This window comes from Chionomys nivalis, chromosome 9 (genome assembly GCF_950005125.1).
Source record: "Chionomys nivalis chromosome 9, mChiNiv1.1, whole genome shotgun sequence".
NCBI lineage: Eukaryota > Metazoa > Chordata > Mammalia > Rodentia > Cricetidae > Chionomys > Chionomys nivalis.
The window spans coordinates 45,750,643-45,999,304 of record NC_080094.1 but is presented as its reverse complement, the minus strand read 5'-3'; the positions used below and the strand labels follow the sequence as shown (position 1 = coordinate 45,999,304).

Genomic DNA, 248,662 nt, shown 5'->3' with positions numbered 1-248,662 from the left:
TGGTGAGAACACCTGGCCGCCCAGTTCTGTTAGAGAATGTTCTCGCCTTCCAAATCCAGCGTTTACATTTCTAACTGAAATGTTCTTGTCGCCACCAGGGACCTTAACCATTCTTAGAACTACTTAGCATTGACCTGGAATATCCTCAGGTGGTTCTATTCTTAGAGGTCTTAGAATTGCAATTACATTTTCTTACCCATATGGGCAGCGGTGGTTTTTGGTTTCTTTTCTTTCTTTTTTTGTCATTTATGTGCCCAAATCCCACTGGATTTATTTACTTAATCATATTCTTTTTCTTTTCTTTTCACATTAACCATTGGAAGCTAATTTTTAAAATTCAAAATGTAAATAAAAGATCATTTTAGGGACTTGGTATTGCCAAGTTACGGGTCTAGCAGCCAGAGGAAGCCCCTTTACCCCTTTGAGAGTCCTGGCGGAGGAATAACCCACCAGCTTCTCCAACCATGCCAACAGCATCATAAACAGCTGCAGGATGTGGAGAGACACTGGGTGCCTGCTGAATGTTGAGATTCTTGTTGGTCTTCTAAGTCTTCTAGAAGGCCACCCAGTCAGAAAGGAGGAGTATAAATTCAGTAGCTGACCTCCTGATCCTTGTCCCATACTGCATGTCCTGGAGCTAAATTGCTGGGCATGGGCAAGGATGCTCTGGGGTTACTGAGAAGCCCCTTGGGGTTGGGGGGCAGCAAGTTTCCATGCCTGGAGAATTTGGTTTAGGTCAGACCTGCTCGTGTTCCTGCAGAAGGTAATGAGTGGGAGTCACAGGAAGCAGCTGAGCAGCCAAATGGCAGAGGCCCAGCCTGGGGTTAAAGTGAACCCACCCACAAGAGCAATGGGATCGCCCAGGGTTTGTAGATTGCAAAACCAAACTAAACCTCATCCCATGCCCCATGCTAGAAGCACAGAAGATACATCTCCAATAGGCTCCTCCATCCCAGGCTGCAAATGGGCAGGGCATGAGAGGAGATGCTCCAGAGCTCAGCCATCTCCTGGTCTCAGCAGGGTTTGTCATTGGGTGGACATCTGTCACATGGGATTACATGGGAAACAGTGAGATCAGGGCAATTGATGAATCTGGTGCAGAGGCAGCCCTGAACTTGCCTCAGCTTGAACATGTTCCTGAGTTACTGAGAGATCTAAGCCCTGCCCTGGCCAGCTTTTCTCACCCCCTTGCTGCTCTGCATTGCCTTCTTTATCTGCAAAACAACTCTTGCAGGTAAAGCCAAAGGAAATGAGAAGGATCAGCCATAGATGTCTGTTTCAAAGTTCTAGTAAAATTAAGATGGCACAAGCCTTTAATCCCAGCACTCTGGAGGCAGAAACAGGTGGATCTCTGTGAGTTCCAAGACAGCCAGAACTGTTAGACAGAGAAACCCTCTGTAGCGGGGGAAAGTTCTAGTGAAATTGACCTTCACCCAAACTGAGTATTTGGAGCTGCCCTGTCCTTCCAGCTCCAGGCTGGGCAAGCCGAGGAAGGAGCCACAGGAAGTCTCCATGTTACCTGGTTCCTCTCATCTCTGTTCTCATACGCACACCTTCACAGAGGCTTCCTGGCCCATTGCTCCACATAGATCCCTCCCTGCATCTGCTTTTCTCCTGCTGTGGTGTCCTGAAGGGCAGCTCAACATTAGTCAGTGCCAGGCAGTCTCTGGGCAGATCCTGGTCGTGCATAACATGACCCAAGGGACTTCTAGAAGTCCTGCTGCCAGCCTTACTCCGAAGGTGGCTCCAAAGTTTGGTTCGTCTACGTTGCATCTCAGGAAGGGCTGTTGTTAAAGACATCCGTAGTGACTCTTACAGAGACGATGCCTGAGACCCAGAGCGACCCCAGCTCTCAGAGTCACAATATGGAGTCAGTTACCACTCAGGAGAGGATCGAGGTCAGGAGAGTTCACAGCGGATTCAGTAGGGGACTCGCGAGGAATCAGGTGACGTAGTGTACCTGGAGTCTACCTGACAGGACAGTATAAACCCCCAGGCTCTCAGATCCAGTGATGAGACCGGCTGCCAAGTGGAAAGAATAGAACTTCTCACAGAACCACCCCTTCTCATGGGGGGGTTGGCTAGGTTGGGCAAGGGACTTCATCAGCAGAAGCCAGAGGGCCACCAAGTGGAGCCAGTGTGAGCTCCTATAGAGGATCCCTGTCTGAGGTTCCTCTTTGTATGTAAATGTCCTCACTTTGCTGACTTTTGTGACATCTAAGAGTGACATTATAGGTGTATATCTGCATGAGTGTATGAGTGCATGCATATGTCTGTGAATTCACAATTGCCTTCTGTGTGATGAAGGTGAATGGGTGTTTGCATGTGTCAGAGTATGTGAGGGAGTGTGTGTTAGTATGTGTGTTAGCATGTGTGTGTCTTTCTGTGTGTATATGAATCCATGGTTGTGTTGTAGTGGTGGGTATGTGTGTGTGTATGTGTAGAGGTATTTGGGTGTTGCAGTGTGTGTATGAATGTATGCACATATGTGAATGTATGTACACATGTTAAAGTACATACGTGCATGTGGTGAAAACATGGTTGCATGCGATGATGGTGTTTTAGTTTCTCATCTGCTGCTGTGATAAAACCTAACCAAAACCAGCATGGTGTCATTGTGTTGGCAAATGCTGTCCAGTCTAGGGATGAACACACTTTATCAGTTTTCCCATAGAACAGCATCCGTGGTGTCATTTCTAGATTTTGGCTATCATGGGCAGAACATCACGGGTCAGGGAAGGGAGCTGACTCAACAAGTAAAAGCATTTGCCATTGAAGGCTGGATGATCAGCCCAGCATGGTGTCACACTCTTCTAATCCCAGCACTCAGGAGGATCTCTGTGAGTTCAAGGCCAGCCTGGTCTACAAAGCAGTTCCAGGTCAGCCAGGACAGCCAAGACTGTTACACAGAGAAATCCTGTCTCATAAAACAAGCAAGCAAACAAACAAACAAACAAACAAGGTTAGGTGATCTCCACACACAAAGAGATAAAAAAAATTTAAGTTTTACACAGAACTTTGCATAAGTTTTTTCTCCACTATGTGTTGAGGGGAGCTTTGGGCTGCATTCCTGCCACCCAGCTCCCGGCCGCCTGGCTAGCTCATGCCCCAAAATAACAACACACAAACTGTATTTTTTTAAACACTGCCTGGTCCATTTCTATTAAGGTGTGTAGCACCTTGAGGAGCACTTACCAGGAAGATTCTAGCCTACGTCCATCTTGGGTCGGAGCTTCATCGCGTCTGCCCTGGTGATGAGCTGCATGGCCTCTGTCTGAGGCATCTTACCTCACTTCCTCTTCCTCCCAGCATTCTGTTCTGTTTACTCCACCCACCTATGTTCTAAGCTACCAGGGCCAAGCAGTTTCTTTATTAATTAACCAATGACCTTCACCCATGAACTATGAATTTGTAGGAGTGGGATTGCTGAATCAAATGAAAAATTAATGCTTAACGTTGCAAGAAATTTTCAAACTCTATTTCATAGCTGATGTGTTCCACCAGCTACCTAGGGGAGACCCAGCTACTCTGTTCCCTTGCCAGGGCTAGCATTCACCAGGGTTTTCACCCCAAATCATTCCAACAGGTGTCCAGTGGGACCTCTGAGTGTTTTCTGTCTCTGTTTCTCTAGTAACTGGCAAATGGTGTAGGATGTTTCCTTGGGTGCTGGTTGCCTAGTGAATGACTGAGGCAAGTACCATTCAAACTATCTTCCTTTTGGTTTTGTTTGTGAGACAGAAGTCACTATATGTCCAGTTTGTGTGCCCAAGTGACCCTCTCACTTCAGACTTTCCAGCAGCCTGGACTATAGTCATGACATGCCATGTCCACCTTGACCAGTTTTGAGATGGATTGTTTGTATTCTTGTTCAGTTCGGAGCTTTCTTTACAGATTCTAAATACAAGGGAACTAAAAATACATTTTCCATTTGTAGCTTTAAACTGCTTTTTTTCTTTTTCTTTCAAAGATGTGGTCTCATGTAGCCCAGGCTGGCTTTGAGCTACCTACGTACCTAAGGTTGGACTTGAACTCCTAATCTCTCTCCCTTCCTAGGTACTGAGGTCACAGGTGTGTACATCTGCACCGAGCTCAAACGTCTTCTATAGAGCAGAATAATAAAGTTTATTATTTTATATGCATAATATTTATTATAAAAAAGTCTAATAAAGCCCTATTTATTGGCCTGAATTTTAGTAATCAAATTTAAGAACCTTTGGCCTAACTTTTTAGGCCAAAACATTTTTCTTCTGTTTTCCTCTAAAATGTTCATAGCTCTACACTTTTTTCCTATGATTCATTTTGTGTTTCTTTTAATAGTGTGGGATTTATGTGGAAATCACATTTTTGCATATGGATTTTCAATTATTTTAATAGTATTTATGGAAATGCCACTAAATTATCTTTGAGTTGCCTTAGCAACAGTCAAAAGCTAATTCTCTTACAAATATGGAATTATTTCTGTGTCAATAGTATATTATCATTTTTCTTTCTTTTTTTTTTCCAAGACAGGGTTTCTCTGTCCTGGAACTCTCTTTGTAGACCAAGCTGGTCTCGAACTCACAGAGATTCGTCTGCCTCTGCCTCCCAAGTGCTCGGATTAAAGGTGTGCGCCACCTCACCCAGATCACTATCTTTTCTCAAAAATGTCTTTATTCACCTCTTGTGTATGTGCACTCACACACACACTCATGCATGTGACCTTCGTGTGCTACTAGAAACTGATTAGTGGGAAAAACTAGTCTTTCATCTTTATAATTTCTTTCCAAGATTGTTTTAACTATTTTAGCTTCTTCATTTTTTTTTCATGAAAAGTTTTGTTGTGAGGACTGATAAAATGGACAGGCAGGTAGAGGCACTGGGTACCAGGCTTGACAATCCGAGTTGATTCCTGGTACCCATATGGGGGAAGGAGAGAACTAACCCCTAAAAATTGGCCTCTGGTCTAAGCTACACATACATGGCATGCATGTGCAAATGCACACATGCACACACACACACGCACACACACCAGAGTATATAAATAAATAAAACAAAATTTTAAAACATTTTAGAATGAGCTCTTCTTTATATATGAACAATCCTACACAATTTTGATTGGTATCATATTACATTTACAGATCAATTAAGGGACAACAGGCTTTCTGTATATAGATACAGTATGTCATCCTATTTGCTTAGCTACTACTTGACTTTTTTTTTTACTGTCAGTGTTTTTAGTTTAACAGAAATACGTTTTTATTATATTTGTATCTGGTTATTTTAATTTGTAGTCATTTAAAATGCTTTTAATTGATTTGAAGAGATGTCTCAGTGGGTAAAGTATTTGCTTTGCAAGTGTGATGATAAAAATTCAGATCCTTGTGCCCATATAAATACTGGGCAGGTTGGTTGCTTTCTGGTGGTCCCAGCACATGGGAGGTAGAGATAGGAATCTTCAGGCCAGGCTGATCGCCAAGTGAGCCAAAATGTCAAGCTCCAGGTTCAATACATAGAATGGAGAGCTTCGACAGCCTGGGAGACCAACTCCCAGAAAGAATGCCTTCAAAGTGTCAGGACTTGGAAAAAACTCTTCTCGGTCTGAGGGGAATACGGAGACACACACACTTTCTGATGGCAACCTTCTCCTTTGCTTCATCTTAAAAAGTTTCCTTTCTGAAAATCTCTCCGTCTCCACACAGCTGCATCTCTTTCCACACAGCTGCACAGCACTCCTCTCTCCATCTCTCATCCTTCCCCTACGGCAGCAGAGCCTCTGGGCAAATAGGAATCACATTTCCAGAGTCACACAGCACTTCTTGAGTGAGCAATAAGAAACAGAGCCACACTGATAACATACTTTCTCTCTGGCTACAGATGTCACACTGACCAGCCAGAGAGTAACGCTTGGCCATGCACGTAGCTCTAAGTCCCAGACAGAAAGCGGCATTGAAATTTAGGACTTAAACAATAAAGTTAGTTGGCTGAACCTTGAGGCTAAGGAGTACGTGGAGGAAGTCCATTACTGCAGGGGGTTATGTCTACCAAAGTTGCTTCAAGTCTGATCTTGATTCAGCAGTAAACACCTGGGAGTTCATCTTTGTGTATTTGTCTCCAGGGGAAGCCAGTTTTCTTTGAGTTTGCTCTGTCTTTGTGACTGAAAATACTATTACTTTCCTATGTCTGTCTGAGAAATAAAAAAATATCCTAATATTTTTTTCTGTTCATCAGAACTATACAGATTAAGAAGAAATCATCTTCCTGACCACAGTTATACGTGTGCCCAGTAGATGAAATATTTACACAAGATAAGCACACAGGCAGTGGATAAAACACCCAGAGCTGTTTTTAGGGAAGAAATGTACGCATATGAGAAAAATTACAGACAGAAACAACCAGTCATTTACAGTGACCTCACAGTCTAAGTAAGGCTCCCCCATCAGAGAGTTATTCATCTGGTAGATTGACCTGTTAGGTACTAATTGTCACCTGCTATATACTCCCATGTCCTCCAGGAGAGAGCAACTAAGGAAGACACTTATGTCAATGATGTACCTCCACATACACATGCACATACACATGTGCCACGTATATGCAAAATCACACATGCATATGCATACCTCACACATATACATATAGGGAACAATTCAATTCAAATGGTGTGTTTCTAGTACATAGCAATGCAATGGGCTTTTTGTGTTGACCTTGTATCTTGTTTTTTGTGAAGATTATTGTTGTTGTTGCTTGACATTTGTGCATAGAACTTCCATTGCTAGTTCACAGGGGAGACGACATCTTAGTCTAGTTCCAGAAAGCTCTGTGCATCCCAGCATCAAGTGGTGCTAGCTCTAGGTGTATGGTTGCTATGTGTGTGGTCAGCGGTTCCTCTTCCTTCTGCTTCAGTGTTACCAGCAATGGATGTTGAGTTTGAAACACACTTTTCTTGTTCCAACAATCTTGTAGTTTTTCAGTCCCTTGAAGAAACTGGTGTCAGTTTTTGTTTGTTTCAAACAGGGTTTCTCCTAGCTTTCCTGGATCTTGCTCTGTAGACAAGGCTGACCTTGAATTCAGAGATCCCTCAGAGATCTTTGTGTCTCTGCCTCCTGAGCACTGGGATTAAAGGTGTGTGCCATCATGCCCAGCCTTGGTGATAGTTTTTGAAATATGTGATAGCATTTGCTGATGAGACCCTGGAGGCCTGGAGACTCTTTTTCTGGAAGATCACACCTACAAATTCAATTCCTTCCACAGAGTGGAACCATTCCCTTTGGGGAGTGTGTTTCTCTCAAGAAATAAGTGACTGGGCAGAGTGGCGCACACCCGTAATCCCAGCAGTTGAGAGGTTGAAACCGGGGGGTCTCGAGTTTGAGGCCAGCCTGGATTACACAGCAAGACTCTTCATTAAAAGGTGAAAGGAATGAACTCATAACTCTGCTCCTTTGAAATACCCTGGAGGCTACTCCATATGTCTAAAATAGGTAGACACCTGTTTGTCACCAAATGTCACCACAGGTGGGCACTTTGTTCCATGGGCACCACAGGGCCAGGTGGTCTACTATGGTTAGACCTTGTCTAACTTTCCAAGTTCCCTGGCAGGATTCCCCTCAGCTGAGTCTGTCTGTCATGGACGTTGCCATGACTACTTCCTATTGTTCTTTCTTATTAGCCATTCAGCCGGGACATCTCTTTGCAGGCCTGTGCTTTCCAGCCCTCTACGGTTTGCTAGACTTGTGGTCCTGCCTGCTGACCTAGAGGTTGAGGACAGACCCTCTCTACTCTCATGAACTTTTTGAGGCTCTGATCCTCCTCCTTGGTTTGCTCTCTTACATCACGAGCCTTTGCTTATGGAAATTATTTCAAGCCCACTACTACTTCAGAGCTGGTCAGACTGTTCGACTCTGCAGGCACAGGTCCTTCTTGAGAGCAGATTTGGCGGCGAGCAGAAGAGCACAAACACTCCTACACCCTTGAGTGAAGACGGATCCTCCTCTATTGAGAAAGGTTGTGCTTGATCGGTGATGTCTCTGTGGTCACAGCACTAGGTGATTGTCAGCCCTTCAGTATGGAGTTTTAGACAAAATATATAGAAATTAATTGAAATTTCTTATCTAATGGGCCATCCAGATCCAAATGGGGTATGCCATGAAACAAATATTTGATGCCTTTAACAGCTCCCACAGTAGAAGCAAAACAAACAAGGACCCTGAGTTTGAATAGGGTCCTTAGAACCTAGTATAGGCAGGCTAGGGTGGCAATCCGAGTTAGGCTCAGGTGGGTTGCTGTGATACTCGGGTCCTCCACTCCCCTGGACAGGGCTTGTTCTTTCTCTAGGATCAGCTGTCAATGGCTCATATATATATATATGTCTATGGCTCATATATATATATATATATATATTTTTTTTTTTTGGCTGTGTTCCAGAAGGCCAGTGGAGGACCAAGACTGAGTGGAAGAATACAAGGCTTCTGGAGAATCAGCCTAGGAAGTGAGCTGGCACCAGACTTTTATTGCCGCTTGTTGAGGAGCTTCTGAGTTCCTCTGTAAACGAAGTCATCTGAAAACATAGAATAAAATATAGAATCTCATTATGTGCTCCCTGGCAGGCCTGAACCTCTTATGTAGACCAAGCAAGCCTCTAACTAGAAGCGGTCTTCCTGCCTCTGTCTCTTACTGGGATTAGAGGTATGCACGACTGCACATATTTTTAATAAGGAAAAATCGCACTCCTAATCTGATAGCACTCAAAGCCACCAGTCTCAAAAAGTGTGATGTATATGTCTAGGGAGTCACCATTTGTAGGAGCATATGCATCCAGAGGGAGCTACTGGCCGTGAGAATTGAGGGGCCAGACCTGGGCTAGGGGTGAGCAAGACAGGCAGGCAGAGAGGGAGGGAGGGAGGGAACAAGGGAGGAAGGAAGGAAGGAAGGAAGGAAGGAAGGAAGGAAGGAAGGAAGGAAGGAAGGAAGGAAGGAAGGAAGGAAGGAAGGAGAAAAGATTGGTTGTAGAGAAGTACAATCATTTACAGCCTAGTGTAAAAACACGTTAGTGTGCTGGTGTCAGTATCACCCTAACGCATCTGTCCCTGACTTCATGAAAAGAAAGCATGTCGCTAACCATAGCCTGGGAGCTTAGCTCGCCACCAGGACAGGCACTGTCCCAAAAGGCAGCAGTGCCCAGGTGGTATGGACTCCCTGTAGTTGGCCCATGTCCTGTCCTGCTAAGCCTTTTCCTGGCTGGATAACGGAAGCAGGTTTCTGCCCCTTGAGACTCGGTTTCCTTCTCTAAATAGTGATGACAATAGCCATTCCTGGGTCATGGGGTATGGGAAAGAGGGAATACACAGACGAGAAGATGCGTGCCGCGTGTTTGGCACATGTTAGAGAGAGAAGGGTGAGCTGGCTCGGCTCCTGCCATCACACAGCTTGCTGAGCGGTGAGAGAGGAACAGGAGGAGCCACTGTTACTGTTCCCTTGACCTAGAAAACAAAGAAGACGGTTTTAGTGCGAATATAAAATCACCGACAGCCAGCAGGGTATAAATTCAAACCACAGGCTGTGTGTGTGGAACATCGGTAGACACCTGGCTCCTGTGTGTGGATTCTATCCCCGCACCACAAACACAGAGAACCTCAAAATGCCCTGGGCTCCAGCCCTCAGAGGGAGACTGCAGCTGGAAGCCTGGCATGATGAATCCTGTGTTAGTTTAGCTAAGCCATGGCTTCCCTCTATGACCCGGGAAAGTGTTATACAGGTGTGATTAACCTTACAGCAGTGGCCTCAATAAAAGTGATTACTCCTTAATGTGGAGTCTTTGTCTTATGTAAACAAGGGAAGAGGAACTTCTTCCAGGCTGTCTTTGGATGTGAGGTCCAACAGCACCATAGGCTCTGCCCCACAATTACCAATGAGCTCTCCCCGGCTCCCACATCTCTCTCTCCCTCGTGAGTAGGAATGCAGGTAATACACACACACACACACATACACACACGGTCTATACATCAAGGGCTGGAGAATTGGCTCAGTGTTAAGAACACCTTCTGCTTTTGCAGAGGACCTGGGTTCAGTTCCCAGCACCCACATGGTGGTTTACAACCATCTGTAGCTCCAGTTCCAGGGAATCCCACGCCCTCTTCTGGCTTCCATAGGCACTGCATGCTTTTTGTGTACAACATAAACACCAGCAAAACACCTGTACACATCAAATTTAAAAATAAATCAACCTTAACTAAAAAAATGTGATATATATCAAATATGCATGTTGTAGCTTAGATATTATGCATATCCTAGTATATTAACTGTGTGGCTCATGCTTGTTTCCTGTTGCCTCTGTTTCTCTGGAGACGCCTAATGCAAGGGCTGTGGGCAGCTCCCAGTGTGGATTCTCGGTTCTCCCTCTGTGTGTGTGTGTATGTGTGTTTATGCGTGTGTGTGCGCGCATGCGCGTGCGTGCACATACTCAGTGGAGGAGTTATAGCCCTCCACTGGGTGCAAAAGCAAAGCTCCAGAGAAAAGCAGTGCAGGAATTTCACCATGACTCAGTGGTGACGGCCTCGAGCCCTGGCTTCGCAGGCCTGAGTTGGCAAGTGCGATCTGTCCTCTCAGAGACCTAAAGGCACCAAAACATCTGTGTTTCCATTAAGAATACGCTGACAAGACACATAGTTGTGGCTTAGGGGAAAGGAGCGTAAGAGGCAGCCCCTCCCAGTCTGAGGGGTCATCTGTGGCCGCCTGAGAGCCCAAGGCTCTATCAGTAAGGTAGCTGTTGAAGTTGTTGCCATGCTAGTTCATGTCGGCACTGTGAAGGAGACCCCCTCAGTTGGGTGCAGAAAAGCCTCAAGGACCGTCCGGAGCCCTCACCCCACATGCCCTGCCTGTGGTAGTCTTGTCAGCAGACTCTGGGCCTTGACTTTATGTATAAATTGAGCCCAATAGCAAAGAGGCCTGGAAGGGACGGCAAGGGCTAGGCCTAGTAAATTCTGGGATGAAGACAGGTGATCTTGGGGTCACACACAATCCTTAGCTGTGGCCCCCTCAATCAACTTGTGGGATCTGGGTATAAAGGGTCCCTGCAGGCTCATCTCTCCTGGTTGGTTCTCAGAGAAAGAGGAGCATGGCAAATTCTGAGGGACTGTGAGGGAGCCAACTATGTAAAGGGTTAGCAAGGCCTTCCCTGAGAAGGACCCGGGAGATGGGGTGTGTGTGGTGTGTGTGTGCACGCGCGCATATGTGCATGCATGTGCACATACACTTGCTCCTGGGAGCCAGAAGAGGGCACCAGGTACCCAGTTCCATCGCTCTGTACCATACTTCCTTGAGACAGACTCTCTTGGTGGATCCGGAGCAAGGTTGGGGCCCACTCCAGTGACCCTCCTGCAATCCGCATCTATAGCCCTGGAGTTAGAGATACATGCACACATGCCCAGCCTTTACCTGAGTGCCAGACAAGCCTTCCTACCCACTGAGCCATCTCTCTGGGCCCCAGAGAGAGTATTCTCATCATTCTCTAGACCCTTCTGGCCCCTCTGCCCAGCTCTCAGCACAGATATCATGTTCTAGAACCATCTATGCCTGGGAAGAGCTGATGGTAGGACCCTGCTCCTCACCAAAGGCTTCCTTCCTGTCAACTCTGAGTCTGGGTTTGAGTTAGGAGGAGTGCTGTTTCTTTCAAAAGTAACAGAACAACCATGAGAAACCCTGAGCCTGGCATGGTGCCTCCCGCCTTTAATCCCAGTAATTGGGAGGCAGAGGCAGGAGGATCTTTGTAACTTTGAGGCCAGACTGGTCTACAAAGCGAGTTCTAGGACAGCCAGGGTTGTTACACAGAGAAACCCTGTCTCGGGTGGGAAGGGGGGGAGGTAAACTCTGGTCTTTTTATTCCCTCAGAAATGGAATAATTTCTCTAACCATCTTGACTTTATCTTAAATGTTATTAAAAAGTAAGAGATGATTTTTCCCACAGGTTCTTATCAGTAGCACTGGGTGTGAAGCCTGGGTGTTTTGCTGTGTTTTGGTTTTCACTGTTATTTCTGTAGTCTTGGAACTAATGACCTTGACCATGCTAGGTAAGAGCTGTCCCACTGTCCTGTCCTTCCAGCCTGACAGCCAGGGACAAATGCTCACATCAACCTAGTGAAATCTCTTCAAGAAAAATTTCAAAAACAAACATACAAACAAGGTATTGAGGGTTCTGGGAAAAGCCCGTGAGATTGAAAGCTCAGACAGAATGGGTTCCTTTATCCTCCCAGGTTGTGGGGTCTCCTGCAGCCCTGACTGGGGTTGACCTTGCCTAGCGACAACCTTGTTGAATTTTCCCTTCAGAATGGGAGGTCTGTTGCTGAAGGTTATGGGGAGCCTTGGGTCACCTTGTACAGGCTGAGTCTGGGATCTTCTAATGAGAAGGACTGGGCCCGGTCAGCCTTTTGCCGCCAAGCTGGCTTACCTCTTACCCTCTGCAGTCAATCAGGCTATAATTTAAGAAATAGGAAAATGGTTGGTTCCCAAGCCTCAGGTGCCTGCGCTCTGAGCAGGCGAAGGTAGTGGGTGGGAGAGCACAGTGGACAGAGGGATGGTGAAAAGGAGCCCCCTCACACACACACACTAAAGAAGTCCACAGAGGAATGGAAGTGAAGTTGAGTTAGTGACATGCTGTGCCCACTGAGCTGAAAGTGACACCACACCCCACAAAAGGAGGAACCGACAGCACAGTGTGGTGATCGAGCCTGGCCGGACGGTATAGCAGATTTGTATGTTTGGTTCGACTCAGAAAGTGACATGGAGTAGGAAGTTAACATTCGTGTCTCTTTGCTTATATTAGTTTTGTGTTTCAGATTGTTTCTCAAGGCGGATGCCCTCTCTCAGCAAGTGAAGATGATTAATCCTATCTCAATTAGAAAATGGGGACCATTTGGGCCCTGTATCTTCTTCCATGACTCACTCGTCCCCAAAACTCATGTCTCTTGAGCATTTGCCCTGGCTGAACAGAGGTTCCAGGGCCATCACCCCATTCTCAAGTGGACTGGGGAAGCAGATTCTGAGAATGGCTCCCACCAGCTCCATAGCTAACATTTGGGACCACAGACCTGCCTGGTTAGTGGCAGCAGCCAGGACCCTCAGACTCCCTGTGGAAGGCCCTCATTCGCTCAGCCCCTGCCTCTCATCTGGCAGGACAGCTTGCCAAAGATCTTCCTTGCACTACCTGAGACAGGGCAGACAGGGGTGGGTCAGAGAGAGCCTGCCTCATTGTGTCACACAGCCTCGCAGCTGGCTCCCTCTTCACCTGTGTCAACACTGTCAGGTGTCAGCCCAGTGACAGTCGGAGGGATAAAGCATCTGGTGTAGTTGTCCTGAGGGGCGGCGCCAAGGCTAGAGAAACGGTACTGCCCAGTGGTCACAGGACAACCGGCCCTTCCTCCCTACCTCACATTGTACACACCCTCCTCCTGCCGTTACTTCCTGGGGTCCAGGGCTCCACCTGAGCTTCCCATGTGTTTGCCCTTCTCAGTAAAGCCTTTGGCATTCAGAACTCTCCGCTTCAACCCCGAGCTTTGCACGTCCCTGGACCCAGCAAGCCCCTCACACTTATCATGACATCTAGACTAGGAGAGGTTCTTCCCCAGGCTACTACGTCCTGCCCCCGCTGTCAAATCTCCAACTTGCACAAGAGTTAAAACTCCATTCCAGGGGTGTGAGTTCCTAGTGCACGTTCCTGAGAAAGACCCCAGCACACAGGGCTACATGAGGGCACACGAATCTGCTCCTTGGTGAAGAACGGAAGTCGCAGGTGCTCAGGCTAGCCTCCCAGGTTACATGATTTGGGTCAAATCCCCTGACGGTCAGCCTCTGTGTGACATGGGGACTAACATAATCCTAATAATAATCACGAGTAGAGGCTGACTTCTCCACACGTGGATGCCAGCCAGCTGGGAAGCAGCCTCTGAGGAAGAGAAGCATGTCTTCACAGGCGGAAGTGCATCCCAAATGGAATTGACACTAGCCACAAAGACATCCGTTTTCTCTTTGGCACAGGAAGATAGGTGTGGGAGCTCAGGTCTGGGAGAGTTGGTCATGCAGGGCCAGGCAGTTAAGAACTGGCCATCGCCCGGGTGCCCAGGACTTGTGTGCAAAGGATGGCCAGCAGTCGGGGAGGGAGTAGAAAAGCAAACTTCTCTTCCCGGCAGTTGCCTTTCGGGCTATGCCTCATCAAGACCCGGTTACAGCGGAGGAGGCGGAGGAGCCCCTGTGGATTAACGAATTCCAGGGACAACTGGGAACTCAATTTTGTCAAAAGCATCCATTGAATCTAGTCATGAGTCATGTGTTTGGTGAAAACTCCAAGGTGCGGCAGCCTGGCAGTCTCTCCAGGAGAGTGGCCCGCTGTGGCCGCAGTGGCTCCCCTGAGTGGTTGGACACTACCCAGGCTGTGGAGGCCACATACCTCAGCTGCCCAGCTGCCCCACTGGCTGTGCACACTTCTTTTAATCATAAAACTTAGACATGGGCTGGGGAGATGGGTAAAGCGCTCATAGCGCAAACATGAGGTCTTGAATTCAGATCCCCAGAAGTCATTCAGAGGCTGCTGAGCCTGGAATCTCAAAGCTGGGTAGGCTAAGGCAGGAGCATCTCTGGAGCCTGCTGGCCAGCTGTTCTCCTGGAACCAGTGAGCTCTGGGGTCAGGGAAAGAGCAACCGAGGAAAACATAAACACCAACCTCTGGCCTCTACATATGTCAACTTGCACACACGTGGCCACACACATGAACATATACACACATGAACAGCACACACAACGGATACTCAGTGAAAAAGCCCAAAATAAGTGATGACCCATATCCGAAAGACGCATCATCACAGTGATGATGCATTACCTTTCCTCCCCTGCAAGTCATAAAAACCAGGTCAGACAGATTCTGCTTTGTGACGTGCAGTTCTCAAATGAGCGAGAATGACCTTAACCCATAATCAATTACCCAAGGCTTTTCACCTTTCTCCTTCCTGAATATTCCCCTTCTGGTCCCCACCCACGGCTCTTTTCTCTTTAAGATTTCTTCTATTTCACTCATGTGTATATGTGTGAGGAGTGTGTTTTGAGGGGAGTGAGGGCAGCAGTAGGTGATTGTGTGTGTGTGTGTGTGTGTGTGTGATTGTGTGTGTGCAGATGGCCTCAGAATCCAGAAGAGGGCATCAGACCCCTGGAGCTTACAAGCAGTTATGAGCTGCTCCTGTGTGTGACGGAAATTAAACCTGGGTCCTCTGCAAGAGCAGGAAGCACTCGGAACCACTGAGCCATCTCTCTGGCCCCTGCTGTCCTGACTCTTGGAAGCAACAGAGACTATAAAGAAACCTTGCAATTTTTATCATCCAGTATGATATTTAAGTTGCTTTGAGTTGGATAGTCTTTGTCAATGTTAAGTACAATCCCATTTCCCTTAAAAAAAAAAAAAGCTATTAAAAATCATCAAAACTGGACATTCTTTATTCTATTTTCCCCTTATTTTACTTGTTACATTTTTTAAGGCCTAGTAACCACCAGGCCTCCCTGACTGTTCTCTTGTTTTTCAAGGTGTCCAATAGAGAAAGGAAAGAAAATTTCACCCAGCCCAGAATTCAGAGTCTTAACTTAGAGAGAGTCCTTTGGCGTGACAGACTAGTGATTATATGGAGCTTTGGGTTCAAATGGTCACTTAAGCACCCAGTCATTTAGTCGCCAATTCTGCCCTGGTTGTGCTGTGTTGGGGTGAAGTGGGGCTCTGATGGGTTGTCACCTAGCAACTTAAGCCAGCAGATGCTGCTGTTCAGGTAGAGCAGGGCTTCTCCACCTTCCAAATGCTGTGACCCTTTGTACAGTTCTTCATGTTGTGGGGACCCCAACCATAGATTATTTTCGTTGCTACTCTGTAAGTGTAATTTTGCTCTTATAAATCGTACATATCTGATTTGCTAATGGTCTTAGGCAGCCCCTGTGACAGGGTCAGTCAACCCCCAAAGGGGCTGCAACCCACAGGTTGAGAACAGAGGAGAGAATGTCTGGCAGGGAGGGGTACCTTGGAGAGGCTGCTCTACCGAGGTGTTTTACAAGGCACGGGGGAGTTTGAAGCCTGTGCGTCAGACTTCTGAAGCCCAGAGCACAGTGATAGAGTGAGGCTCACAACAGTCTCTCCTCTTCCCAGAGCTGCCCCAATCAGCAGCAGCTCCTGACCACCATCCGCCAGCTGCAGCTGCTGCTCAGGGGCCAGGAGACCCGCTTCACGGAAGACATCCGAAACATGAAGAGTCGGCTGGCCACGCTGCAAATTATTCTGAACAAAATGGTCTCAGGTGCACCTCCAGGTGGGTCCGAAATCACCAGGCTAGGGCCAAGCCCTACTACACTCAAGAACCTTCCCTGCAGCTCTCGCCATCCAGTTTCCCCCTGGCATGTCTGTGTGTCTCTTCACACGCACACATTAAAGTTACTCCTATCCCCTATATTTGATAATCACCTATTTCCAGTTTTTTTTAATGGTTTATTTATTCCAGTTTTTAAAAATGATTTATGTGTGCCCGTGTGTATGCACATGTGTGTGCATGTGCCCAAGAAGGCCAGGAGGGTGTTGGATCCCTGGTCCTCTTCAGGAGCAACAAGCCCTCCTGATCACTGAGAAATCTCTGCAGCCCCTTGTTTTCTTTTTATAAAATGTAGCTCAAGTTGACCTCTCATTTGCTGTGGGACCAAGGATGATCTTGAACTCCTGATCCTCCCACCCAGCCCCTTTTCTCTTACACTTTTTATTCTAGGCTTAATAGCTACATAGGTAGCAACCTATAATTTGACGGAATTGTCAGGCGCATCACTCTGCAAGCAGAGGCGCGTTTCACCTCCCTGTCCTCTCCGGAGAGCACAGTCCACTCTCATTCTGTTTCTGTCCCTGTTTTCATTTTTGGTATAACGTCTCTTTGTCCAGCTGGTTTGAAGTTCACAGCCTGGAAGGCTCAACTCCTTCCCTTCTGTGACCTCCACACAGGCACACTTCCACCCCGACCTGCCCAGAATGCTGCACTACAGCCCTTGTGATTTTCCACGAGCCAGCATGGCTCTGGCTTTTCCTGCCTGGAAGTACATTCTCCAGTGACTCACCCAGTTGGTGTGGGAATAAGGGCCCCCAGAGTAAGTCTCACTTGTCTGGGGGACAATGGGACACCCCAATTCCCTCCACCAATGGGAGGGCTCTAATACTGTGTCATGTTTTCCTGGTGACTCTTTTCACTTTCTAGGCCTGGGGGTGAGCACTGGGTTTCTCCTGGTCTAGGGGCTTAGGGGACAGGAGATGGAGCCTGTGGGATACCCGACATCATTGGTCCCCCGTGACTTTGTTTTCTTAGGGCCTTCTCTGTTATGTGAAGTCACATTTCCTGGGGAAGGCTTTCATCATTGGTTCAATAAATCACATTTCTTTCAAGGCTCATTTATAGAATATACTCTGTGTGCCAGGCACTTGGTTGGGGCTGGGGCCAACAGAAAGAACATAGGTCAGATCACACTTAGGCAGAGGATGCTGACAGTAAGCATGAAGACACAAATGTGCAGTAGTCACAAATGCCAAGAAGCAAAGCACACGGGGACAGAGATGCATGCCAGCCAGGGAATCCCTCTGGGAAGTGGTGACATTTGAATAGAGACCTGAAGAGCAAGGAGGAGCTGGCCTGGTGGTAGACTGAGCCTGTTCAGGAGACTTAGGACATCCAGGACGCTGGAGACAAGAGAGAGCAGAGGAAGTAGGTGTTGGTCTCATCAACCTGATGCTCGGCACCACCCTGTGAGGCCCTGTACACACAACCCTCCGTGTCTCTGAGCATCAATTTCCTCAGCTTTCAATGGGCCCACTGTGTGTCTCCTCCTCCTCTCCAAGAACACTGGAGGGCTTCATGAGATGTGGCATGTAGCAGGTCTAGCCCCATGCCCAGCCTGCAGCAATCGTTCAAGAGACACACACACACACAGAGAGAGAGAGAGAGAGAGAGAGAGAGAGAGAGAGGTCTTGTGAGTGGCATCGATGCCTCCACAGCTGCAGCCCAAGAGGGCTCCTAATCCTTCCTCTTTACCTTACAGTTTCCTGCCCTGCTCTGGACGCCCCCGCTGATGGCAGGAAGTTCGGAAGCAAGTACTTAGTGGATCATGAAGTCCATTTTACCTGCAACCCTGGGTTCCAGCTGGTTGGTCCCAGCAGCATGGTGTGTCTTGCTAACGGCACCTGGGCTGGAGAAAAGCCGCACTGCAGAGGTATGGCCATTCTGCCCCGTCCACACCACACAGCATGGGTGTGTTGGTCAAAAAGGGTCATCCCAGAGACATCTGATTCTCTCTTTTCTTTGTGTGTGTGTGAGGGAGAGACAGAGACAGAGAGAGACAGAGAGACAGAGACAGAGAGAGACAGAGAGTTCAGGTAAAGACATGGATTAACCCGTAGGTTGTCAGTTTGTCCTCAGTCTCATTATTTGCTACTGTGTATGCCAGGCTGGCTGGGCAGCAGACTTGCAGGGTTACCATAGTCCACTGGCCAGCCAGTCTAGTTGAAGTAGAAGGCTCCAAGTCTTGAAATAAAGTGGATAGTTTCAAGACATCCGACACCCTTTTCTGGCTTCTGTGGTCACTACACACATATGGTACATGAACACAGAGACAGGCACACACATGCATATAACATAAATGAACATTTTCAAATTTTCCCCAAAATATTAGGTGATAAAGAAGGACACACAGAATGGAGGCAAAGACACATGAGCCATAAAGACACTATGGAGCTTTTTATTCTCTGGCTTCAACCCTGTCTCATATACATACACATATACATACATACACACACATAAGTACATACATACACATATACATACCTACACACACAGAAGTACATACATACACATATACATACCTACACACACAGAAGTACATACATACACATATACATACCTACACACACAGAAGTACATACATACACATATACATACCTACACACGCAGAAGTACATACATACACATATACATACCTACACACACAGAAGTACATACATGCACATATACATACATACACACATAAGTACATACATACATATATACAAACATATGTACATACATACATGTGGAATTTTGAAATTTATGCCCTGGCAATGCTGAGGCATGCATGGCGGCTTTGTTTAACTTGTCCATATTGGGTTTCATGGTCTAAGTTGATGAGGATAACTGACCAGGTCTCTTCTTCAAGAGGGCACCAGATCTTATTATAGATAGTTGTGAGCCACTATATATATGTGTGTGTGTATATATATATGTATACATATACACACATATATATTCATGTTGGATAAGTGAATTTGAATGTCTTGGTATTGAAGTATCTAGAACCATTAAATAAACAAACAAACAAATAAATAAATAAATAGGCAAAGTAATTGGTTGTGAAAGTGTAAAAGCCCAAGTGAAGTTCCATGGCTTCAGAGTGGCCATTCTGTGTATAAGTTTACTGAGATGGTCAGAATTGGGACTGGGCCAGTGAGTGGCTGCCTTAAAACAACTGTGTGATGCTTGACTTGCGAGTTGGTTAGAATAAAGAGATTATATTTAATTTCTTTTTCAAAATGAGATCTTGGATATTTTTCATCTCACTAAGTGTAAACTGGGCCTAGATGTTTACACTGTACTGATGGCACGAAATAGGTTACAACCAACTGGATCAACAAGCTGCTAGGCTCAGCCTCCCCCAAGTTGGCACGCTGTGCCTGCATTGGCACACACGGGTGCTGTCTTCAGCCAGGGCTGCACAGCAATGCCAGATAGCTGCTACTGAATCTTCTCAGGGAACTGTGACCATCCTGATTCTGGGGATGAGACTTAGCGTTGCTGGAGTTGTTAGGACCAGAGCTCAGCCCTGGCAGCCTTAACTACACTTGGCCACCTGTCCTCAATGGGCCAATTAAACAGACAAGTAGTAGTGAAAACCAAGCATAAAGGCCTGAGCTTGGGCCCCAGCACCCACATAAAAGCAGGGTGTGATGGTGTGTATCTGTAACTCCAGCACTGGGGGCCGAGGGACAGGCAGGTCACTAAGAGTCTGTTGGCCAGCTAAGCTAGTGGAATTGATGAGCTCTGAGTTCTCAAAAACTAAGAAAGGGGGCCTGGAAAGATGGCTCAGTGGTTAAGAGCACTTGCTGCACTTCCAGAAGACCTGGGTTCAATTCCTAGCACCCATGTGGTGGCTCACTCACAACTGTCTATAACTCCAGTTCCAGGGGATCCAATGCTTTCTTCTGGCTTCTGTGGGCACCAGACATGTACACGATGCAAGACATACATGCAGACAAAACACATATTCACATGGAGGAAACTAAACATGAACAGCGGTAGAGAAAGGCACTCACTGTTGACCCCTGATACCCATTCTGGCATGCAACGCTTGTCCCCATGCACACACATTAACATATGCACATGTATCACACACACACAAAACAAAGAACTGTATGCAATCTCTTCCTGGGAGGCAAGTTCCTTTTCTGGTTGGCACCATGTTTTAGCCTTTCCTTCCCCCAGGATGAGTTTCCTGGAAAAATTCCAATTCTTACTGTCCTTTGTCTCAGTCCTATGAGAGCCAATGGGTGGGAGTGTCAATTCCAAATGTCTTCAGAAGGCCTCCTCTCCTGCCAAGACAGTTCCATTGGGCTGGAGCTCAGCAATCTGGTGACCAGCAGCTGCTGAGTGTGCCCAGTTCAATTTCCACATCAGCAGTTCTGTCACTGTGTGTTGTTACCACGGGGGACAAAAATCTTAATTACAGCCCTTTCACATCAAGACACAAAATCTCAGTGCCAGTGAAACACTTGGCAATGCTTTAATAACTGGCCAGTGCCCACTCCGCAGTCAACTGATTGGAAAGAGGATGATGAACCCTACTTGACCTAGAAGGAATTATATATAACAGCACCATTAAAGATGCAGCAGGCAGAGGAGCTCTGCTCTGGAAATCCACAGTGGAAAGCAGCCAGTTGGCATTGCTGGTCTCTGTGAAGGGCATTGTTGTTGTTCATGTTCTTGCTCCTTTTGAGACAGAGCCTCATATAACCCAGGCTGGCCTGGAACTCAATATATAGCCAAGGATGACTCTGATCTTCTGACCCTCTGGCCTCTACCTCCTGAGTGCTGCTGCAATTACACTGAGTTTTGTGGTGCAAGAGATTAAATCCAAAGCTTTGTCCATGGTAGGCAAGTGCTCCATCAGCTGAGTGTCAGCTTCAGTCTAAGGTGGGTTTTTTTAGGGTGTCGGGCTTCGTGGGTTGGGGAAGCCATAGCCATTCATTTTGACTCTTTTGACCCCAGGGAAAACCAAAGGAAAAACTTGAGAGAAGTAAACCCCTTTGTCGCTTACCACAGTCGTGAAGCACTTCCCTACAGGGGCCATTCAATACTTTCCTAGTAACCTTTCTCCTGTGTTCATAGGCTTAAAAAACACAATCGTTTTAGACACTTTTTCTCTCATTAAGAAAAATGTTCAGCTAGGTGGTACCAGCGCACGCCTTTAATCCCAGCACTCAGGAGGCAGAGACAGATGGATCTTTGTGAGTTTAGGCCAGCCTCGTCTACATAGTGAGTTCCAGGGCAGTCTGAGCTGCATAATGGAGAGACCTTGTTTCAAAAGGAAGAGAAGAAGAAAGAAAAGAAAAGGAAAGGAGAGGAGGGGAGGGGAGGGGAGGGGAAGGGAGAGGAAGGAAAGGAAAGGAAAGGAAAGGAAAGGAAAGGAAAGGAAAGGAAAGGAAAGGAAAGGAAAGGAAAGGAAAGGAAAGGAAAGGATCCATCGAGGGAGAGATGGCTCAGAGGCTGAGAGCACCAGCTACTCCTGCAGAGGATCTGGGTTCAGTTCCCAGCACCCACAGCTCTGCCCCTAACCATCTGTAATTCCAGTTTCAGGGGATTCAGGCACTGCACACATGTGGTACTCACACATACATGCAGGCATACCATTCATAGACATAAAATAAAAATATACTTTAAAAAAAGAAAAAAATTAACACATAGAAGTATAGAAGGAAGATTCTATAAACTAAAACTCCAGTAACTTTCACAAGATAAATTTCTTAGTGTCGTAAAAATGTCTAGTTCAAATACAATTTTCCCTATTGTTTTTAACACTGTTTGAATTGGAACCTAGACCAACTCCGTATTTCTAACTGGTTCTCCTGTCTCTTACATCTTGGGAAGTGTCCCTTGGGTCCTCCTTCTGAGATTCATTGATTGATTCTTGAAGAAAAATTCAGGGCCGGTTCTCTGAGCTCACACATTTTAGAGACAATCTATTAAAGGTCAGCTTGATTGGAGGTAAAACTGCCCATCTCACCTTCTGCTCCCTGGACTTTCTTAGATGCTATGCATCTGATCACAGGCATAGGCCATCACACCCAGTTTTATGCTGAGGACCAAGCCCAGACCCTGATGCATGCTAGGCAAGCAGTCTGCCAACTAGGTTACATCCCCAGCCAGTACTCTTTAATAGAAAACCTTAGTACCAGGGGGAGTCTGGGCAAGAATCCCCCAAAGTTTCATGCCAAAATGTTGGCGAGAACCCAAATAGAACACAAAGAAAACAAGTGCAAATAAGATATTGTTGTTCACGTAAAAATGCCATCAGGGGAGTTAAAGAGTTTGCTCAGCCGTTCAAAGTACTTGCTCCTCTTGATGAGGATCTGGGTTTAGTTCCAAGAATGCACAACCCCTCACACTCATCTGTAATTCCAGTGCCTGGGGAATCTTTTGCCCTCTTCTGGCCTCCATGGGAACTGCATGCATGGGATACACATGCACATACATACAGGCAACTCACTCAAACACATAAGATAATAAAATAGATCTAAAAACAAAATGGATATCATCAAGACAGAGCTGAGGAGGTAGGAGGTTCTGGTTTTGGTCATGATGGAAAAATAACAGGAAAGAAAATTTTAGAGGCCTGAAGGTACTAAAGGCCCATGGGAAACTTACTTCATGTAAGTACGAGTGGGGGAAGAAAGGGCTCCTGCTAGACTCATGCAAATTGGTGTACAAAAATAAAAATAAAAAAATGGAGAACAAGTCTCCATGAATAACAAAGAGTTGCCTGAAAGACATACCCATAAAACAGAAGGAAATTATGAGCCAGTACTTCAAATCAAGTCAGTAGAAGGTTGTAAAATATAAAGACTATGAAACATCTAGGCTCAGCAGGGAAAGGCTCTCGCCCCCAAGCCTGATGACCTGAGTTCAATCCCTGGAATCCACAGGGTAGATACAAAGAACGGACTCTTAAAAAGTTATTCTCTAACCTCTCCACTCAGGACATTCATGTGTTCCCTGCCCTCCCCCCAAATCAAAATAATGAAATGTAAAAGCAACATTAAAAAATAAGAAAACCTTAGAAATAAAGTCACTGGAATAATGGGAAATTTAAAACAAAGTGCAGAAGCCAGGCAAAAGTAGAATGAAAAAGGGGTTGGGGGAGGAATGGGAATTGTAGCTCCTGTGGTAGCGTGCTCGCTCCGTGTGCATGAGGCCCAGAGTTCAAAGCCCAGCACCACACAAATCAGGCATGGTGGGTCAGGCCTGTAACCTTACAACTCAAGATGAGGAGACAGGAAATCAAAGATCAAGGTCATCTGCCACAATATATTAAGACCAAGGCCAGCCTCTGCTACTGGAGACCCTGACTCACATACATACATACATATATGCATGCATACATGCATACATAAATATTTTTAAGAGAGAAAAAGGTAGAGTATACATATGACAATTCACTTTCATGAAGCACAAGTATTCATGAAACAGGAGACGGAACCATAACTGTGCCCACACTTTGACTCGCCAGCCTTTCTTCCCATCACTGCCATGACCCTCTTCACAGTTCTGAAGTCATAACTGAATGCCACATCCCGGGATACCCTTGAATGTGATGACAACTGTCCTTCAATTGGGACATAGCATTTGCCAGCCTGGGCATCAGGCCACTGAATACCTCTGACTGCTCGTCAAGATAAGAAACGCAGAACGTCTGCCTGGAGCCTGCAGAGAAATGAATACGCGGGGCACCTGTTCACATCTCGGTCACCCTAGCCTCTCCTGACGGGCTCGGGGCAAGCACGGCTCAGTGTCTTCCACTGGATCTCCCCGAGGACAGATAACGGCTGTAGTGCGCTGACACCAAGCTGAGGGATATAAACGGTCACACTTTCTGGCTTCCTTCCCGTACTTTCATGGTTTATTGATCTGCCCGCTTTCAGAGGGGGGCAGTAAGCAAAGATAGGGTTGGACCTTGAGAGACCTTGGAAGACTGACAGGGCCCCGGGGGAGGGGGCAATTGTGCGTGGTGTGGTCTTTAGTGCATTCCTGGAAATTGATCATCCAAAACAGGCTGACTGGGAAGCATGTCATCTACCCGAGGTTACGGGGAAATGGAAATAGTGCCTTCTCTGTGGATGTGGACAGCCTGAGTCTTGAGGGACCCAGAATGAGGCTGTGGTTCTCGCTGGACGCAGAGCCCCTGCTTCTTCCTCTTGGGAGACACACAGAGGGAAAGGTTATTAGGCCTGAAGGGGACATTCTCGTGTCCCCCTCCTCTGAGAGACGCTCAGAGGCTAAGAGCAAGTACTGTTCTGCACTGTAGCGAAGTCGGCGAGCTGACAGAGCTCCTCTTGGACAGAAATGGTTCGTGCGTGCCTGTGCTTAAATGGGCCTGGGACATTTGGAACAGTGATGGTTTTACAAAATCATCTTTTCCAAAGCAAGATATTTTGTAAGTATTTGTGTAGAAAAGGGAAGAATACAAAAAGTGTAAATGAGAAAAAACCAAAAACAAACAGCAAAAAACACCCATAAGCCTAGCATGGAAAATTGGAAACTCAAGTTTCCTTGTGGGGTCAGTACTGGGGATGGGAACCTAGACCTCATGCATGCAGGTTAAGTGCGAAACTTCTGAGCTACCTAACTCAGAGGGAAAAAAAAAATCTATTGAACGTTTAAAATTTTCTTTCTTCCTCCATTCCCTTCTCCTTCCCTCCCTTCCCCTCCCCTCCTTTTCTCTCCTCTCTTCTTCATGGAACAGCTCCCCCATTGATGGAGCTCAGGGGTACTGAGTATAAATTCAGAGAGTTAATTTCCCTCATCTCTGGATATTACAATGAACCATCCTCTCTCCCCCTTTTAATTTCTTGGAATTTAGCTCCTGTTTGAAAGATGATCCAGGGATGACAATGAGGCTCAGTTAGAGTAAGGCTAGCGGGCATGAGGCCCTGGGTTCCAGTCCCAGCATCAGATAAAAATGGGCATAGTGATACACGCCTGTTAATCTTAGCACCAGGAGGTGGAAGCAGGAAGTCCCTAAATTCACTTTCACCCTTGACTACAAAGAGAGGGAGTTCAAGGACAGCCTGGGCTCCACCTTGGAGCAGAGTTGAAGAGCAGAAGGGCCTCCCTCAGAAGCAGATGCCAACACCTGTCCACAGCCGTGTACCCTACACCCTTATGAATTACAGCACCAGGTGTCTTCACAAGCCTGGACGGTGCCCTGGCAGTGTGAGGCAGGGGCTGTGGTTCAGCTCCTCTGTTACCTCGCAGCTCCCACTGGTAGAGAGAGGGCAAGGAAAAGGTGAAACGGAGAAAGCCGGGGTGGTGGTGAGAGACATGTCTGTTCCCAGGAGGCTGAGGCAGGAGGATCACAAACGAAGGTGCCCAGCTGGGCTTCATAATGAGACCTTGTCTCAAAAACAAACAAGAACCCAAGCCAGACAGGAAGCTGGAGTGGTCCTACCATGTAAGGGAAAACCCGGAGTTAGTTTTTGTTTGATTTCACACTGAAATCCGCATAATCACGTGTTGACTTCCTTTCCTAGCCACCAGTGAGTGCTCTAGCCAGCCTTGTCACAATGGGGGCACGTGTGTGGAAGGAGCCAACCAGTACAGATGCATCTGTCCTCCAGGAAAAACTGGCAGCCACTGTCAGAATCAGACCCAGCCTGGTATGTAGCCACTGCGGGACTTGGTGAGGATACTCCCCTGGGGGCTGGCAAGGATGCTGGTCATGGTCACCAAAGGCAGATATGTCAGGAATTCTTGGTTACCATGCACTGAACTGATCCTGCTACTACCCTGAGGTACTCATTTGGATGGGCTTAGCTCTTTTTTTTACAATTTATTTATTATTTTATGTGCATTGGTGTTTCGCCTGCATATATGTCTATGTGAAGGTATCAGATCCCCTGGAACTGGAGTTATAGACAGTCATGAACTGCCACGGGGGTGCTGGGAGTTGAACCCTGGTCCCCTAGAAGAACAGCCAGTGTTCTTAACCTCTCAGCCATCTCTCCAGTCCCATTAGCTCTTTTTTTTATAACCAGAGTTTTGATCTTTCCTTTGGAAAGAGAGACTCCAACTTAACAGCGTGAGGATTAGGGCCTGGGAAGACACCCTGGGGCACCTTTGCCTGGTTAGTGTTTTATTTGCTGGCAGAATCACTTTTTCTTCTGATTCCTATCACACCCTGCAGAGTTAGCAGGGTGAGGTATTTTAGATATGAATAACCAGATATTTTATTAGTGAGTTCCAGCACATGGCAAGAAAACCCCAGGATAAGAAATCTATGAAGGATAGGTGAGGGGTTTCCCACCATTCTGCAACCAGAGGTGTAACCAAAAGATGTCCTATTCCTTTGCCAGACAGGCCTGGCTGTCTTTGTGTCTGGTAGACTCCCTGGGGGAAAGCGCATTTTGGTAGACAGTGTAAGGTCCAGAGAATAAGAGTTGATAAGCTCTTGGGGCTGGAGATGTAACCCACTTATGCCTCTACGCAGGAAGCCAAGCATTTGTTCCCTAGTATCACATAGTGCAGGTCATGGTGGTGGGGCACCTGTGATCCCAGCACCAGGGAAGAAGGAGCAGGAGGGCCCGATGGCTAAGGCTATGCTTGGCTTCATAGCAGAGTCCAAGTCCAGCCTGGAATACAGGAGACCATGCTACAAATAAAATGAGTCAAAAGCAGCATCAAGTCAGGGTTAAACAGTACACCTACAAACTTACTGCTGTCTGCCTACACAAGCCAGTGGAACTAGTCTGCTAGATCCCTTTCTCACAGCCAGGCTGCCCCCAGACCACCCCACCCTGTAGCTCTTATGTCTAGAGTCACCTTCTGTTGAAAAGTGGGGCTGGTTCCTCTGTAGCTTTGGAGCCTGTCCAGGAACTAGCTCTTGTAGACCAGGCTGGCCTCGAACTCACAGAGAGCCGCCTGGCTCTGCCTCCCAAGTGCTGGGATTAAAGGCGTGCGCCACCACCGCCCAGGAAGGTGGGGCTTTCTTGGACGCTCACTGTGTACAAAGAAGAGCAGGAGAAAAGGTATTTCCTTTCACCTTGTTGGTACCATACTAGCCACTAAATGCCCATGTCAGGGGCTTCTGTTGTGGGACCTTTGGGTCATCACTCCTCAGGCCCAGGAATCATTGTATGAAGTGCCCTCAAAACTGGAGTCTTCTCTGGGGATGAAAAGTAAGAAGTGAGTAGGTACACACTAAAAAATGACCCAGCAGGCTTACCTGGAACCTTCTTGGACTATGTCTCTCTCCCAGGTACCTGTAAGCCTCTCCCCAATATTTTTCTAATTTTTAACCTTTAAATTGTGGTGGGTATGTGTGCATGTGCGTGTGTGTTTGTATGTTTGTGGATGTGTGCACTTGAGTGCAGTACCGGTGGAGGCCAGAGGAGGGCTTTCTGAGCCCTGGAAGTGGAGTTCCAGGCAGTTGTGAGCCTCCTGATGCTGGTACTGAGACTCAAATTCTAGTCTTGTGGAGCAATAGTTCTGACTGTTAACCACTGAGCCATGTCTCCAGTCCCTAATATTGCTATTTTGAGACCAAGTCTGGCTCTGCTACCCTGGCTGGCTTTGAATTGAACTCTGGTGATACTGCCTAAGTCTTAAGAACAATTACAAAATTGTTTTGTTTTGTTTTGTTTTTAATCCATTTACTTACTAGCTGGGCAGTGGTGGTGCACACCTTTAATTCCAGCATTTAGAAGGCAGACGCAGGCAGATCTTTGTTAGTTCAAGGCCAGCCTAGTCTACAGAATGAGTTCTAGGACAGCCAGGACTGTTTCACAGAGAAACTCTGACTTGAAGAAAAAAAAATTTACTAGAGCTGGAGAGACGGTCAGAGGTTAAGAGCAGGTACTATTCTTGCAGAGATTAGGGGTTCCCAGCACCCACATGGTACCCCACGGTCACATGTAACTCTCCAGTTCCAAGATCAAGAAATCCTCTTCTGGCCTCCATGGGCACCAGGTACCACAGACTGTACACATATACACACAGGCACTTACACATAAAAATCTTTTTAAAAATTCTTTCATCCCTGCACTCAGGAGGCAGAGGGAGGAGTTAAAGGCCAGCTTGGTCTACACAGTGAGTTCTAGGCCAGCCAGGGCTACATAGTGAGACACTGGTTTTGCTTGTTTTGTTTTTATTCCATTTACCTTATTTTTATCATGGTTATAAAACTACTTTCTGTTCTTGGAAAGACACAAAAACTGTAATAAAAGAACAATTACCTTGAACACATTGAGGAGTCCACAAGCTTGTATACACAAGTGTAGACACACACACACAAGAAAAAGTAGAGGCTCAAATTTTTAAACTTTAGAGCTCCCTGCATTGTGGGCGTTGTGGGCATTGTGCTCCCTGCATTGTGGGTATTACACAAGATTGTAGAAATGAATCTCGGACTTCACACTGCAGTACACCTGGCTGTCCTGCTATTACATTCTGCTCTCTTGCGGGTCTGTCTGGGTCGCAGTCCCTCTCTTTAGGTTGAAAATGAAAATGAGTTTTATGCCCTGGCAATGCTGAAGCATGCATGGGCAGCCCGTATATGGAGGTTCTGTTGAACTTGTCCATAATTGGGTTTCATGGTCTAAACTGATGAGGTTTCCTCCTCAAGAGGGCACCAGATCTCATTATAGATGGTTGGTGAAGTAGTGGTTGCTGGGGATTGAACTCAGGACATTTCACTGTGGAGTACACATTGGGAGATAGGGTCTCGCCCGTCCTGGGGCACACAGCAAGTGCCGGAGGGGTGGGGCGGGTCAGGCGCTGAGTGTGTCTTCTTCCCGTAGAGGCCCCAGAGGACAGTGTGATCAGCGACCCCGGGGCCCCCGAGGGCGGCATGCCCAGCGACTCCGCCTTCAGTCATCCGCCGCATTGCAAGCAGGTTGGGCAGGAGCAGCATTGCAGCTGCGAGGCAGGATTCCACTTGAGCGGCACCCTGGGCAGCGACGGCGTCTGCCTGGGTAGGATCGGGCTCCGCGGGGAAGCGGGAACCACGGGAGGAGACGTGAGGACGTGAGCCTGGGAACAAACGGTCCCATCTGCAGTCCTGGGGCGGAGTGCGGGGTGGGGCGAGGTTCTCCCTGGGCATGGTCTCAGAAATATCTGTGATTTGCCTTTAGGTAAGGGTTGCCAAGATGAATGAAATTAACGGGTAGACTTCAGGGGGATTCTGGAGAAAGAGGTGGCTGCGAGCCCATGTTGGGTCTCCTCCCAGTGTACACTCTTCTCACGGCTGGACTCCCAGGGCCTTCTCTGAGACAGTACAGACAGCAGATAGCGTGCTGGGGATTTGCATTCAGTCTCTAGAGCACTTGTCTAGCATGCACAAGACCCTTCCTGCAATCTCATCACCACTTAAACTTGGAGTGCCGTGCCTGTCAACGTTGCAACACTTGAGATATGGAGGCAAGAGGGTCAAAAGTTCAAGGCCATCTTCTATAACACAGCAGCAGGTAGGGGAGGAAGAAGACAGTCAGGGGGTGATAGCCCAGAGGAGCCTTTTGCCTACAAGTGTCCACAGCCTCCTCCCCGCCTCTGGGGGGCGTGGCAAGCGAGTCGCTGGGAACATTTATGGCAGACAGAGCCATGGATGTGGGCACTACCTGAGACTCATTCCCTAGTCACCTCCTCAGTTTAACTAACTCTAGATCCCGCTTTTGATAACAGCTAGACAACAGTTCCACCCTGAGATCTGGCCAGTTAATGCTAAGAGGTTCAGTTCACAGCATCAAAAGTAAAACTACTCCCCATACCCTTCTAAAGAGGAGTCTCAATGTACAGCCCAAACTGGCCTCAAATGGAGATCCGTGCTTCAACCTTCCAAATGCTGAGCATACAGACCTGCCACACCCAGGCTGCAGGGTCTCTAACCTCATTCCTCCATTGCTGAAGATGAGGAGGGCTAAGACAGGTGTCTGAATCTGGTTTTCCTCTCCCAGTGGGGTACCTGACTTGCTAGACTTTAACTTTCCCCAAGTCAGACTCAGGGGCCCTCCTAGGGTCGCCCACATTAGCTCCTCCCAATCCTCCCTTCAGCTCTCTTGGCCCTAGACTGCCGGACGGGGAACATCCCAGATGCTCCTCTGTAGGTGTAGCTTGTCGCTTCATCCAGCTGTTTAGGCACAGCTGCCAACAAGTCTAGTTGATGGAGACCACACAGCCTCCTGGAATCAAGGGCACTTTTGTCCCCAGATGTGAACGAGTGTGAGATCTACGGGCAGGAGAGACACCCCCGGCTCTGCTTGCATACCTGCGTGAACACCCCTGGCTCCTTCCGCTGTACCTGCCCCAGTGGATACCGGGTCCTGGCTGATGGCAAGACCTGTGAGGGTGAGTGGGACCACAGCAGAGGCGGGTGACCACCAGGCTAGAGGTCACCCCTGCTCTCACCCCTGATTCCCATTCGGGAGTGATTAGGCTAAAAGAATCAAAGCCGGGTACACATTCAATCTTGGAAAAGAAGTTAATAAAGAGAACTCTCAAAGATCAGGTTATATATCTTCTATACAAATTAGCTGTTTAACCAGCCAGCCTCTTCTGACCTCATGTGAGTGACATTTCTGGGGAAGGTCACTTCCTCTTATTCAGCAATACCTTCAGCCAGACCTGAACCCAAAGGTCAAAAAGCCAGCCAGAGTCCACTCTACTGGAATCTGAAGGGACCCAGGAGGCTTCATGGCCCTGTGTGTCCACCTACTAGTGTCCTCTGACTATAGGCTGTACCTCAGCTCGGCCAGGCTCTACAGCACTACTGGCCATGTGTGGTGGCTAGCTAGGACAACAGAGAGACAGAGCCACCAGTGACAGGCAAGGGTTAGGGACCGGGCTCAGAGGAGCCTGACCACAGTTGTGGCTGAAATATGCATCTACCACCAGACTGCCCCCAGGCTGAAAACAGAGACCACAGCTGCTCAGCCTCCATATGCAGGCTCCACTAGACACCTGAGGCCTGAAAACAAGAGGGCCTGGGGGCCAAAAGGCCTGGGAGCCTAGGCAGACAGCAGCCAGGCCAGTCAGTCTCCCAGGAACAGAGAATAGATCAGAGCGTGGGGTGTGAATGCAAAACACCTCAGGTTCTACCTAAGGGCCACCCATCCATTGTGACCCCCTGGACGACAGGGCTGAGGGTTCTCTGTTTCCAGAAACGGTGCAGATAGCCCCTTCACCAGCAAGGAGTGTCTGCAGGGCAAGTGGGAGCGGGGCACAGAAAGGAGAGGCTGAAGCTGAAGTCCCCTTCATGGACATCAATAAATCTAGCGGAGGCTGGGCACACCAACAGGAGGCCTCCCACTGCCACACCTCCTCTGAAGACAAACATAGAGATTAATAACATAGATACATCAGTTCTCCATATTAACACAATTAGAATACAGCAGCCCCTCCCCCATCCATGGGTCAATACCCAAATCCAGTTGAACGGTATTAACCCTACTTGCACAACGTTTCTGTCCTATATTTAGTACCTACCTAGCGTGAAGTTTAATTTATAAAGTAGGCAGAACAAACATTAACAACAACTAATGACAAAATAAATAACTATAATATACTATAATAAAATTTATTTTAAAAACCAATGAATTACCTATTTCTAGAGATTTTTATTTAATATTTTCAAGCTACAGTTGGCCACAGGTAAGTCAAACTAGGAAACAGTTGGGGCTGCTGTACACAGTTCAGGCCTGAAGGGAAAGCAGAGTCTCCTCTTACTCAGCTCTATTGGGGCTTGGGGCTGCAGGGGACCTCTGGGGAGAATGCAGCTGCTTCAGGCTCACACTGGATGTCCAGGTCTGACTCCTTCATGGACGGATGAGACACAATGAAGGGAACCCAGCAGGCATCCAAAAAATGGCTCTGAATTACTGGAGAAGAAGGCAAAGAGAAAAGGCTGGGGGCTAAGTCACATACTGACTTGGAATATAAACAGAGAGGTGGTTCTCTGGTGACATCTTATGAGACTGCAATGTATGTATAGGAGTGGGCAGCAGGGGAATAGGAGATGTCCAGACAGCTATTATCACACCTACCCATCTATACTTCCCCTAACCCACCCACCCATTGATCTATCATCCCCATCCGCTCCATCTCCTTCTCACAGGGCTCATATGAGTCCACGTCGGAGTCCTTGGGCTTGGGAAGGGACAGCCTCCAGCCGGATAAACTCACTGGATGTTTGTAAACGGCACAGAGAACTCTGATTAAAAACAACTGAGCAGGGACGTTTGCTTTTAGTATGAGAGGCAGGCGTCCCTAAAGGTTTGAGTCTGATCTGAGGACAACCATAGCATTAAGGAGACTCAAAAGCACTTAGGGCTGAGAAGCAGGCAGGCGACTCACTTGGTGTTGACACGAACTCCTACCACTTGTCACATCCCAGGGAAGGGGTTCACCCCCAGAGTCCTAGAGTACTTCTGCAGGACCTCTGTTTCAGATGTTGAAAGAAAACAGAATACCTGATGAGGTTCTTGCTCTTAGGGGGTGGGCTCCTGGCACTCACTAGCCAGCCGACCTAGCGGAGCCAGTGAATCCCAGGTTTAGTGAGAGACCCCGTTTCAAAAAACAGTGTGGATATGTGATTGAGGAAAATACCCAAATAGTCAACCTCTGGTCTCCGCATACATACACGCTACGTGCATGACACACACAGAGTAAGTGTTGGGTGTTTGGAAAGTTCATCGCTGGTGGAGTCTCCCATCCCTTTGCCTATCGGGGGTTTCAAGTGGCTGTATTGAGACAGGAAAGGCAGGAAGATTCACAGCCTTCATTGTGTCTCCTGAAATACAGATGTTGATGAGTGTGTGGGCTCACAGCACACGTGCCCCCAAGGAACCACATGCTTCAACACTGGAGGAAGTTTCCAGTGTGTCAAACCCGAATGCCCTGAGATCAGCGGCAACATAAGCTACGTGAAGACATCTCTCTTGTGAGTAGATCCGGAGCATGGATCCATGACCAAGGCTGGGCTTGCAGTTTATGGGGAGGGAGGATAGTTTCACCGTACACAGGAAATAGGAGAGACAGAGAAGCTTCTCTGAGATTCCATTTCTCCTACAACTGTCGACTCACATGAAGCGTGGACATTTTATGCTTCCAAAGAGATGCTAGAGTCTACAGGAGTGTGGCCTCTTCAGGAGGGCAGAGGGGGCAGCCCCTCCTGAGTTTCCCCAAGCCTAACCGTCTCCATTTTACCTCTGCTCCAGCCAGTGTGAGCGAAGCCCCTGTCCCATGGATAACAGGCCGTGTCGCCACAAGCCCAAGACCGTCACGTTCCACTACCTCTCTCTACCTTCCAACCTGAAGACGCCCGCCACGCTCTTCCGCATGGCCACAGCCTCAGTTCCTGGCCAGTCTGGGCCCAACAGCCTGCGCTTCGGAATTGTGGGTGGGAACAGCCGTGGCCACTTCGTAATACAGCGCTCAGACCGGCAGACAGGGGAGCTCATCCTTAAACAGACCCTGAAAGGGCCTCAGACTGTGCAGGTGGACGTTGACATGTCAGAATACCTGGACCGCTCCTTCCAGGCCATCCACACTTCCAAAATCACCATCTTTGTGTCTCCCTATGAATTCTAAGGACACCACGGTAGTCGGAGGACTGAGATTTGAGATCTGGGTTGATTTCTCTTCTCCAACGACACAGCTGTAGGCAAGAGCTGCGATGGTCATTGGTCATTTCTCCTCTTTGTCGTGTTCCTACACACGTTGCCTGTTCATCAGGGCTTCTAGAGCAATGTGCTGTGCTCTGTCCCATGGACCGGCACAGAAGGGAAGCCCGAATACAAATGCTGTACCACCATCGCTCTTCTCGTTTTTTCTGCTCTAAGTCCCTCTGCAGCTCTCCTCTTTGGAGACAGCACAGAATCTCAAAATGCTGTGTGAACAATCGTGTGAGTTTGAACGAGCTGAGGTGGGGAAGGAGCTCATGGGGCCTGCCTGAGATACAGGCCAACTGTTCTGCATTGAGGTTGCCACGCTTGTTCTGACTGAGCATGTTCTAGCTCTGTGAACGATCTAACATCCCTGTGAGCCTTCTTGGAGGTGGGGGGCTGTAGGAGAGCCTAGGAACCCTGAGTGGATCCTACTAGACCAAGGAGTCAACATTCAATCATGGATTCTGCCAGAGTTTCTTCACTTTAGAGAAAACATGTCTCAAAAGCATGACCTGGTATTATGGCTGTGGAAATAGAGTTCTCCTCTCTGCCCATCTGACTTCTCCCTGAGCTGGAGAGCGCATTCTGGCAAGGGATAGCTCTCTTCCAGCCCAGGTTGGACATAGAGGGACAAGAGAGTGAAAGAGGTAATGTTTCCAATTGTTTCACTCGTTTCTCTATAGGTTGGTCATGTGGGAGATCAGGAAGGATGGCATCTGGTCATGGCATGTTTAGAATACTCAAATTTTCTTTCATTTCATGGCTTTCTTCTGTTGCCGCTGCTGGAAGAACCAAGAGGTGATGTCTTCTTCAAGATGAACGGAGCAGGAAAATTCTCCCTAGCACTGAGAACTGGGTGGGATGGGGGAAACCACTTCAATTCCAATTTAAAACTAGATGGGTTGAGAGGAGTTACCGTGTCCAAATATGCATTAATCTACTGATATTGCTTTTTATAGCTTTTATTTAAAAACTATTTCTTGAGGATGGGACAGGTAGATCGTGAGTTCAAGGACACCCCTCTGGATAATGTAGTGAGACTGAGTCCCAAACAAGACAAAGGGGCTAGACCTGTAGCTCGTTTGGAAGAGTTATTACCTAGCATGTACGAAGGCTTAAGTTCATTTTCGGGCACTGCATAAAACTGAGTACGGTTCTACATATCTCGGTTGCATAGCCAGTTTGAGGCAGGCCTGGACTACATGAAACTCTTATCAAACAGAAACCAAGAAAATACGCCAGCTCCCTATTTTTCATCTAAACCTTTGCATTTGTCCTGGCAGCCTCTAGGAAGCTGAACTAGGTGTCCCTGGTTTAGTGATGAGTCTAGTGTGAAGCTCCTAGGAGAGTTTGTCCCAAGACAAAGGCCGAGACCCTTCCCGTGGAGCAGAGGTAGGCTCTCCAATCACAGGCAAGGGCCTGAAGATCTGCTATTCCAGTCGTTATGTGACTCGTAAAAACATTATCCAGAGCCTTCGTTTCTAGAAGGTACATGATGGTGTCCGATAGCAACTCTGCTCTCAAACAGTGTTAAGTAGTACTTTTCTCCACCAAGATCTGTCATCATCAAAGCTGCCTCCCACTTAGGAAATCCCTTGACTTCAGTTCCTGTGGTACTTACTGGTCTGAGTGCCTGACTGCCTTGCTCCATTGTGTGGATTGTCCTTAGAACCTTCCTCCTCTTCTCTCTACTGTGTTAGTCAGCTTTGTGTTGCCGTAGCTGTCAGGGTCTGAAGCCCCAACATAAACTACTCTTCCCTCTCTGGACCGGCATGGAGGAGACAGGAATAAAGACACGACTCACACGGTTTCATCGGGAGGGAGATTCTTTCTCAGTGGTTCCTCATGAAATCCTGAGTTCACATCCTGAAGAAATTCTCCAAACAGTCTTTAAACCAAAACTTAACTTAGGGGAAATACATTAGCATTCTGTCTCCTAGGTAACCAGGTGAATGGCTTTTTGTCAAGTCCACAACTACCTGTCTGCCCTGTATGCTAGCTGTCACATAGGCTTGAATTAACACCTCAATCAGGCATCCTCCAAATTACAAAGAAAGGAGCAAAAACATCCCGACCTTTTGTTAGGTTAGCGACAGCCTGCCTGGCAGGATACGTGACCCATCTCAGGTGTAACCTATGGCTTGATGGCTTGGCTGCCATGTCATCTAGAAATATGGGCCTACCTGTAGCAAACTAGCTGTGATGGTCCACTCATAGAGAAAGTTTTGTTTTTGTTTGTTTGTTTGTTTGTTTTTGCTCACAGATAATAGTCCGTGATCCTCTGGCTCTCTTGTTTTGGAGCCGTGATGAGGTGGTGTATCATCATGATGACAGGAGGCAGAGCAAAGACTGTTCACCTCGTGGCGGGGAGTAAAGACAGCAGAAGATCATGTCTTATAGTCTACTTCAATAACATGCCCTCATGGGCCAAAGACCTTCCATTAGGCCCTGCCTCTCCCCAATACTTCCAAACACATGGGCTTTTGGGGAGACATTCTGGATCCAAAGTGCAACAATGCTCCCTCGTTACTTTCAGAAATCTGCTTCCGGGTCCTCGTAAGGCTTCAGTTTTTGTTAAGTCAGTGTGACCAGTTGTCAACGTGTACGCCTTTACCCATTTTTCTGGGTAAGACAGATGCAAGTGCTTCAGATTCACAGCTAGAGTAGCATGAGGAACCCCCTTGTGTTATCACCAGCTCCGACGACGCCTGCCTGCAGTCACCTCCTCCCCCTCCTTGGCACTACGACTTGAAGGAGGTCCCAGACATGGCATCATTCCATCTGTATTTCATCGTGTGTTTCTAAAACATTTCTCTAAAGCATGACCTCAACATTATTCACATTCAACATTATCTGGAAATTTAACAGCAGGGCCTGCGGGATGGCTCAGCTGGTAAAGGTGTTAGCTACCGGGACTGACAGCCTGACTTCCATCCCCAGGACCTATGTGGTGGAAGAAGAGAATTAACTCCACAACTTGTTCTCTGACCCCCACACTGTGCTGTGGTACATGCATACACACACACACACACACACACACACACAAGTAAATGCATACATACATGAATACATAAATAATACAATTAAAAAACAGAAAATTAACAATCATTCCTCAATACCTCCAGCCATTTAATCATTGTTTAAATTTCTCTGAGAGACTTGGGTTTTTCTTTGCTTGAATTAGGTCCATATAGTATAATTTATTGGTAGACTTTAATATGTAGCAGGGAATCCTCACATTGCACCTTCTGTCAAATGGCCTGGAAGTTTGTTAGAGGTAGAATATTGGATTGTTTCTTCTTTTCTTTTTCGCTTTTTGGTTTTTTGGTGATCAGCCTCGACAAAATCACCTCTTTCCAGGGTAGGGGCGTGGGAAGAAATCAAAGAAATATGAAGACACATAAAATAATAAGACAGAAAACATAAGACAGTAGTGGGAAGGTATTTCAGGAATTACTCGGGCCCTGAAATCACCCGCGTTTTTACCCCATAGCTTTTATACCCAATGTAAACTGGGAGAGAAGGTAACAAAAGGTTAATTCTGAGACATTCTGTCATCAGCATTCTGTTGCCTAGGTAGTGAGGTGCCCCAGTCAAGTACACCGAGTCACAGAGACTGAAGACAGCCCTTCCCCAGGTGACCTCATAGTTATAAAAGAAAAGAATAGAAGCACATTTGCATAACCTGACCACCTGTCAGGGTGGCCTTGAGCTCTCTTAATTTTAAAAGAACCAAGCAATCACCTCCTGAGTTAGGATGGCAACTGTACTTGTCAAATCTCCAAACTCTCTAACTTTCAGACAAGGTAGACATGGGCCTGCATTTTTCAGCCTCCCCAGTATCCCTTACTGGCCTAGAGCATCCTTGTGGAATTTCCTTACACTCTGGGTTTTCCCGAGAGCTTTTCTTTCTTTTTTTTTTTCCCAAAGATTTGCTCATGTATTCAGTGTTCATGTATCCCTGCAGGCCAGAAGAGGGCACCAAATCTCATTACAGATGGTTATGAACACATGTGGTTGCTGGGAATTGAACTCAGGACCTTTGGAAGAGCAGGCAAAGCTCTTAACCACTGAGCCATCTCTCCAGCCCCTCCTGAGAGTTTTTCTACAGAACCTGTGACTGTGATCCTCCGTCATCTCTTTTCCATCACCCTTGTGGTTCTAGTCAGATATTTAGTGAGACTTGGATTGGCTTTATTCTGAAGACGACATTATCAGTAGTGGCTGGTACCTCAAGTGGAAGGCACCTAGTATCTGTCTCTTTCTTTTTAAAAATAAATTTTAGTATATTTATGGCTGGAGAGATGGCTCAGCCATTAGGAATACTTGTTTCTTTTGCAGAGGACCTGGGTTTGGTTCCTAGAACCCATATCACAGTTCCAGGTCAGCCAGGGATGTACAGTGAGACCCTGTCTCAAAACAAAACAGTAATAATTTTATGTCTTGGGAATATCTCCCAGAAAAGCATCGCCAGTGCTGCTGGTTACACTGATTCTTTCATGTTTTGTTTGTTTGTTGTGTCCTAGTGTTTGCTGTCATCCAGCATGAGTGTTGTGTAGCTGGTTTGTTTGTCAAACCGCTTCAAATTATTCTTTGTGTCTTTGTCTTAAACTACGATCAGAACAGTTACATTTCATTTTCCTAAAATTTTCAACAGTTTTCACTTATTCATCTGTGGGGGGGTGGCGAATTCCGCAGCACGCGTGTGGAGGACAACTTGTAAGAGTTGGTTTGATCCTTGACTGTAGTGCTCCAGGGATCAAATTCAGGTCACCCCTCTGGACAGCAGGTGCATTTACCAACTGAGCCATCTTGTCGGCCCTGATGTTTTAGCGATTGCTCGCGATTTTTGGTTTTTAACTTAATTGAATTTGATGTGTGGGTGTCATCTCTGCATGTATATCTGTGTTCTACCTGTGTGACCCAGTATTCACTAAGGCTCTATCTCTCCAGCCCCCCATATTTCCTCCCTCTTAATAGCCAATTTCCCTTTTATCTTTTTTACTTAATATAATGGGGCTGGAGGTATGTCTCCATAATTTTGAGTATTGGCTGCTGTTAGGAAAAATGCTGAGCCACTCAGCGCAAAGAAATCCAATCGGGTCAAATTAAAATGCCCATGTTTTATTAAATGCAGCACACTTGGGTGGCCAAGAGCATGACCCTTCCCCAGGGAGGGGTCAGGACTTGGCATGCTGGGATTTGGAGTTCAGACCAACACAACTCCCAGATCAGGGTACGCTGGGATGGATGCCAGGGACTGGGGTAACGCTCCCAACTTAACATCACAGCTGCTCGTGCAGAGAACCCAGGTTAGATTCCTAGCAGCACCCACATGGTGGCTCACAACTACCTGTAAGTACAGTTCCAGGAGATCCAACACTCTTTTCTGTGTGTACAGACACAACACACATACACACAAAAATAAAACAATAAAAATACATTATTAATGTTAATAACAATAAAATTAAAAGTAAAATAATATAAATTAATGATAGATAATAAAATAGTCAATGCTTCCTTTGACCTTTTTTAAATTATTATTAATAACATTGGCTATCACTTCTCATAGCCATATCCCATATCGATTGTCTACTTTGAGAATTCAGCATGGTTTTTTTCATCTAGTCATTTGGAGATGACAGCAAGGCCATTTTTAGTCCTTTGCCATTGAAAATGTTACATCAGTGTGTGTAGCTTTTAATATTTTTGCCTTCATGTCTTAGATGCCAATATTTCCTCTGCAAGACGTAGGCAGCCTTCCACCCCCAAAAAGGCCCTGTTCCTCACTAAGGGGGGGGGTCCCAGCAACACCACTGTCACATCTGCTTCCTGAGCAGACCCTGCTTTAAGAAAAGGCGGGCCCCAATGCAGGGCTGACTGCAGCCTGCCCCACTGTCTGTCTTGGACCTCTGAGGAGCAGTCCACCAGGAAGACAGGCATGACCAGCCAGGAGGTCACGAGCTGTCAAGCAGTGGAAAGTTAAGTAGGAGTTTGGATGAGCTTTCTAAAAATCTCTATTTTTAAATTGTAACCTGTCCAACAGTAGCAAACAAAAAGGAAAATACGCCAAACCCCAAAATGCCATCCCAGGGTCACCATCAACCTGACGGGTTTATAGTCTGAGATGGGACTGGAATGCATCCATTTCCATGAGCCACTGTCCCAGCTTGGCCAAGTCCTCGTGGCAGGGCTAGAAAGATGAGCCCTCCCAACTCTGGGCTTGTTCAAAGACAGCCTGCGTATCCACTGACTTGGCCTGCTCTGGCTCCTGAAGATGCAATGAATGATGAGACCGCTAAATCCCGTCCTGCTAACGCTTATATTTTTACCAGAGGAGATTACAATGTATGTGAAGATGAGAAAATATGTCACCAAAGAGGGACAGGGGCTGCAAGAATACAAACAAGCCAGGTGTGGTGGCTCATACGTTGACTCTCAGCTCCTAGAAGAATGAGGCAGGAAAAGTTCAAGGCCAGTCTGGCTTACATAGTGAGTGCTAGGCTAGCCTGGACTACACATGAGACCCTGCCTCCAAAACAATAATAACAATAAAACAATAGTCAGAAAATATTACATTTCCCTAAGTCTGCTACAGTCTTGACTATTCCAATAAACTTAACAGCGCTTTCTATAAACAAGTAAAATTAAAACAGTAAAAGAGGGCTGTGAACATGCAAAAAAAATGCATACAAGTTATATATAAATACTGAATATCTATCATCCATGCAACCTGCATGCTGTAGACACAGATCATATGTGGTGACAGTTGGATCACACATCCGTGGTGTTTGGGATTACAGCTCAGAATCTCTCGCAGGCACAATCAGGATGTAAACCCAAGCCTGTATGAACACATCGAATTCACATGCATGAGGGAAAGGCCCCAGTCAGGTTACAGAAAATAATGATGCCAATAAAGGAAGAGAAGAAAAATGGGTACGCAGACTCTGAGAATTAGTGCATAACTTTGTGTTCTAAGTATCTACTTTCACTACTACATGAAGTAGTCCCAAACTCAGTGACTAAGTTATTATCTTACTAGATCATTGTAGGTCAAGAGTTCAGTTAGAGTGGGGTTTCTTAAATCTTTTTCATTCTTAAAAAAAAAAAAAGAAAACCAAAAAAAACTATTTTTACTCTTTTTATTCTGTGTGTGTGTTTTTCTGGGTGGGGATATACACTTGACAGTGCAGGTGTCCTCAGAGGCCGGAAGAGGGTATCAGAGCGTCTGGAGCTGGTGATAGGGTGCTGGGAAGCGAACTTGGGTCTTCCCTAAGATCAGCAAATGTCAACTACTGAGCCATCTCTCCAGTCTCACTTTTTCCATTCTTCACACTCTTGTACTTGGAAAATTTTTACATGACCTCAGACACAGTGTGCTGGCTAGTTTTATGTCAACTTGACACAAGCTATAGTCATCTGAAAGACAAAAACCTCAATAGAGAAAATGCCTCCAAGCCAGATGGTGGTGGCACACGCTTTTAATCCCAGAACTTGGGAGGCAGAAGCAGGTGAATCTCTGTGAGTTCAAAATCAGGCTGATCTACAGAGAAAGTTCCAGGACAACCAAGGCTACACAGAGAGACCCTGTCTCAACACCCACCCGCCCTCCCACCCACTCCCACCCCCGTTCCCAAAGAAAAGAAAAGGCCTCCATAAGATCAGTCTATAGGCTAGCCTGCAGAATATTTTCTTTATTAGTGATTGGTGGGGGAGGGCCTAACCCCCTTGCATCAACTAACAACCAAGACAATCCCACACAGATGTGCTCACAGGCCAGTCCGATGTGCATAGTCCTTCAATTGACTCTAGGCTCTGTCTGATGTGGGTAGTCCTTCAATTGACTCTATCCTCGGCCGAGCTGGCAAAAAAGGTAAGCAGGACAATTACTCATACTGGGTATTCTGTGGGTTTGATTGAGAGTCCCTGCCTCAATGAGTAAGGTGGAAGATAATCAAGGATGATTTCAGCATCAATCTTGGACCTCTCTGTGTGCATGTACATGGCCACCCACACATATCTATGGCCACATACATGCAAAAATGTGTACACAGATAGAGACCATGCACACACGAAAAACAAAAAGGGAGAAAGATGAAAATGATAAAATCAAACATTCTAACACAATCCAGTCCAAAGATAAACTAAGCTGGTACTAAGAGTAGAAAAATATTAAAAGACTTTGCTTCCATAATTAAATCATTTTGTTTCTGTAATGGTAGAAAATTGTAAAATAACTGCAATTCACAACATACGATGGTCTCAAATCTGTGCAATAGTATTTCAGACAGCATCCAATGGTGGTTTGTGGTGTGACTCTATGTTACGTGTGATACACAATGTACCTGTTGCGTATTCTGAACCAAGGCTATACTGATATATGACGCAACACGTGTGAGCCCTGCCAGAAACCCCTCAGATTCCTCACATTCTTGATTCTGAATTCATTTTTGTTCATTACCACCTCAGAAACCTTCCGCTGGTGTCAAATATTTTGCACCCCTACCTTTAGTTTATGACTGTATATGAGGTCATCACCCCATTGAAGAAGCCTGGATCTAGAGCACTTGGGATGTTGTGTCCACCAGCCATAACACTTTCTGAGGTGGGAAGACTCCATGCCTGAGGCTCTGGTTACCCAAGGGTTATTTGGTCACTCTTATGGTTGGCTTGGGCTCAGTTGAGTCAAAGACAGACCAACAGTTGGGGTGCCTACCCATGGGGCCTCCGCGTGATTTAGCCCCTCTCAGAGCACAGTGGCCTCCGCGTGATTGGACTTCTGACACCATGACTCAAGTTTCCAGCAGAAGGGACATTTCCTGGAAGGGTCACAGATAGTTCATGGAGAAGTTGGCACTTGAAATGGTTCTCTTTAGAGTAAATTTGATGAGAAACACAGGCCCCATCCTTCTGATACAAGGGTTTCCAACAAAAGGCAGTATTAGCAGAGCCATGGGAATGGAAGCTGACTCACAAACAGGAGCGTCCGATTGAGGCCAAGTGGGTTTGACCCTTTCCTAATGAAAAGTAAGGTCTTAGACATCTAGTTCCTTATCGCAAAGAAACTTTGTTGGTGGTTGTTTTGGCTCCTTTACTCTTTTGGCTTTTGGGTGCCCCACCACTCAGCTCCCAGATAAATCACACATGGAGTCTTATTCTTAGTTATGAATGCCCGACCTTAGCTTGGTTTATCTCTTGCCAGTTTTTCTTAAGTTATTCCATCTATTTTTGACCTCAGGGCTTTTATCTTTCCTATTACTGTATGCCATTTCTTTCCTTCTTGTTCTGTGTATGGCTGTGTAACTGGTCCCTGAAGCCCTCCTCCTTCCTCTCTCCTTCCCGGATTCTTTTTTCTCCCAGATTTCTCCTCATATTGATCCTCTCTGCCTGATAGCCCCTCCTATTTCTCTCTCCTGCCTCGCTATTGGCTGTTCAGCTCTTTAATAGACCATCAGGTGTTTTAAACAGGCAAAGAATCACAGCTTCGCAGAGTTAAACAAATGCAGCATAAACAAAAGCAACACACCTTAAAATAATGTTCCCCAACAAAACTTCCCAGAGTCCCTGTTGGGAGAAAGTGGGCTCTACCCTATGGTAGGACTCACAGCCACCATGGGTACACTTGTAGAATAAATAGTTTGCCTTCATGTCTTTCTATTCGTGGGACACACATAGCTGTGCAAAGTTGACCACTAAGCTGCTCCACACACTCAATCTTCAATCAGGATTGCTATGTTCCCTCCGTGGCTGTGGGATACAGGAATGAGCCCCTAAATTCTTGCATTGATAAATGACCCAGCTCCTGCTGATCTCCTGGACCCCAGATTGGTCCCATTGTTCACGACGCCATTTGTATGCCCCTGACTCTGCCAAACACCTTCCTATTGCTAGGCCTTTGTATTTGCTGCTTCTTCCCTCAGCTTCTTCCATCAGCTGTCTACTTCTCCTCGGAGAAGCCTCCCCAGTCACCCATGCCAGTGCTGCCCACCCTCCTAGGTTTTCTCCATCACCTCATTCTCTTTTATCTTTTAAACAACTTTTTAGGGTTGAGGATATAGCTCAGTAACTGAGTACTGTAACATGCAAGAGCCCAGGTTTAAGGCCCACAATGGGGATTGGGGGTGAGTTGATGAAATTTATCTGGGCATGTGTTATAGTTCACATTTGTAATCCCAGTATTTAGGAGGTTGACACAGGATTGCCATGAGTTCGAAGCCAGTCTGGATTATAAAATGAGTTTTAGGTCAGCCTGAGCTAAAGAATGAGACCTCATCTCCAAGAAAATCCAACCAACAAACCAAACCCCAAAGCACTTTTCTCTACTTGAAATGATCATAAACAAATCTTTCTCTATATTCTGGACCCATTCTGTTGCCTGCCCATCCGGTATTCATTTTCCTTTCCCACATTCTGTAAAGAAATATTTGGCTCATTCCATCTTCCTTCCTTGTTCTGAGCTAAAGTATATGTTACCTGCCCCTCCACCAATACAAATGCTGAAGTTTTTACTCTCAGTACATCAGAATAGAGACAGAGTCTTAAGTCACTGAGGAGGGCCATAATCTAATACACCAGCTGTCCATGTAAGACATAGGACATGAACGGACTCCCAGGGGAGACAACATACAGATCTAGTGAGTAGGCAGCCAGACATAAGCCAAAGAGATGTCACACAAGAAAGCACCCATGGCCACGCCTTGATTTCACTCTTCTACTTTTCAGAGCTATAAAAGAATATCTTCCTGGTTACTTAATATTATTATTATTACTTTTACTTTTATTATTTATGAGACAGGGTCTCACTGTGTGCCCTAGCTGACCTGGAACTCGCTATGGAGAACAGGTTGATCTCAAACCCACAGAAATCCACCTTCCTCTGCCTCCCAAGTACTGGGATTAAAGGTGTGCATCATACTGAGCAGTTTTTTGTTTTTAAGGTTGTGTATGTGTGCCTGTGAAATTCAGAAGAGGTCATCAGATCCTCCAGAGGTAGAGTTACAGGCAGCCATAGGCTGCCTGATATGGGTGCTAGGAACTGATCTATTGGGAGCTCTCCAAGGCCAGCTGGACTGGGACTGAATAAGCATGGGTTGAAACTGGACTCTCTGAACATGGCGGACAATGAAGGCTGATGAGAAGCCAAGGACAATGGCACTAGGTTTCGATCCTAATACATGAACTGGCTTTGTGGGAGCTTAGCCTGTTTGGATGCTCACCTTCCTGGGCCTGGATGGAAGTGGGAGGACCCCGGTCTTCCTGTAGGGCAGGGAATTTGGACTGCTCTTCAGTATCGAGAGGGAGGGGGAATGGACTGGGGGGAGGAGAAGAGGAGTGGTGATGGGGGAGGGGAGTGGGAGGAGGGGGCAATGTGTGGGAGGAGGGGGAGGGAAATGGGAAACGGGGAGCAGTTGGAAATTTTAATTAAAAAAGAATAAAAAAAAAAAAGAAACTGAATTCCAATCCTCTGAAGGAGCAGTAGGTGCTATTTCTTCATCCCCGAACTTTTATGGTTTAGCTCATCAAGGCTATGATACTTTCTGAGGGCAGCTGTTGTGTCTCCGTGGAAGACAACTCACCTCCCACCCTCCAGACACCAAAGGCAAGCCCTGTGAGTCACTATCAGCTGAAACTCAGGCTAGAGCAGCTGCGAATGAATGGCATTCCTAGAAGGCCGCTGCATCTCTACAGGGAGAATCTTAGGTAGAGTGAAGAAAATCATTTTAAAATAAATATCCTTAAAATAGTTTTTATTATTTTTTACATGTGTATGGATATTCTGCCTACATGTATGTCTGTACACCATGTGTGTGCCCGTAGAAGTCAGAAGAAGGTATCAGTTTCCTTGGAACTGGAGTTACAAAAAGTTGTGAGCCGCCATGTGTGTTCACATGAACTGGGGTCCTCTGGAAGAGCAGTCAGTGCTCTTAACCACCGAGCCATCTCTCCAGCCCCTGAAGGAATTTTCTTTCTGAATGGCCTTTTTCTTTTCCACCAATGAGAGGAAATATCTCATCACAGCTGCTGCTGGAAGCCATCTTTTTAGCAACCAAGGAAGCCAGGAAAGGACACAATGTCCTGGTGAGTAGAGCCAAGAACATGGAGATAGGCTCCCGGTAGGGATGGACCTGGAGTCTTTCCTGCCTCTGGGCTTCCAACTATGTGAGACGACATAGGATTGACGTGATTTCAGATGAAGTTTTCATTGACGCCAAAAGCATCCTTATAGACTGAACCAGCTGGAATCCCATCTCCACTAGAGCGAGCACCTTGAAGCAGCCCCGGCACCTGCCTGTAACATGGACAAGATGATGGACAGGTCACAGAAGAAAAGTTGGTGTCTGAGGCTGGCAGTAGTGAATTGGCCACCTCTGAACCTAGTGGCAGACTGGACTTCCTGCCCCCTTGCAGTTAGGTGTACTGGATGAAAAAGTGGTACAGTGGCTTGAAGATGCTGCAAGTCCCAGAGAGCAGTTCTCCTTCACATGGTGACTGGTTCTTCCACTCCGGGTGGTGGTTGCTCCATTAGCTCAGCTTCCTGAGTTACGACAGTGAGCTGCGCTGCAGATGCATACGGGCATGGGTGGAAATGGTACTGTTCACTAAGGCTGTAGTGTTGTTACTCAAGCACTGCAATCCAGACAAAAAGGGGGGAAATGAACTAAGAGGCCTACCATCATTGACAATAAGATTCCACCGTGGACTAAGATGCTGAACGTATTCAACTCCTTCCACCTGCTTTATAAATTGTCTTTAAATTGCAAAACTGGCGCTAGAATGAATTTGAGAAGGTTCTTAAGAGCAATCCCTAGCTTTATTCCAAACACTTTCCTGGGGGGGCATAATAAACCTGTGCTGAGGGTGGATGTGTACCCCACATAACATTACCTTTAGTCCTAACGCCTGCCACCCCTCAAGAGGACCTTAACTGGAAGCAAGGTCTTCTACAGATGTAAGCAGTTAATATGAAGCCATTCTAGACTGAGGCGGGCCCTTAGTTCAGTGGCTAGTATTTAAGAGAAAACAGACACAACAGAGAGGAAAGATGGTGGTCAAATTGCAATTGTACTGTGATGGTCATGTGATACTGAGGGCTGCTGGAAACATCCAGAAGCCAGCAAGAGGCAAGAGCAAAGTCTTCTCTAGAGTCTTCAGTGGGAAGTCCCTTCTGAAAAGGTGTCCCTGCTGATACCTTTTAGGATTGCAGTCACCAGGACTATGAGAGAATCCATCTCTGTTATTTTGAGCCACCCAGTCTATACGACTTTGGAATGGTAGGTAGCATTAGGAACTAACCACAGATTCCCCCCAAACATCAGCTGTGTCTGCCACCTCCCCTTGCTGGGGGAGGGTCAACCCCATCATGGGGAACACTGGAGACCACCACCTGCTAACTACATACATTTCTTCACAGTGCCCCTTCCGACGAAATCACCCTTTTCTTTGCCAAGAATGTGGTGCAAGATGGTGATTTTATTAGTGTAATTGCTGTTGGATTTAGTAAGAGAGGTCAGCCATTTGCAGGGAGTCCAGAGTAAGACACTCAGCAGGCCAGGTCTTAAACATTGTGGTCTTTTTTTCTTTTTCTGAAAGAGACATTGACTAGTTTTATATCTGATAATGACATAATTCTGCTTACTTCAGCAGCAAAAATCAAAACAAGGGGCTCACTCAGCAGATTTCATAAAGAGATTCATTGAATTCAGAAATAGGGAGGAATCTGGACTCTTAATCCCAACCCTGGATTAGCCTAGAGCCCAGCTTCTCAAACCGCAGGACTATAGGCTGCAACATCTCATGGGATAGAAACTGAAGGTGGTGCTGCCCGCTCCCCCTACACACACACACACACAGACACACACACACACAAACACACACACACACACCACAGCAAGGTTTCTTATTGCTAACTGGGAAGTCAGTCTTCAGTCAGCATCAGGGTATGCATAAAAAAAAGAATTCACAAATGAGGCAAGTGCTAGACTTTTCTATCTGAGGGATAAATATGAAAACAGACACTTTTTAATGGTGACTTTCTCTTCATCTTGAAAAAAGTCCTCTCTGAAAAATCTCTCTGGCTCCTCTACCTAGCTCTACACACCTCGCTAATTAGCTCGACACTGGCTCCTCATTGTCCACACAGCAGCCTCCCCAGTTAGCTCTGCTCAGCTTCCACATCTCTAGCTCTGCACCCTTCCTTTCACAGCAGAACTCTGGACAATCATGTGTTACATCTTCAGGGCCTGATCCAGTCTCATCAAACAAGATAAGTCACACAGATTTTCTCAGGCTAGGGAGGTCCCATGGACTGGCCAGTGAGTCACACTTGGCCAAGCACGTAACTCTCAGCTGGTGAGGGTTCCCAAACAGAAAATAACAATAACGATTGGTTAGCTGGGCCTTGAGTGGCAGGGACTACATGCAGAAAGTCACTTCTGTATGAGATTTATGTCTACTAAAGTTGCCTCAAGCCTGACCTTGAATCAGCAACAAACACCTGGGACAATAACCTCACGTATTTGTCTCCAGGGGCAACCAACCGATTTGCTTTGAACTTTTTCCTAAGTCTGAAATTAACTGTCTTCGTGACTGAAAGCACTATTACTTTCCTATGTCAGTCTGAACAATGAAAAATCTTCCAGTGTTATTTCTAGTCATCAAAATTATACAGTTAGGCAGAAATCATCTTCCTGACCACCCACAGCTATATGGGTGCCCAAAGATGGAATATATTCATGAAATAAACACATAAGCAGTGATAATAATACCAATAGCTGTTGTTAGGGAAAGAATGCAGTTCTCAGGGAAGAAATGAAGAAATGTGTGAGAGAAATTACCAACAAGAGCAGCTGGTCATTTACAGTCAGTGACTCCATGGCCTTTCCAGGTGGGGCTTCCCATCACAGAGTCATTTGTCTGGTGGGTTGACCTGCTGAACACTAGTTGTCACCTGCTGTATACTCCTACAGCAGCTCTTAGCAGTTTCTGAATATGCAATGACCAAAACCTAATTCAAAATCGAATGTGCAGTGAATCTGCGGTGTTGGCAGCTCCAGGTGTGCCTGCGGCTTCAGTGCAGCTTTGGTTGTGAACACACAATTTGTGCGTTTGGCTCTATGTAGGCTGTCACACTACACTATGCCCACAAACACCACCTGAAATACCTGGGCTGAGATGAGGCCGTCTTATTCCCAAGTACAGAGTTTCTGCTGTGCAAACTAAATTTTCTGTTCTTCTAGAAACATAATAGAATCATGATAACACTTTTTTTAAAGCGTTTTTATTTTATGTACATTGGTGTTTTGCCTGCATGTATATCTGTGTGAGGGTGTCAGATCCTCTGGGACAGGCAGAACAGACACTTGTAAGCTGCCATGTGGGTACTGGGAATTGAACTTGGGTCCTCTGAAAGAGCAGCCAGTGATCTTAACTGCATAGCCACCTCTCCAGCCCCCATAAACCACTTTTAATATGCAATGTTTTCCTTTATCATTTCTCTGCTTACATATATTAAATCATTGTTTCTTTAGATTGTATTGTCTTAGGATGTTTGATTTTGAAAATTATTGTTTAAGTTGCGACTTGAGTCTCATAAGACAAATAAATGGTGAATTATAGCTTTGGATTAATAAAAAGAAATTCCAATTATTTCTGAAATGTCCCTAAGCATATTTTTGTTATTTTGTATTATGTTTCATGAATTAAACACATTAGTGATGAACTCTGAGTCACCAACAATGTGCTGGTGTTATATTAAGAAAAGAAACAAAAGCACTTCCTCTTGGTGTCATTTAACAAAGAGCGAGCCCAGATTTGAATTCTCTGCTTCTTGCTCCCTGTGTCTTTTGCCTTCTGACTGTTTGCTATATGGGTCTGAATCTGTGCCTGCTGGAAAGCTGTCTTGTCAATCTGTCCCTGTCCCGGTGTTTGTTTCTCTCTGTGTGTGTTTGTCTGTCTGCTGTGTGTGTGTGTATCAGTGTGAATGTGTGTCTGTTCCTAATAAAGGGTTTCATATTTACTGAACAGCACAGAAAGCATCACATGGGAAGGAATGGGATACCTTTACAGACACCTTTAACTGAGTTTTATAAGGACTTAAGTCACTGGCTCCAACTGGCTCTTACTGACCTCGACAACAAACAGTATCACAAACATCATTGTTTATCAAGCGATATTCAGATGTTGTGTTGACATTTATGACGGATATTCCTTTTTAAAACTGTTTTCAACCTCTATTTTGCTGCTTTCAGCAGATGAGTGTTAGAACATGGGTGATTACTCTGGATCAGTGGCATAGAAGAATAAATAACTCAATATTTCAGCTATGCATTACCTTAGGCTGTAAATGTTGGTTACATGGGAAATCCACAGTGAGGAAGGGTGTCTGCTTTATCGTTCTCTTAAACGCAGGCTAGACAAATAGGGTAGCAGCCTTAAGTCTTAAGTGACTTCAAAGTGTATTATTAAGCCTGGCGGTGGTGGCGCACGCCTTTAATCCCAGCACTCGGGAGGCAGAGGCAGGCGGATCTCTGTGAGTTCGAGGCCAGCCTGATCTAGAAGAGCTAGTTCCAGGACAGGAACCAAAAGCTACGGAGAAACCCTATCTCAGAAAAAAAAAAGTGTATTATTAACCCTGTCTGTGAGGTGAGGTCCAGCAAAAGTTTCAGTCTCTTAGAATGTGAGATATTTTTACCATAGTGCATCACTTTACTACATATTTTATGTGAAGTGAGGTAGAAAATTCAGTATATATGATGATAGACTCAAAATATCAATTAACATTGAAAAGTGTGAAAGATGATTTATGTCCTTCTCTGTCAAGTAGTCAGCTAACACTTAATTCTTGCCATATATGTGCATGTACATGTTCACGTGTACATGAGTATATGTGCACATGTGTGTGGAAACCAGACGTTAACACTGAGCATCTTCCTCCAGACTCTCCACTTGCTTTATTGAGACTGGGTCTTTCATGGACTTGGGGTTCACCAGTGCCATCAGCAATCCCGAAGGCTGGGGTGCTTACCCTCCACGCAGCACTGGGGTTACACAGTTGCCTTTCACTACTCCTGGCTTTTACATGGATGCTAGGGTTTAAAGTCAGGCCCTCATGCTCGCGTGGAAAACATTTCACTGACGAAGCCTTCTCCTCACCCCAGATATCTAATTCTTACATAAAAATAGCATCAAAATAGCATCCACATTCATCATATGTGTACGTAAATTTGTTCTCATCTTTAATAAATTGTAAATGTAACATATACCAAAGAAATTTTTAAGATTGGCTTTATTTTTAGTTATGTGTGTGTGTGACTGTGTGTGGGCAGGGGCATGTGACTGAATGCCCATGGAGGCCAGAACAGGAGGTGAGTTCTGTTGGAACTGGTGTTACAGGCAGTTGTGAGCCACCTGCCTGGGTGCTGGGAACTGAAATTGGATCCTCAGCTAGCGCAGTACACACTCTGAACCACTGAGCCAGTCCTGCCAAAGAATTGTTTTAAAATGAATTTCTTTGTAAGGTACAACCCACCGTGACAGAAAAGGAATGGTCACAGGAGTGTGAGGCAGTCAGGAAGGAGACAAAGATGGAAGCTGGTACCCAGCTCACTTCTTCTTTTTATTCTAAGTCCAGGACCAGAGACCATGGAATGATGACACACACATTTAGCGGAGTTCTTCCCATTCCTGTTAATCCAATCTAGACACTTTGTCGCAGACAAATTCAGAGGTCTGTCTCTAGATTATTCTAGATCTGGAGGTCTGTCTCTAGATTATTCTAGATCCTGCCAAAATGGCAGCATCAACCTCCATATCCACTGGCAGGTTTGTTTTTGTTGCGGGTGGTGGGGGGTGTTTGTTTGTTCTTTGCTTTTGCTTTTTTGAGACAGGATTTCTCTGTGTATCCCTGGCTGGCCTTACTCTTACTCTGTATCCCTGGCTGGCCTTAAACACACGGAGATCTGCCTGCCTCTGCCTCCCAAATACTGGGATTAAAGGCGTGCGCCACCACTGACGGGTTTGTAATGAGCTATTAGGAGGTGATGAAAACTTAGGAGGTAATTGAAGTAGTTTGTTTTCTAAGGCTCCCATCCTCTCAGCTTCCTGGAGGCCACAGGGTGAACAGCATTCCTGCACCATGCACTTTCTCCATGATGTTTCTATCTTTCCATGCCCTTAGTGGCAACAGATTGAAAGCTCTGAAACTGTGGACCCAAACAAACCCTTTGTTAAGTCGATTTTTTTCTGAGGTTTTTTGTCATGGTGAAGAGAAACTGAGACAGGAAGCAATTGGGTCAGGAGTGTGCTACCTCCCTCCACATATGGGATGACCGTCCTGGTAAGAGACCCAGAGACTCTGTTTGCTCCTCTCACCGTGTGAGGAGGCAGGCATCTATGAACCAAAAGTGGACCCTCGCCAGCCCCTGAATCTGCTGGTACTTTGATCTTTCATTTCCCAGGCTCCCAAATGAGGAGAGATAAAATTCTGTTATTATAACCCATCCAGTCTAAGCTAGTTAGCCATCCCCTGATGAAAGCCAGGGCAGCTGCCGTTCCCAGAGTCTACCAGAGAAAGAATCAGCCTCTCTGCTTTCGTTAGCTTCAGGAGACAGCGTAGGACAAGTGAAGGGCTGTGTGAGTGAATCACACCAGGCCATGGAGGCGCATGATTTTCTTCCCAGCACTGGGGACACAGAGGCAAGTGGATCTCTGAATTTGAGGCCAGCTTGGTCTACACAGGAAATTCCAGGCTAGCCAGGGCTATATAGTGAGATCCTGTTTAAGAAAGAATCAAACAACAAACGGCAAGGAATTCCACAGAAATTCTTCCCAGGTCAATCTTCCTCAGTCCCGAGAAGGCACCGCCTCACTCTCTGATGGGCCTGAGGCTTGTGGGGGACCACATGAGGTGCGAAGGTCCTTACGCAGTCTCTTCAAATCTCTCATTTGCTACACTTTCCTCCTGATAGGGAGAAAAACTGATCACTAGAAGTGAGGCAGCTGGGGAGAAGTAAGAATTGAAATAGAAACCAACATGCTGCTCTGGGCCTTGACAAAAATACTTCTTACCAGGGTAGGGGCATGGGAATTGAAGAAATATAAGTAAAGAATATGAAGACACAGAAAAATAATGAGACAGAAAATATAGAAAGTATCGAGAGAGCATTCCAGTGACTGAAATCCTAAAATTCACCCGCATTTATTTTTTCCACAGCTTTTATGCCCAACATAAACAGGGTAGAAGGTAACAAAAGACTTTGTTAACATGATACAAAGGATAACTCACACAGTCAATGGCTTTATCACTCTGAGACAGCAAATTCTTAGCATTCTGTTGTCTAGGTAGCTAATATGCTCTAGGTCACGTATGCTGAAGACCACCCTCCCCTAGGTGACCTCATAGTCACACTAGAAGGAGCACAAGTACATCTGCATATTCTGACCACCTGTCAGGATGACATGAACTTACTAGAATAAGCTATCTTAATTTCAGAAGACCCAAGCCATCACCTCCTGAGTTAGGATGTGCAACTATGCCTGTCAATCACCAAACTCTCTGACCATCAGACAAGGTGGAAATGGGCCTGCATTTTTTTGGCCTCCACAACAACACTCCTGGACTCTGCTCATTCAGAGCGAGAGCACCCAAACTGTGTAAGCCTGCACTCCCCAAGCCATGGGACCCACAGCCAACAAGACATCACTGACTCTTCTAGTAACGTTCTACTTATGACCTCTGGCCTTTTCCTTCCAGAATCATCTGGAGATCTCAAACATCCAGTCACTATCTTTAGCTTCCTCCTCTTGAGGTATTCCCAGTTTCCCCGTATATGCAATCTCTCTTTTGCAGCAAAATCGACTTGATTTTATTGACAGTTAGTGAGTTTGATGGACTCTGACTGATGGGCATCAGCTCCTGTCCTTAGATCCACCAGTATGTTATGTCCAGCTTTAAAGCGTGTGCTGGGGAGTTGGTAGCTAGTACAAATTAAGATCCCCAAATCTGGGGGCTGGAGAGATGGCTCAGTGGTTAAGAGCACTGCTTGCTTTTCTAAAGGTCCTGAGTTCAACTCCCAGGAACCACATGGTAGCTCACAACCACCTACAATGAGCTCTGGTGCCCTCTTCTGGCCTGCAGGTAGAACACTGTATGTGTAATAAATAAATTTAATTTAAAAAAAATCTTCAAATCTGGAAGTTAGAAAAGAACATAGCTCACTCAGGAACTGTGCAATGCCATGGGACACACAACTGTCATATCGTGTTCCTGGTTCACGCATAGGGAACTACTGAGCTGCATTCTCAGTACCCTTTTTAATTTATGCATCTGGGAAATTCTTCAATTGACTGGGTCTAATGTACATTACTCCTTTGTCTGCTTCATGAACTGACCTTGCTATGACAACATTTGAATATCAGTTTTTAAAAAAATCTATTTTTTTGTGATAGAAAGAAAACCCTTTTAAATTTTTTTACATTTTATTGGCTCAATGAATACTGAACCAGTACCTTCTCTTGATCTGATTCTACAGGAAATACAGCCTTGAACACACTGCTTGGTTGTCCTTCATATTCCAGAATATCCAATGGCGATTTAACACAGGAGACCCACGAGGGTAGAGAGTAAGGAGTGGCTCTGCCTGTTGGACAGACAATTGAGTCCTTCTGTAATACGGCAAAGTGGGGGTGAGGCTTCAGACAGCAGGTGTGGCCCATTAACAAGGTCTGTGAACACCAAACTTTAATTCCTGGGTGGGCACAGGAGGTTTGTTGATTGGGCTTTCATGAAGCTCCCACATGGCCGCTCACCCACAGATATGGTGTTCTTTATTATTACTTTATATGTGTATAGGTGTTTTCCCTCCATGTGTGACTGTGCTATTGGATCCCATGAAACTAGTGGTACAGACAGTTGTCAGTTGCCATATAGGTGCCGAGAATCTAACCCGGGTCCTTTGGAATAGCCAGTGCTATTCTTTTTTTTTTTTTTTGGTTTTTCGAGACAGGGTTTCTCTGTAGCTTTGGTGCCCGTCCCGGAACTAGCTCTTGTAGACCAGGCTGGCCTCGAACTCCCAGAGATCCGCCTGCCTCTGCCTCCCAAGTGCTGGGATTAAAGGCGTGCGCCACCACCGCCCGGCGCCAGTGCTATTCTTAATCACTGAAAAATCTCCCCAGCCCCCACAGCTATGACTTTCTTCCCCAGATGTTACAAGGCCACAGCCCCTGCAGTGTCCTCCCACCTGAGTGTCTCCCAGGTCTCTCCAGTTGCTCCAGGGAACCCTCTATCACCTTGGCCTCCAGTGAAGAAAGTCTGCACGTCATATTAAAATGGGGTACTTTTCCCCTCATCTTTCATTTTCCTGGTTCACACTGAGCTATGGGGTGCATCCTAAGGAACACAGCTCTCTAGAATTCCTGGAAGTCAAAGGCTGGTGGGGGCTGGAGGAGCTGGAGGGGCTGGCAAGCCTCTATTTCCTGAGGGGCTGCTCACACCATCTCTCCAACGTTCAAGAACACAGAACCCTTTACAACCGCATAAGGACAGGCATTCAGCCTCAGAGACAATAAGGAATTCACAGGAACCAGGCAGTTCTTCTTCATGAGCTGCAATGGCTGTTTTCATGCACATTCTGATTCTAGGTTTGCCTAACTGAGTTCGGCTACATGAGGAAGTTTAAATTGGCTTGCAATCTGGAGGCATCTGGAAGACTGGAAAGAGCTGGTGTCAGAAGACACGGGTCTGGAATCAGAAATTCTTGCAAGAAGTCCAAGATTAAGGTCTAGTGTATATTATTGTATGAAAAAAATCTACCTGCCAAACAACACATTCCAAGAAACACATGTAGAATATTTTTGCATAGGATATATCTGAGATACAAAGCATGTATTTATTTTAAAATCACAGGGATCATAAGACCATTTCTTATTTATAGAGTCTCTTATAAAGAAAGTTTAGGGGGCTGGAGAGATAGCTTAGTGGATAACAGCACTGCTTCTCTTGCCCAGGATCAGGGTTCGATTCCCAGTGTTCTTAATTGCTGAGCTATCACTCCAGCTTGAGAAAGATTCTTTAAAGAAACACTATTTGTGTGTTGTTTGCACACACGCACAGATGTCAAAGGACAACTTTCTGAAGCTGGTTCCCTCTTTCTACCATGGAATGTGGGGGGCAAACTTGCACAGCAAGCACCTTTACCTGCTGAGCACTCACTGGCCCAAGGTAAATACTCTTACATTTTTAACAACACAAATATTAAAAGCAGCAAGTATGAAAACACCATGGCAAGAGATATTATATTATCCCACTTTATTTATAACAGAAATAATTAGAAACAAATACCCATCAGAAAATTCTTTTTAAAAAGATAACAGAAACACATTCTATGCTAAAACATAAAATGGAACTCTGAATTATTGTTAAAAGAACATTGTGCAAAGTATTTAATGACATGTAGAGATGTAACTTATTTTATCACCCACTGTCCCCTGGCATTCTCCACAGTCATCCTCCCTGTACTTCCCATCCTCTGCCTAGCTTGTTCTCAGCAGTCTCGACGGGACCTAGCTCAGCACAGCATCCACCGCAGCCAGCATGCACGTGCTCCTCTCCCGTCTTCCCAGTGCAGAGCCACCCTTCACTTGAGCACTAGATCTGGAAGCTGCACACGATCACAACCACACAGGAAGATGCGTTAACTGAGGGACCTTCGAACTATTCCAAATGGCCAGCCTTCAAAAGTCCTGAACAGGAATAGATTTGTCCTCTATAGAAGCTGCAAAAGAGAATAAACACATCAGCTTGCGAAAATTACCAACTTAATCACCCCCTATACTCACTCACCTCTCTAAAAAACCATCCATGCAGCAAAAGAAAACATAAAATCCAAAATGTGTTAGATATTCTTCTTGGGGAAAACGGGAGGAATACCGAGTTTAAATGTAAAATCTAAGGCTAGAACTGAACCAAAATCCAGAAAAACAGAAAAAGAAAAAAACAAAATCACATTAAAAAACAAACAAACAAAAAAAACCCAAACCAAGCCAAAAAGATAATAAAAAAAATAAATAAATAAACCCAACTATATTGGCCTCTAATCCCAGCACTTAGGAAGCAGAGGTAGGTGAATCTGTGAGTTCTAGACACAGAAAACTCTAGGACATCCAGGACTACACAGAAAGACTCTGTCAAAAACAAAAACAAAAAAACCTATTAACAACAATAGAGTTGAATGGAAATGTAAGAACTCATTTATGATTACATAAAAAATTTCACAATGGCTCTTTCCGCCATCTTCCCATGCCGCCACCATGGTGCACATGAATGTCCTGGCTGATGCCCTCAAGAGCATCAACAATGCAGAGAAGAGAGGCAAACGCCAGGTCCTCATCAGGCCCTGCTCCAAAGTCATCGTTCGGTTCCTAACCGTGATGATGAAGCACGGTTACATCGGTGAATTTGAAATCATTGATGACCACAGAGCTGGGAAGATCGTCGTGAACCTCACAGGCAGGTTGAACAAGTGTGGAGTGATAAGCCCTAGATTTGATGTGCAACTCAAAGACCTAGAAAAATGGCAGAACAACCTGCTCCCGTCCTGTCTTCATTGTACTGACCGCCTCAGCTGGCATCATGGACCATGAAGAGGCAAGACGAAAGCACACAGGAGGGAAAATCCTGGGATTCTTTTTCTAGAGATGTAAAACATAAATAAAAAGCCTTTATGGACTGTGAAAAAAAAATTCACAATGAAGGCTGGAGGGGAGGGTTGGCTCAGTGGTGAAGAATACTTGTTCTTGACAGAGGACTCAGGCTTGAGTCCCACCATCCACATAGCAGCTCACAGCCACAGGTAACTCCAGTTTCAGAGGCCCCAGAATCATCTTCTAACCTCTGCAGGCACCAGGCATGAGTGTGGTACAGACACACATTCAAGCAAAACACACATACACACTAAAAACAACAACAAGGGAGCAGAGAAAAATGTATAGCTCAATAAAATAAAAGTCCACAAATATGAAGACAATACTGTTAAGTTGTTACTATATCCAAAGCAATCCTCATGTTCAACACAACGAAGTTACAATTAAATATTTGAAAAACAGGTAAAAGGAAAGAAAAAGAAAAATGAAGAAAAGTTTCTTTTTTTTTTTTTGGAGACAGGTTTCTCTTTGTAACCCCAGCTGTCCTGGAACTTGCTCCGTAGAGCTGGCTAGCCTTGAACTCACAGAGATCCACCTGCTTCTGCCTCCCAAGTGCTAGGATTAAAGGCATGAGTCACCACCACCTGGCAAAAGAAATTTCTTAAAAATTCATATATAGAATCCAAATCTAAAAGATCCTGAATAATCAAAACATTGGGAAAAAAATAACACATGGGCAAGACCCTACCTCAAAAAAGGCCAGGCAGTGGTGGCGCACGTCTTTAATCCCAGCACTTGGGAGGCAGAGGCAGGCAGATCTCTGTGAGTTCGAGGCCAGCATGGTCCACAGAGTTAGTTTCAGGACAGCCAAGGCTGTTACACAGAGAAACCCTGTCTTGAAAAAGTAAAACCCAAACAAAAGACGACAAGAAAGCCTACAGAATGGGAAACTTAACACTCTTTACAGAGGAAGGTGAAGGTCATATAAAAGCAAAGCCAAAGGACAGACAGAAACCCTGGGCCAGTAAACCGAAGATGCTGCATGTCATGCAAATCAGCTACAGGGCACCATCTCTATATCCACTAAGATAGGAAAAAATTAAAACACAAAGTATTAACAAATGTGGAAAGAAATTCTATGGCTTATAGGAATGTAAACTGTTACATAACACATTAGAAAAATTGTGTTACCTTAAACCAATCCATTAAATTCTACTCCTTGGCATAGACCCAAGTAATTGTTGCAATTTATAGCAAGAGATATTTATAAAGAGTTACTGGAACAATGTGCACTCAGAAAACTGAAAATCATCTAAATCTTCAACAATGATATCCAATCATAACCAAGTCAAAGAATAAAATGCAGGTGTGGTAGCTCATCTTTATCCTGGCACTTGGAAGGTAGAGGCAGGTGGATATAGCCAGGGCTACATAGAGAGACCCTATCTCAAATATCAGACAGACAGACAGAACTCAAGAGGAGAATTAAACACACACACATGGCAGACAAATACAGACAGAGGAGCAGGTATATACATATTTTTATTGAAGAAGGAAGGGGAAAATGCTTCCATTTGAAAAGACAGAAAAGCCTTTATTAAGGCTGTTATCCCAACTTCAAGATGATTAAATAAGAAAGACCATTAGCAGAGTCACTTTTACCTTCTCGGTCTATTTACATGACTTCTTTTCAGAATTCAAAACCTAACAGAAAACAACATGATTTTAGAAAAATCCATTAGTACACACTATGTACACTGTCCCATCTCATTCTTCTCCAGCTGCTCTAACAGCATCCAACCCAACAGCATGTGGTGTTACAAAAAGAAATAAGAAACTAATTTCACATAAATATCTGGTATGATTTCTACCTCCACAAAAACCATCCCTATTCTCAGCAATGAGCACCTCTGACTTCCTCATACCGGCTTCTCAAGGAGCTTTTGCCACAAGCGGTGTTAGGAGGATTTTTAAAATTTTCACATTTATTTAAATTTAATTTTGGAGACACTACCCTGACCTAATCTATAGAAAAGAATGTCAATGACCATAACTTCACAATAACCTTTTCTCAAAGACCAGGAATACCTGAAGACCAGTTATTGACATAACTAACGTGTTTGTCAGCAGTGACTCTCGATTCCCTTCCGAGCTGTAACAAGAGGACTAAGCTATGCTTCTATTTCCTGTGCCTGTCTCGATTTAACAGCTATTAAAAGTTGCTAACTAGGGTAAAGAGACAGCTCGGTGAGTAAGGGGTTGCCGCCAAGTGCAACAACCTGACTTTGATCCTAGGGACCCACATGATAAAGAGACCCAACTCCCCAGAGTTTTTTCTGGCTGCCACAAGTCTGTACACACACACATAGTAAATAATAGAAATTGTAACTCGCTAACAATATTGACTAACAACATTCTAATTAATACTATCAATGAATATCAATCTTCCTTGCAGAGACAATGATAAGATAAAAATAATTTTCCAAACCTAAGTAAACTTAGATTATCATATACTAGCCCATGAAGCTCTCTCTTTTTTCAAATGTCATCCTTGGTCCAAACATACTGTTTTTAAAAAGAAAAACAAGATCACCACCATACTTACTCTAGCCAACAGTTCCTGTGTTTCCGCAGTCAGTGGGGCATGAGAAAAATTACAGTGATCGCCCTGATAGCATTTTGTTCCTGTGTGGTAAAACTTGCAAGGGTATTCATGTAGCACAGTGTTAAGGGAAAGAACAATTTGAACCCAACTGAAAGACTTCATTGTTAATTAATAAAAATTTTTCCTCTAAAATCTTTCCTACCAGTACAATCGCTGAGTTTTCTATTCAAAATGTGAGAAAACAAAAGGTCTCATTTTAGAAAGACAGCTTCTCCTCCCTCATATATTCTCATAATGTACCACAGGTCAGTTTCATTCACAGATGAAAGAAATGGGTTTTAATTACCTTGAGAGATGTGGTTACTTTAAAAGGTTCTTTGAGGATGGGGTAAATTAAAGTCAGTGACTACAGTATGTCTAACAAATCTGGACCTTGCCGGGCGGTGGTGGCACACGCCTTTAATCCCAGCACTCGGGAGGCAGAGACAGGCGGATCTCTGTGAGTTCGAGACCAGCCTGGTCTACAAGAGCTAGTTCCAGTACAGACTCCAAAACCACAGAGAAACCCTGTCTCAAAAAACCAAAAAAAAAAAAAAAAAAAAAAAAAAAAAAAAATCTGGACCTTTTATGTATTAGGTTTGTTAAAGTAGAACCGACTTATATAACATTATTAAATAGCAAATATCAAGTTAGAATCTAAGACTTTTTTTTTCTTTTCTTTGGTTTTTTTTGAGACAGGGTTTCTCTGTGTAACAGCTCTGGCTGTCCTGGAACTCACTTTGTAGACCAGGCTGGCCTCTAACTCAGAGCTCTGCCTGCCTATGCCTCCTGAGTTAAGATTAAAGGCGTGCGCCACCACCACCCAGAAGAATCTGAGACTTCAATGATGTATGACTATAAAGAAACAACTTTTGTGTGGCCAATGGTGCTATTATTACCTTAAATGTTTGAGTTTCATATTTTTTGACAAGTCTGTGCCATTAGAACCAGGGCTCCCCTTCAAGTTCAGGGAAGCTCCATAAAATATTTTTCTATATGAATAGACTCAATTAGACACAACCACAACAGAAACTGACATCTTCCTGGGCCTGACGAGGTCTCATGAGCCTTCCACCACCCAGGCTGAGCAGAATGGACCTACATTTAGGAGACTTTCTGAAGGGTCCCTTTCTTTCTTATGCAAAAATGTATACAATACAATCTCTTTGATATCTACTTGGGCTTAGGTAGAGCACTTTGCTATAGTCAAAGCTGTGGTTTATTACAAAGTCTACATCTTTAAAAGTTCATACTATACGAAGAGTGAAGGGAATCTTGTGATAAAGGATATTATGCAAATACAGGCAGTTCTCGCCTTTGGTGCAATACCCTTGTACATAATACTTACACATCTCCTTCTTTTTCTCTATCTCCGCATCATGATCAAACTTACACTGGTCTCCCTGGGTGTAAGAACAAACACAGGTCATATCTCACAGTCATACCTTTGCAACTCAACTCCCACTAAACTTCAAATGAGCGAGCCCAGAAAGAGTCCAAACAAGCTCGTGTTAGCGATAACTTAGCTTGTTACATCACTTAGCTTGCTGAACTTTTTAAAAATTCTTGAACACTTTTAATATAAAGCGTATTTAATAAATTACCCTTTAAAGCATAAAAGTGGCACATTACTAATTTTCTAATTAAATTGTTTCCAAGAGCGAATAGTTTTTAAAACTTTACAGGTATGTTTTTAAAAGACTCAGAGACAGCAGTTCTTATAGATTTCTGCCATAAACACACTGTAGTGTATTTTGCTTACACATTCTCATACCTTAATGCATTTCCTTTCAAGAAAGTATTTGCACACTTGCTTCCCCTTACGTTCCACTGTGTGCTGATTGATGAAGCCTTGACTCATCCTGACACGCGGCTGCTTCTCTTCAGGCTCACCAGTCTTTAATACAATAAATAAATAAACAGAAAAAAAGAAAAATATTTCATTCTGTTTTACAAAATTGTTTTAATCTACTTTTAATATGTTAGAATGTGTCTCTTCTAGCTGGGCATGTTGATATAATGTGTCTTCTCAGCATTCCAAGACTGAAGCAGGGCTACAAGTTCAAGGCCAGCCTGGCCTATACAGCAAGACCCTGGCTCAAAAAAGGGTCTCTACTAAAAGAGCTTTCAAAGATGGACTTTAGTAAATCAGTTTATAAAATGAGTGCTCATCATTTTCAACAGCATTCAACCACTGAATAATAGTGTTTGTAAAATTTGAGTATTTTATGTACTTTGTCCTTATTTTATAAAAATGAATGAAAAAAAAATAAGAAAGTATATTGTTTGTAATAAAAAGAAGTCTACAACAGAAAGTTTTAGGATCACAGATAACAAAGCTAGAACTCCATTAACAGAAAGCAGTGAAAAACCTCTAGTTCCAACTACAGTTTTACAGATTAGTATTTAAAAAAGAAATGAGAACCCTAAAACCTATTTTAGCTCTTTAGAAACAAAACCTATTTTTAATGTATTACCTTGTGACAGAGCTTATCGCTTCTGTATGCCTAAGTAGTAAATACAGTTTTAGGAATATGGTGTGTGCAATTAAGAACTAACCCACTTCCTAAATGACCAGCTTTGTAAGAATATCAAGTTGTTGATTTATTAAGACAATAAAAATTATAAGTGTATCTCAGTTCAAATCTTTGGTTTTAGATAATTATGCTATGAGAGTCTAACATGCGTTTAGAACTTGTTCTTTGTGTAGAAGGGCTGCAGTTCTGGGGAAGAATCATCTGAGTCAATGTCACAACACAGAGACAGGGACGAAACAAAGTTCAGCCCTGGCTTGGCCAGGAACAGGCAGTGACCTGAACTATGACTACAGATTTCTTGTTTGCAAAATATGGAAAGACAGTTTTTACATAAGTTTATTTCAATCTTTAATATTTGGTATTCCCCTCTCTTATTTTGACATGGGATCTCACTGTTTGTTACCCAGGATAGTCCTCAACTCCTCCTACCACGCCTAAGCAGCTGGGACAACACAAGGCACCCACAACCATGCTTAGCTAATACTCTGATATTTCTAATATTTTAACCTCCCCAAACTCTTGACCCCGTGACTAAGTTGAATAAAAAGCTTGTCATTCGGTTTAAAAGTCTTCAGGAGTCTAGAGAGGTGATTTACTATCCTATGCTGAGTACATATGCAAATCAAGGAAGAACATTTACAAAGCAACATCAAAGCACTGGCAGCTTTGGTAAGACCGATGTTCAGAAATAGCTGTTTTTAATTTCCAGAAGGATCAACCCAACGGCTACGGGACGCAGTGTATCAGCTACACAGGACTGGGTGGCCTTTCAACCGTCTCCAAAGCTATTTCCTTTTGCCTCCCAGTTTTCTACAGTTAGCAATGGTCTAACACTCAGAGACCAAAGGCCGGTGCACCTGTATTCTGGACCAACAGGGAAAACCCTGAGGCCGAAGACAGTGCTGGCAGCCAGTGCCGAGAGGGAAGGAAGCAGTAATTAAGAAGGAAGACCACAGAGTCAACTGCAGGTAGAGGTTTCCGTATATCCTGATTGGTGGGGTGCTCCTGCCTCCCCACATCACCGAGCACTTCCTGAAACTGAAATGAAAGGTAAGAACCCAGAAGCACATAGGCATCTTCCTAAAAGCACAAGTCTTGTACCTTTTCTTGGGAGCCACTGTTCTTCAGCGAGACACTTGACCCATTGTTTCCAGTGCCGGGCCACTTGCGCTTCATTTTCTTCTGTTTAACTTTCTTGTGACCAGCTTTAGACTTCTTATTTTTTTGTTTGGCAGCTAAAAACAAGAAGTTCGTTTTTTTAAAATAGCATAAAGGTATGATGTCAGCTTAACCCTTAGAAATTGGCCTTATAATAATTCAGGGAAACTGCACCTCCGTGGGGGAAAGCTGACTGCACCTCCGTGGGGGAAAGCTAACAGGACAGCGACGGGACTCGCTATCCAGGAGCAAGCAAAGGCTTCTAACACCCTAACTTCAAATGCACTGTTATCGAAAAGAAGGGACGGACGGGAGGGAAAAACAAGATGATGAATTAAGTCAATCTTGCACACCACAGGCCAGAACATTTTGAAGACGTCAACAATTGACTGATGTAATTAGAATTGCCACAGCATCTGTAGAAAAGAACTAGAGGCTTAGAACGATCACATATATTACGGACTTTCTCTTGAAAACATGTCTTAAAGAGGAGGATGGTGGCCCATACTTGCATGCTGGCTAGTTTCCTGTCTACTTGACACAAACTAGAATTATCTGGGAAGAGGCACCTCAACTGACAACTCCGTCAGATGGCCTGCAAACAGGTATGTAGGGCTTGTTGTTGATAACTGATGTGAGGGCCCAGCTCACTGTGGGTGGGTGCCACCCTAGACAGGTGGACCTGGGTGATATAACAAAACGGGCTGAACAAGCCAGTAAACAGCACTCCTTCCCCTAGGTCCGTGCCATGGCTTCTTTCAGTAGTGGGCTGCTTGTTACCTGAGGTATACCTGAGGTATACTCAGGGTGCTATCACGGTGTTTTATCATAGCAATATATAACAAACAAGGACAACTGCCAGCCTAGCACTGAAGACAATGGGGTTGGAGGATCAGGACTTCAAGGCTATCTTCAGCTACATAGCAAAGTTCAGACTACCTGGACTACATGAGATCCCATCTCAAAATATTTCACACGCTTACACACACACACACACACAGACACATACACACACGCACATGTGTGTGTGCACCAAAAAAGAAAACCATATACACTAAATTTACCGATAGATGTATCTTGAATAGAAGAAACACTTGGAGGAAAGCACAGTAAATGGAAAGCATTAAGAATTTCATTTATGGGCTGGAGAGATGGCTCAGAGGTTAAGAGCACTGGTTGCTCTTCCAGAGGTCCTGAGTTCAATTCCCAGCAACCACATGGTGGCTCACAACCATCTGTACTGAGATCTGGCTCCCTCCTCTGGCGTGCGTGCATACATCAAGGCAGAATGTTGTATACATAATAAATAAATAAATCTTTAAAAAAAAAAAAAAAGAATTTCATTTATGCTGGTCAGTTGTGGCGCACACCTTTAATCCCAGTGCTGGGGAGGCAGAGGTACAAGGACCTCAGCCTGTTCGAGGGCAGCCTGATCTAACAAAGCAAGTTCCAAGGCAGCCAGGGCTACACAGAAAAACACTGTCTCAAAAATAAAAACATTTACAAACTGTCATGTGCCCTCATATCTATGGCCAAATCACATTTTTGTAATTTAAAATAATACATATCAATTTAAAAAATAAAAATGAAAGAAATGCATTTTTATGCTGGGATATAGTTCTGTAGCAGAATGTCTCCTTAATACACATATGAGTCCTGGGTGATCAGCCCCCAGCATTTAAAAAAATGGACATAGACATACACAATCACCCAGTCAGTCAATTCTTTAAACAAGGGTCATACATGCAGAAGCCAGGGATTCAGACTTCTTCTGAGAGAGACACAGTGCCTTTGATAACCCACTAGCAGCCCAGTGTCTCCTACAAACTGAGAGCTACCAAGCAACCAAGTCTCGGGTTATGTCTCACATCAACATCTTGCATCTAGCACAAAAAGCACCAAAGTCACCTTCTCTCGCAAGATAAAGTGCAGGTGAGAAAACGCTTGTTCAAATACAGACAACCAGGACAAAGTGCTTACTCTGCTGGGTGCCTGCCGCTCCCTCTTTTTTCACAGATTCTCCAGGCAATAGTGAGAGTTGAGCAGCATTTGCCATTTCCTTGGCTTGGATGTACTGTTGAAGCTCTTTGTCAAAATTGTCTTCTGGTTCCGGAGTGCAGGTCTCACCGTCACTGTACGGGTCATAGTCCTTACTTCTTGATTTTTTACATGGCAAACCCTTTGGTGATGCTGTAGAGTTTCCCAGGTGCTTAAACTAAAGATGAAAAGATGATGCATTTATCTATTCTTTATCAATAAAAACTCGGAGTCAGGTATTGGGATAAGAACCTGAATGATCAGAGAAGCAGCAGCGAAGTGACCAGTGACTTCTTATCTCTTTTATTCCTCCATCCAAAAGGGTTAAGATCCTCTCTAAGCCCCACCCTACTACTTCCTGTGTCTATCTGTCTGCAATCCTCCAAAACCTCTATGGTTAATTTTGGTCAGTCAGTATCTAGCTCTGCTCTCTGATTCAAAACAAACTTTCTTGGGAGCATCATAACGTAATCAAAATATCACACAATAAAAATTGAAATTTTTGGCTTAAGATTCAAAGCAAGCTTTATATACATACATACATACATATATATATATATTTATATACATATCATAAGACTAGCAATTAATTGACTATTAGTGCATTTGTATGAGGGATACATGAGTTTTATATAGCGTTCTCTATACTTTTTTTTAATAAATGTAGTCATTTTTTGAATGACTATTATTTATTTATTTAATTATATAGACAGTGTTCTGCCTGCATGTATGCCTGCATGCCAGAAGAGGGCACAATATCTTATTACAGATGGCTGTGAACCACCACATGGGTGCTGGGAATTGAACTCAGGACCTCTGGAAGAACAGCCAGTGCTCTTAACCTCTGAGTCATCTCTCCAACCCCTCTACACTCTTTTTTAAACACCTGAAAATTTTGCAGAATTAAAAATGGGCTGTAGAAATGGCTCAGTGGTTAGGAGCATACAGCACTATTCCCGAGGACCCAAGATTCGTTCCCTCACCATGTCCAGCGGCTTACACCTGTTAACTCCAGCTCCAGAGGAATCTGATACTTCCAGCCTTGAAGGACACTAGCATGCACGTGCATGCACACACACACACACACATACACCAAACAAACAAACACCACAGGAAGACCAGGGAGATGGCACAGATAGTAAAGTTCCTGCTATCAGGCATGAGAACTCAAGTTCAGATCCCTAGCAGCCACGTAAAAGCTGGTCTGGTGGCCTCAGGCGTAACCCTAGGATGCAGTGAGCGCCAGGTGAACGGAGACAGATCTCTGGAGTTCACCGGATAGCCAACCCAACTGCATCAGTGAACTCAGGCTCAGAGAGAGGTCCATCTCAAAAATAAAGTAGAGAACAATTGAGAAATCCATCCAATATCAACCTCTTGCCTCTGCATGCAGTCACATACATGTTACACACAGAGAGAGACACAGACACACACAGACACAGTTCCACACACAATATGCTTAGAAAAATTCAAGACAAAGACTGTATAATATTCTAAGGATTTCAATTCCCCTCTAAATAATCTATAAATTTCACATATTACCAATGAAAACACCACCCAAGACTTTCTGTAGTGCCCAACAAACTGATTTTAAATTTATATAGGTAGGCCTATGCTAAGAATAGCCACGCCAGGTGTGGTGTGGTGCACACCTTCAGTCCTACCACTGGAGAGGTACAGGCAAGTAATTAGATGGCGGAATTTAAGGCCAGCCTGGTCTACAGACTGAGCTCAAGGACAACTAAAGACTACACAGAGAAACCATATCTTGAAAAACAAACAACAGCACAAAAAGATAGCCAAGACACTTCAAAGAAAAAAAAACACAAAGGTGCCAAGACTTGCTTATATAACAGCAAATCACTTTAAAACTGTGCTAACTAACTCTGAGTAATGGGGAAGGAACAGGTAGTTAAGAGGACAAGAACAGACAGCTGAGAAGACTGAACATGAATACCCGACTTTAACAAAAGTGGCAATGTAAAACCATGGGGACAAGACAGCCCCTTACTGATAACGAAATGGCCCTGAAACAATTACATATAATAATAACAAAATAAAGAAAGGGGTTGCCTGCACCCCATGGTGATTATAAATTTCAACGTGAAAGGCGAAACAAAGCTTTAGAAGATAATGCAAGAAAATATGCTGATCGGTGCACAAAGGACTGGGTATACAAGAACATACTCTTAAAATAAACTATCTCAAAGGTGTGACATTTACAAAAACTATCACTGGAAAGAAAGAAAACTAAAATGAGCAGGTATCTGCAACACATAAGGCGTAAGGATGACAAAACTGCATAGAGCTCTAAGTCAAGAAAACAACAACAAATAGGTCGCCTCAGTGAAGGTAAGGGGGACAGAGAGACAAGACCAAGCTCAGGGACACAGGAAACTCACACAGGGCAAGCCTGGAAATGCAGCTGCAAATAGAACAAGACTGGGATGTCACGGCGTTCTCAGGCGGGGCCAGCCTCTCTCATTTGTAGTGTTGGAATAAAAACTGGTACAACCATTTTCTACTACAGGCAAGTATCGATACAAGGGCAACACTGCTTATATGTGAGGCTCCAGCAGCATCTCTCCCAGGACAGTGCAGAGTGCAGGTGCATGATACAGGTACAAGAATGCCAGCACACTAGGAAAGCAAGACCAGCGCCACCTCTAACAGCCTGTCCTATGGACGGCTGTGCTGCGAGAAAGGTGAACAAGCACACACTCGATTTATGAATTTAAACTGTAAACTCAGGGATGACCACATAAGCAGTAAAACTGGGAAAAACAAGGAAGCGATCTGTGCACAAGTTAGAACTGGTCATTTCAGGAGCTAATACGGAGGAGGGAGGCAACAATACTTTTTCTAGACCTGCAGTGCTTACCTGGGTATCCCTACTAAGTTAGCCATAACCCTAGATATATTTGTATTAGTGACTGAAAAGCCTGGGCTGAACGAACTCTGCTTGGGGATAACCTTTTCCTATAACTTATTTAGAAATTAAGATACAGCATGCTATCTGCCTGTCTACTCTCTTAGAGAGGGAGTACACAGACTATGAACTATGGGCATGGAGTGAGGCCTGTATGACTACCCTGTGGGAATAGTAAAACTGCAGATTCTGGACATCGGCCTTGGTCTTTATCCATGGCAGCTACACATGCAAGTCAGTCTTTCTGAGGGAGGCTCAGAGCCCGCCCGGGAGATGAGGCCGTGCTAGTCGTAGCGTCTCTCCTGGGTGTTTTTATGAAGCCCATCTGAGCCTTACATTGCCAATATGAATATATTCTTATGTAATGTGTTAGCGTTCACTGCCTCCCCCATAAAAAACTCCAACAGGAGAGGAGCAGATATTGGCTTTGTGATAGACTGAAATTGAGTCTCCCCCGACTCTAAATTCTTACGTGTAAGTCTTGATCTTCAATTTTGCACAATGGGGCCCATTTGGAAATCAGGCCATTGTAGGAGGTCAGGAGGCTTCTTACAGTCATGGAAAACCAAAAAGCACCAGAGGGGTCTGGAACAGACCTCTCCTTTCACGCCCCAGAAAGAACAACCCTGCTAACACCTTTGCTCAGGCTCAGTTCCAGCCCCACAGCAGGATGATGCATTTGTGTTGTGCATGCTGCCATGTTTGTATCCTGTTACACACTAATCTGGGTTTTAAGTTAGTAATTAGTAAGGCTGGTTAAGTAGTTAGTCAGACCTATAGATTTTTACATCTAATTTGATAGGAAAGAAGCTTTTCAAAAAACAGTTTACAGAGGAAATGAGGAAATCGATCTTGTTATAACACAGACACATTCCCCATGTGATCATGATAGGAGTTCATGCTAAAAGGCAAGAAAGTTACTGAAAGATGATTCTGAGTTTCCTTGACCTAAGTTAACAGGGCCCCAAATGCTAAATACAATGAGACAAACAGGATCCTTCAGGCTCTCACATCCATCCAGAGCTGTCTGTCCAACAAGTCAGGTGAACCTTACTTTCTTGGGAATCTGTTCACTGTTTCGCTTTGCTTTCCATTTTACTTTCTCTGTCTGTGTTTCAACTTCAGCACCATCTACTTCATCAGTTCTGCAGCAAAACAGCAAATAACACAAAAGAGTTTATCACACAGCATTAAAACTCATGGCTTGGGTCTTAAGATAAATTCCAAATTCAAAGTCTACTCCAAATACTCTATAACATTAATAAAAATAGCAGTGTAGGCCCAGGTATGGGTAGTGGTGCAGTCCTTTAATCCCAGCACTCAGGAGGTAGAGGTGGGTGGATCTCTGTGAGTTTGAGGTCTTGACAGCAAGTTCTAGGCCAGACAGGGCTATACAGAGAGACTATCTCAAAATAACCTCAATGATGATGATGGCTGGTAAATGGTTATATATATATGAACAACCCATAGAACTGAAAGTTTATATTATATATCTTAATGCTTAAGAATTAGCATATACGCCAGCCAGTGGTGGCGCACGCCTTTAATCCCAGCACTCAGGAGGCAGACGCAGGCAGATCTCTGTGAGTCTGAGGCCAGCCTGGTCTACAGAGAGTTCCTGGACAGCTAGGGCAGTTATGCAGAGAAACCCTGTCTCAAAAAAACAAAAAAAAAAGGGGGGGGGGAAGAATTAGCATATATATAAATCACTATTCACCCATCATTCCAGTCATTCATTGCACGTTAATTATTCATCACATTTAGGCTGTGGGCTCACACCATGAGGTACAACAATGAAAAAAAGTTGTCCCTGCCTCCTGAGAGCTTTTTATCTGCTTGGGAGAATAATACAGGCACATATATAAGGAACACTCAAGTTAGATTTGGGGTTTTCTAAACAGAAAAGATATGGAAGAATTAGCAAAGAGGAATGTCAAAGAGAGAGGTGTGTCAGGTACAATGCAGGATGCCTCTGGAGGTCAGGAGACTAACACCCAAATGTGAAGATGAACAACTCTTTTCTGACTCAGGCGTGAGCAACTCGCCATACATAGACACTGTGTGAGTAATTACTGAGCATACTCTAGCACAGCAGTTCTCAACCAGGGTGTGTGTGTAACAACCTTTTCACGGGTATGCATATAAGACATCCTGCATATCAGATATTTACATTATGATTCATACCAGCAGTAAAATTACAGTTATGAAGCATCAACGAGGGTAATTTTCTGGTTTGGGATCACAACATGAGGAAGGGTAGCAGCATCAGGAAGGCTGAGAAGCACTGCTCTAACAGAACTGAAAGTGAACCCGAGACGAAGGGATGGGAAATATCAGAGCCTGGAGAACTGTCTTAAACCACGGCCTCTCAATCTCCACTTCATTGCTCCATTAGGAGCCACGATTCTCAGCCCTAGTTGTTGACCCACCCAGAAGCGCGAAAGCCAGCTCTAGCAGTACTGAGTTGTACCTGTTTGTTCCCCTATTGCTACTGCTTTTTCTTTTCTTTAAAGATAGGGTCTCCATCTTAGGGCATCTACTGCTGTGAAGACACCATGGCCATGACAGCTCTTATAGAGAAAACATTCAGCTGGTGCGGCTTGCACTTCAGAAGTCCAGTCCATTACCATCATGGCAGGACATGGCGGCATGCAGGCACACACGTGCTGAGAATGAGCTGAGAGTTCTCCATCCTGATCCGCAGGAAACAGAAAGTGAACGATGTCACGGGGTGACACAAGGAGCAAAGGAGCAAAGGAACCCTCAAAGCCTACCCCCACAGCGACATACTTTCTCCAAAAGGTCCTACCTACTTCAATAAAGCCATACTTCCTAATAGTGCTACTCCTTACGATCTTACGGGGGCAAATTATATTCAAATTACCAATCTCACTATGTAGACCAGGCTGGCCCCAATCCATCTGCTTCTGCCTTCCCAGTACTGGGATTAAAGGTCTGGCACCGTGCCCAGTTGCTACTTTTTCTCCTCGGTTGGCTCCTCATCTTTGCAACTCTTACCAAAGTCATTCCTCACCTTTCTTTCCTACAGTTTCATCCTCTGGAGTCTAATACCATCTGTATATAGCTGATTCCAATAACCTAGTCTCCAACCTCCTGCCCTTAAAAACCAAACAGCCAACTTTCATTAAGGCTTTTCTTAACCGGCTTCTTTATACTATCCACACTATCCTCATTATCCCAAATACCTAACTCCTCACCCAGTCTTCATTTACCCCATGGCTTTCCTTATCATCTAAGGTACCATATATCTGCCGTCCACCTCGATAATACACAATTCATGAGCATTAGTATTTTTCTGCATTTTATTCATTTATTGCTCTGTCACCATGCCCTAGAATGATGTGTCTTATGTGGCAGAAGCACAATTAAAATTGTTTTAAATGAATGAGTATTCCCATTATGAGGAAAAGAATCAGAAACCTCAAGACTGACTCACTTCACACTCACACACACACACAGCAGGCTAGAAATGGCTCAGTAGTTAAGAGCACTGGCGGCTCTTCCAAGGACCAACACGGCAGTTAACAAATATCAATACCACCTATTCCAATGGTCTCTTCAGGCCTCCAAGGGCAAGGCACACATGTGGTGCAGAAACATACATGCAGGCAAAACATTCATACACATAAAATAAACTAAAATAAACAAAAAACATGTTTCAATGCATTAAAAAATCTACAGGCAAAAATCAAGATAAACTGAAAAATACAGAAATCTAAAATCTTGAAAAGGACCCAAAGCCAAAGTAAAAAGAAGGCCTATGAATAGCTAGGCACCTTACTTCCATGCCGCTCTCCAACTGTCTTCTACAAGTCCAAGCGCCTCTTACATATTTTGCCCAAACTTTAGTAAATGGGTATTTTGTCTAATGTAACTTCAAACTATTGACTATTTTTTCTAATCTTGTTCAATTCTCATACATGTAAAAGCTATCAATTTGGTTCTGTCCTTACAGATTCAACGCAATGCCCAGCAAAATTCTTCAAAGACCGCGAAAGAATGTTACTCAACTTCATGTGGAAAAGCAAAAAACCCAGGATAACCAAAACAATCCTGTACAATAAAAGAACTTCTGGAGGCATCACAATCCCTGACTTCAAACTCTACTACAGAGCTACAGTACTGAAAACAGCCTGGTATTGGCATAAGAACAGACAGGAGGACCAATGGAACCGAACAGAAGACCCGGATATCAATCCACACATCTTCGAACACCTGATTTTTGACAAGGAAGCAAAAAATATCAAATGGAAAAAAGAAAGCATATTTAACAAATGGTGCTGGCATAACTGGATATCAACATGTAGAAGAATGAAAATAGACCCATATCTATCACAATGCACAAAACTCAAGTCCAAATGGATCAAAGACATCAACATAAAGTCAGCTACACTGAACCTTATAGAAGAGAAAGTGGGAAGTACACTTGAACACATTGGCACAGGGAACCACTTCCTAAATATAACCCCAGCAGCACAGACACTGAGAGAAACAATTAATAAATGGGACCTCCTGAAACTGAAAAGCTTCTGTAAAGCAAAGGGCACAGTCAACAAGACAAAATGACAGCCTACAGAAAGGGAAAAGATCTTCAGTAACCCCACATTAGACAGAGGTCTGATCTTCAAAATATACAAAGAACTCAAGAAATTGGACACCAAAAGAACACATAATACAATGGAAAAAAATGGAGTAAAGACCTCAACAGAGAACTCTCAATAGAGGAATCTAAACTGGCTGAAAGACACTTAAGGAAATGTTCAACATCCTTAGTCAACAGAGAAATGCAAATCAAAACAACTCTGAGATTCCATCTTACACCTGTGAGAATGGCCAAGATTATAAAAAAAAAAAAAAAAAAAAAAAAAAAAAACTGATGACAACTTATGCTGGAGAGGTTGTGGGGGAAAAGGGACAATTCTGCATTGCTGGTGGTAATGCAAGCTGGTACAACCCCTTTGGATGTCAGTGTGGCGATTTCTCAGAAAATTAGGAAACAACCTTCCTCAAGACCCAGTAATACCACTTTTGGGTATATACCCAAAGGATGCTCAATTGTGCCACAAGGACATGTGCTCAACTATGTTCATAGCAGCTTTGTTTGTCATAACCAGAACCTGGAAAGAAACTAAATGCCCCTCGACTAAAGAATGGGTAAGGAAAATGTGGTATATTTACACAATGGAGTACTACACAGCAGAAAAAAAAATAACGACAGCTTGAATTTTGCAGGAAAATGGATGGAGCTAGAAAACATTATTTTGAGTGAGGTAACCCAGACACAGAAAGACAATTATCACATGTACTCACTCATAGGTGATTTTTAAACATAAAGCAAAGAAAGCCAGCCTACAAACCACAATCCCAGAGAACTTAGACAACAATGAGGACACTAAGAGAGACTTACATAGATAGAATCTACATGGGAAGTAGAAAGTAGAAAAAGACAAGCATGGGAGCATGGGGACCTTGGGGAAGTATTGAAAGGGCGAGGGGAGAGGCAGGGAGGGGAGCAGAGAAAAATGTAGAGCTCAATAAATACCAATAAAAAAAATGAAAAAAAAAATCTGTCCTTGAATGTTACTACCTGCAAGTAATCCGGGCCCGTTTCTTCCCAGTATCTATAGGACCGAATTTACATGAGTAATTCTGCTTTAGAAGCTGGGTGATGAAATCGTATGTACTGAAATAACACTACCCAAGCACCTTAATCCTAGGTCTAACACTCCAAGCGTCACCTTGGCAGGTGACATAAGCTCCCTATGCCTCAATATTCTCATCTGTAAAATAAGAACATCACTTTCTCCGTAAGCCTGATGTGGGGGCTAAATTTCACATGATGCACACATGAAACCCTGGATGCTAGCCCAATTGGGGTCATGGTTTCCCCTAACGTATTTTGAGACAGAGCTGTGAACACATATATTCCTTCCCCCCTTAAAAAAAGATTTCACTATGTAGCCCAGACTGTTTTCAGACTCGCTAAATCTTCCAGCTTCGGCTTCTCAAGAGCTGGGATTAAAGATGTGCCACCAGGTCCGGCCCAGCACTGGAAACGTTATCTGCAATTAGGATGGCGAAAAACCTCGTGAAGGATGTGTATCAAGGTTTCCACTGAGGCAAGATGGGAACATAGAAGACAAGGGTTTTTAGCGAGATGAGGCGTGGGGGCACTTTCAATTCAAAAGACTAAAAGTGAACAGGTACCTGTACAGAAATTCTGCACTGTGCACTAGGTACGAGATTAACAACATGCTTTTCCAATTTAACAGAAATACTAAGCCAAAACGGTGCTTGCTGCTTTATTCTGGGATTTTTGGCTCAGGGTCACTGGCAGGGCAGTGCTTCTGTACCATTCAAACTCTCAAGAACCAGAAGTCGGGGCAAAGCCACCTCTGAGCTGCGGGAGTGACAGGAAACAGGTTAAGCGCACGTGCAAGGGGAGCAGCCGGGCCCCGGGGGCAGACCGGCAGAGATCGGAGCCTCCTCCCGCCGCCCGGCCACTGCCCTCGCCCCAGGTCCCCACTCTGCCAGCCATCCCACTTCCCCCGCGACCTCTCCGCTCCGGCCTCGGCTCACGAGCTAGCCCAGGCTCAGGGGCGGAACCCCGGCGGTGCCCCTGCAAAGGACGAAACATGTGGATCACCTTTCCTCAGGGTCGGCGGCCGTTTTTTTGCCAAGGGCCGGATTGGGGGGTTTTGAGAAAAGATTTTCAAAATCCATAACTCAGAAGGGAACCGTCCCTCTCCACGCCGAACAGTTACTGAGCAACCACCAGAGCCGGGACACAGGAACCTAGAGCCGCGCCAAGGCCCGCAGGCTCCGCCCCGCGCACGCGCACGCGCCAGTTGGGGCGCGCCTTCTGTCGATCCCGTGGCACCAGCGACCACCCGTACTACGCATGCGTGATTCTCACTAGGGCGCTTTCAGTGCCTGCCCTGGCGCACGCGCAGCTCTCTATGCTGGCCTGGCCAGTGTGCATACGTCTTTGTGCAGCAGTCTAGTAGCATTTAAAAAAATAACAATCTTGCCGGGCGATGGTAGTGCACGCTTTTAGTCCCGGCACTCGGGAGGCAGAGGCAGGCGGATCTCTGTGATTTCGAGGCCAGCCTAGTCTATAAGAGCTAATGCCAGGACAGCCAGGGCTGTTACACAGAGTAAATAAACCCTGTCTCGAAAAACCAAAATAATAATACTAACAATAATAATAATCTTTAGGCTTCTTTTTTTAAAAAGATGTATTATTTTTATGTGTACGAGTGTGTGTGCGCGTGTGTACAAGAGTGCAGGTGCCTGCGAGGGACAGTGATTATGGAGTTACTGTGACCCACCTGACGGGAGTGCTGGGACCCCAGTGCAGGTCCTCTGCAAGAGCAGGATGTTCTCCCAACTGCTGAGCTGTCTCTCCAGCTCTTTATTTTCTTTCAGGTGGCGAAAACCCACTGGCTGCTGTCACACTGTTATTTGTAGGTACTTTTCAAATGTACATGCATGAAAAGGAACTTACACAATCTCTTTACAACAGTAAACACATAAATATATTTGAAGCAGGCAAGTTCATTAAAAAGTAATGAGTGTTAAGACTATTCGGAAGAGGGAGGGGGAAGCAGCTGGTTGGGAAAGTTTGAAAGGGGTGAGCTCAGTCCTGAGATAATTTCCAGAGGAAGGGATGAAACTGGAGTTAAATGTGTGTCCCAAGGAGAACTCTAAAGGCAGAAAAATAGATCAAGTCTGGAAAACAGGAAATTGTTTAATGGAAGTAAATAGAAGAAAGGAAAACTCAAACTCTGTTCTGGGTCAGGACAGAAAACCTGACTCTGGCCGGGCGGTGGTGGCGCACGCCTTTAATCCCAGCACTCAGGAGGCAGAGGCAGGCGGATCTCTGTGAGTTCGAGACCAGCCTGGTCTACAAGAGCTAGTTCCAGGACAGGCTCCAAAACCACAGAGAAACCTTGTCTCGAAAAACCAAAAAAAAAAAAAAAAAAAAAAGAAAACCTGACTCTGGTGAAGATCACTTGACTACCTAGAAAAGTTTAAGGCCTGATTTGAGCCTGAGCTACAGGAGCTTCACACACATCCAAATAATTCAGAATAGTAAGTGAAATTAAATTCAAGGGGACAAATATCTAGAATATTATAATTTACAGAGAATGTATAGAATGTTCTACTTCGTAGTAAAATGAGGATACCAGATGCTGAAGGGTATTACAGTTTCTGTTTGAGGTGATGGAAAAGTCTGGACACAGGTTATAGTGATTGGTGCACAGTAGTCTGCGTGTAACCAATAGCTCTGCATTATGTGCTTCAAAATGGACGGAAGGGCAAGTTTTAAGACATTTTACAAAATGAGAGAAAAGGAAATATCTGCCATGATGAGACGGTGCAACGACCTCTTGAAGACTTTGTCCCAGCGTTTGCTAGGTTCACCTTCATGAGGGTGTATGGACTCACCAACGGCTGTTGCGTTTCTCACCGTTCTGGGAATTTAGGGTACAAACGGGGGGGGGGGCATGCTCTGCACGCACCTCATGATGCCCCTGGAGACAGTTTACTTTCCTTCTCAAAGCTGCAGATTTTATAGCAGTCTTTCAGCCTCAGCACGAGCAACTGTCCTTTGGGGTAGGACAATTCTCTGCTTTGGAGGACAGTTGCGCATTGAAGGAGAGTAAGCTGTTGCTACCACTAGATGTCAGTAGTATTTGCCCCTGACAGCAAAAATCACAGGCTGAGAAGACACAGGTTGAGAAGAAAAGGACTGAGGAAGTGGGGAGAGTGGGCGGAATCTTTTTTGAAAAGCCTGAAACATATCAAACAGTTCTAGACATTAAACAAATACCAACATATCAGCTGTAGCAAGCAAATATGGAGGGAGAGGGGTTGGAGGAGAATCATCCCTAGGCACTGGCTCTTGATGAATCCCAAAGCAGGAAGGTATCTGTTAAAAGGTAGGAGACTTTTCCACAGCTTCACGTTGAGGCTATCATTTGTCCATCCATGTAGGGCTCATCAGGCCGAGGAACCATCAGGTAAAAAGGAAAGCCTTCCGCTGGTGCGATGATGTATGCCCACTCAGGCATCCCAGACACACAAGGTCGTCAAGTAAAAATGTGTCTAGAAAGAGGGACAGTTTCTTAGATTGGGTAGGGGATAAACGATCTTCTGTTCTATGGCTAAACATAAATGACCACTACCACAAGCAACAACACTTGTGCTCCAAGGGGCTACCCACCAGCCAAGGAGAAAAGGCCAGCTCAGAGTAACGGGAACATGACAAAGGGCAGAGCCCATTTAAGCTCATTTTAATAAAAAGCAATTAACTTGCATACACCATCACTTCAAGATTGTTTCTCAAGGTCACAGATATATGAAAAGATGCACTGTCTTGTTCTTTTTTCATGAAATACTCGCATGCATTCCACGAATAAAACGTTAATATCAAGACATAAGATCACGTTTGAATGACCTCAACAGTTATTCTGTCAAGTAATGACTAAGGGAAATTAACATCAGGAAGAGCTGCATGCTAACTAATCTTCCTTACAATGCACACTAAACATTACGGAGATGGATAACAGCAACAACTCTGAGGGCCTAAGAATGATTCTAAGTTATTTTAGCAACAAGAGTTTTCTTCCCACAAAGATAACTGAGAGTTCTTTTTAACCTCCCGCAGCTAACGGTTTGAGGAGGTGCGGGGGCGGGGGGACTGTGTGACGCGTCCGGCATCCTGAAGCCCTTGGATGGCGAGTCTCGCAGGAACACCAAGAAACAGGCACGGAGGACCTGGAGGACACAGCAAGCACCGCGGGGTAGCCTGCCCCCTCCCAAAGTGACTCTAGGCGCCACCCGACCGCAGCCCTAGCCTCCCTGCCTAGCTATCGGGTTGCTGCCTCCGCTGCGGCAGCGAGAGTCTTAAAAGCCCGCCCCTGGAAGTGATTGACGGGCAGTTTCCACCAATGGCCAATGCGCTCAGCCCCGGCGGGCAGGCAGAGGGCTGCGGCTGGCGGAGGAATCTCACTCGCCCGTTAGTCCCGGGCAAGGTGTTGCGGCCGGCGCCATTTTCTGAGCCTGCCCGTCTCGGGTGCCGCCATGTTGGTGAGGAGAAATCACCGTTACGGCCACTGTCCAAATCCCCGCGTCGCTGCGCGCCACCCGCCGGCTCCCACGCCTCAGCCTCCGGCGGCGAATACAGACTAGAGCGGCAGCGCCGGCAGCGCGGGGCCGTTGCCCCAGTCTTTGCAGTTAGAGCCCCATCTCTCTGGCGTGGTTGTTAATAGACTGGAAAGTCTGTGTCTGTGTCGCTCACTAGTAACCGTGAGTTTTTACCACTTCGTCACCCGTCGGCGGCGGCCGGGAGCAGGTGCCCGCAGGCGGCGCAGGGGTCCTCCCCGCGCCCCGCCGCCGCCGGCCTCCAGACCTGCCCTCCAGCCCCGCCCCGTTCTTGACCAAACATGACAGACTCTGAACATGCAGGGCACGACAGGTCGGGAACCCTTCTTGTCTTGTCTTTCTGTCGGATGAGAGAGGAGGGGTCGGGGCGGCGGGAGCGGGCCGGGGCCGGGCGCCTCCTGCATGACTTAGACGTCTCTGTGTGGCTCCAGCGGTTCCGTGACGCGCACCTTCGTCCACCCGCAGCTGGCTGCCGGCCGCGCGCGCGGGGGAGGCCGACCCGGCCGCGCCCGCCTCCCCGGAGCCGGGGTCGCCGCTCGCCGCCCCGCCCCCGCCGGGCACGTGCGAGCCCCCCGCCCCCGGCCCGGCTCGGCACCGTCGTCTGCGCCGCCGCCGCCGCCGCGCGGGCGGCTGGTGGCGTCTGCCCGCCGGGCCAGGAACCGGCGTCGGCAGCCCCGTGGGGACCGGCCCCCAAGGCTCAGTAGTAGGCCTTTTGGATGTTTGCCTCCTACCCGAGTCCACCTCTGAAAATAAACATGTTTAGTTTTTAGGAGGAAAGAGAGAGAGAAAAAAAGCCTCTTCCCATCCCCCACCCCCAGACCATGTGCTGCAGTCGTATACCCCCAGGAATATGAAATGGCAGAGACTACAGATTTTAGCTTAACCTACTTCCTAGGTGTTAAATACCATTTTGATCTTTTAGCTGAATTCTGACTTTCTACTTTTATAAATTTTGCTGTGCTCCAAGAGGCACGTTCTTGGTGCCTTTTAATGATTTGGTGGCATTTACAGAGTATACTCTAGCATACCTAACTTTTAGTTAGATTTCAAAGTCACATTCATAGCCAAGTCACATTTAAAGGGGGCAGAAGAGGACTTTTATTAATTCTGGGCGCAAAATCTTATGCATCCGATTCCTACTTAGAATATAAACTCGAAACTCTACATCCTCACATTGCTTTTTTTGCATATAGAAATAGAAGTATAAATGGGGTTCCAGTGTAACCCATTAGACTTAAGAATTGTGAGTGTATGATCAGCGTTTGATAAAGTATAACACACACTTTTCTAAATCCAGAAACAAAACCAAAAATATTGAAATTTGGAATATCAAAATTTATGATGACCTTCAAAGAGATTTTTAAAGAGTCTTAACAACTTGAATAATGTAATAAATATTTTCCAGAAAGACATAAATCAGACAAAATGCATCAATTTTTAGATCGTAAAATGTACTTGTAAAATTTTAAGTGCAGAAGCTTGTGTTTAACACATTTTTCATAAGTTTTTAAATTAATGCCTCTGGTTTTGGTGATGGCAAATGGACTCTGATTGATAGGCAAATACTTTTTTAAAAAAAACTTTATTTAATGCACACTGGAGTTACAGACAGCTGTGAGCTCTCATGTGGATGCTGAGAATTGAACCCGGGTCTTCTGGAAGAGCAGTCAGTGCTCTTAACCACTGAGCCATCTCACCAGTCCCTAAACAAATACTCTTTAACACTTAACTACATCCATAGTCCAATATCACCTTTTTAAAAAGTTTAAAAGGAAGTTCCTAGAATTAACTAATAGTGTTGAAAAGTCTGTTGATAAGCCAATGATAGGGTTTTGTTAATGGACTTAAAATTCATTGATAAGAAAGGAAATTTGTTCTCACTTGTTAGTGGAGAGAGTAATTTGAATATGTAGAATTACATATTTTATATAATAAAAAAGGTCACCAAATTTAGAAATCAAAGTAATAATGTTTACTAAAGTATGAGGATTTATTTAGACACTGTCTCACTAGCCTTAGCCAGCCTGGAACTTGATATGTAGATCAGGTTGTCCAAGAATTCAAATAGATCACTCAAATGCCTGTCTTTGCCACCAGAGAGCTGGATTAAAGGTGTGCACTACCATGCCTGGTTCCTGTCAGACTTTTAAAAGCCTTTGGGACCCCGTGTAGGAGTGCACACCTGTGATCCCAACACTTGATGCCCTGAAGAAGGTCTGGTCATGTCAGCCTGCCATAAACCGCAGGACCCTGTTTGACTTCTATTTGTTTTAAAGTGGAATTTGAAGTTTTAAAATACTGACTTAGAAGTTAAAATGAAATTTTAGTTTGAAGGATATAGATTAAGTGCTTTGTTTTAAATTAGGACCTAAAAGTATTTTCAGTTAGCTCAGTTTAAACTTGCCCAGTGTTAAGTGGTGCGTGCTATGAACCAGATCCTTTTTAGAAGCAAGCAAACAAACAAACAAAAAACACTTCCATGAAAAGAACTACACCAAGAAAGTGCACTATCAGGATGTGGTGGGCTGTGCTTGTAACTCTTAACACTCTGGACGCCAAGGAGGATTGCCATTTGAGGCCAGCCTGGGCTAAAGGAAAGAAAGAAGAAAACCAACAGAACATGGGAGCTATAGAAATGGCCCTGCAACTATTTAGCTTTGTGAACTTAACTGAATTTCTGAGTGGATAACTGAATCCTCTCAGAAATATTTAAACCTTTCCAAAGCAGCTCTTCCTGTCTGCCTTCGAGAGCTTACTGCAGTGTTTCCACCGATGCTACCTGGCCCAAGTTCAGGTTTAGAAGCTCCCCATGTAATAACAAACCGTTAGGGGTTGGGAATTTAGCTCAGTGGTAGAACACTTGCCTAGCAAGCAAAGGGGCCCTGGGTTTGTTCCTCAACTTCGAGGAAAAAAAAAAAGACAAAATAACAAACTATTAAGTAAATGACTCTCAGTCTTATCCAATCAGACCTGCTTTGATACAAATGAAGATTTGTGTATTGCTCAGAACAACTTGTATAGAAATCTCTAGGTAGGTTTGTGGTTATCTGTATTTTTATAGGTTTCTAGTTAATTCTAAAGAAACTTGGGAGAAAATAATCTATGGATTCCTCAACTATTCTCTGCTTCTATATTCTAGCTATTTTATACTGTAATACAAGCTTATATGAATTATGTGGAGAATATGTAAGATTTGGCATAGAACTAGGTCCTCTCACAAAGATTGTTTTCTATCACTTTTGAAAACTAAAATATACATTCAAGAAAATAGATCTCATTTCTAACTGCTTTATATAAATTAAAAAGTAATTTTTAGGACAATGAAATTCTAAATGCAAGTGAAATTCATAAAATGTTTAACTTTCTGCTTTATAATTATTTTTGAACATGTTTTATATGGTGAGTGTTTTGTGTAAATTTGTTTGCTATATCTTGAAATATATATATATATATATATATATTTAAAAATAACCTTTTGAGAATACCCTTTTGGGAGTCAGGTATTGTTGTGCACACCTATAATTCCAGCACTCTGGACACTGAAGCAGGAACACTGGCATGAATTTAATACCACTCTGAGCTATAGAGTGAGACTCTGTCTCAAAACTACAAACGACCCCTGAAACAAACAAATAAAACTATCCAGTTGGTGTACTTTACTCTAACATTTTCATGCCTAAAGCAAAAAATATGTTTATAAGGATTTGTTAATATAATAATACTTATAAACTTGTAGATATGTAGAATGTTAGTGATTTTGTGCATAAGTCTGGAGCCTAGTTCAAAACAAAAAGTAGAGCTAAAGAGGAAGGAATTGAGGAAGTTAAAGAAAGGTATATTCCCCCTTTCACTCAGTTCTTTCATTCACAACTTCACCCTTCTAACTTCAGCCTTCAGCTGGATATATTAGCCCAATTAAAACAACTTTGTATGATGTTTGGTATCAAACCTGTGGCCTCATGCATGCTAGGTAAGAGTTCTACCATTGAGCCACACTCAACCCCACAAGCAACTGCTGAAGGTTAAATGCCAGCTCTGCCTCAGACTCTTGTCCAGCAGAATAGAAAGAGATAAGCAGAACCCTAATAACTATTACATAGTTTTCTGAGATGCTGATGATAAAAGCTACTCGGGGCCTGCACTGGAGGGAAGACGATTTTAACGTGAACCTAGTATAAGACCTTGTGATTCCTAAAGTTCATTCTATTTATCCATTCATTCGTTTATTTTTTTACTTAATAGGAGGTATGAATATTTTCCTGAGTTGGAGGTTATTCTTTGTTCTTTATGAAGAATTTTACCTTTTATTTCCCTCCCGTTCTGCTTCCCTTCCTCTAAAGCAATAACAACAAAACTCCAGCTTGTCAGAATTGTGGTAATTGTCTAATAACTTATAGTCTCTCAGTGGATTGAAAACTTGACCAAGAGACTGCACCAGAGTTTGGCCAATTACAGACAGGTATATGTGTATAGAACAAAGAGAAATGAAGTAAAACAGTAGGTTCAGACATGATTAAGGTGTTAATGTGTAGACTGTCAAATTATTTTGAAAAGTGAGGAAAAGGCTCAAACATGGGGCCAAACCCATCCTGAATGGGATATGGGGAATCACAGCAACATTTTTAAGTACGACAGTAATCACCTGAAAAAAGCAGGCTGAGAAAAGTGAGAAAGCTATTGATCGTTTTTGGTAGACATTAATAGTGTATATTTAATACTTATTGTCTAGACATGGAGTATACAGCAATGAAACACATTTTCTTGGGAGAGAAATAGCGTAAGAAACATATATTAGAGCAGAAAGTGAGATGAGTCCTGTGGGACATTCTATTTTTCAGTAGATTTTTTAGGTAACCATTTACCAAGAGTAGATTTTTTTCAAAATGTGAACTAGAAGAGCAGCCCAGACCCAAGCCATTTGGGGGGGAAACATTCCAGAGGGGAAATGGGAGATAAAAAAAAGGCCATGACTCAGGAATGAGTTTGGTAGGATTCAGGGAAAAACAAGGAAGTGGAAGCAGTGTGCTGGAGGGAAAAGTCAGCAAGGGAGACTGGAGTAGCAGTAGAGTTAGGATTCTTGTGTGCTGCCTGAGCCCTAAGTCACTGTAAGGACTTGAAGTGTACTCTTGAGTAGGGTGGGAGGCACTGGAGAGAGGAAAAGCACTATCTGCAGTAGTCTAGGTACTAGGTGATGATAGCTGTGTTTGGATAGCTGGGGTTGAAAATCGAGTGTGAGAAAGAATGAGCTAGAGCTAGGCTAGACGTCTAGTAGTTGTTTAGTGAAGAATTGATCATCTGTAATGATGCAGACACAAAGCAAGATTCATGAGTTATTTCTTAGTTAAATCTTGGTGTCTGCGATGCTAATTGAAATGATTGAGATCCACTGAGTGATCTCATGTGCTCTAATAGGCCACGGAGAAAAGAACACTGTTTTAAAAACCAGAGGAGGAAAACCTTTCAGGGATGTGCAGATTAAAACACTGAAGGACAGAAAGGGTTTTTTTTTGTTTTGTTTTTGTCCTTTGATATACATAATTCTAGATTAAAACATTTAAGTACTGAGTTAAAAAGTGCTGTAAACTGACGGCTTTCAGCCTGAAAGTTTGCACTGTTTTTTGATTAGATGGATTTTTTTGCCTATATTGGAGAGTGAACCAACAGCCTTTCACATGCCAGGTGATTACTAGTTTTAAGAATTAAGCCCAGCTTGTTTCAAAATAGGCTTCCTTGGATGTATTTAAGATTTGATTTAATGTTTTATACCCTGTACAGTCCATTATTACTTCCGCATCTTGCATACTCACCATCCAAGGTGTGCCTCATTTGTATAGGTGATCTGGTTAGCATCTTCCCTTACAACTGAGTTTGTTTTCTGCTTTATTATTTGTTTGGGGTTTTTTTGTTGTTGTTGTTTGAGACAAATTTCACTATATAGCCCTGTCTGACCGGAACTCACTATGTAGGACCAGGCTGTCCTCAAACTCATAGAGATCATCCTACCTCTGCCTCCTTACTCCAGGTGTGGACTGACAACTAGAGTTTGTAACCCTTTACTAAGTATTAAACCAAGGTTTCCTCCTGGACAAATGGGATGCGTATCTGACAGGGATGGTTGACCTTGAATTCACATGATTAAGTCTTCATACTGGGGCTGCCAGGACATTGCTTTGTGATTTTTCCAGAGTCATCTTTCAGAGTGACCCTGCATTATCAGGTTTTCAGGTTCAGAAGCGAACTCAAAGCTCTTTAGATTCAGACATGCCAACTCATGCTCAAAACCAGTAACACTGATCACTTCCTCTGTGAAAGCTAGTATCTTAATAGCTTCACATGAATCACTGGATCCTCCCAGCAATCCAGGTAGAAGGTCTTATTATTGGACTTCCCTTTTAAAGGTGAGAAAACAAATATGAAGATTTAAAAGCTCCCAACGGTACTAAGTAAATCAGTTTTTATCTAAGTAAAACACTTTTATCCCCATGTCAAGAGAATGTATATACATGAGAGTTTCAATTTATCCCTATGAAATGAAGACTGGATGTTTGCATCAGAGAATGTGTTCTCCATATAGAATGCTATGCAGAAAATTAGATGTCAAGAGTTGCCCAGTGAACAAGAGTGTGGTATTAGGACAAGGGGGTTAGTTGGAAATGGCTGATAGTTTAATGGCATTAAGCTCCAGTGAGGTGACATTCACATCTCCATCATATACCTGTTAAAGGATATGTTTCCTCCTGGACATATGACACTGACTTTCTCTTCCATTGTTCACAACCCCTCTTTCTGGTAAGAACAGTTCTTTGCATTGTGTACCAGTACGTTACATTTATTTCCTTTTTTCCCCCCACTTGGTCCTTCTTTATCTGGTGTGGTTTAATCTTTTGGTTTTATGGTTGGTTCTTCTTTCTTTTTCTTTTCTTAGAACATTCTTATTCTAAACACACACACCCTTACACACATAGATACATTGGGGGGGGGGGAGGTTGGGTTCTGGGAAGTATTACTTGACTGGTGGAAACACATACCAACCAAGATTATAGTAATTCCATGGCTTTAACAAAGACAGTTCTAACAGGTTATTTACTCTCAGCAAAGTAGGCTTTTTCTACCATAACTGATTTTGTGTGTGCTTTGTTTTTAATTTTCTTGATTAACATGAATACTTCAGATACTGATAGGGCCTTAAACTTTCATTCACCATACACATATTTTTAAATGAGAAAAAAGTATAACATAAAACTAGAGCACAGCTTTTTTCTTTTTCTCACAAAGTTGACACAAAACAACTTAAATTTGAAATTCTAATGGTCCGCAAAACTTTTTATGCACCACAGTTTATAATTCCTATTTCTCTCTGTTTCATAGTTTAGGGGCAGACTCTGGATGGCTGAGTAAGAAGTCATACCTATCTGTGGCACTCTGTGTTACCACCTTTTCCATTGCTTTAAAATTATGATTAATCTGGTATCATGTATGGAAATTACTGAATTACAGATAATTGTTTTAGTTATTTATAAATTAATCCTTTATCATACCTTTGTCTAAATCTTAAAATATAACGTCTTCTAAATCGTAAAATATCAAAACTTCCAGTTACTTGGACTAATTATCTTTATATTACATTTTAAAGCTGCATTTTTAGCTATAGAAAATATAAATTCTATTGCATATACATTTCAGTTTCTTAAGGAAATTTATTTGTTTCACAAAAATCCCTAATTCTCCTTTTGCTTAAGTTTTTAATCTCTACATGCAGTTGACAAATGTCTTGGAACACTTGTACTTGTGTGGGGATTGAGTTCTAGATTATGACTTGATTGCTATGTCCTTGAAATATATAATTCTTCCTTAAATTTTTATTTTGTATAAGCAAATCAATGCAAATGGATAATCCATTGTCATAAGAAGCACCTTCATGGTTTGGTTGTAATATATTGTATCAAATGCCTCTTTATTTTTTTCTGAATGTCAAATGGCCGAGTGTGAAAAACAATAGCCAGTCAGAGCAGGAGCCAAAGTCAGTGTCATCATCATCATATAAACAAACCTTCAGCAAATGTGGAAAAGTGGGAACAGTTACACTTGCAGTCTTTGTTACAAATTTTAGTGGTCTCATTTCAAAGTAAAAGGTAGCTCAATGATTAAGAGCAAGCACTGTCTGCTCTTCCAAAGGTCCTGAGTTCAATTCTCAGCAGCCCCATGGTGGCTCACAACCATCTGTAATGAGACCTGGTGGCTTTTTGAGGAAGAGATCTGGTCAGTCGTCCTCGTCAACTTGGACCATGAAACCCAATATGGACAAGTTCAACAGACCCACCATATACGGCTGCCTATGCATGGTTCAGCATTGCCAGAGCATAAATTTCATTCATTCATTCATTCTAGTATAGTAATGATATTTTTCAGCACTGCTCATTGCTAGATTAGCACAGTTACTGCTTTAATTCATACACTAGGGTCATTTTCACTTGGGGCAGACAGTTGGAAGAACTTGTTTCTTGTGTATATATCCACAGATACAGAACAAAAACTATTGCGTTAAACAAAACTTTAGAAGTTTTCTTATGGAATTTTGAGGTGATAAAGTCATTATTTAGTGGTTTGTTTCTTTTTAAAAAAATAGCTTTCATAAATATTACTTGTAACATTTCCACATTCATTAATATACATTTATACTCCATCTAATTGGTAAAATTTCAATAAATAAGACAGATTTTTTATTCCAACTTGTACCTAAAACACATTCTTAATTTGGAATATTCAGATATTTACAGCAAATCTAAATGTCATGCATATGTATAGTTTTACTTTACTATTCTGATGAATTAAAATGGTAAAATGATCAGGCAGTTTCTGATCCTGTGGCATCCAGGACTTGACTTAGAAAACTGTATTTAGAAAAAAAGTGCATTTTAGTTGAAAATTTGAACCAAAGTATAAAGTAGAACATTTTCATAAATAAACAAAAAAGCATTCCTATCACACCTTCAAATCCTACAGTCTCATCACCTCAAATTTACAGTTAATCTAGTATCAGATGGTGGATTACAGAACGAATGCCATTTGGATATTACCTGTTACTATATGACAGGTAGTTTACCTGGGTTCATTGTTAGAGCCATCCAAAAAAATTTCTGGAGAATTGCTGTGTGAATGTGGGTAATATTATCTGATGAATATTTTCTGGGAATTTCTGTATTTTTCAGCGAGTCTAAATGAAAAGGATAAAATGAAGAACGAAAATAAATTAAACCTAGTTTAATTGGGCATCTAGTTAAATATAAACATGCAAATACAGCCGGGCGGTGGTGGCGCACGCCTTTAATCCCAGCACTTGGGAGGCAGAGGCAGGCGGATCTCTGTGAGTTCGAGACCAGCCTGGTCTACAGAGCTAGTTCCAGGACAGGCTCCAAAACCACAGAGAAACCCTGTCTCGAAAAACCAAAAAAAAAAAAAACAAAAAAACAAACAAACAAAAAAAAAACATGCAAATACATGTATTTGTATTTTATGGATATTTTGTTTTATATATATAAAACTTAAATCTCAAAGAACTTAGCAAGGTAATTAAAATTTTTGATTTATTCACATACTGCTCTGTTTCTGCTTATTTCAAAAAATATTTGAGGAATATAGCTATTCATTTATGATATTAAAGATTTCAGCTTAAGTATAATTTAAAGGCTGATAGGTATGGTGGCACAAAACTGTAAACCCAGCTCTCAGCTGAAGCAAGAGGATTACTATCTGAGGCTAGTCTGAGCAGCATAGCAAATTACCGGCCAGCAAGGGTTGCATAGGTTTAAACAAACAAACAAACAAACGAAAAAGCCAAAATAACAATAAAAGAGCACAGTATATGGGAGCCAGCCTGCCTCCTTGGTGAGTTCTAGGCCAGTGACACCCTATCTCCAAAAGGAAAGGTAGATGGTGCCTCCTAAGGAATGACACATGTTGTCCTCTGACCTTCACGCTCACATGACACATGCCTGTATACACTGGACCCTGACATGAACACACAGAAAACCCAAAGTAAATAAGAGTAAAACTTCTTAAAATAAAATTTCCTAGAATAAAGGTACAACAATGTTTCCCTCTACTTTCTTGGAAAAATGAAATGGGTCAGAGAATTTGGAATTAACAGATACTCTGTTATCCAGAAGCCAATTTTTGGACACGTTGAAAGAACTCGCAATAAAGTGTGAACCTTCCCTTTCTGTTTCACTGAAATTACTTCGGGTCTTTGTAAACGTCCTTGTAGTTCTGATGAGCACTCCATCTCCTTGGTTGTTTTGGGGAACTTCTGGAAAGAGAGTCATTCAGACAGACTGCTGCTGAGGTTACATAGAATAAAACAGAAATATCTTCAGGAGCAGACTGTGAGCTTGGTGTGTCCCAGCTTCATTGCTGCTTTGTCTGTTCAAGCTAACTTTTCATTATTATTTTCAGAAGGAAAAGAAGAGAATTTTTTTGTTAGAATCCTTGCTGCTTGGATTTATAACTTCTCTTAATTTCTTCTTGTGAAAATACACGTATTTTCTATTCAGATTTGTATATTTGAGAGAAATCATGACAAATGAAAATAAAAGGAAAATTCTATAGACTCTTATAACTCACTCCTTTATTATCAGTCCAAGTGGTCTACCTTGGAGGCTCCTGTTTTCTGACAAACACTAAAATATCCAAACACTTGAGGAACGGATATATGTGACCCAGTGACACTAAACTGGCTTCAGTTCCATAGTGTGTGGCACTCTCTACACAGACATCTTATTTGTTCTGTCTGCAGAGATCCCTTACTCTGCCCTTCTCTCAGGCAATTCTCTTGCAGTTCCTACAGTGTCATTAGACTGCCCTGGAAGGTGGCTTATCTCCTAGCATTGTTTACCTCCTCCATAGACTTGGATATTTTTATTTATTGTGTGATTTATTGTGTAACTACCTGTCTCACCCATTATTAGATTAAAAACTTGATGAGTCAGGCTGGATAAAGTGCTTACCAATTAAGTATGAGGACCATACTTGGGCTCCCCAGCATCCAAGGAAACACCCAGTGATAAATGCATGTAATATCTGCACTTGAGAGGCAGAGATGGGATCCTGAGAACCTTTAGCTAACTGAATCTGGATTCAGGTCAGACCCTATCTCAATATTTAAGGAAGAAAGTCATGGAAGAAGACACCTCATGCCAGTCTTTGATCTGCACATTCACACACGTGCACATGCGCATGCATGCATGCATGAACACACACCTTCCAGAGGGAAAAAGCCTGCATGTTTTCTCTTGTACCCCTACTGGAAGGTGCTGAATAAATACACGTTAATGATTCAAACAGGTTCTTTTTTAAGCTGCAGAGGGAAAAAAATGTTCTACAGTTTGTAAGAATTGCTGCTCCAGACGTGCACTTCATCCTTGGATGAAGTCAGAACACTGGACAGTGGTGTACTTAGACAATTTTACTTTGTCTGCGATGTAATTGCTTTAACTTAATTGAATTTTGGGAGCTTGTTCTTGTTCAAATTGGAATATGATGCCGCAAGCAATAAGCTGCCATATTGGTTTTATGAATACCCTTGAAGAGAGTGTCCATTGTATTGGGTATTGTCCATTATTTCAGGTAATACAAGGACTCAGAGGAGAAATTTCTCTTTGATATTATTCTCAGAAAAAGAAAGCTGTGGGTTTTTTTATTTTTTATTTTCTTTCTTTTTCTTTCTTTCTTTTTTTTTTTTTTTTTTTTGATCCTGGAAGCATTGGTATCTTATGCTTCATTTTGTTTTCTGAAGGTCAAAGCTGAATCGTAGCTAAAACTTAGTGTTTTCTCATATATTGTAAATTTCTCTCCTGTGATACTGGTGATTGAGCCTGTAATACTAGACAAGTATTCTGCTACTGAGCCATGTTTCCAGTCATTTAAAAAAATTAAAAAGTTCTACAATGGGCTAGAGCAATGTACTCAACCTTTCTGATGCTGCAGCCCTTTAATACAGTTCCTCATGCTGTGGTGACGCCCAGACAATAAAGTGATTTTTGTTGCTACTTCATAATGTAAGTTTGCTATTGTTAGGAGTTGTAATGTAAACATCTGTGTTTTCTGATGGTCTTAGGTGACCCTGTGAAAGGGTGGTCCTGCCCTCAGAGGGGTCGTGACCCACATGTTGTGAGCTGCTGGATTAGGTAGACAATTCAGTGCATTAAAACCATTGGCCACTCTTCTAGGAGACCAACTTTGATTCCCAGAATTTACATGGTAGCTCCCCAAAGCCTGTAATTCCAGCTCTAGGGGATCTGCTACCTCTGGGCTCTTTGGGCACCTACTCATGTGCACAGATTCTCTCTCTCTCTCTCTCTCAAAAATAATATCAATTTTTTAAAAAAGTTACTCTAAAAAGAAAACTATTCAAGATAATTAAAATATTTTTGTCTGGGCATGGTGGTGCACACCTTTAGTCCCAGCACTCAGGAAGCAGAGGCAGGCAAATCTGTGAGTTTGAGGCCAGCCTGGTCCACAAAGTGAGTTCAAGGATGGACAGGGAGGTTACACAGAGAAACCATGTATCAGAAAAACCCCAAAAATTTGGTCAAGGTTTTGCTACTTTGACTAAGCCATTCTTGAAATAACTCTGATTGTGCAGGCATTGAATTTGCAAAACTGCCTTAGCTTCCCAAGCAACTGGGATTACAGGTCTATACTACCAAGGCCAGATCATCAACCTTACCCCTTAGCCTAGTGTAAAGTAAGCTTGGTTACTTATCTTAAACTTTGGAATTTTAACTAATTTATTTGCATATTTTAGTGTGTTCAATAAGATTTTATAAAAATACATTTCTGGAAATAATACAAATGTCACTAGAACTTTAATAAAAGAAATATTGGTAATAAGACAAATTCAGTGTGTCTCTCCACAGTGAAGTTAGAAATAGAAAAATAAAATATATCTCATAGCAACAAGGAGTCTAGGTATTAAAGTTCAAATTGATTCACTTAGGGATTACAACATTGTCATTTGTTTTGTTTTTTTTTTTGGTTTTCGAGGCAGGGTTTCTCTGTAGCTTTGGAGCCTGTCCTGTAACTAGCTCTTGTGGACCAGGTTGGCCTCGAACTCACAGAGATCTGCCTGCCTCTGCTTCCTGAGTGCTGGGATTAAAGGCATGTGCCACCACTTCCCAGCTTCAACATTTTTTTTTCAGTTTATTTTGAAAAAAAAATCACAAAATTGGTTTAATGAGGATATCTGAAGTATATACATTAGAACTTGGTTTGAATAGTTTGAACCCTTTTGATCCTCAGTCATATAAAGAAGAGAAAGTTACACACCTGCTGTTTTATGACTTTGGACCTTTATAGAAATTCTGACTTAGAATCCTTGCTTTTAGAACCCTGACTGGGGAGCAGCAGCCCCTTTGTTTCCTTTTATTACAAAGCAGCTTTCTGAGTGTTACTTATTATTTTCATTTTGTGTGTGTTTTGTTGGCATGTGTCTGTGTACCATGTGTGTGCAGTATTTTGAGCCCAAAAGAAGGTGCCTGATCACCTTGGAACCGGAGCTACAGATGCTTGTTATGTGAGTGCTGGGAATTGAACCCCTTTCCTTGGGAAAAGCAGTTAGTGCTCTTAACTAATGAGTTATATCTTCTGCAAACCAAATTTTTGTACCACAAATGCAGTAACAGCTTGCAGCAACATATGTGACTCCAGAGAGCAGGTATTGCCAAACTGTAAGACAAAAATCACCATGCGTGGGGCTCAGCAGTTAAGAGTGTTTGCTGTTCTTGCAGAGGACTAGAGTTTGGGTCCCATCTGGGGGCTGACACCCTCTTCTATCTCCACAGGCACCTCCCACACATACTTTCACACAGTTGCACACACACACACACACACACATACACAGAGATAATATAAATAAATATTTAAAATAACCACAACTATCATGGAGACACTGGAAAGCATTTAGATGGATGATCAAAGGAAGAGTTTCTGTCTTAAGGTGTCAGAATTAAGCATGTTGTCTTTTCTTTTGGTTTGATTATTAATTGGTAATCTTCCCTGCGTTGTTAATCTGTACAGCAGAAAGTACTAGCTGCATTGCATATTTCTCCCTTGCTGGCAGCAAGAGCCCCAGGGATGCACTGTTTTTGTAAGTATTAGATCAGTTATTTTAGATTGGTTTGTTGTGTTTCTAGGGCTACACAATTTCTATTTACATTTTTAGTCAATAGTTTTAGTTTATAACGTTTTTCAAGTTACATGATCCCATCCAAAAAAGATAAATGTCCTTTCAGATACTCCCAGAAAAACATAGTCTTCTGAGTTGAGAAGGAAATATTTAAAATGGTCTAATTGGTGGCCCCCAATCATAAAATTATTTTGTTACTACTTCATAACTGTAATTTTGCTATTAGGAATTGTAATTTAAATATCTGATATGCAGGATATCTGATATACAACCTTAAAAGGGGTCAGGACACATAGGTGTAGAACAATTATTGGATTGCTACATAGTAGTTTTATTTAACAATTATTGTGCAACCTTGGCGTTGAGTAAGTACGCTACTGACTGAACAAGTAAAAGTTATTATTTGTAACACAAGAAAGGAATCCTCAAGTTATCTGTGGTATAAAAATACTTTTATGTAGAGTTAAGTGAAGTTTTCTAAGGTTGCCATAGGACTATGAATAATGTTAGGATTAATGAAAATATAAAGTCCATATTTTTGTACTAAGTTTCACTCACAAAATAATCTTTATTTGGACTGGTTTAGGCTTTAATCTATTCTGAAATTAGCTTGAGGAATAAAATAAACAATAAAGTGGAATAAAAAGTAAACATTGCCACAGTGGACTGTAGAGATGGCAGCAGCCATATAACAGCTCACAACTGCCTGTAACTCTAGTTCTACCGGATCAAACACCTTCTTCTCTCTATGGACACCAGACCCTACATGTGCACATACATACATGCAGGCAAAACACCTATACACATAAAATTAAGTCTTAAATAAAAATTAAATTAAAAAACTCATAGACATAGTTTTAATAGTGGTAAAGGGGGGCTCCGTAGTTAAGAACATTGTCTGCTCTTCCAAAGGTCCTGAGATCAATTCCTAGCAACTTCATGATGGCTCACAACTATCTATAATGGGATTTGATGCCCTCTTCTGGCATGTAGGTGTATGTGCAGATAGAGCATTCATACATTAAAGAACAAAAACCAGGTGTTTGTGGCACACGTCTTTAATACCAGGAGGCAGAGGCAGGTGGATCCCTAAGTTCAAGGCCAGCCTGGGGTACAAAATGAGTTTCAGGATGTCCAGGGCTACACAGAGAATCCCTGTCTCGAAAAACACAACCAAGAAAGGTGGTAAAAGGACTTCCTGTAAACTAAATGACTGAAAAGGCTTAAGAATATGTTGGATAAAGGACAAGGATAGAAAGGTAGTGGGTGTTTATCAGAGTTTACCAATGGTAATTTATAAAGAGAAGACATTTGATACTTGCAACCCATTGGTGGAAGGAGGGGATGGACAACTCCTGAAAAGTGCCTTCTAACCTCCTTGCACTGGCACACACACACATGCACAGTTTTTTTTTATTACTGCTTTTTGTTGTTTGTTTTTAAGAAAGTAAGAGCTGGAGAGATGGCTCATTAGTTCAGAGTACATACTGCTCTTGTAGAGGACCCAAGTTTGGTCAGACATCCTCTTCTGGATTCACAGCACCTGCACTTAGAATATGCATTTACACCCCCATACAGACACACATAATTTAAAAAAAAAGTTAGGCATGATAGCACACACCTTTAATCCTAGCATTTGGGAGGCAGAGGCAGACAGATCTCTGTTAGGTCAATGCCATCCTGTTTTACAGAGTGAGTTCCATGCCAACCAAGGCCACATAGTGAAGTTCTCTCTCAAATAAATACGTTTTTTAAAAAGTAACTTAAAAAGTGAACTATCCAGGATCTAGACCCCTAAGGTCCAAATCTAGGATGATATAATGTAAGGCCTGGTAGCACAGCCTCAGGATAACCAGCCAGTGGTTTTGTTTGAGTGGACGTAGCTGGTCTAGATGTGTAATTCAGGGACATAACCTGCGGCTTGATCCAGAGTTTGTCTAGGTTGAGACAAAAGGTAAGAGTAGGCCTGAGAAAAGCCCTTAAACCCTAACACATCTGCCAAGCCTGCTGCCAGATTCTGTCGGTAGGATCAGTTTATTACAACGAGACCAGCTTAGTATCATCTGCTCATGTCCCTTACCCCCCGCCCATAGCCCTGAAACTGAAGGAGCCTGATGATAAACAGCACTGGGGGGAAGGCAGGCATTTTGTAACTGAGGAACTGTTTAACCACAGTGCTAAACAATTTTCTTTAACCTGAAGCTACACTTTAAGGAGCAGAGAAGGTAATAAATTAGACCTAATTGGACCTTGGAAGGTGAATTTAAAACTGCTTCACAGGAACCTCTCTCAAAACTGGGAGGTGGGTGAGAAGTAGCTCTCTGACTTCATCTCCCAGCACTGCCTGTCTCCATATTTTAGTGAATCACAGGGAATGCTGTTGAGATTCAGGCAGAACCACAGTTCAGCCTTTCTTATGTGGTCTGTGAAAACATGGAAGGTCAAAGAGCAGCACAGAGCAGTGTCCTACCTTGTCATTCCCGGTAGGGAGAAATGACAACATGAATAATACAAAGCATGAAAGGGAAATATGGTAAAGTAGAAGTGCCAAGTCTCGAGAAGATTCACACTGGGGGAAGATCCAGCCTCTGTCTCTGCGTGTGCACTGTGAAGACGTCCTGGCAGTCCCTTAGTACATTTAAAGAATGTCTGTTGTGTGATGTTTATGCCAGCAAATGTGTGTAGAATGTCTGTTGTGTGGTATTTATGTCAGCGAATATGTGTGTTCATGAGCGATCTTGGTAATGTCTGTTAGGAGTGCTTAGCTAGTCTTATTGAAGATTTAGTTTCTTTCAGACGACTTAATTTCCCATCTTACTTATAACGAACGAGCCTCTAAACAGTCATTGTAAAGACAGAAACTGTCTGTGGAGTTGACTGAATGATTCAGGCTACTTTATCCTAATAGCAAAATATGTCAGAATGGACGAAGGTAGAATTATTGAAGGTTGAGACATACCTGGTTTTTTGAGACAGGGTTTCTTTGTGTGGTCTTGGCTTTCCTGGAACTAGTTCTGTAGACCAGGCTGTCCTCGAACTCAACGAGATTTACCTACCTCTGCCTCCTAAATCCTGGGATTAGAGGCCACCACTGTCTGGCCAGAACTTTTTTTTTTTTTTTTTTTTTTTTGCAATAAGATACAGATATATAACCCAGACTAGCCTTAAATATATGACTGATTTATCTTAGCTGCCCGAGTGTCAGGGTTATTGGCAGCATCACTATATTCAGCTCCTGAATAGTTAGTTACCTTCAGAATGAGAACCATAGGAAATCTGAGTCATTAATTTGTACAATTGTTTATTGGGATTTTATCCACCCGTTTATAATTTAGATATTTAAGCGTCTCACCTTCATGGTGTTGGGAATGGAACACAAAACTTTGCGTATCTGGGAAAGTCCCTCATTACAGATGTATTCCCAGATCTTACACATTTAAATCTAAAGAAAAAGACTTTTAGTCTTGATGCACTTAGTTAAGATGGAATTCCATCGTTTTCCCCTTCTATTTCCTCTCTCCAGCTCCTCACAGGTACCCTCCTTCAACCCCTCTTCATGCCCCCACTTTTAAATTGTTGGCCTCTCTTCCTTTGATTATTATTCTTATGTAAACATGTAGTTGGACTTTCCTTTGGACTGCCAACTCACAAATAATGACGTGGATACTTATTACTAATTATAAAGCTTGGTGTGGATTAGACTTGTCCTGTTAGTCCTTATAACTTAAATTAACCCATTGCTATTAATCTACATAGCCTTTACCGCCCTCCCACTCTGTACATCCAATTTGCTCCATGTCTTCCTGGCATCTCCTGCCTCTCTTCTTCCCAGAGCTCCTCTCTGCCTATTCTCTCCTGTCTAGCTGTTGGCCATTTTTAAACCAATCAGAAGGTACCTTAGGCAGAGACAGATCTTTACAGTGTAAAAAAGATTATCCCACAACATGTATGTATATAAACATAGACACACACAAATATTTATAAAGTCATTTCTAGAAGAGTCTTTTTCACATACAGATTTCTGGCTCTTAACAGTCTTTCCATCCCCTTTCCATCTGCTCTTCCAGCATATTCCCTGAGTCATAAATTCAGAATCTGTAGATTGTCTGTTGGGTCGGGGCTCCTATGATCTCTGCATTATGTCCAGGTGTAGGTTTCTATGATGGCCTCCATCAGCTGGAAAGAGAAGTTTCTTTGACGAGGGGTAGTAGGTACACACATACACATGTGCACATATAGCTACATGTAGTGATCACAGAACAGTCAGTATTCTAACTATTTCAGTACCATGAAGTAGTGCCCTCTGTTATTTCTACTCCTTCAAAAGAAGTAGTCTGGCTTCTGTCACTACAGATTTTGTCTGTTCTTGAAGTGAAATGGTATAGTAGTGTGGTGCCACACTTTTTTGATTAATCATTATGTCTATAAGATTCAGCCATATTGTTGTTTTCTATCAGCAAGTTTCTCTTTATTGTATTACATAAATAAATTTATATTATATATCTGTTCACATAGTTGATAGAGATATGTGTGTTTACAGTTTTTATTTTTTATAACTAAAGTTATTAAAAACATTTTAATACTTGCTTTATAGTTAATATATTCACTAATTTTATTGGGCCAAAGAATTCTCTAGTTGTTTTCAAATGCAAAAAAAATTAATTTGAACAGATGGGGCCAAGGCCAGTGAGGTGGTTGATGTGACGCTTATAACATAAACGTGATGCTGGGGCCCACTCAAAAGTGGAAGGACAGAATTGACTCTGCAGAGTAGTCCTATGATCTCTACATGCATGTTCCGCATAGTGGTCCCCTCTGCATCATGCACACATAGCAACAGCAACAATATTAAATACATCATCATTGTTATCATCAAGATATCAGAATGCAAACCTCGCTCACAGAACATGTTAAGTCCATGTAAGTGAAAATACACCATTATCTTAGTTACTTTTCTGTTGCTGTGAGTAGACACCATGACCAAGGTAACTTATGAAAGAAATCATTTAATTGGGGCTTGCTTACAGATTCAGATGGTTCAGTCCGTGGCTGTTACGGTGGCATATGTGGCAGAATGAGAGAGGGAGAGAGGAGGGAAGTGAGGGAGGGAGGAGTCAAAAGAGAGGAAGAGACAGAGAAGCTCACTGGGAATGGCATGGGCCTTTAAAGCTCAAAGTCCCCAGTGGTATACTTTCTCCAACAGGGCCACACCTCTTAATCTTTCTGAAACAATTCTACCGACTGTTGAACAAGCATTCCAATATATGAGCCTGGCGGGTGGGCATTCTCATTCAAACACTACACCATTTCAATAGAACTGGGGGAAAATTGCAGTGACCATTTAGGATAGTGTCCTGTACTTGTTCTGTATAGGTATGACATGATCAGTGATCGAGCAATAGTAGATACTGAGCTAGATGCTAGAGGAAAGACAGTCAAACTTTCATTCACCATGCAGGGAACAGGTGATTAGAACACAGTGTTTGAGTGCTCTAACAGGACCAGCAGGGCAGTACCTGGACTATCTCCTCTAAACTAGAGTTACTAAGAGGAGGCATCTTGAGGAAATGGCATCCAATTTGTTTTCTAAATATATTGAAATACTAGGGAGTTGTTACTGAGGTGAGTAGGTCAATGGGAAATTTTAGATGATATTTTAAGTCCTGGAGACTTCAGATACTGAAATTAGCTGGCCGAGTGGGGACTCAATTATTAAGGGCCTTTGAATAATAAATATCAACTGATATCAGCCTCGGGCCAGAATGGAGCCATTGAAGACTGTTTATTAAGAAGACATTGAATATGTAAAGAAGAATATAATGAGTCTTTACTTACACAAACCAGTTCCTTAACTACCAATTCCCAGTCCTCTTGAGACCACTTCCTCCTCTCTTCAAGTTTCTAGAAGAAACTTGAGGCAACTTTGAGTTACTGCATTATGTTTAACAGGAGGATGACATGAACAGTTTATATTTTAAACATTAAACATTCCTAGTAATTCCAACTTACCTTTAAGATGCTCACATCGTAATTTGGTGTTTATCATTTGGTTTGAATTTTAAAATAGAATTAAAATTTTAGCTTCTATAACTGAAAATGAGAGCATTAAAAGTTAGTTTCTAGGATTTGGTTTTGATAATAGCAAAGACACTAGTCATGCGAAAGTGGAATTAGGTGTATAATTTTATGTATTTTATAAATGAAAGCTGAGGAATTTGTAAATCTTTTGTAGCTTGGATTTTATCTTTCAATTAAATCTGTGCATAACTGCTTACTGAAATTTACTCTGATGGTAAAAATACCATAGGTTGCCTTTATTTTAAAGCTAATTAAAGCTACCTACAGGCCACAAATTAAAAGTCTCTCTTGTAATTAGAGTATTTCCTTAATTCGTTTGTTTTCATTGAAAGTAGTTTAGTCACTGTAATAGTTTGTAATTATGTTGTATTCATTCATTCATTCATTTTGGGAGAACCAGTGATCTTAATCTAAGGTAGAGATTCGGGGCTGGAGAGTGGCTCAGAAGTTAAGAGCACTGGGTCCTCTTTCAGAGAATCCAGGTTCAAATTCCAGCATCCTTATGTCCAGTCTCAAGGGTTCTGACACCTTCACACCAACGCACATGAAATAAAAGTTAAATAAATTATTTTAAAAACTTTGGTGGCTAAGAGTGATTGTTACAGTTTAGTTTTTTTAAGGGAAGAATTTGTAACAGAAACCAAAGATACTCTTTAAAAAGTAAAATGTTTACTTACTGACTGGCTCCTTATTGAGAAAAATTTCCAGTTTTTATCTGTATGAATGAAATTTAAGTTCTTGGAATATTTTTCTTTTCAGAATATTTTAAAATTTGTTTTAGAATTAACATTGGAAATGTGAAATTTTCGTTATTTTCTACAGAGAAGATGGTGAATTAGAAGATGGTGAAATAGATGACGCAGGGTTTGAAGAAACACAAGATCAGGAGGCAAAAGAGAATGAAAAGCAGAAAAATGAGAAAGCCTACAGAAAATCAAGAAAAAAACACAAGAAAGAAAGAGAAAAGAAGAAATCCAAAAAAAGAAAGCATGAGAAACATAAGGTAAGTTAACATAACTTTCCATTCCTTTTTGTTCTTGTTTGCTTGCTCGCTTGTGTGAGACCATATCTCATGTAACCGAGCTGTAGAATTCATTTTGTAGCTGAAGATGACCCCAAACTCCCGATTCTTCTTCTTTTCCCCCCAGTGCAAGACTATTGTGTTTGACATAGACTATATACAGACACCGTGTCTTAAAACCACCCTCCCAAAGAAAGGCCTTTTCTCTGTGGTTTTGGAGCCTGTCCTGGAACTAGCTCTTGTAGACCAGGCTGGTCTCAAACTCACAGAGATCCGCCTGCCTCTGCCTCCTGAGTGCTGGGATTAAAGGCGTGCGCCACCACCGCCCGGCAGGAAAAGCCTTTTATAATGATAAAAGTCACAATTCAAAATGAATATATACATTATTAAATTGTATATTCTTCAAAATAACTACTGTCATAGCAGAAGCTGGTAATGACTAAAAAGAAGTAGAACATAGTAGTAATAAACAGGCTAATATAATTCACCTAATCCAGAGAAATCAATTTAAGCACTTATCTGGCTATTCTTTATTAATAAAATTCAGGAGTTAGCCGGGAGGTGGTGGCGCACGCCTTTAATCCCAGCACTCGGGAGGCAGAGGCAGGCGGATCTCTGTGAGTTCGAGGCCAGCCTGGTCTACAAAGGGAGTTCCAGGACAGGCTCCAAAGCTACAGAGAAACCCTGTCTCGAAAAACCAAAAAAAAATAAATAAATAAAAATAAAATTCAGGAGTCAGAGATATCATGTAAGAACCTGAATATCAGAGAAGTGGTGGAGAAGCGACCAGAGACCTCCCCCTTCCTCCTTCATTCCTTTATCCAAAACTGGCCGAGACCTTCTCTAAGCCCCTGTCCTACTTCTTTCTATCTTTCTGTCTGTCCTCAGGCCTCCAAAACCTCTTTGGTTAATTTTGGTCAGCTAAAAACTAGATCTGCCCCCTGATTAAAAGCAAATTCTTATTGGCAGTCTCGGGAGTGTCAGAATGTGATCAAAATATCACACAGCAATCAATCAAGTAATGACTGATTGAGCAAACTTATCTCCTAATGGACAATGTTTATTTCAAACCCTAACCAACAATGGCTATGTATTTGAAATACTTGGTAGCATAATTGTAAAAAGGTTGTTCATCTGTCAAATAGATAAAATCAAGACTGAAAACAGAAAACCAATCTCCAAACATTTAGAAGCAAAGGAATACTAAGCAAAGGAAAACAGACCCTGCCTCTATAAAAATCTTAGAGTTCAGTTCAATTAAGTGGAATTTTACTTAGTTTGCACCATACTTATGATGGAAATTTACAGATTAAAAAATGTAGAGCCAGTGTTTTTGTTGTAAAGAATACTAAGAACTGCTTAAAGAACTTAAGTTGAGGAGGTAATTATTTTGGCCAGACAAAAAAAGCTTGTACTACTGAGGTAGAGGCAGGTGGATGTCTGTGAGTTTGAGGATAGTCTGGTCTACACAGAGAGTATCAAACTAGCTAGGATTACATAGTGAGACCTTGTCTCAAAAAACAAAAACAAAAATACTTGTTGTTTTTTTTTTTATTTGAAATTACATTACAATGTAAACAAACTTTTTCTCGTATTTTGCCAACTATTATCAACCACTTGGGGTTTTCATTTTACTTTTGTTCAATTTTGTTGACTGGATTCATTTCATGTAGGAAATTTGGAATAGTTTAGGATTTTCGTGCCAATAAGTAACTCCAAAGCAACTTTAGGCAAGATTAAATGAATGCATATTCTACTCATGTTCTGAAACCTTTTGGTGATGAGCAAATTTTATTTCCTTTAATATTAGATTAAACTGAACATGGTGGCACACACCTGTAATACCAGCTCTGGGAAGCTGAGGCCGAGAAGCGTAAATGTATAAATGCCAAGTGACTTCTGTTTTAAGCTCTTGGCATGGGGTAAATGAGAAACATATGTTCATAAAATCCCTGAGCAAAAGGAGAAAAGTTCTTCAGCCTAGAAGTTGTGGTGACTTTTAGAGCAAGACTTTATCTTTTTGATTGTGAGCCTGGTATTTAATGGCTGAGTCATCTTTCCAACCTAGAGCAAGAATTTCTCAATGTCACTCAAGAGTCTAAGGCCATAGTGTACCCTACTGGTTGGCACTACTGGCAGAAACAAGCTTATGTGATTATGCACTAGTTTCCTTCTTGTGAATGAACACATTTCTTTGTTTCCTTTCAGCACAACTCTCCATCTGGCGATGAGAGTTCTAACTACAGCCTGGATTCAGATGTTGAACATATGGAAAGTTCCTATAAGAAAAGAGCTAGCTTCTACAGGGATTATGACATTCCATTTTCTCAGGTATTGTCTTTTTATTATGATAAAAACATATACAACATAAAATATACCAAGTAACTGCCTTTCAGAGTATGATTTAATGATATTAAATATATCTGAAGTATTTGCCTATCACCACATCCATCTCCAGGCTTTTTGCACATTTGAAACAGAAATACTGTCCTTGGAGGAGCCCTCCTCCTCACTCCTCTAACTGCTGCCCTCACTTTCATCTATGACTTTGCCTTTTCTAGGGCCCTCATATCATATACTTTTATGTAATATGAATAATAAAAATCCAGAGACAGATATTGGGGTTCAACCTGAAGATCAGAAAAGCAAAGCAACCAATCACTAGAGAGACCTTTTACCTCTACCAATGCTCAGACTGAAGGGGCGATCCTCAGACTGCCAAACCGCAGACTCCACATTTTACCTCTACTGAGTTCCTTTCCCGTCTCTTCCCCTTTATTATATTCCTCTCTCTTTGCCTAACCATATGGCTCCTGTCTCTACCTCCCTATTGCAGGGATTAAAGGTGTGGGATCCCAAGTGCTAGAATCATCTTTGTGTGAGCTCTGTTTTTCTTTTAGACAGATTCAGTCTTGTCTAGCCCAGGGTGGCCTTGAACTCAAAGAGATCTGTCTGCCTCTGTCTCTCAAATCCTAGGATTAAAGTGTGTGCCACCACTCCCTGGCCTGTATGGCTGACTAGTATGGCTGCTTTGCCCTCTGATCTTCAGGCAAGCTTTATTTATTAAAACACAAATAATATACCACTTCACTTTTGTTCTTTTGAATCTGGCTTGTATTAGCATGTTTTCAGGATCCATTCATGTTGAGCATATATTAAAATTTCATTCTTTTTTTAAGACTAAACAATACTCCATTGTTGTATAAGCTACATTTTTGCTTATCTACTCATCTGTTGAGGGACCCTTGGATTGTTTGTACTTTTTGACTGTTGTGAATATCCAGTTTATGAAAATGGGCATAAAATTGTCTTCAAAACCTTTCATTTGTTTTCTTGGAGCATATGCCTAATAGTGAAATGATTGGTCGTTCTCTTAACTTTCTGAGGAAGCACTAAGCTGCTCTCACAGACTGTACTGTTTTACATTCCCATTTGGAAAGCCTGAGTCATCTTCTCTGTATCCTTGCCAGTGCCTGTTCTTCTCTGTTTTCCTTGGCTGTGGGGAGTAGAAAATGGGTGTTCAAGTGGTATTCATTGGTTTTTTAAAATTTCCTTTTGAGGCCGGGCAGTGGTGGCACACGCCTTTTATCCCAGCACTTGGGAGGCAGAGGCAGGTGGATCTCTGTGAGTTTAAAGCCAGCCTGGTCTACAAGAGCTAATTCCAGGACAGGCTCTAAAACTACAGTGAAACCCTGTCTCAAAAAAACCAAAAAAAAAAAAAAATTCCTTTTAAAGGTGTAAAATATAAGTTTAAGTTGCCCAATTTTTGAAAGTCTTTTTGTCATACTAACGTATGTTTGTCAGATACATGCTACAAACTCCTGTCTTTGAGATAAAGAATGCATTTTAATGCATTTTATATCAAGTTACTGGCACTGGTGTTTGTCTGGATCACATATTAGACACTTTTTCTGATTCTGAAGGCTAAAAGTCCCTATTTAAGATCCCAGCAGGGTTGGTTTCCAATGGCAGCTATATGGAAGTGTCTGTTTAGGCTCCTTCCTCTCTGGTCTATAGATGGGCACCTTCTCACAGCTTTGCCCTCACATGGCCATGCTGCTGGTACAGCAGCTCCTGGTGTCTCTGAACGCACAGATTATTCCTCGTTATAAGAACACCAGTCAAGCAGGGCAGTAGTGGTGCATGCCTAAATCCCAGGACTTGGGAGACAGGGCAGGTGGATCTCTGAATTCAAGGCCAACCTGGTCTACAGATTTCCAGTACAGCCAGGGCTACACAGAGAAATGCTGTCTTGAAAAAAACACAACAAAAGAACACCAGTCAAATTATATTAGAGGTTATTTTTAAGGCCACTCCCCAGATGAAGTCCCATTCTGAGCTACTGTGGTTAGAGCTTCTACACAGGAGCTTTTGGAGGGATATACTTCAGTCTATAGTGCACCTAGGCACATCACACTCAGCCTGCTTTCAAAGGGAGGTCATAACGAATTGTGAATATATGTGACATTGGCTCCTATAAATGCAACAATCATTTGGAATGTCTGAAAAATGGAAGAGTGGTAGCACAGTTATCTAACATGTTCTGGGTTCCATCCCCAGCACTAGAAAAAAAAGGCCACAATATTATACTTCTTTATTAAATATGTGTACTGCATGAACAAAGTCCATATGTAATTATTTCTTAATCTGATAGTATTAATCTCCTATGAATTTAGAAACCAGATTAGTTTGTTTGATTATCTCTCTTGTCCTTTTTCTTAAATTTTAATTTTATTATTTTGTGTGCATGCAGTGCCCCCAGAGGCCAGAAGAGGGCAATGGATACCCTGGGATTGGAGTTACAGATTATTTTAAGTTGCTCTCTGGGTGGTTGAGGTAGAACACTGGTCCTCTGGAAAAGCAGCCAGTGATATTATCCAAGAGCCATGTCTCCAGCCCCATATTCTTTTGTGTGTGTGTACAAATGTATAAGTATTGCAGATGCGTTTGCACTTGTGTGTATACATGTGAAAGCCAAAAGACAACCTCGACTGTCATTCTCAGTCACTATCACCTTGCTTTTTGTTTGTTTCTGTTTCTTTGAAGATTTGTTTTTAATGATGTGTAGGTGGAGGGGGAATAGTATATGTACTTGTACAGCAGCCCATGGAGGCTAGAAGTGTTAGAACTCCGAGACTGGTGTTCCTGGTAGTATGAGCTGCTTAACCTGAGTTCTAGGCATCAAACTCAAGGCCTCAGGAAGGGCAGTATGCAGTCTTAACCACTGAGCATCTCTCCAGCCCTACTCTCCTTGGTGCTTGAGAAAACGTCTTTCATTAGCCTGTTGTCAAATGGGTTAGACTAGCTAGCCCATGAATCTTGAGAATCTACTTGTCTCTGCCTCTCCAGCACTGGTATTACCCTGCCCAGCATTTTACATGAGTTCTGGGGGAAATGAACTCTGTTCTCTGCTTGCAAAGCAAGCACTTTACCAGATGAGCTAGTACTCCAGGCCCTGTTGCCTTCTTTATAGTTGGTGTTGCTAAATGACTAAAATGTTTAAATCATCTTATTTTAAAAATTTTAAACCATAGTTAATAATTTTATCTAACTGTACAAATATTAGGATTAATACCACATAACTGGGTGGTGGTGACATGGCACCTAGCACCAGGGAAGGATAGAGGTAGTCAGAACTCTGTGAGTTTGAGCCAGTCTGGACTATTGAGACACTTTTAAGGCAGACAGGGTGGTTACACAGAGAAACTCTGCCTCAAAACAAAAACAAAACAAAACAAAAAACATAAAATAAATAAGTAAATAAAAAGAATTCACCGGGCGGTGGTGGCGCACGCCTTTAATCCCAGCACTTGGGAGGCAGAGGCAGGTGGATCTCTGTGAGTTCGAGACCAGCCTGGTCTACAGAGCTAGTTCCAGGACAGGCTCCAAAACCACAGAGAAACCCTGTCTCGAAAAACCAAAAAAAAAAAAAGAATTCATACCACACCACATTTAAAGTGCAGTAAGCTAATAGCAAGGTATGGTCTTTGCTTTTTCTTAGTCTTCAAGTAATAATTCTGTGGAACTTTTCTTGTTTTATTAAAAAGTTGACAAGATATGTTAGAACTAATTATAAAGTACTTAAATGGAAGATTTAAATGAATATTATCATTAATTAAATTTCTAGTACTAAATTATATGCCGTTTTTCGTGCTTTAGTAAGGATGCAGTGAAATTAATGTCTCTTGTAAACAGCTTTTTAATAAGCAGTTTTTTCACTCAGTGTTATTTCGCTATTAGAGAAAGCTTCTCTCTTTGTGAAAGACGTCAGATATGATTTTTTGCAAAAATTTTACATTTTATTGTATATATCATTTATAAGAACATTTTCACACAAGTGTATAATGTATACTTAAGATACTCCTGCCATACTCCCACCTTTGCCTTCCTCACCCTCCGTGTTTAGTCCACTGAAAACAGGTTTCATTTCTACTTCCATGGCATGTGTACACATGATTTTATGTGTCTATATAAAGTCTAAGACACAAAGAAAACACAGTATTTGTCTTTCTGAAATTGGCTTAATTATCTTAATATGATAATCTCCAGTTGCATACATTTTCCTACAAATGCCTGAAAAACACGGTCTATTCCTCTGCTAATGGCCACCTAGGTTTGTTCCATAACGCAGCTAATGTGCAGTGCTACAGTAGACATGGATGTGTGAGTATCTCTGTGATACACTGATTCAGACTCCACTGAGTAAGTAGTCTGTGCCATCTTCATCATCAACATCATCGTTATTGTTATAGCTTAGCATTGTTTTCATTATTCAGAGTCCCATATTTCTTTATGAATTTTAAGATTTTTTTCAGCGTCTGTGAAGTAGGTATTGTTATCTTGATGGTGATTGCCTTGAATTTGTAGATTGCTTTTGATAAGATAGCTTTTTCATTCATCTAATCCATGATGGGAATTATTCCCATCTTCTAGTGTCTTCTTCAGTTTCTTTATCCAGCATTTAAGTTTTCATTATTGAGTACTGTAGTTGGATTTTTCTTTTCGGGCTGCCAGCTCACAAATGGCACAGAGACTTATTATTAATTGTGAAAGCTCGGTCTTAACTTAGGCTTATTCTTAACTAGTTATTGTTACTTAAATTAACCCATATTTTTAATCTATGTTCTTCCATGAGGCTTATTACCTCATCTCAGCTTCCTCTGCATCTGGCTGGCAATCCTGCCTTTGTTCTTCCTAGACTTCTCTCGGCTCAGACGTCTGTCCTATATGCTCCTTCCTGACTATTGGCTGGTCAGCTTTTTACTGCACCAGTCACAGCAACACATCTTCACACAGTGTACAAATACCCACAACAGGGTACTTCTTACTTCCTTAGCTAGATTTATTCTAAGTATTGGCTTCAAAGAAAATAATTATGAAAGGGATTGTTTTTCTGGTTTCATCTTCAACATGTTTGATATTGGTATAAAGGATGGCTACTGATTTTTGTGTTAATTTCATAACTTGCTATGCTACTTTTCTGAAACTGTTTATCAGATCTGAGAGTTTGTGGATAGAGTTTTCAGGGTCTCTAATGTATAGAATCCTATCACCTGTGAATAAAGATGCTTTTACTTCTTTGTCCTATGTATCTTTTATTTTCTTCTTTGTCTTATTGCTCTAGCTAAGACTTCATGTGTTATATTGAATAGGTGTGGAGACTGAACATTTTTGTCTTGTTCCTAATTTTAATAATCTTAGACCTGTCTGCCTCTGACTCTGCAGGGGATTAAAGATATAGGCCTCCACACCCACCATACAATGGTTTAAATTGTCAATTTGACACAATCAGAGAGTCTTAGTGATTATCTGGATTAGGTTAGCTTTTAGGGGATTTTCTTAGTAGGTTGAATTGAGGTTGGGAAGACCCACCCTAAATGAGGGCAGCATCATTTCATGGACATGATGAATGAAATGGAAAGAAAATAACAAGCTGAACGCTAGAAGCATGTATGTATTCATTCATTGATCCACTCATTCATTCATTCTTACGCTCTCTGGTCCTGACTATGGAGGTGATATGTCCAACACCCTGAAGCTCCTGTGACTTCCCTGCTATGATGACCTATGACCTGAAACTGTGAGCTGAAACAAACCCTGAATTGTTTGTGTTAGGGTGTTTTTATCATAGTAACAGGAAACAAAACTAGGACACATACATTTTGATGTGTTATGTTATAATTTAGTTCAATTTTAGTAATTTTAAAATTTCTGTTCTGAGGCACTATCTGGATAACTCATTCATCATTCAGGAGTGTGGTTTTCAATATTCATGAATTTGTATATATTCTATAGTTTCTCTTGTTGAATTCTAGTTTTATTCCATTTTGCTCAAATAGAGTACAGGAATTATTTCAACTTTCCTGTGTTTGTTAAGATTTGGTTTATTCACTAGTCTGGCTCATGGGGACTTACAGAGTCTGAACCAACAATCAGGAAACCTGCATGGGACTTACTTAGGCCTTCTGCATATATGTGGCAATTGTGTAGATTGGTCTGTATGTGGGACTCCCGGCAATGGGAGCAGAGCTGTCCCCAGTGTTTTGACTGGCTGTTAGGAACCTATTCCCCATGCTGAATTGTCTTGTACAGCCTGAATACGGGGGGCAGGGGACTTGGTTTTGTGGTAGCTTGATTCCCATGCTTTGCTGAAGCCCATGGAAGACCTGTCCCTTTCTGAGTGATTATGAAGGAGGGGTAGATTGGGAGGAGCAAAATGGAGGAAAGGAGAGAGAATGGAGGGAAAGGAGGCAGGGGAAGATGTGGTTAGAATGTAAAATAAATAAATTAATAAACAAGAGTTGGTTTATGTTCTTTTACATAATTTATTTTGGAAAAAAATCCATCAGCTGCTGAAGAGAATATGTATTTTGCTATGTTTGGATGAGGTGTACTGTAGTTGTCTTAGGTCCATTTGATTTATGATGTAAACGCAAATGTTTCTTTTTCTTGTCACAATGACCTGTCTACTGATGAGAGTAGAGTATTGAAGTCACTCACGATTATTGTGTTGAGGTGAATCTTACATCCCTACATCTAGTAGCATTTGTTTTATGATATGAGGTTCACCTGTGCTTCGTGTGTATACCTTTAGAATCGTAATACCCTTTTGATGGGTTTCTCTTAATCCGTAAGAAATGGCCTTCTCTCTATCTTCTTATTTTTGTGTAACATCAATTTGATCAGATATTAAAACAGTGGTAACTGCATATTTCCTATTTCTATTTTCTTGGGAAACCTTTTTAATCCCTTTACTCTAAGATTATGTATGTCTGACTTTTTTTTACAAAATTTTTTACATATTTTTTAATTTTTTCCATTTTTTTCCTTTTATTGAAAATAGATTCTCAGACTGGACATGGTGGCACAGCTTTTAATCCCAGTACTTGGGAAGCAGAGGCAGACAGAGCTCTGTGAGCTCAAGGCCAGCTTGGTCTACAGAGAAGTTTCAGGACAGCCAGAGCTGTTACACAGAGAAACCCTGTCTAAATAAAACAAAACGAGGAAGAGGAGTGGGAAAAAGTGTATAGCTCAATAAAAACAATAATTAAAGAAGAAAACAAAAAAGAAAATAGATTATTTTCTCATAGCCTGATTACCATTTCCCCTCCCTCTATTCCTCCTAGTCCCTTCTTACCTCTCCTTCCATCCAGATCCACTCCCTTTCTAGAAATTCTAGTTATTTCAGGAAATATCAGACTTCTAGGAAAGAACAGCAAACATGACAAAATAAAATATAAAACAAAACAATCACATTGAGTCTGTACAAGGTAACAACAGAAGGAAAAGAGCCGCAAGAGAAGGCACAAGAATCGGAGACCCACTTATTTTATAGGACACACTCCTATTTTATTTTATAAAAACACTGAGCTGAAAACTAATATATAAGCAGAGGATCTAGTATAGACCTGTGCGTGCTGCTTCAGTTTATATGAGCCTTGCTTAGTTGATTCAGAGGGCCTTGTCCTCCTGGTGTCCTTCATCCCCTCTGGATCCTTTTTTTTTTTTTTTAAGATTTATTGATTGATTGACTGATTGGTTTTTTTGTGATAGTATTTCTCTGTGTAGATTTGGAGCCTGTCCTGGAACTCACTCTGTAGCCCAGGCTGGCCTCAAACTCACAGATCTGCCTGTCTCTGCCTCCTGAGTACTGGGATTAAAGACGTGCACCACTGCCGCCCATCTGGAGTTATTTATTTTTTATGTGCATTGGTATTTTATCTGCACGTATGTCTGTGTGAGGGTGCCAGATCCCCTAGAACTAGAGTTACAGACTGTTGTGAGTTCCAAAGACTCTCTCTCCGTGTAATGTCTGGTTGTGCGTCTCTATATCTGTTCCTGTCCACTGCAGAAGGAAGTTTCTCTGATGATGACTAAATAAAGCACTGATCCACGAGTATAACAGAGTATCATTAGGAGTCATCGTATTGATAGTTTTTTGTTTTGTTTGGCTTTGTTTTTAAGCTAGTAGTGTTTGGTTTTACCTTAGGTCTCTGGCCTGTCTGGTCTCTGGTTCTTACTCTCCCAAGCATTGTTGGATGTGGGCCTTAAGTCAAATCAGACATTGGTTGACTGTTTGCTGCCACTGTTGTCCTAGTAAATCTTGCAGGCAGGACAGACCATAGGTCAAAGTTTTTGTGGCTAGTTTCTCTTTTGGTAGCTTGCTGCACCAAAGACACTAGAACATAGAGATGAAGGCTCCATGTTGGCACCAGCTTGACTTCTCATTCATGCTCAATGAGTAGTATTTGTGTTGTCTTTGGCAGTGGGGCCCTGCTGTTAGGTGGCAGAGAGAACCCATCGTCTTAGCAACAGCCTAGGTTTGAGGATTTCCATTGGATCCCTTTGACCAACAACTCAACTGAATGCAACCCAGTCCCAATATTGGAAGCGTTGTTTGGTGACAAGAGATGGCCAGCAGGGACTCTGTCTCCCTCATTTTTAGGATACTTCATTAGGATAATCTTCATATATTTTGGGAAGTTTCCAGTGGACTGGGGTTCCATATCATCCCTCAAATGTCCCTCAGTTCCAGCTGTCTCTTCCTGAAATTCCTTCCTTAACCTTATCTCCCCTCTGATTCTCTCATTCTGTCTCCAATCACCTGACGTCCACTCCTATTCTATTTAATCTTTAAATTTTTATATATGCATATTTTTGTATTATCCCTAAGCTGCTTTACTATTTTCTTTAATTTTAGAAAGGACTTTCATAGTGTTACAGCTGTAAGGTGAAGGGTTTCCCAAAAGCAAGTGTTACAGCTCTGTTTCAATCTGTATGATTTCTTAATATTTCAACTAGAAATGTAATTCTAATATTTTTAAATGTATATAACATTACAATAAAAACACTGGCAGTCTGGAGCCAAGGAATAACACAAAGTCAAACCACACAACATACCTCACTCAAAAGATTTGTTGGGAAAGACACATGAGACTGGTTGTTTCTGTTTGGATGAAAAGCAGCAAAGAACTGAGCTGGAGGTAGGCTTTATATAGAGAGTGGAGTTCTTGGGAGTGGAGCTTCTTAGAATGGTGATTTCCAGCATAGGGATTGGTGTGATTTCACGTCTTGATCTTGGGGTAAGCTCAGGGATTGGTGGTTTTTTGAGCTTAGGGATAGGTGGAATTTCAAACCCAAGAATTGAGCTCAGGCTTTTTACTTGGTGTAAAAAGGGCAGAGTTTGGCTGCCTGTATCTGGAGGGGCTGGTTCTGTAGGTTGATCCTGAAAGTTGGAGATCCTCAGAGGTGGGGCCTGGCCACTCCATGCCTCGAGGGGCTTAGACCTTTTTCTTTGGAAAATGGTCTTATATATGAGGGCATGGATTTGAAAATAGCTGTATGCCTATAACTATTGAGACACAGACATGGAAAATAAAAGTTAAAGAATAAAAAGTACAATGTTTTTGTACAGAAAGTACAATAAAGAAGTGGCATTTAATATACTGAATTTAGTGTTAAATATATTCATAAGGAAATACTAATGTAGTCAGAACTAATAACTGGTTTCTATCCTTTGTTCTCCCAACTTCTGGGGGAAATGATACTCTTGCTATCAGCTACTATTATTAGTTGAACATTTCTGATAATGATTGTCCATTTTTACCTAGCATGGACATATATCAGGAAGTTACATGACATCAAAGAAGAGTCAACATAACAAAAAATTCAACAGTAAAGAATATGCTGAGTCTAGTTTCTACAGTGATGACAACTTTGGTAACTACAGTGATGACAACTTTGGTAATTACAACCACGAGGGAGAAGAAGACTTTTCCAGTCAGCTGAAATACTATAGACAATCTCAGGAATCTTCGGGTTCATCATTTTCTAAAGAATCAGGGAAAAAACAGAGAACTAAAGGAAGCCCGCCAGGTGAGTTTAAAGTTAGCCTGTCTTAGAATATGAGAACCGTATAGGTTTATAATAACAAATTTCTTAGTTCCTTTTCAAGAATAAATCTAATGTTTTTAAAAAGGGAGGTAGCTTTTAAAAAGGGTGTGGTTGTGCATGTCTTTAATCCCAGCACCATGGAGGCAGAGGCAGGAGAATATATGTGAATTCAGTGTCAGCTTTGTCATAGTGAGCTCTGATCAACCAGAACTACATAGAGACCCAGTCTCAAAGCAAAACAAAACAAAACAAAAAGAATGAATTATGAACCAGATGTGGTTGCTTATGTTTATAATCCCAGCACTTGAGAAACTGAGATGGAAAGATCACTGGAGATTCTAGGCCAACCTGAACTACAAGGTCAGACCCTGCCTCAAAACAAAAACAAACTAAAACAATCAATTATGAAAAACAAATTTCCACAATTTAAAAACATAGCCATACACAGACGTTTGAATCCATATGCCAAGTTGACATCTGAAAAGTTGATAGGCCAGTATTTTTACAACTGTACTTTTCAGCACGTAAAAGTGCACATTCTCTAAATTCCTGTCAGCACAAATCCTTATAGTTTTGAGATAAATACAAGTGTGTTCTCTATTTGCTATTTAATTTTTTTATTTTTAAATTTGTTATTTTTAAGTGTGCGTGTGTGTGCGCGCGCACACACGCGCGCACAGGAGTTCAGGTGCCCACAAAGGCCAGAAGAGGGCATCAGATCCTCTGGAGCTGAAGTTAAAGATGGTTGTGAGTTGCTTAATGTGGGTTCTGGGAACTGAATTCAGGTCTTCTGCAAGAGCAGTGCGTAGTTTTAACTGCTGAGCCATTTCGGTAGCCCTCTTGATTTCCTGTAACAAAGTGAAAGTTTTCACATATTTATTGGTTGCTTAATAGGTCATTAAAAAGCTTATTAGTTCTGTATAACTTTGATAAAATATTAAAGTTACATTGTATTGTAAATTGGTATCCTGTTTGTATTGTTTGTTTTCAGACAGAGTCTCACTGGGTAACCCTTCCTGTCCTGGAACTCATGGTAGTACTCTTGCCTATGCCTCCCAAGTACCAATATACAAATTTTCAAATTGGACATCTTTTCAAATGTTTTATTTTTTGCAGTGCTGGAGAGTGAACCTAGGGTCTCATGTATGCCAGGCAAGCAGTCTACCAGTAAGCTGTATCCCTGGAGCACCCTTTTAGATACTTTAGTTGGGTACAACATCTTATTGTGTAGCCCAGTGTAGTCTCAAACGTGTGTTCCTCTTACCTCAGCCTCTCAAGTGCTAGGATCAGCCTCTTTAATGCTAGGGATACACTTTAAAATCCTGTCATTTTCAAAAACAATGAATGAAGATATGTGTATATAGAAACAAAATTATCAGTAGAAATCTGACTTGCTACAGATAAACTACTGTTTTATATATATATATGAATATATATATATATATGAATATATATATATATGAATATAATGGTTAGTTCACTTGTTAACATTTTATTCCAAGATGGGGAGGGAGAGACAAGAGTAGCTTTTCTAGACATGGATACTCTTAAGCCTTGCATCCTGTGCAGCTAACACCGCCATCTTCTGAGCAGGAAGCAACACTCAAAAGATAGAGCTGGGTTAACTTTCTCACTGGCTCTTAGGGGAAAAAGGATGATTCATTGTAGACTATTAAAGACAGATTGGTACTTGTAAGCTAATTGATATTAGTTACACTACTTTTCTGTAATATTTGAAATACGTTTTAACTTTTTCAGGTACTGAATATCGAATTAAAAGTTTTAATACTAGTCATGGACATATTTTGCCGAAGAAAATCAAAAGAAAAGAACACCGTGGGGCAAGAGTGACTAAAGGCCCTAATGTCTTTTCAGGAATGGATGACTTTCAAGAGGTACTGAGAACTTATATGTAAGGCGGGGAAGACCTTTTTTTCATTTTTTTAAATCACTTGGTTGCAAAGAATGCATTGTAACTGTAATGCTACTATCTGAATCAATGAAAAATTTTCAGCTGAGATCCAAAGAATATGAATAAAATTCTTCCAAAAGAATTTACTATAAATTAATACATATTAGGCATGGTATTAATATATAGATACACATTTAAGAGACCTAGGAATAAAATGAGTTTATGTGAAAAGCCCCAAAATAAAATTGATATGTTTCCAAGCAAAAACATACCCCTATTCTGCCTTCACTGTGCTTTCCTTTCTTAGAGGTCATTCTCCCCAAGGCAAATAGCTATAACAGGGGAGTATAGCTCAGTGGGCCAGGAAGGAAGGTGCTAGTAAGTTTATCTAATTATCAGAGCTGAGAGCATTGAAAAGGGGAAAGGGTGTAAATGATCAGAAAGATGAACTTAAATACTTTTTATGTAACAGTTATTCAGCAAATACATGTTAGATTGAGTTGAATTTCTATGCATGCATATTTCAGCAGCTCTGACTTGGAGTTATCCATTTCTGTATTCTATCACAGTTCTAGCTGTGATTCAGCTAGATGGAAGCTAGAGTGCTCTAATGTGCTCATTACATTTTACGTATTTTGTGCTCATGCATGAATATGTGGAGACAGCACAGACGGAGGTCAGAAGACAACCTGCTGCTTCACTCCACCATATGGGTCTCATAGGTCCTGGGAATTGGTGCAGGGGCCTCAACCAGCAGATTCTCTCATAGGCACCGGAATAGACTTTTAAAAACAGCAACCTTGGCCGGGCAGCTGCGGCTCATGCCTTTAATCCCAGCACTAAGGAGTCAGAGGCAGGTGGATCTCTGTGAGTTTAAGGCCAGCCTGGTTTACAAGAACTAGTTCCAGGGCAGCTAGGGCTGTTACACAGAGAAACCCTGTCTCAAAAAAACAAAAGTCAAACAGACAAAAAACCCAGAAACCTTGAGAAAACTACATGGCTTTAGTTTGAAAATGCTTGCTCTGGGGCTAGAGAGAAGCCTTAGCGGTTAAGAGCACTTACTGCTATTGCAGAGAACACAGATTCAATTCACAGCACCTACATGGCAGCTCATAACCACCTATAACTCCAGTTCTAGGGGATCTGACATACTCTTCTGGCCTCTTCAAGAACCAGGCACACACATGATGAACATAAATACTGTAGGCAAGATATTCATACACAGAAAATAAAAATAATACATCTTTAAAAAGAAATAAAAATGTTTGCTTTTTGATGGATATTTAGATAATGGGCAGAGGTTTCTTACCGCTTACTACTTAGAATACTATCTAAGGGTATATTCACAAGTTTGATCTAAAAATAAAAACTGCCATAATGATATTTGTACCCATGTATTTATTACTGTTTTATTCTATGGTAAAGAATTAAAGAATTGGAATCAACCTAGTTGCCCATCAACTGACAAATGGGTAATGAAAATTTGGATATAAAATTGATAATTTTCAGTTCTAAAAATATGTAATCACAAAATTTTCAGGAAAATAGATGAACATAGAATATGTGATGTGAAACTAGCCCACAAAATCTTAGAAACAAAAAGTATGTGTTCACCCTCATGTGTAGAACCTAGCCAGAAGTCGCTGTGCACATGTGAACAAATGCACCGTGGGTACAGAAGAGCATGGAGAAAAGAGAACAAGAAAGGCCAGGTAATAGGAGAGAGGGACTGAATGCCAGTAATGAACGCGAGCTATCAAAGGGCGTATTCCCATGTTTCTCTAGTTTTAACTCTGTCTTGGACTTTTCAGTTTACATGGTGGATACATGGATAATATATTTGGTAGTGAAAGTATAAAACCCAATGTGAAGCTCCACGGCTTCTCTTTCAGATGACTACACTAACTCTTTAGAACAGTGGTTCTCAGCCTTCCTGATGCTGTGACTCTTTAACACAATTCCTTATGTTGTGTGATTCCCAACCATAAAATTATTTCCAATGTAATTTTACTACTCTTATAAATTGTAATGTCAGTATTTTCTTTGGAAATAGAGGTTTGCCAAAAGGATCATGACCCACAGGTTGAGAACCATTGGAAGGTTATTGAACTGTGAAAACTTTGGATCTGGTTAATTTCAGTATGTGATTTTATTTGCAAGTTTTTTTATAATAAGGTTTAAAAAAATTAAAAGTTTGTGCTGAAGAGATGGCTCAGCAGTTAAGAGCACTTGTGTTTATAGATGATCTTGGTTTTGTTCTTAGCACCCACATAGTACCTCACAGCCATTCATAAATCCAGTTCCAGGGAATCTGCCACCCTGATTTGACATCAAGCACCAGACACTCACATGATAGATAAACATATATACAGGCAAAACAGTCATACATGAAAATAAACAGATATGAAAATCTTTTAAAGTTCACGACCAGATTAATTTGTAAGATGCAGTAATACCACCCTGATTTAGGGGATATCAGTCAACATTTCATGTATGAAAAGCTGTGAGCAGGTTAGGCATAAAGAGGCCTTTTTTACTTTGTTAATCCATTGTTCTCAGCTCTCCTTTCCTCACCTACTAGTGTTTAGTCAGCATCTCCTGTTCCATGGATAAGAGATTTCATATCATAGTTTTTGCTATTACTGTATCTGTTCATTTTCCTAGACATAAAAGATTTCTAGAATGTGTTGCTTTTAAGTAAAGTAAACCTTTTAAGTAAGTTTGCTCCATTCCTGATACTTATACAGTAGGCCTAAAAATAATTCATTCTCAAAAAAGTTCCTGTCTGTTTCTACTTAACTCTGTAAAATGCAGGCATATAGTGTTAACTCTTGAGGATGCCTACAAACACTAACATTTTAAACGCCTCTAGATGCAGGTGCTAACTGGTTTCTTTATTACTCAGTAGGGAATTGAGATTAAAATTTATTATCAACTGTGTTAGTTAATTGACTGTAATGAGAGAAACTTTGTATGCAAGCATATGTGTCAGTGTGTGTTCATGTATGGTGCACATGTGTATGTAAACACCTTATATGTGTTGCTCAAGAGCTGTGCACCTTCTTCGAGACAGAGTCCCTCATTAGGCTGGCTGACTGGTCAGAGATCCCCTTCCTAACACTGTGTCTACCTTCCTAACACTGGGATTACAGACACAAATCACCATGTCTGATTTTTTTATGTAGGTTCTGGGGCTCAAACATAGGCTCTAATGTTTGTCTCATTCACTGTACTGACTGTACTAATCTCCCCAGCCCAGAGATACTTATGATTCTATGTTGTGTGTTATTTTACTCTTTTGGATTTTTGAGGGGCCTGCCACCAGTTCCTAAATAAATGACACTCAGAGGCTTATTCTTAGTTATAATTACCTGGCCCTAGCTTGGCTTGTTTCTAACCAAACTTTTCTTAACTTATATTAGCCCGTCTATCTTTTACCTCTGGGCTCTTTCTTTCTTACATCTGTATGTCTTACTTTCTTTCTTATTCTGTGGCTGGCTGTGTTGCTGAGTGGCTCCCCCTAATTTCCTCCTCCCCTTGTTCTCTTGCTGCTCCTTCTTCCCAGATTTTTCCTTCTATTTATACTCTCTGCCTTTCAGCCCCGCCTATCCTTGTTCCTGCCTCACCATTGGCCGTTCATTTCTTTATTAGACCATCAGGTGTTTCAGACAGGCACAATAACACAGTTTCACAGAGTTAAGCAAATGCAGTGTAAACAAAAGTAACACACCTTAACATAATATTCCCCAACAATTAATTGTAGGCACATGCAAAAGCCCAAGGGAAAAGGGAAACTTATCAAATGAGAAAGAATAATAGTTACTGGGTTCATATTATGTTCAAGGCATAGTTCATACTTGAAAAGCATTATTATGTAAAATTTGTGATTGTGTATCATTATAGTTAGCCTGCTTCAGTGATATATTCTGCCTTCTTATCCCATCTTATACTTAGGACCGAAGTTGAATAGTAAGTGGGAACTACAGAAAGAAGTAAAGCTGTGAAGTTGCTTCTTCACTTAATGTACTTCTTTCTCTTCCCTTAAGTTGGAAGGTAACTTGTGACTTCTTTCTTCTCTAAGGAAGTGCACAGAAACCACACTGTATAAAACCTCTCATCCCAGCATCTGAACACATGCACTGAAATGGGAAGACAAATCACTTTAGTCATTACCTTTGCTTTTCTTACTGGAAATTAGGTCAGGTTTTTGTTCCATAAAGGATTGTGAGCATTTCTTGTATTCTAAAGTTCTTTCTGTTACATGATTTCATTATGACTGCATAATATTCTACCACCTTAATGTAGCTTAGCATAGATGATTGATATCCTAGTTTTGTCTATGTTCAGTGTTTCCAGTGGCAAGTGATTTTGCAATAATTACAGTAAATAAATTTTTGTGTGTGCGTCCCTGTTCTTAGACTAATTCTGAAAATTTAAAATTCTGTATTGCCGGGCAGTGGTGGCGCACGTCTTTAATCCCAGCACTTGGGAGGCAGAGGCAGGCGGATCTCTGTGAGTTCGAGATCAGCCTGGTCTACAAGAGCTAGTTCCAGGACAGGCTCCAAACCCTGTCTCGAAAAACCAAAATAATAATAATAATAATAAAATAAAATTCTGTATTTAACAATTATGTATTTGCTTATTTTTTTGGTGCTGGGCATTGACCTGGATCTTGTGCAATGCTAGGCAGGTACTGACATACTGAGCTGCAGCTTTGGCATCAGGGTGGGTGTTTTAAAGTTGATGATAATGTTTCTGTCAACAATTCATAGGAGTCTATATTTTATAGTACCTTTACCCAACCTGAGAATTATTATGAAATTTCAAGCCTTTTATAATCTTATTTTTAAAATTTATCTTTAAAAGGAAAAAGGCTCCCTTGCAGCTAGTTGTAACAGTAAACAAGACTACCAGAAGCATTTCTCTCCAGTTAAGCGAGTAGACTCAGAATGTCTGATCTTGATTACTATTAATAGTTAATTTATACCGCTTTCCAGATCCATGTAAGTATGTTTAATATGTATTGATATTTCATATCTTACATTCCAGTGAATCTTTTCTTGCAGTACAATAAGCCAGGGAAAAAGTGGAAAGTTATGACTCAGGAGTTCATTAACCAGCACACAGTGGAACACAAAGGAAAACAGATCTGTAAATACTTCTTGGAAGGGAGGTGTATTAAGGTAAGTGTTACCGTAAAGAGTATGATAGAGCATTCTAACTTTCAAAGGAATATTTAGAATTTAGTCCTTTGAGGAGTGGATATTTTCTTTTACTGCTCAGATAGCTGCAGTAACACTAGATATTTAAGATGTACCTTGCATGAAATTACTGTATATACAAACTCATTTAATTATATTCTGGGACAGCAACAAAGAAAAAGAAAAAAACAAATTTCACTTGGCAGATGTGTTAACGTTTGTGACAGATAGCATTGTGGCACTCTGGCAGTGTGACAGAAAGCATTCATGGTCTGGCTGGAGCACGGCGTTTACTCCTAGGGATGCACTGCTTAGCTGCTGCTGTTAGCTCCGATGTAGGCATGACACCAAGAGGTCAAATAAGTTCCTATGCCACGTCTAGAAATGGTGGGTGCTGGTGGGACACTGGCAGAGTCCTGAGGCCACATACAATGCGTGGGCAGGACTTGAGAGAGATTATCTGCATCTGTGTAGCTCAGTATCTAACACTAAGGATAATGACTAGAACCCCACCGTAGACACATGGCGAGAATAGATCTGAATTCTTCCTTTCTGTTTTCTTTTGTTTAAACAGGGAGATCATTGTAAATTTGATCATGATGCAGAATTGGAGAAGAAAAAGGAGATCTGCAAATACTATTTACAGGGATATTGTACCAAAGGAGAAAACTGCATTTATATGCATGATATCCTTTATAGAAATGTGTATCAACTAACATACTGATATTTCATCATTGTGGTTTTTAAAAAATCATAAATACAATCTAAAAATCCTAGCTTGGTTTTTATATTTAAAGTGACACATTATATAAACCCAGTCTTGTCATCTTCTATGCTTCAAACATGCCAAGTGCTCAGGAATATAGGAATGCATTTCTTTATAACCCAGGGGAATAGAAAACCTTATTATGGCTCAAAACCAGAATCAATAAGGGAAAAGACTAAAAATTTGACTGCGAGCATTTAAATTTTACAACAAAAATCTCCAAGCTAAGTAAACACATTAAAACATGGGAAATTATATAAAAAATATATGAGTTTTATAAATTCTGTGAGAGTTTCCTAAAAATTGAGAAGAGTGGGAGCAGGAAAGAAAGATAATTCACAGAAAAAGAACAATAAGTGGTCAAAAATCAAATGGAAGGATGCTTTATCTTGTTCACAGTAAGAGGAATACAATTAAAACCACACCAAGATAACAGCCATCAGATGTACACACACACACACAATTTATTTGTTATTAGCAAGGCTATGAGAAAAGAGACACACTAGAATTTTCTTGATGGGAAGGTCACAGTAGCACACCTTTATCTATTGTGCCGTTTGTCCTCCAAAAGAGTGTATTTGAGCTGGTTTTGGCAACACATGCCTTTAATCCCAGCACTCCAGAGGCATAGCCAGGCAGATCTCTATGAGTTTAAGACCAACCTGACCCATAGATTGGGTTCCAGGACAGCCAGGGCTACATAAAGAAATCCTATCTCGAACCCTACCTCCCCAAAGAGTGTATTTGATAATCTGACAAATACATCTCATTTCTTTGTTAAAATATAATTTGTTTTGGTCAAGAAAATACAAGTATATTGTTTTCAGATTTGATAGCATTTTTTAGAAACCGGATATCAAATTCTGTTTTTAAAAGTTTCTACTCGGTTCTTAGGGTCTCATTTCACTTGTAAATAAATGATATTTTATTTCAGTAACTTTTGTTATATTTCATTATTGTTTTTGATTATTCTGGGGGATTGTTTCCTTGTTTTCTGTTTTTGAGACAGAGTTTCACTACATAGCCCAAACTGACTTTACACTTACCTTATTGCCCAAGGCAGCCTTGAATTCTCTTGGCTTTGTGGGATTGCAAATGTATGTCACCATGACTTTTATAATTTTAATTATTTTTAGTATACCTTTACAGTAATGTTTAATAGTAGTGATGGAGGCAGATAAAATATTTGTCTTAACATAGTTTTTTTTTTTAACATAGTTTTTTAAAAAAATCAAAATAAGGGGCTGGAGAGATGGCTCAGAGGTTAAGAGCACTGACTGCTCTTCCAGAGGTCCTGAGTTCAATTCCCAGCAACCACATGGTGGCTCACAACCATCTGTAATGAGATCTGGTGCCCTCTTCTGGCATGCAAGCATACATGGAAGGAATGTTGTATACATAATAAGTAAATAAATCTAAAAAAAAATCAAAATAAGTATATTTTACAAAGATTTTTATTAATTTTAAAAAGGATTTTGAATTTTATTAGTGTTTTTTGCATTAGCCAAAATTAGTCTTGTGTTTTTTTCTCCCTTGAGTTTGTCCTTCTGTTTGTTTTGGGTTTTATTGTTGTTGTTGTCTCTTTTGAGACATTATGTTGCCCTAGAACTCAAGAGGGATGTGGACCATTCCAGCCTTGAATTCACAAAGACCCACCTGTCTGTGCCCCCAAGACTGGGATAAAAGGAGTACACCACCATGCCTGAGATGCAAGATAGCTTTAATGCCACACAGGTATTCCCAAATGCCTGCCACCCAAATGGTACATTTCCACTATACATCTGAATTTTGTATTTTCTTTAGAAATTTGTCTCTAAAACTTCAAGTAAAACTAGTCTGTGGCTTTAATTGTTGGGATTTTTATTTTTAACATAACATATTCAATTCCCTTTATTTCCTTTATAGGTAAAATGTTTTCTTACACTTTTTTGTTCTCTATAATATGTAATCATTGGAAAAGAATGACATTTATATATATATTAAAATCAACACCCTTTTCTAGAATGACTAGAAATGGTTTTCTTTTAAAAGTACATCTGTTTTAGTACATCTCTTAACCCTCATCAAAGTTTCTGTTTGCAGTAAATGATGGTTAACACAGACCTACAGCCATCCAGGGCAGAGAATAAAACTGGTATGCTAGACATAAATGGGACATGTATGTCACCATCCCACCCTTCTAAGAATGGGCAGAACTATAGGTGAATTTTTTTTGTTCCTCCTGCCAGCTCCCAAATCATGATACTTACTATTAATTATAAAAACTCAGCTGTTAGCTTATGTTTGTTTCTAAGTAGTTCTTATAACTTAAATTAACCCATTTCTTTTAATTTACTTTCTGCCTCTTAACTTTATTACTGTAGTGACATTTCATTTATATTTTAATAAATAAAGCTTGCCTGAAGATCAGAGAGTAAAACAGCCCCACTAGTCAGCCTTACAGAGCAGACAGTGGTAACACACACCTTTAATTCCTAGAAACCAGGTGGTGCATGCCTTTAATCCTAGTGGTGCACGCCTTTAATCCTAGCCCTGCAGAGCTTTAAATACTGGAGGAGACAGCTCACAGACACAGTCTCATTTAAGATTTCTGGAAGCAGGATCACCAATTTTGGACTGAGGTAAAGGTAAGAAAAGTGGTCAGCTATTTTGCGTTTCTGAACTTTAGGTTGAACCCCAGTTTCTGTCTCTGAGTTTTTATTAATCATGCTTCATATTCCTTCATCTCCATAGTGTTCATACTGCTCACTGCTTCTCATGCAGTCTCCACCTTTTTTCTTCCCAGCGTCCTTTATCTGGCTGTCCTACCTATACCTCCTGCCTAGCTAATGCCAGTTAGCTTTTCATTAAACCATTAAGAAGGCTCCTTGGCAGCCTGGCAGTGGTGGCGCATACCTTTAATCTCAGTACTTGGCAGGCAGAGGCAGACGGATCTCTGTGAGTTTGAGGCCAGCCTGGTCTACAAGAACTAGTTCCAGGGCAGGCTCCAAAGCTACAGAGAAACCTTGCCTTAGGGAAAAAAAATGGTGCCTTGGCAAAAACACATCTTTGCAGTATACGAAAAGGTCATTCCATAACACAGAACTATATTAAGAGCCAAAGGCAGTGGACGACTACGGGGAACGGTGTTTTCCAGACATAGCAGGGCTGTTGCATGTATGAACTCAGAACAGGTGTGACATCGAGCACAAGATGAGCAGACTCAAGAACAATAATTCAAGCATGGAGAGGGGATGTTGACAGGAAGTCCCACCCCAGCTGGGGAGCTATTAGCTTTTTTTTTTTTTTTTTTTAAGTATTGCTTTTGGTAGGTCGACTGTGCTCCTGTAGGTCACACTCCTAAGAATATATGGATAGCACAAATTAGACTTGATGGTTTTAGTTTTGGGGGGTACAAAGTTGGGAGGATAGAGAAGGGAGTATATCTGAGGGGAGTTAAATAGTGAATATTATCAAAACATTCTGAATGTAATTTTCAAAGAACTAATAAAAATGGAAAAAACTGCATTTGTATTTGTAGAATAAGAATTTAACATTTTTAATGTTTCTAAATTATTAAAATATTGATCTATAATACATTATTAGACATGATTATAGGTTCTTCAGTATAGCAAATACTAACAAAGTTGTATTGATTTAGCATTTTTTTATTGTGGTAAGAAGACTTAATATGAGATATATTCTCAACAATTCTTTTTAAGGTTTATTTATTTATTGTGTATACTGTATTCTGCCTGCATGTATGCCTGCACACCTAAAGAGGGCACCAGATCTCATCATAGATGGTTGTGAGACACCATGTGGTTGCTGGGACTTGAACTCAGGACCTCTGGAAGAGCAGCCAGTGCTCTTAGTCTCTGAGACATCTCTCCAGCCTTCTCTTAACAATTTTTAAGAAGGTATAACATGTAAGTGTTAATTGTAGGTACAATGTTATATAGCAAATATCTGGAAGTGAATCATCTTTATAACAGTTTTTCAAAGGAAAAAGACTCTGCCTTGGGCCTGGGATGATGGCTCCGGAGAATGCTTGCTATTCAAACATGGGGAGCTGAGTTCAGATCTCTAGCACCCATGTCAAAGTTGGGTGCAGTGGCATGTGTACATAGTGTTGGGTGGTAGATGGAGACAGACAAATCCCTAGAGGTCACTGGCCAGCCAGTGTAGCTGAATGGTGAGTTCCAGGTTCAGTGACAAACTGTCTTAAAAATTAAGGTTGAGAGTGATAGACACTCAGTGTTGATCTCTGCCCTCCGTGTATACAGACACGTGTATGTGCACATGTGCATGCACAGGTCTGCACACACACAGTTATCCTTGCTCGTACTTGGTCTGTTCCTTAATGCTTTTGTTTACGTGAATTTCCTTGCAAGTTTTATCATAGTGGAGCAAAGTGCTACCAAGGAGACAACTGCAAGTTTTCCCATGATGATCTGACTAAAGAGACAAAGAAACTTTTGGACAAAGTGAGTTGTGCTTGTGCACTGTTGATTATTTGTTAGATCTTCCCTCAGATTTTACTTAAATCAGACCTTATAAAGAATATTTTATAAAGTTGCTAAGAAATTGAGGAACATCCTGTAGGTTTCGTTCTAGTAATATAGTTTGGTGGAAAATAGAATTATTGGTCTAGAAATTTGAGAATATTTTAATCTGATCCCTATTCTGATACTAAAAGAAGTAATTTACTTTGAACAATAATACTCCAGACTTACTAGGGATCAAGAGTTCGAGAATCTTGGCCTTTATTTAAAGATTGAAAATAAGGGCTCTAGTCTTACTGTAACTTGTTACATCATGTTTGAATAATATCCCTGCTAGGCCTGCTCTTTTCTGAAGCGAAACAGAGGACAGGTGGATCTGGGGGAGAAGGGGAGGGGACCAGAGGAAAGGAGGGAGGGGAAACTGCGGTTGGGATGTAATATATGAGAAAAGAATAAATAAATTGCTTGATTAAAAAGGGAAAAAGAAAATAAGTGTTCATACAAAGTTGCCAAAGTAGCAAGATAATTTTCTTTGGAGCAAAGTTGGATTAGAGTGGGCATTTTTCAGGACTGACAGTGGGCACATGAGTGGGGTTCAAGAAGAAGAAGAATGTAGCATGTAGTTCTCTATTTTAAAAAATTATTATTATCTTCTTATTTTATGAGTGTTTTACATACATGCATGTGTGTGTACCATAGATGTGCCTGATGTCATTGAAGGCCAGGAAATTGTGTCAGATCTCCTGGAACTAGAGTTACAGATGGTTTTGAGCTGCATCCATAGGGAACTGAACCTGGATTCTTTGGAGGAGCAGTCAATGTTCTTAACCACTAGGTCATTGCTCCAATCCCTACTTCTCTATTTTGCTTAGTAGTTTAGGTCATATAATAATTTTTTAGGGCTGGAGAGATGGCTCAGAGGTTAAGAGCATTGCCTGCTCTTCCAAAGGTCCTGAGTTCAATTCCCAGCAACCACATGGTGGCTCACAACCATCTGTAATGAGGTCTGGTGCCCTCTTCTGGCCTGCAGGTATACAGACAGAATATTGGATACATAATAAATAAATAAATATATTTAGAAAAAAATAATAAGTTTTTATTGTTCATGTCTCTTCCCATAATACAATCTGATTTTAATCACATATATATCCAATTATGCAAAATGTGCTTAAATAAGAGGGTAAATAAGTTACCCCTAAAGTCTACTTTAAATACATACCTTATTGTGCATGCACATAAAACCAGTTGATGCAGGACCAGCCCTTCTGTTTTTCATATTAAACATTGAGAGTATACTTGAATAAAAGATGTCGAAATTTGATTTTTACTTGTAGTGGAGAAATCTGTACTGTTGTTCAGAAATGAGAGTATGTGTAGCCAAGCAGGTGGGGATCCTAGGGAATTCTGAGGTTGCTAGGTACGTTATTTGGAGAGGGGTATGTATGTATAGTACATGCAGGTAAAGTAGCTAGGCTTCCAAGTGTATTGTTACAAGAATGTGTGTGTGTATCTGTCTGTCTGTCTGTGGCATGTGCAAAAACTAGAGAGGTTCCAGACTAAATTACCTTCTCTGTTTGACTCCTTTAAACAGCTTTGAACCTCATTCTGTGTATTGAAAATAATTACTCATCTCTGATCCACTTAAACTTTAATGTTAATTTTAATTTTTTTTTCTTTTAACGAAAGTAGCTTACTGAGGTCTTTCATTTTCAATGTGAGGAGGAAAGCTTGTTCTGAGGAACTAACCTCTGCAATTGTCTAGGTGTTGAATGCTGATGAAGAACTTACAAATGAAGACGAAAGAGAATTAGAAGAACTTAGAAAGCGTGGCATAACTCCTCTCCCCAAACCACCCCCAGGAGTCGGGCTTCTGCCAACCCCATCAGAGCACTTACCCTTTTCTGATCCTGAAGACGATTTTGAGACAGATCTTTCTGATGATATGAAGAAAATTCCATCTCTTTTTGAAATAGTCGTAAAACCTACTGTGGATTTAGCACATAAAATTGGGAAGAAGTAAGTTAACACCACCAGTATGGCAGCATTCTCCCCTAAAGCTCAACATTAAGATACCAAAGAGCATTCCAGGTCATTCACATGGTTAAACCTAGGCAGAGCAGCAGTTACCTAGCCTGGTTTGGGGTTGCTGCTTCCCCTTTCTCTATACCCTTACCCTTCTTTCCTGCCCCCAGTGATTTCCTCGTGGGTTTTACACAACTTTAGGAGCTTTGCTGTATGCTAGCATTGGCAGGATGGATTTGACATTCCTTCTACTTACTTAGGAGCTTACATTTTTAAATGGCTGATACGCTGCCTCCTATATTTGGCTCTATCTGAAAATAATGTTTTTAAGGTATTAGGAAAGACTCTGGGTAGGCCGCATCCAGTTTTCATTTTCTAGCAAGGCCATTTCAGTCCTGATTCCTGTCTTTTAGTGAACGTATACCCAGGCCCTTGCTATTTATTATTCTTTAATCCTGAATGCCCGGAGAGGTGATGGTACCTCAGCAGATGAGGAACAAGAAACTAGAGTAAATATCACAACTAACATGAGCCAGTAAGAGTTAAAGTTAAGGAGAAAACCAGACATGGTGGTAGATGTGCTCGTGATGTCAGAACTTGGGCGTTGAGAGGTGTGCTGTTTCGGTCAGCTTGACACAAGCTGGAGTCGTCTGGAACAGGAAACCTTAGGGAAGATGCCTTCATCACATTGGCCTGTAGGCAAGACTGGAGGGGCATTTGCTTGATTGTTTGGGAGAATATGGCCCATGAGGGTGATACCATTCTAGGGCAGGTAGACCTGGGTTGAAAGCAGGCTGAAGAAGCTATGGGAGCAAACCAGTAGAAGGCAGTGTTCCTCCATGGGCTGTTTCATTCCCTTGAGTTCCTGCCCAGCTTCTCTTCATGATGGTCTGAGCTGTAAAGTGATGTAAACCCTGTCTTCCCCAGGTTGCTTTGGTCGCAGTGTTTATCACAGTGATAGAAAACAGACTAGGACAGGAGACTGAAGTAGAAGGATTATATGTCTAGGGCCGCTATGGGCCATAGAGTGAGAGTTTGCCTCAGATTTTAAAAGGATAGGAATACCCACCATTTTGCCAATATTATATATCATATTCAATGAAGTAAATGAAAGATATAAATATGTTAAATTAGAATTGCAGTGGGAGACTCATCACTTGGCAATTTCTCTCAGCAAAACCAAAAAATAAACTGACAAAACTATTAGAAATGATAAAGTCAGCATTAAAAATGAAATCTTTTGTATGCCATCAACATAATAAGCTTCCATTGGAAATCATGATCAGAGCTATATGTAGAGATAATAAGATTTTAATTTGATTGTAGACAAGTTTGTATATATCCAGAAAAACAGAAGAGTCTTCTAGTACTTGGTTTCAAATGACTTTATTTATATTTGCTGTTTTCTGTATTTTCCAAACAGCTGGCAGTGAATAGCAATTAAGAGAACCATGTCTAAATAAAAGCAAGAGATGTATGTTTTTAAGTAATCTCTTAAATACACAGGATTCTAATTGAACATAAAAGATCATCCTTAACTATTATCTATTTAGGATAATAACATTTTTGTTTGTCTCTTTGCTTTGAACTGAGAAATACTGCTTTTTGTTTTTTATTTTGTTTTGTTTTTTCTACAGACCACCAGCATTTTACAGCAGTGCCTCACCACCAGGACCACAGTTTCAGGAAGGCAGTCCCTGTCCACAGCACATGTACAATTCTGAGTCAAGTCCAGATCCGGGACCTAATGTGCCTCAAGGTTGTGATAGTCCTGTGAGGCGTCCAGGCTCCCCTGGACATCACCCATGTGTGGGACCTCCTGGTCCACCAGTGCACGAGAGTGCACCTTTGCCACCTGGTCCACCTGAAACTGTAAGCTCTCATAGTCAAGCTGGAGGGCTTACTCAGTTGGACGTACTACCAGCCTCTGGTAGAGCTTATCATTCCCCAGGCTTTCCAGGACCTGCGATGAAAGTCCCTAGAGAGAACCACTGCTCTCCAGCCTCACTGTACCAGCAAATGCCTGGAGAGATGCAGCCTAGCACAGACTCCGCATCCCCGCAAGTCCCAGCCGAGGTTTACGAGGACTACTACTCACAGCATGCTGCACATAGTTTTCAACCCCCTGATAACTGTGCTGGTAAGTCGAAGGCAACTAATTTCCAATTTAAAATGTTAAGACTTGCTTTTCATTAAAAACATGCATTTTTAAGTTAAGTAAAATTGATGAAATTGAAACCTTCAAATGTTTTCAATTTCTTCAAAACTATAGGAACAAAACTTTAGCTAACTTCTGATGCAGCAAAATTTCTGATAATATTTAAGAATACAGAATTTAGGGGAGGGAGGGGGAGGGATGTGGGAAGCGGGGAGGAGGCGGAAATTTTTTCAATAATAAAAAAAAGATGGAAAAAAAAAGAATACAGAATTTAATGTAGGCAGAGACTGCTTGTTTGATCCCAGCTGCCAAGACCCAAATAATCACATAGAAACTATATTAATGACAACACTGCTTGGAGCTGGGTGGTGGTGGTGGCGCACGCCTTTAATCCCAGCACTCGGGAGGTAGAGGCAGGCGGATCTCTGTGAGTTCGAGACCAGCCTGGTCTACAAGAGCTAGTTCCAGGACAGGTTCCAAAACCACAGAGAAACCCTGTCTCGAAAAAACCAAAAAAAAAAAAAAAAAAAAAAAAGACAACACTGCTTGGCCAATGACTCAGGAATATTTCTAGTTAGCTTTTACATCTCGAATTAACCCATTTCTGTTAATCTGTGGCTTACTGGTAAAGGTTCTGGGCATCTATCTCCTTTGGCAGCTGCATGGTGTCTCCTTGACTTCACCTACTTTCTCTATATATCTCTGTTTGGATTTCCCAGCTGGCTTCGCTCTGCTAAGCCATTGGCCAAAACAGCTTTATTCATCAACCAATAAAAGCAACACATATACAGAAGGACATCTATATTATCTCCCCTTTCCTGACTAATTAAAAAGAAAAGCTTTAACTTTAACATAGTAAAATTATATATACAAAACTGTTATCAAGCAAGAATTATAGTTAAATTTTTTGTGAATCTAAAGTTTTATATTTAATTTATCCTTTATCATAACTAAAGAAAAGTATAATTAAAACTATTTTTCTTCACACTCCATCAAAGACCCCAGAAGGAAATAATATTACTTAAGTAAACAGGAAGGGCAGTCAAGCAACTTCCAAAATTCTAGAACTGACTTAGACATCTTACTGCCTGGATAGTCACCCACAGTTCTTCTGTACCATTGGGGCATCCATCTTCAGCCTACAGGCCCATAGCATTCAGCAGACTTTTCCGTGAAGCGGGAAATTTGAAGATCTGTTCTGCCTTTATTGGCAGTTTGTCAGTCACTTTCTTCTGTCCTGCAGAATACCTGGCAGTTAAATGATCTGTACAGGCACAATACCTTAAATAAGAATAGAAATATACATATAACTAAATTGACCTTAAATTTGTATTAATACACCAAAGTCCATACAAATGTAAAGTACTTATATCTATATTATATTCCCCTTTAAATGAAAACAAACATTTATAAACAATCATTTTGGGAATTTGGATGTAGTTTTCTCCAAATGGTTTCCTGCTTTTTGTTGAGTGAAGTATTTTTAGGGTTCACAGAGAACTTTCCGGGGGGTATTTTTCCATCAAACCACCTTAGCCTAGAGGGAATCCACAGGTTTCTATGGAAATAAAAGCAGAACCTCAGGACTGGAGAGATGGCTCAGCTGTTAAGAGCATTGCCTACTCTTCCAAAGGTCCTGAGTTCAATTCCCGGCAACCACATGATGGCTTACAACCATCTGTAATGAGGTCTGGTGCCCTCTTCTGGCCTGCAGGCATACACGCAGAGAGAATATTGTATACATAATAAGTAAATAAATAAATATTTTTTTAAAAAGCAGACCCTCTTTTCCATCCTTAGACTCAAATTTTGAAGTTAAGATACTTTTATAACATATATGTTGATTTAGCTTAGCAGCCCCCAGAATCAAATGTCTCTCTACAGTTAAAAAAATTCAAAGAAAACATAATAATATACATAATCCAGACTCTCTGTGTATATTCCATCTTTATATGGTTTATTTTTCTTTACTCCTTTAATCTATGACTATCTGTAATCTTTTATGTTACTTTTGATGTCTCTTTAAAGACTTAGTTTTATTTTTTAAACCTATTTCTTTTTGTAACTATCTATACTTTTTCTTCTCTCTCCCAAGCCTATGTACTTTTATCTAATACTGTGACCCATTCAGAAGTCTTGTTCATCTGAATCTGTCTTTATTGCATATCTGTAATCATTTTCTGACTAGGAGTGCTTTTTTTTTTTAATGTTAAGTGGATGTGGTTAGGACCAACTCTACAACCCTGCCTGTTTTCTCCAACCAGTCCAACATGGCAGAGGTATGTTCACTGCCCCAGCTTCAGGGACGCAGCGAGTCTGTGTCACCATTAAGCAATTTGTAACATGCTGCTCACAAACCCCATTTAAATGTTCCATAGCAGGACCTCCTGAAAGAGCCACATCTGTTTGTGCTGCCAGTATGAACCAGGAAGCCTTCTTAAAGGAGCAGCATCTCTGCTTGCAGCCAGCAAACAGAGCCCACCCAAGAAAATGCTGCTACCAAGAAACTGTGTTTATCTCTGTTCTTTTGTGTCTAGAATCTCTTCCCAAGCTCTCTTAGGTTTTATGTGGACGTAATCAGTCTATGTTGGCGTGCCATTTGTTGTCGGTGACGGCTCATTCATTCCTGGCTGCCCAAATCCGAATAATCACACAGAAACAATATTAATGACAACACTGCTTGGCCAATGACTCAGGCGTATTTCTAGAGAGCTCTTACATCTTGAATTAATCCATTTCTATTAATCTGTATATCGCCACAAGGCTGTGGCCTTCCAGTAAAGGTTCTGGGCATCTGTTTCCTTCAGCAGCTACATGGCATCTCCTTGACTCCACCTACTCTCTCTATATATCTCTGTTCAAATTTCCTGCCTGGCTTCACTCTGCTAAGCCATTGGCCAAAAAAGCTTTATTCATCAATTCATAAAAGCAGCACATATACAGAAGGACATCCCACATCAATTTAAAACAATAGAGTTTAGACATTTTTAAATATTTAATTATACAACTTAAGAATTCAATGTGGTAATTAGAAGAGATTCAGTCTCTTACACTTTGGTGGAGTTTGAGCTCACAGTGTCTCTTCTTTTGTTCTGTAGATGAGATGTGGCCTGAAGAATTTGCACCCCAGCAGCCTCCCACTGCCCATGACTCATCTAACCTTGGGAGTGGGCCTGACACCAGCAGCAATTTGACAGGTCACTGCCCTCTGCCTGCCTCAGGGCTCCCTCCTGCAGTGCAGAGAGCTCTTTTCATCCGATTGGCTCAGAGATACCAAGAAGAAGAAGCAGCTGGCACCCAGCCTCATAGAACATCAAGCAAGGAAGAAGGTTTAATAGGTTAGATGTGAAAATGAGTTCCTCTGCACCATCACCTTCCAGTTTACCTTGTAGCCCTCATCTTATAACTGTTCCTGTCTTCAGTGACAGACTTTAAATAGCAGTTGCAAAGGTTATATTTATACACAAGCATAAAAAAGATGGCAGATAGAATAGTCTTCCTAAAAGTTTACTTGAAAGTCACAGTTTGCCTTACTGTGCGTGTCCCTAAAACCAGTTCATGCAGGATCAGCTCTTCCTAAACATTGAGAATACACTTGAATAGAAATAGACTGTCTAAATCTGTTTGTTACTGTGAGTGGAGAAATCTGTACTATTGTTCAGAGGCAAGAGTACATGTAGCCAAGTAGGTTGGGGGGATCTCTTTAGTGACTATACTAAGTTCAGAAATAGTATTGCTTTTAGTCTTAATTAAGGTCACATATGAATGCTTTGTTTTTGACCACAAGCTTCTGTCTTTGTTTAGATGATACAGTCAACTGGTACTCCAGCAGTGAAGAGGAAGAAGGAAGTGGTGTCAGGTCAATATTGAGAACATTACAGAAACAAACAGGAACTCTAAGAAGTCAGCAGCACCCACCCCCAGAGCTTGGCATTCCTACTGATCCGAGACTTGCTAAAGAGAAGAGGAAAGGAAGTCAGGTGGTTGACCCTAGGCTTCGGACTGTCCCAAGGCAAGACATTAGGAAGCCTCATGAGTCTGTCCCAGTGGATCTTAGACTTGCGTGGGACCCCAGGAAATTAAGAGGGAATGGAAGTGGTCCTGGAGGCTCTTCTGCTAGTGGAGCAAAGTGTGATTTACATCGGGCAAATGCTGGTACAAATCGCAAACCCAAAAGAAGAGATGATGATGATGAAGATACAGAACGAGAACTGAGAGAAAAAGCCTTCTTAATACCTTTGGATTCTTCACCTGGAGTAGTACTCCAGGATCCAAGGTCACAGTTAAGACAATTCAGTCACATTAAAATGGACATTATCCTAACCAAACCCAACTTTGCAAAACACATCGTATGGGCTCCAGAAGACTTACTCCCAGTACCTTTACCTAAACCTGATCCAGTATCTTCAATCAATTTACCTCTGCCTCCACTTATAGCTGACCAGAGGCTCAGTAGGTTATGGAATACAAAAAGTGACCATCAAAGTGCCCTGTCCCTTGATCCAAAATCAGCAGCCAAAGCCAAAATGAATCTAACACAGAGAGAGGGCTACTTAGAACAGTGTGCAGATTTACATAGTTCAGGAGGTAAATTAGGAGACCCTAGGCTGCAAAAGAATTTTGACCCTAGGCTTCACAGACTGCCCAATACAGAGTCACATCAAGTGGCTATAAAGGACTCACATGTATCAAAGAGTGCCCCAAACTTAGCCAGATCAAACCCTACTTTGTCCCAGCCTTCAACAGCATTACCTACCAATGCTGGTCTTGTGGCTCTTCCTCCATATGCCCCCAAACTGTCTTCTTCAGCTGGCCTTCCACTAGGAACTTCAAGTTCAGTTCTTAGTGGCATTAGTTTGTATGATCCCAGGGAGAAGGGTTCATCATCTTCATCAGAGCTAGCAGCCATTTCTTCAGAAGAAAATTCAGAGAACCAGGAAACAAGTGGTTTAAAAAATAGTGATAAAAATGACCCTTCCCCTGGAGAAGTGATCCTACAGAAATCTCCTGCAGACATGGAAGTCCCTGTTGAGAGGCCAGTTGACATGCAGGCAGATACTCTGGGGAGTGCTGATAAGGTCCAGGTTCCCGCTCTGCACAGTCTTCCTATTCAGGCCTTAACAGGCTTAATTAGACCTCCATACAGTGACCCAAGGCAGGCCAGAGAGTCAGGACAGGGAAGCCCAGCCCCAGAGGATGACAAGTCTCTGAGAGAGGTTTTTAAGACATTTGATCCAACTGCGTCACCATTTTGTTAGCTGTTGTGTAATTAAGCTGTTGCCACCCTCTCACAGTTCTCTGCTGTTTGTAACTGGTTTACCTCTATAGTTTATTTATTTTTTAAATTATAAGCATTTTTCAGCTGCTAGTATCAGAACCACATGAACTTATATCCTCTAAAGTCTGTGGTATTTTATATAATATTTTTATAACTTCAAGAGACTGTAGTATAGAAATACATATCATGTTAGCGTTAGTAAAAGTATTTTTTTTTCTTTTTGGTTTTTGAGACATGGTTTCTGTGTTGCTTTGGAACCTGTCCTGGGATTAAAGGCGTGTACCACCACCACCACCCAACTAGTAAAAGTACTTTTTTACTTGTAAGTAAGTAAACTATCATGAACTCAACACTCAGCCCAAGTAAATGCCAGTTGTCTTTCATAATCAATGTTTAGGTTAACAACTAACACTTTTATATGGTTGTTTAGTTTCAAGCAATATGATATACATTAATTTTGAAAATCAGTATTTTAACTAGGATCCTCTCTGCCAGCACAAAACTGATTAGTTTGTAAAGCCAACTGCTAAGTAAAATGCAAGGTGAAAACATTTAAAACCATATTTAGCTCAGCTCGTCTTTAAGGGCATCACTTCATTAGCATTGGCAACACTGATTGTGTACATGAAGCACTTGAATGTTGTATCTTTTAAAAGTATTTTATTGTACACTGTATCATAGAAGCTGAAGGAAATAAATGTTTTGCTACAGTAAAAAAAATCCCAGGTTCTGTAACAGAACTTTTAAAATTTAATTTTTCATATTAAATAGTTATGAGTTTATTGCTGTGTCACATTGTGATAATAATGTATGTATTTCAGTGTTTGGTCTTTAGCTACATAATTTTTATCTCTTTCAAATGATGTAACTGCAATAATTGTGTTCATTATGACTGGCAATTTTTAACAATTTTCAAAGTGAGACCGTAGTAATTATTAAGCTGATAATGTTTTAAATGTCTAGTTTCTATATTTTTTCTTGCATAGCAAAAACTTCCACTGAGATGGCAGATATATTCCATTGTATAGGGTACCAATAAACAATCTTTTAGATCTCACATGACTGGTTCTATAGCAGAGGTCACCTGTGTTCTAATTATTTAATGTTCTCATAGCTTAGAAATTTAAATTGATTAGAAATTGTATTTTATGACAAGTAACTTGTATTCATTTTTGTATATTTGTTGATGAGTATAGACAATGACACCTGTGTTTCATGATCTGACTCATAACTCACAATGCTACACTGGCATGGTCTCTTGAACTGCTGGTGTATGGCAGTGTTTGCTGGGGTGCCTGCAGTAAATCACTTGTAAAGGGGAAGTTTTTATGAGACAAAGGGGGTAATAACTCCAGTGCTTAGTTAAAGAGAGCACCCACCGAAGCAGTTTTCACAGTTCACAGCAAAGGTTTTTGTTTCTATTTGTTGCCTAAAAATGGCTCTGGATAACAGGGTAGGATTAAAGATACTGTTTAAAGCCACCATAGAAACCATTTTCTAACTTACTGTTCAAACGAACTTTACTGTTAATTGAAAAGTCAATAAAGTAGTTAAAACTGACCAAAAAAATGTATCCCAAAGTAGTACGATTTCCTTTTATTGGAATTTTTTTAAAAATCAGTAAAATATCTAAATTTTAGTGAATCAAAAATCGCAACAAATCTTTAGTTCCACTCATGCATTTATCCTTATTGTTGAATTAAGTAATGATTCTAAATATACAGAAAAAGATAATTTGGCTTGTTAAACATGAAACTCTTAACGAAAGCTCTCTTTTTTAAATTTCTGAAAAGAAAATTAAATGGATAATTTAAAAGTAGGATTTAAAAGTTATTAATTCCAATAATGGAATATTTGTTTACTCATTTCATTGTCTCAGTTACTGTTCTGTTGTTGTAAAGAGACACTGTGACCAAGGCTTCTCTTAACAAAATAAAACATTTAGCCCGGGACTTGCTTACAATTTCAGAGGTTTAGTCCCTTGTCAGTATCAGCATGGCAGCACTCAAGGTGCTGGAACAACAGCTAAGAGATACATCCTTGTCTGCAGGCCAAGAGAAGGAAGTGGGCTCAGCATGGGCTTTTGGAACCTCGAAGCCTGCTCCCAGTGACACCCTTCCTCCAACAAGACCACATCTCCTAATCCTTCTCAAATGGCCCCACTCCCTGATGACTAAGAATTCAAATATATAAGCCCATGGGGGCCATTACTATTTAAACCACCATACTCATTCATGGATGTCTATTATATCAGCTAGTGCCCTAAAGACTATTTTACAAGCAAATTTAATCTTAGTTGCAGGTTTGACAATACAGTTTATATGAAAGTATTTTTTGTTTAAAATGGGGCTTTTAATATATACAAGTCTTTGGGATTGAGATACTCGATTACGGTGTATTGTACGGAGCCCGTCAACATAGACTTGCTTAATCCCCCTTTATTACTATCTCCCAAAAAGTGTAACAAATGCCTGCTTCTCCCAGTGAGTAAGCCCTTCTTTAAAGTGGGTTGCATTGGGTTTAAAAACAACTTTCCCCATGGACTTAGATATGTGAATTCATGGACCCAGCTGGAGCTGCTGTTTGAGGAGGTTTGGGCTATGTGGTCTTGTTGGAGGAAGTTTGTCTCTTGTGGCTGGCTTTGAGAGTGAAAAAGACTCACCTACTTCCAATTTGCCCATCTCATGCTTTGAAGATGTGACCTCTCAAGTTCTGACTTCTGCAGCGGTGCCCACCTGCTCTAATGCCTCCCTGCCGGGTTGGACTCATGCTTCTGGAACCACAAGGCAGGATAAGCTCCTTCTTCTGTATGTTACCTTGGTCATGGGGTCTCATCACAGCAACAGAGAAGCAGCTGATGGAGCTGGTGTTTTCAGAATTCGTGGAATTTGGTGTATAATATCACAGTGAAAGTAAGTTCTGCCCTGCTCTTAGAAGCTTCACATTTCCAGACAACAGAAATAGGCTGGTTCTGGAAGACTGCATAGTCTCTTCTGTTGTGATGCATTGAACCTTCCTGCTGGGTCTCAGAATTCATACCCATTTACCTTGGTTGGATAGAGTACGAATCAGGCCATAAAATAGGAATAGCAGCTGATCATAAGAATTTAGATATGTCAACTATTTTCCTGTATCTTGGTTAGAACTTTATTCTGAACTTTGAAAACAAATCAGATGTTGAAATGGTTTGTTTCACTCTTAGGTACTTGACCCCATTTCTGTATGGAACCTCCATGTTTCCCACCCTGTACCTGAAACCCCAGAACTGGGCTGCAGTAAAAAGAGCCACATTATGTGATGATATGTGCTTCAGGTTTTGGGTTTTAACTTGCCTTAGTTTTCCAGACCTTGATGCTCCTGCTAGTCCTATTTACTTCAAGAGTGAGAGAACAGTTGAGTAGCTAAGTCTTATTTCAACTGAATAGCTATGGGGCTGGAAGGACAGAGAACTTTTGAAGGTCTCAACGTCTAAGGACAAAGGAATTCACTTTTTTGTTCTGAATTGACTTCTGAGCTTTATGTCAACATCTAGTTTCTTATCTGTGATATATAAATAATTTCAACTATTTCTAGGTTTGAGGTAGGGAGGGGATTGTTTTTATAGCATATTTGTAAATATAAAATTGCTCTCTGTATATCGGAGACACAATCCCTACATTCCTATCGGGGTTATTAAGTTATTCCAGGTTGTTCCAGAACAACTAGGCGTGACCTGTGTGGTTTGCCGATTTTATGAAGCTTTAGATTTGCACTGAAATCATAAGAGAATTACCTGAGATGTTGTTTCCGAGGATACTAGCCCACCAGGCTAGCAAGTCTTCAAATGGCAGTGTGTAAGAAATACAGACCTTTTCTACCCTAGAGGTAGGTGTATAGATTTGTAGTTTGTCATGAGGATCTGATCTGCCCAATTCATACATGATTGACGTTGATGGATGTCAACCACTCTGCTGCTGGGCCGTGTTGTATGTCTCTGAAACAGTATGTGAGGGTGGGGTGGACATCTATTCAGTATAAAAGCCACTGGTTCTTAGAAACAGCAGAGATACTGGCTCAGGTGGGCATGTGACCACACTGTTTATTCATGAGTTGTTCATGTTTTAAATGTAAAATGTATTAGAAAGAATGAAAATACTCTAATGTATTATTAGTATCAGCATTTCAAGTGATCAGTCCCCATCCGCTTGACTCACTGTTGATTTTATACCAGGCAAGAGCTGCCACTGAGCTCCACTTTCCAGCCCTTCGCTATGGATTTAAGTATCTTTAAGAATATTAAGGCTGGAAGGAATATTAAAACTTGCATTTCGTTAGTGTACTTTGAATGTAACTGGCCCCCATAATCTCATGGTGGAATGACACTATTTGGAGGTGTGGCTTTGCTGGAGTGGGAATGGCCTTGGAGGAAGTGGGGCTTCGTATGCTCAGGACACTGCCCCTGTGCCAGTCGATTCCTTGTTGGAGGAAGTGGGGCTTCCTATGCTCAGGATACTGCCCCGTGTGCCAGTCGATTTCCTGTTGCCTGCACGATGTGGACTCTCAGCTCTCTTCAGTACCATGTCTGCCTGCATGCCGCCATGCTCCCCGTCATGGCGATGATGGACTGAACCTCTGAAACTGTAAGCAAGCCCCCTCAATTAAATGTTTTTTATAAGAGTTGCCATGGTCATGGTGTCTCTTTACTGCAATAAAAAAAAATCATAACAATGGCAGTATCTTGTCAAAGAGGTTTTATCCATAATAATTTATTATAAAGAAATAAACACTTAGAGGCCAGATTTTTAAACAGAAACAATTTTTCCCTGGATCCCCGGTGCCATCGTGCCTTGGCGTTGTCAGTGATGCCCTGTCTTATTTTGCATGCTTTTAAAGTCAACACAAAGGAGAGCATGGTCACCCTCCAGGTGCTTAGGAGGGAAGTTAAGATAGAAGAGTTTTTCAAAAAAAAAAAAAAAAGTATACTGCCTTGTAACTAAAAATAGAAGTCAAGGAGTAGTCATTTGTATATTGACTTGACAAAATTTAAAACATTTTTACATTGCTTATGCCCCAGCCACCTCACTCAGAAAGGTGCTTAGCATAGATCCAAGGTTAGGATTCCACAGGGCTTCGGTGCTTGCATAAGGCAGGGCCTTTGATGGCCTGTGCCCGAGGCATCTAGACTTGGTGATGTTTGCTATCAGATCCACTCACACCATCTGTCTGGGCTGAAATCTGGGTTATACTTACTCAGGATGAAGTGTTTTGTTTGACGCTTCCAGTGTGATTATTTTATTTCCCAAAATTGTATGTTAGATTTTTGGGTAATTCTTCTATTTTGACTTGGAAAGTTTATATATACCAATTTACTGGAACAACTGCATTGCTAATCTGTTCAGAGAACACAGCAAGGGTGTGCTTTGCTGAATTGATAACTATAACACTAAGAGCTAACAAATCACTTGTGAAAAAGCAGATTACATTGTTTTTTGTTGTTTGTTGTTGTTTTAATTTACTAGTAGAATTTCTAACTGGCATTCTCAGCAGTGGCACTGTTGCAAGTGTCTGGAGTATTTTTTCTGTATTATCTGAATTTAAAAGCATTTCTAATGTGCGCATCTGGAAGTGTGCTGTTTTGCTCTAATTTCAGCATTTCGAGGCAAGGGATCATCCCAAGGCTTCCTAAAAAGGGAACACTGTCCTTCAGCAAACCCTTTGTTCAGGGAAATTATGCCTTATCTAACTACAGACTAGTAGCGTAAGGCCCTGTTCCCAGCTGTCTTCATTCTAGGAACCCTCTTACATTCAGGTGTGTGCATTCTTCTGATGTGGTGACATCACCTACAGAGTTTGCACTGGGCAGCTATCTAAAAAGACATAATGGCACGTTAAGGTTGATGGTTTTGAGCCGGACGGTGGTGGCACACACCTTTAATCCCAGCACTCATGAGGCAGAGGCAGGCGGATCTTTGGGAGTTCGAGGCCAGCCTGGTCTACAAGAGCTAGTTCCAGGGGAGGCACCAAAGCTACAGAGAAACCCTGTCTCGAAAAACCAAAAAGAAAAAAAAAAAAAAAAAGTTGATGGTTTTGTTTGGGCGGCATTCATAGTTACCCTGGTAATCGAGGTTTATTTTGGGGTTAAGCCCATTAAATCTCAGGACCCAGAAAGATTTGCTATGGCCAGAAAAAACTGGCTAACTGGATCTGAGGGTAAACAAAGTAAATCAATGTTACCGCTGCACGAAGAAACAGTGAGGAGAAGAAGGGGTGATCTCCAATGAGGTTCTAGTTTTTACAGACATAGTTGGAAAATCCCATAGGGAAGGACAATGATAATATACATATCAAAATCACACAAAAAAGGTAGACCCTGACAAAGCAGCACTCTGGAACAGGTGATACCACCCAGGAAAGAGCCAGCACCCAAGGGGCAGTACCTGACACCCCAAACCATTAGATAAAGTTACTAAATGTCTCTGAACCTGGACTTCACTCACACCCTGGCCTGTCTGTCTGATAAGAGCAGGGTGTGCTGCCTTCCTGCTCAGTGCCTGTCTTCTATAGAAATTTTATGTGGTCTGTTAGGTAATTCTGTGGGATTGACTCTATGTAAACTTGGCTGTTAGAACTAAGAGTGAATGTTATCGCTCTAAGGTCTCATGGTGTGGGGAATGGAAAGGTCATTTTATTGCCTGTGCAGGAGAAGTTACACTGCTGAGGTGCTTTGGGAATGAATCCCATTTTGAAGGGATAATTGTGGCTTCACAAGGCTTTTACAGACATGATAACTGTAATGGTCTGTCCTGTTCCTTTAAGAGACAAGCCCTGACCACTCCCTCCCCTGTCTTCCACTTCCAGCCTGAACTCCTTCTTTTTCCATCTCTCTCCCAAAGAGGTAGCTTCCCTTCTCCTCTCTTCTTCCCTGCTCCCCCCTCTGTTTCTCTCTCTCTCTCTCTCTCTCTCTCTCTCCCTCTCTTTCTCTGTCTTTCTCCTTGTCTGCCTTCTCTCTCTCCCTCTCCTCTTTCCTCTTCCCTTCCATAACCCACTAAATAAATACCCACTTTCTCTGCATGGCATGCCTTTCTGTCTCTGTCCTTCACCTGCCTTGACTCCTCGTTGGACCGGCTGACCTACCTGGGACCCACTGCCCCTCAAGGCTCACAGACCCCTCAGGGAATGGTGCTGTTTTATTTTTACCATTACAACAATGACTTTTTCAAAAGACAAGTGTTTCTACAGCTCTACAAAACGGGTTATTCCATGTGGACATGTACGTATACACTTCCTGTGGATTAGTCTATTGGTCTGTCAGCTGTATATTTCCTGTATAGTCTTGTGTGCTTCAACACCCTGGGATACGCGCAGCACACGGGCTGTAGGTTGACTATGCCTAGAATATGTGAATCTGACAGGTTGCTAGAAAATCAACTGCAGGAACTCATTGGGGTCAAAATGGGATCTCATTGCAGCAGGAGATGCTCAGCAACCCTTCATGGTCAGGGAACATGACAGTAAAATGGTTTCTGGTTTCTCTCTTAGTCTGTTCACTGATCAAGTGCTCATTGCCTTATGGGAATCTACAGGATTACTAGATTTAATTGTTGAGCAATCAATCTAATCACCAGAAACTGCTTCATTGAGAGCCAACATAGTCTAGTCTTGGTGCCTCTTCTGTATGAACAGTGTCATTCAGGCTTTAACTGAGTATCACATGCCACATCTACAAGATGCAAATTCCTTTGCTCAAAAACAATGGAGGGACTGGGGAGTTGGCCCAATATTTGCTGTACAGGCAATGGGAACTTGAGTTCAGGTCCACAGCACCCATATGAAAAACAAGGCACGATGGCACACACCCATAATCCTAACACTGGGGAGAACGAGGCAGGAGAATCCCTGGAGTTCACTGGTCAGCTGGCTTGCGGAATTGGTGTGATTGCTGTGTCATATTCAGAACGCGTGCTCAACGCCCCGCCATATTTTCCCCATGCTTGGTTCCCATAGTCCTACCCCATCTTGCTTGATGTTCCTTGGGCCTCAGAGAAGGTGACACAGATGTTCCCCTTAGGACCAAGCACTCATTTCCAATACTTTAGCTAGCTATGAGTCCCTGCTTTGACCATTGCCCATTGCTGAGATAGGCCTCTCTAACCATGGCTAAGAACTGCACTAGTCTATGGGTGCAAACACGAATAAGGCAGCTTAGCTACAAGTTGGCAAAACATCAGTAGTATGTTCACTATAGGACCTGTGACCCACATAGACATAAAAGTTTTGACCAGGTTTGCAATGCCAGGCACATATTCCATCCCGTGGGACAGCCCTCAAATCCTGACAGGAAATAGTTGGTCACTCCCAGAACATCGGTGCCACTATCGCAGCAGGTGATCATTTCCGGGACGTAGGGTCTACGGGTGGGTGTGATGGTTGAGGACTTTCCTCCTGCCTAGCCTCGGCCCTTCACTCACTTTGCCCACACATCAAGCCGCCCCACAGGACTTCTTCTCCAGTTGCAGCGAGGTAACAAGGTTTATTCTTCTGCCTTAAACAGCTATGAGTGAGGTAGGACATAAAAACAGAAATATAAGAAAATCTACAGAACCAAAATACGGTTGTTTGAGAAGTTTAATAAAATTAATGAATCACTAGCCATAATAATGGGAGGGAAAACAGATGAACTGTATAGAAACTGAGAGATGTGACATAATTATATATTTGACAGAAAAGAGAGTAATGCAGAAGTATTATCCACAACACCATTCCAATAAGCTCAATGCGAGTTTTACTCAGAATAGTTAAACTTGGAAAGAACCCAAATGTCCAGCCATTGGTCAATAGGTAAGTAAGGTGTGGTATGCCCATACAATAAAAATGGCAGGAAGAAATGAAGTACCAATATAAATGGACTTTGAAAATTTATGCTAAGCAATGTAAGCCAGTCACAAAGAACCGCTTATATTATCCTATTTATAGGAAGTGTCCCATCTAGGAAAATCTTTAAAAAAAAAAAAAAAAGGTCGAGGAGGGAGAGGGATGAAAGAGGGGTAAACCTGGTGCTAGGGAAACTCCCAGGAACCCACAGGATGACCCCCAGCTAAGACTCCTAGCAATAGTAGAGAGGGTTCCCGAACTGGCCTTCCCCTGTAATCAGACTGGTGAATACCCCAACTGTCATCATGGAGCCTTCATCCAGCAACTGATGGAACCAGATGCAGAGATCCACACCAAGCACCAGGCAGACTTTGTTGACTTCCCATGGGAACCCTTACTCCTGAGGAGGAGTGGGTGGGGGATGGGCTGGAGGAGAGGCAATGGGGGGGTGCGGAGAATTGTGGATGGAATGTAAAATGAAATTTAAAGCATTAATTAAATACAAATAAATACAGAAAGTAATTAACAGCTACTAGGCTAGGGCAAAAGAAAAGACTACCAAAGGGATTAGCTAAACTGACTGTGTTGATAAATCTGTGAGCATTAAAAACCACTGAAGATATAATTTAGATGTATGAATACTATGGTATGTGAATTAATAAAGTGGTTTAAAAAACAGAATGAGCAGAACAGAGCGAAAGAATGGATGGGACAAACAAGAAACAAAAGGCATGGGTCTCTTCAAGTGCATTCACATTCGTTTTCTGTCTGTGTGCCTTTTTAAAATTCCGCTGTCTGTATCACATGTAGACTGGAGCATTCCCTGCTGAGTTTCCATCAGCGCCCCATGTTCTTAACCAGGAATGCTGTCAGGGAAGCTCTGTAAAGCACAAGCCCTGGCCACATATACCTATGTCTCAGATTCCGCCCAAAAGCCGTGCTAAGTTACCACAGTACTGGTCAACACAGGCTGATTTGGAGAATATGCCTCAGCTTTTATAATGCGTCTTGAACCAGGGCCACCAATGCTGGGAGGTTCCTCGTGCTTGTTTTTCGTAATCCCAGCTCATCGCAGTCTTTGTCTGAGGCTTCTTGAAGTCGGTGTTGTAGTAGTGTTCTCTTCCACTGTGTGCAGAAGGCAGCCACCTCCAGCTCCTCTGGATCTGAGGAAGGCCATCTCAAGCCCTGCAGGAGTGGAAGGATAGTCAAGCTCAATACTGGGGACCCTGGTGGAGCTTGCTCTTGTGGGGTTCCTTCTAGAGTCACAGCTCTCATTATACAGCGTCAAGAATCATGTGTGAGGGGGGCAAGAGACCACCCACCCTGGAAGGAGATGAAAAGTAGAGCAAAGGGCTTTAGATTTATCCCAGTGAAATAAATGTTCTGAGATCACCGCCAGCTCTCTTACATCCCCTCTCAGCAGTTAAGAACACTGGCTGCTCTTCCTGAGCACCCGGGTCTTATTCCCAGCACCCATATGATAGCTCACAACCACCTTTAACTCCTCTTCCAAGGGACCCAGTGTTCTCTTCTGGCTTCCTCAGGCACCAAGCACACATGTGTACACAGACATAGATGCAGGCCAGAATACCCACACATATTAAAATATCTTTTTCCCTCCCCATCCAAATTTTTCCTCTGCTTGTGTCTTGCACACAAGGAACTGAAATAGGAAACTGGATATGATTTAGTCTGCATTACAGACGATCCCTGACTTACGATTACTGATTTACAGCTTTGAAATATGATTATGTCTTAAGCTATTACTATTAGGGCTTGGAGACCAGGCTCAGCAGTTAAGGGCACTGGCTGGTCTTCTAGAAGACCTGGGTTTGATTCCCAGCAGCCACATGCTGGCTCACAGTCATCTGTAGCTCCAGTTCCAGGAGGATCTGACACCCCTGCCCCCGAAACCGCCTCTGAGGGCACTGCATACATATGATACTCAGACATACATGCAGGCAAAACATTTATATACATGAAACAAAAACTAAGTACTTTTTAAGAATTAGGTTAAACTATTAATGTGTCTTCTATGTTTTTGTTAGCTTTTTTTCCTCTTATTTTCCCTTTCTGAGACAAGGTTTCATCACTATGAATCCCAGTCTAGCCTCCAACTTCCAATCTTCTTACCTCGGCCTTCTGACTGCTGGGATTACAGGTGTGAGTCACCATGTCTGGCCTGAAATGCATTTATAATTTAACCATATTTTCAATTTGTGGTGGGTTCATAGGGGCATAACTCTATCAGGAGTCAAGAGGCCTCCATACAGTTGAGGTGTTTCATCCCTTCAGAGGAGGTAGGATTTAAAGTTCAGGTCTGAAGGAGAAGCGACCAGGCTGGGAAGAAGTGATAAGGGCAGAGGTAGGCCTCACACAGAGGCCCTATGCAATTTATTTACTTAATCTATTTTTGATTTGGGTTTTGTTTTGCTTTGAGAAGGGGGTCTCATGTTGCCCAGGCTGACCTCCAGTTTGCTGTGTACCTAAAGATAACTTTGAGCTTCAGATCCTCCTGCATCCACCTCCAGTGTCCTACATCACACCGGGGGAGGTGCCCTCTTAGGCATGTCAATAGTGTCCATCTAAAGCTGTTACTTAAGATGCGGGAAGCCAGGAAAGTATTGCTTTCCCCGCAATGAGATAGTCAGTCACTACACAAAACTGTGCTTTCTTGAATCTATTTGAGAACTGAGTTTGAAGTTCTCCAGGCTTAGGTGTATTGAAAAACAGACATCTCTGAGGAGAGATTGGAATAGGACTGGTTTGCACAAGACTCAGCCTATGGGGAGACAGGGCAGCCATGTAACTGAATGTAAGTCTTGGGGGAAAGTTTTTTTTTTTTTTTTGATTTTTCGAGACAGGGTTTCTCCGTAGCTTTTGGTTCCTGTCCTGGAACTAGCTCTTGTAAACCAGGCTGGCCTCGAACTCACAGAGATCCGCCTGCCTGGTATTAAATGCGTGCGCCACCACCGCCCGGCTTGGGGGAACGTTTTAAGGGCTATGAATGCAGCTCAGTAGTAGAGCATCTGCCTAGTCTCTTCAGGGCACTGACTTTAACCTCCAGAACTGAAAAATAAAATGAACAAATTGCTAATGTCCAAATTGGATTAGTGTGAGTATAGTGCCCATTGACAAGAAAGGTCCATGTATCCTCAGAGTTTTCTGTCTAAGACCTCACCTGATGCTCCCGAGAAAGGCTCGGGTTGGGCTAGGGGACTAAGAACCCCTCTCTGAGATGCAGGCTTTGGGGAAGGGAGCAACTCCTGTCACATAGGCGTGAACCACTGTTGCTATGTCCTTTTTTTTGAATGCAAGTCTTTGACTATTAAGGAAAGGACAGTAAACCAAACACAAGGGAAGCCTGAAACCCTCAGTGATTGCAACAATAAAACCCAAATCAGGTCAGTGTCTGGTGCCTGGAGGACATGAATATATATGTAGATTTTATTTAGCGTTTACAAATCTACATGAAATGTCAAGTTTCCAATGGAAAGTTATGAGACATGCAAACGAAACACTCCCCATTCATTGTCAAGAAACAACAAAAAGCAAATCCCCTAAATCAGCTAGAATCAGCTCTGAGCCTGTTATCAGAGAAGAAAGTAAATATCCCTGCAATTAATATCTTCACAACTTTAATTGAAATGTGAGCAAAAATGCACAGGTAAATAATAAATCCTACAAAAGAAAAAAAAATGAGATCTAGGCGTGATAGTAAACACTGACAACCTCAGCACTCAGGAGGCTGAGGTAAAAAGACCCTGAGTTAAAGGTGAGGCTGAGCTACACACTGGGTTTGAAGCCAGCACGGGCTATCCATGCTCTTATCTCAAAAACAAAAACTTCATTCGACTAACTAACCAAACAAAGAGAAACCTGAAACAGAAGGAAACATAGCAAAGGTGTGCAGAACGCTATGGTAGGCTCATCTGCAGGCTGAGCATGGCTAAAGAAGGGTTGAAATTAAGGCCAGGCTAACAGAAAACATGCAAATAAACCGACAGGAAGTGAGGTCACTGGTTTCGAAGGAACAGCGTGGAATAGCTAAGAGAAGGCGTCCTGGTGACTGGGGGCATTTGCTAGGTCCCTGTGGCACTCACCCGAAGACAGGCAGCTTCTGCAGCCCTCACAGCCTTGGAGACTGCCTGGAGGAGTCTCTGTGCGTTGTCTAGAAGGAGCTCTTCAGAGGATTTGCTTCTTGCCAGGGAGGCCTTTACGCTGGGGGCGTTGGGAAAGAAAGAAGTCTTTAACCCAGGTTAGGAGGCAATTGCCGATAAATACCATGTAGAAAGTTGAGCCACTTTGGTGGGAATAGTCAGGGGAAGGATGTGTGTGTGTGTGTGTATGTGTGTGTGTTGTGCGTGTGTGTATGTGTGTGTGCGTGTGTGTGTGTATATACGCACGACAGAGAGCAATGTAAAATGTTTTCCTCAATTGTCGTCCCTCCCCTCCATTTTTGTTGTTGTTGAGACAGCGTCTCTGTCTGAGCCTGGAGCTAACAGGTTTGGCTATAGCAGCAAACCCTGAAGACACCCCCCCCTTCACCTCCTCAGTCCTGGGGTTAGACCTACACACCACCACACCCAGTTTTTAGATGGGAATCAAACTCAAGTCCTCCTCAAGCAGGTGTTGTCTCCATAGTCCTGGGGAAGACCACTCTAAGAGCTTAATTTAGCATTTTTAAGTGAAAATTTTGCTTTAATGCCAAGAAAATGTGAGTCATATAGCATCTAGAATGACAAAGAAGAGTGTGTCATTCATGGAAATGACTGAGTAGAGGCAAAGGAACAGACGCCAGCTGTGATCAAAACATGAAAGAGAATAAACCCTGCACAGAGCTGTATGCAGGCTGATGTTGGAGGAACTGCCTCTTTTAGGGCTCACCAGATCCCAGAAAGAGCAAATGACTTACCTGCAAACACAGCTTCCAAATCCAAAATAATCAGTCCTACACATGCTTAGCCTGCTCATTTGGCCTTGCACATTCCTTCCCACGAGAACCCAGTGAATGCTTTGCCTGTTTCCCCCTAGCGCTTCCTGCCGGTTGACACAGGGAAGTGTTTGTTTGTTTGTTTTAGATTTATTTATTATGTATACAGCGTTCTGTCTGCATATATGCCTGCAGGCCAGAAGAGGGCACCAAATCTCATTACAGATGGCTGTGAGCCACCATGTGGTTGCTGGGAATTGAACTTAGGACCTCTGGAAGAGCAGTTCATGCTCTTAACCTCTGAGCCATCTCTCCAGCCCCCAGGGAAGTTTTTTTTTGTTTCATTCTCCCTGCTTGGCACCATGCACCTTGTGTCTATGGGGTGGTCTCATTTTGATGATAAAACAGATTTGTTTGTGGTGGTCATTTTTATATTTATGTCTTATGTAGAAAACATATTGGCAGCTAATCTTGAGTGCCATGTAGATGACAAAGGAGAAAGATGCCAGCCAGCCCCTGAGGAAGCAAGACGTGTAGAAAATGAGGTACTGCCATAGCCACGTGGTAATACAGAAAATGGGTTGATTTAAGATGTAAGAGCTAGCTAGAAATACAACTGAGCCAACAGCCAAACAGTAATGTAATTAATATAGTTTCCATGTGATTATTCGGGTCTGGGCGGCTGGAAAACAAGATGATGATGTATCTGAAATGGTATTTCCTGGAGAGCAGTTGCCAAGTTTTATTATTGGTTTTTAAAGATTTATTTTCGTATGTGTGCTACTGATGTACGGTCAGGAGTCAGTGACAGGCATCCATCTGAGAACTATGTTGTTGGGTGATTTCCTCTTGGTGTGACTATCACAGGGTGTACTTCCACAAACTAAGAGGGCTGTGCTGTTATCACGTGATTAACCTATGGAACCAGCATCACATATGCAGTCTTCTGCTGTCCAAAATGTCACTGTGCACCGTGTTTTAAAAGGTAGTCGGCTTTTTCATTAAATATGATTAACATAAAAACAGGGCTAATTGTCAAAATTTACATGTGGTTACAAAGAAAAGGTGTCAGTCACTTGTGTCAAAGGCTAACCACCCCTGAAGTGTTGTGAGCTCAGAGATGCCATAGAGTAAGGGCCTGTGTTCTGTATGGGGAAGGGACCAGTGTAAACTCTAGGATGGTAAGTCATTAAACATACAAATAATTCATCCTCCATCCCCACTGGACCTCACAATACTTAGCCATTCTCTCTCAAGCTGCTTCCTACCTGGAGATGATGCTGAGCTGGCTGCTCATGGTTTGAATCTGCTCCACCATACACAGAAGCTCGCCGGAGCATCTCTGATCTATGCAGTTCTTAGCAATGATGTGAATGAGTCTGGCGATGTTTCTTCCGGAAGCTGAGATTTTTCTGGCTGAGGCAATGAGCTGATCTTTGGTCTATATCAGAGAAGGAAGTGTGAGAGGTAGGCAAACACTGCCTTCATAGGTTTCTCCCGAGACATCAGGGACAAATTACAACGCCTGCCCTCAGCTTTCTTAGCTCAACTACTTCTTCCCCTGGAAATGAGTGTGTTTGAGCCTCACCATTTCCTGAGTCAACTCTAAGGGCTTTCTCTTGGGTTAGAAAGAACCTGACTGAATGAGGAACAATCTTCTTCCTGTGTGGGGGCAGCAGAAGACCAGGACCCAGACTCCTAGGCTCACATATCCCAGGCTGACCTCGAACTCCTGATACAGCTGACAATGGCTTTGGACTTCTGACTTGAGAGTGCTGGAATAACCAGCACGTACCACTGCGCTTGGCTTATGTGGTGCTTGGGATTAAATCATGGCCTTGTGCATGCTAGGTAAGTGTTCTACCAAATGAGCTCTACCAAATAACCCCAGCCCTAATTAGATATTTTCTGTCTTATTTTTGTTTCACTCAAGAGCACAAATACTTCAGTTATTTAAAAAAAATGGTATTATGATCAGGATGTGAGATTGGGGAACTCAGGTGAATTCTGCATAGTCAGTTCCTACCAGAAGCAAACCCCACTCTTAAAATGGCCCTTGGATTGTACATCTCTCCAGAAACACAAGGGATGCAGGACTTGCAAGTTCCTAGGTTCTTAGCCACACATCCCTGCAGACACCTGCGTCCTATTTAAATCAGAACACCAGATTTGGAAACACATCCTGGAAAGCCACACCTGTTTTGGTGGCCCTGGGGGGTCTCTGGTTTAGCCAGAGTTGACTGGCTGGGAGGAGGGACCCAACAATGGAAGATCTGAGTCTTGGTGTAATGGAGGCTCTGGGTTTGTTCCTGTAGTAATATAGCCAGGGGGTGTCCTTCCCTTTTCTCCTGAACCCTCTGTCCTGCCCCAGGATAGGAAAGTCAGGTCCCTGGAGCCATCTGTACCTGGTAGGCCCATGCTGGAAGCTTTTTAACCGCCATTTTATGTCTTCCTTTTGGTCTATGCACAAAGTAAGCACATTTCTTTTTTTTTTCTTATTTGTTTATTTTCCCATTATGGCATGTTGATAGCAAACATTGCCTCAGTTTAATCAAGAAGAGGGTTACAGAGAGTGGGAATAGGCTCACGGTGGAAGTCAGCCTCTAGAAGCTAGTGGAAAAAGGCCCTTCCCCTCCAGGGATGCCAGCCATAATGGGATAGCATTCAAGGGAACTCAGTCCTCTCTGTCATCCGAGGGGGAGACAGTGTTCCAGAGGTCAGCTTTAAAAGATGTGAATAACAGGCTCCTGAAGTGGCTCTGGGGAAAGGGCACTTGCTGCAAACGCTTTGTGCGCTGAGCTTGAAACTCACAAAAACAGAAGGCATTGATGCCACAAAGTTGTCCTCTGACCTCCATAGGCATGCCTTGGCACGTCTGCCCCTCCCTGGGTCATGCACACATAGGGGAATAATGACACTTAAAAGTAAAATTTAACCCGGGCAGTGGTGGCGTACATCTTTAATCCCAGAACTCAGGAGGCAGAGGCAGGTGGATCTCTGTGAGTTCAAGGCCAGCCTGGTCTACAGAGTGAGTTCCAGGACAGGCTCCAAAACTACAGAGAAACCTTGTCTAGAAAAACCAAAAAGAGAGAAAAAAAGTAAAATTTAGAAGGCATAAATGACATTCTTGACTTGTTCTGGGGAATGAATGGCTCCTTGATTTTTACTAATTTTACTGCATTGAAGATTTGGCAAAATTATCTTCCCTGATATAATTGATAAAAACCATAGTAGTCAAGCCAGAAAGAGGAGGGGAGGAGAGAAGTGAGGTGAATTTTACAGAGATGGGGTACTGACTGGATCTTCAGTGTGACCCTTCCTTCCAGCCCTGTCTAGGAATGCCAAGACACCACTTCCCACGTGGCGCCCAATCACCCACCACCATGACCTGCTGAAGATCAAGTACCAGGACTCGCCCTCTCTTCCTCAAGCTCTGAGCCATCAGGAGCACCTCCTTGGCCATCTCGTGTGTGATCTGGGTGATTCTGTTCTCGCTGTCTGCACCGCCATTCTCTTCAACAGTCTGGTCCATCTGAGCAGGAGGCGGAGAGGGGCTGCCACGCTGGTGCTGAAAGAAGATGTTCAGAGGGTTAGAACAACACAGTTCCTGGCATTCGGGCCTCTGAACTGCAGTGAGGATGCGTGTGTGTGTGTGTGTGTGTGTGTGTGTGTCCATACACATGTGGAGGCCAGTGTTACTCAAGAGATGTCTTCGTTGTTTTTTGAGACAGACTCTGCCATTGGACTGGACCAGAGATTTGCCCACTTCTGCCATTCCCCCAACCCCCGTGCTGGGATTACAAGTGTGTAACACATCAGTGTACCTAAGTTTTTAACCTGGGAATAGAGTTTAAGTCCTCCCACATGCTTGTTCAGTGTCTTAGCTAGAGTTTCTATTGCTGTGAAGAGACACCATGACCACGGCAACTCTTATAAAGGAAAACGTTTAACTAGGTGGTGGCTTACAGTTTCAGGGGTTCAGTCAGTCCTTTGTCATCATGGTTGGGAGCACGGTGGCTGGGAATATCACAGTACGCTGGCAGGCATGGTGCTGGAGAGGAAGCTGAGATTTCTACATCTTGTGCAAGCAACAGGATGTGGTCTGAGATACTGGGCGTGGCTTGAGCATGTATGAGACCTCAAAGCCTGCCTCCATAGTGACACACTCCCACCAAGGCCACACCTACTTCAACAAAGCCACACCTCCTGATAGTGCCACACCCTCTGGGGGCCATTTTCTTTCAGACCACCACAAGCGGTAAGTGCTATATCAACTGAGCCCTTTCCTTCAATTGCTTTTTAAATCATTTTAAAGAAGGCACCAGGGAATCAGGCGGATTTCCTGAGTCCTCAAAGCCCTGGGCAATCTTCCAAAGGTACTGTAGGGAAGCAGCAAGGAGAGACATGATGATCCCCTGTGAGTCTGTACTCCGTTTCCCTGGAGTTTGCAGAGACTGAAACATGGCATCCTTGAATCTCAACTTAGGCGGCATAGTGTATTTCTTTCCTGTGAGTGTTCAGGCTTACGAGGGAGAAGAAAGAACATGTAGCCTCCTGAAGAGAACTTAGGGTTAGGCTGCTGACAGCCCAGGAAGAAATGAATTAGTCTTTCTCAGCCTTGGCCAGGGAAGCTGCTCTCTGCAGTTACCAGCACAGACTCATTAGCTCGGCAGCGTGCTGAGAATTAGTGACAGATGAGTGTTCAGCCCTAAAGGAGACATCTGAATTGACACCCCACTGAGGCCTAGGAACACTGAGGAAGAGCAGAATATAAGAACTGGAGGATGGGGAGCTATCAAGGCTGTCTTCTGGACACATCACGGCCACTGCGCTCATGGAGCCACCACAGCTATGATTACCTGTACAAAATCAAGCCAACACGAACAATTAGCATTTCAGCAGGCAGCACTGATGGGATTCAGTTTTGTGTGTTTGTTTGGTTACAGTTTTGGTTTTTCATTGCTTGTTTTTTTTTTTTTAATCTATTTAATATACACTGGTGTTTTGCCTGTTTCTATATTCTGTATGACGGTGTCAGAGCTCCTGGAACTGGAGTTACAGACTGTTGTGAGCTGCCACGTGGGTGCTGGGAATTGAACCCAGGTTCTCTGGAAGAGCAGCCAGTGTCTTAACCACTGACCCATCTCTCCAGTCCCTGGTTTTTGTTTTTGTTTTGTTAGGAGAAGAGGCTAGAGAGATGGCTCAGCAGTTAAGAACATTGGCTATTCTTCCAGGGGACCCAGGTTCAAATCCTAGCACACATTTGGTAGTTCAGAACCATCTGTAATTTCAGTTCCAGGGAATCTGATGCCCTTTCTGGGCCTAGGTCATCGCATGCGTGTGATACACAGAAATACTGAACAAAACCCTCATACACATAAATAAAAATAGGGATCCGGACATAGTGGTGTACACCTTTAATCCCAGCACCGGGGAGCCAAGACAGGTAGCAGGACTACACAGTGAGACCATAGGCCTGAGACAACTCCAGAAGGGGGTGGGAAGGAGCCTAAGTGGGAATAGGAGAGGGGAATCAAGTGGGAGGTGATGGTTGGGGATGGAGATGGGGAAGACACATTGTTCACATGTGTAAGCCTGTCAAAGAATAAATAAAAGATGTTCATCTTCTAAAAAGGAGATTCAGGAATCCTTGGATGTTTCAACTTGAACCCATCCTATTCCAAAGGTCTTCACAGTGAATATTTTTTTTTTCTTAAAAACTTGATTTGGCTTCCTCCTAAGGAAACAGCAGCCCTGGCCTCTGAAAGGTCAGCGGACCTGACTTATTTAGATGTAGATTTTCTATCAGATCTTTAGTGGCACCTTTCCTGTGTTCTTTCTGACCCCAGAATCAAGACAAAGTGTCCTACACTGGAAGTGACCCCAGTAACAAAGCATTGAAGATATCCTTGGCTGTCTCTTCTCCTAAGATAGGTTCCAAACTCCAGAACTCTGAGCCAATTCAGTTTCTTTTCTTTACAAGTCACCTCCTCTGCGGTGCTCTGTAGTGGCCCTGTGGAGTGGGCTAGGACCCTCAGCTAGCGAGTACTAATAAATCGCATGTCTTTGCTGGGGTTTCTGTATGACTTTTTCAATATAAAGCATCCTTCTGAAAATGAATGATGTCATCTGCTTCAGCAATGGCCCGACTTTAGATCAGGATGTCCCTATGTGCTGGGAGTGGAGGGCAGAGGCCTTTTCTAGAGAGGCTCACCGGTCAGCCTGCTGGGAGCTGGGAAGGCAGGAGTAGCTGAAAAGAAGTAAGTGATGAAGAACTCACTGACCAGGAATTCAGCGCAGCGACTGAAGACCACACTGAGAATGGACGTGGCGGTCTGGAGCTAAAAGTGGGTGTGGCAGGGTGAATGAGCATGCCCCCATACGCTTATGTGTTTGATATTTGGTCCCAGTTAGTGGGACTTTTGAGGAAGGGTGAGGAGGTGTGGCCGTCTTGGAGGAGGCATATCACGAGGTGTGTCCCTTTTGCGGTTTCAATAGCCTCCCACCATTCCCAGGGTGCTCTCTGCCTCCTACTTGCGGATCAAGATATGAGCTCTCCAAGCCTCCTGCCACCATATCTTCAGTTCACTGTCATGGACCTTAAGCCTCTGAAACCGTTACATCAATTAAACACTTGCTTTTTCAAGCTGACTTGATCATGATGTTTTATCACAGCAATAGTGTAGTAGGGAGCAGCCGGCTGCATTCCTGCCCAGCTCCCGTACGCCTAGCTTTATACCCGAAATAATTACACGAAAACTGTATTCTTTTAAACACTGCCTGGCCCATTAGTTTCAGTCTCTTATTGGCTAACTCTCACATCTTGCATAACCCATTTCTAATAATCTGTGTAGCACCACGAGGTGGTGGCTTAACCTGCGTCTGTCTCAGAGAAGAGAGTCATGGCGACTGCCCCACTCTTTCTTCCTCCCAGCATTCTGTTCTGTTTACTCCGCCTACCTAATTTTCTGTCCTATCAAAGGCCAAGGCGGTTTCTTTATTAACCAATGAAAGTAACACATAGATGACCCTCCTCCATCACAATAGAAACCTGAACTAATATGTAAGGAAGCTTGGGAAAGGGCCTTTTTAACACCTACCAGAGACTTTCAGCATCCAAATCTAGATAGGACTCCAAACTTTTCAACGTGGGCCGAGGATTGTGTGATAGAGACTCCAGACCCAGAGACTGAAAGTTGGCTGCCCAGCGTCTCCCTGCCCTGCCGCCCTGCCATGCAGCTATCGGTGACACTTCTGATGCATTGACAGAAACTGGAGGCAAGTTGGTGAGTGGGTGGTGTCAGTAGTGTGTGCTGATGGCTACAGAGAGCCAGGGAAGGGGAGAGAAGACTGAAGGCTATTTGGATTTATAAGACTGAGAGATGAGCAGGCGAGCATAGAGCTTAGGGAAATGGTGTCCGTTATTCTCCCTGTTGGGCCACGGAGTCCCCTTGTGTGGAAGTGACATTTTGATGAGAAAAAGAGTATGGTGTGGCATGGTTTCTCTTGGGCAAAGCCCTATGGAGTTTTGGGAGATTCTGCTTAGCCATCCATAAGGTCACAGTAGGGATAGATGGAGCAACTTCTCTATCAAATCCTGGATTGTCAGAACACGGTTTAAGAACGGAGTCATGCAATGGGATTCTGAGTGCTTGTGAGAGAACGCCAAGAAAACAAGAGTCTTGTGACCTCAGCTTCCTCAAAACCACAGAGTTGTTTTGGGAATGTGCTTCGTGCTCCTCCCGGGTGTAGCAGACAGGAGTGAGTTTACTGTAGATTATCCATGACAATTGCCTATTGCTGTTTATCTGCTTCTGTGGAAAAAATAGGTGGTGCCACATGGGGCTTGTCCTTGTGATTATGTACAGCCCAAACTCATGAGAACTTTCCTCATGTGACCTTTCTTTTTTTTTTTTTTTTTTTTGGTTTTTCGAGTCAGGGTTTCTCTGTGGCTTTGGAGCCTGTCCTGGAACTAGCTCTGTAGACCAGGCTGGTCTCGAACTCATGTGACCTTTCTTAACTCTCAGAGTATAAACTGCCCGAGGCTCTGAATAAGGCTGGCTACGGCAGGAGACTCGAGTCCGCCTCATTTTTAGGCTCTCCTCTCCCAGGTCCCACCTCTAGAGCGGTAAACACTGGATGAAGTGTATTTGCATAGAAACTACTAGAGTCCTGCTAAGCTCTACTATTGACTACTGACTCTGGTTATGGTCAGTAGAAATACAATCTTTAAGATCCTTAATGCGTAAGTGTCCTGTCTTGCCCTAGAAAGAAGCAGATATGTAGGGGAGGCATTCGACAGACCTAGTATCTTTCTAATAAACCCCTTTACCCCCACTACAATTATTCTAATTGTGTTCCTGTCACTTTGGAGCGGGGAGGCGACATCTGTACAGGTCAAAGTGGATGAAGCAGCCTGAGTACTGGCAGCCATAGGAAAGTCTGTTAAAGTAACAAGGAAAAACTCCAAAAGGCTGATGGAAAGGCACTCATCCTAGGACATAGACTAGATGCTAAGGGAAGGGAAATATTTTTACAGGGACTCATTCAGCAGCCGTCTAGAGGACTAGAATGCTGGCGTCTAAATGGTGCTGAGACTTCTCTCTGATTTTGGTAAGGACATGGCAGAGGTAGCTTCGGGCTAGGGTAGCTGAACCCCAAGCCTAGGCTTTTAGAGGCTGCTCATGCCTGCCCTGTATGAATTATACATGTGGTGTGGGCATTGAGTTTCTGGAACATGTGAGGGTCTTTGGTTACTAGAAAACAGGTCCAGGTGTAGGTAGATGAAAGATGCCAAGTAGCCTACCATGCTCACGTCTGCTGTGGTGGTTCCCGTGGTGGCTAGCTCATCAGCACAGGTCCCCATTGAGATTCCTGTGATGCCTTTGGAAACAGCATCCTGAAACTCCACACTGCCCCCTGCAGAGGTTTCTACTACACATTCTTTACACTGCAGCTGGAGCTGGACGAGAACCTCTTCTGGGGCATTTACTGGCTCTTCCCCGGGTTTCAGGCATTGGACTAGGAGTCTCCAGGCCTCAGTGGGACCACGTTCCAAGGCCTGAAGCTGAGTCACTGCATGGTGGACCTTGGCTGCCCATTCCCACCTAAGCCAATCCAGCATATGCAATCCCTGCTCCTCCGGGTGCTCTTGGAGCTCAGCGACCCTCTCTGCCACCTCCTTAGTGAGCATGAGAATGTTCTCTAGAGACACAAGAAGGTCTTCCTGGAAGGGTCCACACTCTTCACTTCCTGCTATGATTCCCTGCACAGCTTGGATAATAGACAGCATCCTTGTCTGGGAGCTCTTGCCAACAGCATCTTGGAACATATGCTCATAGACAGCGTTGATGCTGCTCAGATGGTTGGTCAGGGCCTTGACTCGAAGGCTGAGTTCCAAGCAGAGGAGCTCAAAGCGTGTGGAGAGGCTGGAACATGGCTTGGGGGAGGAGACCAAGACGTGTGCCACCTCCAGCAAGGCATCTGTGAGTACATGAACTTCTCGACACAGGAAGGAGACCTCATCCTTTACCTGTTCATCACTACACAGAAGACGAGACAGCTCAGCAGCCTCTTGTAACCTTTGGGAAACATGCGCTGCCTGCTCTAACCCTTCCTGCAACCCTTGCTGGCTCTTCACCGCTTGCTGCAGGGGCAGTAGGAACAGTCCCTGTCTCCTGCTGAGCCTCCCCAGACACTGCATCAGGTCCTGCACAGCCACTGCCCATAGAAGACACTCATCGTCAATGTCCTTGTCCCTCACCTTGGGGGCTTGGCGACCATCAGAGGACAGAACTTGGTCCAATAGCTGTTTAGCATGGACCTCTGTTTTTTCCAATCTACCTTGCAGCTCTAAAATCATTTCCGGGTGCTCCATTGGGCCAGGGCTCTTCTCGTCCAAATTCACAGGACCACTTTTGGCTGCTACTTGAACCATTGAGGCCAAATTCTGCTGAAGTTCCACAAACACTTCCATGCTCCCTGGTAATTCAGTGGTTGGGCTACGGCAAAAGAGTTGTTGACACAGGGGGTACCAGTCACCAGCCCTGGCTACCAAAGCCTGCTTGGGTTCCTTGGTTCTCCCAGATTGCTGAAAAGCCACTTCCAGAAGTCTGTCACTTCTAGTGTTTGTGCTATGGACTTCCTCCCCGGCTAGGTCAGTAATCGAAGGCACCACTGTTGAGAATTTGTATAGTCTTGACATCCTCTCTGGTCCCAGGGGTTCTTCCCCAGCCTGGATTTCTGGGGCTATATTCACAGTAGACTCTGGCATGTTGGTGCGTGGTGAGGTCACTACCCGGTGCTCCTGGCTCTTCACAGCAGTGATGACTTTGCTGACAGCAAGGAATGGAGATCCCCACCCCTGTTTGCAGGTGTCGGGGACCATTGCGTAGGAAAGTTGTTCTATTGGTAGGAAAGGGGTGTTCGTGTCATTTCTCCCTAACCCAGGCACCTGCTGGTGTTTCAGCGCGGGAACTGTAGGATGCTGGCGGCTGGGGAGAGTCAAATAAGGCCATCCCTTGGCAAGGTCAAACCTTTGGACTTGGAATCGAAGCGGGCTGAGGATGTCTGGGTGGTTGGTCCCATCCAGCCCCTCGTGGACTTGCTGAGCTGAATAGATGAGGTGTTTTGCCATGGTTAAAAAGGTCCCTGTGTCCTGGGCGCTGTCCCCACCTGTGCTGCCTTCAGTGGCTGCAGCCAGCATCAAGGAAGACTCCGCCAGCTGCTGAACCACGACTCTCATCCCGTTTCGGAAAATGGGATCTGGGTCTTGACCCACGTACCTGTTCATCACCTGCACTATGTGTGTGGCTCTTCCGCGTAAGAACGCCACAGGTCTGGAAAATTCTCTGGGGGCTCCGCTCCTCAGAGCCCTCGTGTACAAATCCAAATGTTTAGCCATTTCCTGGATAGACAAACTCAGGAATTCAGGAATATCGAGAACGACATCAAAGCATGCCAAGAGGTGTTCCGATTCCCTGGCCCAGGCCTCAAGCAGAGCCTGTAGGGTGTCAGGGCTCCAGTCCAGGCCTTGCGTTTGGGGACTTTGTGAAAACAGTTCCATTGCTTTGACCACAAGCCCCCAAAGATCTGCCACGGCAGCCTCCATGTCCCTGCCAGTTTGCTGTTGGGGGCAGCAGACCCAAACCAAGTGTGCCACTCGGATCATTTGCTTGGCTTGGTTGTAAAAAGCATCAAGGAGAAGTCGGAAAGTCTCTGCCAAAGCTTCGCTATTGCACTGGAACCTGATGGTGGAAGTCGCCAAGGAGGCCTGGACTAGCCTCTCTAGAGGACTTTGGGTATCTGTGAACGTGTCCAGAATCTGGTGCAGTAATCCAGCGCGGACTCTCCGAAAGAGCTCATCAGTCGCGACCCGCACAGCTTCGCATTCTGTCCCTGGGCTGATCTGGGGAGGCCCATGCAGGCCAGGGCGGAGCTGTAGCAGCTGGCGGCAATGGGACACTAGGTGCATCCTTTCCCTTGGCGTGGAGCAGGCGGCTAGGTGCAGGCAGTGCCACACCACGGCGACCATTGGCGCATCCAGCAGCTCACCACGCAGGTGGCTCGGCCCGGGCTCCTCCAGGACCTGTCGCAGCTTCTGCAGATGACGCGCCAGTGCGCCATTCTGAGAGCGCGCACCAGGCCCTGCAATGCCGGGCTGCAGGACAGCCAGGAGCTCCCTGAGGCTCTGCCTGGTCAGGGCAAAGATGCGGCGCCGTGAAGCCACCAGCTGCGGCTCGCGCGGGTGCCGGAGGTGGCCGCGGGCACCTGCAAGCAGCGCTGGGATGCAGCACCCTAGCCGGTGGCGAACTCGACCCAGGCGTTCGTCCCGGGCCCAGCGCGTGGTCAGGCCTCCCAGTCGCAGCAGCGCAGTCGCCAGGTCAGACAGCGAGACGCGCAGCGAGGTGGAGTCCTCCGCCGCCTCCAGAGCCTCCAGGCACGTCAGGCACCAACCAGCCGCTGGCACCGTCTTCCTCGCCATTGCTGCGTCTTCAAGCAGCAAGACCTGCTGGGGCGGTCACAGGAAAGAGACTTGAAGATGACTGAACATTCTTGGGGCCATGTAGCTTAAGCCTAGGAGACCTTACATTGTCACTTAACCTGAATGTAACCAAACACAGGCACCGTCTAGGTGACCGGACTGGAAAATGCGCCCTCCAGTCTTGGAGGTTTGCGTGTGTACGCATTTCTTTGTCAACCAGAGGTCTGAACTAACTGCCTTCTCTCCATATTTAGGGGATGTGGGGTTTACCCTGGACTGTTCAAAGACGTATTATTATTTAAATGAGAACGATGGACTGGAGGGCTTCCCTGAGGCAGCTTTTCTAGCGTGACTCGCCTCTCACAGACAGCTCCATCCATCCACTCCCTATCCCTGGGGCTGGTACCCAAGCCAAAAGCCTTTCTCTCTCTTTCATTCACCAGCAGCAGGTGCCCAAACCCCTCCGGTTCTGCCTCTCATCCTCCCCTAGCCCACTGCAATACCCTCCAATAAACCACACTACAGATGTTATACAATGAACAACAACAAAATATTTTGAAGATTTGTATTTGAATCAGGACCAATATCCCAATGTAAAAGTTGTAAACGGGCCGGAGAGATAGATGGGTCAACAGTTAAGTGTATGGGCTGCTCTACCAGAGGACCTAGCTTTGATTCCCAGCATCCACAAGGGGGCGCACAACTGTCTGTAATTCCAACACTAGAATTTCCTAGGCCCTCCACTGCCTGCCTCTTCCTCACTGGGTTTACAGACGTGGTGCAGCAGGTGCATAGCTACACATTCAGGCAAACACTCGCAGACATGAAATAAAAATGCATAAACTCTCCAAAGTAAATTTAAGTTGTATTTAGAAAGGACTGTGGGTCGGGATGAAAAACTGAGTGTGTTCGGAAACTGAGGGGCTCTACCAGCTCCTGTTCCAGCTTCAGTTTTAGCCCTGATTAAATCGGTAATGAACTCTGTCTAGGATCTTGGCAAGCACTTAGGCAGGCTTCAAATTAAAGGACGGCCAGGAGTTCCTGTGAGAACTGCATGGCCATGCGTACTCTCCAGCAATGACCAAGCTGCCAGCCAGCTCTGAGGGAGCCTCACCTTGGTAGTGTCCACCAGGATCTGCTGAGCTGTGGCCACTAGCTCCTCCCAGTGGCGCTGACACTCCGGCTGCACGGGGAGCTTCTGGGTTACCAGCAGGATGTTCCTCCCAGAGAGGATCAGAGACTCCGCCACTGGCTTCATTTCCTCCCTAAACCACTCATCCTCAGAGTCAGCCACCCTGAGTGGACACATTGCACTTAGAATGTTATCATGATAAGCCCAAAGAGTCCCATGGAAACAAGGATACACAGAAGGTACAGAGCGCCATTAGAGTGTACCATGAAGACTGTGCTTATGAGCCAAGACACATGTTAAGTTTAAAAAAACAAACAAAAAAACAAAAAAACAAAAAAAACCCCTCTCTTCATCTTTTCTTCAGGTGTCTTAGTTATGAATTAGAGTTGTTACCTCAATCTCAGCCTTAACAAACTTCACACAGTAAGGTTAAACAGGTTAATGACAGGCAATCTGGGTAGAGAATTCTGAGTCTCAGGCTTTTCTTCTCAACAGCCTGTATACAATTGATCCATCATCTTCTGTCCTCCAGAGTTTCAGGTAAGAAACCTGAGGCCACTCTATCCTAGCTATTAAAATAAGATAAAGCCACCAAGCTTGGCACGGTGGAGCACATCTATAACCCCAGCTATTTGGGAGGCAGAGGCAGGAGGATCACAAGCTCACAGCACCCATAGACCACATAGTGAGTTTGTGGCCAGCCTGGGCAACTTATTGGAAACTTGTTTCAAAGCTTGCAATAAAAAGGCTGGTGATCTAACTCGGTAATGCAGCATTTGCCTAGAGTGCCAGGTTCTGAGTTCAATTCCCAGTACTGGGGACACAGAACTAAAAAGAATGAAGGCTGCTGTGGCTATGCATGCCTTGGTCTTCGTGCGGACACAGGAGTCCATTTCTCTTGGAGAAATGCCTAGTAACAACAGGTATGTGTTTAACTTTTAGAGAATATTTTCTAAAGTAGTTGCAACATACTGTGTTCTAATCATCAAAGAGACAGTTCAAGTTCCCACACATTCTCATCAATACTTGAGGTCGCTCTTCATTTTAAACGTCCCAAGAGTTAGTGATCGTCAATGGTAAAACATTCCAGACTTTTCTCAAAGATCAAATGCGGCTTCCACAGAGTGCTTGGATGCAAGTTTTGACACTTTGTGTCATACACCAGTCCCTTTCCTTTGGGGATGAACCTGTCTGTAAGTTGCTATTATTCAGTTATACTATTTTGACACTTTGTGTCATACACCAGTCCCTTTCCTTTGGGGATGAACCTATCTGTAAGTTGCTATTATTCGGTTATACTATACACAGAAATACGAACACTATTTTCACTGTGCCACCAAAGTACTTAGGATTCAGAAATCAGAGCTACCAAGTGGCCACGTGAAAGGGACATTGCTTTAAAAAATGAAGCACAATGCGTGGTTTTCAGTTTAACTGACCCCGGGCAAGACAGGAGACAAGCATTTCACAATAGAAAAACAACAATTTTGCCAGGTGGTGGTGGCACATGCCTTTGATCCCAGCACTCCAGAGGCAGAGGCAGGTGGATCTCTGGGTGTTTGCGGCCAGCCTGGTCTACAGAACAAGTTCCAGGACAGGTTCCAAAGCTACAGAGAAATGCTGTCTCAAGGGGAGAAAAAAATCAATCAATCAATTAATTAATTATTACAATAAAAAGAAGTGTATCTCTAATTGCTGCGTGGGCTTATGGTAAAGACTAAACCACCACTGAGAAATGTGAGCAAGACCATTGATATTCAATGCAACGTGTTGACAAGAGTAAAAGGTGTATGTTTTACACCAGGCTTCCATTTTTTTGGCTTTCTTCCTTTAGGCTTTGCGGTGGTTTGAATGAGATTGATTTGCCGTAGGTTCATATATTGAAATGCTCAGTCACCATGGCATGGTAAAGATTAAGCAGTGTGGCCATCTTGGAGTAGGTGCGGCCTTGTTGGAGAAAGTGTCACCGGGAGTGGGCTTTGAAGTTTCTAAAGCCCATGCCAGGCTGAATGTGTTTTCTCTTTCTCTGCCAGCTGCCTGAGGATCAGGATGCAAAACTCTCCGCTGCTTCTCCAGTACCATGCTCCCTGTGTGCTGCCGTGCTCCCTGTGTGCTTCCGTGCTCCCTGTGTGTGTGCTGCTGTGCTCCCTGTGTGCTGCCATGCTCCCTGTGTGCTGCCGTGCTCCCTGTGTGCTGCCATGCTCCCTGTGTGTGTGCCTCCGTGCTCCCTGTGTGCTGCCATGCTCCCTGTGTGCTGTCGTGCTCCCTGTGTGCTGCCGTGCTCCCTGTGTGTGCCTCCGTGCTCCCTGTGTGCTGCCATGCTCCCTGTGTGCTGCCGTGCTCCCTGTGTGCTGCCGTGCTCCCTGTGTGTGCTGCTGTGCTCCCTGTGTGCTGCCGTGCTCCCTGTGTGCTGCCGTGCTCCCTGTGTGCTGCTGTGCTCCCTGTGTGCTGCCATGCTCCCTGTGTGCTGCCGTGCTCCCTGTGTGCTGCCGTGCTCCCTGTGTGTGCTGCTGTGCTCCCTGTGTGCTGCCGTGCTCCCTGTGTGCTGCTGTGCTCCCTGTGTGTGCTGCTGTGCTCCCCGTGTGCTGCCATGCTCCCTGCCATAATAATAATGACTCTAAGTCAGGCCCCAATTAAATGTTTTCCTTTATAAGAGTTGCCTTGGTCATGGTGTCTCTTCACAACCATAGAACACTAAGACTGGCTTGTTAGTCAAAGCAACATGATGCTGTGCCTCTGCCATGACCCTTGTGTCTCCTTCCATGTGGGTCCCGGGATCGAACTCAGGTCATTGGGTGTGCTGCCTAATTTATGTCAACTGACACAAGCTGGAATCAGCTAGGAAGAGGGGACCGGAATTGTGAAAGTGCCTCCCTCAGACTGGCCTGTATGCAAGCCTGTGGGGCCTGGTCTTGATTAATAATGGTTGTGGGAGGGCACAGCTCACGGCGGGCAGTGCCACTCCTGGGAGGTGGTCCTGGCTTGTATAAGAAAGCAGGCTGAGGAAGGTATGCGGAGCAAGTACATAAGAAGCCTTCCTCCGCGGTTCCTTCCTCCGCGCTTCCTGCCTCTGCTCCTGTTTTGGCTCTCCCTGATGAACGGCTGTATCCTCAAGACAAATAAACCCCCTCCTCCCAGGTCTGCTTTAGGTCATGATGTTTTTACCACAGCAGCAGGAATCTAACGATGACGTCATGCTTAACAACAAGTGCTTCCTCCCGCTGAGCCGTCTCACCGGCCCCTATTTCCTATTGAGAAAATGGATGTTGGTGATTGTACCTGGGTGAATCAAAACCATCTCTGTTTACACTGCCTGAGCGAAAAGATTGTGTGATAGCATTATGTGTAGAGATCATAAAGGTGTAAGAAGCGTAAAATGTTTATAACAATCCAGTCGTCGAAAAGACAAATAATAGTAACAAACAATAAACCACGTCTGTATCTATAGATACATCTATAAAACAACTAATTATACATTATACAAACCAGCAATTGTCCATCTGTATGTCTGCATTTATTTTATATTGCCCATGATGTTAAACGCGAAAGGAGCTGCGATTCTGTAATTCCCATCAGTTCTGATGTACTTTCAGGCGCTGTAGACAGCCGTCAGCACGCCTCCATTGAAAAGCGGTGCCCAGTCTCTGGCTACTCTTCCCTGTCTATTAACAGAGTCCTCCAAAGAGAAGCTTGTTTGGTCCTTTCACGAGTCAAGCTTCCAGTTTTACATCTGGAAATCTGTACTTAACCCAAGATCTCAAAGATGCAGATCCCTCTGTTTCTTTATGAATCATTTATAAGATTAAGAGCTATAGTCAGACATTTGATAGATTTTGAATTGATCTTCATATACTGTTCCACATTTACCTTTGCCCACAAATAGCTAAGTGCTCTCTCGTGTCCTTTGAACTGGTGTGCACACCTATATGTGTGCTTCTGAATCTGTTTTTTTGTTTTTGTTTTGTTTTTGTGGTTTAATTTTTCGAGACAGAGTTTATCTGCATAATAGAGCCCTGAGCCCTGGCTGTCCAAGAACTCACTTTATAGATCAGGCTGACCTTGACCTCACAGATATTTACCTGCGGGGGCCTCTGCCTCCCAAGTGCTGGGATTAAATGCGTGCACCACCACCGCCAGGCTTGAATAAAAATGTTTTAAGGCATTATTTCATGAATTAAAGTTAAAAGCACAGTAAAATATCTGCTAAAATAGCTAAATTAGAAATTGTGATTATTAGCCGGACAATGATGGCACAGACCTTTAATTCCCTACAGAGCGAACTACAGAGCAAGTTCCAGGACAGCCAGGGCCGCACAGAAAAACCCTGTCTCGAAAAACAAACAAAAAGTTCTGACTATTTCAGGGACTGAGGAATGTGTGTGAGAACTGGGTTTGTATACTGCTGTACACAATGTGACATATGCTGGCAACCTCTTTCAAAAAATACTATTTAATTAATTCTTTGACAACTTCATACATGCCTCTGATGTGTTTGGGTCATATTCACCATACTCCTCCCAGATTCACCCCAACTACACCCTTGGCAACGTCTTAAACAGTGAAACATGTAAGAAGCTACCAGGACGCATGTGAAATTGTGTGCTATCCAACCTCAGAGTACTGTTCACACAGACCCAGGATGAGTGGGTCTTATCAGTCTAGACTGCTTTATGCCCTTGCACCTGCACCAACACGCGTGTGTCCGTACATGTATACCATGTGTTTGGATAGGAACACCAACACAGGTTTTAAAAACCTCTTAAATGAACTTAAGCTAGTGTGTAAGGTGACGGACTTCATCAAGGCCCCCCACGTTGACGTCATGACCTCATCCCTCTCTCACCACCCTTCATGGTGCTCCTCTCTCTTCCCTGCTCCTCTGCCCTCCACACGCTCCTCCATTCTGTTTTCATGTCACATGTATTCCACTGCCTTCTTTCTTCTCCTCCTCCCCCTCATGATTCCCTTTCTAGTACCACAACTTACAGGCATGCGTACACATGCCCACACACGAGCACACGTGCACGTGTACACACACACACAAACATACACAATTTTAGATCTAAGTGAAGAAAACATGGTGTTTATCTTTCTGAGTTTGTCATTTCTTTTCACATGATGATTGCTAGTACCTTCCATTGTCATGAAAATGTCACAATTTCTTTATAGACGAATAAAATGTAATTTTATTGTCTACTTGTATCATATTTTCTTGTGTATATATATGTATATGTATCATATTTTCTTCATTTGTTATTATATATAATAAGTCTTTAAATAATATGTAAATTATACGTGTGTATGTGTGTATTTATGTGTAAGTGGGTGCAGGTTCCTATGAAAGACTAAGGTATTGGATTCACTGGAACTAGAGTTAAGGGTGATTGTGACATGGGTGCTGGAAAACAAACTCAGTTCTCGGCAAGAGCAGAACTCCCTCTTAACTGCTGAGTCATCTCTCCAGCCCTAACAGAGAAGGAGTTTTAAAAAACTTAAAGTGGAGTGATGGGGAGGGAAAAGTTAGAGAGAGAAGGAAAGCATCTGGGGTAAGTATATACTCGAATCCTCTGAGTGGCTCTCTCTAGGCTGCAGGTTTTTGGGCAGTATTATTTTCTTTCTTTTTTTCATTCGTATTTCCTAAACGCTCATCATAAGATATGTTTCTAAGCAAGAGGAAACATATCCTGCGCCGGTCTCTTCTCACTGGCACATGCTGGCTGACGGACAGCAGCTGACGAGGCAGGTCCTGGCCCCCTGAGAGCCTGCCCAGCAAAGGAAGGCAGGAACTTGCCAGCCTGATGACACTTAGTGGGGTGTGCTGCTGGCCTCCATTTGGCCTTCTCTGAGAACTGCTCAGGGATGGTGGAGCCAAACTCAAGTCCAAATGTTTATTATTACAGTTCTGCTAGGATAAAGAGGGCTGGACCGTTTCCCACGGTCATGAACACTGATGATAATTGTCTGTATAAATAATTTATCTTGCCAGGAACAGACAATGGAGCAAAGGCATTTATCCTGCAGTGAACACAAACAATATTTAGCCTCTCTCAAAACTGACTGTACTTTTTGTGATTAAAAAATGCGTTGTCAGAAATTCAAAATCTATAAAGAAGTATTAAGTTGGTATAAAATTACTCTGTTACTAAATTCCTACATAATTTATTTTATGTATGTATATGAATGTTATTACAAGGGTTCTGAGACCTGAACTTAGGTTCAGGATTGAGCAGCAAGCACTCTTAAGTGCTCCGCCATCTCTCCAGCTCCTGTACATAATTTATAACAAATATTTTGCATTATTTCTCACTGTACTTTTCCTTTTTACCTTCCTAGAGTCACATGATCTTTAGGCCTTGCCCCAACTCCGTAGCAGTGAGGGCTAATCTTGGTCACAGCTTTGCACACCTGGAAAGAGGGACCTGGGCTGAAGAATTGCCTTCATCAGATTGGTCTGGAGACAGGCCTATGGGGACATTTTCTTTATTGATAATTGACACGGTTGGGCCCAGCCTACTGTGGGCGGTGTCACTCATGGGCAGGTGGGCCTAGGCTAGTCCGGAAATGTAGCTGAGCAGCCAAAGGAGCAGCCCAACAAGCAGTGTCTGCGGCTTTTTCTGTAGTTCCTGCCTCCCAGTTCCTTCCTGAGGTTCTCCCTCGATGACGATGTTAAGCCAAGTGGGCCCTTCCTCCTCCAAGATGCTGTTGGCCAGAGCAACAGAGAAGCAAACTAAAACAATCTATATCCATTCTTATACTAATTTATTTTCCACACGTCTTCTTTCAGAAAGCATTTATTTTATTTTATTTTATTTTTTGAAGCAGGGTCTCATGTAGCTCAGTCTGGATTCAAACTGACTATGTAGCTGTGGTGGTTTGAATAAGAATGACCCCCCCACACACACACCGGCTGGAGAGATGGGTCAGCTGTTAAGAGCACTGCCTGCCCTTCTAAAGGTCCTGAGTTCAATTCCCACCAACCACATGGTGGCTCACAACCATCTGTAAAGAAATCTGGTGCCCTCTTCTGGCCTGCAGGCACGCATGCAGACAGAATACTGTATACACAATAATGGCCCCCACAATCTCATGCATTTGAAAGCTCTGTCACTAGAGAGCAGTACTATTTGAAAGGCTTGGAAGAATTAGGAGTTAATGGGCTTGTTTCAAAGAACCCATTCCAAGCCCAGGCTCCCTCTCCAATTGGATCAGGATGCAAAACTCTCAGCTGCTTCTCCATGTCTGCCTGCATGCTGCTAGCAGTACTCCCTGTCATGATGATAACGGACGAACCTCTGAAACTGTAAGAGTGCCCACAATTAAATGATTTCTGTTATGAGAGTTATCTTGGTTATGGATTGTGGGAGCCATTATGGAGCTAGCATGAAACCTGGCACCAGGGAAATTCCCAGGAATCCACAAGGATGACCCCAGCTAAGACCCCATGCAATAGTGGAGAAGGTATCTAATACTGGCCTTGCCCTGTAATCAGATTGATGACTACCTTAACTGTCATCACAGAAACTTCATCCAGCAACTGATGGAAGCAGATGCAGAGATCCACAGCTAAGCAGTGGCCCGAGCTTCCCAAGACCAGTTGAAGAGAGGGAGGAGCAATAATATGAGCAAAGGGGTTAAGACCATGATGGGAACACCCACAGAAACAGCTGACCTGAGCTAGTGGGATCTCACTGACTCTGGACTGACAGTGGGGGAACCTGCTAGGACCAAACTATGCCCTATGAATGTGGGTACCAGTTGTGTGGCTTGGGCAGTCTGTGGGGCCCCTGGTAGTGGGACCAGGATTTATCCTTAGTGCTTGAACTGGCATTTTGGATTCCATTCTTGCTGTGGGACAATGATCTTGTGCCCTGTAAAGATTTGTCATTGTATTGCTTTAATAAAACACTGATTGCCAGTAGCCAGGCAAGAAGTATAGGCGGGGCAATGAGAACAGGAGAATTCTGGGAAGAAGAAAGTCTCAGTCTGCAGTCATGACCCAGAAGCAGAGGAAGTAAGCCGGGAATGCCTCTCTGATAAAAGGTACCAAGCCACGTGGCTGACATAGACAAGAATTATGGGTTAATGTAGGATGTAAGAGTTATAAGAAGCCTGAGCTACTAGGCCAACCAGTTTATGATTAATGTAGACCTCTGTGTGTTTCTTTGGGACTGAATGGCTGCAGGACCCGGCAGGACAGAAACTTCTGTCAACACATTCTGTTTGGAGGGATACCTTACTCAGCCTACATATAGGGGGTAGGGCCTTGGTCCTGCCTTAAAGTTATGTGTCAGAGTTTGTTGACTTCTCATGGGAGGACTTACCCCTTCTGAGTAGTGGATGGGGTGGGGTTCAGGGAAAGTGAGGGGAGCCAGAGGAAGGGAGGGAGTGGAAACTGGGATTAGTATGTAAAATGAGAAAAGGTAATTTAAAAAAATTAATTAAGAAAAGGACTATCTTGGTCATGGTATCTCTTCACAGTTATAGAATAGTGACTAAGACAGTAGCCAAGGAAAACTTTAAATTTCTGGCCCTCCACATTCTACCCCCTGAGTTCTGGAATTATAGATGCATGCCACCACATCCAGCTTAAGCAGTGCTGGGGATGAAACCCAGAGCTTCTTGTCTGCTAGGTACTGAGCTACATCCACCAGTCCCCAAAGCGTTGAAGACTATAACCGGGTTCTATTTATATGCTCCATCATCTGCCAGGCCGTCAGGGTAAGGGGCTTAAGTTCCTTGGAGATATTACCTGCTGGCAGCATACACAAATGCCTCACTTGCATTGGCCAGTTCCTCTGCCACCTTCTGCAAGGAGGCAAGTGCTTCTCTCTGTACCTCTTTCCTCTCCACTGAAATGAGCAGCTGACAAAGCCGGACAGCCATGGGTGTGATGATCTGCTCCATGGCCCTGTTATGTATCCTGGGCCCAAAGTCATCCCAGAGGAAAGAGTCCATCTTCCTAAGTCTGTGAACAGAAATGAGGACGCCATTAGCTCATGCTTGTTGACATGGAAGTATTTCTCTTTATTCAGTGCTCTCTCTCTCTCTCTCTCTCTCTCTCTCACACACACACACACACACACACACACACATATATAGGGAAAAATTTATAAAATAGTAAAGGGATATTTAGGATTTACACTAAAGCCCTTACACATGCACAATAGGTTGTGATCTAGCAGAAACATATGGAGGGGGTGGGGACACATAAGTCAAATCCTGAAGAAGACAACAGAGTGAAAAGTAGACTCACAAACCACAAACCACAAAACAGAAATGGTTAAGAAATAGTTAATGGCAATCCAGTGCTGGGATTTTATTTATTATTTGAATTGGAAAGAGATGTGTTACATTTGTTTATGCTGCATTTGTGAGTGATGTAAAGACATGTTACATTCATTTATGCTGCATTGGTTTAATTATGAAAAGATGTGCTGCATTTGTCTCACCTTGTCTGCCTAAAGCAGCTGAACAAAACAGTCAGTACCTAGGCGGAGAGGTATAGGCAGGAATGGAGGGCAGACAGAGTAAATAGGAGGAGAAATTTAGCCTAAGAAATATGAGAGAAGGAGAGAGGAGAGAACAAGGGAAATGCCTGGGATCAGTCAGGCATCCCTGCCCTCCTGCAGACAGAGTAGGACATAAAGAAAGAAAGGTAAAAAGTCCTGAGGCAAACACAGATTAAGAGAACCAGGTTAAAATAAGAGCTAAGATACGGCTGAGCATTCATAACTAATAGTAAAATCTTCATGTCATGATTTGGGAGCTGGCTGGTGGTCCAAAAGAAAAAAGCTTGCTACAGGGATTCTATAACTTGTTCAATCTTATTCTCTCATTCAAAATATTCCCCCAAATGAAGATTAAAAGAAGACAACTCAGGTTGCAGATGACTCTTACAGAGGGTCTAAATTCAGCTCCGAGAAACCACAGCAAGCAGCTCACAATCACTTATAACTCTAGATCAAGGGGATCTGACACACTCTTCTCCTAGCAATAGGCACATACTTATGTGCGTACACATGTGTGCACAAGTGGACATGTACACACAAGCACACACACAGATAAAAAAAATTTAAAAGAATCTCAGGATAATATATAAGTGAAGAAAACAAAAGAATGTTGCTATGGTGGTTTGAATGACACCCACAGGTTCATGTGTTTGAAGGCTTGGTGAAGCTGTTTGGGAAGAATTACAAGGTGTGGCCTTGTTGGAGGAGGTGTGTCATTGGGGGTGGGTGGGCTTTGAGATTTAAGAAGCTCGTGCCATTCCCAGACAGCCGTCTCTTTCTGCCTCCTCCTGGTAGATAAGGCCACAAGCTTCAACAGCCCCTCCTGTGCACATTCACCTCCTCCCACCTCTGATCTACTATTTTGGAGGGTGGCTATTAAGAAACCCATATCAGGGTCTGGAGAGATACTGCGATGGTTAAGAGCACTGACTGCTCTTCCTGAGGACCAGGGTTTGGTTCCCAGCACACACATGGAGCCTCACACCTGGTCATGATCCATGTTCTGGCCTCTGTGTGTGCTGCATGAATGTGGTACATAGACATACATGCAGGCCAAACACCAGTACTGGTAAAATCAAATAACGATGAAAAGAAACCTATGTCAACCAGTTTGTACTGGAAAAGACAGAGAGTCTGGAGAGATGGATCTGTTGAAGGTGTTGCCATGCAGCTGTGGGTTCACGAGGTCCGTGAAATGAAGACTCAGAGACACTGGAGAATCAATTTAGCCTTCGGTGGCCACAGGGGTCCCGGCCTTCATGGACCGAAGCACTTTCCCTTCCCCCAGGGCATTTTTATTTTTTCCTGTATTTACACTTTAGCCAGTTGATTTCCATAAGCTCAAAACAACCTGAAAGAAGCTTCCAAAAATACAATGCCAAGGGCAAATACCTGATTCAGGGGGTACTGATGTTGTCCCCTTACCAAGTTTTGCATAGGCATTGTGTCCTTGGAAAACTCTCAGACAAGATTCACGTTGGGTGACAAAAGGTGTCTGTAACACAAAGGATGGATTAGGGCTGGGTGCTAACTCCAGGGCTAGGCTAGGTGTGGCCCAGTAGGGGTGAGGGCAAGTTGCTAACTCTGGTGGCAGGCCAACAGGAAATGCTGCTACGTGGACCAATGGTTAAGCATGCTGACTGTTCTTTCAACCATTTGAACTCCAGTTCCAGGGCCTCTTCTAGCCTTTGTGGATAGCACATATGATGCTATGCACTTACACACATGCAGGGTAAACACTCGTACACCTAAAATAAAAATACAGAAATCTTAAAAATAAAATAAAATAAGATGGTGGATGATTGAGGAAGGCACCTGACATTAGCTATCCTTTGGCTACCACCTGTACATATGCATACCTGAAAACAATGTACATACCCAGAGAGAGGGGACGGGGTGAAAGAAGTTGAAGCACCAGAAGATAGAAAAATCACCATGTTCCTGGACTGGAAGAATTAATGTGGTGTAATGGCTATCCTACCAATACAATCGCCATCAAAATCCTAATAGAAAAAGGTAGTCAGAAAGATAACGTGGACACACCAAAGACCCCAAATAGCAAAAGCAATTCTAAGCAGAAAGAGCAATGCTGGAGTTATCATAAGACCCGATCCCAGCCTGTACCACAGAACCATGGTCATGAAAACAGCATGGCCCCAGCACAGAAGCAGACAGGTAGGCCAATGAGTAAAAGACTTCAAAAGCTCTCAGAGATGCAGCCACTAACTTTTGACTAAAGTGTCAAAAAATATGCATGGGAAAGCCAGCAAGATGGTTCTGTGGGTAAAAACTCTTGCTGCACAAGCCTGACCACTGTGTTCCAGCTCCGGTACCCACAGAAAATTTGGCAGACTGGAGCATCTGTAATCCCATCCCTCCAGGGGGATGAGAGTCAAAGGTAGGAGCATCACCAGGAGGCCAGGAACAGGCAGGGAAGCAGAAATAGCAAGAGCGACCTTGCCCCAGTACAAAGAGGAAGAACTGATGTCCAAAAAGTTGTTCTTCAATGCACCATAGCATATGCACACCAGCGTTCTCTCTCTGTCTCCCTCTCCTTTCTCTCTCTCTCCCTCTCTCCTCTCTTCTCTCTCTCTCTCTCTCCTCTCTCTCTCGCTCTCTCTCTGTCTCCTCTCTTTTCTCTCTCCTTTCTCTCTCTCTTTCTCTCTCCTCTCTCCCACCCTCCTCTCTCTCTCTGCCCCTTCTCTCTGTCTCCAGACACCACACAACAGTTTTTTTTTTGTTTTGTTTTGTTTTGTTTTGTTTTTCGAGACAGGGTTTCTCTGTAGCTCTGGAGCCTGTCCTGGAACTAGCTCTTGTAGACCAGGCTGGCCTCGAACTCACAGAGATCTGCCTGCCTCTTCCTTCCGAGTGCTGGGATTAAAGGCGTGCGCCACCACCGCCCGGCTACACAACAGTTTTATGTCAAACAAATGCTGCCTGTTTTTATAGCTGGAGTCCAGGTTTAGACACAAGTGTAAACATGCATATGATGTGAAAGCTGGAGAGGGACGTGAGCGATGGGAGAATGGAAAGAACAATGAGTTTAAAAGCAGCAGTGTCTCTGGGTCCCACAGAAAGCACACATCCACTGTAGACGGGTTCCGGAAGCGTAGTCTAAGGTGTCATGCTACGACGCTGACCCCTTCCGTTGCTCTTGACCTAGCTGTGTGACACCGACCGCTGAAGTCACATATCCCGGCTTTCCAGAGAATGGATCTGATGAATGAGCTACTTTCTTTGGGGAATAGCCAGTGACTTCAGGAGAAAGAATACAAATGGATAGTCCCTTTGCCTCTGGGAGAGAGACATCTACCATGCAGTTTGTCCTGCATGGCTGAATCGTCCAGTCCAGACTATGGCACACCTGGCTGTGTGTGTGGCTGTGCCACATCCTGCCTGGCTCCTTCCTCACCAACTCTCCCACTTCCTTCCTCCCCCCTCCCCGGCCTTTCTTGAAAGGTAATCTTTAGATGATCGCATGTCTTCCAACTACAGCTGGTGAGGGCCAATAGGCCACACAGGACGGTTCAGGGAGGGCAGACAATTCAGCTTGCCCCTGGTCCCAATCCTCATGAATGCCATGCTATGTGTCTGCAGGTGCTTGAAGTCATCTTGAAAGTGTAGCCAAGGGTATAAAGACTGAGACCAACAGCTGAGGACATTGCTTAAACTCTTAAGATTCAGGCAAAGCCTTTCACACACCTTTGTTTGTTTTAAGCCATTTTGGTTTTGTTAGGGTGGACTGACAGGCATGTCTGTGTGTCCTGTCCCTCTGGGATCCTTGCTTTTGGGACAGCTACAGGGGATAATATGGACCACTCATAGACATGGAGACAGGACATGCAGGATCTTGATATACCTTTCTCAATGACCCAAAAGGAGAGGTTGTTGTATCTATGTGCTTTTAATTTTTTCACTTTAGAAACTCTGGTGTTCTCATTTTTAAAGTGGTGGATAAACCACATTACATTTTCACCATGAACTCTATTAGTGAAACACTTTAGTACACCAAAATGTACTGTGAAATAAACTAGCCCAGAAAACAAAGGGGTCATGATTGCATCTAAACTGAAAAGTTCCTAGAACGCATCTTTGTCAGGCCATCATGAACACAGTCATCCACAGAGAACAACAAGGAGCTAGAAAATACAAATTTTCCCTTACCTTAGTGGGAAGACTCTCCACTCTCCACACAAATGAGACATAGTTTCACACTCCCTTGAGAAATGGGTGGTTTAATCAGCCACAGGAGCCCACCTAGGTTTGCACACAGCCTCCGTTAACTGACTCCACCCCTGACGTCATAGAGAGTATCAAGAACAAGCAGCAACATAACTTATGCATGACACTATGGCAGGGCCAATGCTCTGTTTCACAGATAAGAACTGCATGAGAGCCTGAATAGGCAGCTATCTTAACCAGTCCAGTCACAATAGGGCCCAACGACAGGTCTAAACAGCTGCACTGTGTGGAATCGAAAAGAAATCATGCTCCTGATTCTTGAAAGTCAGAGAGTGAATTGCCGACCAGTTTTATAAGGCTTCTTATTTCTAGTCCCTCATAGGTGGATTTTCATATAAGTTTGGTTGGTGAACAGGCATCAAACTGCTGTTTCTTGAGAACTAAAAAGAAGCAGACGCTTAAATTGGAGAAAGAATACATTGAAATGTGCGTGTCCTGTACATCATTTCACAAAGCAATTTCATGAATTTTAAATCTCTCTCTGTCTGTCTGTCTAACTATGGGTTCCAGATTGTCCTTAGGCACAGTGCTAGAATTACAAGCATGCTCTCTACCATACTTGGCCTCCATCTTGTCTTGAGAGATGGGGGTGGGGAGGGAGGTGGAGGAGAGGTGGCTCAGCAGTTAAGAACGCCTGTCGCTCTTGTAGAAGACCTAAGTTCAGTTTCCAGCACCCACGTGGTAGCTCGCAGCCAACTGTAACTCCAGTTAGTAAAGTGCTTGCTTTCCCAGCATGGGGACTCGAGTTCAAACCCCCAACACTCATAAAAAACCAGGTATTGGAGCTGGACAGACAGCTCAGTAGTTAAGAGCACTTGTTGGTCTTGTAGATAATCTAAGTTCAATTCCCATCACCCAAATGATGGCTCCCAACCTTTGTAACTCCAGCTCTAGAGGATCCGACGCCCTCTTCTGGCCTCCACAGGCACTGCATGCATGTAGTGCTCATACACACATGCAGGCAATACACTCATACACGTAAAGTAAATCTAAAAAATAAAAATAGATCTCAGCACTGGGAAGATGGAGTTAGATGAATTCTTGGTGTTCACTGGCAGCCAAATCAGTGAGCTCCAGGTTCAATGAAAGACCCTGACTCAAAAAAAAGAAATTAGGTGGCAAGTGTCTGAAAACACCTAATGCTGACCTCTGCCCTCCTTATTTGTAGTGGTTTGAATGAGACTCATACATTTGAACACTTGGTCCTCAATGGGTGGTGCTGTTTAGGAAGTTTGTGGAGGCTTTAGGGGGTGAAGTCTTGCTGGAGGAAGTATGGGGGTGGGCTTTGAGTGCTTATGGTCTCTTCCTGTTTGCTCTCTGCTTCCTGTTTGCAGAGGGAGATGCGACCTCTCTCTCAGGCCCTTTCTTCCACCTTGCCTGCTGATTGCTGCAATGCCTCCCACCATGATGGGCTCTTATCCCCTGGAAACCGTAAGCCAAGATAAGCTCTTCCTTCTATAAGTCGCCTTGGCCAATCTGTTTTGCCACAGCAACAGAAAAGGAACTAATTCACGCATTACAAATAAGCCACAACCTATGCTCAGGGAAGAAGCAGCAGAGGCATTTACCTATGCCAGTAAGTATGTAGGCTGTGTGTGTGTATTATAAAGTTTGCAGACTTGAACTATGTGTCTGGAGATGGTTCACCTCGAACAGGGAGTGAATGTGTTCATTTTCATCAACAAGATGGTTTCACTCTACAGAGTCCACTTTCTAACAAAACTGTTATTTTCTGCCAATTATGTAAGTGCACCATCTAACTGTGATACTTTTCCATTTATGGAGAGTTTACGATACGCAAGGCATGTGCTGGGTTTTACATGCCGTTTAATCCATACAAATATCGCATTACTGAGCCATACTCTTGTTGAGACATAGGGAATAATTTCTAGAGCTGGAGTACCAGTTCGGGCCTGGCTGACCTCAGAACTCCCAGAATCCTTGGCTTTCTGTAATGCTATCTGTGCAGCGTCACAAGTCCAGATACTAAAGTGGCTCCAACTTCTGTCATCCTTATGAAAATGTGCTCGTGACTTTCAAACGGCATCATTCAAATATCCAGATCATGGTTTTACCACTCAAAACCCTTCTCTATGCTGAGTTCTAGTGGCCTGGATGATCCGCTAGGGATTCTAGTTAACCTTAAGTGAGAATCAAGAAAGAGACAAGGTCTTGAGCTGAGGGTACTATCTGCCACAAGGCTGGGCCTTTGGGAGAGGTGCTCGTGGGTGTTTGTGGGTGATTATGGACCGAGGCTACCAGTTCCTCCTTCCGGGTGTGGGTGTTGCTGTGTACTTACACTTCATCCAATAGCAATCGCTCAGTTGTGTTTCTTCTCCCACACGTTACTGAAAGAAGTCTATGGTGGTTTGAATAGGAATGGCCCCCATAGGCTCATAGATTTGAATGCTTGGTCACTAGAGAGTGGCGGTACTTAAGTGTGGCCTTGTGGAGTAGGTGTGATCTTGAGGAAGTATGTCACTGGGGGGTACTTTGTGGTTTCAAATGCTCAAGCCAGGCCTAGCGTTACTCTCTCTTCCTGCTGCCGTGGATCAACATGTAGAAGTCTCAGCTCCTTCTCCAGCACCATGTCTTCCTGTGTACCATCGTGCTTCCTGCCATGCTGATGATGGACCAACCTGATTGGAAGCGTCACCCCAGCCCCTGGCCTGGGAGTTGCCTTAGTCTGGACTCCACCTCCAGAAAAGCCCACCAAGCGCTGACCCCTCCCCAGGGAGGGTCAGGACCAGTCCCACAGGCTATTTAGGCTTGCGGCAAGAAAAGAAACAGGTGGTCTCCGGGGTTTTGCGTGGGCTCCCCCTCTCTCCACGCTGTCCTGGTCACACAGGAGCCTGGTCATCTTGGAGGAGCTTCTCTGCTGACGCAAATAATTCCAATTAGACTAGATTAGGCCGAATCAAAGATGCCCATATTTAATAAATGCAGTGCTCCTGGGTGGCTGGGAAAAGGGAGAGACAGAAGTGGGGCGGGGGGGGGCATACCACACCCAAGACCACGTCTTCCTTTTTCCAGTGCAAGCATAAATAACCTGTGGGAGCGGTCCTGATCCTCCCTGGGTAGGGGTCAGTGCTTGGTGGGCTTTTCCGGAGGTGGAATCCAGACCAAGGCAACTTCCAGGCCAGGGGCTGGGGTGATGCTTCGAACCAAATATCCCAGGGGAGGGGGCTTAGATGGATGCCAGGGATGCTTCCAATCACAAACCTCTGAAATTGTAAGCCAGCCACAATTAAATGCTTTCCTTTATATGAGTTGCTGTGGTCATGATGTCTCTTCACAGCAATAAAACCCTAAGACACATGGTTTGCTGAATTTGCTTTTAGTACCACACAGGATCACCTTCCCAAGGTTGGCACCATCCACAGTGGGCTGGAACATTCTACATCAGACATAAATCAAGAAGAATTCCCCCTACAGACTTGCTCGATCGGATGGAGGCATTTTCCCACTTGAAGCTCTCTGTTCCCAGATGGCTTCAGTTTGTATCAAGCTGACAAACTAGCAGTTGGCCAGCTTTCTGTGGCTACAACTAATACCCAAGGTAATGAACTCATAAAGGGAAAGGGTGATTCTGCACCTCAGTTTTGGGCTGTAACTGATTGGCTGTTACTCTTGGGCCCGTGGTAGAGCAGTACACCATGCTAAAAACACGCGACAGAGTGAAACACACACGCGTGACTGACAGAGAGAAACACACTCACCCTATCACCAGCCAGGGAATAAGAAAGAAGAGGGGCTGGGTCACCCTAGAAGGAGAAGACATGTGAATTCCAAAGGTTCAGACTAGGAGTGAGTGTACCACACCCCTTACATGTGTTGGCAGGAACATGCACATCCACGTGACCAGGACTAATTCAAAGGGGAATGGAAAGTCTAAGTCTCAGAGTTTCCCTTCTCTAAGACGACGAGATGGTTCCAAGTTGTCCCCCATCTTACATCTGAGTGGCAGCAGCTGAAAACGTTAATGATTTCTACAGCTCTGAGTCAGATTGGATAGTTTTGGGTTATTTTATCTGTGCCACCACTCACCATGGAACAGAGTGGCCCCATTAGTGCAGATCTGATACTCATTTCTCTCAGTGTTCGTCTCAGTAGACCCTCAGAAATCGGCACTGGGGCAGTGGTGTGGGAGTGGGGGGAGAGATGAATTTTATCACTAATAAAAGGAGTGATGTACAAAACCCAAAACAAACATTATGTAGTAATGGGCTGGGGATGTGCTCAGTTGGTAAAGTGTTTGCTTAACATGCACGAAGCCCCGGGTGTGATTCCTCAGCATTAAATAAAGTCAGAGTGTCAGAGTGCGCCTACGGTAGATGAGACGGGGCAGTACTCAGAGTGCGCCTACGGTAGAGGAGGCAGGGGCAGCCTTCACATCGTACTCAGTAGGCAAGGAAAGCAGGGTAGAGAGAGACCCCGTGGTGTTCTTCCCCTGCCTCCACCCCAACCCCACCCCTAAAGCTTGGGTCTGCTGAGGGCATTTACGAATGAGTGTAGAAATGCTCTTAGCACCACAGTTGGTTTCCTCAGGCTGTCAGGCAAAGGGACAATAAATCTTTAAAGGACAAATCCGCCACTACTCAAAAGGGGAAGCTAGGGTCCAGAGAAGGGAAAGTGGTCCAATTCTGGTGAATTGCAGGACCTGTGAAGAGTCCAGGGCTTCCCCGATTCTGTTTGGGACGGACCTTCAGGCAGAGTCCAGAGGAGCCCTCTTCAGCAGATGACGGAGTTTGACACACACCCCCTCCCTTCCCTGAAAACCAACAGCGAGCAGATCCGAAGGGAAGCACAGCTTCACTTGGGTACAGGAAGGAAACTTAGAACTTTAGTTTTGGTTTATTTTGAGACAGTAGCCCAGCTGGCCTCGAATTCTCTAAGTAGCTGAGGACGACCTTGAATACCTGATCTTTCTTCCCCTACCTCCTTAGTGTTGGGCTTAGAGGCAGGCCCGATTTTACAGGGCTGAGATCGGACCCAGGGCTCGGGGCTGGCTAATCAAGCACTCTTACCAACTCAGCTACATCCCCTGCCTGGATCTTTTGTTTTCACCCATCAAATCTGATTTTGAACTAGGTGGAAGAGCCAGACAGACTGCAGAAAGGGATTTTTGCAGGCTATGACCCGGGCACAGCTGGAATCATTCCGCTCTGTTTCTCCACCGCACTTCGCGTGTACTGCAACCACCCCTGCGCCCCACGCCGTTGGCACCCCAGCAGAGCGGCGGCCACCCTGGGGCGGGCCCTGCACCCGAGCTCCAGCCGCAGCGGCCGGCAGACCTGCCCCGAGCGCCGCGCGGAATCACGGTCGTGGGCGGGGCGCCGGCGGTGGGCGCGGCGTCCGGGTGGCGCTCGCCACTCGGGCGGGCGGTGGCGCGGGAGCTCAGGGCCGGCACTAAGGGAACCCGGAGGCGCGGCTCCGGAGCTAGGGAGACGGCTGGGGTTGGGGCAGCGACCACCCTGGGCCGCCGTGCCTTGAACTCGTGCGGCGGCTACGGGGCGCGCGGCCCATCGCCATGTACACCTTCGTGGTGCGCGATGAGAATAGCAGCGTCTACGCCGAGGTCTCCCGGCTGCTGCTGGCCACCGGTCACTGGAAGAGGCTGCGGCGGGACAACCCCAGGTTCAACTTGATGCTGGGCGAGAGGAACCGGCTGCCCTTCGGGAGATTGGGTGAGCCTTTCCCTCGTGGCCGCTGCGCTCACGGCCCCGGGAAGCTAGCGCTTTTGTTTTTAAGGTCATTAATCTTCTCTAGGCGCTTGCTCGCTCTGGCAGATCTAAAATGGATCCAGCAAGAACTAAACCCATAGCTGGATTCGGAACGGAGCCTCGGTGCGGGTGCCCTGTCTGCTGACAGTGACCTAGCCCTGCACCCGAAGTGTCGGAGTGTCGGCCTCGTCCCCCTGCGCCCGCTGCAGACATCTTGCAGCTTTCTGCCACCGAGCATTCCGCCTTGTGCGGTGTGGGTGTGGAGGGGGAGTTGTCGTTGTCGAACCCCCAGCGGCTTGTGCTACCGGGAGGCCCAGGAAATTTGGGAAAGACTCACTGAATAACCTAAAGCGGGAGCTTCCAGGGAAGCGGGGTGGGGGAGGGTGGGAGTGAGGAGGCGTTCCATTTCAGACCTTTTTAGCTGCACTAAAAGTGTGCATTTGCAACTGTGCGAGTAATGATGGTTTTTACAGGAGTTTGGATGCCCTTTGGTCTCCTCATCCACATGAAGCTGGCTTGGTACCACTTCATTCACATACTTTCCTGCAGGAAGGGACAGCGACTCCCGTTTAAATGACGTAATCTAGAAGTTGTCCAGATGGGTTCAACTAGCATCCCACAGACTTGAGCCTGCTCTCCCCGGTCCTTCACTGCACAATCATCTGGGGAGGACCTGCCTCTCTCTGGGTTGCTGGTTCTTTTTGCAAAACCTCACTTGGGGGTGGAGTCGGTTGTATTCCAAGGACAGAAGGGGAGAATTGATAGCAGAGAAGAGGGAATTCTACCTTGGAGGGTACCCTAGAGAGGGGAGCGTTTTCAGAAATAGGTGTGGTCAGAGATGGGTGAGACTAGACTGGAAGCAGGCCAGTTTGGAGTTAACTGGCTATTTGGCAAGCTTGTTTAAGGCATTTGGGTGTCCGTACAGCCCCATCAAGATGTAATGGCCTGAAGGATGAACTACATTAAGGCTTAGCCTTACTGAAATAGTCCAGGGACAACTTTTCATTGTTATACAAGTTTACACTGTAGCAAGGTGACTCCAGGGAGTGACTGGTTGGAAGCCTCAGAAATCTCAGCATAGACAAGGGCATGTTAATCAAATTCCCCTGGAAGGGCTCAGCAAAGAAAATCCCCCCAAACTTCCCCAGAAGGAGTACAGGAACAACTACCAGGAGGTCCCTCTTGGCTTTGTCACTTCCCTTCCTGACTTCCCTTCCGCTTGGCACTTGGCAATGCCTGATGGTACGAGCCTAGGTAGAGTCTTGGTATTGAGAACACACCCAAAGACTCTGCTCAGACTGGGGCAGGGGTAGGTGACCTTGCTGCCACGGTGACAAAAATGAAACCCTTTGTGTTCCCGGTCCTGAGAAGGCACCATATACTTAGCAGATGACCAGCAGCATTTTATTTTTAGGGAAAAGACGGGTGCATCCTCTTAATTAAAATGGTTCTGCACCCTCACTGTTGGGAGTATTTACTTTGTGTCTAAAATGGGCTGCATGAAACTGAAGGAGAAAGCAGAGTCATGTTCAGCACTGGAAGGCCAGGGCCAATGGGATGAGGAGGTACCCGGTCAACAGTGAATCGAATCTGTCTTCCCCAGGGCAACCGTGAAAACCAGATAATGTCTGAAAGGTCTGACTTGGTTATGTGCCATGGTTGGATAAATTATTGTTACCCCTGACACCAACTCAGAGTCTCTTTTTTAAATCTTATCATTTGTTACCGGAAATGCAAAGCATTTTGTTAGGAGTTAAATTTTTTTCAATAAAATGTATTTTTGTTGTTTCATTTTATTTCTTTTTGTTTGTTTTTGAAATGGTTTCTCTGTGTAGCTTTGGAGTCTGTCCTGGAACTCACTCTGTAGACCAGGCTGGACTTGAATGCACAGAGATCCTCCTATCTCTGCCTCCTGAGTGCTGGGATTAAAGGTGTGTACAACCACCGCCTGGCCATATCATTTTATTTCTCATTTTTATCTTCATTTATTTCATTTCATCTTTTATGGTGTCGGGGATTGAACCTGTGACCTCATACGTGGTGATGATGTACTATACTCCAAGCTTCCTGTTGTGGTTTTAGAAAGGCTTTTGTAATAAGAGCTATTGAAATGTTTTCTTGTGAATAGTGCAAAGAAGTTCTCAGGGCTCCGACATTGCCTCGGGGCCTTTCTGCTACCTTCCTTCACTTCTTAGTGGCTTCTAGAAGCTCCTGGAGGTAGATGTGCCGTACTCTGCTGCCTTCTTTGATGTTTGGGGAAAGTGCGGTTGGGATGGATGTGTGGCTGTATGCAAGTAGCCTTGCTCAGCGGGTTACAGGCCTAGGTGTGTTCAGCTAAGAGAGAAATGAAAAAAAAAGCACCCGGTGCTCTCCTATTAAGAAGGAAGGCAGCCACATCCCAGCGGACCTGTATGTCAGTGTTGCTGTTGCGGTATTGTCGGTAGGATAGTGAGGGGAAGAGGGACCTTGAGACACAGAAGGAAAGCTGCCTGACACACCTGCTCTGCACACTGCACCTGCTCTCTTTCCACTCTGAGCCTCTTCTTTCCTCGTAGGTCACGAGCCTGGGCTGGCACAGCTGGTGAATTACTACAGGGGGGCGGACAAACTGTGCCGAAAAGCTTCCTTAGTGAAGTAAGTGTTCCCCAAGACCTCCACTTTTGATGTTTTCTGTAAAATGATTTCAGCTGTCATCCTGAAGCACTTAGGCCAAGATAAGGGGTTATTTTAAGTGTGTGGGGGGAATGTACTGTTTTCAAAGTCAGCAGAAATCAGGGCTGTGGGCTCTTCTAGGTGGCTTTGATTACAGTTTAAGGTGTTGCTGTGTATGACATGCTAAAGCCTGCCTGTCTCCTAGGTGAGGCTCCCTAGAAGCAGAGCCCAGCTCTCCAGGAGGGGGTCCTAATGTCAGTGATTTCTTGGAAGAGACTCCAGGCAGACCCCTATGCACACGAGGGGGCAGGCAGACCCCTCTGCACACGAGGGGGCAGGCAGACCCCTCTGCACACGAGGGGCGGATTGAATTGAGAGGTAGTTTAGCTGAAGTCCTACCCCAGTGCTCTGGGGCACATGTCACCTCAGCGTTGTCGCACTTGAAGCAAGGTGACGCATCTGTCGATGTGTCAGTCAGGAGCAGCTCCACTTTTTCTTGGCGTTTGCTCTCCTAGAAGCTTTGCCATGCTCTCTTCTTGTGGGGAAGGGGCTGAGGCGAAGGCTTAGTTGCCAAGCATTTGTGGTCCCTAGAGAAGGGTGTGCAAGCCTCCTCAGAAGACTCTCAAGCAGCCTGGGGGAGGGGCTCAGGAGATAGTCACATGAGTGCAACAACCATCCTCTCTGAGCCACTGGGGTATAACTAGATAGCACAAGCATGGTATTATAAGGTGGAAGAATTCAGCAGCATACAGTGGTTAGCTGCTCGGGATTAATCTCAGCTCTTTGAAGAATCTAATTAGTGGGCAAATCTCATCTCTCCAGCCTGAATATCTTCCTCACAAAGCAATTGTGAGGGTTAAAATAGGTGACTGGGTAAGTGGATGCAGCACAAGGGCCTGCTACACACAGGTATGTGTGCTTTAACTTCCTTCTCTGTAAGTGCAATGTAAAGTACAACTACCTAACTGCAACTCTGGTCGTCAATGCTGTCATGTTCACGCAGAAGCTCAGTCTGGTCCCTAAGATCAGGGCTATAGTAGGACTCCTGGACTCTTTCTCTGCAGTTTGTAAGTGTGTATGAATAGTCAACAAACCTTCACATAGAGACACTAGGAGATGGGATCCAACGCAAAATGCTCTTTTTCCTTGCTAATGTTTCTTTTGTACCTAAGAGATCGAGTGTGTATGGTTACATCTCTGTCTTTCTTTGGATGTGGTGGTTCTGGTGTCTTTTCTGTCTCTCTTCTCTGGGATGGGTTTTCATGAGTGAGCAGTAACTCCTAAAAGAGAGTAAGGCTTCCTAAAGTCTTTGTATGATGTATTTGTTTGTTTGTTTGTTTTAGACAGGGTTTCTCTATGTTATGGCTCTGCCTATGTGAACTCATTTTATAGACCAGGCTGACCTTGAACTCACAGAGATCCCCTTGCTCCTGCCTCCCCAGTGCTGGGATTAAAGGTGTGTGCTGCCACTACCTGGCCAATGTATTCTTTTTATGTCTAGGATGTAAATGTCCAGGTCTGGAGAGATGGCTCAGGAGTTAAGAACACACATATTGTCCTTCTAGAGGAGCTGTGTTAGGATCCCAGCACTCACGATACGCAGCTCACAACTGCCTCTGACTAGCTCATCTGGCCACTGTGGGCACCCACACTCTTCAGAATGTGAACATGCCCACACAGAGTCATAAAGACAAAAGCAGAATTTTGCTTTTATAAGTAGGAATCAGAGGATGCTATAAAAATAATAGTGTTTTGCATATTTGCATATTCAACACCTGTAATGAGTCAGAATACAGGACTGGAGTCATGGCCAGGTCTACTACCTTGGACAGCGCCACCCTGACTCCCAGGGCTTACAAGGTGATGAGAATACCCCTCATCTGTAATGACATCTTGTAAATGGTGACTGTTGTCACCACCATCATCAGCTTCCTTGTTCTCTAAGGGTTCTGCCAGGGGCTGTAGCAATTCCAGGAGACGCTGGCTTCCTTCTGCAGTGTGTTTGCCGGTAGTGACTGCATGGTGTGGAGGGATGCTGGACAGTCAGATGGTGAGCGCTCTCATTTTGTGGCATAGACTGGACCTGTGAAGTGGGGGTATCAGCTGTGGGTTCCAAGGCCACAGCAGTTCATACTGAGCCAGGAGGGTTCTGATCTGTACAAATAGATCAGTCTGGCCAGGCATGCCTGAGAGGGCTTCCCAGAGCCTTGACGGGGTTCTGTGCTGAATCTTGGACAGCCTGTTCCTTCTTCCCACTGCTTCAGGGAGTGCCAGAAATTCTCGAAGAACCTATGACCACAGCCTAGAGCCCTTGAAGGCCTTTCTCCTGGCAGGGTGGAAGGCTTTTCCCCTTCTGAGCATCACTCCCTTGCAGCTGTGGATAAACCTACACTTGTACAGTTGCTTCCCGAACTGGCTGCTGAAGCAAGGGAAGAATTGCAGAGGACCTCACGCAGAACTCAGCGTGGCTCTGAACTGAAGTTAGGGCTTCCAAACCAAGATCCTCTTACAAACTGGCACTGCCCAACGGAAAGAGGATGTTAGTCCCATGTGTAGCTTTAGACCTAAAATAGTAGGGATAAAGAACAGGTGCCGTCAAGTCAATCTGTTTTATTTAAGCAAATAAATCCAAATTGTGGGGGTGCTGAATAGTTTTATGTCAGCATGACACAAGATAAAGTCATCTGAGAGGAGGGTGCCACAAGTGAGAAAATGTCTCCATAAAAATCTAGCTGTAGGGCATTTTCTTAATTAGTGATTGTTGGGGGAGGGCCCAGCCCATTGTGTGTGGGGCCATCCTTGGGCTGGTGGTCCTTGGTTCTATAATAAAGCCAGCTGAGCAAGCCAGCAAACAGCACCCCTGAATGGCCTCTGCATCAGCTCCTGCCTCCAGGATCCTGCCCTGTTTGAGTTCCTGCAATCATTGCTTTGGATAATCTGTTCCATGGAACTGTGAGCGAAACAAACCCTTTTACCCCCAAGGTGTTTTTGTTCATGGTGTTTCATAACAGCAACAGTAACCACAACCAAGACAGTGGGGGTTAGGGTGTAGCTTGTTGGTAGAACACTCGCTTTTAATGTGCAAAGCTTTGGATTTGATTCCCAACATTATAAAAAGTAGCCCCCACAAAAACCCACACCCTAATCTATATTGTCTTTTTGATGTGTTATTAATATAAAAAAATGAATTATACTCTTTTCATTCTAAATCTTCAAAGTCTGGCATGTATTTTATGCTTGTATTATGTCTTAGTTCAGAGGTTGCATTTTCACTGGAAATCCTTTATCTGAATTTAGATTTTAGAAAACTATGGTTGAAAAGTAGATTTAGAACTGGGAATGCAGCTCTCTTGGTAGCGTGTTCACCTAATAGGCTTAACAAAGTCCCAAGGAGGCCAGCCTGGGTTACATGAGAGTTTGTCTCTCTCTCTCTCTCTCTCTCTCTCTCTCTCTCTCTCTCACACACACACACACACACACACACACACACCAAACAAACAAACAAACAAACAAACAACAAACAAAAAAGTAGATTTCTGTACCCAAGTTGTTCCAATGTATGTACAAGATTCTTAATAGCTGGACCATCAAGCAAATGGAAATTAATATTCATATATATGTTGTCAAAATGGATTAATTTTTTAAAAACGTTGGCTTAGATTCTAAGCAAAAACATATCAGTGGTGCAGCTGGGTGGTGGTGGAGGGAGGCAGAGGCAGGTAAATCTCTATGAGTTTGAGGCCAGCCTGCTCTACAGAGCGAGTTCCAGGACAGCTAGTGCTTCAAGATGGTGAAACTCTGTCTTGAAAAAGACAACAAAAGCGTATCATTTGAAAGAACCATGTCCCCATTAACTGAATTCCAATTTATGTCAGACCATTTTCTTAATATTGGGAGCCAGGCGGTGGTGACACATGCCTTTAACCCCAGCACTTGGGAGGCAGAGGCAGGAGAATCTCCGTGAGTTCGAGGCCAGCCTGGTCTACAAGAACTAGTTCCAGGACAGGCTCCAAAGCTACAGAGAAACTCTGTCTTGAAAAACCAAAACAAAACAAATATTGAACTTAAAGGCGTATTTAACACATTGAAAAGTACCTTTAAGTTATGTTTGACATATTTTCAATTTTTTTAGTTTTTCAGCCAACATTCACAATACCATTGCAAGTAAAATCTTTTACCTTTTTTGCATAATAAAATATATAAAGTGATGATTATTAACATGATATGAAATTGGAACACAAATTGTCATATGTGTATGGGTAGATTACAAAGTCTTTTCTTCCTTGATCTATACATTTAGCTCATATATGTATACTATGAATAAATGTGATATTTATATAATACTGCCATTTAAAAATCAATGAATACTGAATGAAATAATGGCTTACTGGGTGAAAGTAATGACTTGGCAAGTATTTCTACTTCAAGAACATAGGAATGAATTGGAGTTAATACAGGAAAATGCTTTCTGCTCCCCACCAAAGAGTGTTGACAGAGAATACTCATTAAGATAGCTGTCTTCTCTTTATTTTTTTTTCCTGAACTCGTGATTCATGTGACATGATGTTTGCAAGTGTCTGCTGAGCCAGCTGGGCAGCTGTAGCCATGATACTTTATCCAGAGTGGGCCCGAGGAAACAAATGTGTCCAGTTTGTATCAGCAGGTGCAGGGAAGCAAATGTTTCCAGTAGCACCGTATGGTGGCATGAGGTGAAAAGGAGACCTCTGTCACCATCCCAGTAAAGCCACACTTTAACCCAGTCTCTCAAGTTGTGTCTCTTATGACAGAAACTCATTTTTTACATGTAGATGAAATTCCTTGACAGATGCAAAATATTAAAAGATACCTATATCATGAGTTCAACGAACATTATTTAGACTGAACTTTGATAATTTTTTTCATATAAGCTTATCCAAAGCATTAATTGGGCAACATCTGCTTATATCATAATTTACATAAAGCTAAGAAAAATTTTAATATTTTTAAAATTTTCAATTAATTTTTGATGTTAGAGTTCGTAGCCAATGGCTACTTGGGGATTAACTATAAAACGAGAAAAATCTGACTTAGTTAGGGTTACTATTGCTGTGATGAAGCACCATGACATAAGGCAGCTTGGGGGGAAAGGGTTTATTTGGTGTATGTGCCTGCATTGTAGTCTATCATGGAAGAAGTCAGAACAGGAACTCAAACAGGGCAGGGACCTGAAGGCTGGAGCTGATGCAGAGACCATGGAGGGGTGCTGCTTACTGGTTTGCTCCTCATGATGTGCTCAGCCTGCCTTTTTTTACAGAACTCAGAACTACCAGCCCAAGGGTGGCCCCACACACAATGGACTGGGCCCGCCCCCATCAATCCCTAAGAAGATGCTCTACAGCCAGATCTTACCACGGGTGCATTTTCTCAGCTGAGGCGCCCTCCTCTCAGGTGATTCTGGCTTGTGTCAAGTTGACTTAAAACTGCCCAACACGATATCTTTTCAAACTTTTTTCCTTAAAATAATTTATTTCATCATCTGTCCATGTGCAGTGGTTTTCGTTCTGTGTAAGAATGGGAGCTGTTTTATGGCCAGCTGTAGTTATAAATCTAGATCCTGTTAAGAAGTTGTTGACAGGCCAGGAAATATGTAGCTCAGTTATAGAAGGCTTTCCTGGGGAAAGAAATGTTTAATGTTTTTGTTCAGGGATTGGTGAGATAGTTCAGTGATTAAGAGCACATGCTGCCCTTTCAGGGGATGTAAGTTTGTTTGCCAGCACCCAGAGGGCAGCTCACAACCATGTCTACCCTTCAGGTTCAGGGGAGCCTATTCTCTCCCCTGGCACATGCACTCACATGTGTATATATATATATATATATATATATATATATATATATATATACACACACACACACACACACACCACACTTAAATATAGTAAAATAATTTTTAAAAAAATAATGCTTAGGTTAGGTACTTATGATCTCAACCACTGAAAGTATTGATTCTTTTTGACAGTGGAGGAAAAATTGTTCATCAAATATTCTTTGCTGAAAATGTTGCCTTTACCAAACAGACTGCTTTTTCATTTCCTGGGCCGTGAACAGAGCAGTTGGCACTGCGGTGACTCTGTGGCATACTCTCCTGGGCATTTCCTTAGCTTTGTGTCCCTCTTTCAATTTGTTAATCATACACCTTTTTTGATTTTAAAATTGTCCATATTTACTTACTATTTTATGTGAATGAGTGTTTGATCTGCATGTATGTGTGTGTACCACATGCACATGGTGCTAAAGAGGTCAAAGAGTGTCAGATCCCCTGGAACTGGAGTTCCAAATGGTTGTGAACCACCATGTGGGTGCTGAGAACCAAACCCAGGTCCTCTGCGAGAATGGCAAATACCCTTAACCCCTGAGCCATCTCTCCAGCACCAATATTTATTTTTTAAACTATAAAAATGACCACATTCCACCTTAGATGCTCCTCGTGGTGCACATACCTAGCCTTCCTCACTGTATAGTAAACACATACCATTCAGGAACAAGGCATTGCTTGAGCTGAATTAATCTCTTGTTTCTGGATAGAACAGTGATGCACCCACGTGTGAAGAACACCTGTGTGTGACCTGAGTGTTGCAGTGCAGTACTAAAGGAAATGCTAGCCTGCTCAGTCAATACAGGTGTACTTACTGGGAAACATTAGCACAGTGCGTTAGTTTTCTTATTAAAATTAGATATAGTTCACAGTTTACTTTCTGAGTCTTACTGGCCACCATTCAAATGCTCACTGGTTGTACGTGACCCTGATGACCGTACAGGACAGTGGCGCAGAGGTAAAGAACATCCAGGGAGCTAGAGGCTTGTTGGTTTATATTTCGTAGTTTTTTTGGATTGAAGAAACTTTCAAATCCTGTTTGTTGCTAAAATGGCTTTATTTTAAAATCTCTCTCTCTCTCTGTGTGTGTGTGTGTCTGTGTGTATGTGTGTGTGTGTGTGTATTTGAAAATGTGCTAATAACCATGTGTACGGAGGCCAGAGAATGACCTCAGTTCTCAGGTGTCAGTCTTTTTTTTTTTTTTTTTTTTTTTGGATATTTCAAGACAGGGTTTCTCCGTAGTTTTTGGTTCCTGTCCTGGAACTAGCTCTTGTAGACCAGGCTGGCCTCGAACTCACAGAGATCCGCCTGCCTCTGCCTCCTGAGTGCTGGGTTTAAAGGCGTGTGCCACCACCGCCTGGCTCAGGTGTCAGTCTTTCTTTTTTTTTTTTTTTTTCAGGTGTCAGTCTTAAGTACTGTCTAAGTGTGGAGGTGCAGGCCTTTAATCCCAGCACTTGCGAGGCAGAGGCTGGTGGATTTCTGTGTATTCAAGGCCATCCTGACCTATAGAATGAGTTCCAGCACAGCCAGGGGTACACAGATAAAACCCTGTCTCAAAAAACCAAAAGTATTTTGAGACTAGCTAAGGCTAAGCTGGCTGGCCAGTGAGCCCCAGGGATCTGTGTGTCTCTATACCCCAGTTCTGGGATCCCAGGATAACAGCCTGAGCTAAAAGCAAGAAATAAAGAACTTAAAAATAGTGTTTGGATGATTTAGACTGAGTAATTAATTAGATTTAATAGTTTTTTTCTCCCCTAGATTTTTCTCCAGCTGCACCAAGATAGTATTTTTGCTATTCAAACTTTTTTTAAGATTTATTTATTTAATTACATGTACAGTATTCTCCTTGCCTGTATGCCTGCAGGTCAGAAGAGGGCACCAGATCTCATTACAGATGCTTGTGAGTCATCATGTGGGTGCTGGGAATTGAGCTCCAAACCTGGAAGAGCAGCCAGTGCTCTTAACCTCTGAGCCATTTCTCCAGCCCTAGTTATTCAAATATTTTTCTTTTTCTCTTCTCACTTTTTTTTCTTTCTTTTTTCTTTCTTTTTCTTTCTTTCTTTTTTTTTTTTTTGTGTGTGTAGACAGGTTGGCCTTGTACTCTAAAGATCCGTCTGCCTCTGCCTCCCAGAGCCAGCTTTAAAGGGCTGCTCCTATTTTTATTTGGATCTAGCTAGTATAACATATTAGTTGAAACACCTTTCAGTTTAGGGTTGCATTGAGTTTTTATGGAGATACATTTAAAACGAGTTCAATTCTGAGCCTTGTGGGGATTTGTTGTTGTTTTGTTTTTGTTTCTCTCGAACGAGGGTCTCTCGTAGTTCATGCTGGTCTCTAGACCTTGAACTTCCGACCTCCCTTCTTATACCCCTCAAATACTAGGATTATAGGCATGCACCACCAGGTCTGGTGTATTTGGTGCTGAGGATTAAACCGAGTGTCCTATACTCCCAGCCTACCATGAGCCTTTGAATTAACTAGGATGTGGCTTTGGAGCCACGCCAGACAGTGTGATGCATTGGAGGTCTGTCCTTCCAGCCTAAGAGCAAATACAGAGGAAACCAGACTGGGTGTTGGCTTCTGGAAAAGCTTAGGGGGGGAAGCAACAGTCTTTCTGAGCAAGGTGACATCTCCCTGGGAACTGAGACTGATCCTCTGTCATCTGCCAGGCTAGTCAAGACCAGTCCCGAGCTGTCTGAGTCCTGCACATGGTTCCCTGAGTCCTATGTGATTTATCCAACTAACCTCAAGACACCGGTCGCTCCCGCGCAGAATGGCATCCAGCTTCCGGTCAGTAACTCCAGGACGGATGAGAGAGAATTCTTCCTGGCTTCTTATAACAGAAAGAAAGAGGATGGGGAAGGCAATGTTTGGATTGCAAAGTCATCAGCTGGTGCCAAGGGTAAGTTACCATTGCCACCCTGTCACTTGTGGGATGCTCTTTGGGTTTTAAGGATGTATTTATTCCTTTGTTTTGAGAGTGGCACGTATGCCAAGCTGTGCATGTGGAGGTCAGCACATCCTTCAGGAGTTGGTTCTCTCCTTCTGCCATATGGGTCCCAGGGACTGAATTTAGATTGTTAGGGTTCACAGCAAATGCCTTTACCCACTGGGCCGTTTCACAGGCCCTGACTGATGTGTTAGGTGAGTGGCCTCACTCCGTCATCACGATCAGAGACCATGTCCAGTTTTTATTTCTAGAAAACAATTTTTTTTTTTGAAAGAGGGTCTCATGTAACCTTAGACTGGCCTCAAACTCTCTTAAGTGGCCAAGAATGACCTGAAACTCCTGATCTTGCTTGCTGTTCTTGTCTATCTGAGTGCTAGGATTACAGGCATGCACTCCCACGCTTGTTTTTATTGGGCTCTAGGGATGGAACCTGGCCGGAGCTTTATGTATGCTATGCAGATACTCTGCCCACTGAACTCCGGCCACAGCCCTTTAGAGATTTCTGGAGCCTCCCAAACGTCTATCGCCTGAGTCTTCGCTTTAAGCTCTGGACTCAGTGGTACCCTCGCTGTCTCTAAAAGGCATTTCAAGCTCAAATCATCTGACACGGAACTTTTCTGATCCTTCCCGGCTTGCCCACTGCAGCCCTCTCTTTCACATTGCGTGTTTAATGTGTGACCCCACTGTTCACAGTCTCTGAAGCCCCAAATCTCAGCTCCTCCTTTTCTTTACGATCTCTACCAAGTTCATTAATACCTTGCCAGGGCTCCCTTCAAAATACGTTCAGTATTAGGTTTTATGTTTCTGCCACTCTTCGGTCAAAGCTACCATTCTCTCAGGCCAGCAGCTGCAGTGTGACCTTCAGCCGGCTCTCATCTTACCAGACAGTGATGATTTCAAGACGCAAATCTGATCATGTTACTTCCTAATGCATTTAGGATGGCTCCAGAGTCCTGGTGGGAGCCCGCCCCCTTGGACACTTCCTGATGTCTCTGATGTCATCTCCTATTCTTGGCCATGCACAATGGGCTGTAGACACAAAGATCTCTGGATCTCCAAATACATAGATAAATTTGCCTCGATACCTGGAATGTGTCTCCATCAGCTCAGACATTGCCTCGTCAGAGAAGGCTCTTCTGGTCTACAGTGGCGTCTATACCCGTTGCTTTCTGTGTCTTTAACCTGTGTGTGCTAGCATCTTCCCAGGAGTGTGTCACACAGTGGACCATTTTCTTGCTACATTCTAAGCCCATGTAAACGCAGGCTTTATGTCTTGCTTGCTTCTGTACCCTCTACACAGGCACTCAATACCTACAGTGTAGAATGGATGCCTAGAAAGGCATAAGGCTCATACTATCAACTTCAGGCTTAAAACAACGAAGCCTCCGATGTAATAAGCACACAGTCTCCCTCATAACTACTGGCATGCACTCTTTTTAAAACCGTTGTATCTTGAATTTATTTTCTCATGGTTTGTAAGACCCTCTGGCCTATATTACTAATTTCTGTCCCTGGTCTACTGGATCCCAACTTCTTTTCACCAGTCATAGGACAGGAAGGCATCCCTGGGAATCTCCTGAAGATGGGTGCAGTGAATTCTTGCCACAAGCAGGCCTCATCTGCTTCTGCTTCTCTCTTGTACCTCTACTATCTTTTGGTTCTGGTGGTAAACAAGGGACTTGGAAGATTAGGTATCTATGGTGTTCTAGATTATGGTCCATATAGTAGGTTCAGTGATTTTTTTTTTTTTTTTTGGTTTTGTGAGACAGGGTTTCTCTGTAGCTTTGCTTTCTTTGTGGAGCCTGTCCTGGAATTTGCTCTGTAGTCAGGTTGGCCTTGAATTCACATAGATCCACCTGTCTCTGCCTCCAGTGTGTTGGGATTAAAGGCTTGTGCCACCATAATGATCTTGAAAAAGATAAAGTAGAATCACTCACTCAGGTAGTATTAAGGCGTACCGTATCGCTGTAGTGCGCAGGACACGGCAGTGTGGCAGAGGGACAGAAGCATGAGCCCATGAAGCAGGACTAAGAACTCAAAAGTAGATCCAAACATTAATGTCCACCTGATTTTTTGATAAATGCAAAAGCCTTTGTCTTCCATTCTTTCCCTATTGCTGTGATAAAATACCCTGACAATGCACCTGAAGGGAGGAAGGACGGGGAGGGGAGGGAGGGGGTACGGAGGGAGAGAGGGGCTCATTTTAGCTCACAATCCAAGGTACTGTCCGCTATGCCCAGGAAGTAAGGACAGCGGGAGCGTGAAGCAGCTGGTCACATTGCCTCTGCAGTCTGAAGACAGAGCAGTGTGTGTATGATGCTCAGTTCCTATCTCCATCTACAGCCCAGAATCCCCTTCCTGGGGAACGGTCTCCCCCCCACAAGTAAGATGGATCTGCTCACTTCAGATAATAGACTCAAGATAATCCCCCTGCACAGGGTGCCCAGGGGCATAGCTGCCAGGTGATTCTAGAGTTCATCAGATTGACAATAACTGTCCGTAAAAGAAAGGTAGGGCTGGGGATAACTCGTGTGGGTAAAGGACCTGGTGGCTATGCCTTCAGTCTTATTGGCTGTGCCGTGGGGCACGCTGCTTTATATCTGTGCCCTAACCTTTATACTTTGGTGTCCTTGCCTTCTTGGCTTTCTATAGGGCAGCAACTGTCCCTCTTGGGACAGGCAGAGCTGGTCTTCATGCTGTCACTTTCTCTGTTTTCCCAGGTGAAGGCATCCTCATCTCCTCAGAGGCAACAGAGCTTCTGGATTTCATAGACAACCAAGGTCAAGTGCACGTGATCCAGAAATACCTCGAGCGCCCTCTGCTCCTTGAGCCCGGTCACCGCAAGTTTGACATTCGGTAATGTTTGCTGCCCACAGCCTTGGTTTCAGTCACCTTTTCAGTTAGGAGCCAGTGAGAAGATGAGGTGACCAGCGTTTGGCTGTATCCAGCATGTTGCCACGCCGAGCAGAGCTGGTTCCTCTCAACGTTGTTGCTTTGAGTTCTTCCCCTAGAAAATGTTACTAAGATTATAGTACCAGTCAAGATGCAGAAAGGCAAACATGCCATACACATACACACATGTTTATGTGTATCGGTTAACCTCAAACACATCCAGAGTCTTCAAAATTGTCTGTTCCTGAAAGGAACGCAAGTCTGTCATTATTTATGGTGAAAACTTGATTTGCCTCATCATGGTGCTAATCCGCCCATTGTTTTGTCTAACTCACGATTTGCCTTATATGACTTTAGAACCTCCTTTTCTTCACTATCTCTTCCCTGCAAACATTCCAGGTGTGCGCCAGGTGGTTGCACACACATTTAATCCCAGCACAGGAAGCAAAGGCAGGCAGATCTCTTAAAAGGAGATTTCCAGGCCAGCCAGGGCCTCACTGTAGGACCCTGTTCCAAAACAAACACAAACAAAAATTACGTATAAAAACTTCGGATCTAAATAAAAACCATGTGTTTGCTGGCTTGCAGAAGCTGGGTCCTGGTTGACCATCAGTATAACATCTACCTCTATAGAGAGGGTGTGCTGCGCACGGCTTCAGAACCTTATCATGTCGACAATTTCCAAGATAAGACCTGCCATCTGACCAATCACTGCATCCAGAAAGAGTTCTCCAAGAACTACGGCAAATACGAAGAAGGCAATGAGATGTTCTTTGAGGAATTTAACCAGTACCTGAGCAGCGCTCTGAACACTACCTTAGAAAGCAGCATTTTGCTGCAGATTAAACACATCATAAGGTCAGTTCATTGGCCCTTTTTGATTTATCTGTTTCTTCTTGTGGGAAGGGATTTTTCCACTCACGCTGTCTAACGATGGGCCTAAACCTTTTATAATTTTCCCTTATTTTCGTTTTAACATCTGTAGAATCTGTCTTTGGTGATGACACTTCATTTGTTCTAGATATTGGTATTTTTTTTTCTTCTCTCTAGTTTACTTGGATGGATTAAATCTTTTTTTAAAATCAACTTTGGGCCTTATTTGCTGCCTTTTTATTTTGTTTCTTATGATTTTTGTTATCTTCTCCTGTCTGCTCTTTGAGAAATTTGTTTTTCGTTTACTAGTTATTCAGGGAGGAAGTCTAGATAATTGATTTGAGATGTTTCTGTTAAAATGACAAATACAAACATTTGTAACATTGAATAAACCATTCAATGTCTCTAAATTTCTTCTGCATTCCAGAGATTATATAAGGTTGTGTTTATATTTTTATCGTAGCAAAATCTTCTTATTTTCACTAATTCTTGCAACCTGCCTTGTGTGATATAAACAGTTTTGTTTATTACCCAGGTGTTTGTGGATTTTCCATAATTTCATTATGGTCATGGGGACATTGTACATCTGGTTTCCCTTTTATTTATTTATTTTTATATTTTGCAGGTGTAGATATGTATGGTATGTGTCTACATGTGTATGTGCAGGTACCTGTGCATACGTGTGGGTTCACATGCGTGCTTGTGTGGGCAGAGGCCAGCCTGTACCTTAAATGTTGAAGCAGGGTCTCTCATTGAACCCAGAGCTCACTCATTTCATCTGCTCTAGCTAGACAGCCAGCTGAAGGGATCCTGTCTGCGTATCTTGTATTTAGTAGTATGTGTTGTATCTGTATTTACTGCTCCTGACTTATTTCTAATGTCTTTTTGCCTCTTGATTGATTAGTCTACCTAGAAGTAGTTTTTTAGTGTAGTATTCTTTATTATAGGTTACAAAACCTAGTGCTTTTAAAAAATGAAGCATAATACTCCCAAGTATGGATCAATGAGTTTTTAAGTTATGCACATACTCACTAACCATGATCGTACAGATCATGATATAAGATATTTGTAGTAGGCACACCTTGATTCTGGCACCTGGTAGACTGGAGCAACAGGACTGGGGACTCCAGGCTAATCTGAGCTAGGTAATGAGACTCTGCCTCCAAAATAAATAAACAAATAAAAGGAAAGAAAGAAATTCAGCATCCCCAGAGACTCCTTTTACCGCCCTTAAAATCAGAGTCCTTGACCAAGGTAGCCTTCCCTTTCCATCTTCACCGCTGCAGTATTCTGTCTGCTTGTCTTAAATGGTGTCACTGGATTGCACTGTGGCTCCTGCTTTGAGCTCATGCCGACATCATGTCGCTGTATTGATCTACACAGCAGTCGCTATTCCATTGTGTTACTGTTCCAGAATTTAAGCAGTTGACAGACATCTGGGTTTTATTTTTTATGTTTTATTTTTGTTCACTTATCGTTTTATATTTCTTCTTATTTTTTATGATGTAGATCTATGCTTTGTCTAAAATTACTACTTGTTAGGGTCTCTAGTAGTCATAGGTTGGAGATGGTTAGAATCCCTACTCAGAAAATATTCAATATGCAGAAGGAATCGGACTTCAGGCACTGTTTACTGGGTGCTTCCTCGCCCCCTGCTGGTCATTCCCTGCAGTGCAGGGGTGCCATTCCTGAGTGTTGCTCAGGGCTCTCAGCTTTTCTCTTTCCCCAGCCAGCCTCCTGTTGACTCCCACTCCAGCTGAAAAAAGGTTCACTGCCTGCAGCGTCTAATGACGAAGAAACCCTTTGCTGAGATTATTCCTCCTAACCTCCAGCAGTTTCAGATCGAATTGCAGTGCTTGCTTTTTTATTCCTTTCTGTTGTTGTCCCGTTTCGTTAAACTTCTGACTTTTTCTTATTTTTAGTATTTCAAATATATTTTAATTAAGAAGGGTCACCTGAGTAAAGTGTACAATCACAAGGACAAACTTCCTCTATTTACTCAGTATATTTGTAAGATTCAATTTTAACTTCTTTCTGTTATTGAAATCTAATTTAAAGCCAGGTGGTGGTGGCGCACGCCTTTAATCCCAGCACTAGGGAGGCAGAGGTAGGATGATCTCTGTAAGTTCAAGGCCAGCCTGGTCTGCAAGAGCTAGTTCCAGGATAGGTTCCAAAGCTGTAGAGAAACCCTGTCTTGAAAAACAAAAAACAAAAACAAAATCTAATTTAAAAAATGGTAGTCAGTGCTAATAAGAATTCTGTGATAGATTTCAATATTTATTTTGAATACTCGTAATCTTAGGTGTTCCATTAACAGTAGTTGGCAGTAGATTTGGAGCTCACAAGAGAAACCAATGCTGCCCAGCTTTCTTTCTGCAACTCCTGTTTTAGCTGGCATTTCTCAACAAATGCCAGTGAACTTTGCACGTGGCAAAATACAGGGTGTGGTCTGGGGAGACGGCTCAGTTGGTGAGGCCATTGCTGGACAAGCCTGAGGAGGCCGAGTTTTGTACCCAAACTTGAGGCTCCAGCACGGGGTGCAGACGCACAAACAGGCGGATGTCTGACGTCGGCACTGCTGATGGAGATGCACGGTGGCTTGGTGCTGAGCTGCCCGCAGTGGGGCCTGAGCTGGCAGCTTTGACTTGGAAGAACAGGAGCGATGCATGCGTCCCTAACAAGTTGTTTAATAAATAGCCTTTTCTTGAATAATCAGGAAAATTTATCCATTGAAAACGATAAGTAAGGCGAAACTGATTTTTATGCACGCTTGGTATAAGATCTTCCAGGCATAGTCGCTGTGTTCCTTCTGCCCCTACCACTCCGTTCTCAGCGAGCTCTCCCCCTTTTACTTCACAGGAGCTGCCTCATGAGTGTGGAGCCGGCCATCAGCACCAGGTACCTCCCTTACCAGAGCTTCCAGCTCTTTGGCTTTGACTTCATGGTGGACGAGGAGCTGAAGGTCTGGCTCATCGAGGTCAACGGTGCCCCTGCGTGTGCTCAGTAAGCCTGAACCCACCTGTGTTCATCTGGAAGAACAACTGGAAGTCAGATGTGCACCTTGGGTAGTCTGACAGGTTGAAGTATGGACCCCGTGACTGCTGTCAGGGAAGCTGTCACAGTGAGGGCAGTCCTTTAGAGACCTAGCAGAAGGGCTTAGCTGAGCCATTTCCCTGTTTGTTTATGCCACTAGGGTATCAAACAAGACTAAGCTGGGTATGATGAGTGAGACCTGTAATCTCAGCACCAGAGGCTGAGGCGGGAGGATCACTGTGGGTTCAAGGCCATCCTGGGTTATAATCAGTGAGTTCCAGGATGGCCTGGGCTATAGAGTAAGATCCTGCTTCCAAGTAATAACAAAAATAATCCCCCACATCCCAAATTATAAGAGAAATCCTGTCACCGCCATGTCCATATGACAAGTTGAATAAGCTGGATCCCTTGAGGAAGAGACAGAGAAATTCAAGGGCTTCCCTGGCAGGAGGTGACACAGTATAGCCTGAGCGAGGATGCAAGGTAGTAGGGCTCAGTGCACAGTACAGGGACTGTCCAAAGGGACGTGGGGACCTTGCTTTATGCTGGGTTGGCTGGGAGCTTAGATGCTCATCTTGGGAGTCGCTGCCCCCAGAAGCAGGAAGACGTCCTCTTCCTCCTGCCTGGTGTTTTGTGTGAGCTGGACTTCTTGTACAGGCAGCCACGAGGGTATCACTCCCCCTTGGTTGTCTGATGTTCTGAAGATGCACTCTTATCATGTTGGGAACCTCCCATGGATCTCGTGTCTACCTCTGAAGCTGAGGTGATTTTCCTATGCTTTAGGAGAAAGCCCTACCCACAGGGGACAGTGTGAACTCACGTTAGTTCAAAGGCCAGGCCTTCGCCACTCACTTAGGGGCTGGAGTAGATGATGCGCTTGCATTTTCCAGACCCTGCAGCCAACAGGTGCCCCTTAGGCTCCACCTGAGCTTCCAGGTCCCACAGTAAGTGTGGGGAAGGGAAAGGACCAGGTGAATATGGTTACAAACTGAGACGAGCTTTCTAGTGGAGAAGAATGTCACAGGGGATATGACTTAACACAAGGTCCTCTCAGGGTGATGGCCGGAACTGAGATTGGAGGAGTGTGAGCAAGAGATGCCGAGGGTGGAGTTAGCAGGTGCTTTTCTTCAGTTCTCCCTTCAGCACTGACAGCTGTGCGGCCAGTGTTTCTTCCTACCCCTTGTACCAAAGACCTGGTCCTCCAGAGTGCTCCGCCCCATCCTCCCCTCCTGATGTCTTTCTACCTTCTTCTTCTTCTTCTTCTTCTTCTTCTTCTTCTTCTTCTTCTTCTTCTTCTTCTTCTTCTTCTTCTTCTTCTTCTTCTTCTTCTTCTTCTTCTTCTTCCATTCTCTGTCTTTCTCTGTCTCTGTCTCTCTCTCCTGGGGAGGCTCCATTACCACTGCCTGGATCACTTTTCCAGCTGTTTCTCCATGAAGCCGCACTCTGCTCTAGTGAGTACACCCCCAACCTGGCTTCTCCATGGACCAATCATTGAACCACAGCATTTTCAGGAGCTGCCTTATCTTCATCCAGGGAAGCATTCCTTGAAATGACAAATCCACCGTTAGAACCTAACAGTCCTCATTTCCCTGTGGCAGCTTTGGAGGCGGTTGCCTCCCTCTTGCTGAATCTTTCTTCTCTGTTGCTTCTGGTCCCTGTATACCAGATGAGGCTGAGCAGGGAGACTGCAAGCAAGATGGACTCTCTCTTCCTCACCAAGGACCTCAGGTTCTGGCTCCGGACGGCCTTTGGCTTTCTGCTCCACCTCCTCTGGATGTGTTCTTGTTAATGTTCATAATAAAGCCGTCGAGTTAATGCCGCTCCTGAACTCTAGACAGCATCTCCACCTGCGGTCCCCAGATCCTGTGCGGATGTCTGTGGGTCTCCTAGGGAGCACCACCCCTGTCTTCCTCTCCAGACTCTTCCATGACTGGAGGGAATGCCATTTCCCTCCTCGAGCTTGCCTCCTGCTCCCATGCCCTCAGTTCACAGGTCCTGTCGACTCTGTCTCCAGCCTCCCATTCCTCAGGTTCTTTGTCAGTCCCGTTCCATCGCTGGGGGACGTTCACAGAGAGCCTCCTTACCAGAATGTCTATTTCTGCACTGCCCCCATAAAATCCTTCCTTCCCAGCACAGCCTGAGTGAGAAAATAGAAGCCACACTTTCCTTCTGCCCGTGCGGCTTCTGCCTCGCCTGCCTCTGCAGCTCTGTCACAGGCTCCATTCCCCAGGACAGCTCTTACCTGCCTGCAGTCTTTGCTTTCTGTGGAGTCCCTGCCTTCCTCACCAAGGCTCCAACTTTCCGTATCCAAAGCCTTACCGTTTCCTCCATTACCTCAGTTATCAAAAACTAGTTTTTGTTTTCTTTATGGAATTGTTCACACGCTGATGTCCCAGCCTTGCTTTCCTTGGTCACTTGTGAACCTTTGAGCCTGGCCCTGTGCCTGCCACCCAGTTCTCGGTCTGTATTCTCTGAATGAGCAAACTATGCTTCCTGGTTAACAGTGTTTCTCACTCATTTTTCCCCTCTTTGTGTGTGTGTGTGTGTGTGTGTGTGTGTGTGCAGGGACACATGTGCAGCAGCATGTGTGTGAAGGTCAGAGGGCAGCCTTGTAGAGCCAGTCCTCTCTTCCGCCTTTACGTGGGTCCAGGGTACTAAGCTCAGGTTGTCACCCGTACGCTGCAAGTGCCTTTTCCCTCTGCGTGTCTTACCAATCCGGCCTCTCCTGATTTATAATTGCTTGGGTTTTATCTAAGTAGAGATGCCTTTAGATTGTCTTTCTATTAGCTATAACTGTAATGCTTAACTCCAGAAGATTTCTTTGTTTTATGCCAAACCTTACATGCCAAGCCAAATTTTTCTAGTGACATGGTTTTATGTGTGAATCCCCTAGGGTTGAACTTCAGTGATGGCCTGGTGGCCATGAGACACCTGTGCCACACTAAGTCTTCCTCTGTCACCAGTGTTTAAGATACAAGTTGGCCTGGCCACCTTGAGACTGGTCTGTGTTTCATTTCTTTGCTCCAGCTCTCCTCATGGGAGATGCTCACAGTAGTCATTTATATGCACGGCATATTGCTATGGCTTGTGGTTCTTGGTGAACTAACACCCTTAATGGGAGAAGGGCTTCCATGTCTCTGTCCCTTCAGAAATGGGAGCTTGAATCATTTGCCTACTAAACTGTTAAAAACGGGCCTTGATTGTGTAAACAAAGGGCCTGGGGAGTTGGGCTGGAGAGAGGAAGGAGCAGGACAGATGAGGTTCAGCTAGCAGTTAGGGTTTCCTAAGAAAGAATTGGAGGAGACCAGCCTGGTCTACAAGAGCTAGTTCCAGGACAGGCTCCAAAGCTACAGAGAAACCCTGTCTCGAAAAACCAAAAAAAAAAAAAAAAAAAAAAAAAAAAAAGAAAGAAAGAATTGGAGGCATGGCTTCCCACAGGTCTTAAAACAGGGTGAAATGCAGACCTAGCTGCCTAGGGGCTAGGGGTGGGAGAGGAAGTTCTGTGATGGGGAAGGCTGCTGGTGGACGTGTCGTTGTACAGCAGGGATGGGAATGACGTAAGAGGACCTCCTCCTAGCTGGTGGGACACAGCATCTTCTGGGAATTGGAATGGCTAAGACCCTGGGCCTGGATAGACTGCCCTGGACACCTGTCCTTGGATTTGGCCTGGATTCTCAACACTTCCTGAGAAAGCTATGGAAAGGGGCGGGGGGCTTCTGCCTGCTCTAAGCCTCAGTCCCAAGCAGCTGGCTCTGGGGACTCATGCTGCCCATGGAGTCCCTCAAGGAAATCAGGCAGAGCCTCCCCCCCCCCAATGTCTTCTGCTTTGCATTTGCAGTTGTTAATGGTCAGCAGCCCTGGAGGGAAAGCTCTGGGGTGCTTATTGGAACCACAGCAAAGGAAACAAAATGATGGGTTTTGTTTCCCTGGAGGAGGCTAAACCCACTGAGCTTCTACCTTGGGCCTCGGAGAGTCTACAGCACACTGCCCCACACTGCCCACACTGCCCACACTGCTCCACTTCCCACTTCTGCCTATCCTGGTTACCTGAGTTCCTCTGTCTTGTTGGTATAGGCTATGTTCCCGTCACGGTACTTCTCTCACACCAGTGTGCACACTCACAGCCTTCCTCTCCTTCTCTCACCCAGCATACACGCTCAGCCTCATTCCTCTTCTCTCACACCAGCATGCACACTCACACAGCCCCCCCTCCTCTCCTCGGACTAAGCTGTCATCCATTCTTTGTCTCACTACTCTATTTCCTGGGTCCCATCTTAACTGTCAGTCTCACAGTCTTCGCTAGTGTCCCTTCTCCCATAAAAGGTGGGGATTTTCCTAGACGATGTCCACCCCTCCACGTACTCCATCACGGACAGACGAGGTAGGGCTCATGATGCTCCTGAAATCACCTTCTCCGCTAGTCAGCAGGAGTTGTTGGTTTTATTCCCATCAAGGCCTTTTTAAAATACACAAATACTGCCTTACATGTTTTGTCAGTGTGCAGAGCCTCTCGTTGGTACTTTACTTACAGAGACAAGTTTTACCAAGGTGTCATATGATGGCATTTCTAGGGCAGAGCCTCATTGAAATCCACTCACCCCAAACACACACACCATAGCCAACTTTGAATTTTCTCTTGCACTTTGACGAGCACCCTCAGTGATATTTTTAACAACTTATTTCAGGAAGCTCTATGCAGAACTGTGCCAGGGAATCGTGGACATAGCCATATCCAGCGTCTTCCCACCCCCGGACACGGAGCAGGTGCCACAGCCGGCTGCGTTCATCAAGCTGTGAAGGACCGGGAGGTACAGAGCCGCCTTGGGAAATGTGTGGAATCCTGCTCCGGAGGATTGTGAGATGAAGGGACTGCTCCTTATCAAGGCATGCTGGGGAACGGATGTGCAGAAGAGCAGCGGGAAGGCAGCTGCAGGAGAGCAGGTGGCGCTGCGGAGACCTTAGGAAGCTGGAGTCACTGAAAGGGAGAACCAAACGCTTTTCCAAAGGGCCGGAACCAGGGATTTGGTTGTGGTGTGATCTCAGCCTTTGAACAGTCTCTGGCCTTGGGCGGTACAGGGAGCAGAGCTCTCTCCTCCCCAGGATGCAGCCCAGAGACCTCTGAGTGGTGTCCGCCCCACCTGCTGCAGCTTTAGTGCCTTAGCGCTGTGTCCAGTGCAGCCTCATTGGACACAGACTGGACTTAAAGCATGAGGTTGCCACATGTTCCCTGCACATCCCCTCTGCGACACTATGTCCCACCAAACTCTGGACGAGCATGCAGCACAGTCCATGCTGTGTACTGGCCCATCAGTGACGGCCTCTTGCTTGTCACCTTCCTGGTGGCCTGTGAGTTAGCACTTGTCAGGGGTCCTGTGGGCACCAAACAGTGTATTTTGCTCACTGCATGTTTTAGAAACAAAAGCACCAGGCCTGATGAATCTGCAAGCATCAAATAAGCATGAGAGAGAAAGAGAGAAAAAACAAATCATGATATCTTACTTTACTTCACGGTGTGGGTGGGCGGGAGTCTTTGAAGTATCAGGAGCCTCAGTTATCTTTGATTTATCAGAATTCTGAATGCAGCTTTGCAATTTCTCTTTCTGTCACCCCTTCCACACCTTTGAACCATTGTAACAATCCTCTCTGGGAGTCAGGGAAGGTAGAATTCAATTCCCCATCCTCCTCACCTTGTAGCTCTCCCCATATCTGTCCTCCTCGGCTCCAAAGGCCTGGACGACCCAGGTCCATTCCAGAAAGGGCCCTGTCTAAGCATGTAGGTAACAGGGGAGATGCCCTCTGAATGAGAGTGTGTCCTGTCTGAGTGAGAAAGAAGTTTTTCGGAGCTTTTCATAGTTACCCGTGTCAACAGAAGTGTACCACGAGATGTGTTTCCATATCACACATCCATGCCTATCTTACAGGCTCCTCGGGAGCCCACTCCAAACTGGGGGAAGATGTCACGCGTGTTCAATAGGCTCTCTCTCACTGTCCTGGAAACCACAGCAGGCAGCAGAAGCTCCCTTCTTCCTAGAGCGGCGTGTGTTTCTTCTGGTGTGTGCTGCTTCGTGTGCATCTCCTTGGTGTGCTCTGCAGTCAGCTGAGACTTGTGCAAAAGAGCTGGAGAAGCGTCTCTTTCTCAGATAGAGTGAGAGGTGGGACTTACGGCGACGAAAGGGACGATGAGATTATAAATTACATGTATCCTTGTGCGGCACAATGCCTTATGCAGAAGTAGCGAAAGTCCCAGCTCATGAGAATCTGGGATTAGAGGGTCAAGAGGTGCCATGATTGCTTAGAATATGGTTAAAGTTAGCACCCAGAGCGAAGTAAAACATTTGCTATTAAGACAGTTCTTGAGGCCTAGCACAGCTGATGGGTTAGTGCTGAGGAACTTCTGAGAAGGCAGAGAGGTTAGCCATGTATGGGGAAGATGCATTCTCACTGGGAGAGTAGAGGGTGCTGGGCCCTTGGCTAGTCCAGGTGGGCCAGCAATGGAGAAAACGAGGTGGTCTGTGTATGTTCTTAGACCCAAATCACAGGGTCATTTAAAGTGTTTGCCTGTTACGGGGACAGAGTTGGCAAAGCAGATGTCGTTGAGTCCTTATGAGCCCTGACAGGTTTTGTCATAAACCTGAACAAATCCATAGCATCTGTATAAGGGGAAGGGTTGAGTCCATTCCTCACATAGCTTCAACTGTTTATGCATTCACTTCCCACCGAGTAGGAAGGTTGGCTCTGAACTGTTTCGTGCCATTCCATGGTGTCATTGGCACAGACGGTCATGTCTGGCTCCCCGGTAAGTCTTCGCGGTTAGTTGGTGTAAGTGCCCATCGCTGGGGGAGGGGGTTATTTATTTGGAGATATTGGTTCCACTCCTGGCTGTGTCATCTGACTGCACAATGTCACACGAGCCAAATAACCTCGCTGTGCCTTAGCTTCTTATCTCATGGAGGAGACGTCCCCTGGCCCAGGGACTACCTCAAGGGCCTTTGGTCCAAGGTTCTCAGTGCCGACTACATGCTATAGATTCCCATGGAGTTCAAAAGTCGATGACCCTTCCCACCTGTGGCTGACTGAATGAGAACCTCGGGGAACACCATGTCTTGAGGTGCCTTGAACCATTCTTTGGGAAGCAGGAGAAACACATTATCACCTTGGAATAACTACTTAAGGATTAAGGCTCAAAAAAATACTCTCTGAAGCAAAACAATTCTGTTAGAACAATCAAATATTGACATAAATATTTGTAGTGTAAGGTATTGGCCAAGCAGTTTCTCAGTTTGCTTCTCATCCAGGCATCTGGAAAATCAAACAGGCTTTCGTTTATATAAGCAGTTTATTAAGTCCTCAATAGCAAACGTAAACAGACACAAGCCAATAAATCTAACGCTATATATCAGAGTTATTCATTAATTATGGGAGAAAAGCCCCTCCCCTCACACTTGACTTCAACGGCAATTATAAAGTCCATTTTGCCAAGAATATCTAAGTGCCTCTGATGTGAGATAGAGCGGAGCAGGAGCTGGCGTGCACACCAGCTGATGGTGAGCATCTATAGCTCTTTGGAATGACACTCGCATGCACGGGACGTTGGGGAGCACTGGAAATGGCTGGAATCCACGGGACCAGCCAGTGTCGATGATGCTATAAAGTGTTTTATGAGCAGTTGTGGTTGTGTTCATGGGTGTGGCAGAGAGGGGATCCATGAACAGAAAACGACAAGGTGCCAAAGTAGGTTGCATGTGGCATGCGGGTGCTGTCTTGAGGATTCAGTGGTTGATGTATGTGCCTCCAATCCTGGACACAGAACCTGCACCTAAGAGGAAATGATTTCTGACATAAGGCAACTATATGAATGTTTTCAATGCCTGGAGCATTAAAGTAAAGAAAAGATATTTCAAGTGTTTTTGTGTCCTTGGGTTTTACTATGGGTATTGGCTAGCCTTGGCTATCACTGGTTAGCTCAGTCTACGGTACCACTCAGAGGAAGGCAGAACTTTTTCTGTAAGCATAAGACGCAGATACCCTGGCTTCTTGTGAGCCATCTGGAGCCTCTGTGGCATAGTCTTTGTTCTTTCCCCAACTCTCATCCATCAGAATTATGGATGAACATAATTCTGAGCTCACATACCAATCAGAGCCAGCCAGATATGACCACAGTTTCCTAACCAATGCTGTTTATTACAGAGGTCATCAGCTGCCGGGCTCCAGTCTGTCCTCGCCTGTGCGTGTGCATCTGAATCACGGGACAATGGTCAAGCAGGCCAGTGGTTGCGAAGGAGAGCTGTGGGGGTGCAGAGCTGGATGGGGCCTCTGCCGTGAAGCTGTTTGCTGAGAACTCCTTGCTAACGATCTGGCTTTGGCTGGGTTTTCAGATACCTGTAAATCCCGGGAGGAGGTCCAGATGCCACCGCATTTAGTGTGTGCAGATACAAACAGCCCCACAAGGGAACTTGTCGTTTCTTGGGCGTGAGACTATTTGCTTTGGACCCCTCTGTACATCTGGTCTGTCCTTTAGGGGCCGCTTGTACTCCCTTTCTGCATGTTTCAGTGGCTGTTAGACTGCCAGGCTTCGCCATGGTTTCTAGGACTCTGTGGAGCTGGGTATGCAGGGCCGGAAACAGGACAAGTTAAAACGCTAAGCAGTGCGACTGATGTCATGGCTTTTCTGGGTCGCTGCAAGGCTAGGGTTAACATCTAGGCCTTGTTCCTGGTGTTCCTGGTGGTTTTGAAGCACAGAAGGTTTTCAGAGCATCTGCCTCTGCCCTTCAGGGAGAGAAGAGTGTGGGTAGGGTTACAGGTGTGTCCTGCCACGCCCTACATGAACCGCAGCTTCTTCAGGAGAAAGGACAACTGGTAGCAGATGGGCCCAGCTTGTGAGAGAAGTCTCCAGTGTCATTGAACATTGCCCCTGGGGGAGGAGAGGCTGCTAAGCACCCTGGGACCCTGTGTGCTTCACACTCTACCTTTGCTATGGGCTCTGTGTTTTTTATTTGACTTTCTGGTTTTGGTTTCTTTTCTTTTTCCTTTCTTCCTTTCCTCCTCCTTCTTTTCTTCTTCTTCTTCTTCTTCTTCTTCTTCTTCTTCTTCTTCTTCTTCTTCTTCTTCTTCTTCTTCTTCATCTTCATCTTTTTCTTCCTCTTCTTCGTCCTCCTCCTCCTCCTTCTCCTCTTCCTCTTCCTCCTCCTTCTTCTTCTTTCTTCCCCCCACCCCCAAGGGTCTCAAGTTCCAGCTGTCCTGGAACTCACTACATAGACTAGGCTGGTCTTGAACTCAAAGAAATCTGCCTGTCTCTGCCTCCCACGTGCTGGAATTAAAGGCGTGCACCACCATATCTAGTTCATTCGACTTCTGGGTATTTTATTAAGCCTATGCTCCAGGGGTTATTTTTATTTGATGTCACACAGAGCGTGCCCAGACTATGCCCGTCTATGGCGAGGTATCAGGCAGACAGGAGAATCGCCTGGAGGCTCATGGACCAGCTATTGCAGAGTATGCAGAGTATGAAACAGGAGAGACCACCTCAATCAGGTTGACGGTTAGACCCCACTCCCAAAAGATGTTCCCCATGTTCATGGTGGCAAGTGTGAACCCTCACACATACACTTGTCTCTGTCACCAAGAGATGAATACATATAAAAATTGTTTCAAAGGTAAACCAGATGTGGTTGTATATGCCTGTAATCCCAGAGTTTTCAAGACTGAAGCAGGAGAATTACAAGTTCAAAACCAACCTGAGCTACATTTAGAGTCCTTGTGTCAGCCATGTCCTCCTCAAAAAACAAAAACAATAGTGCCCTAAAGATCCTAGAAAGAACAATTAGCCAAAAAAAAAAAAAAAAAAAGGAAGGACATCCAGACTGAAAAGCTTAAGTATGTCTCATTGCAGATGATAAGATCTTACACAGAGAAAACCTCTAGCAAGATTGCTAGGTACAATATCAACATATAAAACTCAATTGCATTTCTGAACACTATGAATGAACAATTTAAAAATGACATCAGAAAACAATTCTCTTTTATCAACACCAAAAACAATGGTTTAGGAATTAACATAGTTCTTTTTGTTATGGTTTTGAGACAGAGTCTCTCATACAGCCTTGTTTGTCTAGGAACTCTCTATGTAGACCAGGCTGGCCTAGAACCCACAGAGATCCACCTGCTTCTGCCTCTTGAGAGCTGCCACCATACCTGGCACACAGATCCATTTTACAAATTAATTTCTTTTCTTTTTTTAAACGGTCTTTTTGTGTGGTTCTGGATGTTCCGAAACTCGATATGTAGGTCAGAGCGGCCAGGAACTCAGAGATCCACCTACTTCTGCATCTTGAGAGCTGGGATTAAAGGCATGTACCACTATGTCCAGTTACACAAATATTTTTAAAAGAAAATTGACAACCCATAAAAGGGAAACAATTTTTAATAATTTTTTATTTCATTTTACGTTCCAACAACAGTTCTCCCTTTCACCCCTCCTCCCAGCCCCACTTACCTCCCCCACCCTCCCGCCAGCCCACCTCCTATCCAGCCTCCTATGGCACATTAAGTTGGGACAGGACCAAGCCTCTCCCTCTGCATTAAGGCTGAACATGGCATCCCACCATAGAGAATGGGCTCCAATAAGCCAGCTCATGCACCAGGGTAGATCCTGGTCCTACTGCCAGGGGCCCCTCAGATAGTTCAAGCTTCACCACTGTCTCCCACATACAGAGGGCCTACAGGAGGCTCCACAGCTGTTGGTCTAGAGTTCGAGATTCTCCATGAGATTGGTCAGGCTGGCCTAGAACTCACAGAAATCCGCCTGCCTCTGCCTCCCGAGTGCTGGGATTAAAGGCATGTGCCCCATCACCATCTCTGTAGATTTCTCCATCATGATCTTGACCTCCCAGGGAAATGTATTTTCAAATCACAAGTCCAAGAATGACCAGCGTATTACAACTCAATGGTAGAAAGACAAACGACTTTTAAAATGAGCAATTTAAACAGACATTTTTTTCCAAAGAAAATATACCATCAACCAATAAACACATTAAATGATGTTTGACACGATTATCCTCTAGGGAAAGGCTAGTCAAAACTCACAAATAGATGCTATTGTACAAGTCATAAGATGGCTATAACCAGGGGGTAGTATCTGTAAGGATGCTGTTGGAGAAATTTTAAATTATACAGCTCACTTGAACAGTTTCACAGAACTAAATACAGAGTAAATACATGACACAGAAATCCTGTTCTTAGCTTCAATACTAAAGAGAGTTGAAAACACACACACATACAAAAACTGATATTCATAGCAGCAATGTTCATAAAAGCCAAACACTGGGAACAACACACATAAGCCCCAACCCCCTTCTCTCTTCTTCCCCTAGGATTTCTATCTAGAAGTTATTGTAACATTAAAATTTAGCAGTGTGAGAGAAAAAGATGCCATGTGACATAACTCACGTGGAGGGGTTTTTATTAGGGGAAAGGAGACATAAGAAGGGGAAAGGGGAAAGAAAGACCGGCCTCTGGAGACAGGAACAGTAGAAGAGAAAAGGGGGGAGGGGAAGACAGAGACAGGCAGAGAAAAGGGGGGTGGGAGGGAGAAGGTGAATGTGCATGGGAGGAGGTGTTTTTTGTTGTTGTTGTTTTGTTTTGTTTTTTTGGTTCTTGTTTTTCGAGTTAAAGTTTCTCGGTGTTTTGGCTGTCCTGGAACTCTTGTTCTGTAGACCAGGCTGGCCTCAAATTCAGAGAGATCCGCCTGTCTCTGCCTCCCGAGTGCTGGGATTAAAGGTGTGCGCCACCCCCGCCCAGTTTACAGTAGATGTTCTTGATGGCAGCAACTGAGGATGTCCCCTGTCAGAACCCTAAGGGCAGGCCGTACAGACGCCTGAAGACCAGCAGAAGTGGGCTTAGTACGGTACCTTCCTTTCTTTTGGTGTAGGGGGTTTGGTAGCTTAGCCTGATTCCTGCGGGTGGTCCCAGTGTTATAACTTTACTCGTTAAGAGTTGAGTAGAGAGGGCAGGGAGCGGTTGCAGATGCCTTAAATCCCAGCACTCGGGAGGCAGAGGCAGGCGGATCTCTGTGAGTTTGAGGCCAGCCTAGTCTACAAGAGCTAGTTCCAGGACAGGCTCCAAAGCTACAGAGAAACCTTGTCTTGAAAAACAACACAACAAACAAACAAACAAACAAATCTCTGCACTCAGGTAGAGACAGGTGAGGTGGATCTCTGTGCTACAATAGCCTGGTTTACAAATCGAATTCCAGTACATGGAGTAGTGATTCTCAACCTTGCTAATGCTGTGACCCTTTAATACAGTTCCTCATGTTGTGGTGACCTCCTCCATAAAATTATTTTTGTTGCTGCTTCATAACTGTAATTTTGCTACTGCTGTGAATCATAACGTAAATATTTTTGGAGATAAAGAGTTGACAAAGGGGTCGCGACACATAGGTTGAGAACAGCAAGCATAGAGACACACACACACACACACCCGTCTCAAGTAAGCAAGCAAGCATACAAACAAACAAACAGATAATAAAGAGTTGGGTAAAGAGGACAGAGGTTGGTGCTCAACATCTGTATTTTGGTTGCAACCAAGACTCCAGAGTTTTGCTCGGCGGTGGTGACGCACACCTTTAATCCCAGCACTCGGGAGGCAGAGGCAGGCGGATCTCTGTGATTTCGAGGCCAACCTGGTCTACAAGAGGACAGCTAGGACTCCTACACTGAGAAACCCTGTCTCAAAAAACCAGACTCCAGAGTCTCTTAGGATCAGCATCAGAATGTAATCGGAAAGTTACCCAAGGGCAGCACAGAAAAGAATCTTTGAAGATAGCTCTATGAGGTCCTAATTGACTGAGCGACTAAGGGCCACAGAGGTCACACACTAAAGTGGAGTGGGTTTTAGGGCGGTTTGCAGGATACAGCTGAGAGAAGAGGCAGATATGCCGCTGTGTGCGTAGATTTAACCGGCCTAATCACACCACGGTTTTGGTTCCCGGTCGACCCTGCAAAATGGAAGGACCAGGGTGGGGCGGGCCGAACAAGAGGAACTACATTTCCCAGCAAGCCTCGGGGACGAGGGTGGGGAATCGGAGATTCCGGCCTTTCCTCCTGGCTGCGAGTGGGGTCGCCTCCCTGGTCTCCGGTCCCGGGTTGGCAGAAGCATGGAACCAGACGGCCGGTGGCGGAGCCTGCCCAGCGGGCCCAGCCTGAAGCACTTGACCGACCCCTCGTACGCAATTCCTCCGGAGCAGCAAAAGGCGGCGTTGCAGGACCTGACGCGGGCGCACGTGGACTCCTTCAACTACGCGGTGCTGGAGGGGCTGAGCCACGCGGTGCAGGTGAGCGGCACGCCCTCGGCCCGAGTGGGGCCCGGAGGGTTCCAGAGGATGGAGGTGGTGGCCGGGAGTCCGCAGTACGGTCTTAAGTAGTGACACTCACTCACCTTGCAAGGCTTTGGGTAGTTCAGAGAGAAAAGCGCTTCGTTGCAACTTTAGCCTAGTAGTGTAGGAAAAGATGTTTTTGTGATTTCTGGGTTTATATGTGAGTACCAACCCTGGTTTTGAGCGAACCGTTTCTGGGTACTGTGAGATGAGTGAGGAAGTGAACTGTTTGGGATTATGTTTTCCGACCATTCAAAGCGCTCCCGCCTTTTCCCACCTGGACTCTTAAGTTCTAAAACTACCTCAGAAGGTTCCAAGCTGCGTCAGACTGCAAACTGCGGCAAGGTCACCCTTCAGTTTCCTTCTCTTAGAGAAGTTTTCTTTTTTTTTTGGGGGGGGGGTCGTGCTCGAGACAGGGTTTCTCTGTGTAGACCAGGCTGGCCTCGAACTCAGACAGAGATCCGCCGCCTCTGCCTCTTGAGTGCTGGGATTAAAGGCATGCTTAATTAATTAATGCTACCACCTAGCTTCCTTCCCTTAAAGAGAAAAACTGGCTGCCGTTCTGAGTTAGGCTTGTTGAGAAAGATAAAAGTCCTAGGGATCAGGCTAACCATGGTAGCGGACTTCAGGTAAGGACGATGGGGGAGGTCACTTTTTGTTAGCATCCTTAGTCTCTCCTGGCACTAGGCTCTGAAAGTAAGAACAGGCCGGTTTCCAGTTAGAGAGCTCAGGTTTGAGTGCTCCTCGGGGTTGTTGGTTGTGTAAAGGTAGCAGGCACCAGCAGCTAGCCAGTACTGTTGAGAACTGCCCTAAGATGTAGTTTACTGAGTCAGGAGCAGGAGGGAAGTGCGCTCCTCCGGGTGTTTAGAAAACTCCGCCTTGGATAAAGTGAAGGGAAGAGGATGGTGTGTTCCCTCCAGGAGGAGGTTAGGAACAGCCGTGTAGATAGTAAACACTACTTGGAGGTTTTGTTGTTGAACAGTTGTGCTGTGGGAGCTAGGGATGGAGATGCATTGGCGAGCTTTGACTGCCAGGCTGATACTCGAAAACATGGGAGCCATTTAGAAATCTTTGAATTGTCAGGCAGGCTTCAGTCTGAGGAGATAAAGTGTGCGAAGGTAAACATGAAGAATGACAGTAAAAGCGGAGGGTGTCCCTATTCTTGCGCATGCGCAGCAGTTCTCTTGTCTTTGTGGAGGAGGTAGACTTGGCTCAGCCTTTTCCATATCTATAGAGCCTGCTGCACAAATACTCAGCACACTGTCCAAAAGGTCCTTAGTGAATGCATTATGGTTAAATAGTTGGTGCAGTTACCAGTTAGTTGTAGCGTTAGTTGTTGTGTTTAGTTGGCGTGATAGACATCAGTGAGTGTAGAACATGCGTGGTTCCAAAAAGTGCCTTGAAAAATACCAGTGACTGAGCAGCATGAATTGTATTTCAGGCCATTCCTCCCTTTGAATTTGCTTTCAAAGATGAGCGCATATCTCTTACTATCGTGGATGCTGTCATCAGTCCGCCCTCAGTGCCCAAAGGGACCATCTGCAAAGAGCTCAGCGTTTTCCCAGCCGAGTGCCGGGGACGACGGAGCACCTACCGCGGGAAGCTGACGGTGAGCATCAGTCATGCCAGGTGGCCGTCCCTGCCCAGTTTGGAGACTCGAGGTTATAGGAAAGGTCTGCTTTCTTAGCATCGCCACTTAGAGAATGGTATCTTCTCAGTCTAAAACATGAAGTCAATTCGCTGTGACCTTACCTCTTTCAAACTCATCTCTGGGTCTGGAGAAATGACTCTGTGGTTAAAAGCACTAATTATTTTTTGAGAGGACCAGGATTTGTGGCTCATAACTGCCAGTAACTCCAGTTCCAGCAGATCTAATGCCGTCTTCTGGCCCCTACTGGCACCAGACACAAATCTGGTACATAGACATACAAGCAGGCAAAACATTCATATTCATAAAAATAAGTACATCTAAACCTTTTTTAAAATACTCATTTGTGCTCGCAGGTCCAGATAGTTTATTTTTGTTGTTGTTGTTTTCATGTAGGCTGACATCAGCTGGGCAGTGAACGGAGTCCCCAAAGGAGTCATTAAACAGTTTCTTGGCTATGTCCCCATCATGGTAAAGTCTAAACTTTGCAACTTATACAACCTTCCTCCTCAAGTCCTCATTGAGCACCATGAAGAGGCAGAGGTAAGTGCAGGGATCTGGGCTGTGGGGCGGCAGTGAGGGCTGCAATGGGGGGGGGAGAGCAGGGAGCTTGCCAATGGGAGTCTAGGCATGTCGTATGGAGCGCTGCTGCTGTGTCTGGGTGCTGTCCATGGCTTCCGTCCTGTCTGCTGGGGCAGTGTGGGAAGCAGCCGTATGCTGAAGAATACTATTGTTTTGGGCTGTGTACTAGGAGGTGTCCCCCCTCCAAATATCTTTTTCTTTTCCCTTTCCTTCCCTCTTCCTCTTCCTACTTCACTTTCCCCCTTTCTGCTTCCTCTTCCTGAGCATTGAACCCAGGGCCTTTGCCCGTGTGAAATGTAGTTCTGCCACCAGGCTACACTCCCAACCCAAATTTTCTTTTCTCTTTTATGACCTTCCTTTCTTTCCTTTTGGGGGGTGGGGTGGGGTGGGTCTTGCTATCAATTAGCCTTGGCTGGCCTTCAGTGTGCAGAGATCCATCTTAATCTGTCCCCCCCTCCACACACACACACACATACAGTGCTGTGATTAACAGTGTGTGTACCGCCAGGCCTGGCTGTTTCCTTTGTGTGGGAGTGGGGTGGGGGGTTGAAGGGCACTTTAGTAACATAGTCCGTGTGTAGACGTCAAAGGATCCTTGGACAACACGTGAGGAGTTGATTCTCTCCTTCCATCATGTGGGTCTCAGGGCTTGAACTCAGATCTTCAGGCCCTATAGCCAATTCCTTTACCCCCTTAGCCATTCCATTTATCAGTGGTGAGGGCTGTCACCCCAAACCTCAGTTTCCTCTGGTGAAACCAGTGGGTAGGAGGGTAAGAGCTTCATGAGCAGAGGTCCCCGTAGAATGTGCCTTGTTATAAATGTTTTCCTATATTTATCTAGTCAAGATTTCTAGTTGGAAAAGCGTTTATGAACTCAACCTCTTTTCTTCCTTCCTTTTTTTTTTTTAAAAAAAACTTCAGAATTTACATTTTAGTTTATTTTCGTCTGTGAAGTATATGTTTCGCACTGCTATGACTCTGAGGGTTTAAACAATACTTCTCCGGGGTCCCCTCACTGAGGACCCGTGCAGTCTACTTAATGCTGTGAATCACATTTTCCAAATGTGTAGTGGGAGCTGCTGGCTGCATTTCTGCCGCCCCAGCTCCTGGTCGCCATAGACCATTGTCCCCTTCACCAATGTATGCCTCTTCTGGGAACTGCATGTGACTAAAAATAGCTTTGTGTTTACTTAGTCATATACTTTTGTTTAACAGATGATAACCCTTGTCTTTGGCAGGAAATGGGAGGTTATTTTATAATCAATGGCATCGAAAAAGTCATCCGAATGTTGATTATGCCTCGGAGGAATTTCCCCATTGCCATGATAAGACCAAAGTGGAAAAGCAGAGGGCTTGGCTACACTCATTTCGGTAGGTTTTAGTGAACATTGGAATGTTGTTTTAGACAACTTGAAAATCATTTTCTTAAAGTAGATACAGCTATCTTTTTTTTTGGTGGGGGCAGGTTGTTGAGACAGGATTTCTTTATGTAGCCATTGCTATCCTGGAACTCACTCTGTAGACCAGGTTGCCTCAAACTCACAGAGATCCTCCTGTCTCTGCCTCTTGAGTGCTGGGATTAAAGGCGTGCGCCACCACTGCCTGGCTAACAATACACCATCTTTAATGTGTTTCTCTTATGTGATTTTTGTTTGTTTTGCCATAAAGTCATTCTGTAAGATTCAGGGTGGTGTTGGTGGGTGAAGTGTTGATCTTTAAGTTACAGGCCAAATACAGGATGGGAAATGGTTCAGTGGGAAAGTGCTTTCTACAGAAGCACGGGAATTGAGACCCCATCACCAAATTTAAAAACAGTAACAGAAGGTTTGGCAGTGCACAGCAACCTCCTGACTCTGGAGGGGAGGGGACAGGGGCACAGGGGTTCCAGCCAATTTAGCCAAGAAGAAAGTTCCAGGTTCAGTGAGAGACTCGTCTCAAAAGACACAAATGGAAAAGCAATTGAGGATGACATCTGGATGCCAGTCTCTGGCCTCTACCTGTGCCTGCATGGGAGAGTAACACCCTACACACACACACACACACACACACACACACACACACACACACTACCTGTGTCTGCATGGGAGACTATGCTCCCACCACACATATATAAGCACAGTGCACTAATACTGTGATATCATTAATACTATTGTAATTTTGAAATTTGAAAATGGAGTAGATTTTTAAGTGTCTTGATACCACATACACATACATACACAGTTGGTAACTGTATGTGGTACTTGATGTTTTAATTAATATGATTATGGTAATTGTTGTGCAATACATGGATGCTTCCTAATAAACCTACAGTAAATTGAAAGTATTGAATATTAAAAATGGACTTCAAGGGGCCAGAGAGATGGCTCAGCAGTTTTAAGAGCATGTATTTTTCTTCCAGAGAGCCTGAGTTCAGTCCACAGCATCCATGTTGGGCCGCTCACAGCTGCCTGTAGCTCCAGCCCCAGGGGACTTGACATCTCTGGCCTTCGTTGTCTTCTGCACACAAACACACACATGCACTCAAACAATTTAAAATAAGTGAATATATTTGTTTTAATTTTTAAAAAATATGCTTAAAGCCAGATGTGGTGTTTCACATCATTAATCCCACACTCGGGAAGCAGAGGCAGGTGGATCTCTGAATTTGAGGCCAGCCGGGTCTACAGTGAATTCCAGGACAGGAATGTCAGTGCTACAAAATAGACCCTAACTCCAAAAAAAAAAAAAAAAAAACTTGGAGGTGGGGACTGGTTTGGGGACAGGTTTGTCTAACCTGCAGAAGTTTCCGGGCTCATTGCATGACACCACACACATAGTAATGTTCTCGGTGCACTAACCTACCAGCATAGTAGCTTAGCTTGGCAAAGCCTAACTGTGCTCAGAACTGTATTTAATACATTAGCATACAGTTTGGAAAAATCACCTAAAACAAAGCCTGTTTGATGAGCAAGTGTTGATCATCTCATGTTCCTACACAGATTTGGCTTTTTGTACACATGAGCTATGAAAACCCTGTATTCAAAACCATTGGCAGCCCGGGAAATTGAAGATGATCTCCTGGCTGGCTGGGAGCCGTGGCTCACTGCTACTATCCAGTATCATGAGAAAATGCACAGCATTGTTAGCCTAGGGAAAGGTTTCAGTTCAGAAAGTGAGAAGCAGATTCTACTGAATGGACATGGCTTGTGTGCACCATGGTGAAGCTGACAAATTGCAGGTGGCTCGTGGTAAAGTTGGTGCCGCTGTATATGTAAAAATCAAATCACCTAACCGGGCGGTGGTGGCACACGCCTTTAATCCCAGCACTGGGGAGGCAGAGGCGGGCGGATCTCTGTGAGTTCGAGGCCAGCCTGGTCTACAAGAGCTAGTTCCAGGACAGGAACCAAAAGCTACGGAGAAACCCTGTCTCGAAAAAAAAATAAATAAAATAAAATCACCTTAATAGGTATAGTGTTTATTCACAAAGAAAATGAAATATACACAGAAAGTGATTTCATAGTGAGGACGCTTGTCTGTTTTTAGTCAGGAAGACTTCATGTATTTATGAGATTGCTTTTGAGGATGTAGGCTGGCCTGACTTAGCACCTGTGTCCAAAAACCTGAAAGGTTCCCGGTTTAGTCTGCCTTGGCACACCCTAGGAGACTGGCCTGTGTTCGCTGTCTGTGACAGTACCTGGCATCGTAAGATAGCATGTGGCATTCTCTAGTAATGTCTACATTTATATTACATAATGTATCATTTATGCTTGAGATCAAAATCTAACTTTAATAGTTGCCGAAGATGCAGCACCTAGGAGAACAGCATCAGCACATCAGGACATGGAGTTGCTGCTTCTTTGCTCTGTTGATGTAGTGTCCAGAATAAGCCTCAAGGCTGAGTTCTGTTGTCCATCAGGATGTTAGATAAGTGACCGTCTCTTGACCAGGCTAATAGGGCACTGTGGATAGCAGGTGCGCTCTGCAGGGTGATCCAAGTATAAGGTGCTATGGGCCCCAGCTGACCGAAAACCTGAAGTTTGGCCAAAGTTATAGCTTCAGCTATTTCCGTGAAAACCTGGAAGTTTGGCCAAAGTCATAGATAGCTTCAGCTATTTCCGTGTGCTCCAGAAAACATTTGGCAAAAGGTCTATGGACACTTTGGATTGCCTGACTTAATCTTTTTTGTTGTTTGATTGGTTGGTTGGTGGGTTGGTTTTTGTTGTTTCATTTTGGTTTTTTTTTTTTGTTTGTTTGAGACGGATCTTTCTGGGTAGGACTGGCTGTCCTGGAACTAGCTGTGTAGACCAGGCTGACCTTGAACTCCTAGAGATCTGCCTGCCCCTGCCTCCCAGGTGCTGGGAGTAAAGGCGTGTGCCACAGTGCTAAGTGATTTGCCTTTGATTATGGTGATAAAATGATCAGACGATAAATGAAAGAGTTGGGCCCTGACTCCTCGCTCCTCCTCTGGCAGGGGTCTCCATGCACTGTGTGAGAGAAGAGCATTCCGCCGTCAACATGAACCTTCACTATGTGGAGAATGGCACAGTTATGCTGAACTTTATTTACCGGAAAGAACTGTTTTTCCTTCCTTTGGGATTTGCACTTAAGGTGAGATGAGATGAGTATGTCTTTGATATGAATAGGCTCATTGGAAGCTGTATCTTGTATACGAGTGAATGGTTTCTTTCTGTTAAAGTACATGTGCATGTATGTTACCCAGGCTTTTGAGGAGTCAGTCTGGGGGCTGCAAGTTCTAGGCCAGCTAGGGTAACATACCAAGATCCTGTCTCCCCCCACCCCCGCTCATACCATAAACAGAGCAAGACCATATGTGCTGTACTAATTAGTTGCTGCTCTATTAAAACCAGTTGCTTGAAATAAACATTTCTCAGAGTCTCTGGAGATGTAGCATTTGGGAGCGGCTTGACTACATAGGTCATAGGTCACACTGAAGTTTTTGGAGGTGCTACCGGGGTGGTGAGATGACTCCACGGGAAAAAGCACCTACCATGCAAGCCTGACAGCCTGCATTGGTCCCCAGAACCCCCAGTGGAAGGGACACCTGGCTCCCAAAACTTGTCCTCTGACCTCCTCCATGTGCTGTGGCTTGTGTATGCCTACACATTCTCTCTTTCTCTCTCTCTCTCTCTCTCTCTCTCTCTCTCTCTCTCTCTCTCTCTCTCTTTCTCTCTCTCTCTCTCTCTTTCTCAAATAAGAATTAAAATTTTAAAAATAAATGAAGTGCTGCGGGCACTTGGCTTGACCAGGCTTCCAGGACCCAGTAGCAAGTTGGTGGCTCACTTGGTGGCTATTGGTCGGAGGTCTCAGTTCCCCTCTCCCCTGAGAGTTAGCCCAGAGGATGAGATAGAGAGAAGTCTATGCCCTAGCCTTGGGGATCTGGCATCTCCTTTTTGCCATATTTTGGTCATGTAGGGACAGCCCTAATTCAGAGTGGGAGGAGATGATTCCGTTTTTTGCCTACCCAGAAGTAGAATCATTGAGACTTCGATGTTTGGCTGGTGTAAAGAGAATGTTTTGTTTCGGAGGGCTAGTATGGCTTGGACATTAACAATTATTAGAGGGGAAGATTGTAACTAAGTGAGTTAAACCTTTGGTAGTTGTTTAAAAGAAAGCTTTAATTTTTTTTTTTTTTTTTCTATTTCAGGCACTTGTGAGCTTTTCTGACTATCAGATATTCCAGGAGCTCATCAAAGGCAAAGAGGAAGACTCTTTCTTTAAGAATTCTGTCTCTCAGATGTTGAGGATTGTCATGGAAGAGGGCTGCTCCACGCAGAAGCAGGTCCTTAACTATCTGGGCGAGCGCTTCAGAGTGAAACTCAGTCTCCCTGACTGGTACCCAAATGAGGAAGCTGCCAAGTTCCTGTTCAAGTATGTGTGCTTTGGGCTGGGAAGGGAGAGGGGGAAAGATGGGTTCATGCCTAGGAAGTGAGCCTGGGTAGCATGCTGTGGTCCTAGCCAGGAGGGCAGCTTTGCCGTGTTAATTTCAAGTTAATTTCAAGTTTGCTTCAGTGTCCAAGTAAGACAGTGAGCGCTGGAGGTCACCAGTGTTGACATTTTGTTGGTTACGGTGATTACTTTGTCTCTGAATAGACACACATTGCCTCTCTGTATCTCTGAAAGTTGCAGACAACATGGGGCTGTATTTCCCTGTAGCAACGACTCTTCCATAACCACGTATTAAAGGAGCTAAGTCCTAGATCACCCTGGCAGGAGCCGAGCACTTGCGATGTGGTCAGTGCGGCTGAGAAGGTGAAGGTTTGTTCTTGACTGAGCTGGAGTAGCTGCAGGTGTTACTGATTGCTCTCTGTTGCTGAGCACAGCTGCAGACTTGGTGGCAGTATCTGCTGCTGTAGCCAGCAAAGGTGGAGAACAGTTTTGGAAGAAATGTTAGGTAAACATGAAGTAGGCACCGTGGTCAGTGGGAGCTGGTCAGGAGAAGGCAGAACTGCTTTAAGGTTTCTGTTCCTCTTTCAGCCAGTGCATTTGTATCCACCTGAAGTCCGATACTGAGAAGTTTTACCTGCTCTGTCTCATGACCCGGAAGCTCTTTGCCCTAGCCAGAGGCGAGTGCATGGAGGACAACCCCGATAGCTTAGTGAATCAGGAAGTCCTTACCCCTGGTCAGCTCTTCCTGATGTTTCTGAAGGTAAGTGCGCGCTGATGATTCCTAGTTTGGGCATCTTACATTGCGTCCTTTTGTTTAGCAGTAAGGGACTTAATCAAAACTCTGGCTCCAGATTTCTGTGTCACCTGTACATATGTGATTTTATGTTTCCATGTAAAACCTGAGGCTCTCAAATGAAAGGTAAGGTTTTTTTAAAATGAGACTGACTTAGTTTTCTTTCTTTCCTTTTTAAAAATTTTTTGTTTTCAAGACAGGATTTCTCTGTGTGTCCCTGGCTGTACTGGAACTCGCTCAGTAGACCAGGGCTGGCCTCGAACTCAAAGATATCTGCCTGCCTCTTCCTCCCGAGTGCCGGGATTAAAGGTTTGTGCCACCACTGTCCAGCTGACTTAGCGTTCTTAATATGATTTCAGTTAATGGACTTCTTCAGTTGAATCTATTTTCCTCCAAATAATAAAACTTCATTCCTTATGGCTAAAAAAAAATGCCAAAAAACAAAAAACACTTCTATTATGAATACATGGACTTTGTTTTCCTTTATCCATTTCTCTTTGTTACCTGGGCTGGTTCATAACGTCTCTGCTGTAAGCAGTGCTGCATTGGTATGCAGTTGGTGTGCAAGAATTTCTGTGGCCGGGCGGTGGTGGCGCACGCCTTTAATCCCAGCACTCGGGAGGCAGAGGCAGGCGGATCTCTGGGAGTTCGAGACCAGCCTGGTCTACAGAGCTAGTTCCAGGACAGGCTCCAAAGCTACAGAGAAACCCTGTCTCAAAAAAGAATTTCTGTGATACCTTGATTTAATCCTTCAGGGTCACACAGAAGTTTTAATTTTTAATAAATATTTTTATTTATTTTTATTTTATGTGTGTTGGTGTTTTGCCTGCATGCATGTCTGTATGAGGGTGTCAGGTCCCCTGGAACTGGAGTTACAGACAGTTGTGAGCTGCTATGTGAGTGTTGGGAATTGAACCTGGGTTCTTTGGAAGAGCAGTCAGTGCCCTGAACTGCTGAGCCATCTCTCCAGCCCCAGGCCTATTTTTAATATTCTGAGGAACCATTATACTTCCATAATGGCAGAGCTGGTTCACCTTCCCCCAGCAGTGCACCAGGCTTCCCATCTGTCTGCGTCCTCCCCATGTTGTTTTCTCGACTGCCATTCTGATGGGTTGCGTAGAATCTCACTGTTGTTTCTGTTTGCGTTTCCCCAGTGACTGGTGACATTGACCGTTTCTTAATGTTTATTACCCATTTGTGCTTCACTTTCTGTCTCTGCTTTTAGCTCATTTATTGATTGGATTGTTGGCCTTTTTTAAAAAAGTGTACTATATGCGTGTACCTATTATGTTACATGTGCATGCATTCGGGCAGTTTTTTTGTTTTTTTCCTTTTTTAAAATTGTTTTTATTGAGTTGTGTATTTTTCTCTGCTCCCTTCCCTGTCTCTCCCCACCCCTTCAATCAATCCTCTTCCATGATCCCCAAGCTCCCAATTTACTCAGGAGATCTTGTCTTTTTCTACTTCCCATGTAGGTTAGATCCATGTATGTCTCTCTTAAGGTCCTCATTGTTGTCTAGGTTCTCCGGGATTATGAATTGTAGGCTGGTTTTTCTTTGCTTTATGTCTAAAAGCTTCTGGAGGGCAGGCCCACTATCCAGATCCCATGTCCCAGATTTTGTGACCTCTGCAAGAGCAGTGCTCACTCTTAACCACTCTTGACCACAGAGCAATCTCTCCAGCCCCTGTAATGATCTTTCTCAGTCCTGCTAGCCAACTCCCAGATAAAAACACTGAGACTTATTCATATGAAAGTTTGGCCTTAGCTTAGGCTTGTTTCTAATTAGTTCTTACAGCTTGAATTAATATATTTCTATTGCTCTGTGTGCTGCCATGTGGTTCGTGACTTTTACCTCTCCTCCTGCATGTCCTGCTTCCTCTGTGTCTGCCTGGCGACTCCCCCTTTCTTCCCAGAGCTCTCTGTCTAAAAGTCCCACCTATACCTACCTTCTCCCTAGCTATTGGCCATTTAGCTTTTTATTAAACACAGTGACCTATCTTTACACAGTGTAATCAAATCAACAAGCCCCTGATCTAGACTTCCTGTCTCTGTCTTTAAGAATGCTAGACTTTCAGTTGTACATTGAAGGGCTGTCTTTTACAACCCTGGTTGTGCTAAAGATGCATCCTTTGCCGCATGTATGAACAGTGGCCTTTACACTGGATTGTGTAGGTTGTGTGGGGTAGATGTAGCATTTATGATATTTAAAGCATGTACTACTTTAAATTTAACATTTTCTTCTTTTAGGAAAAAATGGAAAATTGGCTAGTGTCTATTAAGATAGCTTTAGATAAGAGGGCTCAGAAGACCAATGTATCCATAAACAGTGAGAATTTGCTGAAGATATTTAGTATGGGATCAGAACTAACGAAACCATTTGAATATCTTCTTGCTACTGGGAATCTGCGTTCGAAAACAGGTAAAATGAAACAGGCGATTTATATTTTTCAAATTATGTACATAATATAATAAAATATGTTGCTGCAGAATTTCAGAGTAAGCTAACCCTCACTGAAGTCAGATTTTATATTATAGTAAATTTTGACAAATATCTGCCAACCTAAAGGGTTCAGCGAGGTGTCTTGCTTTTGTAAATCCAGTGCTAGTGAACACATTCCGTGACTCCTGGAAAGCGGTGACCACATATGTCTGTCTAGGCAGGTCTACAGCTGCAGCCTGGAAGAGTTTGGATTTGTGTCCCTCCCTAAACCTCTTGTATTAGAATGAACTGAAAAAATAAGAAAGATTAATTGGGATCCAGAAATCTGCTTTTCTATTTGGACAGATGCTACTGATTTCTCTCATTAGCATGCCAGCAAGTGCTTATGCAATGGCAGGGCTCTCAGACCAATCTAATTTGATTTTTTTCCATTTATCAGAGCTAATATTCTGTTTTGCAAATGTGTATGTGGGAGGGGGGTTTGTACTGGGGAATTGAACCCAGGGTCCACTCATATATCAGACAAATGCTCTTACCACTGAGCTATATCTCTAGCCCCGAAGCATCAGAAACAGACAGTTTGGGGGCTTTTTAAAAAAGACTTTGTCTTGTTTTGAGTGCCTTTTTCTTTATTAAGGTCTCGGCTTCCTGCAAGACTCCGGCCTGTGTGTTGTGGCTGACAAGTTGAACTTCATTCGCTATCTCTCCCATTTCCGCTGTGTGCACAGAGGGGCTGACTTTGCCAAGATGAGGACCACCACAGTGCGCAGGCTGCTCCCAGAGTCCTGGGGCTTCCTCTGTCCTGTGCACACCCCAGACGGAGCACCGTGTGGGCTGCTGAACCACCTGACTGCCACATGTGAGGTTGTCACGAAGTTCGTGTACACCGCATCTGTCCCGGCCTTGCTCTGTGGCTTAGGTAGGACACTGGACAGTCCAGCTGGGTTTGCTGGCTTTGCACAGCCTCAAGCAGCAAAGTCGCCCTTAGGGATTCAGCAGAGAATTCCTTTTCAGTCCTCCATACGTGAGTTGGGCTGTGTCCTTGGCTTCTCTCTCATGCATTTCTGGAGCTAAAATCAGCAAAATGTCATCGGTGTTGATAATAGAAAGGTGTGAATGAGAGTATCCATTAGTATTCAGAGTTTAGATGCTGTGGTGGAAATTTCTGGGTTACTCTCCTGTGCCTCTGGTAGATCTTTGCATTTCTAAGTAGGAAACTGTTGGTTTGGGGGAATTCAGTTAAAAAGTAGCTTATGCGATATAGCTGCTGATACCATAGATCCAGTGACCTTTGTTCCTGGTAGCTTACAGCCGTTGTCTCTACTTTGGGGGAAACCTCAATCGTATTGTTTTCTGGACTTTGGTAGTTAGTTTGAGTTTTCTTTCACAGTTAAAGATGGCATCTTTTTGTTAAGTTTTTTTTTTTTTAAGGGGTCATGCTAATCTTCTCTGTATTGTACCAATTTTAATATATGTGCTGCCAAAGTGAGCACTTGTTTGATATTTTATAACAGTTTAGTCCTGGAGTTTTTCCGTTGTGATTTAAAGGCCACAGTTTTATATCTTTGTTGGTGTGTGGTGAGGTCACCAGTGGACTGAGGTGGATGAGATGCAGCTTAGGACTCCTCTAGGGGTCAGGTGATAGATTGGTGCTTCTATCAAATAAATCTAACATTGAGTCAAGAACTTGTTATGTAGAATGCTAGCCCAACTGGAAAATAACATTAGATAGGAACATTAGAGAAATCGATAAAGAAATGACAGTCAAGATTCCGGAGATATAAACAATCTATCTGTTCATTTGCTGACAGCGAGGCAAAGAATTCTTTTGTCCTATCGTTAATTAAAATCAAACAAAGCATAATGACACACACCCGCAACCCTAGCCTTGGGTGGTGGAGGCAGGAGGATCAGAAGTTCCCATCCTCAACTACATAGGAAGTTTGAGGTCAGCCTGGGTTGCAGGAAACCTTGTCTCAAAGTCTGGAAGGAAATAGAAAAGTCAAAGTTAGAGCAGCAGAAAGTGCCTCCCACTGTGGAGGAAGAGGCGGCTCTGAGGAAAAGTCACTAGCCCTGGGGGGCTAGCGTGGTGACAGACAAGCCCTAAGTGGTACCCTTTGACACTTGGGAAATACTGGCTGTTTTCACGTGGCAGTTATGATGTGTGTAGATGTTGTTTTTTACTCAATGAGTTGGTTCTCATTATTTGCAGCCCTGTATTGTGTTAACTGGCAGTGCTGTTAGCCCATCCTGAGCCATTGCTGGGGGAGAGTGGGTGTAGGCCCCATTTCTCTGAAGTCTAACCTTGAACTCTGAGTCAGCAGCCTCAGCTTGTCTGGCTTCCTCTATGGGGTCTGTGACAGCACTGGGCAGCACTCGGCACTGGGTGTTTGCAGGGCCTGGAACAGGCATTGAAAGATTTGCCTGCACTTGGATCATGGAGACGAGATGGCAGAGCATGTGCACCAGGAAACCCACGTTTCTGATGTGTGACCTCGGAAGTGCCCATAGTATGATTCCATGGCTACAAATCAAATGTCCAAGCATGGAGTCTGCAGATAAGGAGGATCAACAATAATTGGATTTTATTTGGGCAAGGGTATTCGGGCTATAAGATTTAGCAATCAGTGTATGAAAAGGGATGTTGTGCAAACCTCCCTTGTGCCTAGCCATCCTCTCGGGAGCTCCTTTTCTAGATTCTTTATGTCCTTGATGAAGCGGTTTATAAGCAGTATGAAAGCTTCTGTGCTGTACAGACTGCAACATGAATTCTAAATGGCCTTATAATAAAAACCTGGAGTCAGGATATGAGGGTGTGGAAGCTGAAGGATCAGAGAAGCAGAGCAGTCAGCCACTAGACAGTTCTTCTACCACTGCTCAGACCAAAGCGGTCTACGAATCCTCAGACTACTGCTGTCTCTGTGAAACCTCAAACTACATCTGTCTCTATGAATCCTCACACTGCCCTGAGTTCCTGTCTCCTCCCGCCTTATACCCATCCATATCACTTTTTTTCTCCACTTTCCTAGCGCTGGGATTAAAGGCATTTGATCCCAAAGGCTGGAATCATCTTCTGGTGAACTATATTTCTCTTTTAGACAAGAGTCAGTTTCACTCAGCTCAGGGTGACCTTGAACTCACAGACGTCCCAGCTGCCTCTGCGAGCATCGGGATTAAAGGTGTGCGTCATCACTGCCTGGCTTCTGTGGCTGACTAGTGACCTAGCTCTGCAGTCTGACCTTCAGGCAAGCTTTATTTGTTAGAGCACAAACAAATTGTCACTACAACAGATAGGACAATTGGCCAGCCGCACTGAGAAAGCAGTCCCAGTGTCTCCCAGAGCTGGAAATGTTGGATGAAGCCTTCTGATTTTATTATTCTGTTTGTCCCCTCCCAGGTGTCACTCCTGTTGATGCGGCATCTTGTCGACCATACAGTGACTGCTACCCTGTCCTGCTGGATGGTGTCATGGTGGGCTGGGTGGATAAGGATCTTGCTCCTGAGGTCGCAGACGCTCTCCGTCGCTTTAAGGTGATCGTCGGTCTCTGGGTTGCCTTATCTCCTGACTTCTGGTGTTCAGTCCTCTCCTGGTTAATGAGGTGTTACGCGCTGGTTTAGAGTGATCATGCAGTTGGGATTGAAGCTAATTCCAGAAGTACCTGACTCTTGCTGGCTCTGGTAATCTTGCCTTCTATGTTGGGTCAGTGACAGACATGTGACCTATAATTATTTATTAGGCGTTTCATTGAGGTCCCTGTCTGCTTATCTATCTAGTGTGACTTCATAGGAGTACCACCAGCTGGCTGCTGGCTGCTTCCCAGCTGAGCCTCTTGTTTGTCCTTGGGAGGTGTCCTTAGGTTGGTGTTAGGCTAGAGTTTTTTAGGGGTAATTTGTGGAGAGAGATTATTTTGCATATGAGTACTTTATCTGCATGTATGACTTTATGCCAGAAGAGGGCACCAGGTCTCACTATGAATGGTTGTGAGCCACCATGTGGTTGCTGGGAATTGAACTCAGGACCTCTGGAGGAGCAGCCAATGCTCTTAACCTCTGGGCCATCTCTCCAGCCCCTCTTCTACTCTACTGGGGTTTGTTTTGGTGAGCTGAATCTTGGTTTTATGTGCCGATGATTTTTAAATTTTTCTTTCTGTATTTGGCTTTCTTTTATCAGTTCTTTATTAACATGTATGTTAATTCAGTTTGGGGCCGGAAAGTTGACTCAGTCGGGTACAGGCACTTTACTCTCAGTCCTAGAGACCTGAGATCAATCCCCAGACCCTTCTAGGTCACAGGAAAGAGCTGACTGCTGAGGCTCTCCTGGACCAGTACTCAGGCACACAATGAATCAGTTAACAGCGGATTCAAGGGCCCGAGAGATAGCTCAGTTTAGAGCTGTCCCTTCTCATTGTCCTTTCTGGGCTCCTCCCTCCCCTTTCATTTTTGCTGATAATGTGTAGCTGTGAATCCCTTAATTGTATATAGATCTTATAATCTTTTTTAGATTATTGTAGCTTGAATTTATATTTCTCCCTTCACTTAGAAATTTTTAAAAATGGTTTAAAAGAATTTTTTTATTTTTTTTATTTTTTTTATTTTTGGTTTTTCAAGACAGTGTTTCTCTGTATAACAGCCCTGGCTGTCCTGGAACTAGCTCTTGTAGACCAGGCTGGCTTCGAACTCACAGAGATCCGCCTGCCTCTTCCTCCCAAGTGCTGGGATTAAAGGCGTGCGTCACCACTGCCCTGAAAGACTTTTTTTATGTATGCATGCATGCAACGCATGTGAAGGCCAGAGGAGGGCATGGGATCCCTGGGAGTAGAGTTCTCAGCACATGTAAGCCACTTGACATGGGTGCTGGGAACTGAACCCCAGCTTTTAAAAGTGAGTGCAGTGTCTGCTGTGTCTCCCTACTGTGTAGCCATCTCAGCATCCCCATTTGCTTTGTTTTGTTCTTTTTAATTTTCAAAAGAAAGACCCTTTTCATGTAACTGTTTGAAAGGAAATTCATTAATCTATATTTCAGACATCAGAGAATAAACTTGCCTTTTCTTAATCTTTTGCCGTTTCTCAAGTGGGTGGAGTGGCCTTCTACGCAGGGTAAGACTGGAGCGGACAGCTGGGCCTTGGAGCGCTAGGCTTACTACTAGGGCGATGGAATTTCTTAGATGCTTTTCCTTTCCCGTTCTACCTGGCTCTGGTGGCAGGGAGGGTGAGGCAAAACATACGTTTGTTCTTCATTAAACTCTGTCTACTGAAACAGGTGTTGAGGGAGAAAAGAATTCCTCCCTGGATGGAGGTGGCCCTGGTCCCCATGACAGGAAAGCCAAGCCTGTACCCAGGGTTGTACCTCTTCACCACCCCCTGCAGGCTGGTGAGGCCTGTGCAGAACTTGGAACTGGGCAAAGAAGAACTCATTGGAACAATGGAACAGGTGGGTGCCTACCGCAGTGTGTGCTTAACGTCGGACAGTTTCCAGGGCTCGCTTTCACTCTCAGGAGCATTGACAGAACATCCAGCTGTTTTTCTGGTGCTCTTTGTCCAGCACTAAGTAGTTTTGTTGTTGTTGGGTTTTTGTTTTTTTTCCCCTTTTGGTTTTTCGAGACAGGCTTTCTCTGTGTAGCTTTGAGGCCTGCCTTGGAGCTCGCTCTGTAGACCAGGCTGGCCTTGAACTTGCCTCTGCTTCCCAATGCTGGGATTAAAGGTGTGTGCCACCCCACCCCTACCCCCACTGCACTAAGTAGCTTTGAAGTCTTGCCACACTGCTGGGAAACTGAGGGAAGCTTGATGCTCACTTAACTGCCCTTTCTGCCCAGTGTTCATGGTTCCTTTGCACCTGGCTCTGTCACAGTTGGTGACACTGAGGCATCTCTGTCTCTGTCTCATTTGTCATCTACATCTTTGCCAAACTAGAGTTTGTACCTACTTTAAATTTTTATTTTAAAAAAAGTTGAAGCCGAGTATGGTGGTGCACTTTAATTCCAGCCCTCAGTAGGCAGAGGAGGCAGATCTCCGGGTTTGAGGCCAGCCTGGCATACTGAGCGAGTTATAGGATAGCCAGGGCTATACAGAGAAACTCTGCCCAAAATAAATATTTTTCTTCCTCTTCAGCCCTTGACAGTTGGATAGGGTAAATGCAGGATGAAATATCTAAGGGGGGTGGCCAGAGAGATGGCTCAGAGGATAAGAGCACTGGCTGCTCTTCCAGAGGTCCTGAGTTCAATTCCCAGCAGCCACATGGTGGCTCATACCATCTGTAATGAGATCCGGGGCTCTTTTCTGACCTGCAGGGATACATGTTGGCAGAATACTGCACACATAATTAATTAATTAACTTAAGAAAGAAGAAATATCTAAGGGGAAAGTATTGTGTGCTTAGCACACACAGACCATGTCCTAACGCCATCTCCACAACAGTAGCAGTGAAGAGCGGAGCTCCTCGGCATTCGTGACTGGGGCGAGGAACTTAAACACTGCAGCCTTGAGCACTACTCCCTGGGAAGCACCGAGACAACCACAGTTATTTTGTGCTTCTCCTTCCTTCCCCTCCTCTGCTCCAGCTCTTCATGAATGTTGCCATTTTTGAGGATGAGGTTTTTGCCGGAGTTTCCACACACCAGGAGCTCTTCCCTCACAGCCTTCTGAGTGTGATCGCCAACTTCATCCCCTTCTCTGATCACAACCAGAGTCCTCGGAACATGTACCAGTGCCAGATGGGTAAGATGGGCGAGCTGGTGTTTGGTGTGTGCACACAAAAGGTACTCGTAGGTTAAACTGAAGTAATCTCAAACTTGAGCAGCTTCAAGAATAGCATAAAGAATGCCCGCACATGGGGCTGGAGAGATGGCTCAGAGGTTAAGAGCATTGCCTGCTCTTCCAAAGGTCCTGAGTTCAATTCCCAGCAACCACATGGTGGCTCACAACCATCTGTAATGGGGTCTGGTGCCCTCTTCTGGCCTGCAGGCATACACACAGACAGAATATTGTATACATAATAAATAAATAAATATTTAAAAAAAAAAAAAAAAAAAAAGAATGCCCGCACAGCTGGCACCTATTCGTGAACATCCCTCCTGGCTCAAACTTTCGCTTTTTAACTTGAAGACTTCAGGCCCAGCACCCTCTCTCCCATCCTTTGGTGCATACGTGTCAGCCTCCTTAGAGGATTTATCAAAATCAGGAAATTTAGTGTTCATGCCTCAAGAAATAGTTTACTTTAGATTGTGTGTGTGAGAGAGTACTACATGTATGCACAGAAGCCAGAGGCGTTGAGTCCCTCCCTCCAGAGCTGGGGTATGGTCAGCTGTGAGCCACTGACATGGGAACTGGGAACTGAGAATAAAGAATGTATGCAAGAGCAGCACACGCTCTGTATTTTAGCTCTTACTCGGTTTGGAGCGAGCAGGGACTCAAAGGCCCATCCAGGATCACTGTGTTCCGCTAGTGCATATATTTGTCTCCTTTGATGCAGAAGAGCCCTGTAGCTTGTTTGTGTCATTCTTGACATTTACATTGTCACAGAACATGACTTGCATTTGTTTGAATCTCATGACTTGACTTCTGAGGGGTTCGAGCCATTACACATTCACATAACTGTCATTTTGAGTGCTCTTGATTTCTATCCACAGTTAAAGCCTGCAGCATTTGATGTGCTCTTTACCCCCACAGCCTTCCTTGAGCTGGTCTTGGATTCAGTCTCTTTCAGCAGGGCTGGAGGGATAACTCAGTAGTCAAGAGCATTGGCTGCTCTTCCAGAGGTCCTGAGTTCAATTCCCAGCACCCTTATGGTGACTCAACGATGGTGACTCACAACCATCTCTGTCGGTAGTCCTTGGGATCTGATTCCCTCTTCTGGTATGCATATGTCCACGCAAGCAGTATCCTCCGGCCTCAACCTGTTGAGTACTAGGATTATGGGTGTATACATCCCAGATCCTTTTTTTTATAGTACAGGTTACTAACTACAAATTCTCTAGTAGCCTTTATTCTGAGAATTCTTTTTCATTATTCTGAAATTTCTTTCCACACTCACTTGAAGGAGTCTTCCCCAGCTGTGTAATCCTGAGCACAGACTTTTAGTTCAGGGCGTTAAAGTGGCTCCGTCTCCTTCCAGAGCCGTGGTGCTTGCTTTATTCATTCCTGTGGCATGTATTTGTATGTATTTGTAGTTGCTTCCAGTTTTACGGAGCACGTTGAGAACTGAGGGTTGAAAACAAGATGCAAAGACATCTTTTTCCTCCATAGGTAAGCAGACCATGGGCTTCCCACTGCTCACTTATCAAGACCGATCAGATAATAAACTCTACCGTCTTCAGACACCTCAAAGCCCACTAGTGAGACCATGCATGTATGACTATTACGACATGGACAACTATCCGATTGGGACAAACGCCATTGTAGCCGTGATCTCCTACACTGGCTACGACATGGAAGATGCCATGGTAAGGGCTGTTAGTTGTGACCCTGATCTTTCCCATTGCTGTTTGTGAGCTCACTCAAGGGATGTTTGTGTCCTCAAGGACATAATAGCAAATGTGTTTGTTCTTTAAATGGTTTATTCCTGATCTGAGGTCAAGGTTGCTGTGAGGTCTTGGTATGTTTACCTTTTATGATTATTTTTGATCATATCTTAAGCCATTTATAAATCTGGATCCTGATAGCCTTAGTAATTTGGAGATGCTATTTCAAAATCAAATGCCAGTTACCCTGAACCAAGTATTTGTCCAATCTTAACTGGTTCTATTTTGAAAATTTTTGTTTGCCCTCAGTCTTATAAGTTAATTATTTTCTTTGACTCCACAGATTGTGAACAAGGCTTCTTGGGAACGAGGCTTTGCTCATGGAAGTGTCTACAAGTCTGAATTCATAGACCTCTCTGAAAAATTTAAGCAAGGGGATGATAATCTTGTGTTTGGGGTCAAACCTGGTGACCCACAGGTTATGCAGAAGTTAGACGATGATGGATTGCCTTTCATAGGAGCAAAGCTGCAATTTGGTGACCCCTACTACAGCTACCTCAACCTTAACACTGGGGAAGGCTTCGTGGTTTACTATAAGTAAGTTTGGGGACATGTTGGACTGCTGGTTGGTTAGTGAGAAGTGTGCCCCTAGGAGTCCTGACTGGTCTGGAGCACATTGTGTCAACCCGCCTGGCCCTGATGGTTTTTATAGGCTGTTTCTTAGTGGTGACATTTACTGGAGGTCAATGGAGTTGTCTTTTCTGTTTTTCTTTTTTGTTTTTCGAGACAGGGTTTCTTGGTAGCTATGGAGCCTGTCCTGGAACTAACTACCTCTTGTAGACCAGGCTGGCCTCAAACTCACAAAGATCCACCTGCCTCTGCCTCCCAAATGCTGGGAATAAAGGCATATGCCACCACTGCCCAGCTAATGAAGTTATCTTTTACAGAAGGGAAAAAATATATATATAAAATCTAGTTATTGTTTTAAATCTCTGCTGCTCTAACAAAATAGGTAAGACTGGGAAGTAAAACAAAGTCTGTCTGTGTTCAGGGGCAAGGCCATTCAGGACTGAGGCACTGTGGAATCACTGAGGTGGACTCATGGGGCACTGCCTCTGTCCTGACGTGGGGAAGAATAGAAAGGCAGACAGCAGTGAACAGCTCAGACCAAAAAGCCGCTATCTGTCGATGAGGCTTCATCCTATGTTGTAATAAGAGCGACGGGGCTGCGTCCCCAGCACCCGGCCGCCCGCATGGCTAGCTTATGCCCCGAAATAATTACACGGAAACCGTATTCTTTTAATCACTGCCTGGCCCATTAGTTCCGGCCTCTTATTGGCTAGCTCTTACATATTGATCTAACCCATTTCTAATATTCTGTGTAGTACCACGAGCTGGCTTACTAGGAAAGATCTTAACCTGCGTCTGTCTGGAGTGAGACTATCATGGCGACTCCCCACTCGGCTTCTTTCTCCCAGCATTCTCTCTGTTTACTCCGCCTACCTAATTTTCTGTCCTATTAAAGGGGCCAAGGCAGTTTCTTTATTACTTAACCAATGAAACAACAGATAGAAAGATGACCCACCTCCAATCCTAAAGGCCTGGCTCCAAATCCCACAACATGGAGGTGGAGCTCGGCATGGTGGCATTCCAGTCAGTGCTGAAGTCAGCGCTGTCAGCGTCGGTCTCACCTCTGTGCTGGTTTCTATCATCGTTTCTGTCATACCGCCATTAAGGGTGTTTCCTAGGAAAATGTTCATTATGCCTCTTGCTGAAGATGAATAATTATTTCAGCTGCTTTTAGAGTAAAATGGCTTCAGTATTTCCATTGCTGATACTCTCTCAGATAAACATAATTAGTAATCCTAATCATGAATAACTTGTAACATCTACTTATATTGGTGAGCAGATGGAAGCTATATTTACATATATACTTTATGGAACATTAAATTGTGTCAACAAAATTTAAATATTCTTCTGTACAAAGCTTGGGTAAACTTTGTCAAACATACCTGTGATTCTAGCTCATGGAAACAGAGGCAGGAGGCTCACTGCAAGTTCTAGGTCAGCATGTTGTGAGCCAGCCAGGGCTAGCCTAGGGAGACTCAACAAACAGAGCAAATAGCTTGACTTTATTTCCTGGTTTTGTTTTTTCTCTAGGAGTAAAGAAAATTGTATTGTGGACAACATTAAAGTGTGTAGTAATGACACGGGCAGTGGGAAATTCAAATGCATCTGTATCACGATACGAGTCCCTCGGAATCCAACTATTGGAGATAAATTTGCCAGCCGTCACGGACAGAAGGGCATTTTGAGCCGACTGTGGCCAGCTGAGGACATGCCTTTTACTGAGAGTGGGATGGTGCCCGACATTCTGTTTAATCCTCATGGCTTTCCCTCCCGTATGACCATTGGGATGTTAATCGAAAGTATGGCTGGGAAGTCTGCAGCTTTGCACGGTCTCTGCCATGATGCTACCCCTTTCATCTTTTCTGAGGAGAGCTCAGCCTTAGGTTACTTTGGGGAGATGCTAAAGGCTGCTGGCTACAACTTCTATGGCACTGAGCGATTGTATAGTGGTATCAGCGGGATGGAGCTGGAAGCAGACATTTTCATCGGTGTGGTTTATTACCAGCGCTTACGCCACATGGTGTCAGACAAATTTCAAGTTAGAACAACCGGAGCCAGGGACAAAGTCACCAACCAGCCTATCGGGGGAAGGAACGTCCAGGGTGGAATCCGCTTTGGGGAGATGGAGCGGGATGCTCTGTTGGCACACGGTACATCCTTTCTCCTTCATGATCGGCTCTTCAACTGCTCTGACCGCTCGACCGCCCACGTATGTGTGAAATGTGGCAGCTTGCTCTCCCCGCTACTTGAAAAACCTCCTCCTTCCTGGTCTGCTATGCGCAACAGAAAATACAACTGCACTGTCTGTGGCCGCAGTGACACCATTGACACTGTCTCTGTGCCATATGTTTTCCGGTATTTTGTAGCTGAGCTGGCAGCTATGAACATCAAAGTAAAACTGGATGTCGTTTAACTTGATCCTGGCCATCTGAGTTAGGAGATTAGAACAAAAGGGGATTTTAATCCAATGAAGATGTTATGGGCTCACTCTGGGTCTATACAAGAATTTCAGTACTAAAGCCAAGAACAAGCAGCTGAGAATTCAAGGCTTCCGTGCCTCTGAAACCTGCTGAAGTGGTTTTGGTATATTTCTTTAAAAATGTTCTTAAGTATCTTCTTTAAAAAATGATTTATTGATAATAGATCATGCAGGAATATTTCCTTTCCCGGCCCAGGTTCACTGTTCCCTGCTTTCAGTAGCAGTTTATCATCCATCCAGAGCAGGACAGCATAATAAACAGAAAATGGAAGCCATAAATGTAATTTTTATTTTTATATACGTGTAAACTAAAGCTATATCATGTATACAATTTGATGGATTGGAACATAGGTATAGCTGTGACGTCATAATGGTCAAGGTAAATAAACATATCTGTCATCTCCCAAGTGTCATTGTGCACCTTTGGGTTGTGCGTGTGTGTGTTTGTGTTTCTGTCTGAGATCTGTCCCCTTCACAGCTCCAAGTGCAGCTTGTTGTCAGCTACAAGCAGCTCCATGTCTTTGGCCTCCAGCGAACGCTATTCTACTCTGTATCTGAGTTGGCCTTTTGTTCACTCAGTGGGGTCGTGCAGCAGCTGTACGTGTTTCACTTAGCACGGTGTCCTCAGGGTGCAGCTGTGTCTTCAAATGTGGCAGGACTTCCTCCACCTTTAAGGCTGAGTGTATTTGATTAGTGAGTAGCTATGTTCCTTTGCTTTTTTTTTAACCTTTGTATGAGTTTCTTGTGCTTATTAGGGTTTTGTGTGTGTGCTTGTGTATACTATATACTTACACAGCTGTATTATACTGTATATACTTTACAGCTGTATTGTTCCCTGTTATTGGGTGTTTGAATTCTTCCATGGAAAATACCTTGAACTGGTTGATACCCAGCTACCCCATTCTCTGTCTACCTCACAGTCCCGTGGCTAGGAGTCCTGTTTGGATCTCTGGTGTCAGAAAGAGCTGTGGTTTTGAAGGCCCTGTTGTAAGCAGGGTTCACCGTGAGGCCGAGGTTGGCTGTGACCGAGTCATCCTCTTGCCTCCAGAGTGTTAAAGTTATCAATGTGGACAACACCCAGCAAATGTGTTTCATTTTGATACAGGGTTTCTCTGTAGTCCTGGCTGTCCTTGCTCTGTAGACCAGGCTGACCTCGAACTCAAGAGACTGCCTGCCTCTGCTAGGATTAAAGGCATGTGCCACCACTGCCCAGCACCAGCTAATTATTTTTACATTAACTTTTGATCTTGTAGATTCTTGACCAATAAATTGATATGACATTGAGACAACCCAAGAGCTTACTCAGATTTTTCTAGTTTTATGTATACCTACATACAGTTGCATGGAATGTTATCTTCTGTGTAGATTTGTGTTATACATAGGACACTTGTCATGTTGTGCCTTCTGATAATATCTCTAACCCTTCAGTCTTCTCTATAATTTCAAGCAATACATGTAAATAGAATCATAAAATACTGTATTTTGAGACTGACTTTTTTTTTAACTTAACGAATTCCTCTTAAATTCATCTAAGTTCTGTATATTAATTCATGCCTTTGTCTTGCTGTATAGTACCCCAAAGTGTGGGTGGACTAATTTAACCATCCACTTGGAAGGACATTTCAACTGTTTCTAGTTTGGGGCATTATAGATAAAGCTGCTCTGAGAAGCCAAATACATGTTTCTGTGTAGATATAATTTTCTATCTGGGACAAATGTTCAAGAAAAAATTATTGAGTCCTAGTTTTATAATAAGTAGACATGGGGCTGGGGAAGTGGCTAAATAAGTGCTTGCTATGCAAACTTGAGGTCCTGAGTTCAGATCTCCAGCCCCCACATAAATGACATGGCAGGGCACTTAGAGCACCAATGCTGCAATGTGGGGCCAGGGTCTCAGGTGCTTACTGGCCTGCCAGTCAGACTCCCTGGTGGGCTCCAGGTTCAGTGAAACACCCCATTGCCAAAAGCTTCAGGTGCAAAGCAGTGGAGGAAGACGCCTGCCTGCACACACACACATGCACCATACACAGAATGGACCTGAGATTGGCACAAGATGCCCCAAAATCAAGTTCTCAGCACAAAGGAGATTTCTTTGCCCCGGAAGAGACAAAGGACAGGGAATTAGAGACAAAGACAGGAGATAGAGGACAAAAGGGAAGGGGCCTTTGTCAGCAACAAGGGAGATGGGAAAGGAGTATTTGTCCTGGAGGGACAGAGGACGCCTCTGAATAGAGAGGAGAGACGTGACTCACAGGCAAACAGCAGTTTATAAAGGTAAAAGGGGAAACCCCGTGTTAAGAAGAGGTGTTTAATATCCATCGGCTATGTTAATTAGGGCGACCAAAAGGGGGTTTTTAATTGCTGGACTTCAATACTTTGATAGCTGGACATTGGTAGTCAGCCTTAGCCGGAGGAAGTGGACAAATAAGGGAACAGACCTTGGTGGCTAGCTTTAGGAATGTAATCTAACAGTTTTAGCAAGGTGGAGAGAATGGGGGAGTAGAGCAGGGCTGCCAGAGCCATGTTTGCAATGCTCAGACTGGCGGAGTCCTCCAGCTCCTTTCAGCAGCTGCTGTTTACCCCTTGCCTTCCCTGATGTTCTCTCAGATTAATAAAACTGTCCTTGAGCTTCCTAATGAACACGTTAAAAGTCTTTCATGAACGACCTTCCCAAAAGGAAGCCCCAGGAACAAGTAATTCTGAGATCTTCATTTCTCCGATCTGCTTCTCTTCTAACATGGTTCTCTACATTTGATTCTTGGTCACACTCGACAGAGTCACCAGCCAAAAGGAACCTGAAGTGTGGAGGTGAGTGTCAAATTTCCCAAAGATGAAAGTGTCCTGCGTGGTGTGGCTCCAGTCTTAGATCTGTCACGTGAAGCAGTTACAGATGGCTGGGGGGCTGCCATCCCTTGTCAAATGTCTACCACGTGATTATAGCCTCCAGTTAACTCCTTTACCTGGAACTGCAGTGTTGAAGCGCTGAGCCCTTTCTTTGTGCTGTCTGGTCTGGAGGAGGCTCATACAGTCATTATCCCCCATTTTAGAGCTGCATACTGCGGTGCTTATTACTCGTTTTGTCTAGTATAACGAAGACCTCGTTATACTAGGTGAACAGACGCTCAGTTCTCTGAGTATTTAGCCTTTTAAACAGGGACATGGACTCCCAGGTCTAGCCTTATAATCTGAAGGCATATGTGGAGGGTAAAAACCACACCAAGGAGAATTACAAAGGAAGTAATTTGTCCACGGTTGCAAGGAGCAAGCAATAAAATCCCCTTTCACCCTGCCTTTACTCCCTATGCCAGGGAAAGAACATGTACGAGTTAACCATATGAAAGGCCCAATGTGGCTATTGGGAGGGGGGTGTGCACCGGCGTAAAGCCGATGGTGGCAGCTCATCTGAGAGATCAGTCCCCGCCTGTCCCTGAGCCCAGCGGCGGCGGGCACGGCTGCCGACTCAGCCGAAAGCCACGCGGGCCGGGGGTTACTGACACCAGCCTGGAAAGCGACAGCGCGAAGGGCTGCAGACTGCGGAAGAGACACTCCCCTCTGGTGCCGAGCTGCAGCAACACTTCCGACCTCTTACTTCCGGTGTGCTCTAAGCGCCGCCGCCGCCGCAAGCCGGAAGTAGAAAGACTAAACAGAAACAAAATAGCCGACGGACCGGAAGTAGTTTCACGGGGTCCCACCAGGACATGCAGTGAGCCGGAAGACGAGGCAGAGCGCTGCCATGATGGTTGCATCTATGTGGAATGAGTGGCAGGACTCTCGGCGACCGGAAGAGTGAGGCCGGGAGGTATGGGTTGGGCGCCGCCATGTCAACCTGACACCGGAAAAGGCGGGTCTCTTCTCTCTGATCGGCCTGAACTCGCCTGGAGATGTGAGTTATCACTCCCTACGACTCTAGGTCACGCTTGTCAGGCTGCATGATTCCCAGTGGGAAACAACTGCAGTCAAGACTGGAGGTACTCCAGGCCTGCCTCACAGTAACCAGACTTTGTTTTCGGACTTCACTGCCTTTCCAAAAACTCCCACCCTGTACCACAACGCTCAGGGCTCAGCTCTTATTTCTGCCCCTCGTTGGTTGACCCTATCATAGGAACCTTAAAAATTCCAAATCTCAGCCAGGCAGTGGTGGCGCACGCCTTTAATCTCAGCACTCGGGAGGCAGAGGCAGGCGGATCTCTGTGAGTTCGAGACCAGCCTGGTTTACAAGATCTAGTTCCAGGACAGGCTCCAAAGCTACAGAGAAACCCTGTCTCGAAAAAAATAAAAAAAAAATTCCAAATCGTAGGCTAATCACAGACCCAAATCAGAACGTTTTCTTGTCTACTCTTGAGATTACCACCAGTTTACCCTGTCTCACAGGCAGGCAGCTCTGGAAGTCACTGCTCGATACTGCAGCCGGGAGCTGGATCAGTATGGCCAGTGTGTGGCCGCCAAGCCAGAGTCCTGGCATCGGGACTGTCACCACCTTAAGATGAGCATTGCTCGCTGCACATCCTCCCAGTGAGTGGGAAACGGGCTGGAGGGTGCCAGGCAGTGGGGTGTGGATGCTCCGGGTCTGAAATGCCCTCCTCCCACAGCCCCATCATCCGCCAGATTCGCCAGGCCTGTGCTGAACCGTTTGAAGCCTTTGAGGAGTGCCTTCGCTTGAATGAGGCGGCAGTTGGCAACTGTGCGGAACACATGCGCCGCTTCCTGCAGTGTGCTGAGCAGGTGCAGCCACCAAGTTCGCCCACACCTGGAGAGGTAAAGGGGGCTCACTAGATCATCTCTTTTTCCCTCACAAATCCTTTCATTTTCTAGTTCAAAGTAAATATACCTTTAAATCCTAGCCCTGCCCAATTCCCACACATGCCTTGACTGTGAATTCAGAATCCAAAACATGGTTCTCTGCTTCAAGTTGCAGCCTCTGCTTTAGTTTAGCCATCGTTGGCACTCCTCCTCTGCCAGGGCTCCTGCCCAGCCTTCTCCCTGGCTCGCCTGAACCTCTTGCTTCCTTATAATGATCTGAATTCTGGTCACATTGCACCCTTGTGTAGAACTCTCCGTGGCTTTCCCTTCACAGTGGAAACAAAGTCCCTGACTCTTACTGGATCCCTTCTTCCCTTCCTTGCTCATTTTGTCCTTTTCATTGCTTTCGGCTGTGCCGGTGGGGGTGAAGGGGTGGAGTGGTTCACGGAAAAAGATCTTTTTTTTTTTTTTTTTTTTTTTGGTTTTTCGAGACAGGGTTTCTCTGTAGCTTTGGTGCCCGTCCCGGAACTAGCTCTTGTAGACCAGGCTGGCCTCGAACTCCCAGAGATCCGCCTGCCTCTGCCTCCCGAATGCTGGGATTAAAGGCATGCGCCACCACCGCCCGGCGGAAAATGATCTTAATGTACATAATACGTAGACACATATACAAATATATCTGAGATAATAAAATGCCATTGATGGGGCAATAAGAAAAAATCTTAACATGTTCTGGGGATGGCAGAAATGGAAGAGTGAGAAACACTCGTTTGGATGTTTCTTGCTGAACCACTGTGAAAGCAAAGTCACTGCGTTAGCCACCCTCCCCTGAACACCTCTCACGAAGTCCTCTGTCCCTGCAATCCCTGCCTTTTCTTTCTCGCCATCTTCTGGGCTTCTGTGTAGGTCCATTTTGTCCTTTCCAATCCTTCTCCTGTGATGGTTCCAGAATGATCTGAGAGGAAGTCTTCCCATGTTTGCTTCTCCATGAAAACCGCTCTGTGGTTTCATTTCTGCTAGACTGGTTCTCATCTCCAGCACAGCCTGGTCTCGAATGGCTCAGGCCCCACCCACTTCTTCCACTCTCCACCCCCAGCGGAAGGCGTACAGTTATTCAGGGGCATGTCTGCCTGGCTCCTAGCTATTTCGTTCTGCCTGGGCTGCCCTCCCCTGTCCATCTCCTGTCTAATTCTTACCCTGTTTTTGTGGTACTTCTCTCGGAGAAACCTCCTCTGTTCCCCCATTCCTGGTCCCTGGCTTTTAAGCTCTCTCCATCGACACCCCGCGGTTTCCCTTTTATCTCATGCTTTAGGAGAGTTTTTGGCTAAAGGTTACCCTATAATTATGTCTGATAGTCATTGGTTCTTTGCATAGAACAGGGGTAAAGATTTAGGTTACAAGAGCAGAAACTGCCCAGAAGGACTTTAATTGTCCATAGGGAATGTTCAGGAATGAGTGCATCTTGCCCCTTCCAGTTACTCAGCCATCTCATGGGAATACGTCTGTCTTTCAAGTGTCTCCAGCTTCTGGGCAATAACGCCCTTTCGTTTCCTTTTTGTTTTCCATTTTAGTTTTTATTTTTCATTTTATGTGTATCAGTGTTATGCCTGCATGTATGTGGACCACATGTGTGCCTAATGCCCATGGACGTCAGGAGAGGGTGTCGAGTCTCCTGGAATCCTCTGGAGTTGGAGTTACTATGGATGGTTGTAAGCTCCCATGTGGGTGCTGGAAACTGAATCCAGGGTGTCTGGAAGAGGAGCAAGTGCTGAGCCATCCTTCAGTCCCTCTTCCTTTCAGGAATGGAAATTAGGGCAGGGAGGTGGTTTAGCAGGTTAAGGTATTTGCTGTAAGGTCTAACACCTTGAGTGTTATCACCAACTCCTGCAGGTTGTCCTCTGTCCTGCTCCTTCATGCTGATAGCATCACGGCTCCAGCTTTCCCTCCTAATTGGGGGTGGTGAGATTCAGGCCTCCTCTGTTCTCTGATCTTCATGTTAGCAGACATGAAAATGCCCTCATCTACCATGTCATAGAAAGGCCTTAGTAGGAGAACTCATATTTATGTTGCTGGTAGTTCAGAAGTCTCCGTTTCTGCACACAGACGTCACCGACCAGGGGACTTGTGTGTCTGTCCCTCCCATTTTGAAAGGGAGTTTCCTAGAATGAGAGATTTTTGCCTGCTGAGTCCCCAGCACTTGTCACAATGCTGCCACATGCCTGTAATTCTAGCAGTAGGGACACTGAGGTAGGAAGGTTGCTGTGAGTTCAAGCCAACTTGAGTTCATAAGCGAGCTCTAGACCAGCCTGGGCTACTGGTGAGTTCCCAGCCAACCTGGGCTAGAGTTAGGTCCTATCTCTCTCCAGCCTCCAAAAATAAACTAACAGAGTGGTACCTTCCAGCCCCAGGTTTTAGCTTACTGTGGACAACTTGTTCTTGTGGCAAGGGGCCAAGGTCACCACTTGGCACCTTTCCCCTCTAGACTGGACCATGAGGGCAGCCTCTGCTGTGTCTGCCTCGTCTCCCCTTCAAGGGCAGTAAATGTTGCTATGTTTTCTCCACAGACGCAGCCTCTTCCTGCCTCCTGAAGACCCCCATGGACCCTGAGGAAACTGGACACGACTGACTCCACTTGATGTCCTCATCTAGAAGAAGGACATTTTGGAGTCCTAAGGGCTCTGGTGTGGGTCTGACCTTCCTGGACTCCGGAACTCTAAATAAATAAAGACTGAGTACTGGACTTTGGTTCCAGCCTATAGCATTGAAGGGAGCAGGCGTTAGGAGAGCTGGAGGAAACTTGGTCACCCACCCACAGCTTTACCTGGTCTGCCAAGTAAGAGCTCAGGAGGGGCCAAGGTGCTCCTGTTCTAGGCTTGGGTTTACAAACAGCCATTCCCTGTGCCCGCTGTATGTGTGCTGGGGCAAGGCTTCCCTCCCACCCACGCTCACCAGATTGGTTTTGTTTTTTGTTTTTTTTTAAGTCTAGGCAGTACTGAAGCTCATTATGTATGCCAAACTGGATTCAGGCTCACAGCAATCTTCCTGAGTGCTAGGGTGAGCCACCATGCCCAGCTTCCTTCCTTCTGGAACAGCCACGACCTCACACATGCCCGTCAATATGCCGTACCTTCCGCTTGTGCCCTGAGCCTGCATTCGGTACATCTTTATACCATTTTCTTGAGGCTTGTGGGAGGAGCAGCAAACAGCCCATCTTTTCCACTGCTGAGTCAGGACCAGCTGCTTGGGCAGTGGAGGTAAAAATTCTGGCCTTGTTATTGAAAACAACTGTGTAGAGGCAGAAGCAAGGCCTGAGAATTAGAAGTTCAAGGTCATCCACTGCTATATAGTTTGGGGCCAGACTAGGCCACCTGAAGCCCTAGTTAGATCAATTTTAAAAACTGAAAAGTGGGAAAGGACATGGCTCGGAAGCATCCTTCACCAGAGTTTGGTTTGCCTTGATTAGCAATTGCCAGAAGCCAGGTCTCACAATGGGGCGCTGATAGTATATTCTCAGTTTGCGTCCAGAGACACTGGCAGGAGTGGGAAAGGGAGACAAGAAGACAGCCACTAAAAAGTGCGTGACCAGAGCGGCAAGATGCCTCACTGGCTCCGGGTGCTTGCCACAAGCATGATGGGCTGAGTTTGGTCCCCAGGAGCCACATATGGGAAGGGTAGAGCTGGCTCACAAGTAGCTCTGTTTCCTAGAAACAACTGTTTCTTCTGACCTCCACAAGTGCTGCATGGCATTCCTCTGCTTCCCACCCCAGCAAAGTAAATGAATAAAATGTAATTTTAAAAAGTGCATTACCGTCCCAGCACTTGGGAGGCAGAGGCAGGCGGATCTCTGTGAGTTTGAGACCAGCCTGGTCTACAGAGCTAGATCCAGGACAGGCTCCAAAACCACAGAGAAACCCTGTCTCGAAAAACCAAAAAAAAAAAAAAAAAAAAAAAGTGCATTACCAGGGGCTGGAGAGATGGCTCAGAGGTTAAGAGCATTGCCTGCTCTTCCAAAGGTCCTGAGTTCAATTCCCACAGCAACCACATGGTGGCTCACAACCATCTGTAATGAGGTCTGGTGCCTTCTTCTGGCCTGCAGGCATACACACAGAATATTGTATACATAATAAATATTTAAAAAAAAAAAGTGCATTACCGGGCTGGAGAGATGGCTCAGAGGTTAAGAACATTGCCTGCTCTTCCAAAGGTCCTGAGTTCAATTCCCAGCAACCACATGGTGGTTCACAACCATCTGTAATGAGATCTGGTGCCCTCTTCTGGCCTGCGGGCATACACACAGACAGAATATTGTATACATAATAAATAAATAAATATTTTTAAAAAAAGTGCATTACCACCTTGGGAAATGAGACCTCTGAGAATGGCACAGAACTTAGTTACTGTGTCGAGAAAATTAGTGCATTTAATTCCCTGTCTGTTAAAGAGGGCCATTGTCACAGGCATTGACCCTCAGGCTCCTCTATCCCTGTGAATCAGCAAACTCCTCATCAGAAGAGGACAGCACAGTGGGTAATGGGATCGAGCCTCTATCATGAGGCCTGGCCCATCTAGATCCGAGTTAGTGCTGCGTTCCTAGTGTTTGCAGGCACAGCTGTTTGGTTGTCTGCTGACTCCCCGCTTCAGTCAGTCATGAAGAAACAGTCCAGGATCCGGAGGTGAGAAAGCCCAGGGGTGGCATTCTGATAAAACTTGAACTATCCTAAATGTAACTGCTAAGGAACAGAGGCCAGAAGAAAAATGAGAGGGGCTTGATCAGTAACAAGGTATAAAATAAAAGGAAAAGGCCATTTTATGTTGATAAAAGGCTATTAAAAGCTTAAATTGTATTATGCAGACCACTAGGGTTGTTATTTATATATGTACTTTTTAAATTGTTAATAGCAGCCAATCTCTAAAAAAATAATGTTATTGCCGGGCGATGGTGGCGCACGCCTTTAATCCCAGCACTCGGGAGGCAGAGGCAGGTGGATCTCTGTGAGTTCTAGACCAGCCTGGTCTACAGAGCTAGTTCCAGGACAGGCTCCAAAGCCACAGAGAAACCCTGTCTCGAAAAACAAAATAAAATAAAATAATAATAATAATAATGTTATTTATTTATTTTGAGACAGGGTCTTTTTTTGGTTTGGTTTGGTTTGGTTTTTGGTTTTTGGAGACAGGGTTTCTCTGTAGCTTTGGAGCTGTCCTGGCACTAGCTCTGTGTATCCCAGACTGGCCTTGAATTTGCTGTGTAACCAGGGAAGACCTTGCACTTGTATCCCTACTGTCTCTCCCTCCCAAGGACTGGGATTATAGCAGTGTGTGTCCCCATGCCCAGTTTATTTGGTGCTGAAGCTCCAACCCAGAGCTTTGTGCACAGTATGCGAACACTCTACTAACTAGTTCTATCCCCATCAGTAACACCTACTCCTGTGTGCTGGCCTCTCAGCCCAAGGCTTTTTGCATTACCCCACCCTGCAAACTACGTGGCAATGTTGGTTGTGTTGCTCTCTTTCCCCAGGTTTTCCAGAATGCTCTTAACCCGGCATAGAGAGTCCCACCTGTAATCTCTAGGGGAGCGGAAAAGTTTGCCACATTTAAAGCCAGCCACTGTATTGAAAAGTCCCCCCCCCCCAGGAATTTTTGAACTGCTATGTAGCCCCCTGCTGGCCATGGTGAGAGCTTGTCTTTGGACCTGGGCCTTTGCTTTCCTGGCTAGTGTTTGTAATGGCTCACCAAACCCCCGTATTACAGAGAGTTCTTGATCAAGAATTTTTAGTTCCACAATGAACCAAAATGACCTCCAAACAGATTAATCATGAGACAAGTCTCTTCTCCCTTGAAGTGACTCGAAAAGAAGCCAGCCACTTGAATCCCAAGATTTGTGTGATGGCTTAGAAAACTGAACCTGGCCCATTGGGAGTTTCCTCTCAATATTTGCCTCCAAAACTGAAGAAATTTGTTGGTTTAGGAGTTAAGGTGGAAGTCTGATATTGTCAAGATTGGAGGAGCTACCTACCAGATGCTGTGCGGGTTGCAGGACTGCAGGAACAGACGGTGAAGAGAGGGTGAAAATCGCTTCTCTCCCCATGACAGTGCTGCCTAGGTTCTGGTGGTTTTCTGTTTCCAGCTCACTTTTCCTGGACTGTGGGTTGAGCCGTTGGACTTTGGAGGATGTTTTCGGCCCAGGTTACTTTGTTTGAGTGGGGTTCTGCTCCATTCTCCTATGAGTGTGAGGCGAACAGACAACATGGAGGACCAGACAACATTTTAGAACATTTTTATATGGCCTCTTTTTTAAATGAGAGGTCCAACAGGGTGAAATGGGATCCCTAAAGGCATCATGCTCCTACCATCTATTAGCCCAAGCATTCTTGAGGCCTCACATTACAAGAAGGGAGGACTTCACTTCCCAATACTTGGCTGCAAAGACTTTGTGCCTATGTGTGAGCTAACAGAACAACTTTATGGTGTTTTATTTCTCTATCTGTGTCTGGTAATTGTATTTTTTCTGGGATTTTATCACATTGCCTATGATTTGGGATTATATTAATCTGTTCACAATAGCCACATTATCCTAAGGCCTGTGGCATCTATAGTACTGCCTCTTGCTTCAGACACTGTACTTGTATCAGTATTATGGGCAAGGGTATGTCAAGCTTATTAACCTTTTCCTATAGTTTACTTTTAGCTTGTTGATCTTTATTTTGGTTTGTGTTTGTTTGTTTTGAGACACAGTCTCTTGTAGAACAGGATGACCTGAAGTTATTGTGTAGCAAAAACTGTCCTTGGGCTTCTGATCCTTTTGCCTTGGGATTATAGGTGTGTGTACCACCACACCGGTGACACACAGCTTGTGCCTTTTTGTGATGAAAGTTTCAGGCTTTTCCTTTACTAAGAGATATATATTACATTGCTTACAAATTTGATTTTTGTAATTCCTTTCTAATTTGATTTCTTTATTGGTATTGGGTTATTTAGAAATTTAGAGGTATATTTCTTAATTTCTAACCATATGGGAATTTTTCTAGTCATCTTGCCTAATTAAATCAGTTTGGTAACATCTTTTACATTTCAGCCCTTTTAAAATTTGTCACAGCTTTATGGCTTGGCAGAGGCTCACTTCTGTTAATGTGTCATATGTTCCTGATCGTAATCTTAGTGTAGGCATAAGAGACAGGGATTCAGGAGATGATCCCAGAGAGCCCGGTAGTAGGAGAGTGCGACGTGTGATCAGGAAGGGAAGGATCTCACAGGCTGACTGTCACAGCGGGGAACAGCTTAGTTAAGGGATGAGAAACACTCATCATCCCTTTCATTGAGGACTATTTAGCTGACGACTTTATTTTTGTTCCCCGCTACCTCCTGCTTGCCATACGTGCAGGCAAAGAGAGAGAAGGCTGTCTGTCAGTCAATCAGATGTGACTCTCTCGGTTGCTATCATCCACTAAATTCATTTCAGTGGTAGCCACCATCATGGCTACTATCAGCGACCTCAGCTGCCATGGCCGTAGCCTGTCATAGGTGCCGCAGTTGTGGCCACCATCATCTTACCCCTCTTCCTGCCTAACACTGCTGTCGCCAACCGCCCTATCCCACCATGACCACCACTGGTGAAAGTATTCTGATAAACCTTTCAAAATGTGTGACTCATTTCACAGAAATGCTACAGTCAACCAAAAATTCCACGTAGATAAGCCGAACATGGTGAATGGGGAGTTACTGGGAACACTGGTGGAGTCAGGTAGCAATGCTGAAGGAGATATGCTGGTGCCGATGTGGTTTTTAAGACAGCTAATGGTTGTTCAGATTCTAAAGAGGCAAAATATGCCAGTCAATGCCTGTGGATGTAAAAAGGTGGAGGATGTCAACCAGGAATGTCTTCAAGAACCTCTATTTTACCTTTGGTGGCTTTTTCCTTTTTTTCTTTTTTTTTTTTTTTCTTCTTTTTTATTTTTGAGACAGGGTTTCTCTGTAGCTTTTGGTGCCTGTCCTGGAACTAGCTCTTGTAGACCAGGCTGGCCTTGAACCTTTGGTGGCTTTCAAGATGAAATTTTGTGCTGCTATTGAATGTATCCTGTTGAATAAACATAATCACTATACAACAGTATTTGTCAGCACCGATCTCCAATAGGTAAACCAGTTAGTGCCATCAAAACTTGGGAAGGAAGCCTGACCATGGTGGTGCACGCCTTTAATCACAGCACTTGGGAGACAGAGGCAGGCAGATCTCCGTGAGTTTGAGGCCAGCCTGGTCTACAAGAGCTAGTTCCAGGACAGGCTCCAAAGCTACAGAGAAACCCTGTCTTGAAAACCAAACCAAAACAAAACAAAACAAAAAAACTTGGGAAGGCAGGGCTGTTGTTGATACACACCGGTAATCCCATCACTTAACAGACTAAGATAGGAGAGCC

General features: G+C 44.0%; 7 protein-coding genes, 1 non-coding gene and 1 pseudogene across 9 annotated transcripts; 6 read left to right on the top strand and 3 right to left on the bottom strand.

The window, feature by feature from the left end:
* Positions 1 to 14,167: 14,167 nt before the first annotated feature.
* Fbln7 (fibulin 7) lies at positions 14,168 to 33,899 on the top strand. Its single transcript, XM_057780170.1, has 8 exons — positions 14,168 to 14,376; positions 16,126 to 16,301; positions 18,061 to 18,231; positions 25,853 to 25,982; positions 29,142 to 29,290; positions 30,522 to 30,659; positions 33,111 to 33,249; positions 33,527 to 33,899. Exons 1-8 carry the CDS (start codon positions 14,168 to 14,170, stop codon positions 33,897 to 33,899), a joined length of 1,485 nt encoding a protein of 494 aa, XP_057636153.1.
* A 22,374-nt stretch (positions 33,900 to 56,273) lies between these two features.
* Zc3h8 (zinc finger CCCH-type containing 8) lies at positions 56,274 to 75,750 on the bottom strand. Of its 2 annotated transcripts, none has more exons than XM_057781935.1 (9): positions 75,589 to 75,750; positions 69,976 to 70,066; positions 65,936 to 66,170; positions 63,899 to 64,032; positions 62,035 to 62,157; positions 61,552 to 61,663; positions 60,222 to 60,331; positions 59,279 to 59,320; positions 56,274 to 56,748 (listed from the first exon to the last, which is right to left on the bottom strand). In XM_057781935.1, exons 1-8 carry the CDS (start codon positions 75,663 to 75,665, stop codon positions 59,288 to 59,290), a joined length of 915 nt encoding a protein of 304 aa, XP_057637918.1. In that variant the 5' UTR covers positions 75,666 to 75,750; the 3' UTR covers positions 56,274 to 56,748; positions 59,279 to 59,287. The 2 variants fall into 2 exon arrangements, with proteins under 2 accessions (XP_057637918.1, XP_057637919.1); XM_057781936.1 differs by having other exon boundaries at positions 56,274 to 56,716.
* On the top strand, positions 56,819 to 58,183 carry LOC130882056 (40S ribosomal protein S15a-like; annotated as a pseudogene).
* Positions 75,751 to 79,017: 3,267 nt separating the features above from the next.
* On the top strand, positions 79,018 to 139,211 carry Zc3h6 (zinc finger CCCH-type containing 6). The gene is made up of 12 exons (XM_057780926.1): positions 79,018 to 79,425; positions 100,195 to 100,375; positions 102,602 to 102,724; positions 112,504 to 112,768; positions 114,545 to 114,681; positions 119,765 to 119,881; positions 120,474 to 120,585; positions 125,022 to 125,131; positions 126,912 to 127,165; positions 128,809 to 129,311; positions 132,428 to 132,667; positions 133,134 to 139,211. Exons 1-12 carry the CDS (start codon positions 79,394 to 79,396, stop codon positions 134,585 to 134,587), a joined length of 3,528 nt encoding a protein of 1,175 aa, XP_057636909.1. The 5' UTR covers positions 79,018 to 79,393; the 3' UTR covers positions 134,588 to 139,211.
* Positions 139,212 to 144,453: 5,242 nt separating this feature from the next.
* LOC130882037 (uncharacterized) lies at positions 144,454 to 170,460 on the bottom strand. Its single transcript, XM_057781918.1, has 7 exons — positions 170,255 to 170,460; positions 161,488 to 161,668; positions 157,197 to 160,397; positions 151,797 to 151,958; positions 149,659 to 149,831; positions 147,561 to 147,678; positions 144,454 to 144,642 (listed from the first exon to the last, which is right to left on the bottom strand). Exons 1-7 carry the CDS (start codon positions 170,458 to 170,460, stop codon positions 144,454 to 144,456), a joined length of 4,230 nt encoding a protein of 1,409 aa, XP_057637901.1.
* Positions 170,461 to 180,605: 10,145 nt separating this feature from the next.
* Positions 180,606 to 207,116, top strand: Ttl (tubulin tyrosine ligase). Its single transcript, XM_057781376.1, has 7 exons — positions 180,606 to 180,943; positions 183,535 to 183,613; positions 192,152 to 192,384; positions 195,153 to 195,288; positions 195,913 to 196,182; positions 199,057 to 199,200; positions 203,916 to 207,116. The coding sequence occupies exons 1-7, from the start codon at positions 180,787 to 180,789 to the stop codon at positions 204,025 to 204,027; spliced, it is 1,131 nt and encodes a 376-aa protein (XP_057637359.1). The 5' UTR covers positions 180,606 to 180,786; the 3' UTR covers positions 204,028 to 207,116.
* Positions 207,117 to 212,310: 5,194 nt separating this feature from the next.
* Positions 212,311 to 237,010, top strand: Polr1b (RNA polymerase I subunit B). The gene is made up of 15 exons (XM_057781647.1): positions 212,311 to 212,560; positions 214,044 to 214,211; positions 214,647 to 214,793; positions 216,071 to 216,203; positions 219,283 to 219,419; positions 220,477 to 220,700; positions 221,307 to 221,478; positions 223,760 to 223,931; positions 224,590 to 224,871; positions 227,350 to 227,483; positions 229,213 to 229,383; positions 230,510 to 230,666; positions 232,194 to 232,390; positions 232,752 to 233,005; positions 234,569 to 237,010. The coding sequence occupies exons 1-15, from the start codon at positions 212,384 to 212,386 to the stop codon at positions 235,449 to 235,451; spliced, it is 3,408 nt and encodes a 1,135-aa protein (XP_057637630.1). The 5' UTR covers positions 212,311 to 212,383; the 3' UTR covers positions 235,452 to 237,010.
* LOC130882150 (U6 spliceosomal RNA) lies at positions 225,339 to 225,445 on the bottom strand. Its single transcript, XR_009057786.1, has one exon. It is a non-coding gene; the product is annotated as a U6 spliceosomal RNA (small nuclear RNA).
* Positions 237,011 to 239,212: 2,202 nt separating the features above from the next.
* Positions 239,213 to 244,536, top strand: Chchd5 (coiled-coil-helix-coiled-coil-helix domain containing 5). The gene is made up of 4 exons (XM_057781281.1): positions 239,213 to 239,400; positions 239,889 to 240,029; positions 240,107 to 240,272; positions 242,819 to 244,536. Coding segments are annotated over exons 1-4 (333 nt in total). The 5' UTR covers positions 239,213 to 239,398; the 3' UTR covers positions 242,843 to 244,536.
* The last annotated feature ends 4,126 nt before the right edge of the window (positions 244,537 to 248,662 follow it).

Excerpts from the sequence above, each read along its gene's own strand:
- Chchd5 (XM_057781281.1), top strand. Across the intron at positions 240,030-240,106 it reads GCTCGCTGCACATCCTCCCA|CCCCATCATCCGCCAGATTC; the intron begins GTGAGTGGGAAA and ends CTCCTCCCACAG. Across the intron at positions 240,273-242,818 it reads GTTCGCCCACACCTGGAGAG|ACGCAGCCTCTTCCTGCCTC; the intron begins GTAAAGGGGGCT and ends TTTTCTCCACAG.
- Fbln7 (XM_057780170.1), top strand. The coding sequence starts at position 14,168 with ATGCCTCATCAAGACCCGGTTACAGCGGAGGAGGCGGAGGAGCCCCTG. Across the intron at positions 30,660-33,110 it reads TGATGGCAAGACCTGTGAGG|ATGTTGATGAGTGTGTGGGC; the intron begins GTGAGTGGGACC and ends CCTGAAATACAG. Across the intron at positions 33,250-33,526 it reads TACGTGAAGACATCTCTCTT|CCAGTGTGAGCGAAGCCCCT; the intron begins GTGAGTAGATCC and ends CCTCTGCTCCAG.
- LOC130882037 (XM_057781918.1), bottom strand. The coding sequence starts at position 170,460 with ATGGACTCTTTCCTCTGGGATGACTTTGGGCCCAGGATACATAACAGG. Across the intron at positions 160,398-161,487 it reads TCCTGGTGGACACTACCAAG|GTCTTGCTGCTTGAAGACGC; the intron begins GTGAGGCTCCCT and ends CCGCCCCAGCAG. Across the intron at positions 144,643-147,560 it reads CAGAAGCTGCCTGTCTTCGG|GGCTTGAGATGGCCTTCCTC; the intron begins GTGAGTGCCACA and ends CCACTCCTGCAG.
- Zc3h6 (XM_057780926.1), top strand. The coding sequence starts at position 79,394 with ATGACAGACTCTGAACATGCAGGGCACGACAG. Across the intron at positions 119,882-120,473 it reads TGGAAGGGAGGTGTATTAAG|GGAGATCATTGTAAATTTGA; the intron begins GTAAGTGTTACC and ends TTGTTTAAACAG. Across the intron at positions 125,132-126,911 it reads CAAAGAAACTTTTGGACAAA|GTGTTGAATGCTGATGAAGA; the intron begins GTGAGTTGTGCT and ends GCAATTGTCTAG.
- Ttl (XM_057781376.1), top strand. The coding sequence starts at position 180,787 with ATGTACACCTTCGTGGTGCGCGATGAGAATAGCAGCGTCTACGCCGAG. Across the intron at positions 180,944-183,534 it reads GCTGCCCTTCGGGAGATTGG|GTCACGAGCCTGGGCTGGCA; the intron begins GTGAGCCTTTCC and ends CTTTCCTCGTAG. Across the intron at positions 195,289-195,912 it reads CACCGCAAGTTTGACATTCG|AAGCTGGGTCCTGGTTGACC; the intron begins GTAATGTTTGCT and ends GCTGGCTTGCAG.
- Zc3h8 (XM_057781935.1), bottom strand. The coding sequence starts at position 75,665 with ATGGATTTTGAAAATCTTTTCTCAAAACCCCCCAATCCGGCCCTTGGC. Across the intron at positions 62,158-63,898 it reads ACAGTGGCTCCCAAGAAAAG|ACTGGTGAGCCTGAAGAGAA; the intron begins GTACAAGACTTG and ends ATTGTATTAAAG. Across the intron at positions 60,332-61,551 it reads GAACTGCCTGTATTTGCATA|ATGAATACCCTTGCAAGTTT; the intron begins ATATCCTTTATC and ends ACACTGTGCTAC.
- Polr1b (XM_057781647.1), top strand. The coding sequence starts at position 212,384 with ATGGAACCAGACGGCCGGTGGCGGAGCCTGCCCAGCGGGCCCAGCCTG. Across the intron at positions 221,479-223,759 it reads TCTTCCTGATGTTTCTGAAG|GAAAAAATGGAAAATTGGCT; the intron begins GTAAGTGCGCGC and ends TTCTTCTTTTAG. Across the intron at positions 229,384-230,509 it reads TCATTGGAACAATGGAACAG|CTCTTCATGAATGTTGCCAT; the intron begins GTGGGTGCCTAC and ends CCTCTGCTCCAG.